This window comes from Vulpes vulpes, chromosome 15 (assembly GCF_048418805.1).
Source record: "Vulpes vulpes isolate BD-2025 chromosome 15, VulVul3, whole genome shotgun sequence".
Classification (NCBI taxonomy): domain Eukaryota; kingdom Metazoa; phylum Chordata; class Mammalia; order Carnivora; family Canidae; genus Vulpes; species Vulpes vulpes.
The window spans coordinates 106,800,794-107,062,435 of NC_132794.1; the positions used below are offsets into that span (position 1 = coordinate 106,800,794).

The following is a 261,642-nucleotide window of genomic DNA, read 5'->3' on the forward strand; positions in this document are numbered from 1 at the left end:
GGATTCCGTCCTCAAGGGAGGAATAGGGGAAGATGAAGGGAAAGATGGCAGATAAAAAAAAAAAAAAAAAAGATGGCAGATAGTATTTGGTGGCCTTTGTCCCTTTGGCTTGTTATCATTGTCAGCCAACATTTATTGAGAACTTAAGGGGCCAACTTCTGAGCTGAATAGAGTAACTTATATGATCTTTACATGACCCTGTGAGATAGGTTTTGTTTTTAATTCACCATCCCCATTTCATAGGTGGGGATACTGAGGCTTAGGGAGGTTTAGTAATTTGCCTAAATTCTCACAACTGAAAAGGGCAGGAACCAGATTTAAACTGGTTTAAATCTGCCTGCAGAACCCCTTCCTAACACAATGTTGTCTCACCTCTGGCATATTTGTTGGAGTGTAAAGTGCTTGATGGTGCTCAGTAGGAGATACTTATAAAAAGGTAGTCTGTGTCAGAGCATGGGAGTATTGGCCATTTATCCTTCAGTGAAATGTCCCCAAATACTCTGCTCCTGAGCCTGCCAGGGATGTTCTCCTTTTTGTGTTCTATACTCTCTGTTCTTTTGTCTGAGCAATTCTGATTGATTCTGCCCATGCAATTGACGCTTACCACCGTGGGGACCTGCCACTCTATTCTCAGCCTTTTTCTTCTTTGCTAGGTTCTTTCTGTTCCTGTGTTCTTGCAGAGCTTGTGAGAGAAAGGCATCCACTTACATGTGACAACCAAAAATGTCTTCAGACATTGCCAAATATCCCCCAGGGGACAAAATCATCCCCATTTGAAAAACCACTGCTCAAATAGTTAATGGAACAGGCCTTAGAGCCACCAGGGCATGGGGTCAAATTCTCCTTTTGTCATTTATGGTCTTAGAGAGTAGGGTGTGTGTCTTAGGCATCAAGCATCCATCGTGGCTAGATCAGCTGCTTAACTTTTCTATACCTTGGTGTCTGCATCTGTACAATGAGAATAAGCATCACATATACCTCAAACCATTAGCTGTGTGGAGAGAGACAGGCATGCAAAATGCTTTGGGGTGATACTTGGCCCAGAGCAGGGTTAAATAGACATGGGTTATTATTTTGCCCACAAGCAGACATGCTACATTTTCCAACAGCAGGCACAGACTTTGAATACATCTTGTTTTTCTCAAAGTGATGAAGTTCCTTTTCCTCCTTTCATTCAGGAATGAAGAATGAGGCTTTTGCACAAGCTCTGATCTCCCAAATGTCTCACATTAGGGTCTTCTGGATGCTAGAAGGACATGAAATCAAGGAAAATTAGAAGTCCAGTAGTGTACCAGTTCCCTGTGGCTCAATCTTCTCAGCCTAACAAAGTCCCTGCTCTTGGACTAGGCTCTTACTTGAGGGACCTGGTATTTTTTCTTTTCTTTTAAAGCTAACTCTGAGCAATAAAGGTGACCATAATGGTAAGATACTTATCAGACCCCCATCTACCTGAGATGAGTTTTATCTATGATTAGAAAGAAATATTGACCATATCTAAGATTGATACAGGGCAGCGCGGGTGGCTCAGCGGTTTAGCGCTGCCTGCAGCCCAGGGCGTGATCCTGGAGACCCGGGATCAAGTCCCACATCGGGCTCCCTGCATGGAGCCTGCTTCTCCCTCTGTCTGTGTCTCTGCCCACTCCCCTCTCATGAGTAAATAAATAAAATCTTAAAAAAATAAGATTGATACAGATTTCTGTTTCTTACTTTTTGGAGGTCCAATAGATTGGTACAATTTTAAAAAGTTCTCTTTGTCGGATGGTAAGCATAAATTCCTACTCTATTGACTTGTGTGTCTACATCTTATATGTGTTTGTCTAAATTTGTTTTCTTTTTATTTATTTTTTTAAATAAAGATTTTTATTTATTTATTCATGAGAGACACACACAGAGAGAGGCAGAGACACAGGCAGAGGGAGAAGCAGGCTCCATGCAGGGAGCCTGACGTGGGACTCGATCCTGGATCTCCAGGATCGGGCCCTGGGGTGAAGGCGGCGCTAAACCTCTGAGCCACCCGGGCTGCCCCTTTTCTTTTTAATACATGGTTTAATTTTCATCTTTGGAAGGTACTGCCTTCTAGGTGTCTTTTTTTTTTAAATTTTATTTTATTTATTTTTTTTATTTATGATAGTCACATAGAGAGAGAGAGAGGCAGAGACACAGGCAGAGGAAGAAGCAGGCTCCATGCACCGGGAGCCTGACGTGGGATTCGATCCCGGGTCTCCAGGATTGCGCCCTGGGCCAAAGGCAGGCGCCAAACCGCTGCGCCACCCAGGGATCCCCTCTAGGTGTCTTTTTGCTTTTTCCTTTACTGTAAATCAAGCTAAGACATTTTGTGATTTGTATCTCCATAAATCTCAGTTGTTCCAAAAGTCATTCTTCACACTGGCATTTGAAGCACGCTCAAACAAAGCATTACTGTTTCCCTCACACCAAATGGAGGTTCAACACAGTAGCCCAATTTTTGAGGCTTTTGGCCACTGGAGAGGAAGTACCACTGCTTATCACTTCTTTTCCAAACAGGAAGCTGAGGTGGCTGCCTGCGGTTAACGAGCTTTCCTCAAGACACACAGGGATTCATTGGCTCGGGACCATTAGAACCCAGAACACTCCAGTGGACATGCCTGGTCTGCTGATCTCTGTCTAAAGCCTGATTTCCCTTATCCTAAAGGGAATGAAATACTCTAGAATCTCAGGCCCGGAGAGGCCCAAAAGGAATTTTATACAATAGTCTTCCAATGGTCTGTTCAGAACTACAAAGGAGCGGCCTTCTGCTCATCCCAGGCTGCACCCAAAGACTTACCCTGGAAAGGTAAGCAGAGTCCTCCAGTTGTTCATTCCATGAAAACACAACCATGACTGGTGTTTAACCATTAATATCAAGAGGCACCTGGGTGGCTCAGTGGTTGAGTGTCTGCCTTTGGCTCAGAGCATGATCCTGGGGTCCTGGGATTGAGTCCTGCATCAGGCTACCCAGAGGGAACCAGCTTCTCCCTCTGCCTATGTCTCTGACTCTCTCTGTGTGTCTCTCATGAATGCATAAATGAAGTCTTAAAAAAAAAATCAATATCCACATTCTCCTGCCAACCTTCCCTGCCCGCCTCTCCCATCCATTTCCCAGTGCCTAGAAAGTGTTGTGCATAGGCCTTTCTCATTCTCCTTGCTCTTGTCATATCACATTAGAATCTTCTGTTGCCCTGTCTGTGTCTTAATGATACTGTGGACTTCTTGAGAATAGAGTTTCTGTCTTACTCATCTTTGTAGTCCTGCTGGCTAGGCTAGTGCCTGGCTCATAGCAACTGCTCAAAACTGGCAAGCGAATAAATAAGCAGTGACCAGCATGATGGCCAAAACATTCTTTCTACACTCATTCTGGAAAAAAAACATCTTTTTATCCCGCTTTCTCTAGCTGTCACAACAAGGAGACAAATTGTTCTCTTAAAGGAAGAAGACAAACACCTTGTCCACATCACCAAAAGAGTAGAAAATAATTGCATTTCTCCCTTTTGAATTTGGGAGAAGAATTTTTGGACCTCGTTGAGGGAAAGGCAAATGAACAGATACTTGCTATTTTCTATGATGATTAGGAAAATACCTCCCTGGAACCACAAGTGACATTCTGGTAGTTGGGGCTACAATTAGAGATGGCAAACATTACTCTGGGTTGTGCTGAGTTCCTCTTCTTTCCAAGGCAAAAAGCATTCAACTTTTTTTCTTCTTTTCTCATGGACAAGGAGCCCCAAATTCAGCTTTCTCCTGGGTTCAGTGAGGATGAAGCCTCAAAGTAGAGCCATGTCTCCTAGCAAAGGTTTCTCCTCTCACCCTTGTCGTCCAGCATCGCCTGCACTGCATTCTGCTGCCCCAGGATGGTCTCTGTAAGGCAGGCAGCAGAGTGATGGGAGGAGTCCATTGTCCTCAGTTTAAATCCTCATGGATCATTTCACCTTTCCCATCCATCACCCAGGGCTCCACCTGAAGACACCCACCTCCAGGCTTCTTGTGAAGCTGTAGAGAGGGAGTGCCTGCCACGCAGTGGGCCTGTGGTTAGTAAGTGTTTGCCTATCCCGCAAATGCCCCACTTCTGCCCATCCCTAGTGCATCTTTGCTTTCTTTGGAACCTTTCCCCTCCTTTTCTTTGTTGCTTCTCCTTCACCTATCCCCCTCCCAGCTTTTTAAAAATGAATTTTATTTTTTAGAGCAGTTTTACATTCACAGCAAAATTGCATGAGCTTTCAGAGAGCATGCACCTGTCCCCTGACCCCACGTCCACACAGCCTACCTTGCATCCACTGCCCGTGCCAGTGTGGTACGTTTGGTACAGTATGTGAACCTACGCTGAGATGTCATTATCACCAAGGACATCGCTTACCTTAGGGTTCATTCTTGATGTTGTATGTTCTATGGGTCTGGACACATATGTAAGGACACACTTCCATTAATAGTTTTACTGGAATAGTTTTGCTGCCCTAAACATCCTCTCTGCTCGCCCTGTTCTTCCTTCTCTGGCCACCTATCCCCTTTTTGTTTATTTTATTTTATTTTTCAAGATTTTATTTATTTATTAGACAGAGAGAGTGTGTACAAGCAGGAGGGAGGAGCAGAAGGACAAGTAGACTCTCTGCTGAGCGAGGAGCGTGGCCAACTGAAGCAGGGCTTGATCCCAGGACCCTGAGATCATTACGTGAGCCGAAGGCAGACACTTAACCAACTGAGCCACCCCTGCGCCCCCACCTATCCCCATTTCAGAGCTGCATCTCCAGTTCTGCCTGCCAACATCTCCCCTTGATGTCCCTTACGCACTGCAAACTTAACAAACATGAAACCAAACTCCTGTTTTCTGTCTTCAAATCTATTCTTTGCTGCCTTCCCCCACCCCGCCCAGCACCCAAAGGAGACATTGACTTCTCTCTGCCTCCACAACCACCTCCTCTGTCCAAGAACACTCTGTGTTCTCCCTGGAATTCTTTCCCTGCTTCTCAAGGGCTTTTGGTGGTCAAAGAGGCTTAGTCCCTTTCATCATCTGAGCTCTATTTCAAAAGTGAAAGAAAACACAACACCGAGTCCAAGCCACTCTGTTACGTGTCTCTGGTATCTCTCAGACCCTGCCACTTTTTGGGCTCCAGAGGTTTCCAGCTGTCAACACTTGTACTCTGTGCTGAGGCCTTTCTTCAGAATTGGGGGAGGCATGGTGCCCATCCCTGTAGAAAGACAGAAATGAGAGAGCATGATTAGCTCCCTGCCCTGCAGCCCTGCAGTGGCCCTGGGGAAGGGATTTGGTGTAGAGCAACCCCAGCTCTGGATGCCTGGGTGGCTCAGCAGAGCAGTTGAGCATCTGCTTTTGGCTCAGGTCGTGATCCCAAGGTCCTGGGATCGAGTTCCACATCAGGCTCCCTGCAGGAAGCCTGCTTCTCCCTCTGCCTGTGTCTCTCATGAATAAATTAAAAAAAAAAAAAAAAAAAGAAGAGCTCCCCCAGCTCCCCCACCACTTGGGTGGATGAGCTGAGCTGTGTTTCCCAGAGTGTCTGTGCACATTAAGTTCTAGCTGCCCAGGGAAGTTACTTCCGCCTCCCTCACCTGCATCTCCTGTACCTCCCATGCAAGCTACGTGCATTTGAACCCTCATCTCAGGGCCTAGGAGAACCCAAAGTAGGGCACAGCACTACACAAATTGTCACACAAGACGCTATTCTCAGGCTGGTTATAGGATTTAGGTGGAAATATTTATTCGTCGTATGCTCTAGGCGGGGAGTGCTGGTAGAAGGTCCTCTTCAGTCCCCATCAGCTCCTCTCTATAATGCTAAATGGATCTTGGTTTAGAGACATTGCAGACATCCAAGCTTGAGGCCCGCCTGTCTGCTTCCCAGCCCTCTCCCATTCCCTGAAGCCTCCTAACCCATCATTCTTCCTTCACTCTTGGCCTCTTTCCCATTTAGTCTCCATTTGGTAGCAACAGTGGCTCTTCTTCAAACACTGACCAGGGCATTTCATCTCCTATTTACAACTCCCCAATGGCTCCCCACTGCATTAGAGTAAAACCCAAATTTGTACAAGGGCCTGACACAGTCTGAATCCTTGCCTCCTTTCAAAAAACTCACATGCTTGCACTGGGAGCCTCCCACCCCATTCCTGCTCTGGCCATACTGGTCTACTCCTACTTCCCCAACCCCCATCCTGCCCCCTGGCTCAGGCTATCCTCTTTGGCAGGAATGCTCTCCACTCACATGTGGCAAGCTCCTTCTCCTTACTAAGGTCACAACTTAGTGACCTCTTGGTCATCCTCACCAAGTGGACTTCCTTAAAGACTGTGTGTTATTTTGTCTTGACCTTTGTATCCTTTGTTCAGAAACTTACATTTACCATTACTTTATCTGTTTGTTGGGTATTTTTCTGGCTTCCCTCTTGAGCAGAAACCCAATAGGGCAAGGGCCACTTCCATCTCCTTCATTATTCTATCCTCAGCAGTTAGCACAGGGCCTGGCGCATGACAGACTCCTAGCCAATTTAGAAGAATGTGGCTAAAAATTCACATACATAGGCATTTCTGACCTCCCGGCTGACACTTCTTTCCCCTAACTGCCTTTGGCCACTATCATCAACGTAATTCTTTGGCAATAAATCCTGTGTGTTTTATCACAAACCTGTCACTGCCTTGAGCTACTATTTGAATCACATTTTGTGTCTTAATCATTTCTGGTGGTTGCAGATTGAATGACTGTTCACCACAAGGACATTCTCTGACATATTAACCATGTGCAATGATCAAAATCAGGGATGTTAACATTGACACACTATTACTGAATCCCCAGGCCATATTCAAATGTCATCAGTTGTCTCAACAACGTCCTTGTTGTAGCTAGCCACACAAACTTCCCTGACCCTCCATGATCCAATCCAAAATCACACTTTGTATGTTGTCTGTTTTTTTTTTGTTTTTTGTTTTTGTTTTTGTTTTAGTTTCCTTTAATTTGGAATGGTTCCTCAGTCTTCTATATTCCTCATCCCTCACAGTGTTGAAGAACAAAGCCTGGCTCTTTGGTAGGATGTTCCTCAGTTTGCTTGTCTGGTATTTCCTCATGACTAGGTTTGGGTTCATCATTGTTGACAGGGATACCTCTGCAGTGGTTGTTCCAGAATGTACTTAACCAATCTGCTACTGGTGGAGGTTTGTGTCATTTCAAAATTTTTCCTTGTACTATGATCTTTATACATCCTTGTAGCCAATTTTTGCACATTCTTATCCATATCTTTAGGGCATATTTCCAGAAGTGAAACTATTATGACTAAGGGTTCTGTGTGTATTTATGTTTTTTGGTATGTTTTGCCAAATTGCCTTCCAGAAAGGCTGTGCTAGTTTATACTCCCTCCACAGTGAGTGAATGTGGTGGTTTTTTAGATTTTGCCAACACCAGATCCAAATGGTTTTAAAACATCCTTCTTTCAGCAATCTCTGCTTCTCATGTTGATCTGTCCCCCATTCTAGTTTTTTATATGTGTAACTGGTGGCCCCAAGAGCCTAGAAGCTGTTTAAAGGAAGGGCTTGGGGGGTGCCCAGGTGGTTCAGTTGGTTAAGCGTCTGCCCTTAGCTCAGGTCATGATCCCGTAATGGGCTCCTTGCTCAGCGGAGAGTCTGTTTTTCCCTCTCCTCCCTGCTCATGCTCTCTTTAGCTATCTCTGTCTCTGTCTCTCTCTCAAATAAATAAGTAAAACCTTAAAAAAAAAGGCAGGGCTCAAATGTCTCATTCATCTTTGGGGGTCTCCCATGGCACCTAACTAGGCTTTTTGCTTAATAGTCACTCAAAAAATGTCAGAGGAAGGAAATAACAAATGATTGAATGATGACACCGTATATGATTGTTAGATTCAGCTCTGACATGCTGGGCTAACAAAAATGGCATCCCAAAGTCTGAGCCCTTACTAGCTGTAGATTAGCAAGTGGTCCAGCCTTTTACTAGTTTCCATTCCTGGGCCTCTGCAGAGCCCCAGAGAATCTGAAATTTTGTCCATGTTGATCCCAGACATGCTCTTCACCTCAGGCATCCATCCCTGTTCTGGGCTGCTCAGCTTCCTTTTTGCCCTTGCTCCAGAAGCTTCTCTGGGCTGCTGCTGGTCTTCTTGGGTCTCAGTATAGTCACATGCTTTTCCTTCCATTCCCTAGTGCCAGCTAAGACAAGTGACAGTTTTATTTATTATTTAATTATTACTTATTTATTTTTGAAAGATATTATTTATTTATGAGAGACACACACAGAGAGAGAGAGAGAGGCAAAGACATAGGCAGAAGGAGAAACAGGCTCCCTGACGCAACTCTGATGCAGAACTTGATCTCAGGACCCTGGGATCATGACCTGAGCTGAAGGCAGACATTCAACCACTGAGCTACCCAGGTGCCCTGACAAGTGACTATTTTATTTTATTTTATTTTATTTTATTTTATTTTTTTTATTTATGATAGGCACACAGTGAGAGAGAGAGGCAGAGACACAGGCAGAGGGAGAAGCAGGCTCCATGCACCGGGAGCCCGACGTGGGATTCGATCCCGGGTCTCCAGGATCGCGCCCTGGGCCAAAGGCAGGCGCTAAACCCGCTGCGCCACCCAGGGATCCCGACAAGTGACTATTTTAAAATGAAGGTGTAAGGATAACAGATGGGGGTCACAATTCAGATAAAGGCAAAGTTACAGCATCATGGCCACTTGTTAAAAATGATACAATTTTCCTATCATTTGGGAAAACCATGCAGTAGACTGGAAGCAACACTGCATATGGATATCAGAGACTGGTCTTTGCGTCCCACCTGGACAATTTTCTGGTTAGGGTTCTTTTATTTCTCTGGCTTATAATTTCCTTATACTTAAAATTGGACTCATAATATCCCACTTTTCGGGTAGTTTGTACCTTGTTGTTTAGCACATTAATATTATTCATCACTTGCTCTGACCCAAGTATTCAACTATTACTTGGATTAAAATTTTTTTTTATTCAGGTAAAATTCATGTAATGGAAAGCTAATAAATTTATTTATTTACTTAAAGTTGTATTTTTTTTAAGTAATCTCTACACCCAGTGGGGGGCTTGAACTCACAATCCCTAAACCAAGAGTTGCATACTCCACCAATCAAGCCACCCAGGCACCTCAAAAATTAATCTTTTTCGAAAAAGATTATTTATTGGGCAGCCCCGGTGGCGCAGCGGTTTAGCGCCGCCTGCAGCCCAGGGTGTCATCCTGGAGACCCTGGATCAAGTCCCAGGTTGGGCTCCCTGCATGGAGCCTGCTTCTCCCTCTGTCTGTGTCTCTGCCTCTCTCTCTGTGTCTCTATGAATAAATAAATAAAATCTTTTTAAAAAAGATTAATTAATTATTTATTTATTTTAAATATTTTATTTATTTATTGAGAACGAGAGAGAGCATGAGCGGGGGGAGGAAGAGAAGGAGAAGCAGACTCTGCTGAGCAGGGAGCCTGATGTGGGTCTCAATCCCAGGACCCTGGGATTATGACCTGAGCCAAAGGCAGATGCTCAACCACTGAGTCACCCAGGTGTCCCTAAAATTAATCATTTTAAAGTGAACAGTTCAGGGGTGCAGGTGGGTCAGTTGGTTAAGCATCTGCCTTCGGCTCAGGTCATGATCCCGGAGTCCTGAGATTGAGTCCTACATTGGGCTCCCTGCTCCATGGGGCATCTGCTTCTTCCTCTTCCTTTCCCTCTGTGATCTCTCTTGTTCTTGTTCTCTCAAATAAATAAATAAAAACTCTTAAAAAAATAAAGTGAATAGTTCAGTGGAATTCAGTACATTCACAGTGTTGGGGAACCACCACCTTTATTTAGTTCCAAAACATTTTCATCACCCCAAGATAAAACCTCGTACCCATTAGGCAGGTTTCCCATTCCCTCCAGCCTTGCCCTGCCACCACCAATCTATATTTCTGTCTCTATGAATTTCCTGGCTATGTCACATTGATGGAGTTATACAAGATTTGTCTTTTTACATCTGGCTTCTTTCGCTTAGCAAAATGTTTTTGAGGTTCATCTACCATGTAGCCTTGTATGTCATCATTCCTTTCTATGATTAAATAACATCCCGGGGATCCCTGGGTGGCACGGCGGTTTGGCGCCTGCCTTTGGCCCAGGGCGCGATCCTGGAGACCAGGGATCGAGTCCCACGTCGGGCTCCCGGTGCATGGAGCCTGCTTCTCCCTCTGCCTGTGTCTCTGCCTCTCTCTCTGTGTGACTATCATAAAAAAAAAAAAAATAAATAAATAACATCCCATTGTCTGAGCAACAGTTTGCTTATCCATTCATCTGCTGGTGAACATTTGGGTTGTTTCTACCTTTTAACTATTGTGATTGTGCTGCTGTGAATGTCTGTGTTCAATTTTTGTGTGGATGTGCATTTTCTTTCTTTCGGGTATATACATGGATATACGTGCTGGACCACGTATTAATTGTTTAGGATTTTTAGGAACTCAGGGTTTTTTAAGGGAAGGAAAATAGGAATCTTAACAAAATCAGGGGTGATAGAGTGATGCTATATCTTGATTGGGCAGGTGGTTATACAAGTATATGCATTTGTCTAAACTCATAGAACAGGATCCCTGGGTGGCGCAGCGGTTTGGTGCCTGCCTTTGGCCCAGGGCGTGATCCTGGAGACCCAGGATCGAATCCCACGTCGGGCTCCCGGTGCATGGAGCCTGCTTCTCCCTCTGCCTATGTCTCTGCCTCTCTCTCTCTGTGTGACTATCATAAATAAATAAAAATTAAAAAAAAAAACAACTCATAGAACAGAAAGCCAAAAAAAGTGAATTTAATTTCATTGTAGGTTTATTTATTTATTTTTTTTTCATTGTAGGTTTAAAAGGTAGATGACAAGAAAGTGTTCATGCACTCTTCACAAAAAATCATTTCATTGTTATGGGAAAAGATTGGTAATAAGAAATACATCCCTCCCTGGATGACAAGTTAAATGAGTTTTGGTCCAATCATTCAATGGAATGAATATCCTTGTGTCCTTAACTAAAACAAGTTAACCTCATCCCACAGAGACCAGCCAGATTCAGTCTGGAGAGGAGGGGATTCCTTGGAATCCTTGTTAGATCCTAAAGATGTCAGTGTTATAGAGCTTGAAATGTAAGTAACAAAAACATTCTATGACCCAATAATCACTTCATGAGCAGAATTCCCTTTATAGTACATGGGAACAGTTTGTATTCTATACCAACTGGCTTAGCACACTCAAGAACAGATTTTAGGCCACAAAACGTGGAATCTGAGGCTCACTATTGCCATTTAGGGGCCGGATGCAGCTCTCTAGAGTTCATGCTAGATGGCATCCTCTCTCTATGGATGGAAAAGACTATGACAGCTTCATGGATTAAGTGCTTCCAATCTGCTAGTTCCTGCAGGAGCTCATTTTTAGAGCATGATAACCTGTGCCTTTGTTTCTACAGAAGGGGATCAAGTTGCTCCAGATCAATTGGGCCAAGTTAGATATTCTATTCTATTTTATATAATTGTCCATAAAGCAATCTGTGCAAAGCATTACATTTTTAAAAAACTCTTGAGTATTTGATAGATTCCATTTAGCATGTAACTAGCTAGCTGAGACTTCAAGGAGGGAGCAAGTATGTCTCTTTTTATTGGGTCAATTAAATATTCACATGCCTGCAGTGGCTTCTCTTAGGACAGTAAAAGCTTCATACTAATGTCTTAGAGATAATTAGGCCCAGAGTCTCTGGAGCAAGAGAAAGTTTATGTTATTACAGCATTAGGGTCGAAACTGCTGGAGCCCCTTTCACCTATGAGTCATCTGGTTTTAAGGGCTCCTACCATTGCATTCATCTTACTTCCTCCTCCTCTTTAAGAAGCAATTCTATCTCTGTCATCATGATTGTATCCACAATTCCACTGTAGGCTTCTGTGCTCAAACAAATGAACTTGGCTTTGGTCATGTCTTTGCCTGATAGATGGTAGTCATAAAAAGACCAGAAGTGTTTTTTTTTTTTTTTTTTTTTTATGATGGTTTGGATTCTTTTCTTGTCTGCATTAACAGAAAATCATTGGCTTTTAAGTAGATTACTAGAAAAGAGGCTGTTTTTCCTCCTCCCACTATGAATTTTTATACTTTTGCTGTGTAATTTCCTTACCAATTTAAACATTTTTCCTCCATTTTTTTTTTTTTAATTTTTATTTATTTATGATAGTCGCACAGAGAGAGAGAGAGAGAGAGAGGCAGAGACACAGGCAGAGGGAGAAGCAGGCTCCATGCACCGGGAGCCCGATGTGGGATTCGATCCCGGGTCTCCAGGATCGCGCCCTGGGCCAAAGGCAGGCGCCAAACCGCTGCGCCACCCAGGGATCCCTTTTCCTCCATTTAAATCTGAGTGCTCAGCACTGAACCAAATAAAAAAAGTCCACATTTCTGTGCACCATTTTTGGAGTAAATATCTTGTGTTTTACTCAGTCTGAAAAGTGAATGAAAATTGGTCTGCTTAGTGTTTTTTATTTTTTTTTATTCTTTTTTTTTTATTTTTTATTTATTTATTTTTTTGCTTAGTGTTTTTTAAAAATTGTGTGATTGGTTTAACAACTGGGCTGATTGCAGAAGACAACTGGATTTGAGGATGGAGGTGCAGTCAGATGGGCTTGGAGGTTCCAGGGATGGAGATTGCCAGTGACTTTCTGTGACGCTGACCTTTGATACGAGGAGGGGAGTCTCCTCCTTTTCCCTTTTAATCTCTGATCTTGCAGGGATGTGGGGATTTTGATAGTTAACTGGAATGAGATAACCAGTACCCCAGAGACTTTGGTGGGGCTAGGTCATGCCATATTTGCCCCAAGCCAGTAAATATTGCCCGATGCTCACTAGGTGTAAGGCACTTACTAGGTTCTATACGGATGGGAATTGAAAGATGACATAGACTCATTTCAGGCCTTCAAGTAGGGAAGGCAGACACCTAAAAAACTGGCTCACTTACCAGTTGACCTGGGACAACAGACCTAGTTCTTTGAGGCCCAGTTTCCTCTACATACAATGGAGGCAACAACTTTCTATCTATTCAAGGCACCAGTTGGCCTACTGTAGAGACGTTCCTAACAGAACATGGCACCAAGAAGGGAGCCTTTCTTTCCCCTAAAGAAGACCGTGTTAAACTGCTATAGTGCCAGGAGCACAGAGACCATGTGTGGCTGGGATCACCAGGAGATTTGTTTGTATTGTCAAGAACCTCTTTTCTGAACTTGCATCAGAACCCAATAGGTGGGTGTTTAGATGTCTCAAGGTCATAATCATCCGACAACACGAGAGTGAGGCCTCCCAGCAGATTTATGAAGATTAGGTGGTTCATTGTGAGCCAGCTGCTCAGGCCTCAAGTGTTGCTTGGAGATCACTTGTTTCCAAATTGTGATATTTCCACTCCTACCCTCATTTCAAAAATATTACTGATTAGGATGAATAACCGTCTTTTTTTTTTTTTAAGTGACTTGACTTTAAAGAAAAATATTAAGTAAACAGAAGAATGATCAGTGGTCAAGAGCTTGGCAAAATTTTTAATGTCAAATTTGGTAACCACTGAGACCATGGATGAAGGGACTTCTCAGGAGGGAGTGTAACTGGCAACTAAATACTTCCAATATCACTGTCAGCACTCATTTCTCCTCTCTGGGAATCTTCCTTGGTGCCTGAAACCATTCTTCCTCTCTGTTTCCAGAGTCCTTGTGTATGAGCCCAAGATGATTCTTACTCCCTTTTTTTTTTTTTTTTTAAATTTCTATTTATTTATGATAGTCACAGAGAGAGAGAAAGAGAGAGAGGCAGAGACATAGGCAGAGGGAGAAGCAGGCTCCATGCACCGGGAGCCTGATGTGGGATTTGATCCTGGGTCTCCAGGATCACGCCCTGGGCCAAAGGCAGGCGCCAAACCGCTGCGCCACCCAGGGATCCCTCTTACTCCCTTTTATCTCGGTAGTCTTCCAGTTTGCTTTCCTTCCCAGTGGCAGGTTCTCCTGGGAAATCGCTGTTGTATTCCCTACAGTGCGTTGGCGCATAACGGTAAACTCTGAAGAAGCAAAGAATAAACAGGAGAATGAAAGACAGTTCTCCAGCTGTTTCCTGATGATTAGAAAGCTGTGAGACCAGGGAAGGATTGAAAACTCCAGATTCAGTACCATTCAGAAGGCCAGTTTGATTATTTAGGCAAAAGCAATCTATATTTTCTGGACAAAGATAAGTTTGTGACTTTCCTGAATAGTTGATTTCTAGAACTGTGACCAAGCAGCAACAGAAGAGTAAGACTCCCTGGTTCTTTTGCATTTCCAGTTCAGCTGATCTTGAGTGGATCTGGAAGTTAGTATTTGGCATATTCCTATCTCTCTCAAACTCACTGGCTTTTCCATTTGGATTTGTATTCTTGCTTTCAGCCGGCAAGATCCTTACCTATTGATATTTAATAGCATGCTCTTTCTTGAATCAAACCCATTTCTCTAGAGGACTGCAGTTGTTAATGCAGTTAATTGAAAGGAATGGGGCTATAATGGTGGAATTATAGGAAGCTATAATGATGCAATGGAAAACCCCCTTAAGTCTTAATCACTTAGCCAACTGCCTGCTTTGCTTTCTTACAATACAATTTAACTTCACTCTGGCAGCCAAACAGGATAATTGCAGCCAAGTTCTGCTGGCTAGCCTGAGCTAGCCAGAAATTAAGTGCATAGACTCTGAGTCAGACTGCTAGGTTCAAATCCCACGTCTTCTACTTCTTCGTTCTGCGACCTTAGGCAATTTATAAAACTTCTCCTAACCTGGTGACTTTATCTATAAAACAGGGCTATGTTCTCTACCTCATCCGGATGTTGTGTTCAATGAAATAATCCATGTAAAGCACTTAGCATAGGACCTGGCCCGGAGTCGGATCCAGTAAATCTAGCCATTATCATTCCATCCTCCCATTGGAATGTCCTAATTTCCTCGCAGAGGCGCAGATACTTAAAGTACAACCATTTATTTTGCAGGCAGGATGTATTACCACATAGCAGAGAAAGTAGCTAGGCTTTCACTTGCTAAATGACCATGCAGAACCCACTTATTCTATCTGGGTCTGTTTCACATCTGTTAAATGAGGGGGGACAAGTGGGGTTTTTCAGAGCTGCAAACTCAAATGTCTATCTATAGAGGCCAGTTAGGTAAAATGAGGCAATCACTGAGGATTTGGGCTGGGTATAAGATAACAGAATGGTGGGGGGGGGGGCTGTGGTTAACTGTAGACCTTTGCTACTGAAAGTGTGGTCCACTGACCAGCAGGATTGATAGAACCTTGGTGTTTGTTAGAAACAGCAGAATCTCAGGACCGACGTAGTGAAACAGAACCTGCGTTTTAACAAGATCCCTAGGTGATCTGTGTGCATATAAGTTTGAGAAGGCTGCTGTGGAGCACATACCATCTAAAGGCATTCAACTTTAGTTGGTTTTGCATTGCTTTGGCCACAGAAACTTTGGGCTGCAACAGGCCTTAGGCCACCAGTTAGCGGCCAGTGACCATTGTAGTTGGTGAGCTCTAGGATTCTTTCAGAAATACCCTATCATTATAAGTTAGGGCTCCAGGCACGTGGATATACAGCCAAGACTAAGCCTGCGTTGCTTAGGACAATGATTCCTAGAGGGGAAGTTTCCTAAAAAGTCATCTGCTCAGCTCCCTGCCTTCTGGCAGGCGACCTGTGGTTGCCCCCACGGTGCAGACAAGAGAAGTGAGGCCCAGCCCAGGGAGACCCACTGACCCAAATCCACACCCCGGCAAGTGGTGGTGGTGGTAGGTATAGGGCATCAGGAACAAGACCATTCTGTGCTGTTAAAATCTGCGACCGTCCTGGTTTGCAAGGCTTGGAAAGTCTATGGATTTCTGTACGTTCTCCAACGTGTAGTAATTGTTCCTCGGTTCTGCCGGCACCTCCCTGCCACTTCCTGGCAGCCCCGGGGACAGAAGGTTTCCTCCTTTTCGGCCGAGCGAGCGGGCTTGGGAGCGGATATCCGGCCCGCAGGACGCAGAGGAGGCAAAGGCCTCATTGTTCCTCGGGGCAGCCGCCCCTCCCCCAGCCTGCAGGGCTCGCGGACCCCGGGGCACCCAGGGCCCGGCGCCCAAGACTGGGACCTTCGAAGGAAGCCAGAAGAGAGGCAGAGAGTAGACCCGAGGTCGGGGGCTCAGAGCACACTGCGGGAAGGCGCTCGGAGCCCCCGGATCAATGAACCCGGAATTCGCAAACGCATTTCCAACACGGGCTCGGCGCGGTCCCTCGTTACCGCTCCCCGCTGCTGGCTTGGGCGATTCCGCGTGCGCTCTCGGAACCCGGAATGTCTGACCGCAAGGAGGGCTGTGAAGGTGCGGGCCCCGCTTGCCGGGAGGCACTGCGTTAGCACCGCGAGCCGCTTCCCACGCCCGCTGCCCCCGAGGCCCGCCAGGCGCGCGGGGGCGGTCCCGGGCCCCGGGGGGCGCGGTCCGCGTGGACCCGCGCCGCGCCGCCACCCCTCGGCCGCCAGGGGGCGCTCGGGCCGCGCGGCCACCAACGCGGCCACCCGCGCCGGGTCGCCGCCGACTCGCAGACCCCTTCGCGCCCTCGGAGGAAACAAAGTGCACCTTTGTCAGCGTCCCGGCGCGTGTGTGCGTGTGAGGCGGCGCACACCGGCCGGCCTCAGCGTGCGTGGCCCGCCAGGCTGACTTTCCTCCCAGCACAGCCCGGCCCGGGGGCGCAGGACCCGCACCGGCTCCTGCGGGAACGCGGCGCTTCGCCCGCCGCCGCCGCCGCCGCCGCGGCCTGCGGACTTCGCTTTCCCCGCTCTCGGCAAGGCGGGAAACGGGCCAGAGGCATCCCGGCCTCGGGACGGCGGGCTCCGGCTCGGCGGGGCCGCTGCTCCTCGCAGCCCGGCGCCCCTAGCCTCCCCGGGCCGCACCCGCCTCCAGTCGGGGTGCGGGTCCCGGGGCAGGTTTCCGACTCCGGCAGCCGAGCACCACTCCGGCTCCAGCGCAGCGCGCCCGCGGGACTACAAGTCCCAGCAGGCCCCGCGCCACGAGCGCCGAGGCAGGAGGCGCGGCCCTCCCGGCGCCTGCGCAGTGCGACCACCCGAGCCCGCTAGTACCACACCCCCGGGAGGGACGGAGGGGAGGCAGAAGCATCCGAGGCATTAAAGCATCCGAGGGAGCCGGAGGGGTGGAGAATGGAGTGACAGAGAAACGCGGAGGGTGGGGGGTGGGGGGGAGAGTGTTGAGGGAGGGGGGAGGGGGGACACAGAGGGAGGAAGAAGCGGCGGCGGCGGCTCCTCTTTGCAGCGGGGGAAACTCCGAGGATAAGAGCAAGAATAATGCGGTAGGCGAGGCGGGCTGCTCGCTCCCGGCTCCGGCTCCGGCTCCGGCTCCGGCTCCGGCTCCGGCGGCAGCAGCGGCAGCCCGAGCAGCGGCAGCAGCAGCGGCAGCACCCCCAGCAGCTGACAGCCCCGCCGGCAGGCTCCCTCGCTGACCGCCGACTGTCAATGGAGCTGGAAAACATCGTGGCCAACACGGTCTTGCTGAAAGCCAGGGAAGGTAAGAGGCAGGGCTGGTGCGTGGCTGGCGCGCTCGCCGCGGGCTGGGGCCGTGCGCGTGCGGGATGCCCGCGGGGAGCTGGTCGCCAGCAGGACCCCCCGCACAGCTGCCCGGCGGAGCTCCGGGCTCCCTGGCCTCGGGCTCCGAGAGTCTGGACTTGGGCAGAGGAGGGGAGACGTAGAGCTTGCAGGGATTCGGATGCTAAAACCTCCCCTAGTTTCCGGCTCTAACCTTACAGACCGTGCCATCTCGGCAGCTGTTGAAAGGTCAGTTGGAAAAGCGTGCATCCAGGAAGAGACGGGCAGACAGGCAGCAAAATAGCTTTTCCGAGCCGGCCCGGGATGGTTCCGTGAGTGTGAACTGGTGTGTGTGCTGGGGCGAGTGTGTGTGGGGGGGTTGGAATTAGCAGAAGCCAAGTCTTTGCTTGCGCAGGCTGAGTTGATATAGGCTATTGCTGGAAACCATCCGCTGGGAATGTTTCTTAGGGAAATCCCGTCGTGTGGAAGGAAGCCTTTTAAAGGCAAAGTAAGATGTTAAGGAATTAGCCTGTTCGTAGAATTACCGGAGAATGGCTGTACGGATCACCTAGAAAATAATTCAGAATTTCAGAGTTGGGTCCTCCCCCCCCCCTCCCCCCCCCCCCCCCCGCCTTGGTGATGGGAATTGAATTGTCTGATCTGAGTTCAGTTAAAAAGGTAAGTGTGCTGAGTGCTTAGATGCGTTTTGGGTGCAAACTATTAGATTTCCTGCATTTCGCTGGCAGGAAATATCGTCAAAACGAAGTGGGTAGGAGCCTAAGTCAAAGCTGTAAACACACATTTTGACTCTTTCTTGAGATGAAGAGAGAGAGAGAGAGAGAGAGAGAGAGAAAGAAAAAAAAAAAGTAGCCCGGAAACTTAGATGCTTCCCAAAAATGATTGCGTGTAAATATACATATTTAGGAACACCTGGAATTTATGTAACATCTCTTTTGCCAAGATTTGAGCTCTGGCGTGCAGCCGTTTTACAAAAAGGGGAAGTGGTTTTTTTTTCCCTTTCATGGGAGGAGGCTTTATTTGACACCCAAGGTAGAAGGCAGCCTAAGTAAGGTCTCGGCTTCAGAAGGATACTCAGGGAGCAGTCCACGAAAATGCTTTACCTACTTAATATTTTCATTCACTCACTTTGATGAATGAAGGAAGAATTTCTGGCTAGCAATAAAACGATTCATGTTTACCCAGCCAGTTCCATCACCTTGTGGCTCTGTACACGCTGTGCGGGTGGGTGGGTGATGCACAGCCCAGTAACTCGACCCAGCGTTCGCGTCGTAGTTTCGTCGTCACTTGTCGCCCTAAAGCAGCTGCCTGGAAGGTTTGCTTTGCAAACCCCAGCAGAGTTTAAAATATGCAGGTCCGACCATGTGTGTACACCCCCCCCCCCCCCCCCCCCCCATTGCTCAGCTCTGGTGTGAACAGACTTGTAGGAGTGGCTGTTACTTGGGAACTTCAGGTTTCTAAGGCCTGAGTTTTTTTTTTTTTCTTTTCCTTTGACCTAACCTGGCATTTTAGCGAGCTGGATCAAGGTGGGGACTAGTGGGCTCTCCCCTGGACTGGGCTGTGCGTCCGGGAGGGAAAGCGGAGAAAACAGCCCCCTGTTTGCAGCCTTTGCAACCGCCACCTAGTGGCGGGACTTGGTTGTACCGCTTAGGGCTTGAGGGCTGGGAAAGTTTTCCACCCTCCCTCCACTCTGAAATTATTTCTTGGGAAATCACTGGATACGATGGTGCTGGAGGCTTTGCGAGTTTCACCGGTTTCTCCTCTAAGGAGGCATCCTCCCCCTTAGATTTGGTGCTCTACACGTTCGTTTGCCTGGGGCATGCTTTCTTCTGCCCTCAGCATTTGGTTGCTTTTTAAAAAATGTTTTGCTTGGAGTTGGCAAAATGTTAATCAATGTTCTCTCCCAAATTGGCCTCTCTAGTTTTTGTTTTGTTTTGTTTTTTTCACTGCCTGATATGTTTGCTTGGCAGGTTAACAAATTGTTTTTTACGGAACACTAGGGAAGAGAACAGCAGGCTGGAAGCTTATATAGAATGACTGAATTACAGTGATTAAAAGTGCTGGAGAATGTGCCTTTGACTTCCTTTGCCTTTGAAAGTCTTTTCAGTTTCTCTTGGAGAGTTTGGTAGTCCTCTCATGGTGAGAAAATAGCTCTGGACGATGCCTTTGAAATGGAGAGGGCCTTGTCTGTAAGGAAAGGGAGAGACTGACATGTGAATGAGAAAAATTAATCACTGACATGGAAACTTCATCTTTAAATTTGCTTTTCTCTCCACCTTTCTTTCTTACAATTAAAGAGAATCCCCATTTTTTAAAAAAAGATTTTATTTATTTATTCACGAGAGACAGAGAGAGAGAGAGGCAGAGGGAGAAGCAGGCTCCACGCAGGGAACCTGACACAGGACTCGATCCCGGGTCTCCAGGATCACACCCTGGGCCAAAGGTGGCAGTAAACCGCTGAGCCACCGGGGCTGCCCGAGAATTCCCAGTTTTAAATGTTTCTACTTTCTTCTTCTTGGGTCTTTATTAGAGATTCCAGCACATGTATTCTAGTTACTGTGGAAGTGTATAGAAATAAAAAAAAAAGAAAAACTTTTTCTCTTCTTTTTCTTTTCTCGGTTACCATATTCTTGAAGTTATTCATTTAAATTAAGGAATTCTCCAGAAAAATCATATCATCCAAAAAATCAGGAGTGAAACCATTCAGTCAATTTAGTGAAATCTCAAATGTAAAATTTATGGTATCTTGAATAATCTGAGTTGTTTAGAATGTTTAAAAGCCCTTCTTAACTTCGTACTCTTATGAAAGGTCACAGATGAGAAATATAATGGGCGTATGTGAAATTCAATTTACTTCACTTAACAAAATACACTGTAAACAATTTAAAATAAGGCTTTCAAGTACAAGTCACATTTGTCCCCAACAATAGAAGAACAGGACTTGAAGAAAGACAGACTCACTTTGCAAATGCTATAAACAAAATTGTAGTTGTCCATGTTGGTGGGTAATTTTGGGGCTGATATTTCATTATTATTATGCATTCTTAAAGGCAGATGGCTTCTTAGTTCACTGTAAATTCAGATTTTTACCATAATAAAGTACGTATAAAGGGAAAAGATGAATATATCAGTAAGAGAGAAAATCTCTAAGTGGGTTAGAGTAAAATGAGTCATTGTTAATCATTATAAAACATAGCAAACAACCTTTGTGAAGGTTGTTTTGAAATAAGAAAAGATAGATCTAGATAATCTAGGTTCAAAATTTTAAACCACCCAAATGTATCTTGTGGGCTGTGTATTTGTCCTTGTCTCATGAGAAAACACTGACTTGATCACTCTTAGGGACTTTAGATTACTCTCCTAAAAAGTGGTTCAGGAAAAAAAAAGAAGTGGAGACTGAATTCATGCCAATTTATGGAAATGAGCTAAGTGATTAAGCATTTAATGAAAAGAGACCCAGATTAACTATATCTATCTATCTATTTACATTTTAGAATCCCAGAAAATTGGCAAGCAAGCTGGTGTTGAAATAATAGTGAGAAAGAGTGTTTGCAGAGAGTCTTTTGTGTGTTTCTTTTGGGTTTTACTGTTGCAGTGAAGGTTTTTATGTTTTTCTCATATTCCAGATCTCTTGCCTCACTCTTGAGTGAACCATGGTGAGAAGCAATTTTGCAGGGGCTCACCTTTCCTCACAGGCCAGCCATAGCCATAGCTGATCAATAAAGATGACAGAGGAAGTATTGATCACATTTTCCTGGCATTTCCTGAGCATCCTAGCAGGCACCGAGCACAGGAACCCAGAAGTCAGAAATGTAATGACTTTGCCATTGGTCACAATTGCCGAAAAGCAGCAAATATAGGAACTTTTCTCTCGGATAACTCTGTGGCTTGTGGGCCTGGAGCTCCCTGATGATTGCAATTAGGGGCCTGGGAAAAGGTGCAGCTCTGTGCTGGCAGAGGCTAGGGATGGTAGGAGGCAGGGAACCTACATCCAGCCGGTGAGGGGCAGGCTCTGCTGGGACAGACTCAGCATTCCACAGCAGGGCTCCAAGCCCGAGCTTCCTTCCCTCGTTCCCTTGTACCCTCAGCTCACGATGATGAAATGACACGTCACTGTATTTCATTATTAGAACCCTGGAATGTCTCTGAAGCTTACAGCCTCCTTTCTGCCACCGGCAGGCATACTTCTCCCACCCCGGGCGCTTCTCCCTCCAATCTCACTGTGTGGGAGAGCTTCAGCGGTCACCCAGGCTGGAAGCTGCCTGGCCCTACAATGCCATTAAATGAAACTGCCTTTTATTTTTTCTACGTTTCTTTTTAAGTACTGACGACTTTGAGGTAGAGAAACCAAAAGCAATGTTTTCAGAAGGCCTTGCTCTCTTACAGAAAGAGTTCAAGTAGTGATGATTTTAATTAATCGAGCGGCCTATTTTTTAAAAAACCATCAGATAAATGCCCACAAGACTTATCTGTCAGTAGCTTGGCGGCTTCTTGTCAGATTCTAAACTCCAAAAAGCTTGATTCTTGCAGTGCCCAAATGAATCCTTGTTTAAATGATGTCTTCAGAAGCTGTAACTGTTGTAGTGGCTTGATAAATGGTACCCTTTGGGTCTGGGCTGAAGACTTCAGAAATGTCTAAGTGAACTCAGGAAAGAGCCCAATATACAGCCAAATTCACCTTTTCCAAGGGCTATTCAGCCTGTACCTGGGAGCTTCCAGTGTTCTTGGGAAACCATCCAGGACTGTGGGCAATATTTATTTTTACTTCATTTTATTTTTTAATTTCTTAAGTGGGCTCCATGCTGGGCTTCCAAAGTGGAGCTTGAACCCAGGACCCTGAGATCAAGACCTCAGCTGAGATCAAGAGTCATATGCTTAACTGATTGAGCCACCCAGGTGCCCCTGTGGGCAATATTTAAAGTTAATATTTGTCGCCAAGATATTTGTGGCTCAAGGTAAAGCATTATAATATCTAGACACATTTTGAAATAAAAACAGTCTTATGGTCACAAAAGGATATCACCACAGTCAACCATGCAATGGGGCAGAAACTTAAGATCACCATAGACAATGACCCCAAACAGGTGACCCCATAGGAAAGGAAATCAGGAGGGGCGCCTTGGGTGACTCAGTTAATTAAGTAGCTGGCTCTTGGTTTTGGCTCAGATCCTTGGTTTTGGCTCAGATCCTTCTCAGGGTCGTGGCATTGAGCCTTGCATCAGCTGGGAGTCTTTTGGAGATTTTCTCCCTCTATCTCTCCTCTGACTCCTGTTCTCTCTCTCTCAAATGAATAAATCTTAAAAAAAAAAAAAAAAAAAAAAAAAAAGGAAACCAGGAGTTTCTCCAGTCCTGCTCTCCCCACCCCCGCACCTCACACCAAAATAGAATAGTGAAGATAAAAAGTTTTAAGATGTGATTTTAAGATGATTAAAATGGATTATGCGGGCTTAGATAATAGGAGTGGTTTCTACTTTAAAACACGTTCTGTACTACTTCAGTGAAAAATTGTATTTAAAAATATCCTACAGGCTGAAAAGATTTTAACCAATAAATCAAGCTTCTCAAAATTGATCATTTTGGGGTGAAGACTATGTTCCATTTCGTACCATCCAAACACTGGAGGATGCCCTTCACTTTGTATACCACATGCTATGTTTTAAAAAGAAGGCAGTTTAACCTCCTGATTAGACCATACCACCTCCACCTCAGTTTCTCATTTAGGGAAAACCATTGTTTTTTTTTTTTTTTTAAAGACTTTATTTATTTATTCATGAGAGACACACAGAGAGAGAAGCAGAGACACAGGTAGAAGGAGAAGCAGGCTCCATGCAGGGACCCTGATGTGGGACTCGATCCGGAGACTCTGGGATCATGCCTCGAGCTGAAAGCAGGTGCTCAACCGCTGAGCTACTCAGGTGTCCCTAGGGAAAACTATTATAAATTGTCTCTGGGGATTCTAACACATGTAAACTCATTCATTCATTCATTCACTCATTCATTCATTCAACATCTGGTTGTTGAAGGGCCCTGTGGGAGGATCTCAGCCTTACAGAGATGCTGCTGGAGGTGGGTGCACAGGTGGAACTGGGCCTCTCATCATTATCATCTCAGGCTTTAAACTGGTAAATCAGATATAAGTAGAACTAGATTTTCCCCCCCAAAATGCTGAAGTTGCTGGTGGTGTGACCTGCTTAGCTGGGTCACTGTATGGACTCTGCCATTCCTAGAACTTGGGAGATGGCCTGAGGGACTAAAGTAAGATCTAAGGATAATTCAAAGGTCATACTTGAAGGATAGTCCTGAAACCTGGAAGACGGCTGCTAATTTTCCAAGACATTGTGTTTTTATGAAGGTCAGTTCCTACAAATGGAAAACACTAAATATAAGGGCAAGAGGACCATTTGGTTGAGAAATGGCAAGATCTAAGAAGAAAACTGGTGTGCTTGGGTGCCTTCCAGGTGGAACTTTGGAAGTCTTCCTAGAGAAGTGGCCTGGGTGGGGTTGATGGGCCACAGTTCTGGAGTGAAGATGACGGAGGCCACTGTCCTCTCTGGCTTTTTGTTGGGATTGGTTTGAGCATGTCCTCTGGTGTAGCCTGTCACCTGAAATGCCCTGAAAGGGTTAAAGGTATCTAATCCTCTAAATTGGTATGCTGTCTGTCCAACATGGTAGCTACTAGCTGCATGTGCTATTTACATTTAAATAAACTAAAATAAAAAATTCAGTTCCTTAGACATGCTAACCACATCGCATGTGCTCTGTAGCCACATATGGCAAGTGGCTCCCATGTTGAGCTGCACAGATACAGGACATTCCCACCATTGCAGGAAGTTCATTTGAATATAGCTGCTCTAGAATTCTATATTCAATTGAAGAGGGTGATGACCCCCTACATCTGACATCCAAACAGGGGAGGAGGCAGGCAGTAGAAGAGAAGAGAAAAATGGGGAGGGTATGGGGAAGAGAGAGGGAAAGAGACTGAGACAGGGAGGGGAGCTGGGGGGTGAGGGATTAGGACTGAGTCACTTTGGAGACAAATTTAGTTCAGGGACACTCAGAGATATTGGTGATGGTGGTGAGCCAGCTGTATTTTCTCTTTTTTTCATATCTTGTTGGGAAATTTGCCTAGATTGAGCAACTGACTTTCCTGATTCAAATTAAGTTGTGTATTGTAGATCCAGACAGAGCCCTGTGTTCCTTCTTGAAACTCCTGACATGAGGATATTTTAAAATAATCATTTTATTAAGAAAAAACATTGTGTGTACAGAAAATCCATGGAAGGAAGGAAAAAAAAAAAAAACCAACCCCCAACTCTTTCTGTGGACCTCAGAAAGGTGTTTTAAAATGAGGGTGAAAATAGGTAAAACAATGTTAAGGTTTTCCATTTCTTTTATTTTTTTAAAGATTTTATTTATTTATTTATTTATGAGAAACAGAGAGGCAGAGACATAGGCAGACAGAGACGCAAGCTCCCTGTGGTGAGCCCGATGTGGGACTCGATCCCAGGACTCCAGGATCATGACCTTAGCCGAAGCAGATGCTCAACCACTGAGCCACCCAGGCATCCCAGGGCTTTCCATTGCCTCTGAACAGGTCAGATTGAAATAAAATCATGAAGAAAAATGTCAAAAACACACCGTCTTTGTATCCACTTTAAAATGATTTCTTCTTAAAAACTGTTTCCGATGAGGGGCGCCTGGGTGACTCAGTGGTTGAGCATCTATCTTTGGCTCAGGGCATGATCCCAGATCCCAGGATTGAGCCCCACATCGGGCTACCCCCAGGGACCCTGCTTCTCCCTCTGCCTGTGTCTCTGCCTCTCTCTGTGTCTCTCATAAATAAATAAATAAAACCTTTAAAAAGAGAGAGAGAGAAAAAAAGCCTGTTTCCTGTGAGATTTGAAAGATTTAAAGGATAACCCAGTGAGAGCACACTTAGAGAGCAGCTAAGCATTTGAAACAATAAAACAGTTAGTTGCTGTTCTTCGGTGTCTGAAGCAAGGAACTCTATTTGAAGTTGTGCCAAAGAGTCAACTGGTAACATCCTCTTGACAGAAGTCAGTAATAAATTAGGCTAATTTCCATCCAGCGGGCCTTGTCTCTAGGAATTTGTAATCTGTTGAGTATCAATCTCTTTTTAAAAGGCAACAATGAAATGAACCTCAAAGGACAACTTCCGGGGAATGTGCAGAAAGTGAAAGAAACTGAGATGAACAGATAAGATCATCCCACTCTGTGAGGCAGTAGAGGCCCACAGCCCCGAGCCTTGTCAGTGGGTCTACCGGTCTGGTCTCCCTGGTTTCACAAATAGGGAGATGGAGATGAAAGAAGTCACTTGAACTGTAGACTTTCCTGGAGCCCTTCAATGTTTCGAAGGAAATCTTTCCTCTTCCACGTAATGTAAGCCAAAAAACAAACCTATTGCTTAGGGCAGTATGGTTTCTAAATGTGAATGCCCATGAGATTGCAATTGTGGAAAAGAAAAAGGGTCTCTGTCAGATTTCCTGGGGAAAAGGGTATAATGGGAATATATTTGTCCTCATGGATCCTGATTTCAGGTCAATGCCAATTTGAGAGCCTTTGGATACGGTAATTCTTACTAGGTTGTGAATGACCACCGATAGGTGAATCCTCCCATTAGGTGTTTCCATTTTAAAGTAGAACTGTTGGGGCACCTGGATGGCCCAGTCAGTTAAGCATCTGCCTTTGGCTCAGACCATGATCCCGGGGTCCTGGGGACAGAGCCCAGCCCTGCCTTGGACTTCCTGCTCAGCTGGGAGTTGGCTTTTCCCTCTGCCCCTCCTGCACTGTGCTTGTGTGCTCACACTCTCTCAAATGAATAAATAACATCTTTTTTTAAAAAAAAAGTAGAACTGTTTATCAACTCAAATGAATCTGTGATTGAGGAGGGGGAATATGTGCATGCACACATGGCGGCTATGATCCTTTCTGGAGCCCCATTACTGGTATTCTTCTATTTGTATCCTCACCCCGCCCCATCCCTCATACATACCAACACATCAAAAGAGCAAGATCAGCCTCTTGGCATCTCCTCCTGGTAGGGCTTGGAGAGAATCTTGAGGAGCCACACAATTGCCCCTGAGGGGCAGGGCATTAAACCAGATGGGTGGTGGTGGGGACATGTCATTGGCAGCATGCTACTCCCTTTCCTTGGCAGAGCCAATACATGGGCACTGGGCAGGCCAGTTCCTGTTGGCATTGGCTTACCACGTGCAGGTCACATCTGCCCCACACCCCCGTTGCTTGGGTGCTTGTTCCCCCTTGGGAGACCCTTGCCCTGAAGCACCTCTGCCTGATGGTACCTTAGGTGTGTGCTCAGATCTCAGCAGTTTTCTTTTTTTTTCTTTTTTAAAAAATATTTTATTTATTTATTCGTGACAGATACAGAGAGAGGGAGAGCAAGGCAGAGACACAGGCAGAGGGAGAAGCAGGCTCCATGCAGGGAGCCCGATGTGGGACTCGATCCTGGGTCCCCAGGATCACACCCTGGGCTGAAGGTGGCACCAAACCACTGAGCCACCATGGCTGCCCCTGCAGTTTTCTTTACATAATTAAAAAGTAGTGGGTTAGGGTGGGAGACAGACTGATTCCTCTGCCAGACTGCAGGGTGTCCCCCTCATCCCAGGGAGAGAGAGTGTGTGTGTGAAGCAACCCCCCCTCCCCAGAAAAGCTTCTAAATACTAACCTCTTTCCATTTTTTAGTGGTAAGCTTATAGATGTTTGCATGTAGAAGCCATATTAACCTGTGTGTGTGTGTATGTGTGTGTGTGTGTGTGTGTGTGTGTGTGTGTTGCATTAATGTAGCAGCTTCACTTTTCAGGGATCTTTGCCAGCTAAAAGAGTCTCTTCTTGGGGGCCCCTGTCAAACTTGAGATGCTGGAGAGGAGGCTGCATGATGTCACTGCCTGGTCATGAGGGGACAGGAACTCAAGCCTTTGATCTGCTCCTGCAGAGAAGGTGAACCTCCTAACTTAACCACTTCAGGAAGGGAAAGGGGGTGAAGGATAGAGTTACCCAACTACAGGAGAGAACCCAGCCAGCGTAATTGGTCTGTATATCTGATAAAAGGTCTTGTGAAATCTCATTTGAAAATGGAATTTCGTCTTGGCAAGGTTTTTATACCACTTGTGAAATAAAAACAAGCTGGAGAGTCAACAAATGGCCCAGGAAACAGCTTTGTAATGGCTGATGCAGAAACGTGCTCTGCTTTATCTTAATGTTGTCTGTTAATGCATTCAGGAAGAGCTTGTTGGGATGTTCAGATAACATCTGTAAGAAGGAAACTCCAAGCTCTAGGAAAAATAGGGGGTGGGGTGGGGACAAAGAATTGGGCCCAGGACTTGACTGGCAAAGGATGTCTCAAGATCCAACTTTTCTCAAGTTAGTGCTGCCGCGGGTCTCTATCTCTAAGCCCCTAAGTCACAGATTAGGGAGGGTGCCTGGTGTGTTCGAGAAACGCTTGATTGATGCTGTATCCTTGTGACATGGAGGAAAGGAGGAGAGCAGAGAAAGTCAGTAAGATCTTCAAGAAATGGCCTTGATGTCACAGTAGATGGTAAATTAGGAAATGATTCAATGTGGTTAAGAAAGATTAACTAAGGGTATAGGGCAAATTGGAAAATGTTTCCCAAATGTTTGTCTTAACTGTGAAAAATGTCTGGCGAACTCCCCCACCCCCATCCCCAATTTGGAAGTGGTTTGTTTTACTTGTTTTGGAAGAAATAAATATTTGCATTAGGCCAAAACATTTGGGGCAAACAGTTCTCCCGAATTCTGAGGCTCTGTGTGGGTTGAAGGAGATGTTTCATGCCGGTAACATCATACCTTTTTTGGCCAAATTGAAGGCACCTTAGGACATAATCTTCACATGTTTTTCACATCACTACTAGAACGAGGTTGAGCAAATGGAAAGAAAATAGGAAGCCAATGATCCTTCCAGACCTAGAAAAGGCTGTTGGCCTGCCATGTGAAGGATGCAATCGTTATGGAGAAATTGCCTTTCTGCTTATGGACAAAGAGGCTGGATCCAATTAAGACAAGGAAAACGTATGTTAACTTGGAGAAAAAAAATTCTAAACAGTCAATTCTGTAATCCTCTCTGGAGAGGAAGAGGCCAGCGTGACAGGGCTTTATGGATGATGCCAAACCCTGTGATATATAATAATTAGCAACCACTGGTTATTTTGCCACACACTCATTCTACAGACCACTAACCATTGCTTGGGATGGAATGCACCGAGCCTAGATATTTGCCCCAGATGTCTTCCCATCAGTAGTATCCAATTAGAGGGATTTTTAAAATTAAAGCTTAATTCTCTATAACATATAACAGAATATAAATTAAAGAAGGACAAACCTGATTTCCTCAGTGGTTCCATGGATTACGAAGGTGCGGGTTAGTTTCCGGGTACACTTCAAGTGTACTTCTCAGTTTACATTTTGGTAACTGCTGGGTGGCTGATGGTTTTATATGATGGTGCCTGAATTCTCACTAGTCTTTGGCCACTGAAACACAACTCTGGAAAGAATGTGAGGGGGTCAGGGAATTGAGAGTCAGGTTCTTTTTGGACAAGTGTTTAAAAGTGAACGTGTGTCTGCTTCTAATTCCGTTCCCCCAGGGTGTGGGCCTTTGTACTCTGAATATCTGCCTTAAATATGAGAGCTTGGGGGCTCCGTGGAAGCAAAATTCTGATGGGAATCACCCTGATTTGGCTTCTGCATCTTGCCCAGTGTCATAGATCCAGCATTTAGTGCATACTTAACTGTGTCCTTGGCACCCATGGTGGGTTCTGACAGGAGGAAGGGGTGAACAAAAGAGTCCCTGATCTTTCCAGAAGAATCACTTAAAAATTAGAAGATCCTTTATGTCCACTGTTTTAGTGGATCTTTATAATCCTATGAGTAGGTTTTTTTTTCTCCCACATTCTTGTAGATGAAGAATTGGGGGCTCAAAAGGGTGAATGACTTACCATAGAGTACTCTGCTTGTTCCAGCAACTTGGACCCAGCACCAAGTCCCATCTCCACGCCCAATACTCTTTCTGCTCCATCATAGCTGCTGCCCCCAACAACCTTACTAGCTATTGAGAATGTCAGTACTAACCTGTACAAGATCTGTACAAGAATTGAGTGTGCAGCTGTGACTCACAACAGAATAGGAGTCATTCTATCTAATGTCTGAGATTAAACTTTTTTTTTTTTTCCCAGACAACCTACCTATTTGCTCAAGAGGATTCAAACAGCAATGCAGAACGTTAAGAGGAAAGTCAAAATCTCTCTCCCATGTGTCCTGGTTGCCAGTTCCATCCCTCAGAGATAGTTACCATCCGCATTTAGGTGGACATTTTTCCAGATCTCTGTGTCTGTTCATGGGTGAACATAGTGTACATTTTACACAAATGGCAGACTGTATACGTGCTGTTTTGCAGCTGTTGTAGGGCTTTCCCACATCTATGTTTATAGTTTCTTTCAAAACGGATGGATGTTGAGAAAAAATCGTGAAGCCCTTTGGAAACCAAAAGTTTCAGTGAAATGGTGGGTGTTTTCTAGTATGACCCTGAGGGGTTATCTGGTGTCTTTCATTTGTCTTGGGTTGGTTTAATTGTGTATTTAACTAAGCCCTTACAGTGGCCCATTTAGGTTTTCAATTCCTCCCTCCCTCCCTTTCATTCTTTTATAGGTTTCATGCCCAGCATGGAGCCCGACTATGTGAGGCTCCAGCTTACAACCCTGAGATTGAGACCTGAGCTGAGATCAGGAGTCTGACACTCAACCAACTGAGCCACCCAGGCACCTAGGTTTTACAAGTTTTATACATATTGTAACCAGTGTAGGAATATCATATATGTTGTACAACATTTTCATATACTTATTTTTAAAGGCTTAGGTTTTTTTTCCCCCCTAGGGTGGAACTTGCCTAGTAGCATTTCTCTACCCTCTCCCCACAGCCTGCTTTGGGAGGAATAGTGATCATTTCTAAAGTGGAGTGCAGTGGCCCTAGTGATGTACAGATACATTTTCTTCTGCAATCGGGGCACGATACACATGAGGACATGTGATAAGATGTTTTTGAAACCTTTGGGATGTAACACCCCTCACCTCTGAGAGAGGTCATCTTTCCTGTGGTATTCAAGGTTTGGATTAGGGAAATCAAAGATTTTTTACCTGACAGTGACAAGTCCATTGACCCTGGGTTTTGCATCTGTGGGCTGGGCAGGGAACACAGACTCAGATAACAAACCTGCAGGTTCATAAAAGTAGTCTGGTATTTATCTCCTGTGATCATTACCACAGCTCAGACTTGGCCACTCCTTCTTCATCTTTTTCTTTCAGTTTGAGAAAGAAAGAAATCAGGCTCAGAGAGGTGAAGTGGTTTTCCGAGGGCACACAGCAAGGACCTACTTCTCCCTCTTCCCTCGTGCTGACCCAGTGCGCTTCCCCGTTGGGTCATACCTGCACAAGTTCAGCTCATTGAGGCAGTGGCTTTGGGAATGTATCTTGGGGTGGGCACGCTTTTTCCTGATTCTCTCAGAGGGGTTGCGTGTGCTTCTGTTGGGAGCTCCCCTTAATTTCTCACATTCCTGGCTTTCGTCTGGTGTGGTATTCTGCTCCATGGAATTCTGTGGCTTCTTTGCCCAGTAGCTACTTTGCCTGAAGGTTTGCATGTGATTTACCCTAGGTCAGGGTTCTAGGAGTCCCACCTTGAGGACCAAAAGCACATGTAAAAACAGGTCGCTGGCCCTACCTCCCATCTCTCTTTTCCTCCAAGAGAAGCTTGGCATGAGGGTGGAGTCCAAAGCCTTCAGCCTTCAGTATTTTTGCAGCTGTTGGAGGGGAGAGTGGCATTTTCTTCCTGGAGGCATTTGTAGATGTGTTGGTTCACACTCCAGTGCTCACTGCTGCCTGGAAGCCGCAGAGTCACCAAACTGAGAAGGGCTGCCCGCTATTTGGGTGATCAGTTGAACGTGGCCGTGGACTCACCGCTGTCTCCTTTCTTCCCCAGGCAGGGGTCCGAGGACCAAAGGGAGGGCACACAGACAGCGGTGCCAGAGCTGAGGCAGTCTGTGATGGAGGACGGGTCTCCAGGCCAGGATTGTCCTCCGAGGCAGTTTGGCGGCTCTGATACCGATTCTCTGGCGGCATTTGTTACCCAGAGCTCCAGAGTACCACAGCATGGGCAGCTTAGAACCACAGAAATTTATTGTCTCACAGTTCTGGAGGCCAGAAGTCTGAGATCAAGTTGTGGGCAAGCCACACTCCCCCTGGAGGTGCTAGGGACGGATCTGTTCCAGGCCTCTCTCCTTGCTTCTGGTAGCTTCAGGCGTTCCTGGGCTTGTAGATGTCTTCTTTTTATCTCTCTTCACACATTCTTCCCTCTGTGCCTGTCTGCCTCCTTGTCCAAATTTCCCCTGTTTATAAAGACACCAGTCAAACTGGATTAGGGCTCAGCCTAACAACCTCATTTTAACTTCATTTTTTTAATTGAAGTATAGTTGACATACTGTATTATATTAGTTTCAAGTGTACAACATAGTGATTCAACATTTATGTACATTTCAAACTGACCTCATTTTAACTAAATCACTCTGTGAAGACCTTGTTTCCAAATAAGGTCATATTCTGAGGTTAGGGTTTCTTTCTTTCTTTCTTTCTTTCTTTTTATTTTTTGGTGGGGGCACAGTTCAACCCATAAGAAAAAATCCTTCCCATGGTCTGAATCAGAAGTGCATGGGCAGGGGCACTTGGGTGGCTCAGTGGTTGAGTGTCTACCTTTGGCTCAGATCATGATCCTGGGGTCCTGGGATCAAGTCCTGCATTGGGTTCCCCACAGGAAGCCGCCTTCTCCCTCTGCCTATGTCTCTGTGTGTCTCATGAATAAATAAATAAAATCTTGAAAAAAAAAAAAGAAAAAAAAGAAGCTCATGGACAGTACCTAGGCATTTGTATTTTCCAAACTCCTGAGGATCAGCCAGGCATGGAAATTCCTGCTCTGAAGACTTTTTGACTGTTTCCTGAGATGATGTTGAGTTTCTACTCCAGCCTGCTCTCCAGTTAGGACTCTGCACCATCCTTGAGAGCTGGTTTCTGTTCTCTGCTCCACTCTTCCTAGGGTTGGGGAACTCACACCCTCTCTCAAGCAGCTCATCCTGTTTTGAACTGCTGAAGTAGGAAAAATATTTGTTAGATAGGCTTCTTGCTCTACCCACCCACTAAATTGCAACCTCCCTGAGGGCTGGGACTTGGATTTTTTCTTTGCTTGTATTTTCCTGGGCCTCACCAAGTGCTGATGGGGAACCTAAATCTGCAGTCAAGCCCAGGTCCATTAGTCCTGGCTCTACTCTTTGGAGGCATCCAGAATAAATGTACCACACTTTGCGGGGGGGGGGGGGGGGGGGGGCGCTGTCCTTTTTTTTTTTTTTTTTTTTTCCAGTGCAGAAAGGTGTTTTATTATAGCACTGGGACAGAACCTGTGGGCAGAAAGAGCGACTGGGGCCCTTCTAATATCAGAAGATGACTGTGCTTCCCACTATAAAATTGAAACCGAATCCCAGGTCCTGGACTCCCAGCTTGGTGCTCTTCTTCCACATTCAAGTAACAGACACATTTAGCCTAGGATCAGAATCTGTTAGCAGATGGGAAGATTGTGTTGCTAACATCTGGCAAAGTTCAAGGACATAGCCATTTAATAACTTCCTCAGGTGAGATCAAGACACACACTTTCTTTCTGTTCAAAGTAATAGTGGTATCTTCTTCTGCTCTTACGTGTCCTAAGCAAAAGTGTTCCAATTCCCCTGGAAGCCCTATTGATGCCTCCAGTGAAGAGGTTGAAGAGGAAGGAAGATGGTGCCACCAACATTCTGTGTGAGCTTTGGCACAATGCTTGATCTCTCTGAGCTGTATAAATGTACACCTTGCCCAGGTGATTTCTGGAGCTCTATTCACCCTTCAGATCTGAGAATGTGCTGGTGCATTTTCCACTGATGGTAATTCAACTGCGGGTACTTCATAATAAGATTTGATGTTAATTTGAAGAGCAGCTATTACACATTAAAATCGAAAATTACCCCAAGGAAAGAATTAGAGCTGGGAGGGGTTCCTTGTGTCTTAGAAACAAACAGGAAAAAACCCCACCACTGCTAATTTAACTGATGCCTGCAATCTAAGAAACACAAATGCATGATTCTAGTATTTTCTTTAGTGGATTATAGAAAAGAAAATTAAATCAAAAGTCAAAAACAAACAGTTTGATTGCTCTTCACTGTATTATCTTAATAAACAGTCTTCCTGGAAAGTTTAAAAATACACAGTGCTCTGTCTGGCCAGAGAAAACAATAAGTAAATATTGTTGAGAAAATGTGAGAATTTTCCATTTAGACACGAGTGATGGCAACATTGTCATGTGGACTTGGAGACATCTCACAGGATATTAGAGGTTGATAAGCAATTACCTACTTTTCAAGGCTTGGGTTGAGGACCCTGTTGTCATCCACAGGGTTAGAATGGGAATGAGCACTGCCGAGCATTCTCCTAGGCTCCAGGCAAATCCTGACCCACTTCTTCATTTGCCCCTTGCAACGTTGTTCTAGACGTCTGCCTTATTTTGACCAGCTGCACAGATTTCACAGTCTAGGGGAACACTGAGAGGATTGGCAGTTCTCTTTCACTTAGGATTTCCATGGTGTAAGTGACAAAAGGTTGGCGATTTGGTAATTTGTCTGAGATCTCAAAGCCAGTAATTTAGCTTCTCAGTATCTTTCTCATCACATCACAATCTCATTGCAATCATGAGGCATAATGCCCTCATGATTACGGAGACCCAGTGAAGAATATAAGTAAAAGAAAACATCCAGATACAGACCCAAGTGTAGGTAAAAATTTAGAGTATAATAATGGAAGCATTTCGAATAAAAAGGGAAAGAATGGCTTACTTAGGAAATGGTGTTGAGATAATGGCTAATGAATCACTGGGGAAGACATAACATTGGATTCCTACCTTACACTAACTAAACAAATTACAAATGTGTTGAAGACTTAGATTTGTGAAAAAAAATGAAACTATAAACATTCTAGAAGAAAGTATGGGTGAATATTTCAGTTTTGAGGTACAATCATAAAAAAAGCTAACAGTTGACAATGCAAAAAAGAAATAATCTCTGATAAAAGAGATCATAACAAGAGTTGACAGTTGAGTGACAAACTGGGAAAATAGCTTTAATTTATAAAATACTCTCATAGAAATCAATCAGAGGGAGGAAATGTCCAGTAGAGAAATGTCCAAAGACCACAAAGAGGTATTTCACAAAAGAAAGAATAGCCAAGAAAAGCAGCTCTATTAATTAAGTAGGAGTCTTGGTTGCAAACGAAGCAATCAAGTTTGAACTAGTATAGGCAAATGGGAACTCATTTGGGAGGAAAGTGAGTTATCTTGTGTGTCGAGGAAGAGTGGGAAGTACAGGGACTCAGATGCCTCAGAAACACCTGGAACTTGCACATTCCTAGCGCTCTCCATCTCTTTTATCTGCTTCTTGATCTACCTATCCTCCTGTTTTTCTCACTATTTTCTCCATATGCTGAGGAATGTGTCACGGTTTCACATTTAACAACTTCCACCAGTTGAGAGAGACTGGTAGTTTCCTCCCCAATTCTGACTTGAAAAATTTTAAGGAATTACTTCTATTGACCTGTCTTGTGTTGGTGGATTGCTCTGGAACAATGAAAGTAGATTGCAGGCATTAATTCTTAGATTCTTAGATTGAAGCCTATGGGGGTGAAATTGTAACAACATGGTGGCTCTGGTTACAGCTAGAGAGGGTGGGAGTAGTTAGTGGGGAAGTAGTTTCTAGTGGGAGAAGAGAGGCATTACATAGGGATTTACTGTACATGAAAAGATGCTCAACGCTTCAGTAAACCGAATCTTGTGTATATGCAGAATCTTAGAATGGCAAAAATGTAACACATTGATAAGGAAGTGTGGGGAGATAGGTTCTTTCAAACATAATACTCCCTTTGCTGATAGGAGTGCAAATTGAGATCTTTCTTAAGGAGTCTGACAATATATACATCAAAGGCTGAAATTGTGCAACCTTTGGCCTTGAAATTCCAATTCTAGGATTTTATCTTAAGAAACCCAGTGCACAAATGATATACAGAGTGTTATAAATGGTAGAGAGTATTTATAACAGAAATAGGAAACAATTTAAGTGACCATTAGTAGAGGATTGATAATACAAATTTTGGCATATTCAAATAATGGACTCCTCTGTAACCATTAAGAATTATGGGGATCTATTCTTTTTTTTTTTTTTAAGACCTCATTTATTTATTCATGAGAGACACACAGAGAGGCAGAGACACAGGAAGAGAGAGAAGCAGGCTCCTCACAGGGAGCCCCATGTGTGGGACTCGATCCTGAACCCTGGGATCATGACCTGAGCTGAAGGCAGATGCTCAACTGCTGGGCCACCCAGGCATCCCTGTGTAGATCTATTTTTATTGACGTGGAGAAATGATCATGATGTAGTGAATGGAGGTTGAGATAACCTAGGCTTTGTATTGTGAGCGTGCAATATATTTATAATTGGAAAAACAAGATATTTTCATTGGGAGAAGGGGGATGGCAATCAGTGCCTTGTAAATATAAATCTGCTTGCTGGGATCATAAAGAAATAAGATCCTTAAAAAACAAAACAAAACAAAGCATATTAGGCCCTCTGGATCTCACCAAGGGTTATCCTATTTAGCATTTCACCATCAGAAGTCCTAAGATTACTCCAGCCATCTTGTTTAAATGATTCTTGAAATTTCTCCTTGAATCCGTTTGTTGATTGACTAGCTTGATTGAATCTATAATAAATATCTTAGTGCATCTAGCATGCTTTTTTTTGATTCTGCTAAATGGTGACACATCTTTGTCTTTCCAGTATGAATTTGATTTTTGGGAAAAGCCTATGTTCCTTTATTGTCAGGTTTGGTGCATAAAGCAGATAGCCCCCTGGGTGACAGTTTTGGAGGTGGGGAGTCCATAATGGGAACCTTCCCCTTCCCTGGCTCGGATTGGGATTTATCTGAAACCCCCCAGGGCACTTACTTTGTCAGATTAGGTTCTTCTAGTTGCACAGACACTGTGTGTTTGTTTTAATGGTAACCACTGTCATTTGCTTATTTTATCCTCATGTAACAGTTCGTGGGATGTGACCATTTTGATTCTTATGTGACAAGCTGGGCAGTTGGTAAAGAGGGAAACAGTGTGACTGTCTGGAATCCTGCAACAGTGTGACTGTCTGGAATCCTGAATTTCTGTCAGCCTAGTGACCTAATGACTAACGAGCAGGAATACTTTGGGATGCGCAAAATGGAGTCATTTTCACTGATATGATTCAAGTACTTCCTGGGTATGTGACACTAGTAGAGGTGTTTCAGGAATGTAAGGATGAAAGAGACTGCTCCTCCCTTTCAGGAAGTTCCAGTCTAGTTGGGCAAGGTCAGGTGCATGGCCAACTACATTACAAGGTAGAATTTAAGTACAAAGATAGTCATGTTGGGGAAAGATCAATAAAAGCCACTGTGGAGAGGTGGCATTTGGGCTGGGCCATGAAGGCTGTTGGCTGTTGGTGTAAAGCCACCTTTTAAGAGCCCCTCCTTGGTGCCAGGTCTGTGAATGGGACTTTATAGATGTATTTTTCATTACAGTTTGATAAGTTAGGTATCACTGTCGTTTGCACATGACAAACCGCAGAGGCTAAAGTACTTGTTCAGGGTTGAGAGGCAGGTAAGTGTTGGCGTTTGGATCTGACCCTATAGTCAGGGTTGTGGGAGGAGTTGCATCATATGAGGTTACTATGTGGAGTGTGGTGAAGACAGACTCCCACCAGTAGGGAGGGCAGAGCCAAACAGTGGTGGTGACTGGGGGGAATGGCAGGAGGTTGGAGTATTGTAGCGGTGCATGGGATAGGAAGGCTGGATCATCATATGGGGAGGTCTCCGAATGGCATGCTGAGATGTTGGGAGTTACATTTTTAGGGAAAATGGGGCCACTGAGAGTTTTTGAGCAGAGGAGGCTGATACTGGCTGAGCTGGAAACCCTGAATCTGGTGGCAGAGGCTGTGAGGCCAAATGGGCTTGAGAAGTTCTGAGAAGTATGTGGTCCTGCAAAAAGAGGGGTGGGGTGGATGGAAGCAGCTTTGGGGAGGCTGATTCTACAGAACTTAGCACCCGATGGGATATGAAGATGTGTGGAAGAAGGACAAAACTGTTAAGTTTGAACCCAGGCAACACTGTAGGGCAGCCAGGAGATGCTGCTGGCTCTGGGAAAAGACGCAGCCATGGTCTGGGTCTCACTGAGTGGAGGGATGGCCAACATGGAGCCATAGAGGCTAGAGAGGGCCTCCTGGCTGGTGGCAAGGATTCGGGAGGTGAAGGCATAGCAGCAACTTTGAAGAATGTGGGAGCAAAGGGCTTTGTTTTTTTCCCTACTCTAACACGGCCTCCCTCTTCTCCTAATAGCTGCTCCCTCTTGCTCTGGGGTACCATCCTCTCCACCGGTTTAGAGATGAGGATGTGATTCATGGTCCAGAAAGGGCTGCTCTTCTGTTTCTGGGGTTGTCACACTGGTGGAAGGAAGCCTGGAACTACTGGTGGTCATTGCCTGAGAATAAAGGCAGTATAACAAAGATAGATAGAGAGAGAGAGAGAGAGAGAGAGATTGATTGAGATTGATTCCTTATCACATTATTTGATGGTTGGTCTCCCTCTATCCTAAGAGTGAAATGTACCACCCTGGGCTTCCTGTTTGTGTGAGCTAGTAATTTGACTCTTAACAGTCAAAGGGTCCTGGCTCACTCTAGGTTAGGAGCCACATGTTTAGTGTTTATAGGATACTTGCCTTAAAGGGCCCAAGAAGGTAGGCCTGGAGGGGTGGGATGTGGACCCAGAGAAGGTGCCCTGAGTGAAGGCTGGAGAGCATTTATCCCAGGCTTTGCCTGAGCAGAGGGGCAGGTGCCTTTGACGTTTGCCATAAACAATACAATCCTCAGCCTGGTTGCCTTTGTGGGACTCTAACTGCAGGAAAAAAAAAATCAGGAAACAAGTAAACAAACATACTGGTCACCATGGAAATGGAAACCCAAGGTGTTAGGAACAATAGCTGTGTGTGAGTCCGGAAGTGGATGCTGGTTTGATCCCAAATCTGTTTCCCTGTGGGAGCCCAGACATATCTATAAACTCGTTATATAGACAGTTTTCCCCAGAGAGGGAAACACCTCTGATAAGCCATGGTTTCATTATCATTAAAATAGCTATAAACTTAATATAGTGCTTATGCATACCAGGGCTCTCCTCACAGCTGCTCTCTGAGGTAGAGACTAGTTTTATCCCAATTCTACAGATGAGAAAAATGGAGAGAGATTCCTTAACCTGCCCAAAATCACGGATGTTAACAAAAAAGGTGAGACTTGCACCCAGGCCCCAAAGTCTATGCCCTTTCAACAGCCACATTCTGCTACTTCACATTGGTGTTCGAAAATTATAGTAAAAGCACTTAATACTTATTTTACTTGTCTTATTTTATTGAGTCCTGACCACAGACCAACGAGGTGGGTGCAACTGGTTAATCCCAATTTATAATGAGAAAGTGAGGCACAGAGGATTTAGGAATCCTGCCCAAGTTCCACAGTCTGTAGGAGGCAGAAATATATTTTGAGGTTATTTTTTCAGATGGATTTGAAATGCTGATTTGCCTTAAAATGATTTTGGAAGCCCAGAATGCGTGCTAACTGTAATTTCTAAATCTGGCTCTCATCAATTGTGATGTTCTTCATGTGTAGATTTATATTAAACAAATCAGGGGGGTGAACATCGTGGACAGAGAATAATAGTAACTTGATTTGCCTATTGTCATTGGAAAACTGTATTCTGGAATTCACTAGCATTTAAGTGATTGGACAGTGTTAAAGCAAAGCAATAAGCTTTGAAAAACAAGATCACACCTTCAAAATCTATGCAAATTAGTTCCTTGGTGAAGGAAAAACCGAATGTACTACTGTTTGTGGGCTGGCTGGACGTGTTACAAATGCTGTGGAGTGGGAGTATGTGACAATTTTTTTTCCATTGAGGGCCCATTATAAGACACACTTGGGCTGCTTAAACTCCCCCAAACTCGTGAATTGGTTCAATAACAAAAAGCATGAATCATTTTAATATGAAGGTGCAGGAACATCTGCCTGAGTAATTTCTGACACTTTTTTTTTTTCTTTTTGAAAATGTGTTGTATTTGGGATTTATTGTTGGAAGTAAAAGTGATTTGGGGACTGGTGGCCTATAAGCTTCATGAAGACAGGGCCTGTGCTTATTACTTACTGCTCTTTGCCATGTGTCTGTACACAGTAGGTCTCAATGAATACTTTTTGAGTGAAGGATGAATTTAGTAACACCTGGATGCCAGGCCCACTCCTCTTCGGGAGGTTCCTTAGACTGGCAGGTGGCCAACGGCTAATAGAAGCATATGGTGAAGTTCCTGCTGGTTTGGGAGCCCAGGGTGGAGCTCTGGACAGCTAGACGAGGTGGCCCAGTTTGGGATCCCAAAGCTCCCTTCCTCCTCAGGTTCAGCCCCAATCTCAGCTGTCACCACTCTGTCAGAAAGGGTAAAAGTCCCTCTCCACCAGGACAAGGAGGAGGTGGAAACAGGGGACAGCAGGCAGAGTCAGGAGGCCTCAGAGCCTGGCTTGGAGCTGGCTAAAGCCTCAGCCAGATAGGGACTCCAGGCCTGGCTGTTTCTAGAGGGTGTGTGGTTGGGCATTGTGGTGACTGCCCAAGGAGACCCTACTTCCACCCTCTGGGACCTCCAGGTTGCCTCCAGCCTCCACTCTGGGGAGCTGTCTTAATTAAGAGCTAAATTTGTATTGATTACTTAAGGTGTGCTGCTCCCTATGCTAATGACTGACTATTCTCACTGGTTTTCCCTTTAGCCCTTTTTGTTAAAGACAGAACACAAGGAGAGCTGGAGGGAGAGGGAGAGAGAGAGAATCTTAAGCAGGCTCTAGGTCCAGCACAGAGTGAGCTGGACCTGGGGCTCAATCTCAGGACCCTGAGATCTTGACCTGAGCCGAAATCAAGAGTCAGTTGGACACTTAATGGAATGTGCCCCCCCAGGTGCCCCTCCCTATAGCAGTCCTTTTCTCACTGCTTCCTTCTTTTTACACAAAACTTGTTAGCACCTCCACGCAGTCTACAGCTTAAAAAGCTTTATCTCCTCATCCTTACAGGGATCCTATTGGGATTGTGCTGTCATGATCCCATTTCACAGATAAGGAAATTGGGGCTTACGAGGATAAGTAACTTGCCCAGCATCATGTGTCTTCTGGGTTGTGGAAACCAAGCAAGGGAATGTGACTCTTAAACTCGTTTTTCTTCTCTAGTGAGTCTGGGGCCCACTCCCCTGCTTTGAGTTTGGGAAGGAAGGTATAGGTCTTTGTTTTGTAGGATTATTTATTCAAGTTACTGGTTTTTGCTCAATCACAGGGACCTGTGAGCTAGTTAAGGGCTTTATGTGTGGTATATCTTGTATATTTTTATTGGGAAAAGGCCACCGCCCATCATATCTCTCGTAGATCTGTTTCAGCAAAGCTGGCTGTAAAGTGTATTTCTGTAAAGTGAGCTCATGTAAAGTGAATTACAGTAAAGTGGATCCTATTTCCTGATTGATTTCCTTCCTATAAAATAAGATCACTCCCAGAAAGTGTCCCCAGGAGGATGGGGGTCTGAGATCTGCCTTTGGCCACATGTTCACCCCCATGCCTGCTCTCGCCTAGCCCCTAGGCCCTGGGTACTGCTCCTAGCACTGTGTTCTTTTGCATGATAGTTAACAGTGCCCAATAGTGCTGGGACCCTGGTTGTAGCAGGAGTTATTTTCCATCTAGCCTAGGGGTGGCCACTTGTTCAGTCCACACAATATTTTTAAAAGTTAGAAAATTTCACATAAAGCCCTTGATTTAAGATTTCTTTTAGGGGCACTTGAGTGGCTCAGTGGTTGAGCATCTCCCTTTGGCTCAGGTCGTGATCCCAAAGTCCTGGGATCGAGTCCTGCATCGGGCTCCCCATAAGGAGCCTGCTTCTCCCTCTGCCTATGCCTCTGCCTCTCTCTCTGAGTCTCTCATGAATAAATAAATAAAATCTTAAAAAAGATTTGTTTTAGAGAATTGAAAGCTCTAGCAACATTAGAGGAGAATTTTTGCATAGCAACATTTGTCTACAGTATTGAATGTCTATTGTGGGGCAAAGTTCCAGGCTTTACGTTTCACCACAGACCACACTTTTCCCTCTTGCCTCACAGTCAACCCCTTTTACCCAGTTATGTCACCTGGCCAACCCCTGGGTTGGGGCCCCTGTCCTTTTTGGTGTATTTGTCTTGCAAACTTGAAGTTATATAATAACAAGTTCCCTTCTTGAAAACAAAACAAAAACAGTTTTGCAGGCACAGGGTTTACTTAAAACACAATTTCTGCAGGTCCAGATTTTGCTCACTTAATGTTGAGACCTGGCAAGAACCCTGTAGAAGACCCAGCAGTAGGAAGATGTTGGAATGAAGGACGGGGCAGGCCTATCTGGAGTCTCCAGCCCACTAATTGGAAGGGCTTCCTTTAAAGAAATGAAAAGTAATGCATGGTGCTAAGTGAAAGAAGCAGCATTCAAGGGGAAGACCCTTAAATTTCAGGGGGATGGACCGAGAGGGAGCTGGGGAGGGGTATATGGAGGGGTAGGTGTGCCGTGGGGACATTCCATGACAAAGGAAATGCAAGCAAGTGAGCTGGGAAGTACCCAAGTCTGAGCTTGAATGATGCTGTTTACAAGTTCTTACAGGAAAGACTATTAGGGGCAGGCTTTTAATGGGTTGTCTGTCTGTCAAGGGGAGAGAGGCTGGGGCGGGGAGGGGCTGTACTGGAGATGGAGTGACTCTGAAGCTTTGCTTCTTGCATTTCCTGTCTTTCCATTTACAATCTGCTTGGGGATTAAAAGGCTCCAGGAGGAGGGGGCTGCTGAGCTAGGAGAGAGGAGGTGTGTGTGTGTGTGTGTGTGTGTGTGTCTATTTCACATTCTGAATATTTTCTGGGTCCAGAGAGGGTTTTTTGGTCCGTGGAGAAGATACCCCTTGCAGGCCCTGGAGGCTGAGGAGATGATGGGTGGTAGGGTCAGATGTTACCGGTTTCCTGGGTGGAGTATGGTCCGGAAGGAGGGGTGCCCGGCCCTGAAGATCTCAATTAAACTTTGGACTGGCTCACCCAGGGAGGTGGCATGATTTCCTCTGGAGGTCTAAAATAAAGAGCAGAGATTCCGTTCCATCTGGAACGATGGGTGTGGCCCTGCCTGATGGCTGGGATGGACCCAATATCTCCCCAGCCTTCTTTGTTCCGAGACTAGACACCCCACCCCTCACCCACCCCATGAAATTTCTAGGACTAGAAAGGTCTGGTCTCAGCACATTAGAATTACTGCTAGAAAATAAAGACCCTTAAAGCTAGATCCTTTGGCTTCTTGGGCAGTGAGCAGGAAATCACCCAACTTCTGTTAGACCTGTAGAGTCTGCATCAGGCATTTGAGTTCCAGTGTCTGAGAAGAGCAAAGAGTCTCACTCTTATTTATAAGTGGACTGCATGGTTGTTGACTCTTTCAAGGCCTGACATTAATATACCCTAATTCAATTTGCTGTCTGGAAGTGGTTCCCCACATTCTTCTGGGCTCTGATGACTCCTCCCACCCCCCCTCACCACCCCTCCACCCAAAGAAAGGTAATCATATGGCTGGTGTCAGGATTAATAGTGTGTCTTCTTTAATCCTTAAAAGGGTCCCTGTTTGGACAATAAATTACATAGTCTACCATGAAAGGGCAGAAAAAAGCTCAGTAGAAAACTGTTTTGGGAGGGGGTGTTGAAACTAAGGCAAGTGAAATATGTGATTTTTCCATTTAAATGAATGAATGAATGAATGAATAAATAAATCATTTTTGTAACCTAAATGACATTATAGCATTCAAAGCCTGACTTCTTGCTGTAAAGAGAGGAAGGAAGTTTTGTAATTGAGAAAGCTCATTAAAAAACAAAACAAAACAAACCCCAAAAACCCTAAGTAAAATGAAATAAAAGAACCAGGAGCTTCCCAGTCAGGGGCTCCAACTGAACCATGCTGTTGGCTGTGGGGGCTGAAAGCAAGCTTGGAGCTGCCTTCTGTCCGTAGGCCCCCAAGAAGCATGTCTTTGAAAGGAAAGAGGATGCAGAGAGGTCCATGACCTGATGCTGTACGGCTGGAACATCCAGGAATGCAGACATCCCAGCCTGTGGGCCTAGAGGTCAGAGGGAGTTGGATGGTGCCAGGCCTCTTAGTCCTTTGCTGGAGCCACTGAGTCCATCCTTGACCATGGTTGATTGCAATAGTGGGGATTAGGCATTGAAAAAAATCTAGGCTCTTGTTACTTCTAAGCTCTTGCTAAAAGAGAAACCAAAGGCATATGACAGATTTTAAGTTTGTTTGAAAATCAGTTCAAGGCAGGCAGTGCCAGATGGGAAGTGTTCGGGAGAGGTCCTCTGAAAGGAGTTAGGGCAGAGACTCACATGAGAAGGTATGGAGGCGTGGGGAAACAGTTACTTGATTGGCTACAGCTTAAAGCCTAGTTGGCTGTTTAGGATTGGTTGTCCTTAGCATTTTCTTTTCATAACCTTTTTTATTTTTTAATTTATTTTTATTTTTTATTTAAAGATTTTATTTATTCATGAGAGACACAGAGAGGGAGAGGCAGAGACACAGGCAGAGGGAGAAGCAGGCTCCATGCAGGGAGCCCGAAGTGGGACTCGATCTCGGGTCTCCAGGATCAGGCCCTGGGCTGAAGGTGGTGCTATCCACTGAGCCACCTGGGCTGCCCCCACAACATATTTTATTTTATTTTATTTTATTTTATTTTATTTTATTTTATTTTATTTTATTTATTTTATTTGTGATTTATTTTTATTCATTTTTTTAATTGGAGTTCAATTTGCCAACATATAGCATAACACCCAGTGCTCATCCCATCAAGTGCCCCCCTCAGTGCCCGTCACCCAGTCATCCCCACCCCCCACCCACCTCCCTTTCCACCAGCCCTTGTTTGTTTCCCAGAGTTAGGAGAGAAAATGAGTGGGAAATATCAGAGAGGGAGACAGAATATGAGAGACTCATAACTCTTTTCATAATCTTGAGGCATTTATGGACTTAGGTTTTGGTTGGCTTATTAGACTGCCACTCAACCCAATGGCTTCCTCATTTACTTTATTTAATACTTCCTAGGTGGAGTCACCTATATAGCAACTAGTTCTCCACTTTTAGCCTCGGCTTCCTCATCTGTAAAATGGCAGTGGTACTGCCACCTATCTCTCAGGTTTCTGTGAGAACCGAATGGAGGAAGGCAGAAGGCATCAGGAAGCTGGGATCAGCCACACCAATGTGAGAGGATGGCTCTGTGGCCCTTGTGTGGTCACAAGGACTGGCGTTTCCTACGGGCAAGGAGTGGGTAGTAACCCTGAGCCACCTTCATGAGAGGGACATGTGACAGATGGCTTCTAGTGCGCTCTTTTCCCAGCCCTGTCAGCAACTGACAGGTTCAGTGAGGCTTTGCCAGAATGTTCAAGTAGCTTTTCCTAACATGTGTCTTTCTTCAAATTCTGTCCCACCCTGCCGACCACAAACTTTGCTGGGAACATCTTTTGCCAGAATGGAGCTGGAAGAGCTGTAGAAAGAAGCAGTGTTATATATGATTGTGAAAAATGACCTAGAGCCTGGCACACAGAATATCTTCATCCATTCACCCACCCTCCTCACAAGCCACTGAACCTGCTTTGGTCCCAGGCACGGCAGCTGGGCCCACGTGGTATCTGCCTTGATCTGGAACTTGCCTCCTTGAGAGGACAACCTGCAAAAATAACAGAAGTCACTTAAAACCTGTAAAGGAAAAAATGAAGACTAAGAGACCAACGATACAATTGTGCACTAAGTGGAACAGTTTTACTTCCAGGTTGGGGAGCCTGACAGCAGACAGTCCTGGCTGTGAGGGATGCGGTCTAGGTGGGCAGAGCAATGGCTTAAGTCTTCCATGGCTGAACACCCTGGACCTGTGCCTCATCGGCACTGGGAAGGTACTCTCGCTGAGCCTTCATGCCTGGCTGGTGGCACCTGGGCTTGTCAGTTAGGTGAACACGTGGTTAGCTAGAGGTGGTCCCGTGTGTAACAAGGACCGCCCGTGGCATCGTGGCCCTCAATTGTGTCTGCCACACGAGAGGTTTGCTGAGTCAGTATTACGGCTCCCAGTGAGCTCTGCACTGGTGTCAGTAGATTGGGTGGCCAGGGAGGGGTTTGTCCCACATAATGGGTAATGTACCTATTAAAGATGAAAATTATTAAGATAATGTAGAAACATGAAAAATAACATATAAACTCTTTTTTTTGAGATGTTATTTATTTGAGAGAAAGAACAAGTGTGTGTGGGGGGGAGCAGGGGGGGGGGGGGTACAAGCAGACTCTACAGTGAGCATAGAGCCTGACACAGGGCTTAATCTCATGACCCTGAGATCATGACCTGAGCCAAAATCAAGAATTGGACGCTCAACCAACTGAGCCATCCAGGTGCCCCTAACTTATCAACTCTTAAATACAAAGAGTACAACATGGAAAGATCTCAGAAATTCTGTGGTGGTGAGTGACAGAAATGCAAACCTGGGAATCTAGGAGTATCCCTGGATTTCTGGACCCAAAGAGTCAAACAACATCCCTGGGGGTTTTCGGTCCCTGTATCTAAGCTGTGTTGGTCTCTCCTCTGCTTCGTTCTCTGCTGGTCAGGAGGTCTCATAGCTGCTCTCTGTGCAACTTCAGTGCAAATGAAGGAAAGATGGTGTGGGCCACATAGAATGGCTGTTAGAGAAGGTGTGCCTGGTAAGTGAAAGTCTTAGTTGTCCCCCTCAACTGCGTAAGAATAAGGCACCTCTGGTAGGACTAAAGACACAACAGTAATTTATGTGCTTGGCGGTAGGAGCTTGGATTTTAAAGTTGTCTTCAGTGATAAAAATCAGACTGTTTAAAAGAGAATAATCTGACCCAGAATCGTCCTTTCTGTCACGTTTTGACTGGGGCCAGAATAGACATGCTTTTAAGCATTGATCCAATAATCCAGGGTTTAGCAAACTTTTTCTATAAAGAGTAGGTAGTAAATATTTTAGCTTTATGGGCCATGTAGTCTCTTGCAATTACTAATCTCAACCATTGCAGGTTGAAAGGAGCCATAGCCTATAACCTAAACAAATGGCCAGGCTGTGTGTCAATAACTTTCTTTTTAACAGATACTGGGTCAGATTGCCTTAGGCATTATCTTGTTGACCCTGATATAAATGTTAGAAAATTTTATATTCTATTTGGCCAAAAGACACTTGTAATCTGTATAATATTTGCAGACCACATATCTGATAAGGGATTAATATCCAAAATATAGAAGGAACTCCTACAACTCAACAGGAAAAAACCCAAATAACCTGATTAAAAACCAGACAAAGGATTTGAATAGACATTTCTCCAAAGAAAGACATACAGATGGACAACAGGTACACGGAGAGATGCACAACATCACTAATCATCAGGAAAATGCAAATCAAAACCACAGTGGTATGTTACTTCATACCTGTTGGGGTGGCCATCATCAAAAACAAAAAATACCAAGTGTTTGCAAGAATGTGGAGAAATTGGAACACTCATGCATTGTTGGTAGGAATGTAAATTGGTGCAGCCATTATGGAGAATAGTGTGGCAGTTCTTCAAAAAATTAAAATTAGAATCACCATATGATGTAGCAATCCCACTTCTGGGTGTTTATCTGAAAGGATTGAAATCAGGATCTTGAAGAGATATTTGTACTCCCACATTTGTTGCAGTGTTATTCACAATAGCCAAGATATGGAAGCAACCTAAATGTTCTTCAAAAGATGAATGGATTAAGAAAACGTCATATATGGAGGGCGACTTGTGGCTCAGTCAGTTAAGCATCTGACTCTTGATTTCAGCTTGGGTCATGATCTCAGCGTCCTGAGATCAAGCCCTGTGTCGGATTCCAAGCTCAGCATGGAGTCTGCTTGTCCCTCTCCTCTGCTCCTCTCCCTCCCCTCTCTCTAATAAATAAATGAATGAATAAAATCTTTTAAAAAAGTTTTTTTTTTTAAAAAGATTTATTTATTTATTTATGATAGACAGAGAGAGAGAGAGAGAGAGGCAGAGACACAGGCAGAGGGAGAAGCAGGCTCCATGCTGGGAGCCTGACGCGGGACTCGATCCTGAGACTCCAGGATCACGCACTGGGCCAAAGGCAGGCGCCAAACTACTGAGCCACCCAGGGATCCCCTAAAAAAATGTTACATATATATATACACACATACACATACATCGGATGAAATATTATTCAGCCTTAAAAAAGAAAGAAATATTGCCACATGTATCAGCCTGGCTAGATTTTGAGGACATTATGCTTAGTGAAATAGGCCAGTCATAGAAGAATAAACACTGTATGATTCCACTTACAAGAGGAATCTAAAGTAGTCAAATTCATAGAAACAGGAAGGAGACTGGTAGTTACTAGGGGCTGGTGTTCAACTGGTATAAAGTTTCAGTTATGCAGTATGAAAAAGTTCTAGAGAAATCTTTACAATATTGTGCCTATTTAAGAGTATGGGTTGTACACTTAAAAAATTGTTAAGAGGGTAGATCTCATGTTATTTATTTATTTATTTTTAGAAATTTATTTATTTGAGAGACAGCGAGAGCGCAAGCATGAGCAGGGGGAGGGGCAGAGAGAAGAGGGAGAGAATCTTCGAGCAGAGTGCCAATCAATGAACCCAATGCAGGGCTTTATCCCAGAATCCTGAGATCATGGCCTGAGCCAAAGGCAGACGCTTAGCCTAATGAGCCACCCAGGTGTCCCTCATGTTATTTTTTGTTATTACAAAAATGTATATAAACTAAATTGTGTTAACAGTTTATTTTTTGTTCCTCATGTGGCTGGGAGCATTTGGAAAGTGTAACATTGATCCCATCACAAAAACAAAGGATTAGCATTCCCCTGTCCAAGGGGGTAAGTAATGTTCCATTGCAAATTAAGTAACTGAGGATGTCAGTCATGGTCACATGGAAGACAGGGCAGTTAGAGGCCACATCAAGATGGCTTGGTTCACACACTGGCTAGGGTAGCTTTGTCTTGCCAGTCTTGGCAGTCGATACAATTATGTCATGAATTTGGGATTGGTGTGGCGTGTATAGTTGAAGTTTAAAGCTCCCTCCTGTACCCTCCAAACCAGGTGTTGCTTGGGATTGAAAACATTCATTGTTTGGTCAACAGAAGGCCCTCACAGCTCTGATGGGAATGTTACCTGACAGTAACCTTCTCAGATTTGCATTTTAGCATCTTCAGACTCTGCTCCAGCCAGCTACCATTTTAATGGGTGTAGATGGACCCACTGGGGTCTGCTCCAGATCTAAGAATGAGTCTAGGGTCCTGGCATCAGAGATGGGATTTCGGACCCTCTTATTTCTTCAGATGTGATTATATGGCACGTGGAGGCAGCTTGGAGTGCGGGGTCTGTGTGAACATCCTGAGGCATCCACTCTAGGGCTCTCTTTACCCAGGCCAATGCAAGGCGGAAACTGAGAACATTCCATTTGAGTAAGACGCGTTTTTAATAAAAAGCAGTGGAAAATGGTAAACCTGGCTTGAGGAAGGAGAATGTACTCTTTCATGTAAAACAAACAAACAAAAAAATGTGACTGTGGGAAGCATCCAAAAAAATAAGATGACCTGGAGGCTGGATTTAAAAATTGGCACTGAGGGAAATCTCATTTTCCCAGTCGATGACTCCCCCCTCAACTGCACGCATGCCAGTGGAGCAAACCAAAATAACTTCATAAATTAAAGTTGATGCAGGCAAGAAACTATGCCTGGAATATCGCACGGCAGAGGAAAACCTTGAAGCCTTTGTTTACAACTGACATCCTTGGTTTGAAGGTTAATGGTGTCTAGAGAAGGTTAGGTTACACACACAGGCAATTAAAAAGAAAATTACTGTTGATAGTCAAAGAAAGACCTAGCTGTGTTTACTTACTGTACTTTAGGCCACCTTTGTTTGCTTGTTTGTTTTTCCCTCTAGAAATAAAGTCTTTGTCCTGCCGTCATTAATTTAACCAGCTTTTGTTGAGACCGGGTACCTGGAAACTGCTCAGAGAGCTCAAAGTATGTTGGCAAGTGATGCCTTGTAACTAGCCCCCCAACCTTTTCTCTTATTATGTAAGTAATAGAAGGATGCATTTGGGATGTGAAGGGTTCGAACCGTGTATGGAGCAGTGTACCTACACAAGAAAGCTTGGTGCTCCACTTTACCGCCTCCACCCCACTGTCCTCCCTGGCTGCTTACACTTCCTATTCTTTTTAGATCTTTTTCTTATGTTCACTATGTGTCTGTGGACACGTGTGTATATACATGTACACATAAACATGTACATACCTAGTTTTATTTTTTATACCTACGCTGGGTCATGATGTATGTATTCATGCACAACTTGCTTTTTTCACTTAACATGTGCAGAGCTGCTTCTGGTCAGTATATATGTGTGTGACTTTTTAATGTTGCAGAGCATCCCATAATATGAATGCATAATTTATTGAACCATTTGTCTACTCTTCCTTTTTGCTTCTAAATGAGGTAACAGTAGCGTGAGATCATGAATGTGCCTTCTGGAGCTAGCCTGCCTGACTTTGACACAGGATTTTACTGATGGCGGAAATGACCTAGGGCAGGGGTTGGCAGACCACAGCCCTTGGGCCAAATGCACCCCCCTCATTTTTTGTATGGCCGGCAAGCCGCGAGTGATTTTCTTATTTTTAAATGATAAAAAAATCAATAAATAATGTTTCCTGATATATGTAAATCACATGAGATTCACAGTTCAGTGTCCATAAATAAAGTTTTGTTGGAATACAGCCATGCACATTTGTTTACCTATTGTCTGGAGCTGTTTTCATGCTACAATAGCAGAGTTGAGTAGTTGTGACAGAGACCATCTGGCCCACCTAAAATATTTACCATCTGGCCTTTTACAGAAAACATTTGCTGACCCTTGACCTAGGGCAAATTACTAATGACTTCATGTCTCAACTTTCTTTTCTGTAAGATGGAGATAAGAGTAATAATACTCACCTTGTAGGGCTAAGTTACTTAATACATATATCAAAGTAATATCACACATAGCATTATACCAGATGTATCATGTAGGAAATGTATGTACATAAATTACATGTAAAATACTTTGGACTTTTTAAAGTGCTCAGTAAAGGTCAGCTACCATGTTTGCGTCATTGTTACTATCATAACTATGCACATATACAGGGACGGACCAGATGCCCAGAAGTGGGCTGGATGGTTGAAGGGTGTGTGATAAACCCTCTAACTGCCGTCCAGAATGCTTCACCAAGTTTTGCTCCTACAAATGGAGTCTCTGCCTTCCCACATTCTTGACAATGCTGGATATAGGGGCTCATGGAGTAGATGAAAAACCTGAGTCTGAGAAGAACCTGATGGGCTTCATATAGGCTCTTTGGAGGCCAACTTGCCCCTCAGAGCACTGTATCCAGACCTCTGGGCTGTGATCACCCCTGGAAAGCTGTCTCTTCGAATCATTCCATGCTCACAGTTTATTGAGTGAGGGCCTCTTTTGTGCTGAGCCCTGGGCCTGTACATTCTCATGTTTAGTTCTCATTACTGCCTCTGTGTCACAGATCAAGAAGCTGGGGGGCTCAGGGAAATGAAATGATTTGCTCCAGGTCCCAAAGCTGCTAATGCAGAAGTGGGGTTTGAACCCAGTTGTAGGAGGTATGGACTCCACCAAACTTTCTCCTCAATGTCTCCACTTCCAGGAAGAGATGAGGAGATGCCAGGTGCACTGCATCTTCTCTCCTCACTTTTCCAAGCCAGCATGTCAAAAGCTGGGGAATAGCTTCAAGAAAGATTTGCAGTGAGCCTTGAAGGGAGTGCTTTAGTGGTGGCAGAGTTCATCTCCTTTCAGTCTAAGAAGAGAACTGAAGAGAACTGGTAATAGCACATCTGTGTTTTTCATGCTCTGATGTCAGGGTCTGTGCTGCTCAGTCACGTTGAGAATGATGTAGTTCTAACAGATAACCCTCCTTTGGGTGAAGTGTCTATTTTTAGGCATTTCCCTGCACTCCTGTCAAGGGCCTTTGCCCCAGCATTTCTCATGACCCATTAGCATGCCTGCAGAACATGAGGCAGATTTACTTTTTTATTCTTGACCTTGTGCGCTAGGGAGATGTTTCTGGTTTAGCGTGTGTTTTCAATGACGAACATTTGCATTCTTTCCTCCCCGCATGGTTTTTTTCTCTCACGTCGGCATTAAGAAACAACAACAAAACGTGGCTCACCCCAAAATGTAGAACTTGGGATCTTAACTCGCATGGACAGTAGTTCTCTATGAGGAATGTGAAACATTTGACAGAATTTCCTGAAGGAACAAAGGGCCATGATTCCATGATTAAAACCACATTAAAACAAGAAGCAGACTATATCCAAAAGACCCCATAAGAGTGCTTCTTATTGAATCAGAAAGGCAGCCCAAGATGGTTGTTTATGGCTTCACGGAGGCCTTTCTTTGATGCTTAAACTTTTATTTTTTAATTTTATTTTTAAAAAGATTTTATTTGTTTATTCATGAGAGACACAGAGAGAGAGAGGCAAAGACACAGGCAGAGGGAGAAGCAGGGTCCATGCTGGGAACCCGATGCGGGACTCGATCCCGGGACTCCAGGATCACATCCTGAGCTGAAAGCAGCGCTAAACCGCTGAGCCACTAGGGCTGCCTGACTTAAACTTTTAAAGAACACACTCAGAACTTCCTCTTTAGCCTGTCTTTACTCTGAATTATTTTCATGAAAGTCAGCGTTCTTTTCTGCAGCCCAGTTACAATGGTCATTGGGACAGATGAAAAGCCAGAGCTTCCATCCTGATAGGCTGTGAGCATTTATCTGAAGTTGTAATTGTCAGATTCCCCTGTTATTACCTTGCTATCTGGTGTAGTGATGATGAAAAGGTCTGGGGGAAAGGAAATAAAAGGAAAAGCCTTCTTCCAGAAGGTATGTGCTCGAAGCAGGGTTTGCCAGCCTTGACTCCACTGACATTTGTGGCTAGATAGTCCTTTGTCATGGTGCATGGAGGTGTGAATGGCATTCCTTGGCGCCTGTTGGTGGGGGAGCACCCCCATCATGATAACCAAAAATGTCTTCAGATGCTGCCAAATGTTGCAGCATTGAAAGCTCCTGGCCTAGATCTTGGTTGTCTTGAACTTGCACCCTGTTTCTTTGCCCTGTGTACCTCTCACTCTCAGCTCTCCCATGAGGGAACTTTGTTATCTTTTTCTTATCCCACCCTCACTGCCTGGAAATATTGCTACACCTAGGGTGCCAAGCTCATCTCAGGCCCAGGTAACCGAAGTAAAGCATATGACTTAGGGTGCAGGAAGCATTCTTCATGGGGGCTCCTGTTGCTACTGCTCTGCACCATGTGCGGGTGCTGCCAGGAGCAGATGTGTGAGCAGTGAGACGCTCTGCAGATAGGTGTACAGAAGGGAAACATCAGGTTTTAGCTGTCCTGCTATTTCCCCTTTTGGAAACTGAAGGGCAGATATAGTAAAGAGCAGAAGGGGTTTGGCTGGATCTCAGTGAGCAGGAGCACAGCCCTTTCCCAGATCTGAGGAGTAGGGAGGCTCTAGAAAAGTCTCTCCCTGGGACGTGTGCCTCCTCCAGCCTCCAGAATACTGAAATCTGGTGCATTGGGCTCCACTGGCAAAGCAGGGGAAGGCCATTGGACCAAGAACTTGAGGCCTGAATATGGTTTCAATTCTACCCCAAGTAGCAGCATGACTTTGTGCAAATAGTGCCCCCCTTCTGGTCTTCATCTGTCCTATAAAGCCACCTTCCTCTGTTCCTGTGGTATATTCTACATTTCTATTTTTCTTCTTATAGACAAAGGTGTTACTATTAAGAGATGGGAATTGTGACCTCCCAGAATTTGCTTTTATTTTTTAAAAGGATTTGATTGATTGATTGATTGATTGATTGAGATACCGTGCACTTGCAAAGCAGGGGGAGGGGCAGCAAGACAGGGAGAGAGAGCATCTCCAGCAGACTCCAAGCTGAGTGCGGAGCCCAATGCGGGGTTCAATCTCAACTCTGAGATCATGACTGGAGCCAAAAACCAAGAGTTGGATGCCTAACCAACAGAGCCACCCAGGTGCCCTTGAATTTGCTTTTAGTTATGAGTTCCTAATTAAGTGGGTGTCAATGAGGACTTGGGGGTCATTTGTTGGATTTTACCTTATGTTTATGGAGTCTTAGAGACCCTAATAAATAGCATATCTCTTCCCTGAACAAATTGAGAGATGAGGCAATGATTAATGGTTTGAACCTTGGAGCTTGCCCAGATTTATTTATCAGGCAAATCATTTTCCTCCCCTGGGGCCAGTAAATCAAGTGTCCCCAAGGCCAGAAATTCTTAGGGAAAGTGACCGATGATGGAGGGCAAGGGCCAAGGTCAATGTAGACTGCATAGGCCCTGTCCCGTGCTGAGTAGGGAATGTTGGCCTGCCTTTCCTTGACGTTGTCCGTTGTTGCTACAGGCTGGCTGCAAGCCCTGGCTGTCCTAACCTGCCAGCGAGAGAGTGCTGCTGCCAGGTCCCTCTGAGCCCAGGGATGACACAGTGGTGTCCACAGCACCCAGTGCCTTCTAAGCTCAGTGGTAGAGCTCATCTATAGAGAGATTACATTTGACCCTTGATGGAATCCCTAGATTTCCAAGGAAAAGCATGGAGGGGATTGGAGCAACCATGAACTATCTCAGGTTCAGCATGACTTCAGAAAATAAGTCACCTCAGGTCCTTGATGTCTACTTCTCCAGGCTCAGTGGTCTCCTGAGCACCCTGAACCCTGTCCGTGAGAGGACTATGGAGAAGAGGGACAAGCTTGCCCCTACATCACCCTTTTAATCAGAAGTTTGGAGTACTGTGCAACTGCTCTATGGTACGTGCCCAGTTGACTGAGTTCAAGCCCTGCCTGGGCCTGTTCCCTGTTGTACACGGAGGACAGAGGGCATGACTCTCCAAGGCTGGACCCGCAGCCCAGGCTCCATCCCCTGCACACACCCAGCTCATTTGGAGGTCAGAGCTCACCATCAAAATGGTGCAAATGGCCAGCTCTTTCTTCACTGTGGCTCTGGGCAGCCCAGCCCAGCTCCAGGCTGGATATGAGACCTGAGAGTGAACTTCTCTGTGAATAATGACACAATTCTGGAAAAATGCAGCATCTCCCGGATACAACTTCTGGAGCATTGCCTGGGGGAGGAGGGCCTGGAGTGTGTTTTGCGTTCTGGCTCTTGGTGGTTCTTTGCCCCAGGGATGTGTGCCTATGTGGTGTGTGTGCTTTTTCACAGGGCACACATTTTTCAGATGCTCACATGGACCATTTCTGGGGGTCCCTCGGGAAAAAGGAGAAAATGCAGAATGCTGTGACACCTAATGGAAAATATTATGCCATCGTCAGCGGGGCTGGCGTGCCTCCTCTGACTCTTGCCTTTGGACCAAACCAAACCCCAGCTGGAGAGGATGAGCCACACATGAGCCTGCTGGGCTGGTGACCATCCCCTTGCAATGGCATTCTCTTAGTTCTAAGTGCCTTTGAAAAATGCTTTCAGGATTGTGCAGTGCTTGAGTTTGAGGGGGAAGGGGCTCTGAAAGGTCATCTTGGCCAAATGGCCTGTTTTGTAGGAAGATAAAACTGAACTTTGAATCATCCCAATCACAGCCCCCTGCTGTCTCCTTGGTGAGTGTTTGGAAGTCATTTCTAATTTCTCTAATGGAAACTTTGGTCAACATCCTCCACCTGATAGGCTGGTTATGTTGGATACATTTCCCAAGTGGCCTAAGGAGAAGCTAAATTAGCAGTGATTCTGAAATAGGAAGGAGAATATCCTCTCCCCCAGCTCCCCAGATCTAATAGAACACCACTGGGGGCCCTGGGGTAAACCTGGGAGGATGTCATATATCAAGAGCTTTGGGGCCAAGGGGCCAAGTCCACTGGAAAGGATGCTGTGGACGGGATATGCTATCTGACCAAGTTGGGTGTGAGTCTTGATTTATATGGTGCCTGTGCTACCTGGAAGATGTGCTGTGGCACATCCAGTCCCAGAGCGTGTTTGGGGCCCTTGCTGAAATTATCACCTTCATTGTCTATTATTTTCCCCACTTACCTTATTTTCATTAGAATTTAATTTACGTACAGTAAAATTCACCCTTTTAAAATACACGATTCTGCACATTTGAACAAATGTAAGCAGTCGTGTAACTGCTACCATAATCAAGAACATTTTTTATTACCCCCTTGAAAGTCCCCTGGACTCCTTTCTAGTCACTTCTTTCCCCACCCTTAGCCCCTGGCAATCATTGACTTGTTTTCTGTCCCTATGTCTTATCTTTATAAGAATGTTATAGAAATGGAATCACATGGAATGCAGTCTTCTGAGTCCATCTTCTTTCACTTGGCATGATGCATTTGGAGTCACCCGTGTTGCTATGTTTATCAGTTCCCTTTTATTTCTGAGTATTATTCCATTGTTTGTTTATCTGTTCCCCAGTTGAAGGACATTTGGGTTGTTTCCAATTTTTGGCAATTATGAATAAAGCCACTATAAACATCCATGAACAGCTTTTTGTGTGAACATAAGTTTTTATTTCCCTTGGGTAAATATCTAGGAGGCGGATTGCTGGGTCATATGGTAAGTGTATGTTTAACTTTATAAGAAACTTCCAAGCTGTTTCCCAAAGAGTGGTAGCATTTTGCATTTTTCACCAGTGCTATAATAACATTCATTATCTTTTATTATGTTCTACTCTCCCAAATTGATCAGAGCTAGTATGTGCTTGGCTTTTAGGTTGTATGGAATAAAGGATGTTTACTGTTTTAGTTTGGGTTCCCCCAGAGGTAGACTCGGAGGCAGTGATTCCAATATAAGTGCTTTATTTGGGGGAAGTGGTCCCAGGAAACACCAGGGAAGTGGAGAAGCAAGGAAAAGGAATGAAGCAAGCCAATGGAGGGCATGCCAATCAAGCAAGTTAAAATTTGGGGGCTGCTCACTCTCCATCCCACTGGGAACTCTGAGAAACAGTACAGAACATGCCTGAGTTCTCTTCCATCCAAAGGGCCAGGCACGCTCCCCATGCTCCCTCTTTCAACATGACTTTGTCCCCTCGAGGCTTCCTTCTCTGCCTCATGACTTCTGATGTTGTGTGTCTCAGGTTCTCACTAAGAACTAATTCTGTTGAGCTCACAAGCCCTAAAGAGAGAGTTTGGTGAGTTAGTCACTGCCTTTCCGTTGGACAAAACCCTCCATTTAGGCGATGCTGTGGAGACTCTGGCTGTCCATTGGCTGCCCTTGGGCCAGGTAGCTGGGTCTGGCCAATCAGCTATGACCAGGAAGGGGCCTCAGAGAGTTTGGAGCAGCCCTGTCCAATACAACCTCTTGCACTGATGGAAATTGTTTTCTGTCTGTCCAGTATCCTAGAGCTGCTAACCATATGTGGCTATCGAAATGCAGCTAGTCCTACAGAATTTTTCATTTAGTTAAATTTTAATTAATTAAGATTTGAATTCATATAGTGGCTAGTGGTAGCGCTCTATTGGGCAGCAGAGCTCTACAACATGGGTCTAGAAGGGGTGTTGGCCTCTTCTCTTGAGCATACAATGTGATTCAACATTCCCTTGAGATCAGTTTTTTGAAGAGCCAATTAATACCTGATCCAGAATCTTTATGATTCTGATTATGAATCTTTTAAAATCCCCCCCCCCCTTTTTTTGCCATCTGCTTCAAAAATTGGGAATACATCATTTTAGGCGGTGAAGTTAGAACTGACCCAGCGATGTGTTGGCATGAATTCTGTTATGAAGCTGCCTTTGACATATTTACATTTTCTTCCCAGAAGCTCAGTTTATTTCTGTAACTCACTCTGACATTTGTGTACTACCTAACTTGTGTTGTCAAACATATGTGTGTGACTATTATTCCCCCTCACACATGGAGACACTTGGCAGCTGATCAGACCCACCAGGAAGTAGGGCTGAAGTTGTCTGTTGGAATTCGGAAGCCTGAGTTGTATTCCTGATGGCATCTGAGGTGTGAATTTGTGAAGTCAGAGCCAAATTAGGTTCTGTACCATTTGAAGATTATATACGAGTGTCTTAACCTTTCATTTTAGTGTGACTCTGCCTTGGCTTCAGGAAATGACCAGGAGATGGCTGATTTAAATTCTTTTGCAGTCATTATAATGAGTTGGAGGTTTAAGGAACACTGGACAGCTGGACAGGGAGCCAAGGAACCAAGGTTCTTACTCAAGCTATACAACTGATCTGCTTGCTTTATGACCTTTAGCAAGTAACTGCATTTTTCTGAGTACTGCTTCCCTCATCTGTAAACACAGAATTTTGAGTAGATCTACATTTTATAAATGTTCCATGAACAGCACTGCAGGAAATGTTAATAAGCATATCTGAGAATTAGGGTTCTATGGTCAAGTCTTTGGAAAATCCTGCTTTACTCTATCTTTTTTGGATATTCCCAATGCACAATCTTATATTAAAGGCTCTGACAAGTCCTGCAGAGGATTAAAATTTTGTTTTTCACTGTATTCCAAAATTGAGCTGAAAGCCCACCTTTTTGTTGTTGTTTTATGTTTGTGGACCATCTCTTGGCATCTGCTAAAATACTGTTCTGTAGATGCATCAGTTTAGGAAACAGGAATAGGTGATTCTTTTTTTTTTTTTTATTTTTTTTATTTATGATAGGAACACAGTGAGAGAGAGGCAGAGACACAGGCAGAGGGAGAAGCAGGCTCCATGCACCGGGAGCCTGACGTGGGATTCGATCCCGGATCTCCAGGATCGTGCCCTGGGCCAAAGGCAGGCGCCAAACCACTGCGCCACCCAGGGATCCCGGAATAGGTGATTCTTAAACCTGACTGGCCTTAAAGTCTGAGCCTTTGGCTAAAGAAGAAGTTGTCTTTTCCATCATGCTCTTGGCATTTCTTCTCCAATCTTCACCTCTTGTTCCTTTCCCTACCCCTTCTTCTCCTGAATATTAAAACTTTATTGATTACTAATTGTAATCAAATTACAATTTGATTGTAATTTGGTCTTTTTTCATAACAATTTGGTCTTTTCTTTCTTCATAACACTCATTCTGAGAGAGATGGTGGGCAGCTCATTGGAGAGACTCATGGTGTTGCTTTTCTCAAATGTGACATGACCAGGAGGCTCTATTTTTGTTTTGTTTTGTTTTGTTTTGTTTTGTTTTGTTTTTTAAATCAAACTGAGCTGCTTGCAGGCCACCTCGAGTGCTGTCCATTGGTACTTTAACTTGTTTCTGTGTCATTGTGCAGCTTGGATCTTCTGAATGTTAGCAAGATGACTGAGGTTAGGTCCATCTCTTCCCATTACAAGAGATAGCAGCTCAACTCCAACCAGCTTAAGCAAAACCAACCAACTAATTACAAACCCCGGGGAATTTGTTGGCACATGCATTTGGGAAGTTAAGTCCCTGATGGGGTTCAAGTTCTGTCATCTGGTGACTGTTTCTCTCGGTTTCCTGTCTCCCCACTTCCAAAGCTCTACTTCTTTCTTTCTGAGAGTCGGCCTCTTTCTTTGCTTTCTTAGCTCATCTCTTTCTTCATCATGGGAAAGATAGCCAGCTGCTATGTGTTCCTTTTTTTTTTTTTTTAATTTTTTATTTATTTATGATAGAGAGAGAGAGAGAGAGAGGCAGAGACACAGGCGGAGGGAGAAGCAGGCTCCATGCACCGGGAGCCCGATGTGGGATTCGATCCCGGGTCTCCAGGATCGCGCCCTGGGCCAAAGGCAGGCGCCAAACCGCTGCGCCACCCAGGGATCCCTGCTATGTGTTCCTTAAGATTTGCCACTACGCCTCCATCCCCCAAAGAAAGACCACCCCCCTGTCCCAACACCCATGCATTAATCTTCATTAGAGCATGCTGCTCAGCTTTGCTTGGGTTTTGTGTCCATACCTGGAATTCATCATTATGAACATGGTTTATGGTTCTATGAGGTGGCAGGGCAGTGGTTGGCAGTGTAGCATAGCAAGAAGGGGGCAGGACAATGTTTAGCCAAGAGGGGAGCTGGGTGGATCAAAACAACAGTCAGCTGCTAATAGCGCCCACTCTCCTCCACAGCCAGGGGTACCCTGAGCAGCCGTGCAGTGGTGTGCCTCTTTGATCTTCTTTTTTTGCAGTTGGGCTTTGGAACTCAAAGCCTGATCAGACAGACCCAGTGACTTTAGGTTTGAGTCTGCTCCCTCGTGAGAGGCCAGAGCTCTACCACATGTGTAGTAGCTGTGAGGCCATTGGTGCATCAAACATTTAACAGCAGCTTTCTGGAAATAAAAATGTCCTGACTTATAGCATTTGCCCATTTCTAGGCTGTCAGTATTCCCTCTGTGGCCTAGTTCAAACTACCAACTTGACCTCACTCAACAGGGAGATGCGAAAAGATGCTCACAATTGGCATGTGCTGCTGTGAGCCAAGTCCAGCACAACACAGCGTGAGGCCCACCAGGAAGATTGTCTGGAAGTTTAGGAAAGGTTATCAATTCATAGCTCGGGCTGTTGAGAGGAACAATAGAGAAGGATCAAAGGAAAAGAGATAAAGCAAGAGAACCATATGCATCCAGCAGATGGTTGAGTGGAGGCCAGGAGTGGAAGCTGAGGTCCCTTTGGGAGGGTTTGAATTTCCACCCACCACTTACTGGCTGTCTGATCTTGAATCATTGCTTTAACCACTCTGCCCAGTTGGCTCATCTGCAAAATGGGGAGAATACTGAGTTCCATTGAGATGAGGTGTGGGATGCCTTTGGCCTAGAGTCTAGCCCCTGCCAAGCACTTAGATATTAATGTTACTATTACTGACCATAAACAATAACCTGTACAGGATCCTAGGGTCCAAAGAGGAAGGCACAGATCTGTCCTAGGGAGCCCAGTGTCTAGTTGGGAAGGCAGACTGAGAGGCCTTCCCTCCTTTTGTGCTACTCCATGTTGGCCTAGCAGGGCTCACAGCTGCCTCTTAGGATAAACAGCAGCCTTTACTCGATGTACCCTCCCTGTAGGGTAGGACCCCAGGACTTCTCTTGGTGAGTTGGGCATGCATGTTTGGTCTCAGAGCACTCCCCTTCAGCCCATAAGGGATACCCTTCTCATGTGCTCTGCCCTCACTGCTTTCTGTTCCTTAGTTCCTTCATCCTGTTAACTCCTCTCTGAGCCAGACATCATCAGCTTTGTTTTACAGATGAGGAAATTGAGGCTCAGGATACAGCAAGCCTTTGCTGAGGCTCCCAGGCCGATAAACAGTAGAGCAGGACTTTGATCCAAAGTTGGTGTTAGGACTGAATGTCTGTATTCTCCAAAATCCCTATGTCGAAGCCCTAACCTCCGAGGGGATGGTATTAGGAAGTGAGAGCCTTTGGGAGGCGATTTGGTGTAAATGAGGTCATGTAAATAGGATCGTGTGATGAACTTAGAGCCCTTACAGGAAAGGAAGAGAGACCAGAGCTTTCTCTTTCTACCATATGGGGACATAGTGAGAAGACAGTTGTTTGCAAGCCGGGAAGAGACCCTCACCAGGGAACCACATTGGTTGGCACCCGGATATGGGAGCTGACTCACCAGCCTCCAGAACTGTGAGAAATAAATCCATGCTGTTTAAGTTAATCTCCAGTCTGTGGCACTTTTCATGGCCACCTGAACTACTGAGGCAGTTGGGTTCAACTCCCATCAGAGAGCCTGGGTTTTCCACTGTGACAGAAGTAAGGATTCCCTCCTCTAGAAAGGCATGAATATATTTCCAGGCATTATGGATCCACTGGGAAATCCCTGGGCTTTGCTGGTCCTAACCTAGAACTGCTGGCTGGTTCCCCTGAGCCACATTTAATTTTGGGGTGGCCTCTGGGGCTGCTCAGGCCAGGTCTAAGTGGTCCCCAGCCCACCAACCAAGCTACCTTGGTTCCCTCTCTAGGTACCACAGATGGAGAGGTGCTTTGAGCACCCTTATCCCCCTAGCTGATCCTGGGACCACCTGGACACAGGGCACCCCTGGCTTCTTCTAGGAGGACATCCTGAGGGAGGCAGACCGGTTGTGCCCATTGTCTCGGGGAAGTTTGTTTGAGGTTGCTGTGGGCTTGGGCAGCCTGAGGACTTAACCTACTTTTAGAAACAATGCTGGTTGTTTTTATCAGGGAGAGCCCTTCCCAAATGCTCAGCCGCCCTTCCCAAATGCTCAGCCGCCATCCAATGAGCTTCCCTTCCCTTCCATAACTTGTATGTTTTTAAGGTAAGGAAGTTTAAATAGTAACGCTGTAGGGTCAGCCAAGGGAACACACTATCTAATCTTGTTGCTGGGATAGGAAGCCGGGTGGGTGGCTCTACAAGGAGCCAAGGAGGCCTAGCTGCTGTTTCTTACTGGGCAGTGGGTTGAGAAACCAGAAGGCCTTTTCTGCCACTTTCCCATGAAGCCTGGATTTGGCCAGTTTGGTGAGGGAAGTTGAGGTAGGAGTGGGAGGATGTGTTTTATTACTTAGTTCTGGTTTAGATGGCCCCTCCTGCCACCTTACCAGTCTGGGGGGCTAGGTTCCTAATTGCCAGGGAAGTTGGCTGCAGGACTTCTCATCTTGGCCGGACAAGGGATTCTCATTTGGGGCTGGACAGCCCTCCCCGCAGGCTGCAAGGGGCTGGAGGCTGAGCTATTCTCTGATTTAGGATTGAGGATAGTGATAAGTTGAGAGGCAAAGTCTTAGACAAGGTCACCTAAGGGCGGCCTTCATGCCCTCTCTTTGTAGCTGTGGTACGAAAGAGAAAGATTGAACTTCAGGCCTCAGTGGGGCTAGTGTCAGGTGGGAAATGAGGAGCTGACTTAGCTGGACACTCAAGTCAGGACCTGGCTACCTCAGTGAAGAAGTAGGGCTTTAGCACTAGGGAGCCATGGAAGGTTTTAAAGTAGGAGCAACTAGTGGTTCAGAAAGCTGACCCTGTGGCCCTAGGTAGCTTTACGGGCTGCAAGGGTTTGGACCCACATCCTGCAAACCATGAGCTAGCCTTTTTATTTCTTTCTGTGGCATAATGCTCTCATTTCAGCATTTCTCAAACTTCCATACCCTCTCTAGTCTGGGTCTAGGTACAACATCAGTGCTCCAGACTGCCTCGTCGGTGATTCCTCCAGAGCGGCTGCACTTGGGGTGTGCCCTTTTCAACTTGCCTTTCTACTCTGCTCTCCATGTTGAGCTCACCTATGGGCTTTTATGCACCAGGATGGAATGAGTGAGCTCCATTTTGGCTGCTCTAGTCTCCGGGGGAAATCCCCATTAGAGCTCAAACCAGTCAGGCCGGATTTATTGCATAGGTACAACAGATATTTCAAGACAAGCTCCATGAGGACTCAAAATAGACCAGAAAATGAGGAGCTAAGGGAGGGTTTTTATATATTTCAGGAGCTGCTTACAGTCTTCGTATCTGCTCCAATACAGAAGCCTCATTTCCCAGGCATGTGATCCAGTGGCTTTCATGTCCCCACAGCTGAGCCCCATGAGCTCTCAGAGTTCCTGGACAGAGAGCTCATCTGTCTTGTCCAGGCTGCAGAAATCTCTTGGGTCAGGTGTCTGTCCCTGTCCAAGTAGGCACATGATTGGGACTTCTAAGTGACAAATCAAGATGGGTAGAAGTAGAGCTGAGGATAAGGAGGGGATGGTTTAGGCCATGGTCTTTTCTTTTTTTTTTAAGGTTTTATTTATTCATGAGAGACACAGAGAGAGAGGCAGAGAAATAGGCAGAGGGAGAAGCAGGCCCTTGCAGGGAATTCGACACAAGACTCGATCCCAGGACCCTGGGATCACGACCTGAGTCTAAGGCGGATGCTCAACCACTGAGCCACCCAGGTCCCCCAGGCCATTGTCTTTCAGCTAATATTTGGCAGAACCCTTTAAATTCATCGTGCTGCTCTAAGAAGGTGCCTTTATGGTGTAGGGAAAAAATGCATTTGACTTGGGTTCTACAGCAAGTAGGTCCAGCAACTACTTGTGTGTGTCTGAGTTTTATCCTCCATGAAATGAAGAGGTCAGATCACATGGCGTCTGGCAATGTTCTCAAAGCTATGGATTTGACTGGGAGCTTTACCTTGGCTCAGACACATACATGGCAGCATGAGGCTAGGGAGGCTGTTTGAGCATCGGAAGCCCCCAACCAGGTCCAAAACTGTAGAGGCGGCCTTGCTGGAAATGAGGTTCCCTGGGGTGATGGATAAAAGCCAACTGAATTTCTGCAGACGTGAGGAAGAGGGGGACAGGGTGCCCTCATTTGTGCTAACCCCCAAGGGACTGTCCTCTCTGAACTCCTGGGTTCTGGGACCTGCAGGGTGTGTAATTAGGTGGCAAAGAACCAGGCAGAGGTAGCAGTGCCAACTCCGCCCCCATTCCACTCACCGGCCTCACCCACACTCCCATGTCCCTTCCCAGATGGAGGAATTCTCTAGTTGTTTTTCTCCCACCTACTCCTAAAGCAAAGTCAACTTCCAAACAACCTTCGTGTTAATTAGATAGAAGTATTTAGGGCAGCCCTGGTGGCTCAGCAGTTTAACACTGCCTTCAGCCCAGGGCGTGATCCTGGAGACCCAGGATCAAGTCCCACGTTGGGCTCCCTGCATGGAGCCTGCTTCTCCCTCTGCCTGTGTCTCTGCCTCTCTCTCTCTCTCTCTCTCTCTCTCTCTCTCTCTTTTTCTCTCTGTGTTTGTCTCTCATGAATAAATAAATAAAATCTTTAAAAAAAGTAGAAGTAATTAGATTATTTAAAAACAAAATCCAATGCAGTGCTTTTCTAGTTTTTTGGATGCAGTATTTTTCTGTGCAAAGAAGTGAATTCACTCTTGGGGAAGCCCAACCTGGCTTCCCTCCACCTTTAGGCAGACCCCTGGTACTGAAGGTCCCCATGTCTGAGGACCTGCCTCAGTTTGTACAGCCCCATCAATGAGCTAACCCCAGTCCCATTGCTGCTTCCATTGCCTGAGACGGGGTGTGATTTCGTGGTCAGAAGGCCAGGTGGCCTGGGCCTGAATTCTCGTTCTTCTGCCAATTAGGACATGACCTCAGGTGATGTGGTTAATTACTCCGAGCCTCTCTGTGTTTTCATCTGTAAAATGGGGATAATAATAGGATTATTGAGATTTAAATCATTAACGCATGGCACATAATAAATGCGAAGTGTGAGCCCTGGTCATACGAGTTGTGTGGCAGCAGCTGTCATTGGCATCATGTCCGCATCTCAGGACATGGAAGAGAGATGAAGAATGGATGGGTCACACTGTCTCTGTGACTCCTGTGGAATGCTCTTCTGGATCTCTCTCCAGGCTTGGACCCGAAGGTGGGATTTATCAGTTATCCACAGAGGCCTGGGCCCCAGTTGTTCTCATGCCTTGGGTGACTTGGGTGACTTGGAGTGGGTAACAAAGTGGGTGCCCTCCTCTGGGGACTGAGCCCCTGGACCCAGGACACCGTCCTCCGGAGGGATAGGGTGTTCTGGTCCCTGTTCAGGATAGAAGCAGGGCCTTGGTCACAATGTTACCTCATTCCACACTCTTCCGGGCAAGTTTCTGTTTGTTCTCTAATGGAAACACAGAAAGAAGCTGGCATCATTTCCGAACAAAGAGGGACTTTTCGCAGGAAGTTTGTGGACCTGACACCTTCTCCATGCTTGCTGTGGCGCGTGGCCTCCTCTCTGACAATGCGTTAGACTTGCTTGAGAACAATAGACAATTGTCGAGGCCTGCTTCCTGGAAGCAGGAAGAATGGGCACAGTGGGGGTCCGGACGCCCCAGGGCCCAAGGAAGGGATTTCCTGAGAGCGTCCCACAGCCCCTACCCTGTGGCCAGGGATCCCTGTAGTGAGAGCCCCAGGGGCCCCGTGGGCAGGCCCTGTCCTGAGACTTCACGCGCTTTCACCCAGGACTGGTGATGAGGCCTGTCGGGAGTTGCTGAGTTCTGCTCTCTTGGCCTCTTCCTGGGGGAGCCATCTTCAGGGAGACTGGCCTGCGCAGGCCCTGGGATGCTGACCTTTGGCCGGGAGGGGGCTTGCCCTGCCCCACCCGCTCTGCCAGCTGTGCCTCACACCAACTTCCTTTCCTTTTTGTTCCTTGAGTGTGCCTCCCTGGGTGCCAGTCCCACTGCCTGAGACCCCTTCCTTCCTCTCCCTGCGCTTCCTGCCTTGGGTTCCTCACTGACCTTCGGAGTTTGGCGTACACCTCCCCTTCTCAGGAGGCCCCATCTGCTGTCCTAGGTAGCCAGCTCCTTTGGGATCACTGATTCGTAATCCCAGCCCGTGTTCATTTCTTTGCTGCCCGCACCATGTACCATTGTGTGTCTGTGGCTTTACTTTGTGTGTCGTCTGCCTCCCCGACGGGACCGGGAGCTGCTCCGTCCGTGCTGCCCACTGCTGCACCTGCAGCGCCAGCCTGGCTCACTGAAGGCCTGCGCTCGTTGAGTGAAGGCGAATTTGTGGGGACAGGGGTCTCTAGACTTTTCAGAGGTGTCTTCTGAGAGGTGTGAAGTTGAGAGTTAAGTTTGGTTTTTGTAAGTCAAACCAGAGGCATTGTCCTTCCAGCAGTGTGCCTGGCATACGAGTTCAAAGCAAAAAAAAAAATCACTCGGCTCTTCAGAAGGCTCTGGAAATTTCACCAACGTTTGGGTGAATGGGTACATTAGACCTCTGGAGCAGTACACATGTGGAGTTTGAACTCTACCCTCCTTCAGAGAGCAAGGCTGAAGTGATAGGACAAAATGCATTTAAATGTCATAAGTGTTATTATTAGTTGTAATCTTATCTTTGTTAATAATAATAACAGGACCCGCCTAGAAGTTGCTGAGTAGCTGATAGGCGCTATTCTGAGCTTGGGCTGTCTGATAGGACTGTGGACCCTGGGGAGGCGCCGACTCAGTTAACACCACCGTGAGGGATGGCGTTTGGGCCGGAAGCCCCACCCTGGCCACATCCTCCACGCCCTATGGGGTGCTGGCCATTCAGAGAGGCGCCCTGGAGGCCCGAGGCCTCTCAGACGTTGGCCTCGCCTCCTGGAGGCTTGTCAACCTCTTGCCCTCAGCTGCTAGCACAAGCAGAGGGTCTGCAAGGCAGTTTCTCTTTCAGAGATCAATTCCCGGTCTTTCCTTTCGATTCCCTTCTATTGTTTGCCATCCCAGTGACTTGCTGAAACAATGTGTTTCCTACAGGTTTTGTTTGCTGGCATGGAGTTGTTTGTGTTGCTGTGGTAAACAGACATTTAGCATATACAGATTTGCCCTTGACAGAGAGAAATCTGCAGTCCTAGACCAGCGGCTCCACTGACTCACCACTCCTCGAGCCTGAGGACCTTGGAGAGTCCGAGAACCCATGCATGACTCACACCATCGCTGCTGGCCCATGTGCGTGGAGGTTTGCCAGCCAGCTGAGGTGATGAGGGGATGCTGGGTCTCTCAGTAGTTAGGGGGAACCTGTGCTTGACAACTAGGTTAGTCAAGATGGAGTCTCTGTGCCAGCACTTTCATCAGTTGTGTGACTCAGGGGAAGCTGCTCCCCCAAACACATGTGCTTCCTCATATGTGGAAATGGTGTTTATCTCAGGGTTGTCCGAGGGGTGGGGGGGGTGCTTAAGGAAGTTAATGTCTGGAAATCATCTGATGCAGAGCCTGGTGCTACTATGTGCTAGCCACGCTTGTTGGTCTGTTGGTCCGTGTTTTGCGGACTCTTCTCAGAGGTCCTATGTGGAAAGGCTTCCTGCAGACCCACTTGACCTAGAAGTGGAATCGAGGAGTCCATCACTGTAGGCTGATGTTTTCCTTCGGGATGCTGTGGAAGTGTTCTGTTTGCCAGAAATTGTTTAGAGTGCTCTGCACTGCTACCTTGTATGGGATTCACAGCTGAATAGGACAGTGGCTGAAGGCATCAGTATTGAATGGGACCCACCTGGGTGTGTACCCCAACTCCTGTTCTTACCAGCTGAGTGACCTCGGACATGCTATTTCTCTTCTCTGAGTGTTACTCATCCGTGAGATTAAGCATTGGAGCTGATTCATAATGGAACTGTGAGCGTTAGCTGTGCCCTTGTTTATCAGCAGCTTAGGGGGGCCTGGCACAGAGTCAGCACACAGTGAGGGTTGGGGGGGGGGTTTGCCCTGACCCACAAGCTATACCTGAAGATGCCAGTGTTCAGCATCCTTAGAGAAGGCATTGGAAATACGATACAATCTTAAAGAAACTGGTGTGATGGGAGTGGGTAACAGAGGAGATGATCCGTCTTTAAACTTCTCAAGGCCTGGGGCTTCTGGGTGGCTCAGTCACCCAGGGCATCTGACTCTTGATTTCAGCTCAAGTCATGATCTCAGGGTCGTGAGATCAAGCCCCACATTGGGCTCCATGCTCAGCATGGAGTCTGCTTGAGATTCTCTCTTCCTCTGCTCCTCTGTCCATTTGCTCTCTCTCTAAAATAAATAAATCTTAAAAAAAAATCCCAAAACTTCTCAAGGCTTGACCCATCAGATGATCTGTGACATTTGTGTTTTAGCTCACAGGACAGAATGGCAGGAGGCAAGACCCTTCTGGAGGGACCTGAGCTGCCCAGCTAGAGTGGATTGCTATTCCTAGAGAGCTTCAAACAGAAACTAGATGGGCCTGGGGTGGAGTTAGGGATGCGGCAGTCCATCCTGGCAACCCTCAAAGTCCTTTCCAATCTGGTCATTCTGGGCTTCTTGTACAGAACCAGAGAGTATACTCCTCTTCTATACTATATCCATGCCAGTCAGTGCACCTCTCTGTACATGTGTGCAACTAAACTGCGTATCATTTTCATCATTTTAAAAAATATTTTATTTATTCATGAGAGAGAGAGTGAGAGAGAGAGGCAGAGACGCAGGCAGAGGGAGAAGCAGGCTCCCAGCAGGTAGCCTGATGCGGAACTTGATCCCAGGACAGGGATCATGCCCTGAGCCATCGGCATATGCTTAACTGCTGAGCCACCCAGGTGTCCCTCACCAGTTTTAAAGGCCTTGTTGGAGAGGAGATCACATGGGGTCTTGGGAAGATTTAATGTGAATTTCTGTTTTTTTTTTTTTTTTTTTTTTTTAAGATTTCATTTATTTATTTGACAGAGACAGAAAGAGAATGCACAAAAACAGGGGGAGAGGCAGAGGCAGAGGGCGAGGGAGAAGCAGACTTTCTGTGGAGCAGGGAGCTCAATGCAGGGCTCCATCCCAGGACCCTGTGATCATGACCTGAGCCAAAGGCAGACACTTAATTGACTGAGCCACCCAGGTGCCCCTTAATATGAATTTCTAGAAGGGGCCCTTGGCTGTTCCACCTTAAGCTCAAAGGAGGTTATTTTGAGATGCATCCACTGGCACCTATTCTGAGGCCAGTAATATCAGGTGCCATGGTGGACACCATGGCATGAAGAGGACTTTGATGTGACCCTTCTATTTGGAGCTCCGTTGTGGGATTCTATGGCCTGCCTTTACAGGTTGTAAATATCAGGAGTAGGTATAAATATCAGGAGTAGGTGACCTCAAGAGTATGCAGATTCCACATAACCATGCAGAAAAGATTTTAAGTAAATTCAGCTATAAGGAATCAATGTGGCCCTTAGTGGATGTGGGGGGTAAGGTGCCAGCCTCCATACCCAGGATGCCTGAGGCGCTGGCACCTTGGACCACAAGTGCAGGTTGGGCACTGCTCGGATCCACAGGCGGGGACTTAGTTTTTTTTTTTTTTTTTTAATACTTTATTTATTGGAGAGAGAGAGCATGTGCACAAGTAGGGGAAGGGGTAAGGGGAGGGGGAACAGACTCCCTCCTGAGCAGGGACCTGATGTGGAGCTTGATCCCAGGACCCTGGATCATGACAACTGAAGGCAGTTGCTTCACTGATTGAGCCACCCAGATACCCCTAGTTCTCTAGGTTTTGTCCCTGTTGGCCACTTATGTTTTGACTCTGGTTTTGGAGTTTATTTAATGGTAGAAAAGTGACTGTGCAATATACTTAGGTTTTTTTCATTGTTGTTTTTTTAGGACTTAATTTTTTGAGAGTAGTTTTAGGTTCACCACTTGAGAGGAAGCAATGTAGAGTTCCCATCTACCCTCTGCCCCCAAATGTCCATAGCCTCCATTATCAACATTCCCCACCAGAGTGGTGCATTTGTTAGCAATTGATGAACCTACATTGATACATCATAATTATACAGAATCCATCATTTACATTAGGGTTCAACCTGGGTATTGTGTATACTATGGTTTTGAACAAATGTATAAGGATGTATCTCCATCATTATAGTATCATACAGGGTATTTTTTGCCCTAAAAATCCTCCATGCTCCACCTATTCATCCCTTCCTTCCCCCAACCGCTGGCAACCACTGATCTTTTCATTGTGTCCATAGTTTTGCTTTGTCTGGAATGTCATATAATTGGAATCACACAAAAAGTGTAGGCTTTTTCATATTGGCTTCTTTCACTTAGTAATATGCATTTAAGTTTCTTCCATTTCTTTTCATGGTTTGCTAGCCCATTTCTTTTTAGTGCTAATATTTCATTGTCTAGACAAAGCACAGTTTATTTGTCTATTCCCCTCCTGAAGGACATCTTGGTTGCTTCTAAGTTTGGCAATTATGAATAAAGTTTCTATAAACATCTGCATCAGGGTTTTGTGTGGACTTAAGTTTTCAGCTTCTTCAAACAAACGTCAAAGTCTCAAAGAGTATGATTGTTGGATCATAGGTTAGTAAGAGTATGATTAATTTTATAAAGAAACTGCTTTCCCCAAGTGACTGTCCCCACTAGTAAGGAATGAGAATTGCTGATGCTCCACATTCTCACCAGCATTTGGTGGTGTCAGGGTTCTGGATTTCTGCAATTCCGATTGGTGGATAGCAGTACCTCGTTGTTTTAATTTGCATCTCCCTGATGATTTAGGACGTGGAGCATCTTTTCATATGTTTTCTTATCGTCTGTTTATCTTCTTCAGTGACTTGTCTGTTAAGGTTTTGGCCCAGTTTCTAATCAAATTGTTTTTTTATTGTTGAGTTTTAAGAATTTTTGTGTATTTTGGATAACGATTCTTTATCAGATGTGTCTTTTAAAAATATTTTCTCCTAGTCTGTGGCTTGTCTTCTCATTCTCTTGATATGATCTCCCACAGAGCATAAGTTTCAAATTGTAATGAAGTCTAGCTTATTAATTCTTTCTTTCATGGATCAGGTCTTTGGTATTGTATCTCAAAAGCCATCACCATACACAAGGTCACCTGGATTTTCTCCTGTGTTATCTTCTAATACTAGAAGTTTTCATTGGTGTCACCATCATCTCTGGTTGAGATTTTTAAAAGGATTTTATTTATTTATTCATGAGAGACAGAGAGAGAGGCAGAGACAGAGGCAGAGGGGGAAGCAGATTCCCTGTAGGAGAAACCCAGGACCCTGGGATAACGACTTGTGCCAAGGGAGATGCTCAACCACTGAGCCAACCAGGTGCCCCTCTGGTTGAGATTTTTGAATAGTCTCTCAATTCTATGTATTCCCTTTTCTTTCAGCTCAAGCTGGGTATATGTGAGAGAGTCCTGAGGTGCTTGGTTTGATGTGAAGCTTGGTTTACCATTTACTTTTTTTTTTTTTAAAGATTTTATTTATTTATTCATGAGACACACACACACATAGATAGAGAGAAAGAGAGAGAGAGAGAGAGGCAGAGACACAGGCAGAGGGAGAAGCAGGCTCCATGCACGGAGCCCAACGCAGGACTCGATCCCAAGTCTCCAGGATCACACCCTGGGTTGAAGGCAGTGCTAAGCTGCTGAGCCACCCGGGCTGCCCTTGCCATTCGCTTCTGATCGGGGACTGGTTCCAATGCAGCCATGGCTCTGAGGAGCAGGTCCCAGGCACTGGCTGGCACCCAGATTATAGCAATGACATTGGAGGCCAGTGATTTCCCTTGGGGTACAGGAACATAACCCACATTTATCTTTGAGATATCCAGCCCTGACAAGGCTGGAAGATATGAACCGTCAAGTGATAAACATTCCGGGGTGGGGCTGTACATCAAGAGGAAAGCACATATGTGGAGAGATATTCCAGGTACAATGTGGGTTTCGTGGCTTCATTAGGCACTTACCCCACCGTGCTTCCCTCAGAAAACGATCAGTGTATTGATTCTGTAAGTGGTGCCTGGGTCATTGGAAACCTGAGAGATTGAGGACAGGTCTCTCTTTACATAGCTGTTCTTTGATGGCTGTGTTTCCTTCGGTGACACCATCATGCCTCCTGAGCACAGGCTGGGTATGTCCTCCCCAGATTGTTGCCTGTTACAGGAAGTTGCAGTTTTAGGTTTCTCTGTCCCCTTGGCTGAGAGGCTCTTGCATCCTTTTTAAAAGAGCTGGTGCCCTCTGGGTGGGCTCTGAGGCCTGGGCTGCAGCCCCAAGAACACGGGCAGAGGAGTCAGCACCCAGCGGCTCTCAAGCCTTGGCACCCAGCTCTTGCAAGGTAACCTTGGGCAAATCTCCTGACTTCTTTGGGCTATAGGTTCCTATCATTACAAGGAAGTTGCTTCAGAAATGCAAAGACCCTTTTAATGTAACCCTTCTTGGAGAGAGCAGTATTGCAAAGTGGTTGTGAACCTGGGATTTGAGTTATGGTTCGGCCACATGCTAGCTTCCTGAGGCACTCAGTTTCCTCACCTGTAAAATGGGCTCATGACGGTCCCTACCTCACTGGGTTTGGGGAAGATGAACCCAGATGGACAAGAGAGCACAGTTGCTGGTGTGTTGGTGAGACTCAGCAGGTGGTGGCTCTTCCCATTATTAACATCGTGGGTGTGACCGTCACTCACTGGCGAGTGAGGTTCCTGATTGTCACTGACGTTACAGCCCAGATAAGCACCCAGAGCCAAGTTATAAGGGCACACAGTTGATCAACATCTCTGGTTTCTCTTCTCTAAGTAGTGACCTGGACCGGTTGTGGTAATGTGACCTGCAGCCGATCTGTTACAAACAGATCAGGGCAGCCTGGGAGAGGCTGGCTCCTTTACACTGGGCTGGATTGGATCTGTGACCACTGATCATGTTACAACTTCCTGGAGACAGCCAGTGCTTTCAATTTTGTGTTTCATTTATTTAAACTTTCCTGTGAAGGAGATTTGATACAGAGGAAGAAAACATGCGGTGAACCCTTTATTTCCGGTGATAAATGATGATCTTTGGAACTGGGGTCAAGTCTGCATTTTCCAAGGCAGATTTTTTTTTTTTTTTCCTTTGCTGCCGTGGTTTTAAAGTCACAACGTGCTGTGCTTTTGGCTGCTGTTCTTTCTGGCTGCTGATCCCAATGAGATGCCAAGAAATTAGATGGGTGCCGTTGGAAGGCATTCAGAAATTACTCACTGGAGTAAAAATGCAACATCTGTTGGGGGACAGGGCTGGCTGAGCGTGTGTAAAAATGGGTCTTATGCATTTAGTATCAACATCAGATAAGAAAAGACGGGCTGCTGGCATATTGCTGGGCAGTACTTAAGATGTAGACAGGGATTGGATTGTCCACAGCTGTCCCAGCATTGAAGTTGGTTGGGAATGCCCCTAGTTGCAGTTTGAAGGCAGTCTTGGTGTCCTTCCTTCTCCCTTTGCTGGATTAAATTTCAGACACATTTAGCTCCAGAAGTGGGGTAGGCTGGGCTTTTGCTGGAAAAGGTGTACAGCCGAGATCCTGTTGTAGAGAATGAGTTTTTAGAGTGGAATCAGAGGGTGATTTTGGTTTTCTTGAAGTGGCTTTGACATTTTAGAAACAGAGCTAGCAGAGCATGGTAGAAGAATCCAGTGGGATGTGAGATGAGCTCCAGACTGTCAAAGTCAAAGCAAGGGGGAGGACTTTTGGGAGGCGAAGTTCTCCTTTTACAGGTGAGAAAACCAAGGCCCAGAGAGGGTGAGTGGAAGGCCTAACAGCACACAGGTAGTTAGGGCCAAGTTGAGACCTGAACTCAAATCTTAAGATGTAATCTTGGATTCTTCCATGAATGGCCTATAGCTTGTTGTAGTTCACAAGATTTTTACAGTCATCAATTATTGTTATGCTACTTAATAATTTCTGTTCCAATTTTTATTGGCACATAAACTTAATACTGTATGATGTGGGGTTTTTATTGAGACATAATCATAGTACAGAAAATTTTCTACAAAGAGCAAAGTCCACCTACCATTAGTATTTTGGCCTGTTTCTTTCCTGTCTTTATTTGTACCTGAGCAAGTGAGTGAGAAGAGCAAGAAACAGAAAAGCCCACCAAGTAAATATATAAGCAGATATAATTTTACTATTATCAGACCTATCATTTAGCATGACCTGGAAGTTTATTAGAAATTGGAGTCTCCTGATGGCCATATTTCCTGCCTTGTCCTTGTGACTTGGGAAAATTTATGTTCCTTGGCCAAATCTCTGGATTATACGATCAGGTTTTAGCCTCATCTGGTGAATAAATGTCCTCAAGTGAGCAATTAGGTGGTGACGGGTCTCGAAGGTGGTTTGGTTAGAATCCTCTTGCTGTCCATGGGTTACTGACATCTGGATCAGTTCAGCCAAACCCACGAATGAGCTCCCAGACCACCGTGCCACAGCGTAGAAATCAAACAGTGGCTGGCTAGGTGCACTTTTCACTTACCAGTGGTTCTGCAAACTAGTTGTAGAGGACATGAAGGAGAGGCCAGACATGAAAATATAAATAATGATGTCCATACACTTTCCCAGGGAGGATAACTGATGAAGTTGAGATTTGATCTCTGTGTGTATTCTGGAAATGAACAGAGTGACATGTGGAAGGTGGTAGCCTGGGGGCCCTGTGGCTGGTTCTCATCTCTGTGCTCCAGGGTGTTGGGGAAGGCTTTCACTGTACCCCCCGCCCCCATAACACTCCCACCATGACTGACTGCCACTCTCCATACTGGCATTCAGGAATTTGTATTCTTTTAATTACTACTTCATTGAAGTATAATTGACAGTAAAACCTACATACTCATGAGTTTGAGTAGTTTGAGAAATATGGGGCAAATCTTCACAGCTGTGAAACCACCACTACACAAGTTAGTGAACATGTCCATCACCCCTAAAGGTTTCCAGATGCCCCCTATAATCTCTCCCTCTCACCCCTCATTGGCCTATTTTCTGATATTTTCTAGCAATTTCTAGAAATGTAATCATATAGTAAGTACTTCTTTTTTTTCTGGCTTCTTTCACTCAGCATAAGTATTTTGAGATTCATCCATGTTGTTGTGTGTATCGGTGGTCTATTCCCTTTCATTGCTGAGTACTACTCCACCGTATGCATATACTACAGTCAGCTTATCCACTCATGTGCTAGGACATTTGGGTTATTGCCATTTTTTTGTTATTATAAATGAAGCTGTTGGGAACATTGTATATAATTCTTTGTATGAACATGTGTTTCCTTTTCTCTTGGTTACCTAAGATGGCATGGGCTGGATCATATGGTAGGTATAGGTTTAGCTTTTCCAGAAATTGGCACATCTTTTCCAGAAATTGGCAAACTGTTTTCTAAAGCACTTATACCACTGTGCAAGGAGTCTGCTTTTTCAGTAAGCTTCCCCAGTGGTTCTCCTATAGCCTTCTCCTTCCTGAGATCACCTATCTGATGGCCCTGGGGAGTGACAGGTCTTGTGAGCATGTCTCTTCCCCCTGTTCTCTCAGAGACAGACAGCTTGGCTGCCCCTCTGCATGGGAGTGCTGGAGAAGCAAAGGGGGCAACTCAGACTTTCTCTGTCCCCATCAATACCTTCAACCCACTCAAACCACAACGATATGTTGACTTTCCACACAGTTGACAAGCCGTGTGGCAAGGAACGGTCTTTGCCACTGCCATAGTGTGTCATATGGAGGTCTTAAGGAGGAAGAGAACTTCTGTGGCCTCCTTGTGAATGCTTGGATCCCTCGGGGGTCATTTCTCTGCTGACTTCCGGAAGGATGGGAGCCACTGAAGGGACAGTCTTTAAGTGATACATACGCCTGAAGAGATGGGTCCTCTTCGGAGAGCTCCTCTTTCTTTCCCCTCTCCTACCTCCTCCCTGTGCTTCTACCATCATCCAGGACCAATTGGCCCCCTTAGGTACCAAACGAGGAGCTAGGTGCTCATCACAGAAGGATGGGCAGGGTAGCTTTGTCCCTGGTGGGGCTCAGCATACTGGGAGAAAGGACAGGAAGGGCAGATTTTCTGATGCAAGGGGGCCCAGAAGGGAGCAGGTGTGGTGCTACCAGTGGGAGCGGCGGTGCGATGATTAAGCCAGGCTTGACTCTGGTGGCAGGAGCAAAGGCTCCTCATCCCTGTCTCTGCATACCCTTCACAGCACTCCACGAACCCTGAGGAATGACCAGTGGTGCCCTGTAGCCCCCTGCCATTCTGCAGCTGAGGCCAGCTGAAGCCCTGCAGGGTCAGGGTTGTGCTCCAGGCAAGGGGCTCGTGCTGACACATGTCAGCTGCTACTTGGTGTTTCACAGCACCATGTGGTAGGTGGTGGTGAAGGGAAGGGAAGCTGGAGAAGCTTGTACCATCTTCTAGGTGGGCAGTGAAGGGGGAGGGAAGTATGTGTACTTTATTCCTTTTTATGGCTGAATAACATTCCATTGTGTGATGTGCCGCATTTTGTTTACGCCTTCGTCTGTTGATGGACGCCTGGCTTATTTCCACCTTTTGGCTCTTGTGAGTGATGCTACTGCCATGAACATGAGTGTGCATGTATCTGACTTCCTACTTTCAATGTGTTGGGGTTGAACATCTGCTTCCAGCTCAGGGCATGATCCCGCGGTCCTGGGATCGAGTCCCACATGGGGCTCCTTGCACAGGCCTGCTTCTCCCTCTCTCTCCTGGGCCCAGGGCCCACCCGGCCTTCCCTGCCTCCTGGGGAGAGACTTGTCCCTCCCCGCTGCCCCCAGGGCAGTTGTGCGCCCTGTGATGCCAGCTGACTGACTGACGGGGGTGGCGAGCTCCGCCCTGAGGCCCCCCCCCCCCCCCCCCCCGGCTCCTCAGCTCCCGTTAGGGCTCGGGCCCACGGAAGCGACCACGGCTGTGCCCTGGGGCCGTGCCCGTGCCTGGCTCGCCCCGATGCTCGCGTGCCCGGCCCGTGACTGCTGCCCGCCTGCCAGCCACAGCTCTGCCGCCCCGGCCTCCCGCACGAGGCGTCCTTGTCACGCCGAGGCACGTGGCGGCCCCGGGTTCCCAGGGCGGTGACTGGCTGCCGCCCCTCCTGGGCCCCTGCCCATCTGGAAGCCTGCCCTCAGGCACTGCCATCCCGGATCCCCGCTCTGGTGGCCGGGAGGCTGGCTGAACGCTCCCACTGGCAGCCAGGGACAGAGAAGCAAGACGCCGCTCCCTGAGCTGCGGGGGGGTGGGGGCGCTTATGCTTAGGGTCCTTCCTGGCACCCAGAGAGCAGCCTGCGTGGCTTCTCACCCGGGCCAGAAGCCCAGCGTCCTCCTGCAAGCCCGTCCAGCTTCTCGCTCACCTGCCAGTTTGGGGGTCGCCGGGGCTTCGCGTGGTTCCCGCCCGTGGGCCTGGCTCCCACTGCTGCTGCCCGTCCAGGGCTTCACGTCTGAGCTGCACTCTCTAGGGTGCTGATTCACTCCCTGGCAGCCCCCCGACCCAGTGGGGCTGTCTGAGTGCACCCCGCTCTCCTTCTCCCTGTCCCGTTCCCCACGTGCTGTTCCCCAGGCCTGAGATAAGCCTTCCTGTCCTGAGGCAGTCCCTGACCCTGGCTCTGTTGTCCCCACAACTTATGCACCCACTTTCCTTCGCAGCCCTACGCCCTACTCACCAGACTGTCTTTTTTTTTTTTTTAAAGATTTTAAGTATTTATTCATGAAAGACATAGGCAGAGGGAGAAGCAGGCTCCATGCAGGCAGCCCGATGTGGGACTCGATCCCGGGACCCCAGGATCATGGCCTGGGCTGAAGGCAGACACCTCAACTGCTGAGCCACCCAGGTGTCCCCACCACACTGTCTTATAATGGTCTGTCCTCCTCCTTTGTCTCCCTCGCCAACCTCACCACAAATTGTCTCGTGTCCCCAGCTCCTAGGCCAGGGCCTGGGCATGGCGAGGGTTGGAGAAATGTGTGCGGAGGGTGGACAAACTGAGAGGTAGACAGACGGATGGGTGGATGGGCTGTTGGGCGGGTGGGCTGAGGGGTGACAGCAGACGGGCTGAGGCCCTCTGTGGGTGTAGATGTCTCCTGGGAGCATGAAAGGTGGGCTCAGAAGATCTGTGATGGTTTTCTGCTCTCCCATGCAGGGTCTGGGGTTGGTGAAGGCCCTGAAGCTTTTAGGAGGCTTTCTAGAAGCATTTGGGTTGCTACCTCTTGAACAAACTAAGACCACCTAATCTTCAAGGCAAGTTCTTGTAAGCAGGCAGGTCTGGGTGGGGGGTGGGGGGCGTGCTAGGAGGAGCCAGCATTTATTCCAAGTTGGCCCGGTCTGCTGAGCCAAGCTGCCGACCTGGGTCCATCCGTCCTCTAGGCCTGGACAGTCACAGATTCCCACCAGAGATGGTCCTTCTCCAGGAGGGGGCACATCTTGGGTCTCTCAAGGGTGGCAAGAAGCCTGGCCTGCTTTTGAGTTTTTGTTTTGTTCTGAGTCTCCCAGTAAAAAATTGATTCCATAAGAAGGTTACAAACATTATCGTATTTAAACTGTTTACCTTCATTAAGATAGTGCTTTTTTGGTAAAGATTTATTTATTTATTTTGGAGAGAAAGAGAGTACACAAAAGTGGGGGGACAGAGGGAAAGGGAGAGAGAGAATCTTAAGCAGATTCTGTGCTGAGTGCAGAGCCTGACGTGGGGCTTGGTCCTAGGACCCTGAGATCATGACCTGAGCCAAAACCAAGAGTGAGCCACTTAACGGACTGAGCCACCCAGGTGCCCCAAGGTGGTGTTTTTTAAACAAAAATTGCACAGCAGTTCTAGTCAGAGGGTCGTGACAAAATTTATAAGAACTACTGATTCATTATGTGCTCTAGGCAGGGTGGAGCTGTGATGACAAAGAGTCCCCTATCCCTGTGGCTGAGCAAAGTCACATTTGGAGATGATATAAAATATTTGACCTTGAGGCTTCTGTGAAAGTGAGGCCAAGCCCCGCCCCCCCCCCATCCTCATCCCCTGTTTCCCACTCCTACCCCCAGCCCTCAAGTCCTTCTCCTAGGCTGGGAAATGAGGATATAGGGGTGGAGCCTGGGAGAGGGAGCAAGTCACACACATTCCTAGGGCTGGGAGTTGCCAGGTTTCAGGAATCCCGTCCCTGGGCTCCCTGGCCAAATGCTGATGGGGCTGGGGTTGCAAATGCAATTATCCAGGGTGGCTGTTCTGAGCTCTGACGCCTGCTTTCTGGAAACAGTACCTGCTCTGTTGTGGCACAGTCGTGCTGATGGTCTGTCTCCGAGTCCTCACACATCTGTCTGAGCTGGGCATTTCACCTCTCCCTCTGCTGACGGGACTGTGAGGCCCCTTCCCTGCAACATGACTAGTTCAGGATCACACGGTAGCAAAGCTCACATGTGAACCTGCCTTCTCCAAAGCCTGCGTTGGGGGTGGCCTGGCAGGAGCATGTTTCAGGCTCATCTTTCCATTTCCAGGGCTTAGCACAGACTCTGACCTGTCAGAGGAAGATCAGGAAATCTTTGTTGAATGAGTAATAGCAGCCAACATTTATTGAGTTCCAGAACCGTGGCAGCTGAGAATCTCTGTGATTTCATTGAATCCTCCTCTAGCTCGGGGCAGCAGTACCTTTATCTCCTGTGTGCTGGAGTGCACATAGGAACAGAAACCTGCCCAACCTCAAACAACCACTAGACAGAGCTGAGGCTTGGATCCAGGTAGTGGATCAGAGAGATGGTCTAGACCAGCGCTGCCCAACAGAAAAATCATGTGAGCCTCCTGTGAAATTTTAAAATTTCTAGTTGTCACTTTAAAGAAAAAGTCACAAACAGCTGAAATTGCTTTGGTGATGTATTTTATTTAATCCAGTATATGCAAAATATTATCATTTTAACATATAGTCAATATAACATTATAAGATAGTTTAGGTTCTTTTTTTTTAAGATTTTATTTATTTATTCATGAGGGACACAGAGAGAAGCAGAGACACAGGCAGAGGGAGAAGCAGGCTCCCTGCAGGGAGCCTGATGTTGGGGACTCCAGGATCACGCCTTGAGCCAAAGGCAGATGCTCAACCGCTGAGCCACCCAGGCATCCCTCTTTTTTTTTTTTTTTTTTTTTAATGAGAAGTGTTCAAAATCCAGTGTGATGTTAACTTACAGCACATCTCAATTTGGACTAACCACATTCTGAGTGCTCAGTACTTACCTGCATCCAGTGGCTTCTGTGTTGGATGGTGCTGCTCTGGACCACTCTTCTAGTCAATGAATGAATGCTGGGAGTGGCCATTTGGAGCTGAGAAAAGCATGTGGATGTGGTGAAAAGGGAGAACAGAGATCGAATGGCAGACCAGAGCATGTGTGGTGGGTTCCAGAGAGCACTTGCTGGGTCTCTCTCCCCAGTGTGGGTGCTGGGTGAAAGCTGCCCTCCTTGGTAAGGGAGTGTCTCCCTGGGGGCTGCCCCTGAAAAACCAAGCATCTTGCCCACTTTCTGGGAGGGCGGGGGCCGGGCTTTGCAGAACGCAGACATCCCGAGCTTCCAGCCTCTGAGCTGTGAGGAGGCCTTGCTAGTCTACGTGGGGATCTGGCTCTGAACAGTGTTGCTTTTGGCCAAAGGCAGTTGCAAAACTCCTGGAGCACAGAACAGGTACGATGTGTTCTTCAGAAAAGGTTATGAGGTTTCAGACATAACAGAGGTTCTGAGTATACCAATAGAGGATGTCTCAGGTCCCGTGTCAGAAGTGAAGTCATCAGACCCATACATCATGGGGTCAACTTTGGCTGATGCATTTAGGGCACTTAGGGCTTGGAGGGGACCTGTGGCAGGGAGCACTAGAAATTACTGACCCTGGAAGGGGAGTGGGGGTTCACTAGTGAACTAGTATCTTCTCAAATGGGTTTCAAGTGAAAGGGGTTAGGACTATTGCTTAAAAACATTTTCTGGATGGGCCCTAAGGTGCAGCAGGAAGAGGGTATGGTGAGAAGAAACACTCCACCCCCTAACACGCCCAGCTCCCCCCAGGTTGATTCCTGCCTTGAGGTCAGAGATTGGAGGAATTTGTGACCAGTCTCTGCCCCCGCAGGGTTTCTGAGCATTCCTTATGAGCATAAGCATTCCTTATGATTCCTTGATTTGTGTTGCTGGAAACATTTTATACTGAGGACCATCCACTGGCCAAACAAGCGTTTGGTTGAAAGGTCCAGCAGGAAACATGGATGCTGGGCCGAGAACCCAGTGAGCCACTGAATAGTCAAGGCAGCATGGCTTGTGGGGGCCATCACGCAGTTCTTAAAATCCTGCATGGTGACGGGGAATAGGGTGGTGGCGTGGGAAACAGAGTGGTGGCAGGCCAAATATTTTAGCATTAGGAAAAACCCTGAGAAGGTTGTTTGATAAGAGCCACGTTTCTGGAGGCAGGAGTACCGGGGCTTGGGCTTGCTATGGGCTGGGGCTGGGTCAGATGAAGTCTATATATCATCCCTGTGGCTGGGTTCAAGTCCTCACTGCTTGTCTTCCTGGTAGAAAATCCTAGGGCAAACCTGAGTCTCAGCTTCCCTGGCTGCAAAATGGGACCAGTGACCACCCCTACCTTCCTTGAAAGTTCAGATCAGATGTTGTACATGTGGAAGCACATTGTGAAGCAGAGCACCCCACAAATTGGGGGGTTGTTATTTTTATTAATCCCCTTGCGGGTGTTTTCTTTTTATTCAGTCCATAGCTTTAAGTTATCATGTTGTTGGTTTCTCAGGACTTTTAAAACATTTCATCATGATACATTTCAGAGGTACTCAGAAATGGAGAGGAAAGAATGCTGAACCCTGTTCTCTTCAGCCCGCTTCAGCGACTCTTATTATTTGGTCAGGGCAATTTTGAGCTCATTTAATAATAATCCCTTTCATTAATTGAATTCCCAAAGTGCTTGAAGTCCTTTGAACTAAAATCTCACTGGACAATTTGCCCCCCTCCCCAATCTGCCCCCCACTTGGGAAAAAGTGTTTTGTATGTTATGTTTTTTGGACTAACTGCAACCTGTGATTGGTTCTTCAGCTGATCTGATTGTTTGGTGGACAGTGTGGAGTCGTACTCAGGGCCTGGACAACCTCGTGGCCCCCTTACATTCCCTTAAACCGTGAGGACAAGGTCCGTTCTCTCAGGAGTCTGGGGGCCTCTGTTGACTCTGCTTTTCAACTTGCTATAATTTAAAGGGAAAAGGTTGTTCTGGAGTCTAAATGATTATTTACAAGAGAAACTGGGAGTGGCTGGCAGGAGTAATGAGGATGCTGGGAAGCCTGCCGTCTCTATAAGCCCGACACGCAGGCGCCCCCCTGGAAGTGGTCACTTTGGGGGACAGTCCCGCATTCCCCTGCCCGGGCGTGAAGGCGTTGGTGGGGAGAGGTTGGGAGATGGAGAGTTGGGGGTGAAGGCTGATTGAGCTTGCGTTTGGCCACTCTGGCTCAGAGCGCCTGTGTGTGTCATGCAGGCTTCTTAACCTGTGGTTCCTTTTCTCGTCTGTAAAGTGGGATTGGTGACACTCCAAGGTGCTTGGGCAGACTGACTCTGGGTGGCTGTGAGGGTCAAATGTAAGCTCCAGGAGATGCCTGTCTGTATAGTTCACTAATCTGTCCTCTGTGCCTAGAACGACATCTGGCACATATTAAGTGTTCAATACAATGATGTTGAAGAATAGGAGGGAGGGAGGGAAAGAGGGAGGGAGAAAGAAAGAGAGGGAAGGAGGAAATTGCATTCATCTCTCTGTTCATCATAAATCTTTCATTTCAGGACAAGGAAATGTCATTAAAAGGTTCCCGAGGAAAAAAATGCCTGATTCTTGTGGGCTTGGAATGCCTTCTCTACTTCACCTTTTTCTAGAAATTATGTTCTCATCCCAGATTTTTCTCCAGTGATGTTTCATCTTTTAATTATAATGTTTTGGATTTTCTCTGGCAAAATCCACAACCCCCTCCCCTGGGTTCCCACACCGTGGTTCACGCTTCTGGGAGGTCCAGGTAGGAGCACGGGTCATTGTTCTGCTTTGGTAAATGCCGGCAGCAAGCTGGTCGTCGGATGTGTGCCTACAAGGTTGGCACTGTCATTTCCACATTGCCGTAGGGGCCCCTGAGATTCAGAGGCGACATGACTCTCCTAGGTAGACACGGCCAGTAAATGGTGGGGTTTAGATCCAAATTGAGCCTTGTCCAATTCCAGAGCCCTGCTCAGAGCCCTACCTCCCTGTGGTTCCTGGGTACGTCCTAGTCCTTTGCTTTTGGTTCTCCCTCTCTGGGCTTTGTGCTTCTCCTGGGCAGGAATGTAGCCCATGCCTGTGTCCCTGGCTCTCAGGGTTGGCTCAGAGCTGGGGACGTGGGAGGTGTGTAGTAATCGAATGGGGGTGCATCTCTACGACAGATAGCCAATAGCACTCCATGCTATGGACGCTTTGTGGGGCCTCTCCCGTCCACACCCCGACTGCCTGCAGAATCCTCCAGGAGTTTATGAGCCCCATGGGGGAGGGGCATGGCTTACTCCAGCCGGTGTGTAAGAGGGCTCAGCACGTATCAGTACCCCGGGGGACTGGCAGGTCCTCCGGGGTTTGGGTGGGGGGAGGAAAGAGTGGAAGGGCTCCGAGCCCAGATGTCAGCTCTGTGCAGACAAGGGGCCTTGTCTAGCTGAGCTGTCGAGTGAGAGTTGCAGTGCCTGCTGCAGGATCCAGCACAAAGTAGGATTAATAAGTAGGTACCGAACGTGTGAGTGAGCACCGAGCCCTGCTTCCTGGCTTCCTCGGGGGCTGGCTCTGTCGTGGGTTCTCCGGCTACTGCTGGGAGGCAGGTAGGCCGGGCCGACCCTGTCCCCCAAGTGGACAGCAGCTCTACCGCCCCTCCCTGGGGCCACAGCTCCCGCCTGCCTGGAGCGTGTCCCCGTAACCTGGCTGGCCCGGCGAAGCGGCCTGTGGGCCGGGGTCTGGAGCCCGTGCCGGTCCCTGTATTGCTTCCCAGGGTGGCCGGGCTGTCCTCTCTGCACACCCGCCTCGGCTTCTCTTCTCCTGGCCTCCTGGACACCCCTGTCCCGAGCAGCCGGCGGCCAGGTCCTCTGGAGAGGGGGACACAGTGTCCGAGCCACTAATCCCCAGCCTCGGGCGAAACCCTTGAGCTTTCCTTTAAATGGTGTTCCGACCCCCAGCGGCACCACAGGTCACATTCCCAGAGAGCCTGCACATCAGGGCTGAGTCTGTTTATTTTCCAAGATTTCAAAAAACATGACTTCTTTTTTTTTTTCCCTTTGACCTTAAACAAAACTTTTTTCCTCCAACACTTACTTGTATTTTTAACTCCATGAGAAAATATGGTAAGGGAGCATATTTTCTTTTCAAAAACTGTCATTTTGAAAGTTTTTTTTTTTTTTTTCGTTAAAAAAATAGGCTCTGGGGGGTGGAGAGAGTAAGGTGGGGTTTTGGTGGTTGTGGTGGTGGTGGTGGCGGCAGTGTGGGAGTGCCTGCTGCTGTTTTGTGCCAGAGCTCGGCGTAGGGGGCCCGTGCTCCAGGCCCCTGCTCAGGACTCTTCTGAGCTCCGCAAGTTGAACCCGCAGCTGTTTTTGTCATTGTTGTCATCAAGGATTTCTGGGCACCTTTCCTCTCCTGAGGGCCTGGGGCTGGACCAGCTGAGAGCTGTAAACAAGCATTTCCCTCCTGTGGCCGGAAGTGCTTCATGTCTTTGCATTTGTTTTTTGAAGATTTTTTTTTTTTAATTTATTTGAGAGAGAGAGAGAGCACGTGAGCACGAGGAGGGGAGAGTCGCAGAGGGAGATGGAGAAGCAGTCTCCCTGCTGAGTGAGGAGCCGGACGTGGGGCTCAATTCTGGGACTCCAGGGTCATGACCTGAGTTGAAGGCACATGCGTAACCAACGGAGCCACCCAGGCGCCCCAGTGTCTTTGCTTTTGAGAGCTGGTGTTCTGGGCTGGGTGGGGGCTTGTGGCTCTGCTCCCACTGCAGGCGTCAAGGGTGGCTGCAGCACGTGGGCATGTCTGCAGTCCCTGAATTCTTTTCTCCAGAGAGGGTTGGTGACTTGGCCGTGGTCGCACAGCCACTCGGACAGTGATGAGTGGAGCTCCGAACCAGAGTGGCTTCCCTGCTTCCTTGGTCCTTGTGCCACATGCTTCCCATTCCCAATCCTCCCTGTGGCCCAGCAGTGGTTTGTTGATTGACTTCCTGGAGGCATTTTGCTTGAAGCACAGGATGAGCTCTGGTCTGACTGGGATAGCCTAGGTGTGCTTCTCTTGTTTTCAGTTTGTACAGCTGTGTCCTTTGTTGAGCCACCATCAGGGTCAGAGAGTTCATGGACATCTTTTAGAGAGGTTTCTAGAATTGAAAACTTATTTCAATAATTAATGACTGAGAGGCTACTCTGTGTTCAAGTAAAATAGAAAAGCTAGTCTCTGCTCACAGGGAGCACAATTGCTTGGCAGAGGAGTTTGAATTATGAGAGCCCCCCCACCCCCACCCCCGACCCAGGTGCTGAACAGCTTCTGGAAGAATGTCTCTTGCCCCTTCCATGCCTCCATCCCTTCCTGTCACCTCTGCTGCCACTCTGCTGGTTCAGTCTCATTCCTTCTCTCTCCTGGACCTTAGTAATAACTCCGAAATGCCTCCTAATCTTGCCAAGGTGGTGATGGCTCTAAAATCTGCATCTGACCTGCCTCCCTTCCACAGACTGGCTTCAGCTTCTTCCTAGACTCCTCTCCTGTCCCAGGCACCCTGTGATCCAGCCATTCCCAAGGATCCCTCTCTGCTTGCAGTGCTGTCCCACCCTCTGCTCGAGGACACCTGCTTGTCCTTCTGGGTCCTCTTGTTCCCTTCTGTGCTTCTGTAGCCTTCTGTTCACATATGTACCTTAGATGTCCTTCTTGGGCATAAGACTGTGCTCTGGTGTCTGTCCTGTTTTCTAGATTGGGCTCCTGTAAGGAGGGAGGGGGCTATCATCCCCCCTCCTGGCAGCAAGCCCGATGCTGTTCAAGTCTAAGACGGGAGTATGTTATTTAGCAAGTGCACCTGAGATAGATGGGAAGGGTTGTAGCAAAGCAAGAGGGACAGGAAAGGTGATCCCTGGCTCGGGTAGAGGGAGAAGCTTTGTTGGAAGTGAGACTTGATTTGGCCTTGAGGCATGAGTAGACATTCGAGTGGTGGGTGGATTTGGGGTGCAGGGTCTCAGGTGGTGGGAACAACATGATGGAGGCTGCTGGAAACAGCTGTGGGCAGGTGGAGGCCCTGCTGCAGTAGTGAGCAACGCTTGGGGGTGGGAGATATGATGGAGAGTTTTTCTCCATCATCTTTATATTTCCTTGGATCCATTTCATCCACTTCTGTGAGCTGGCATCAGAGGCAAAAGAGGGATCCTTTGGACTTAACAGGTGTCCCCAAATTCAGCAGGAAACTCAGTGAATCCTGTGCCACCCTTTTAGCTACATGCCTGGCATCCTCGGAAAGACAGGTGTCTGGATGTGGGCTCCTTTGGAATCAGCCATTCACGTCGTGGCTGGGTAAGTGGGTGTGACCTGAATGCCTCGGCCGCTGAGGGTGTGACTACAGCTACCGTGGGGCACTGGTGGGTGCAGAGCTGCTTCCTGGAGCCAGGAAGGAACAGTGTTAGAGGACCTCTTCCTTGGCTTTCACAGTTGCCTGGTGTCTTCGCTCAGCTCTTATCCGCTCATTGTTTTTGGGTTGTGCCTTGGGCCGATGGCTATTCTGGGGGTCTTTCCGAGAGTTCTAAAAAAAATAAATAAGCCCCAAACTTAGTTCTTACCCTTGGGGATTAAGTACTTTTGAAGTCGTGCACAAACTTAAAGATGCTGTTTGCCAGGATAGGGTGGGACTCTCCAGTTGTATTGGCTTAATGGTGGTGAGAGAGCATCGCACAGCCCCAAGTTTGCATCTCAGCTGACGTTTGTTGAGCACCTACTGTGTACACATGATCTCTTGTTTGCTCCTCATGATGCAGCCCCCTAGGACAGTGCTCTGCTTATTGGTCACTCACCCGTTCATCTGTCGAGTTCCTCCTGTGTCCCAGGCATGACTCCAGGTGCTGAGTAAGGCAGACAGACTCTTCCCCCAGGAATTTACATTCCAGTGGGTCATTGAGAGGCAGCAGAAGGAGCAGAGAGCTGCCATTTCTTACCCAGGCCACTGCCCTGGTGATCTGAGTGACTCTGACAGGTGGAGGTGCCTATCCTGGGGATTATCTCTCAGGCCACCTTAGACAGTTTCCTGGTTTTAGGTTCATCCAATTCAATAGTTTCCAAACTTGTTTTTAAATATCACAGAAAGGGGCACCTGGGTTGCTCAGTGGTTGAACGTCTCCCTTTGGTTCGGGTCGTGATCCCAGGGTCCTGGGATTGAGTCCCACATCGGGGTCCCTGCAGGGAGCCTGCCTCTCCCTCTGCCTGTGTCTCTGCCTCTCTCTCTGTCTCTCATGAAAAAACAAATAAAATCTTAAAAAAAAATATCTCAGAAACCTGTTTGGGCAAAATCGCCCACTTGAATGGTTCCTAAGAAATGCCAGGGACACCCTGTGGGGCCCTCGTGAAACAATTTGAAAACCATGGTCCAGCCAACCTCTTAATTTATCAGTGAGGTTGGAGGAGGGAAGGTGCCTCCAATCTCAGATTGACAGAGTGCTTCACAGCATGCTACCGTGTCCCCCATTAAAGCAACCCCTTCTCGTCACTCGGCACTCAGTTCTGGGGACATTGAGAAGCCTGTTGCTAATACTCACTCATCAGGACTTTTGGATTTTTCTTCCAAGTTCAAGTGTCATTCTCCCTAAAGAAAAATGCTGCCAAGGAGTGGAAAAATCTGCATTCCCTCTGAGCCTGGGCACCAGCGCGTCACAAGTGCCTGTGAGCTGGCAGCTATGTTTTTAAAATTGAGAGGTGCGCAGGAAGTGGGCCTAGGAGGGAGAGAAAACAAATATTCTTTCTTGTAGGATGCACCACTGACATTTAGTTGAGGCTAGTGTGTTACCTTCTAGAGAACTAGCCACACAATTTGACCCCTGACCTGAGGTTAGCACCACCAGCAATTGCTCCAACAAGAGGCAGGAGCCTGTGCCCAAGAGAACAATCAACATGTGTATTGTTAGGGATAGGGAGAGGAAGGGGCAGCCTGGTCTGGTTGCCCCTGCTGCCACTTACATAATGGCTCAGTTTAGAAACTCATCCCGGGGCAGCTTGGGTGGCTCAGCGGTTTAGCACTGCCTTCTGCCCAGGGCGTGATCCTGGAGTCCCAGGATCGAGTCCCATGTTGGGCTCCCTGCATGGAACCTGCTTCTCCCTCTGCCTGTGTCTCTGCCTCTCTCTCTCTGTGTCTCTCATGAATAAGTAAATAAAATCTTAAAAAAAAAAAAAAAAAAAGAAACTCATAGTCCCAGAAAGGGGACAAGTTTCCTTCAGTTTCCTCCAATCGCAGAACAAAATAGGACGTCAGGAGACTGTGTCACCTACTTTCTGCCTTGAGGAGACCCATAGCTGTGTTCTAGAGCATTCTCCCTTATATTATTATATTGACCTAGAGATTTACAAAAGACTTCTAGTTGATTTTTCCGGTAAAGCTTTTCATTGAGATGTACTGTCCAGATAGAAAAGCACAGAAGCCATAATGGACTGCTGGATGGGTTTTCACAAGACACACACATCCTGGAACCAGATCCCTCTGGAGCCTTCTCCGGTCACCATCCACCCCAAAGTGATGTCACGAGTCAATTTTGCCCACCTTTGAATGCTGGAGGAGTGGAATCCTATCATGTTTGGTCTTTCACATCTGGCTTCTTTTACGCACACCTGTGTTTCAGATTTAGCTACGTGGTGACATGTAGCTGCAGTTGGTTTGTTCTTCTGCATAACATCCCACTGTCTTCCACACACGTCTGAAGTTCTTGGCAACGCTGCGAGTGACACGGGGTGGGGAATGTTCTTCCTGTCTTATAGAGAAGGAAGCCCACAGCTGGGGAGGGGAAGTGGCCTGGGGAGGTCATGTAGTTCATTGGAGGTGAGCTGGGGCTCCTCTCGATAGATCTCCATACCCCAGACCCTGTGACAGTGCAGTAAGAGCCTCCTCCAATCTCATGTAATATGTTCTGGAACTTTCTCCTCCAGCTTCACGTAAATTCTCTGTGCTGCAATAGGAGTTAATTTCTACATAGTCTTTTGTTCTGTAGAAATGGAGATAGTGTCCTTTGCTTCTCTGGGAAATAACTCACATTCCCTGGAAGTCCCTTGGATGGCTGACTGAGGGATGCCGGCCTCCTTGAACTCACCCTCCTTCCAACCCTGTAATTATCCGTGTTGCTCACCTCCAAGCCGTTCCTTAGTTAGTTATGATTCTCAAACTGTGAACCCAGCTGAAAACCTCCAGGGGGTTGGCTTTCCTGGGAAGGCTGCCTCAAGGTGTTGTGTTGGGAGCCTTTTCCTGGGGCCTTGTGTTGAGCTGGAAACAGAGGCAGAAGTGCCTTCTTTGTCCTAAGAAAAACACTGATGGTGCTCTGCCAGGAGGACTTGTCATCTTCTCCTGCTGTAAACCCCACTCCTGCACAGCCCTGACTACTGGAAGCCTGCTCGTGGAACATTCTGTGCCCAGCTACTCTTTGTTACTTGTCTTTCAATGGGATGTCTGTTGTCAGGGAGACCCACCCTACCACTGCCTCCCTGTTGAGCAGCAAACAGTGTTCATAACTCTGGATATTTGTGTCTGGATCCTAAAGGCCAAACACCCTCTCATCTCCTGGAGAACTCTGAAATGGTGTCCCTCCAAGGAACTGAGAGTGGATTGTAGGTTGAGTGATAGCCTAGATGGGAGTGGCCCTGAGCCGTGTCCCATCTGACAGCTGGAAGTGACTTGAACTTTCTGGGAGTGATTTGTCCCTTTGCCCTAGAAATTGACAGTGGCTCTTTGGTCCTCCAAAAGTCCCAGGCTCTCCTTTTGAGTTACTTTGACCGTATTTCCTTGCCAGGTGAATCCTGGCTTTTCTGAATTCCCATTCTGATTTTGCTTCTTAGCTAAGCCTGAAAAGCAAACACAGGGCACGCTTAGCACTATTTCCTCGCCTGTGCCAGTGGCAGACATTGCTAATCAATTATGGCACTCCTGTCCACTGAGCCTGAACCCCGTCTTAAGTCCTGGCACTCCAGGCAGCCTCTGCTATCTGTTTGGAGCTCCCAGGCTTAACATCTTTTTGCCTTTGTAGCTCCAAGTGGTACACACAGAAATCTTGCTTTCCACCAAGAAAACTTGATTCCCATGAAAGGGCCCAGAGGCGACTGAGAGATACCTTTCTGAAGCATTTGTTAGTTGCCTGGACATTTTCCCTTTCCAGGGGTGGGGTGGCAGGGAGTGGGTGATCAGGCAGGCCTTGGCTAGTGGGCGTTTTGAATTCAGCAGTATACATTCCTTTGGGATGTCACTTTGCCTCCAAAATCATACTTTCAGGGAGATGGGAAGATAGTAATGTCAATATCTGGGCTCAGTCCCAGCCTCCTGGGTTCTCATAACCATAGATGGTTAGTAGAGTCCTCAGAATACATCCAACAGGATGATAATGTGACCTGGTACCAGAGTCCCCAGTTTGGCTTATAGACCCACTTCCTGTTTCTTGCACGAGACACCACCTGCTGGAAGGGAGGCTCTTACTGGGGGCAGGGGCAGCGATCAGGAGGCCGGGATTGGTCTGGGTGCCCTGGGCTCCTTGCCCCGCGTGTTTATTTCCAAGGCAGAACTCCAGGGCTCCCCGGAGTGTTTCTCACCTCTGTTCACAAGAGCTGGTTGTCCTTTTTCTATAGCAAGCAGCTTAGGCTGAGGGTGGGGTTGGGGGCCACTTGGAACCCTGGCAGTTCCTCCCCTGGTCCCGCCTTTGTTATCTGCCCCCCCCCCCAACTGAACCCCTGTGGACTATGTTATTACAGCTGGACTGGCTGGGTGCATCGGCCTCCAGCCAGCCTACCTGGTGGTTTAAAACCAGACTTAATCAAAATGTAAATATTTCTTGGGGCCAGAAAGCAGGTCTTTCCAGGTGTTTGAACAGAGGCACCAGAGCTCAGGAGCTTAAGAAGTGGATGAGGCTGGTCAGGCTCCTTGTACACAGGGATCTGGGGTTCCCTGGGGCCTCTGTCAGGGGCCTCTGGAGGAGCTGACAGTCGCCGGGGTGACCAACACCCCACCTGCCCTGCTGCTGCTTGTGGATGCTGTCACTGGGGCAAAGGTTGTGGTGGTGGCAGTATCAGCTCCCTTCCTCCTTCCCTGATGCCCCCTCCCCCTCTCCACCCTCCCTCTGAGTCAGTGACAGGAGGTGGCATTTCACAAGGAGGAACTGAAGGTTCAAAGGGGCTCTGATGTGACCATCTCAAGATGGCTCAGCAAGGAGGAGGAAGACAGTCACATGCATGCATGGAGGACCAGCTTTTCACCTTGTCTGGACTGAGGATCAGCAGTAAACGGGGTAGATGCCATCCTTGCCCTTGGGTGGAGATGGGAGACTGGCAGCGAACCAGGAAGCAAACAAGATGGTGTCATGTGGAAAGAAACAATTTATAAATACAGAAACAGGAATAATTCCTGATAGTGATGAATACTGTAGGGTTAATGAGATAAAGCAGGATTCAATGAGGCCAGGGGGACAGTGTGTACAAGGGGAGGTGTTACCGTAGAGCAGGCCCAGGGAGCTTCCATGGGGGGCATGAACAGGTGTCAGAAAGGAGCCATCATGGGATGACGTGGCCAGAGGCACAGCTGGAGCTGGGAATGGGAGGAGGTCGGGCTGTCCAGTGTGGTGCAGGTCTGGAGCATGGCAGGGGCCAAGCAGAGAGGCGGGTGGGTGCAGCTCGTGCAAGACTGTTGGATGTTGGAGGTCATCAGAGGACTTTAAGTGGGAGAATCTATGATTTGATTTGGCTTTGGGCAACTCTGGCAGCTGGATGGAGATGGTTTGAAGGAGGTAAGAACAGAGGGATGGGAGCAGGAAGGAGGCTGGTCCAGTTGAGTGGCAAGAGATGATGCTGGCCTGGTCCAGGTGGTAGCAGTGGAGACGGAGGGAAGGAACAGGCATGTATTGGGAGGTAACCCCACACACTTAGGGATGGACTCGGTGTGGAAAGTAAGGCAGGGAGGGAGAATGAGGTTCCGAGGTGTCTCCAGGGTTTGAGGCTGGACAGGGCTTCTCTCATCCTCTTACCACCTAGGGTTGCACGCCGTCCCCTTCCCCCCGCAGACCCAGACTCCTGGCTTACCCTGAAGTGCTAGTGTGATGCCTGCCTCCTGCAAGTGTCCATGATCACGCCTGGAGGGATTGACTCCAACTGTCTTTCTGGATCCCAAGAGCTGGGCTGTGTGATATTACCTGGAGTTTGGGGATTGATCTGTGTTTAGTGCCTGGGAATGGCTTGAGAGGCAGGATTGGGCAGCCCTGCCTGGGGAGTGAGATGAGGCCAGTGGAGGGGTGAATGTGGAGAGGAAAGGTATAAGGCTTAGTGGTTGGTTCTTGGTGAAAAGGCGGGGACAACAGCAAGAGCTGCTATGGACTGAGCACTCACAGTGCCCTGAGCTAGAGATGTACGTATTTTCTCGGTTGTTCCTCCTTATTCTCTCCATAGATGCAGCACCCAGAGCTCGGAGAGGGCTTGGCTCAAGGTCACTGAGCTAGCAAGTGGCCGAGCTCAGTGACCTGCCCCTGACATAACCAGATATCGGGTCCTTAACCAGCACTGGACACTGTCCTCAGCATCCCTGCTGTCTTGTCGCCAGCTGCCTGCCGAGGGCCTGCTCCATGCTCCATCCCTGTCGAGGCCTGGGGCCCTGACAACCCACATCCCCACTGAGATGCTTACTCCGTGTGAGCGGATGAGACTGCAGGGAATTTGCAGACGGAGCAGTTGTAATGAGAGGCATTTGGGCAGCTCTCTTCCCCTTCTCTTCCCTCCCTTCCTTTCCAGGAAGACTTGCTGCCAGGCTCAGGCCTGGTGACAGTTACAGGGAGAGGAGACCTTTGGGCCCAGGGAAGGAGCTCTGTGGGCCTCGCCTTTTAGGGCTGCTGGGCCACCACAGCTGCCTCAGGCTGCCACCTGCAGGGACACACCTGAGCCATTTCTACTACATCTACCACCTGTCTTTGCCTGCCAGTGGGTGAGGAGTGGAGCTGAGGCTTCCCTTAGGGTCTGAGGATGAACACAAGACCAGGAGGTTGTTATACTAAGTTTTTTTTTTAGCAAGTTGGGGAAGTGGTCACGATTCTGATATCCAGGAGAAGAGGGCGTGACATGCCTCCATTTCCCAAATCTTAGCTCGGGGGCTCTGGCCTGAAAGGTGACCACCTGTGTCCTCACCGGGGCAGGATGTGAAACCCTGGGACTGAGCCAGGGGGCTGTGGTGCCTCTCATTGCTGCACTTTCCGTGTCTGCCCCCCTCCCCGTGTAAACCCATGGACATGGGGCTTGCTTCTGCCGCCTGGCCCGTTGCAGGCACGCAACAAGTAAGCGTTGGTGGGGCGAGGGAGTGAATGACTCGCCCCTGGTCCTCCGTGCTTCTCTTTGCTCTAGACAGGCACTCTCCAAACCAGCAGCTACTCACCACGTGTGGCTGAGGAGCCCTTGAAATGTGGCCAGTTTGAACCGGGATGTGCTCTAAGCGTATAATATACACTGGATCTCAAAGACTTATTATGAGAAAAAGTAAAGTATCTCATTAATAGTTTTTTTTTAAAATGTGGATTATGTGTTGCAGCGGTAATATTTTGGATTTATTGAGTTAAACAAAGTACGTTATTAAAATTAATTTTACTTGTTTCACTTTCCCTTCTACTGTGGCTACCAGCCAGTTTAAAATTGTCCCCGTGACCTGCCTTGTGTTTCTTTGGAGCCTCTGACCTTCCAGCTCTCAGGGCTGCCTGCTTCAGGGCTTCGGCCGAAGGGTTTGGTTTTTTTTAGATTTGGGTTGGAATCCTGACTGTACCGTTCCTGACTGTCACCAAAGACAGGACCCTACTTCACCTCTGAGATGGGGCTGGGCAGTCAAGCCTCACAAGCTGGTGTCGGAATTAAAGGGAGGAGACAGGAAGTGTAGGCCCAAGATGTTTCTTCAGGAGGCGGGCTCTGATTTCTGGGAGTTTCGGCCAGGCAGTGACAACCCCTGCTCCTGGGACTTACGTTACAGTCTGCAATGATGAGCTGGAGGGGAGTGAAATAAAAAGGAAGATACAGTCACTGCTCGGATTCCTCAGGCCTCTCCTCTGTCAGAGCTGGACCTGCTTCATCGAGCTGTGGGATGAGCTAGGTCTGCCTATAAAGAGTGTTGCTCAGGAACAGCAGCTTATGGCTGTTGTTAGTATCGTTTTCTTGGCCATCCTCCAGTTTTCTGTATCTAGCACTGTCTCCTGAAGCTTTGGAAACAGAGACTTTAAGTGATTGGGAACGACTGAAGGTGCATTGCCCAGACCTGCTCCTTGGCCTGACCTTAAGGTCAGGTGTGGCCAGCAGGTGGGGGCTGGTCTACTCCAGTCATGCAGGCATGCGAGAGATGAGGTGCAGGCTCTGGCCCAGCTCTGAGTTCCCTGAGCGTCTGCTTCTCACAGCCAGGCATGGCCATGGGAAGCGTGTTCTCCAAACCTACCGTGGTGGAGCATCACCTGGTACCTGGCTGTGGGGAGCCGTGGGAAGGGCCAGGTGAGGGTCTCAGCTTCATCTTAGGAGTGAGAATACACTGAAGGCCTGGCCCAGAGCTCTCCGACCTTCCGCCTCCCAGGGCTCCCTACTTCAGGGCCCAGGGCTCTCAGAAGTGGCAGGAGCCCGAGAGCAGAGTTGGGGGCAGATGGAAGATATGCCAGGTTCATCTCTGAGTCCTGAGTGGATAGGAACACAGCACAGCCTTCTTCTGGGGTGATGCCTCTGCTCACTCATTCATGCAAACACTTAACTTATTATAGACATTTACTGGAGTCTGCTGGGTGCCAGTCAATGTCCTATGCACTAGTCAATGGTGAACAAAAGGGATGTGGTCCCTGTCCTCTTGAATGGCAACCTAATGAAGACACTAATTATGAAATGTTTTGAAGGAAAGGTTGGGGAGCAGTGGGAGAGAAAAGTGGAGATGTAACTCTTGGATTGATGGGAAAGGAGTTCAGTAATGATGCAACACTTGGTGAGATGTGAATACTTGGCCAGTGAAGTGGGGGTGATGTGTGTTATAGTGCTCAGAGCAGCCTTATTTGTGATGGTAGAAATTTGGAAATGATAACCTATGTGTTTCTCAATGCAGAATGAATGAATTATTTTGACAAAACCTGTGAGAATACATATTAAAAAATGTTATTCTCTTTGAGCTTGAAATATGTCATTAAAAATAATGATAATGGGTATAATGGGTATATAGCTGGCAGAGGGATGGCATCTGCAAAGGCCCTGAGGCAGGAAGAAATAACATTCTCAGTGAGGAAATAAGTGAAGGCCTGGCTTTGGGTCTGGAGGCCACTCCACTTTGGGTGTCTTTCTGTTCAAAAGTTTGCTCTCAGCTGCTCCTGAGCCCAGGAGAGGCCCATATAGAGCCTCAGGAAGGCCTTTCTAGGAGTCCTTGTTGTCAGTTCAGGACAGTGTGATGGTGGGAGAAATTGAACCATTGGGGCAGTGCCTGCCTCGGCCAGATTTATGGGAGGGGAAAGCCTTTGGGGTGAGTCAGCCCTCTGGTTGGAAGAAACAGAGCCTAACTGAGCTTCTGCCAAGGACCCATGGTGACTCCTCTCTCCTTCTGTGGAGGAATTTGCCTGCTAAACAGGCCATCTGAGTGAAGTGAGTCACTGTTTCTCCCTCTTTGTTAATCACAGACACCTCTGAGCAGGTCTGTTCAGCCTCAGCTGCACACACTGGTGAACTTTGAAGCCTAAATGGGCAAGCTGGCAGGTGCTGCAGCTTTGTGTCTACGTATGTATGGCTCTTCCAGAACTTACTGAAGTTGGGCAGGGGCTCCTGGACTCTGGAAACCTGGATTACAGATAGAGAACCACAGATCTGTCCAGCACCTTCCTTTTCTGAGGTGGAAATGGAGGTCCGAAGGCATCTGATCTGAGGTCACGTAGAGAAACAAGGGACCTGGCTCACATCTGCCGCCCCAGAGTGCTTTGTCTTGACCCTCATCGTGAGTCTCTGTGTCCCTGGCCAAGATGAGTCCTGCTGACCTCTTCTGGGGAAAGATGCGTTGTGTCTGACTCTGGCCCCTGAGCCTGGTGGGTGGGGTGGGAACTGGGCATGTGAGGTTCTGGCTGGGGCCACCACCTGCAGGTGCTTCCTGCAGATGTTCTGCTAGGGAGCACTTCCGTCCTCCTCTGTGTGACTCTGGCTGCCGTGTCCTCCAGCATGTACTGGGAGCAGGACAGGGTGCTGGGGGCTATGACCTCCACCCTGCCAATCCCTCCTCAGGCTCATGTGTGCCAGGTGGAGGCTAGAGGGTAATGGGGAGCTGTCTGAGAAAACGCTGTATGACCTGTGTGACTCACTCCTCCCCTCTGGGCCTCTTTGTCCCTAGCTGTTCAGTGAGGGGCAGGGCTGGGTGATCATCAAGGCCCCTCCCAGCTCTGACATCCATTAGTTCTGAGTCTGGTGGAGAAGAGGGGATAATTACAGCCCTCTTTCACAGAGCTGTCTTCACTGTGCCAAATGCCTTACACGCATCATCTCAGGACTTCTGTCTGTAAGGCATAGAGGAGACAATTGAAGCAAAGAGAGGTTGAGTAATATGTCCAGAGTGGCACAGCTAGGAAAGGACACGGCTGGGATTTGACCCTAAGCAGTCTGGCTCTGAAATCATATGGTCTTTTTTTATTTTTAAATTAATTTATTTGAGAGAGAGAGAGAAAGAGAGAGAGCATGCGAGCAGGGAGAGCGGCAGAGAGAAAGGGACAAGCAGAGTCTGTGCTGGGCGTGAAGCCTGATGAGAGGCTTGATCTCATGACCCTGAGATCATGACCAGAACCGAAATCAAGAATCGTACACGTAACTGACTGAGCCCCCCAGGCGCCCCTGGAACATATGATTTTAATCACTGCTGTGCTAGGCTGAATAAGAGTTCTTCAAGGATGGTGACATCCACACGGAATCTGTATGTTATGTTCATAGTGAAAGGGACTTTGTAGAGGTGATGAAGTCAGGGACCTTGAGAGGGGGAGGTTATGCTGGGTTCTCCAGGTGGGCCCAATGTAATCACAGGGTCCTTACAATAGGGAGGCCAAGGGAGATTTGACTACAAAGCAAGGGGACAGAGTGATGAGGCTGTTGGCTTTGCAGACCAAGGAAGGGACCATGAACCAAGGAATGGAGGGCAGCCTCTAGAAGCTGAACAAGGTTGAGAGGACAGAGTCTCCTGCAGAGTTTCTAGAAGGAACTGGTCCTGCACCACATGCTGTGAATTTAGCCCAGACTTCTGACTTCCAGAACTTTATTTTTGTTTTTAAGATTTTATTTATTTATTCATGAGAGACAGAGAGAGAGAGAGAGAGAGAGAGAGGCAGAGACACAGGCAGAGGGAGAAGCAGGCTCCCTGTGAGGAGCCTGAGGCAGAGCTTGATCCCAGGACCCCAGGATCATGCTCTGAGGCAAAGGCAGACACTCAACCACTGAGCCATCCAGGTGCCCCCTTTTCAGAACTTTAGTATCATGAATTCATGATATTCTTTTTTTTTTTTTTTTGAATTCATGATATTCGAAGCTACTAAGTTTGTGGTAATTTGTTACAGCATCGACTGGAAGCTCAAACAAGCACGTTCTATTCACTGTCTCCTTGTGGCGATCTTGGCTTTTTGTATTCATATTTGATTCTGAATTCCTAAGGGTGGAAATCTAATCTGCCAAATAGAGCTCTCCTTGGCCATTTGGCAATTAAGGAAGCATTTCAGAGGAAGACTTTGTGAGGCCAACTGCCTCGTCCCGTCTACTCTGCTATAATGGAATTAGAAGGTACAGAGAGAAAATGGCCATGGGGGGACTGGGACCCCAGCATACACCACACCTCTGTAAGTCCCCAGCTGGACACTCCACTTCTCCAGACATTGTCTTTAGTCTTTGAGTGTTCACCTACAGTGCGGTCCGTACTGTGTGCCCAGCGTGTCTTTGTGGGCCAAGCAAGCATAGCTGGGGCCAGAGTCTGAGGCAGCAGGTGGTGGGCTGTTCCCCAGGTCCCTGCAGGGAGCACAGGTGCCATGGCTCATTCTCAGGTACCAGTGTGCTCATGGTAGAAGTAGCCTGTGATCCTTTTTTTTTTTTTTTTTAAGCCTGTGATCTTTACTAGGTCAGGACCTTTAAAGGAAGCAGTTCTTTCTGCAGAGATACTGCCTTGAACTGGTCTTAAAGGACAGTGCCAGTACTCTGGAACCCAAGGTGAAGCTCTCTAGTTGCTTCCAGGAGCATGCAGCAAGGGGTTCCTTTACCTTCCCTGGAATGTGGCTAAACTGCTTGCAGATCCATCACAAGGACCCCTACAGCCTGAGAACTCCTTCACCTAGCTCCTTGTCTGGAGAAACTGAGGCCCAGAAAGGGGAAGGCCCACCCAGGCTTATATGGCCAGGATTCCTTGATGGGAATTCCAAGGTCAGAAATGATAGGGGATTTTTCTGGGCTCACATTAAGACAGGAAATTCACTTACTCCTTCGTTTAACAACATTTTATTGCATACTTGCTTGGTGCCCGCCACTGGGTACAGTCATGGTGCCAACTTCCAAAAAATAACCTAAAGGTTAGAAAGGAGTGGATGGTAAGAAGCAGAATTAATAGATAAATGAATAAAACAATTTCAGGTCATTATAGTTTATAAAAGGAATCTACGAGCTGTGACAATGGAGAATCATGAGGGTACCCAGTAGACAGAGTGATCAGTGAAGGCCTCTCTGAGGAGGTGACTTCTCAGCTGGAAACCAAAGATAGAGTCATGGGAAGAGTGTTTCAGGCAGAAGAAACAGCCAAGACATAGACTCAGAGTAGGAAGAGCTGGTGTATATGGGGAACAAAAGGCAGCCCAGTGCAGCTGGAGCAGAGTGAACCCAGAGATGAGGCCAGGGAGGGAGGCATGTGGATGTCAGCCTGTAGGGCCTTGTCGCTCATGGCAAAGAGTTCAGATTTCATCCCATAGGCCATGGGGAGCCATTGGAGGGACTGGCAATAGTTTGCACTTGTAGAATGCCACGGGCTGTAATGGACAGTGGGTTGGGCTTTGGCAGGAAGCAGATGGAGGCAAGGAGGCCAGTCAGGAGGCTGCTGCCATCATCCTGTGAGGTGTGATGTGATGTGATGGCGGCTTGGCCCAGCACAGTGGCCATGAAAGAGAAGGGAGATGGCCGAGTCAATATGTCATTTAGGAGTAGAATCCATAGGACTTGACGGATGGTTGCAGGTGGGAGGCCATGTTCGTTAGCTGTTGCTGTGTAACAAATTACCCCACACTTAGCAGCTTAGAATGACAGCAGATGTCTAGTGTCTCCTGGTTTTTATGGGTCAGGAATTCAGGAGCAACTTAGCTGGGTGGTTCTGACTCAGGGTCTTTCATGAGATTACAGTCAAGAGGTTGGCTGAGGCTGCCATCATCCAAAGGCTTGACTGGGGGCTGGAGGCTCCACTTCCAAGGGGGCTCTTTCACATGGTTGGCAAGTTAATGCCGGTGGTTTGCAGGAGGTCTCAGCTCCTTCCTACCTGAGCCTCTTCACAGATCTGCACAAGTGCCCTTCAAGCAAATGCTCCAAGCGAAAACAGGGCAGAAGGCACAACAACTTTCGTGACCTTGCCTCAGAGTCATACTCCATTTCTTCTATTACATCCTGTTGGTCACATGGGTTCAATGTGGGAGGGGACCATGGAGGCTATGAAGACCAGAAGGCAAAAATCCCTGGGCCTTCTGGGACGCTGCTTACCACAGAGGCCAGGAGGAGGATGGAATCAGGGATGACACCTAGGTTTCTGGCCTAAGTGGCTGGATGGCTGAATGATGGTAGCATTTACTGAGAAAGGGAGACCGGTGGAGAAACATGGTTTGGGGGTAGGTAGAAGGGAATCAAGAACTCTCTTCTGGACCCTAGTTTGGGAGACTTCACCTCTGTGCTGGAAACTCTTCTGTCTGTAGCTGCCTCTGTGCTGCATTGGTTTTGGGCTTTGTGGTCTCAGGCTTTGGGGAAACTTTCTGAGGGCCCAGTTCTCACATGTCCCTTGAACTAATAATGTGTCAGCCTCATGGACTGGGAGTTATGAGCCAAGGATTCTTAGGTTCAAATCCTAGCTTAGCCATTTAGTGGCTGTGTGATCCTGGGCCAGATGCTTGGCCTCTCTGGTCTTGTTTCCTCATGTGCACAGTGACTCTACTTTGCTGTGGTATCCTGAAGGTCAGAGAAGATGGAGCTGAAGCACTCAGGCCAGGGCCTGGGTCTCCATTTCCTCTTTGTATCTCAGAGCACCCAGTCCTTCCATGGGCAGTCATATCTTCATCATAACTCCAGGTCACTGGGTGGATTTTGATTGGGAAGGATTTCTAAAGAGTCTGTTCAGCTTCTTTTAGGTAGGTAATGCAAAAATTCTGGGGGCAGCAGAAGTAATTATTACTCACAGGGAAATGCAAATATTTTTACGAATATCCTATGAAAAATTGGGGCATTTTTTTCATGAGCAAATAGTCCTGTTTATTTCTCCAACAAAATAGCCACAGCTGGGCGACAGGGGCCAGCTTACAGCTACCAGTGGCTTTTCTCAGGGGTCAGTTCACACCCCCCTCCCTGCACCCAGCCTTTCTCTTCTTTAACCAAGAGAAAACATAGTGAAGACAAAAGTGACCAAATTTGGGCTCTGCTGAGAGAAGAGGATTACTTTTGCAGTGAAAAGTTAGTTTTTGTGGCCAAACTTTCTCAACTGTGGAAACCGGTGTGGACAAAGTGTAGTAAGCCCCAAAATACATTTGAAATATGGTTTTCCTTGGAAAGGACATTTTAAAGAAGGTCATCAGTGTTTGCAAGAGGATGAGATGTCTGCTTTCCCCAGAAGGAGATTTCTCTAAACTGAAGAGACACAGAAGAGTAGAGAAAAACAATGGGAAGCCCCTGGGAGGGTGCCTTGGGGAGCCAGGATGGGGAACAGCAGGGTTTGAATCATGTTAGTGCCTGGTACAGCACCAGGGCTTTAACCACATTCTCTGACCCTTACAGAGGGCATCTGGGTATTATTGACACCAGTCAGGTAACTGGCTCAGAGAGGTTGGTGAGGTGGCCTGTGGTCACTCAGCTTATGGACAGAAGAGTTAGAAGTTCAACCCTGCCTGTTTTATGAGAGACCCACCCCACCCTCTCTTTCCCTGCTGCCCAGAAAGAAGGGGCTCTAGGATCAGGGTTAGGATAGCTGACACAGGGATGGGAGGAGATAGGACCAAAGCAAGGGCAGGGGAGGCTGTCTGCACCCTGCCTCTCCCACAGAAGGCAGTTGTGTTCCCATTTTGGCTCAGAAAAGACAATGATGTGTGATGTGCTTGTGTGCGTGTATGTTAAAGTCCATTTGGAAACCATCTCTTCTCTTCTGGGCCTTCCTCTCCATCTGTTTATCTGTTATTCACCAAAGATGTATTGAGCATTTACTGTGTGCCGAGCACCATTCTGGGTGCTTGGAATAAAACAAGATCCCTGCCCTCATGAAGCCTACATTCTCATGGAGGGAAGAGCAGAGATAGGGAATAAGTGATGAGCAGAATAAATAAGCCACACAGAATGTTACAAGTTAGTCTGTATAACGAAAAAGTAAAAGTAAAAAAAAGGCACAAGGTTTCAGAAGAGGTGGGCACAGCCTGTAGCATTAAAAAGGGTGATCAGTAGGTGTTACTTTGGAGGGAAAAAATGTTTTGGAATGAGATAGAGGTGGTGGTAGCATAATATTGTGACTGTTCTAAATTCTACTTAATTGTTCACGTAACACTGGTTAATTTCTTACTGCATTTATTTCACTTCAAATTATTTATTAGAAAAAAAGGGGGGCAGTCAGGGTCAACCTCATGGAGAAAGTGAGATCTGTGCAAAAACCTGAAGGAGGCCAAGGGGTTAACCCTGAGGACATTTTCTCCCCAGGAGAGGGAAGCAGGTTCCAGGCAGATAAACTCAGGCAAACTGAGACCAGTGGGGGCAAATCCAGCCTGCTGCCTGCTTTTGTAATAAAGTTTTATTGGACTGTCGCCCATTTGTTTACATATTGCCTATGACCCAGAGACTCTGGGTCTCTTGTAGAAAGACTCTGGCCATTCTAGAAAATGCATGGAGACTCCTGAGCTAGAGCAGAGGTCAGGGGGACGGTGCCCCGGGTGTTTGAGGACTTTGAGGCAAATGTGGTGGGAGTGAGGGAGCAAGCGAGGGAGTAGAGGCAAGTGAGGTTAGAGAGGTAACGGGTTCAAGTCATGTAGCCCCTTGCGTGACTTCCCTGTGGCACCCTCTGACAAACTTCAGACAGAGGCTGACATCATGCTGATGGGGAAGTGGTCTGTGTGCGTGCATATGTGCATGTTGAGGGGAGTAGTGGTAAGATAGAGAGATGGCTGAACTTGGATTCAGAAGATCTGGGCTTAGGACCTCCTGTCTGTTCCTTGCCAGCTCTGTGCCTCAGTTCTCTCATCTATAAGAGTCGTGTGGCGGTACTGGTGGTAGAGAGTGATGGTGGTGGTGGTGGTGGTGGTGGCAGCAGCGGTGGTGGTGGTAGTGGTGACAGTATTGTTAGTGGTGATCATGGTAGTAAGGAAGGTGGTGGTGGTGATGGTGATCGTGGTGATGTTGATAGTGATGATGGTAGTGGCTGGGATGGTGGCAGTGGGGATGGTGATAGTAACGGTGGTGGTGATGGTGATGATGATGATGGTGCTAGGGGGATGGTGGTAGGGTGGTTGGTGCAGATGGTGATGATGGTGACGCCGATGGCAGTAGTGATGGTGATGGAGGCGGTAGTAGGGATGGCGATGGTGATGGTGATGCTGGTGATGATGGCTACATTTAATTCTTAGTTGCTAAGAACTTTGCACACTTGCCTCTAATTCTGAACCTGGCAAAACAAATTGGGTAGCAGCAGCATCCTTTGCAGGAGAAAACAGTGCGTGACTTAGCAAGACCACACAGCTGGTGTGTTGCGTGGCTCAGATAACAGTGCTGTGGTTACCCACTTATACTACACTGAAGAGGCCTCGAGGCCGTGTGCGGGAGAGTCCCTCGTAAGCAGCCCAGCTGTCACTCAAGGGCAGCAGCCTTTGGTCAAGATGGTCCAGTTTAGCACTGCCTCCAGCAGCAAGGTTTCCTAGGAGGGACGGTCCCCTAGCCTCTCTGCCCTGCTCTTGGGCTCAGTGTGCTGGAGAGGGGCCATGTCTCCCTGTCCCCATGGCGACCACTTACCAGGCCTGGTGTTGGTTTGGGTTTTCCTAATTTGAGGTTGCGGGATCCTTCTGGTTGTGGCTGAAGTTCTTCTTCTCTGGAAACCCGACTGTGGTGAGGCCATGAGGGGGGCTGGAGGGGGGCCATGTGCTGGGACCTGCCCACAGGCCACAGGCCCCACATGCCCAGTGCCGCCCCCCATGCTTCACACCACTTCAACACCGCACTTCCTTTTGTGAGCATAGTGGAGGTTTCAGGTTCTCATGGCTGACAGCAGCAGCACTGAAATGTTTTTTGCCTGCCTTGTTGGGGGGGGTGGTCCCTTTGAACAACGGAAGTCCCCAACTGAGCAGCTGAGTTCAGCTCCCAGGCAGGTTAACAGGGCCTGGAAAGGCCTTCGGGCCCTCCCCACCTCCTCCGCCACCTCATTTTACTGACTTTGGGCGGGTGGCTCCATGGCCTGGCTGCACCTGCACCAGCCTGGCAACGTTTTGAACAGAGCTTGGGCTTAATCCTGTATTCTGGGCCCATCCTTTAGGTCTCTGCAGTGATAAGAAGGGTCTGTGTCTACCGTGTGGTGAAGTTGGTGGTTATGTCAGGCTGTGGAAAGCAGGCAGCCTTGGGTGGGGAGAGATACAGTGCCGCCCCACCCCTTCCCTCTCTGGCCCACCCTGGGGGTCCTATGCCAGGTAGGAAGGCACTGAACACACTTGAAGACTCTAGGCTACGTGATGCTCCCTGCCCTGAGGTACCACGGACTTGTTTGGTCCCACATGAGTGGCACAGTTCCCACCTCAGGAGGTTCTGGGCCAGGATGCCTTCAGTGGCCCCATCACATTATGTTTTCCCCTAAACATTTCAATCAGCGGATAGTTATGGGTGTGTGTCCACCGGGCCCCACCAGGTCCTGACCTCCCAGCTCGAGCACTTTGGGACAGTGTGTGGTAGTGGAGAAACTGAGGGCAGGAGTCGTTTTGATTCAGAGGCATCTAGAAACTTCACAGAGGAGGGTTCCCTGAGGCAGAGACCATGCAAGTGCTGCGGTCCCAACTGGGTCCTATAATTGGAATCTTGCCGTTCAGGCCAGATGAAGAGAGTCTTTGAACCAGTGAGATGCTGCACACCTACCTCATCAGCTTCAGCTGGCATGCCCCTCTGGTGGTGGCAAAGGTGGCAAAGCCCAGGCGGGTGGGACAGAAATATCAGTGGTGGGAAGGCAAGGGTTGGAAGCAGCAGACACAGGGGTCACCTACCTCATTAGAGAAACTGGCCTCCTCCGCTTTGCCTGTCGCTCTGAGAACACCCCCAGCCTCCCCACGGTGGTATTTTCTGGAAAGCCAACCCTGCTGGCAGTGCTTTGGAAACTGACTCCTGAAAGCTCACCTGGGTAGAAGGGACTTGAACAGATTCCTTAGCCCCACAGACGTCACAGGCAAAATTGTAACACTACCTTCCACTTGACTGGCCAAGATCGGGTGAGTCATCAGCCCCTTGTGGCTGGGAACACAGAGAGAAATCCTTCCCACGTACAGTCACCAAGATACTCGAGAACTTCCCAGACCTTGATCAAAGTGCGTTGAGAGAGGCCCTTCCAGTTTCCATGCTCCCCGCACCCCATGAGCGCTGTAAAGACCTGCTTTACAGCATAATTTGGATTTCTAACAAGTTTGGTTCCTTGTGTGTTAGCATGATGCTGACTTTTCTGAGCCTTGCGGCCCCCGGAGAGCCACAGGCTATTCTGTGTGGGGTGGTGGAGGGGAGCTTGAAGCAGCAGGAGGAGGGAGCCCAGGTGAGAGTCCTGGGACCTGTACAGACTGTGCCCCTTCCCCCCATATCCCATGCCTTCAGCCAGCTGCACCCAAACTGTTCTAGAAGCAAGGGTGGTTGTTTCTGTGGTCTTGCTCCTGCTGCCTCTGGTGATGTCTGCCGCTGCCCAAGGAGGCCCCTGCTCACTTGGCCTGCTTCCTCACCCCAGGCCTCCCATCTGCAAGGGCCAGAACTGATTGGATTGTGTAGAATCTGGGCTGCTGGCTTGCCTATGGCTTGTGGCCTGGAAAGAAGAGATGAGTTAGCCAATCAGATTTGTTCCCTGGGACTTTAGAATCGGTTCCAGCAGGCAGGTGGTGAGCTGGGCTGAGGGTCCTTGACGGCTAGAATACATTTCTGACACCATCTGGAGTTAGCACAGCTGCCACAGGTGAGGGGCACAGTCCCACAGTCTGCCCTCCCTTCAGACCCTGGCTGCAAATGTGGGTGTTCCGGGCTACACCCATCTTTGACAAACTGGCTACAAGCTCAGGGACTCGCTCACCCCCTCAGGTTTGATAATTCACTAGAATGACTCACAGAACTCAGAGCACTTTATTTATAATTTTATCAGAGCAAAAGGACACGAAGCCAACCAGCAAAAGAAAGAAATGTATTGGGCTTGTGAGGGATGACTTACCCTCCTCCAGCGGCCAGCAAATTCACCTGAGCCCAGTGCTGACTTTTTATTGGGGTTTCATTACTTAGGCAAGAGTGATTTAATTGTTGGCCACATGGCTGAACTCATTCTCCAGCACCCCTCACCCCCAGGTCTCTCCCCAGAGATCAGGATATTATCACTGGGTTCAGAACCTGCCCAATCATATGGTTGGTCCATTCTGGCATGGCCAGCCCCATCTTGTTAGCATAACCTTGGGTACATTTTTGGGGGCCTACCACGAATAAAAACAATACTCTATCACTTGGAAAATTCTAAGGACTTGGAGGTCGCCTCCCAGGAACCAGGGACAAAAGCCAGTCCAATTTTTCATTGTACAGCAGTGGCCAGCTAGGCTTGGGCACAGGGATAAGTGAGCCTAGTGAGGTGTGCCGAGGGCCTCTGGTGGAATGGGGGGCACACACCCCAGCCCCAGCTTCTCCATGTCTCTATGGCCTTCTGACTCCCACAAACCCAACTGCTCTTACCTGCCTTTCCTGGATTCTTGGAAGCCCCCATTGTCCTGATAACATCTTCTTTGCAGGTCAACTCAAACTAGGGTCTCTTCCTGCTAACCTTAGTTAGAACTGTACTCAACGATGCTGTTTTTCGATTTGAGTTGGTGAGTCTGTCCTAAAGGCAAACATCCTCCCTTCTCAGGGCCCACACAGTGTATCAGGTCCTCCGTGGATCCTGGCAGGCCCGTCTCCGTAGATGGTTCTCTCCTCCCTGGGATCTGCAGAACACTCAAGGTCCAGAGGCCATCATAATGCAGACACCGAATAGAGGGAGTGTCTAATACTGGAGGGCTCGAGGGGATTCCTGCTCAACTTGTTAGGGAGCCAGGCCAAGGTCTGGGGGCATGAAGTGGGGTTACCCGAGGCCGGTTTACCTACCTGGACTCCTGTAGGCCAGCACTGAGCGTGTTGGAAATTGGAGGGCTCTTAGACATTTTGACCCTTGCCCTGGCTGGTGGCCTGGTAAGTGGCTGAAGCCGTGAAGTGTCTGTGTGAGATGAACACTCAACTCGAGTCAGACAGGTGACAGGGCCCTGGGTGCTTGTCAGATCCCTGGATCACTGAATCTGAGGGCTGGGAGGAACGTTTTTTAGTGGTTTGCCCCAATCCCGTTGTGTTTCTTCTAATCTGTTTTAGAAGTAGGCAGGGCGGGGATCCCTGGGTGGCGCAGCGTTTTGGCGCTTGTCTTTGGCCCAGGGCGCGATCCTGGAGACCCGGGATCGAATCCCACATCAGGCTCCCGGTGCATGGAGCCTGCTTCTCCCTCTGCCTATGTCTCTGCCTCTCTCTCTCTCTCTGTGACTATCATAAATAAATAAAAATTAAAAAAAAAAATTAAAAAAAAAAAAAAGAAGTAGGCAGGGCGGAAATCACTGATTAGAGAGAGAGAGAGAGAGAGAGAGAGGGGTCCCATCTTCCTATTTCCTGTGTGATGTTTAGGAACTCTATTCTTAACTCTGGAGCAGTGGTTCTCAAGCTTGAGTGAACATCAGAATCACCCAGAAGGCTCATTAATACACAGGTCACTGGGTGCCACTCCTAGAAGATCTATGGCGGGGCCCGAGAATCTGCATTTCTAACAAGTTACCCAGTGATGCTGATGCTGCTGATGCGAGGACCACACTGAACCTCTGACTCAAGGCTGTGAAAGAAGTTCTTTCCAACAAATGCACAGAGGCTTCCTCAACTTCCCCCAAGGACGCTTCCTCTGATCAGCCACTCATTTGTCAGCAGAGAAGAACTTTCGACCAAGAGTTGAGGGCTCTTGGCTCACGTTGTGATGCAGCCGCTTGAGTGATTTGAGGCAAGGTTCTTGCTGCTCTGTTTTCTCATCTGCAAAACAGGTTCAACAATAGGACCTGCCTCATGATCTTGTTGTGAGGATAAACTTCAGTGGTGTCCAACCAACCGGCTGTCCCCTGACCCTAGGAAGACAGGAAGTGTCACATTTGTTTAATTTCCAGATCAAATACATCACAGTGTAAGGTTAATGAGAATTGCAGGGTCAATTGTTTTGCAAAGATCTGTCCCACTTCCTTCCAGGGATAGAAAGAGAAGCCCTGGGGCTCAGAGGAGTCCAGCCAACCGCAGACCACGGGGGCACTGCTGTGGCTGGTTTTTGCCAGTGTCCTTTGGAGGAGGGGCCTCTGCCGGCAGCTCCACTCTGCTGTGCCAGTCGGGCCACGGGTGCCTGGGTGGCTGGAGGCTCCTCCGTGCTCAGAGGCCCTCATCACTGGGATCCAGCTGCCACCGAGCCAGCACCGTCAGGAGCTCAGCCTCCCCGCCACCCCCTGCCCCAGCACCGTCCCCCAGAGTAGGTGTGGGCCCGCCTCTCTGCCTGCTGTGGCTCCCAGTGTTGTCTCAGCCCTCTGCCCTCAGGGCGTGAACCCCTTGCTCCAGCCCAGTACAAGCAACAAGAGTCACAGTAAGCCAGTTTCTTCCCCCACAGTGACAGCTTTCTCACGGCAGCTTTTTGGAGGAATCCTTTTATTCTTCCCTGGGGGCATCCACCAGAGCTAAAGGAATGCCAGTTAGTTTATGAGCGCTAGGCCCATGCTGAAGAAATGGTAGCTCCCTCTTCCTTTGCATATTGTCACCTCACTCCAGGCCCTGCTAGGACTTGCCCTGCCACCTCCTTAGCACACTTCCCTTGGCCCTCCTGGGGTGCACCTGTAAGAGGCCATTGCTGGCGGCCCTGCCCAGGGGGACCCTTGGGGCAGGAGAAAGCAGAAATGATTTCACTAAACAATTTCCTTCCTGGAATCCCCCCCCCCCCACGCCTTCTTATGGGGCCAGCGGGGGAGGGGGTGAGGCCCCCGAGTCAGGGAGCACTCCTATCTTCCTGTTGCCCACCTTTCTCCAGGTTTTGCCTTGGACTCTTTCCTATTCTGGGAGCAAGACTTGCCATCTTGATCCTTTAGTGCCTTTCCTCAGGGTGGTCACCTGGCAGAGATCAGCCCATGTCCCTGACATCCTGGCCTTGTCCCTCCTCAGGCTGGACCCCTTTTTTGTCTAGCCCCCCAGCCTGGCCTGTGTGGCTGCCATCTCCTCTCTGGCTGGAGCTGTCTCTCCTCCGTGCAGCCCCTCTGCCTGCCAGGCCACACTCCCAGCAGTCTTGCTCATCTCTGCTCTTTGAAACCTGGAATGAGCTGAATGTCCCAGAGGGCAGGGACCATGTCCAGTTCACTGACTCGTTTCCCGCATATGAAAGATAAACTGTAAGCAGCAATGGGTCAGATAGTAAAGCAAATAAAACCTAAAGTTGCTCAAGGAAAGAAATGGCTGTGAGTTCATATGGGGGGGTTCATTCATTGGCCGCATGAATTCCTCTCCCTGAGCCTCTGGCTTCTCATCTGTAAAATGGGGCTAATGCCATCTGAATGAGCACCAAACATACATAACACCCAGGTCAGGCTAACCTCAGAGGGCTGAGGGTGGGGTGGGTGGAGGTTGTCATTTATTCCGGCAAACGTTTGTTTACCCAGTCATCCTAACTTAATGAAAGCTTGTGATTAACTGGGCATTGTGGTAGCTGCCCCACCCTCTGGAGGGACATTGAATAAGTCTGTGTGGAGCTGGGAGTGGGCTGTGGGCTTGGCAAGAGAGGTCTGTCTCTCAGGGGAAGCCCTGGAAGGGGAATAAGGCTGGGGCTTGAAGAAGGAGCAGGGCTTCAGCAGGTGGAGGGATCAGGAACATCTCCTGAGGGATAATGGGGCTGGGGGAGGATGCTTGCATCTGCTTGGCAAATACTGTTTGAGCATCTACTGTGGGCCAAGGAGAGAGCAACAGAGCAAAGAAACCCAGGCTCCTGCCACCATGGTCTTCCCTTGAGCAGAGAGCCTAAGGATAGGCAAGTAAACCACTAAATAGGAAGCTGTCAGGTACTGATTACAAGTGGGGACTGATGCTGGGAATCTGGTGGTGATTTCACACATGTAGGGTGGACACGCCAGTGAAAACATGCCAAATGTGCTGGGAGAACAGATAAGTGAATCTGCCAACTGACAGGTATGTGAAGAAGAGAGAGACAGAGAGACAGACAGACTGCCCAACTTACTAGGGCCTCCCAAACGCTGTTCAGTGGCAGGCAGAGAAGGGGGCCCGCTTCAGCTACCCAGCTCAGAGAAGGCCCTCTGCGGTGGCGGTGTAGTGCACAGGACAGCCTTGAAACTGGTGCCTGTGCTAAGACCTGAAGCATGGGATGAGGAACACTCACGTCAGGTAGGCAGAAGATGCTCCTGCCAGAGGGACCAGTGAGTGCTGAGGCCCAGAGAGCAATGACAGGGAGGGAAATAAAGCTTGAGGGGACCATGACCACGTGGTGAGGGGCTTTGAACCTGGCCAAGGAGCATGGGTGGCCAGGGGTGAAGGGGTGGGCCTGGGAACTGTCTCCCAGCTGCTCGGGCCTCCTCGAGTGATGGAGAGGTGGTGGCCCTGGCCTGCTCTAGGCCTGACACCCAAGGAAGGAGGTGGGCCTAGAGCAGTTGGGGCCACAGGAACCTCGGCAGCAGGGTGGTGGGCCTCACTGCCTCAGGGGCCTGAGAAACAGTCACGTCTGGTTGAAATAATAAACAGTATCAGATATGCAATCTACTAACCCAGCAGCACACCAGAGAGCTAGATATTTGTCTGGAAGTGGTGACCTCTTTTTTTTTTTTTTTTTTTTTAAAGATTTTATTTATTCATGAGAGAGAGAGAGGCAGAGACATAGGCAGAGGGAGAAGCAGGCTCCACGTAGGGACTCTGATGCGGGACCTGATCCCGGGACTCCAGGATCCCGACCTGAGCCAAAGGCAGGCGCTAAACCGCTGAGCCACCCAGGGATCCCCAGTGGTGACCTCTTTGAAGCTTGAAGTGAGTTTTGGTTATGGTTAAGACATGAGACCTTGCTCCAGCCCGTCTGAGCTGTGGAGGGGCAGGGTTTATTTAGGTCATGAGACTTTTTAAGGAACTGGAGGCCAAGTGAGTGGAGGAGCCATTCAGGATCCCTGTGGCCATTTAGGGGGACACCCTGCTGAGAGCATCCCTGTCGTAGTTTCCTACCCGCTACTGTAACAAATACCACAAACCCAGTGGATTAAAGGAACACAAATTATTGTTATTATTATTATTATTATTATTATTATTATTTTTAGGAACACAAATTATTGAGTTACAGTTCAGGAGGTCAGAAGTCTGACATGCGTCTCAGTGGGTTGAAACTAGGTTAGAACTAGGGTGGTGGCAGGGCTCTGCCTTCCTGGAGGCTGTCTGGGAGAATCTGTTTTCTTGCCTCTTCTGGTTTCTGGAGGCTGCCTGCTTTCTCCAGCGAGGCTTTTCCATCTTCAGAGCCACCAGTGGCTGTCCGGTCTTTCTCACCCAGCATCACTCTACACTGACTGTCCCCGCGTCTTCCACGTTGAAGGGCACTGATGGTTACACCGGGCCCACCAGCACCATCTGGGGTGATGTTCCTGCTGTTATCCTTGTATTTGTCATGTATCCTATCATATCCACAGGAGCCGGGGAGTAGGACGTGGTCACTTTGGGGGGCATTATTTTGCCTGCCACGGTCTCTGCCCTGTTCCGGGGACTGCGGAGGTGAGGAGGCAGAGGAAAGGAGCCCCAGCTGGGCTGGGAAATCTGCCTCCTCGCCCTGGGGCAGCCCCCTGGGTCGCTGTGTGGTTCCCTCTCCCTCCTGCCCTCCCTGGGTCGCTATGTGGTTCCCTCTCCCTCCTGCACCCCTGGGTCACTGTGTGGTTCCCTCTCCCTCCTGCCCCCTCCCCTGGGTGGCTGTGTGGTCCCCTCTCCCTCCTGAACCCCTGAGTGGCTATGTGGTTCCCTCTGCCTCCCTTCCTAACTCCACCTTCAGCGACAGGCTGCCCCGTTACTAATGTCTCCCCCAACCCCTGCACTTCTGAGTGGTCAAAATGCTTGTTAAATAAAGCAGTGTTTCTCTTCCTCAGCACTATTGACATTTGGGGTCAGGTCCCCTTCTGTCGTGGCGGGCTGTCCCATGCACTGTGCAGTATTTAACCACACTCCTGGCTCTACCTTCTTAGAGCCAGTAGCACCCCCCACCCCAGCTGTGTCAGCCAAAAATATCTCTGGACATTGCCAAATGACCCCCAGGAGACAGGTCATAGATTGAGAACCAATGGCATAAAACCTTTGATGTCTATCTTCCTTGCTAGATTGGAAGCCCTGAGCTGGTGACACCTGTGTCTCTTGCTTGCCTCTGCATCCCCAGCACCTGCCTAGAGCTTGGCATTTAATAGATGCTCAACATATATTGGTTGAGTGAATTAACGAGTCTGTGTTAATTTTCCTAATGGATAAATTAATCCGTAAAAAGTATGGGTATAAAATAGACCCCTGGTTTCCATAGACTGGCCACCTGAGAATCACCTGGGGAGCCTCTTTAGAAGTCACATCCCCGGGTTTTGATCACCGAGAGCTGGGGTATAGCCTGATGTGGTACAGCCTGGTAGTCCTTATTGGCAAGGAGGCTTTGTCAGTTCCACAGAAGGGTGGACCTACCATAAGATCCAGCGATTCCACTGCTCGGTATATACCCAAAAGAATTGAAAGCAGAGACTCAGATATCCATAGCCGGATTGATCACATAGGCCAAGTAGTGGGAACAACCCAAGTGACCATTAAGAGATGAATGGATTAAACCAAATGTGGTACCTACACACAATGGAATATTATTCAGTCTTAAAAATGGAATGAAACTTGACACACTGCAACATAAATGAACCTTAGGACATTGTGCTAAGTGCAATAAGCTAGTCACAAAAGGACACATATTGTATCATTGCACTTGTATGAGGTCCCTACAGTAGTGAAATTCATGGAAACAGGAAGTAGAATGGTGGCTGCCAGGGGCTGGGGGGAAGAAGGAGTTAGTGTTTAATAGGTACAGAGTTCCAGTTTGGGCTGATGAAAAAGTTCTGGAGATGGATGGTGGTGATGGTTGTACAACAAGGTGAATATACTGAATGCCACCGGACTGCATACCTAATAATGGTGAGGATGGTAAATGTCCTGTTGTGTATATTTTATCACACACACAAGTGCTTTCTTCCAGCCAGATCTGGAAGTGAATAGTGTGGGAATGGGAGGGGACAAGGACTTAGATGGCTTCTGATGGCCATTCTTGACCTTCCAGCGTGGTTGGGAAGCATCCAACTTTGCTGATGTCTCTAGAAGGTGTCCATTTTCTGGGGAAGGGGTGTGTGTGTGTACATGTTTTACTCTGGATGCCAGGCAGGCTGCCTGCATGGAGGCCACACGGCTTGTCCGTAGGAGCAGCTGCTCCCTATCTCCAGCCAATTCTTGCCATGTGGGATGCCTGGTTATGGAGAAAAGTCCAGAATCTAGATTTGCATGGGAAGTCTCCTCATGATTTCAAATCTTGACAGCTGGTTCAGTGAACAGGCAAACAAACAAGCCATGTGTGGGTCAAGCAGAACAAGTCTATAGATGTCTGGGGTGGTGTGTTTTCTCAGAGCTTGTAGGCTTGGGCCCCATCTAGAGAAATCTCCATTCCTACTCCTCTTACTCAGTCCTCCATCACTTCTGTGGCCTGACACCATTTTTTTTTGATCCCTGAGAATTTCCCTGGCTTTCAATGAACCCCAAAGGAAGGTTTACGCACAGAAAGGTGAGGGTCTAGAGTCCATTCAAGTTGGGGTCTTGGCTCTGCCATTAAAGAAGACCACTTGCTTTCTTCCCCATGCCTCAGTTTCCTTATCTGTCAAGGAGAAATAGTAATAGTTCTGCCTTGTAGACTTGAGGCTTCAGAGAGTACATGTGAGTGGCTTGGCCCAGAGCAGAACTTGGGGACGGGCTCTGCTGTGTGTGCACGTGTGTGTTGACCCCAGCTAGAGGAAAGAACAACTATGGCATTGAATAGGCCATCAGCTGGCAAGTTGCCCAACCTTAGACATTTATTCTTTTATCTGTGCCATCAGTCCAGTGATCCTCTAACTCAAAGAGTCATTCTGAGGATTAATGAGATAGTATTCAAATGGTACCTGGCCAAAACAAGTGCCCAGCACATACTTGCTGTGCCCCTTGGAGTCTGAGGCCTTTGCCTCCTGCAGAGACTTGAGGGGAAGGAAGATAGGACAAGCAGAGAGCAGAGAAGGGACACCCCCACCTCCCCAATCAGCTCCTTCTCCTACTTCCCAGTTATCAGGGTAGGGGTCCTGGTTCTGGCCTCAGAAGCTGATCTACTCACTAATGGGAAACCCAGCCTCAGCCTTCCAGGGCAGCAGGGTTGATAGTTAGGAATCCTCATTCATGGAGAGCAGCTCCCTGTCAGCCCTGGGGCACACGCTGGGCCAGGGTGGGTACAAGCTAAGCTCCTCCTATATCCCTCAGTTCACTGGCTGGAGAAAGGACCCCAGGCCTGCTCTGGGAGGGTTAGAGTCTAGAGGCATGCACACCCCCCCAGAGCAGGGAGCAGGCCCAGGGTGCCCAGGGTGCCCAGGCTCTGCTCCAGCTCCTGCATCTCTAACTGGGCCCCAAATTCCACAGGTATTGAGGTGTTGACTGCATGAAGGAGAGTAAAACGCCCCTAAGATCCCCAAATCCTGAGGGTTATGTGACTGTTAGCTAGGTGGTATCTGAGTCTGCTCTGGGGGTGGGAGTGGGTGATGGCATCTCAGTCCCTTGACAGTCCTGGTCACATGGCACAGAAAGGCCTCCAGGTCTGAGGCCCAAATGCTGGTGGGCTCAGGGACACAGGCCTAAGTTGGCGCTTTCCCTTGCTATTTGCACACCTGAACATTCTGACATCTGTCCGCTGTCCCACGGATAAGGAGTAGTGTGGGTGATGGGAACACCCTGTGCATATACCTCATTCAGCTCTGCATGTCCACTGCATACTCTTTATGTGTGTGGGTTCATTATGTTTGTGTGTCCATCATGTGTGCATGTGCATTACACGTGCATGTCCCTAGTGTGTGTCTGTGTATTACATGTGTGCCCATCATGTGCACATGTGCTTTACAATTACATGTGCATGTCCCTAGTGTGTGCATGTTCATCACATGTGCACACTGAGGCAGGACAGGGTCCTTCAGGAGTCCTTCCAGCTTTGAGAATGCATCCTCTGAGACCCTGGGGGCTTGTGGAAATCGAAGTCCCTGCTCCCAACATCTGGCCTCCAGTTGGGGAAGGGGACTTTTCACAGAAAACAAAAGGACAAAATGAGGCAGTAAGGGGGGCTGTAGTGCACTCACATGTGGATCCCTTCCACAAGGACTTCCTGAGCCCAAAGGTGATACTAAGTCTAGCCCCTGCCGTAGGCAGGTCAGGGTCTAGTCTTGGGCCAGAGACCGACTGGGCACCCAGCGGACCTGAAGAGCAGGGGAACATGTTGACGAAGAATAGGGCACCTGGGTGAGGGGCCTAGGCCTGACTGTGCGGAGAGAACACACAGGCTTGGTGCTGGCCAGGAGGGAGCGTATGTGCCTGCTGGGATTTGGGGTGTGTCACTCACTTGACCTTGAGCCCGTGAAGCTGATGGGCAGGCTCAGTGGAATGGCTCTGGAGCCTTGGTCAAGACCAACATAGCCCGACATCTTTTCCCTCCATTTCTGCAGGGGGTGGAGGAAAGCGCAAGGGGAAAAGCAAGAAGTGGAAGGAAATCCTGAAGTTTCCTCACATTAGCCAGTGTGAAGACCTCCGAAGGACCATAGGTAAGCTGTCCTGCATGGAGGGGGCATGGGAAGGGGCTGGGAGGGGGAGCAAGGAGCCTGTTGACCACCAAACTCTTTGTGTAGTGAGTCAAATATGAACCAGTTAACACAGCACAGTGAGTCCAGATAGGCACTCCAGGCTGACATCCTGGCCAACTGACGTAAAGATGAAACTGACAGGGACGCCTGACTCTTGATCTCAGCTCAGGTCATCAAGCCCTGGGTTGGGCACTACGCTGGGCGTGGAGCCTGCTGAGGATTTTATCTCCCTTTACCCCTCCCCACAACTCCTCTGTCTCTAAAAAAATCAATAAATAAAGGAAACTAACATTCATTAAATATTTGATGTGTGCTGGGCAGGATTATCTCCCAATTGCCCTTGGAGGCAAATACTGTTTTTTTTAGTCCATCTTTCAGATGGGGAAACTGAGGATCTGTAAGTGCTCAAAGTTGCACAGCCTGTGAGAGGGTGGTGGAGGTGGGCCAGACCTGGCACTGAATGCCCCTTCACAGCCTCCCCCCTTCTTTCCTGGAGCCTGTGGGCTGACTTGAGGAAGCAGGCTTTGGGAGCTGAGGTCCTGGTGAACATCTGAGTTTCCTTTCCTGTTGTTGAGGGACTGGCACAGCCCAGTCCTCTTTATCCAGCACATGCACAGCCAAGCACCTCTAACAGAGCCTTGCTTCTCATGGGGCTGGCACAGCCAAACTCACTGAATGAGGACGCAGGGCTCCCAGGGAAGGGGCGGGCAGGATGGGGCTCCTCCACACTGGTGGGGGCCCTGGTATTCTCCTCGAGTGCCCTGAGGATGCCCCCTCACCATATGAAGGATTCTTATCTGCTCCTGTTAGAGGTCATGGGCATGTGAACCACTTCTTATTATACTCAGGTCCATTGAGCACTGGACACAGGGTGGCCCTGGCACCCAGAACTCTGTGGGCCTAGCTTTGGTAATTCTACCTGGGGCTATGGGTGAACTGCCCAGTGCCTGCCATGAAATGGGAGGCCACTCACAACCACTTAGCTTTTCTGAATGGCTATTCCCCATGGCCTGGCCCCCACAAGTTTCCCAGGCCAAGCAGGACTTAATGGCATCCCAGGCCTACTCAGTCCTTGCTGCTTGGCTCACCTTCCAGATTCTTCTGCTTTTCTGTGACAGCAGGTGACTGATTTGCTTTGTGTGCCCCACCTGCCCACCATGAAGGGAGGAACTCAGTTAGTGTTTATGAAAAAAAAGGAAGCCACCTGTACCCCATGAAGGCAGATGTGAGCAGGTGAAGAAGGTAGGTAGGGTGCTAAAGCATGGGGAAATGTCCTCAAGACCTGCCTGTCAGATCAGATCCCCCACGGTGTTCTTGGGGCCAGTGGAGCTGGCCTAAGGGATAGGGGTCTCGGTTCAGACAGACTTGGGTTCAAATCCCATCCTCTCTATGAGCCCCTTGATGAATCACTTAATCTTATTGACCCTTCATTTCCTCAGGGGGAAGGAGTGTTCATGAACCCAGTCAAATAAGACCATGTGTGTTAGGGGCTTCCCTGGAACCCTCCTCAGGAGTCCAGGACACCTTCCCTCCCCTTAGCACTCCAGCTTTCTTCTTGGAATGCCCAGCAGCCCCCACTTTGCTGTGCCCTTCCCATGCTGGGGGTGCTGTGTCCACCCTTGATGCTGGGGGCACATGGGGCAGGGTGGGAAAGAAGATGGACACATCTCCTGGGGCTGGGAAAGTTTTGCCAGCTAAACTCCAAGTGGCTTTCAGAGAAAAGGGAGGAAGAGCCTCTCTGGAGTCTGGCCACTATTTCCCTGGGGCCATTTTGTTCTTCATGCTAATTTAGACTTGGAGACAATAGAGCCTAGGGGTGGGGACCTCAGTTGCTATGGTTGTCATACACCCTTGGGGAGACAAGTCCTCTCTTGTCCAGGATGAGCAAGTTCACCAGAGACCGGAATGTCTGTCCTAGGTTTTCCTCACTGGGCTCAATGAATGGCTCCCACTCATGCTTGCAGCCAAAGGACTGGTGCAAGAGACCTTTCTGGGGTGCTAATTTGGAGGAGAGAGTTTGAAATAGGCAAGACCACTGCCCTCCCTGAAGTGGGGAGCTGTGTAGAGAGGTGAGGTAATTGGGTGAGAGCCAGCTTACTTGGGAAGAGTGTTGGCCACAAAGCTTGGTCTTGGGAAGCCATTTGCTTTTCTGCCTTTGGGTAGATTGCCCACAGGTGACAGTACCAAGAATGCCCTGTGGGGCACAGTCAGACCCCATGACCATTTCCTCGGAGAATTCGACTTAGCTCCCTGGTGAGGATCTTTCAGTGCACACTGTCCTCTTCTGTGGGAGCACCCTGCCTCAGCTGTCTGCTCACCTCAAGTGTGAAAGGCTCTTCAGGCAGGATCCTTTAAATTCACCAGGGTGTACCTGGTACCTGGAGGTACACCATGGTTGGGTGGATGAGTGAGCAAAGAATGGAAGGGTGTGAGGAACACTGAATTTATACAGCGTTTCCAATAAATGGAAGAGTACTGAAAGCCGTATAAGGGCTTTCCTGTAATTGCCATGAGGGTTAAAGAAATGGGAGCATTCTGCTATATTTGATTAATGTGTTTCTTTTTTTTTTAATTTTTATTTATTTCTGATAGTCACACACAGAGAGAGAGAGGCAGAGACACAGGCAGAGGGAGAAGCAGGCTCCATGCACCGGGAGCCCGACGTGGGATTCGATCCCGGGTCTCCAGGATCGTGCCCTGGGCCAAAGGCAGGCGCCAAACCGCTGCGCCACCCAGGGGTCCTGATTAATGTGTTTCTTAAAAATATAAAACATAACAATATGAAATGTAGGACTTCAGTTGCAGACACGCTAGAGTAGGTGCGCCGTCCCCTACCCGTCCACCAAGGACAGGCAAAAGCTCTGGACATTATGTATGAAACAAATAGCTGAAAATTAGGAAGTGGAGAGAAGAAGGCAGATTGACTAGAGACTCGGGGATGTGAGGAATGACGTGCCAGCGAGCTCCTAGGTTCTCTTCTGTCTCCCTTATTCACAGGGACCTAGTGCTGGAGAAGCTCACAACCCAGAAATGCTAATGGGTGCAGATAAAAATGAACCCCCTCCCAAGAAAAACAGAACTCAGCCTGTTCTTTTTTTTTTTTTTTTTTTTAAGATTTTATTTATTTATTCATGAGATACACAAAGAGAGAGAGAGAGGCAGAGACACAGGCAGAGGGAGAAGCAGGCTCCCTGTGGGGAGCCCAATGTGGAACTCAATCCCAGGACCCCGGGATCATGCCCTGAGCCAAAGGCAGATGCTCAACCACTGAGCCACGCAGGTGCACCTAGCCTGTTCTTTCTAACCAAAGCTGTGGAAAAGGGGCACAGATCTGAAAAGACAGCTAGAGCGGTCACTCTTCTGTGCTGGTCCCCACCAGTGACGTGGGTGACTCACTTTCCCTTCCTGCTCACTTAGCCTGGTTCCAAAGACCCAGTGCCCACTTCCTCTCTTCTCTCAGATGCTGTTCTGATCCTTCGAGGTGAACCAGCCCTGCCCCTCCCAGCCCCTCCTTCCAAAGCCAGACCCTCCATACCCCACCCTGCATCCTTGTTCCCCACAAGGCTTCCAGGCATTGGCCCAGAAGCACCACACATGTCCCTCACCTTCCGGTTGGCCTGGCCTGCCTCTCACTTCCAGTTTGGGGTGTCTGGGATCAGAGAGGATTGAGCTGCTGCTTTTCTCAGTCTGAGGACCCCACCCCACAGGCTCCATCCCCATCTGTCCCTGTGTGTCCATACACAGGCCTCCTGGCAGGGCCCACTCCCCGGGGAGCAGGGGAGAAACGTGCGTGCTGGTGTGTGAAAATGGATTCTTCTGTTCCCCTGGAGGGCATTGAAAAGACTCTGTATGTGAGGGAGCAGTGTGAAGAGAGGCCCGGGGAAAACAGGAAGACAGCCGTAAACTGTGGGGCTGCCTCTCGTGACAGTGGGTCTCCGTGCCTGGGCCTCTCCGAGTGTTCACACTCTGGCCTCTGCTGGGGTCCTGCTGGAAGTCTTTCTAGAATAAAAATCTCATTTCTTTTCTAGACCAATATGCAAACCAAACAGTGGCGAATGCCGCATTTATTTTTCTTGTGGACCCAGGAGCTCACTTTCTGAAGCTCTTTGGGAGGATGCCCCGGATGTCTTTGGGCCAAATGACAGGGCCCGGAGGTGGGCCCTTCCTTTGGGCCCAGAGGTGGGCCCTTCCTTTGGGCCCAGAGGTGGGCAGGCTTCTCATCAGAGGGCAGAGCAGAGCCCACGAGGATTCGGGGATGCTGTCCCCTCCCGACAGCCCAGGACTGTGGTCAAAGGAGGCTACTCCCTCTCTTGCCCTTGGCACTGCCCTGCACAATCAGAGGCCTGGCAGCCAGGGGAGACTTAAAACACAAAAAGTGTAGGCCATGAGGCCTGTTGAAACAGCCATGCTCCATCCCTGCCTGGAGTCAACCTCAAAGTCCTTACTGTGACTTGTGAGCACTTGGGCCACTGAGCAGAGCCTAGGGCCTCCTTCTCAGAACACTGCTCTTTCTTTACTAAAACAAAATATAGAGGGTTACGAGGGAAAGCAGTTCTTTTCAGATTCAGTTTTTAGATACTTTTCAAATTTATGATGTTGAAGATGTGTGTTTCTCTGTTAAGACTTTAAATAATAATGTCCAATAGCTGGTCTCACGGCTACCGTAACTGCATTTGTGATGAGCAGAAGTGACATTTCCAGATTCTGCAACAGTGGTGTTATGAATGGATGAGCAGTTCCTGTTGTTGAGCAGTTCCTGGCACCGTTGACATCACTGTTGGTTGTTGTCGACGTTCGTGACTGAAGGAAGTCCTGGTTTTCAGGGAGAGGCCAGTGAAAGAGAGATGACTTCTTTCTCCATCCAAGTCCATGGACCCCCCCTAAATCTTATCCATAGGCTTCTTGGCAGTGTCCTTCCCATCCCACCCTACAGAAGCCGGCCCTCACCTTTGTTTCTGGTCCCTCCCTCCTGCCCCATTCATGAGCTGCACGGGGCACCTTTCTGTTCTCCAAATACCCCAAGTGTGTTTCCAGCCTGGAGCCTTTGCACCTGCCATTCTCTCCACCTGGAATGCTCTTCCCTACATTTTTCCAGGGAGCCGTTAAGTCTCACCTCAGGTAGAAGCCTTCACCACCAGCTTCTAGAAAGGAGGCCCATGCTCCCAATACTTGCTGCCTGTCACACAGAGCAGTTTCTTAATGTTCTTTGCCCATAACTACATCTGTAATCATCTTTTGTTTAGTTGTTGGCTTGTGTATTTCCTGTCTCCCCAACTAGACTGGGCATCCCACAACTGGAGTGACTATGTCTTTTCTGGTTCACCAGAAGAACAGTGCCTGGCTCACAGTAGGGGCTCACTAGATATCAGGTGAATCAAGGAGTGAATGAGGTGTGCAGTAGTGGGAGTCAGGGCTCTTTAAAAAGATAGATGACATATGTTTGCCATATTCAAGTTTGACCTAGCCAGTGCTCTCCACTTAGAGTCCTGGAAGTTTGGACTTAGGAAGCATCTGTTCTAGCACCCCTGCCCCAACCCTTACTCTGTAGGTGAGGAAGCGTCATATACTTATAAGACCGGGCCTTGGTCTCACATCTACGAGGTAGGGGAGGCCAGCCACAGTGGCCCAGGGCCTCTTTCCTCTGCAGTTTGATTAATCCTCACAGGGATGTGAGGTTTTCAGAGTTCCCAGCTCAAGGAACTGAAAGCATCTTATCCAACCATCCATTTCAGACCTGAGCAGATAGGCTCCAAGAGTAGAAGTGACCTGCCCAGAACAGTCTGGACCCCAAGGCCCTGAGCTATGGCTTTCCACTCCCCAGCATCATATCAACTCATAAACATTTTGGGCATCAGCCCCCAACCAGTGTTCAAAGCAGAGAGGTTCATTTGGCACCAAGAGGGATAGACATTTCTGTTGGTCTTTTTTGGTTTTCATTTTATCTCATGAGAGTGGGTTGCATGTTCATTTGGTTGCTTGACAGGTATTTATTGCACACTTACTATGCACCACCCACTGGGGAGACAGGCCTAGTTCCTATTCTGGAGCTCATTCATGGCTTTGCCCAGGAGACTGATGGAAATAAAGAGGTGATAACAAATCAAGAAAGTTGTATGATGGAGGAACAGGATGCTGAGCCAGAGAAGAATTGAGAGTCTCTATCCATCAGGAACATTCCTGGAGGAGGAGCATCACTCTGGGCCTCCCAGGGCATCTCTTTGTGTGAGATCCCTGAAGGCATGGATCATGTCCTTTCTATCTTGAGGTCTCCATGGCTGGCACAGTGAGTGGATGGATGGATGGGTAGGTGGATGTGTGGGTGGATGGGTGGATGGATAAAGTGGCTGAATGTCTCCCTACCCAGCCCAGAAACCAGACCTGTGATTGTCAGCAGTGAGTATTAAGACAGAAACTCCCTGCCACACATGTCTGCTTCCAGTGTGAGCCCAGACATGAGCAACTGACTTCAGACAGCCCCGGTGGACGGTAGGCAGAGCACAAGAGGAGGAAGGGGTTCTCTAATGTCTGCTCAAAGCAGCATCAAATAATGACGTTATTAGTTAATAAGCTAATTATTCTCATAATTAGAGAACCCAAATCAAAAAAGTTCTCAGAATGTCCAACGCTGAGAAGGCTGGAACGTCATTGTGAAGATAAAAGATTGTTGAGGTCTGCAAATATTCCTCAGTGACGCAGAAAGTTCTGTTGGGTAAAAGTGTGGCATTTTTATTTATTTAGTTCAGGCTCATTGCGTACTTTATTCTTTCATTAAAAAAAAATATGAGGGGTTTGAGTGAAAGAGTTGATTATTCCACTGTTTGGCAGTATTTCTGGAGGAACTGTCCAAAAGCCATATAATAAATCAAGGCCCCCTCCCCACCCCCTGGCGGGATTGACGTTCACGAGGAGGCCATTCACAGCAAGTAGCTGCTGTGGTACCCTGTGCTCTCACAGACAGATGGGGGACATTTCGTTTGCCTTGTGGGACAGCCTCTTGCCAAAGCCTTAACTCTTTCCAGGAGCAGAAGTTCTAGGCTGTAGGGGGTTCCTAGAAGAAAATTTAGATTCCTAACTTAAAAAAAGCAAACCAACAAAAAAACCACCAAACACTGTAATAGCGTGAGGATTGCCTTGGACTATCTAGTGCCTGATTATTCACTCGACATTGCTTATGGTCCTTAAGGGAAAAATCAGCCTATAAATACTTGTGGAGACCCTAATATGTGCTGGGCAGTGTTGTAGGCACAATGGCCATACCATTGGCTGTGGAAGCCATGCAGTCTCATGGAGGAATGTCCATCATTGGCACTGGTGGTCAGTGGTGGCTCTGCTGGCCCCAGCCATGTGACATTAAGCAACTTGCTTAATTTCTCTGGGCCATGGTTTTGTCGTCTGTAAAATGGAAACAGTGATGCCAGTGCAGTAGAACTGTTGTTAGGGCCAGCAGAGTGCCTAGCACATGCCATTATTTCATTGTCATTGTCATCATCATTATTGTGGCACTAGTGGTATGAGGGCAAAGGTGAGGATCCTTTGGGAGGGCTTGAAAGTTACCCAAAGAAGCTGAATTGACTGCAAATGATGAATGGGGCTAGCTCTTTCTGTGCTGACATCACATGGATCCAGTCCCCAGGGACCCCTGCCTTGGGGTCATCTGCATCCTACTTTTCCTTGAGCCCCTGCCTCCAGGCTCCTTTTTCTGGAGGCCCACCCTGATTTTTGCAGCCCTCAACCCCACAGCACATCTTAAGAAGCCTATAGTATTGCACCCTGCCCTGACCCCTAGTCTGCTGGGTCTCTTTGAAAGGACATGTGGATGTTCTAGAAGGTCGCACCCCAGAGTCCTAACAATGGTTACCCCATGGGAAGGTGTGGAGGTCAGAGGGGGACATCAGCTTTATCTGTAAGGTGGTTTTTATTTATTTTTCTATTTATTTTTTTTTAAAGATTTTATTTATTTGACAGAGCAGAAACAGGGAAAGTGGCAGGCAGAGGCAGAAGAAGCAAGGCGGCTGTGGAGCAGGGAGCCCAACATGAGGCCAGATTCCAGGACCCTGGGATCATGACCTGAGCCAAAGGCAGACAGTTAACCGACTGAGTCACCCAGGCGCCCCTGTAAAGTGCTTTCTTAAAATTTATTTATTCATGAGAGACAGAGAGAGAGAGAGAGAGAGAGAGAGAGAGAAAGGCAGAGACACAGGCAGAGGGAGAAGCAGGCTCCATGCAAGGAGCCTGATGTGGGACTTGATCCCGGGACTCCAGAATCATGCCCTGGACCAAAGGCAGGCACTAAACCGCTGAGCCACCCAGGGATCCCTGTAAGGTGGTTTTTAAAAAGGAGAATGCATTGGCATGTTATTTATGTAGTTGAATGAATACTGAATTCCCAACCTGATTCCACAGCGGGACAGGGGGACAGTGACACCATTTCCTTCTTTCCTTGTTGACTTTGTGTCCCTTACTGAGTCATGGGCTCCAGGAGGATGGTCAGAGCTTCATCCTCTGTGCAGTTCTGCTGGACTGTGGCTGAGGGGCTCCTGCTCTGTTCTGCTTGGGTGCTGGCAGGCAGGAACCCCGTAGCCTCTGGCAGGTGGGGTCCAGGGCCCCTGGCCTGCGAAGGGAAGCCCAGGCCCAGATCGGCTTAGTCTGACCCTGGAGTCCAGCCTCCTCCTGGCTGCCCAGCTCTGCTCGCTGACCAGCAGTGGCTCCTTCATCCAGCCTCCAGTGGTCTGTCTGCACACTGTTAGTACTCATGAATGTTTCCCTTTTTCCTCTTCCTTTTTTTTTTTTTAAGTTTAAAAGGTTTTATTTATTTATTTGAGAGAGAGAGTGAGCAATAGCAAGAGAGAGGATAAGTGGAGGGTGGGAAGAGGGAGAAGCAGACTCCCGGCTGAGCAGGGAGCCCGACGCGGGGCTCCATCCCAGGACCTGAGATCATGACCTGAGTCTAAGGAAGATGCTCAACCAACTGAGCCACCCAGGCGCCCTCTTTCTTCCTCTTCCTGTGTGGAATGGGATGCCTTGGGTGCTCCCTCCACCCCCTAAGCAGGGATGCAACAGGGACTCGTTCTCCCTGCAAACAGCCTCCCTTTCCATGCGCCCTTCCTTGGGGGCCATTGGTTTCCCTCCCCCGCCTCGGGTACACAGAGAGTCTGGCAAGGAATCTGGGCTCCTGGGCTGGGTCCCACCCCACCTGAGGGCCTGCATGACCCAGTCTCCCTAGGCCTGCTGGCATGTGAGCTCTTGATTTCATCGTCAGGGAGACCAAGTCTTTCTGCAGACGTCATTCCCGTCCTTGGGGTGATAAGGGCGCGTCACGTCTGCCATTCTGCCACTTACCATGCTCTGATAAGGCACAGCATCTGCTCGTCCTTGGAGGGCAAGATAAATTTAGATGTGGCGGATTTAGAACATCAGGTGACCTGTTTGCAGCTGTAGCTCTCAGGAGGAAGAGGGCAGTAGCCTGGCTTGTCCGCCCACTGGGTTCTGGGGTATTCGTCTCACCTCTCCACCAAGACCAGCCGCCTCTTGAAGGCAGGGGGTCAAGTCCTCGGGGCTGAGCACAAGCCTGGTGCTTGCAAGATGCTCGGTGATCCTAGCCAGTGGGTTTGGAGAGTCTTAGAACCGGTTACCGATAAAGATTTTACAGACGATGTGCAATTGTTTTCTAAAGCTGCTCCGCAGGGAAAGGGGGATGATCGAGGGCAGGCTTCTAACTGATTAGGGTTTCTTCTTATCTTCCATGTTTTGGCCTCTTTGTAAGATCTTATTCCAGGGTTAAAACCAGATTTGAACCTGGTTCAAACTGCTCTACGCCAGGTCTCCCATTTTCCAGAAAACTAAACTGAGTCCCAGAGAGAGAAGTGACTTGCCCAGTTCTCCCCGTGACCTGACTCCATGGCACGGGTTCCCTCACTGTTTCGGTTTGCTTTCGCCGCCATAACAAGGTGCCATGGACCAGGCGGTTTAAACAACAGACTAACTGTCTCATGGTTCTGGAGGCTGGATCTGGGATCTGGGCTCAAGCTTCTCTCCTGGCTTCTGGTGGTTGCTGGCAATCTTTGGCTTTCTTTGGTTTGTAGGAGTATCACTTCGACCTGTGCCTTCATCCTTAGGTGACCTTCTCTGTGCGTTTATATGTCCACGCTTCTCCTTTTTATGAGGGCATCAGTCCTACTGGATTAGGGTCCACCCTTCATGACCTCGTTTTAACTTGATTACCTCTGTAAAGACCCTATTTCCAAATAAGGTCATATTTTTCAGTACCAGAGGCTAGGACTCCAACATATCTCTTTTGGGGAATGCAATTCAACCCCTGATGCCCACATTCTTACATGGTCTGATGAGGTCCAGTTCAAGGGGCCAGAAGGGCCCAATTCCCACAAGGCTCAAGTGTAGACCCCATTCTCCCTGCTGACCTGGCTCAGGCTTAACTCTGGCAGGCCCAGGCTGAGGGCTTCCCCATAGGCCACAGGACCTTCTGGGGGAGCATTAACAGCTTTCTGAACTATGTTGCATGATACTTTTTATTCCCTCTTTATTCTTGTTGTTATTGTTCAGGTCATCCTAAATGGTAAATTACTTTGCTTAAAAACATACAAAAAACTTCAAGGAAAGCTCATTCATAATTTTACTACTCAGCTGTAGTCACAGTCAACATTTCCATGTAATTCCTTCTAACTTTTCCCCCTATGCACATACCTATAGGGTTTTTTTTCTTACCTTTTTTCTTAATATAATTTCAAAAATATTTTCCCACCTCGTTAAAATTCTCCATAGACATGATTCATGTTTTTCCATTTGATGCAAATTTATTGAGCATCAGGCATCAATGAACAAAACACAGAAATTCCTGTTCTCTTGGTTGCCCACCTCCAGGGGAGTGGGTACCCCAGTGGACAATCGGGAACTGGCCTGTTGCCTTCCACCCAGCACTGTTCCAGGCCCTCAGGTGTATCCCTGCTTATGGTTTATTTATTTTTTTTGTGGGCGGATTCTTCCTTTAAGCTATCTTGAAAATAAACTCTTGGGGCACCTGGGTGGCTCAGTAGGTTGAACCTGCTTCTCCTTCTCTCTCTGCTGCTCCCCCTGTTTGTATTCTCTCTGTGTGTGTCAAACAAATAAATAAAATCTTTAAAAAAAAGAAAAAAGAAAAGAAGCCCTTGCCCATAAGCACAGCATAAACCTGATTTTTATTTTATTTTTTTTAAAAAAGATTTTATTTATTTATCTGACAGAGAGAGACCACGCATGCACGCACAAGCAGGGGGAGCAACAGGCAGAGGGAGGGGAAGAAGCAGGCTCTCTACTGAGTGGGGAGCCCGATGTGGGGCTCAATCCCAGGACCCTGGGATCATGACCTGAGCCGAAGACAGACGCTTAAGTGACTAAGCCACCCAGGCACACCGTAAACCTGATTTTTAAAGGCTTCATATTGATTTTATATATATACAGATATATATGTGGATGTACATATATATCCAGAGAGAGAGTGAGAACTCTGTTTCTCTTTTCCTCTAGTTTTTGCCATTCCAGTTAGGTTCAGATTAACATCTTTGTACTTCATTGTGACATTTAGATCTCTGGCTCCGAGGTGAGAAAGCCTGCACTGTCTTTTTGAAGGTCAGACACATTAAAGAAACCCAAGCAGGGAGCATAGTGGCCTCTCTGCCTCCTTTGCTTCCTCTGGAATGTTCCATTTGCAGCCTGTGCTTGCATCTGCAGACGCCATTAGCCTGAAATGTGCCTCTGATGGACAAAGCAAACGAGGCTCAGCGAGCACCCTGGGCCCCTGCTTGCCAGCCCCAAGTCACGGCAGTCACAGGCATGAGAAGGGCTTTTCTGTCTGTTTTGAGGCCCGTCGCCGAAAATGGGAAAAACAAGCCAGTTCACGCAGCAACAGGGACCTCAAAGCAGCACAAGAGGCCAGCTGACCTGCAGCAGTCTGAGCATGACAACGTTCTGCCCCATAAAGAGACACTAGGACAACACTTTTAATGGTCTCTGCCCAGACTCTATTTACGGAATTTATTTCCCGGGCTCCGTCTGTTCAGCAGCACCTTGGCAGCCTGTCCCCCAGCATCTGTCTCAGTGCATTAAACACCCCTTGTTCTGAGGACCGCGGAGCTAGCACCCGAGAGAGTGAGAAGAGAAAATGTGGGTGGAAGGCTATTTGGGGCCAGTATAAACGTTTAAATTAAAAAAAATAAAATAACCAAAGAACAACAACAAACAATTTATCCCCTAAAGAGCTCCTGTGGGCACGGGTTCCTGTTGACTCCTTCCAGCCAGTGTTAGAAAGGAAAATGCGAAAATCGAGAAACCTTTAGAGTGCCGTTGTTTGTTTTCTCTGTTTCATGGTTGTGCTTGTCCTTATATCATCTTTCAAGATTATTTTTGGAATTATCTGTTTGTTCTTTTTCTCCTCACAAAAAGAAAATACATCCATTGATGAAATTTTCGAAATAGAATCTAGAAAGGGGAAAATAAAAATTGCCAGTACGATAGCCACTGTGAACGTTTTGGTCTGTGGCCCTGGCCTAGTCTGTTCTGCTTATAGAGGGAGAATTGTCTCCTCTGTCATTTGTCTCCCTGCATAGAAGTCAGATAGCATTCTAAATGGGAGTATACAGCTGTTGATTCCCCACTGGACTGGGAGGCAGAAGACCGAGGTTCTTGTTCCTCCTCCTTGATTCTGTGGCCTTGAGAAAGTCACTTAAGCTCAATCTGGTCATCTCTGAAATGGGGACCCAGCAATCCTTACCTTTGGGGATGATCGGGTGGCCACAGGAGTTCCTGGCAGGAAATGCTTTGTAAAGCTCTCAGCGATCTGTTGCTGGCTCTTCTCAGCGTGGTCAGGTGACCCGACAGTAGGACAAGTGGCTAAAGTAGCTTTCCTGTCGCCCTGATGAACTGTGACCCTTTCTTCTAAAGTTGCCCCTATATCTGATCTTGGTGAAAGTCACCACCTTCCCTCCTACTGCCCAGAGACCTGGGAGCCTCCCCTCCCCTTCCCAGGACACGTGGTGGGTCCCTTTCCAGTCCCGGGCAACTCTGCATCCCCACTATCTCTGGAGTTGGCTCTTCTCTCCTCACCCCTACTGTCTCCCCTCACCCTGGCCACCTCTCCTGCCTGGACTCCTGTGTCACCTCTGCCCTCAGCTGGTCTGACCATGCTCCATCCAGCGGCCAGGAAGCTCATTCTAAAATGTCCATATAATCGAGCCACCACCTGCTACAATGGCTTTCCATCAAGATCAGGATGGAACCCAAAGCTCTTATCCAAGCTGACTGGGCCCTGCCTTACCTGCCCTTGCTTGCTGCTCCAGCTTACCCCCTCCTACCTGTCCCTTGACTCAGTCAGCCACTCCTTCACATTTCCTCCCTCCTCCATGCCTTCACCAGACACACTTTCCTAATTCTACTTGATAATGCACTCAACGTTACAGGTCCCTTCCTCCAGGAAGCCCTCTCTCATGACCTCCCTGGGCCTGAGTTTGGTCCTCTTGTCTGATGACTGATCTCCATCGTCCACTTGACTGCAGCTTCTGGAGGGTAGAGCCTAGATCTACTGGTGCCACTCTCCCCAGTCCCCAACATAAGTGTCTCCTCTATACCAGGCCCTTTTAGAATCTTGATTTTCTTTCCTTGCTCAGATGTTTTTTGTTCTCCCTTGGGGATGGAAAACAAAAAACTTAAAAAAAAATATTTATTCATAAGAGACAGAGAGAGAGGCAGAGATACAGGCAGAGGGAGAAGCAGGCTCCCTATGGGGAGCCTGATGCAGGACTTGATCCCAGGATCACAACCTGAGCCAAAGGCAGATGCTCAACCACTGAGCAACCCAGGTACCCCCCCCCCCCATCTTAATCTTCCCAAATCCTGGAATGATTGCTGATGGGTCTTCTTTTAAAAGGCTCCCCATCCTCTCCCCTGCTGGGCCCCAGCTGACCTGAGGGGGAGGCAGGAGAGGATTGAGAGAGGGGTGCATGCTTCTAGTGGTCATGCTGGCTCCTCTGGCTGTCAGAGCCTGACTGGCCGGGCAGAGATGTACACGGAAGAGATGCAGCTCCGGGACTTTGGCCAAGCCCAGCCTGGGGCAGGGCAGGGCACAGGGAATGGCTTTGCCAAAAGACTCCCTCATAAGGCTTGGGTGTCAACAGCCTGGGAGCGCTGGGCCGCTATAGGCACTGTGCTTCTACCTTAGGGGCAGAGCTACTGAAGGGCTAACCCAGCACCGTCAAGAGTAAGGAACCTGAGCTGTGGTGTCAGAGGGACCTGGGTTAGAGCCAGGCACTATTCCTTACTGACTGTGACTTTGGACAAGTGATTTATCTTCTCAGTCCTCAATTTCCTTGGCTGCTAAAGTAGTGTCGCAAGGATATGATGAACAAGTGGGGCTCTGCTGAGAGCCTGGCACACAGTGAGCACTCAGACATGGCACTGCTTTGTCACTGCTCTTCGCCATCATCCCTGTCGGCAACAGTCCTGTTCAGTTCAGAGCTTTGTTTCTTGGTTCTCCTGTGGGTGCTAGTTGCCAGGTCCTGCTGGGTTTAAGTTTATCTGTTCATTCATTCGTTCATTCATTCTGTTATGCTCTTACTCTGTGCCAGGGATCTGGGGAGCTGCCAGGTGGTGGAGCGCTGCTTTCAGGAGTGGCTCCTGGCAACACGGGCTAGGCCACGTTTATTGCTTTATGTAACCCGAATATGACCCCCTTCCCCTTAGCCCCACTTCCATCCCTCAAAGCTCTGTTTGCTAACTCTCAGCAGACTGAGAAGTTCAGGATGGTACCCCCTCCCCTCAGCAGAGGCCATCTTACCCGTTCCTCCACCTTCAGGCAGGAGGGACCTCAGACAACTCAGACACAGTGGGGTAGGAGGTGATGGTCAGTCCCAGCCACGAATCCCTTCAGCTCACTCTGGGCAAGGCCCTGCGGAGAGTCCCAAGAGGGGATGTAAGGCCAGCTCTCTCCCCTCGGGAGCTGTCCCTCATTGGGAAGATGGGACAGAAAGCACACACATGATGCTGGGTAACAGCCATGTGAAGGTGGGCAGCGGGCACATGTTCCTCCTCAGTACCAAGTGCCCAGAGGTGGGGCAGGGAAGGGAAACAGAGACATCTATGTGGGATGGAAAGGTTCAGGTGAGCAGGTGGGAGAAAAAGGAGACTTTTGGGAGTGCACAGGTGCAGCATCAGAGAACCAGCAAGCATTTCCTAGGCACTTACCGTGGCTGGGCATTGGACTATTTGCTTTATGGACACACACCTATTGGATCGTTACAGAACCTTATGGCCTAGGCGCCACCTCCTCCACCCTTTATTTTATGGATGAAAATGCAGAGACTCAGATATGTAAATTGTTCAGAGTTACAGGGCTCTGGAAGAAGCAGAGTCCGGATTCAAACCTGAGCCCTAAGTCTCTGCTGGCTGTGGTTTTCCACTATGTTTACCATGCTAGCCCCGTGAAGGTAGGACAACGTGGGGCACATTTAGGAAGCCCTGCTTTGATGGGCTTTGTGCAGAGAAGTCATGAGAGAAAAAGTCCAGGTGAGGCTGGGTCAGGCCCAAGACACCATCTGTGCCTCTGGCCTAAAAGGTTAAATCTTTGTCCTACAGGTAGTAGAGAGCCACTGAATGTTCCTCTGAGAGCCCCTGCAGCAGTCCTCAGGGTGAGAATAGAGCAAATGGAAGCCAAGGACAGACAGCAGGCTGGGCTTTTAGAGGGATATGAAATTCATTCACTTCTCCAGATATTTATCACGTACTGCGTGCCAGGGAGAAATGACGCAGTGTTTCTCAAATACCAAGCCCAGGACCTGGAATGTATCATAAATGGCCTCCCCTTCTGATGACGCTGTGCCATAGCTCAGGTAACACGACAGGAGGCAAGAGTCCCTGGAGCTCCTGTCACTTGCGGCGTCAGGCTGGGAGCAGGTTTCTCTTTGTGACGTTGGGTCACAGGATGCCTTTCACACCACCCATGAGGTCTCGGAGTTGGCAGCTGTTCCTGCTGCCCACCTGTCTCTTCTCTCCCCTTTTCAGAGGTGGTTTCTTGCTCCCCTGCTGTCTGTCCCCTCTCCCTCTACCCTCTGCAGGGCCTTTGGGAAGGTGGCAGATGGGCGTAAATGTCACACTGGCCATCTCTGAGAGACTACCTCAGGTGCCACCCAGGGGGGGCTTGCAGGCCCACGCTAGGTCAGGGTTAGGATGCGGGTGTGGGGTGCAGAGGGGGAGCTCTCCACCCTCAAAGTCCCCTGGCCACCTCCTTTGGCCATCCAGCCATGAGACTTACTCTCTTCGGGCTTTTGCTACCTGCTGTCCCCATTTGGCATTAACATGAAAGAAATTGTTCTCAGCAACTCTTGGCCTGCTGCTGTACTAACTTCTCAGCCATTTCCAACCTTCACCCTTCCTGGATTCCTGGGTCCCACAGTGGCTTTACCAGCCTCGCCAGGTGGAAACCTCAGAGTTCCTGCCCCCATTTGGTTGGGTCAGCGCCCTCTTCTCTATCCCACTGCCTTGACACTCATCACCCTGCTTGGTCTGATGTAGTAGCCTCTTCATTGGTCCACTGTTGACAACTGGTTTCTTCTTCCTTCTTGCCTATCCAGTCTAACCTTCTTGTTTGTTGATCTCAGCACTTAGAAGCTTCTTGACTTTTCTGAAGACATCAAAGTTGAGACTTCTAGAAGATATAAATGGTCTATCCACTGCCCATCAAAGTCCAAACCACACAGCCCTAAGGTAGGACCTCTTACCAAGCCTGTCCTCTGCCCCCCTAAAATTGGGCAGTTTGATTAACATCTCTGATCTACAGAAACAAACCAAAAATGCTAATGATAGCTACTACTGATCAGATTCTTATTATGTGCCAAATATGTGCTGATCTCTTTTGCATCACCTTTTTATACCTACCCCACTGTTTTTAGGCTTATTTGGCATTTAAGGAAATTGGGGTTTGTGGCAGTGAAGCTCCACGCCCAAGGTCACACATGACTAAGAGGCAGAGCCAGGCTCCATCTGAGCCTGGTCCTTGCCTTTAGATATGGGGACCGTGTCACTCACTTTTCAGGGTTGCTAGAGAGTTTAAATGCGGTGGCAAATTTGGAATCACCTGCCCAGTGCTGAGCACCCAGGGCTTTGGTAAACAGATTTTCTTCCTGCTTCTTGTCTTTGCTCAGGCCACATCCTCCATCCTCCCTACCTGACCTCCTACCTCCAAAGTCAATGGATCCTTGCCTGAAATGACCACCAACCCCCTCCACCCAGGCTCTAGAGTGTTCCACACATGCTGCCACCAAGCCCTGGCCACGGGGAACAGAACTAGGCTTCAGGTGTCTGCCTACTTTCCCAGAGGGCATGTGACGCTTTATAAGCCTTGCCCCTCCCCTAGTGTCCAGTCCTGTGTGGGAGCTGGGAAAGTGTCCACAGAACCAGTGAGGCAGCAAAGGAATCCACGAGGGAGGGAAGGGAGCAGTGAGGAGAGGCCATTGTCATGGAGCAACCCGAAGAGTGGTCCTCAGGAGCCCTTGCAGCTAGACCTGGTGCGGCTCCGGCTCCCCCTACCTCCCAGCCTGGCAGCCTCATCCTCACACCTCCACGATCTGAAGTTTGGGGCATTTCCTTCAGTTATTTCCTGACCATGACTTCATGGGTCAGAGTTAGCATCTCCTGAGACAGGAAGGAAAAAGCCCCATGAGGCTGGGTTTATGGAGGGTGAACAGTTTCCTGCTGCCCCTGGCTTCCCACTTGTGGGACCTGCAGTGGAGCCCCAGCCTGGTGGCACTGATGGCTCTGCTTGGGAGGTGGCCTCGGGTTTCGGTGGGATGCGTGGGCTAGAGCTCCAGGGCTGAGGTACCTCTGCTAGCTCCAGCTCACACACCACCTGCCCGACCATCGGAATGCCATCAGCGAGGGCTAGCTGGCTGGCTTGTGGGCCCTGCTGGGAAGACCTCAGAGGGATGGGGATGGGGGGTCCTCGCTGCTCACCTGACCCCCCCGGGCTCTGGAAGGAGTGGGGAGGCACTGGTGAAACCTGTTCACCAGAAATTCCCATAGAATGAACTGGCCTTTCCTGTTATGGTCTCCTGACGACTGTGCCCCTCTGAAGACAGAACTGCCAGGGCCTTCTCTCCAGCTTACAAAGGGGGTGTTGGCTAGAATCTCTCACCTAGGACCAGAAGGAAATTGGACTGATTTACTGTCCATTGTGGGGCTCATTCTCCCCACTTCAGCACCAAGGTGCAGTCATGGTCTCTGGGAGCCATTTCATTTCCATTGACCGCCTAGTCCCAAGGGGTTAGGTGGGGCTGCCACCTGGCTTACCTGAGAGGAGCCTCCACTGTGCTATCTGTTGCTGTTCAGCCTACTGGAAAAGTCTGCAGGGCTTCCCTCTTGTTGATAGGACCCAGCCTGGCATTGGTGATTCACCCTCTTATTATGTGTGCATGTGTGAGACTGTCCATCACCAGAGGATACTTCATCTGGCTATCTTGTAGCCCTCTCACCTCAACGGGTGTCAGGGGAAACAAGGGTGTCTGGGACTCTGACCCGGAGACACTGACCTGGAAAGAGAAGGCCGTGGGTAATAGTGAAGAGTCTCCCAGGCCAGAAGCTACAGCTTCCAAATTCTTCGTGGCCCCTGATTATCAATCGTGCTACCCCTCTAAGGCTCAGAGAGAAGGGACTTGTGAGGGCTGCTGGCTGGTGAGTAGGAGGGCCCAACCCCAGAGTCCAAGGAGGCAGAGTGTGTGCAGGGAGAGGACGAGCTGCCTCGGCTTATACCTCCTGCTGTGGAGACTCTTCCCAGGGGCAGCTTTGATCTCTGCCTTGTTGCTTTGTGGCGAAAGTGAACTCAGGCCCTCCTAGTGGCCACTGAGCTCACAGGTCCATCCTGGTGGCTACCTCCGGGTAGGGATGCCAGTGCCTGGAGCTGGGGATCTGAGTTCCAGTCCATTTCCTCACCAACCAGTTAGGACTTCTCAGCAATGTCTGAGCTGGAAGGCCTTGGTCCTGTGCTAGCCCCACTCCCTCACCTTGCGGTGGGGAATCGAGGCCCTGCCAAAGGATGGACGGGGCAGGCTGGAGGCTGAGCACAGCCCCAAACAGGGAGGGACCAGGTCTCTTGGCTTCATGGCCAGGACTGTGGTGGGATGGCATGGGGCAGAAGTGTTTCTGGGCCTGTGGCGGGAAAGGATGCAGCATTGATGCCTCACCTCCTCTCATGCTGCCTCGAGGTAACTTCTGGGCGAGTAGGCCAGGCCACACCCTCAGTAGTGGCCTCTGATTTAGAGAAGGCCTTGCGCCTGGCTCTGGACCTTCCCTAGGGGATGGGGACGGCTTGGCAGGCGGAGAGGCAGCCTCATTTGCACCCGCGGGTGTGACCAGGCAGTGCCAGGGGGGCATGTCCCTTGTTCTGTTCTGTTCCCGTGTCCACCGCCCTGCTCTGCGCAGAGTGATGCCCCACCAGTGCACCCTCGGCTCCCGCACCAAACCTGCCCTTGGTGCCACCAATGTGTAGCCAGTGGCTGCGCACAGTAGGCGCCTGTCGTCTGTCTGTTTACGGAGGAGTCCTGAAGCCAGGCTGTAGCTTATCCCCTCCCTAACGCCAATCACCCACCTGCATCTCTCTTTGTTCAAACTGCTGGGAAGCCTGCTGCTGGGTCTCATGCTGAAAGCATAGCTCTCCTTTGTCAGAAGTCCTGGAGGGAGCTCATTTTATTCTCTCCTCCCTCTTCACTGCTTATTTCCTGTTCTTTGTCTTTCATGGAACAATTGAAACGTGATTTTATTGGGAAATGCTGTGGATCCTTTTGGGATGTCAGCGAGCAATAAATAAATCAGTACCTCACCAGTGAAAAGGTGAAAAAGCTTCCTGCTCCACCTGGGAAGCAGGTGTGTTAGAGTTCTGTTCCTCCTCTCTGCAGAGTGGGCAAATTGGCACCTTCCCTGCTGGCCTCGAGCAATGTAGGAGCCGAAGGTATTGTGAAGGTATTGTGACAGGCTGTCGTTGTGCTGGACGGCACGAGGCCAGGGCCTGCCCCAGGGCTCTGCAAGGTGGAGTTACTCAGGCCGGAAGATGGAATGTGCCTCTATGAAATTAGCTGTGGAACAACCAGCCCAGAGGGGGCCTGAGGTTGCCCAGCTGGGCACAGCTGGGCAGCTCCCCCGTTTTGGAGAAACTGTCTGAGATCAGATGGTGGCTAGATGGGCCATCGGAAGGTGTCCTGGAGGGGAATCAGACGTCACCGGTTATAGCACTGGTGACAGGCCAACTACTTTTGTTGCTTTGCTGTGCTTCTCCCTTCCTGGTAAAGAGACACAATGACGGAGCATCCACAGTGAGCCAAAACGGTGACATTGTCCAAAAAAGGAGCTAGCTCGATTGAGAGGTATAAATAGTGTGTGTGTGTTGGGGGGCGGGATGAAGGGGGAGCAGATGACAGGGCTGCTCTGCTCACTCCCTTCGCCACCACAGGAGGGCTGCTCTTGAAGTCCCGGCCACCAGCAGGAGACAGAGTTTTTGAGATGTTGGCAAGAGATGAGAGGTGAGCAATCCCCCACCGTCTTCCACTCCCCCCTACCAGTGCCTCCTGCCTGCACCATCAAAAGAGCGAATTGGAGAGAATGAGCTTTAGGCGGAGAGGTTGAACAGTCCATTTGCTGAGTTCAGAGAAGAGCTGGTGTGGGAAGGACACAGGGAGGGAGCTGGCGGGCTGGGTTAGCAGTGGGCCGAGGCTGGTCCTCTTTGGGCTTCAGTGTTACCAAGCTGCAGACAAAAGGAAGACAGCACCTACAGGCAGGGGCATGGCTTTGGGAGGTGGGCTGAAGGGATGCAATGTCAAACCATATTTCCAATGGTTCTGAAAGGAAAGCAGTGTCTTTAAACCAGACTAGGTTCCTTTGCTCTGCCACTTGCCAAATGGACTTGGGCAAATCTATCACTTTCAGAAAGTAGTTCCTCACCTGTGCCCTAGTGTAAATAAGTAACACCTCCTGGGGTCTCCATGCATGGCAACTCAGACACCTCCTGTGCCCCATTGTGCTCAGGGACGGCCCTGTCGCCAGCGCCCCCAAGATGATCATTGGCTGTGGGCATGGGTCTGTCTCTCTGCTGTCCTGCTGACAGCCTTTCTGGGGTCTTTGGACAGTAGACGGTTATTTTTCCAGTTAGGTCTGAATATGGTGAAAGCTAGCTCTCCCTTTCTACACCAATTCAGCTACTGGCTCCTATGCTTCCGAGTTCCAGGGTTTCCTGTGATCCTCAAAACCACCACCCGCCTGTGGGGCTCACTCAGGCCCCATGCCACTGGCTGTTGTTCTGAGTGTGTGTGCCTGCTCAAGCCCCGTGGAGGCTGTGGGGTGCTGTGCAGCTTGCAAAGCTTTCTTCATGCTGAGCGAACGTCATCCCCCAGCAGTCCTGTGGGAAGTGGTATTTTCGTTCTTATTTTACAGATTGGGGTTCCAGAAGTTGCAGGCTAGGCCTGGATGTGTCTACTTACTGCTACCTCTCGGGGCTTACACGTAATTGTGACCACCACCCAGCATCTCATCCAAGATGGGGTGGGGACATAGGGTAGATGGGGCTAGAGGGCTGAGCTTGTTCCTGCTGGATGAACTAACCACCAAGTGGGGAATCCTCTAGCTCCAGAACCTTCTGCATGTAGGTCTCTGGCCCTATGGTCCCATGTAGCCTGCTGCCTACACCTGTCTCATTTTTTTCAGCCTGCCATTTGGCCACAGAAGGTTGAGGTGGTAGGAAAAGTGAGTTACCTTCCAGTCTGAATTGGCATGAATTTGCCAAATAAAACATTTTACTTATGCCCCAAAACATTTTGCTTGGTTACTTCTTAACAGGCCAAGTGCACTATTTTCCATCAAAACATTTCCATCATTAAAAAAATGTCTCTAACCCAGAAGCTGGGTCCTGCTGCATCCTTGTCACAGCTCACATTTTATTTGGTATCCAGTGTTTCCAGAATGTCACCACCTCTTGCTCTGCATAAGGACTGTGCTCCCTGATGGAAATATTTTGCAAGAATGTATTCAGCTGTCGAGGTGGTACAAAGCTCCTTCAGAAGGTCTTTTTTGTCTAGTTCAGAGAAGGATCCTATTCCCTGTAGTCCCTGCCACATTTCACTGGCCAGTACGGGTCTCTCCAGGGCGCCACGAAATGGATCAAATCCCATTACAGCAAGAGCCATCGAAAATTCATGGAAATGTTTGTGGAAACAATTGCAGACTCCTTTGCTGACAGCCACTTCTTACGTGTAATTTTTTTTTGTGGAACATGCACCCGGCACAGCAGAAGAATTTGGATGGCCCTCAGAATATGCTGGAATGGAATTTGGCTGTGCTCTCTGTCCAGGTCTCTGATATGGTTGCAAGAGAATTTTCTCCTGCTCATGAGGCAGATATTCAGTGGGCTTCCTCTAGGTCACAGATGCTGGGAGACAAGTACTGCCCAGGCCCCATCTTCAAGGAGCCTGGTTGACAGGGATAGAAGATGTCTGTGCATCTCATGCCTCAGTAATCAGAATGACATTAGGAAGGGTGGCAGGGATGCCTCTTCGTGTGTGATGATTGTAGGTAGCCCAGTGAACTGTGGTTATGCATTTTTAAAAATGTATTATCATAAAAAAATAAACAGTAACCACAGCAATAACTTCCCAGCAGGTGGGAGGAAGGGTCAGTTAACACCCAGGTTAAAGAAAATATCAGGTAAATACTAAAAGAATGGGAAGAATTGCAGGTTATAGTTTATGGCGACAAAATTCGTAGCTCACCAATGGCTGATGACTGGAAAAGTTAAAGTCATGTTTGTCGTGTGCTGATGGAATGCCAGGGGCTTTGCTTCTATTGTCCTCCAAGCCTCAGAAAACTCTGGAAGGTTGTAGTGTTACCATCTCAACTGATAAGCTGATGAAACAGTGTCTGAACGAGGTGAAATGATTTGCCTGAAGTCACGTGGCTAGTGAATGGAAGAACTTGGATTTGCACTCTGGGCTGTCTGACTCCTGATAATAAATTCTTAACCACTCTTATGTGACAAGGTACTGCCGTTGGTCAAATAAAGAAGTAATTATTTCCTCCCTAGGGTGGGAGGAGGATGGCTTTAACTGAGGGGTAGGATTTAGCAAGGGATCCCATGGATTAAATACTCATGGTAATTGGCTGGATGGTTTGAACACCATATTTTTTCCTAGCATAATGAAGTCTTAAAGTAGGCTGTGGGTTGACTGTTCTTTGTCACCAAGGACCCAGGCTCCTTCTATCTCTCTGGTCTGCCAAATACCTCACGGTGTAAAATGGCTGATGCAGCTCCAGCCATCACATCACATTCTTGTTCACGGCAGAAAAAAAACTAAAGAAGAAGGAAAAGGATAGATGTACATTTCTGTCAATGAGAGGAATTTGCAGAGCTTTTCTGGAAGCTGAACCTAACAGCTTGTCTTCATCTCATTGGCCAGCTTTGGTTATGAGGGAGGCTGCCTGCTGTGTGCTAGGCATACATGAATGGAGGACAAAAGTCCTGTCTTCAAGGTGGTTCCAGTAGAGTGAGCTGCTCTTGGTTTGAGGTGATAGAGGGGACAGCAGTTGAGTAGAGAAGAAAAAGCCTCCTTTGAACGGGAACTTGCTTCTGGAGTGGCCCCAGCAAGCTTGGTCTGTTGTGGATTGTTCAGCACATTTATTTGGTGTTTAATTGGAGTGTAGAGTTGCAGCAATTAGGCTGCCTGAGGCGGCCCCTGCCTGCCATCCCATCAGCCCCTCTGAAAGGACAAGAACCACTCTTGAGTATAAACCAGTCCAGCTCCCCAACCTTCCACCCTCCAGTGCAATTAGAGCAGGAGCCACAGAGCCAGCTTTTCACTGCAGCCCAGAACTGAATTCTGGGCTGTGATTTAGAGCCCAGCATGGTGCTCGCAAGCCCCAGAGTGGGTGTGGGGTGTTCTGTGCAGCTCACGGGCAAGTGTGAGACCTGGAAACCACGGTCATCACACCTCCTGCCTCATCCCCTGCCTCTAGGCCCTGGGGGTGTGAGTTTGCTTTTTCACTTCTCGGCTCTCAGGAGTGCATGCTGGCTGGTTGCCAGGAATATCAAGTTTGGAGAGTTCTTTAAAAATCAGTGATGCTCTTGTGAGATGGCCAAAGTCGTTCTGGGACTGGTTCATAGGTCAGTCCTTGTTCATGTGAAGGCCTCTCTGCTGGGATTTGGGTTCTTTGGGGCCTGAAATGTTCTGTTTTTACTTCTTGGGAATCAGGTTGTCAGACCGTGGAAAGAAGCTTAGGACAAAAATGGATGCAAGAGGTGGGATCAGCCCCTCTCCATGCCTCCATGTGCTTGATCTGGAAACTTCGCTGCAGCCAATCTGGGGAGAGGAGCCTCTGTACTCCAGCGCTCTGTCTCTGTTCTGTAATTACCTCCAAGCAGATAGTATTATAAAGAGGCTGGAGAGATGCTTTCATATGGTGTTAGAAATCAAACCGCTATTAATATGCTAATTACAACCATTTGTATTTACCATTAAAGCAGGTCCTGGAGAGCTTCTCCCTGGCAACACTATTAGACATTCTGTTCTTGAAATAGAAAAGTCCATATTACTTTTTAATGAAAGCTCTAAATCCAGAGCTTCCCTCTGTTCAGCCAGCCCTTTCCCTTGAATTCAGTAGGTCCAGCCCCGGGGTCCTGGAATGAAGGCCAGGTGGGAGGAGGGTGAGGATGAATTGATCCACCTCGGAAAGTAGGCAGGAGCTCACCATGCCAGTAGACACCGGGGCCCTGCAGGTTCCAGGCTGGTTACCTGCTGATGTCATTATACATGTAAGCATTATTTTTAGCAGTGGCATCACTCCTAAAACCAGTTCTACTTGGTTTATTTTTAGATTGGATGATGCAGGTGCTGTTTGGAAATGTCTTTTTCTCCCCACATCACTTTTGTCCTGGAAGCACCCAGTTTATGAGGAAAACAAGATGGCACCCATAGTGACGGACAATGCAAACATTTGTTTGGGAAACAGAGGGATGAGTGCCTTATTTGTTTTGGGGGGGGGGTCCCAGGGAGTCCATACGTCTTGACTTTCTGAGTTGTATGAGACAGAAGCCCTCTCTGATCTGGGGGCTTTCATTCATTCCCTGGCTAACGAGAGAGTAAGTTCTTGTTCCAGTCATGGATTGAAGACATCCAGTGAAGGTTGTGAGATTTTTCTGAAGGGCAGGCTATAGATTACAGAAGAATAATATGTTAGCTAATGTATTTTATAAAATCTAACAAATATTTAAGCATCTACTATGTGCCAGACCTAAATGAGGCACCATAAATACATTGGGGAATGGTCCAGTTACCACTGATGTAGTGACATAAAACAAACATTATGCCTATGGATTCTGTAGGTCCAGAATTCAAAGAGAGTAAAGCAGGGTTGGCTTATTTCTGCTTCATGTTGTTCAAGGCCTGAGTGTAAGACTTCAAGGTTGGAAGACTCATCCACTCACATATCTTGCAGCTGGATGCTTGCAGTTAGTGGAGTCCCAGCTCCTCCCCATGTGGCTTCAGCATGTGGCTTGGGCTTCCTCACAGCATGGTGGTGGTTCCATGGGTAAGCTTCTCAGAAATGGAGAGCTAAGCAGGAGCTACGTCCCTTTTGTGACCTTGCCTCAAAAGTCACAAAGCGTCACCTTCACCACATTCTATTGCTTGGAATAGTGGCAAGTCCCTACCCGGATTCAAAGAGAGGCGACACTGACCCTAGCTCTCCGGGGTCGAGGGGAAGGGGAGTGTCAATCACATTGTAATGAGCATATGGGATGTAGGTATATTTCAAGAAGTATAAGAGAGACTTAGAAATATGAGCAAGGAAGAAGAAGCTATAAAAAATGGCAAAGCAGATTCTAAAAAAGGAAGAAAACTTTTAAAAATGATGGTGTAATAATCAGAATTAAAACATCTGAAGCTCCTTCTGTCTTCTTCAGAAGGAAAGTAAAGATGTTGATTAACCTCAGATTTGTTAAGAACAGACATAGCCCTGAGACTCTTTTAGCAAGGTCAAAACTGTTTTCATAATGATACATAATAATCCATAATGATGTTCTCCCTTTTCACTCATCTTCTCTCACAAGTGTAGAGTTTTCATGCCTGTGTGACACATGATGACATCATCACTCTGCCAATTAACAATATATGCTTGTATAGTCCTGTGTTTCAGATTTTTCTCAATTTTATTTTCTAATAAGGAAATATTGATAGAATCCACATAAATAAAAACAGTCGGTGGTGGGTGGTGGTGGGGAGGGGGCTCGATAATTTCTAGAAGTGTGAAGATGTCCTGAGTCCATTAAGTTTGAGATCATTGTAGGGAAGGGGACAAAAGAAGAGAGACAATGAGACAATCCTTGTGAAATAGCGTTTCCTGAGTTCTGAGAAACAAGTGCCGGTGTATAGTTATTCTTCGTTCTAAGGTGCTAAGTGTCCTGCAGGCCAGAATATGGACATGAAGAATTTCAGGACTGGGTTGTGGCTGCCCTGTGTTACAGCGACACCGACTGAACGACAGGGGTATTACAACCCAGCTCTATGGAACACGGGACCAGCGAGAGTAAATGCCGTATTCAGACCATAAAGGACATAGAGGAGAGCAAATTCTGTCAGGCAGAGTATGGCATTGTAACAGGTGTTGGCAAAACAAATTCTGAGACAAGACAGAAGGGATCTCAAAAAAGACATAATGACAATTCCATTCCCTACGCACCCTCTTCCTCGGTTAGATGGAAAATTAGTGGTTTCATCAGGGAGCCTAGAGCAGAGCCTAATGGCAGAATCACCTTAAAACTTTTAAGAAATAGTACTAAGGCTTTACAGAATCAGAGTCTCTGGGCCCAGAATTTTATAATTTTAAAAAGTTCTCCAGGGAACCTAGTCATGTCTGTATATCTGGCCCAGAATGGCTCTGCTAAGGATGATTTCTGTCCTATAGGAACCACACTAGGACTGGGAAGCCCTTCCACTGGTTGCTGCTCTGTTCCTTCTACTGCTGTCAGTGCCCAAGTTTGGAGCTCCAGGTCCTTGGATTTTAGACCACCTTCGTGCTTCATGCCTTCTTGATGTCTGGGGTTCTGTTTGATTTCCAAGGTTGGCCTAGCTAGGGTCCGGTTGGCCTGATGCCCTGTCAGAGCACCCCCCATGCTCGCATGTCTCCTCCCAGCATTGCCTAGATCCAACTTCCAAGAGTCTTTGGGCTCTTCCAGCTCCTTCTCTCTCCTTTAACCCCAGGCTTACTTCCATTTGTGCCCCAGAACCATCAACAAGGAATAGCCTAGAATAGAGGGAACTATCGAAAATAAACAAACAGCAAAACAGAACTACAGCCTTCTGTGTGCCAAGGCTTAGCCAAAGCCACCACTGAGCCCTTTTGTTTCGAGTTTTCAACACAGTCAATGGGAGGATTTGTCTTCTCATGTAAAAACTCTTCTCAAAACTGACAAAAGGGAAAAAAGGCTTTGCTTTACTGAAATTTGTACTGCCAGCCCTCCCTTTTGCAAGCCTACGAGTTCTGGGCTGTCTCATGATACCCCTGTGGCATTGTCAACAAAGACCCAGCCCCAGGACAAGGAGCTTCCACACCCACGAAAGAACAGCATGTGGGTGAGGCCTGGCCAGGGAAGGGAAAATTCTTAATAACCAGTGGGGTGTGAAAGGGGTGGGGGCCAACCAGAGCATAGAGCCCAGGCGGAGTGAAGTGATGCCAAACGCTTTGCCCTATCCAAGGTAATGAAAGTGATCTGTAAGTGGTGTTTTTTTTCCTTTTAAATGACAGAGCAGGGCTGGCTGAGGAATAGGGTTTGACCAATTTAACCAGAAATGTAGGCGAAGCTTGTTTATGCTGCAAAGATAAAGCAACAAGTGGGAGACAGGGTAGGCTGTGGCCTTCCTCTACATTTGGAAGCTGTTGCCTTTCTCTTGGCAAATTCCCTAAAGTCTGAGACCATCTCAGCACAATGAGGAAACGCCTCTAGAGGGACCTGTGTCGTGTCTGCAGATCTGTGCCTTGGGAGATGGAGGCTGGGGCACCCACGTGGGAGTATCCTGCTGTGCTAGGTGGTGCCTGGGGTCAGGGAGATGTTGGGAGGGCAAGGGCCAGTAACGAGGAGGGGGGTTCCCTCCAGGCCTGGCAGGGAATGTCCCATTCTGGTGCACTGTTCTGGGCAGTCCTCCAGAAACCTGTGTCCAGGGGCCAGGGACGTTCTGCCTGGAATTTCAGTGTTAGCAATAGCAGCTGCAACTCAGCACCCCTCTGCCGGCCTCCACCATTTACAGCTCTGCATGTGTTTCTTTCCATGCAAGTAAGGGACCCTGGGGTCCCTCCCCACCCCTCAGCTCCCTCCCTGCTGTCGAGACCATGTGACGTATCAGGGCTTCCTGTCCTTAGTAGCCACAACCATCAGTGAGGGTGGGGGTGGGAGGTGAGGGGGGATGCTTCTTGACTCATATGCCTTGGCCCCATAGAGACTGGATTTTGGGCAGGTGTTGAGGCAGCCCCCTGAGCCAGGCTGGGTGGTGTCTGTTGAGCAGATTCTTGTCCTCTTAGGGTGGCTGCGTCAGTGACACCCCAAGGGGAGAGGCTTCAGTGCAGAAAGTATGTGAGCCTTGGACAGTGCCACAGATGGCCTGGAATGGTTTGGCCCCTTGTTTCCAAGGTCCCAGCTGATGCCCCCATTGTGCAGTGGGCAGGAGCAAAGGGCCAGCTTTCCCCAGTTCCTGGAGCACCAGCCAGTGTCCAGGGCCAGCAGTGGTGAGGGCTGGAAGGCAGCGTTCGGGGGAGGCTGCCCAGAAGGCATGGCTGGCCCTGGCTTGGACGCTGTGCCCACAGTAGCATGTGGCTGTCACCCCCATGAACAGCAGGATTCTCATTCCCAGTGCTCAGCTGAGGAAACAGTTTATACCTCATACATAGCAAATGCTCTGCTGCTAGAAGCTGCTCTGGTCATGTGATTTGTCTGGAGTCCCCTGGATGGTGAGTGGTGGGGCCAGGATTGAGCTCATGTTCATCTCACACCCCAACCCCTCCACCCTGCAGTCTGGCCACCTTCTCCCAGGGCCTCCCCAGGCCTCTCAGGGAGGCAGGCAGGGCAGAGGGTTAGTAGCCCCATTTCACAGCCCAGGAAACTGAGGCCAAGTGATTTGTCACAGATCACTGAGCTTGCAAATGGTGGGATGGAGCCTCAGACCTTGCTCTTTGATCATTCCCCCGATATTAGCCAGCTCAGGCTGCCAGAACAAAATGACATGGGCTCACTGGCTTAGACAACAGAATTTATTTTTTTGCAGTTCTGGAAGCTGGAGTCTGAGGTCAGGGTACTGACAGGATGGGTTTCTGGTGAGAACTCTTTTCCTGGCTTGTAGATGGCTGCCTTCTTGTGTCCTCATAGGGCCTTTGCTCTGTGCACACAGAGAGGGAGAGAGCAATCTCTTGTGTCTCTTTATCTTCTTATAAGGACACCAGCCCTCCGATTAGGGGCCCACCCTTATGACCGAGTTTAACCTTTATCATTTCCATAAAGGTCTGTCTCTAAATACAGTCGCATTGAGGGTTAGGACTTCAACATGGGAATTTGAGGCAGGAGGGAGAGGCACAATTCAGCCCATAATACACTCTGAGCCCCTTTCATTGTTTTGGGCCCCTCAGAGCACAGTAGGAGACAGCTGCTACTACACATCAAGGAAGTCATTTTGGAGTATGCAGAAGCCTGGAAATGGGGCTGGGGCAATCCTAGAAGTTTTGCTGGAGGAGGTGTGTGTGTGTGCATGCATCTGCTGGACTTGGGTAGCATGTGTACTTAGGGAGATTCTGGCCCATTTCAGGCAACCCCATATGCAGTCCACCCCAGTCATTCAGATGAGCTGTGGCTGTTTCCTGGGAGCCACTTTCTCTCCATGGCTGTGGTAAGAGGGGACCGACCCTCTGGTTCCTGCTTGGACTAGCAAGGGAGCTGTTGGTCAATTCAGTCAATGAGATAGGAGGGCCTGTGGGTCTTTAATGTGGAAGGGAATGGAATTCCAGGTGGACAGGGAGGGGCAAAGGCAGGCAGAAGTAGAGCTGAGGATCCATGGAGCTCTCCTTCAGCAGAGAGACATCTGCAGAGCAGGGTGGCTGCACGTGGTGGCCATCCCCTGCTGCTGTGGCCCTGCTGCTGGGGAGGCTGGTCCTTCTGTCAAGATGGACTGTGTTAGGACAGCATTATGTGTGCAGGCCCTTGCCATAAATTCTCTTGCCTTCCTCACTTCGTGTCTGCCCCCTCTCTCAGACTCACACGCTGCATTCAGCTGGCGAAGGGAGTCCTCACTGCTGGGTTTAGAAGATTTAAATTTCTGCAGTGTCTTTGTTTCTGGAACGAGGATGGTGTTCCCAGGTCAGAGGTTTGGGTTCACACACCAAGTCCAGAGCAGGTACAGGCCCCAGGCAGCATTGCAGAAGGTATCAGCAGGGAGGCTGAGGGAGGCTGTTGAGGCTGGGGCAGCTGGAGAGGCTGGGGCAGCTGGAAATGATTGGGAGAGGCTAGGGCAGCTAGGAGAGGCTGTTGAGATTGGAGGGGGCTGTTGAGGCTGGAGAGGCTGCTTTTTTGGTGGAACTTCCTATTTCTCACATTTCTCCCGTGGAGGCCACAGTACCCGGCCCTCCCCCAAAGAAGAGCCCATCCGTCTGGGGAGTGCAGAGCCTTTCTTTAGCCCCTCTGGGGTCTGTCCCCTAGCTCAGCTCACCTAGGCCCCTGGTGGGCTCCAAAGGTGGTTGGTACAGAGTTAAGACCCCAGCCTGAAGGAAAGGGAAGATCTGCCTCTTATAGTTCCCTCTGAAGTACTTGAAGTGGTTGCAGCCCCCTAGTGACAAGGATAGTCATCCTCCCTGCATCTCCCATCCCTAACTTCTTCCTCTGCACCTGGCCCAGAGCCCTTTGCTCGGGGGTCATGCACTGTTCCCAGGCCCCGTGTCACCCTGAGTCTCCTCTCCTCCCAGGGAGAGGCCCTGAATATTTCTGAGCCTGCAACTCCCCTGCTTCTCTGGTGGGAAATGGTGGCTTCTTTTTAAGAAAAGAGCAAGTTGCTGCCTTCCCTCTGATTCCCAAGGGTGAGCCTCTCCACTGCTACTTTATGACCTTGGGCAAGTCCCTTAGACTGGCTGTGTCAGAAGGAAGTACTCTCCACCCTGTGGGGTAGCATTAAGTGAGAGAATGGAGTTTTAAAGCATTCAGCTCCTAATAGCTGCCAAATACATGTGCACTTACTACGGTATGAGTGTTCCGGTGCCCGGGTGGGTGAATGTGAGCGGATGGCCACACACATTTGTCAGTGGATGGCCTTTGCTACTCTCTGATTGCCTAGATGGGGAGGCCTTATCTTCGTCATGATCAAAATCATCCCCGTATTCAGCAAGCCCTGGTCACCATTCATTCAATCTTCTATTTCTGAGAACCTGCCTTGCACCAGGCCTTACTCTGGGGAGCATAGCTCCGAATCTGACAGAGCAGGGCTTGTGCTCCATTTCCAGGCAGAAGGTGGGGAGGGAAGTAATCAAGCAATCTTACCCAGGCAGATTTCAAAGATGACCTGTGTTGAGTGCCCTGGAGGAGTGGTGATAGGAGTCCACACTAGGGGCCCATGCTGTTGCCCAGAACTGGCTGAGGCTCACGGGAAATTCAGAATTGAAAGTATGGGCACCAGCTGCAGGCTGCCCCCACTCTGTGCTCTGTGACCATCAGAGGCAGTGATACTGCAAGAAGGAAGTCAATATTTAAAAAAAGGAACGTCAGTTCTTAGGAAGCCCTTAGTTGCCCTGTATACAATCTTGTGTTTAGCCACTTACATAAAGCCGGGGTCAGAGACTGTGTGGATGTCTGCCCCTCATGTGCACATACCTCACCCACCTTCCCAGCCCTTGTAAGTAAAGGCAGCATCAGCCCAGGTGCTGGTGTGGCCAGCTTGGGATTGCCCCTTCCTATGTGCTTTGGGGACCCTAGAGACATACAAGTCTGATGTGGCCAGGACAAGGGCAGTTTGCACAACACACGCATCTTGGGAAAACAAATGTGGCTCTCAGTTTGTTCCCTTGAGTTCCTGGAACCAGAGTGTTTATTTTATGTAATATACAGCAAAACTAGTGCTGTTGACTTCAGAACCTTCCAGCATCCGAACTATAATTCTTACTAAAATACTCTTTCAATGTGGATTAGCCAGGATATTGTAGGGGAGGAAGACTGACTTGTGCTCTACAGGGAGGAAAAATATTCTGCATTTCGGGTCACCATCTTTAGAAACGAACACAAGCATTTTGAGACTTAGGGTGCCTTAATTCCATCAGAGAAACAGTCCTCACTTTGCTCCCTTGGAGCCATATTAATAGCAACCTGGTTCATGCTGGGGGAGGTCGAGTGGGTACGTTGTATTTGAAGTGACACATCAATCTCCTGCTTTGTGGCAAAGGGGCATGTGAAACAGTGCCTGATTTAATAGATAAGGCTCAGGTGGGCCTCTTTCCTGGTTGGGTAGTGAAGGGGGTGTGTATGGGGGATTGGGGCAGGAATAGCCAGTGGCTGCTGCTTCTAATAGTGGTGGATGGATAGTATTTACTGAGGGCCTAGCATGTGCCAGGCACTGTGCTAAGTGCCTATGACTAAGAGCCATATCTATGGAGTAGGTCATTTTATCGTTATCTCTATCTTAGGACCAAGAAAATGTGTCTCAGAAAAGGTCATACAGCTAGTACATGATTGATCAAGTATAGATCCGGCTGCTGTAATAAAGATGCAGACTAACCCTGGTTTAAATGAGGTAGAAGCTTATTTCTCTCTCCTGGAACAGTGCTTGGGTAGGGGTCTAGGGCTGCTATGGAAGTCCTGTGTGGCCATTCAGTTCTAGTCTCTTCTGTCCTTAAGGTGTTGCCCTCTTCCTCATGGTCCCAGAAGGCCAGCCCACTGTGTCTACCTTCTAGGTGTGTCTGTCTATAGGAAGGGGGATGCTGAAGGAGAAGGCATACACCCTCTCCCTGTAAGGGCATAATCCACAACTAACTTGGAGCCATTATTTCTGTGTACCTTCCTTTGCAATCTTTGTCACATGGCCACTCTTAGTTACAAAGGTGGCTAAGAATGAGTTCCTGCCTCTGCCTCTCACCCCTTCGCTGCTTCTCCTCCTGGAGGAGTTCTGGGTTAGCTCCAAGGAAGAGAGTCCAAAGCTAGATTGGCTTCTTGGGTGCTTGGGGTGGTAGGTATTTCTGGTGGTCACTTGATCTAGTACAGCACAGGACACCAAGAAGGTACTCAGTAAATCAGTCTTAAAGGATAGGTGGGAGAGGGGGCCCTGGCTTATCAGACCCACTCCTGGATGCAAATATAAGGGTGCTGGAGACTTCTGTGACCAACCACCAGAAGGCAGCCAGGTCCAGAAGGATTCCCTTCAAGGGTGGGGCTCTGCAGCTGTTTTTGTCTGGACCAGAGGTTCAGGGTATCCTATTGGCTTAACCCCAACCATGAACTATGTCTGTGAGCTGTGCTTCCATTGGAAATCTGATTCCGAGTCCCCTTTGGGAGAAACTGGATTCTCTCCTAGTGGTGGGTCACTTGGGCTGCACCACGTACGTTCCTGATTTGGTTTCAATGATGCATAGGTCCAGTTTGTCAGCTGCTGGCCCCCATGTGGACCCTGTCTGCAAGGAAGGGCCTGTGTCTCCCTCCTGCTGTGCTCTGGTCGCCTGCTTTAACTGTCCCTGACTCAGCTAGAGCAAAATGCGGTTACAGCCTGGCCTGTCAGAGCCCAGGGCCCCGTTAAGAAGTCCTCAGAGGCTTTCTGGTGCAGCATGCTGAATAGGAGTTGCTGAGAGTTCTCCTGTCCCTTTTTCTGGTTACATTTTTCTGAACAAAGCTTCTTTTCCATGCAGGTGCTCAGAAGGAAAAATAAGTAAGCATTGGAGGTTCCAGTGTGGAACTTTTCTATCATCTGAACATTGTTTTTGGCAAGAAGTAATTTAAAACAAACAGCTGTTGTGGGTTACATTTTCAGACCAATTAGAAATAGGGGTGTTCTCTGATCATCCCAATCTTTTTTTTTCTTCTTTTCTGTTCCCAGTTATCTATCTTATGCTCAGTAGCTGAGGAGGATACCTATGAAGCTTAGCATCAGTTATATATTTGTCAAAATGTCTGTTACAAGCCTGGCAGCCAGAGGGAAGAGAAAAAGCATTAACAGAGCTGTGCTCCAGGCTGAGCCGGAGCTTGAGTGGTCTAGACAGTTAAGAGATAGCAGGGCTCTTAAAACAAGAAAGAAAGGAAAAAAGAAAAGCATGAGCTTTGGGGTCCTGCATGCTTTGATTCTGTACTTGGATGGCTGAGAAAGCTTTAGTTTAAAATAAGTGGTTTTTGGCAAGAAGTGGGTACTGCATGCTGGCAAATTGATTGTGCCCTTCTACTTAGATAAAAATGAAAACGCATGAGGTATTTTGCTTTTTTTCTTCTCGACGATTAAAAGCATCTACTTGGCTCCACGCAGAGACGGCCCCTGAAGATTTATACAAGGCACCTGTGTGGCATCGATTACAGGCCTTCAGGCTGACAGAAACAACTATACTTCACGACGCTCCAAAAGCCGGATCCTAAGAGGGAGTTTTGAAAGGCTTGACAGGGCGTCTCTGTGCCAAACCTGGGTGGGACTCTTGGGTGAGGGTCTTTGAGTTTTACTAGAGGACTTCTACTCCCTGGTCACACTCTTCCAGGGCCTGGGAGCAACTGAGGCAGCTGAGCGAACCCTGGGGTGGTGAATAAGATGAGACTCTTTCCCCACCTGGGCTTCAGTTTCCCCATCTGGGAAGGGAAGGGTGTCAGACTGGCTTTCCTTCAGGTTTTCTGCCTGGTGCCGGACCGTGCTCTGTGACATGCCCTTCCTCCAGCTCCAGTGGCACTGTTGCGTTGCAAAGGGCAGGGGGTGGGGGGCGATGTCAGTGCTGGAAAGGGCCTCCATTTCGGGGCAGATCCATTCATTGACTTGACCCAGCCCAGGGAGGAATTTGGAAACAAGTACATTAGAACATGGCCAACAGCAAGCACACGGATGAGTTAGGTCCTGATTCTATTAATGTGTTCTATTCATTCGCTCGTCAAATGTTACTGTGTGCGGGCCCTATGCCAGGCTCTGTGTTAGGTGCTGGGATGTGCAGAGAACAAGGAGCCTGGCTCCTGCCTCCTCCCGGTTGGGTCTAGCCCTGCTTGGACCTCTGTCCTGTTGGCTTAAGGACTTGCCTCCATGTAGGTCCGAGCCCAGGAATGTGCTATGAAATGCAGTTCCAACACCCTATTAAAAGCCAAGCATTTACTTCTAGACACGGAGGACTTTAAGACTTCTATCTTCAAGGAGCAAAGGATTTGTTTTGACAAAAGAAGTGTAAACAGGATCCTAGTGAATAACTTTTCTCATGGCTGCTCCTGCCTTAATCAGTCGTATATTTATTGGTGACCTCATAGTGTCCAGACGGTCCCAGACGCCATAGAGGATGCAGAGGGGATGGCAGTGGAGAGAGAATTTACAGCTCTGCCGAGGAGCCAAGGCCAACTCTGAGGACAGCAGCCAGGGGGATGAGACAGCATGTAGGTTATGTGATCACAGGTGTGCTGCAGGCCTCGGAGCTGCAGGAGCTCAGAGCCGGGAAGGGGACAGCATACTTGAGTCAGGTGTTCTGGGCAAGGAGGGAAGATGGGGCATTCCAGACAGTTCTCCTGTGCTGGCCCAGCCTGTGGAGTGTAACCATCCAGCTGATTTCCAGCCACTGAGTTGTCATGGCTTTTCCCGTCCTTACTATGTGGAGGCTGGAGCTCCCAGATATGGTGTGCATGGCCCATGGAAGTGGAATGCCCACTGATCATGGCTGTGTCCAGGTTACCAGGGTGCCCCCTCCCCCGTGGGCCCTAAGAGATTGCCCAATGGTGCCATTGGTGAGATGTCATCTACCCCTCAGGGTCCCAGGTCCTTGCCTGCTGCTGCTATGGATCCCTAGAAGCTAAAATTCCAGAACAGTTGTTCTACTAACAGGAGGAGCTGAGTTCAGTTCTTGTCTGTCATTTACTGTTCTGTGGCCATGTGTTAATCCTTCTCAATGCCTCATTTTTTTGTCATCTGAAAGCAAGCCGATCATAGCATCCTTTTCAGAGCCCTGTTCTGAGGCCCACATGTAAAGACATGCATGTAAAAACGCCTAGCAAGGTTCCTGGTATACAGCGAACACCCTATTCACGTTAGCTCTTATTGTTTCTGTGATTATCACTATACATCAGGCGGCAAAGTGGGAAGGCCACTGTCTGGCCCAAAGGTCATCTCTTTCTGAAAACTGGCTCTGCCAAATGCTATAAAAATCCAAGTCTAAAATCCTGACAGTTGAGATATAACTCAGCTGAACAAAGTCTGAATTGAGACTCCATCTTTCTCTGTGTTCATTTCTGCAGAAGCCATGTGCCTCTTCCACCTCTTATCTGGAACACAGGCATTGGGTGAACTCTGTGCCCGCAAACATGCCCATCTCCCCCTCTGTAGCCCCTCTCGGGTCTGGGGCTCACTTGGGCAAAGAAGGCTTGATGGGAGTTGTTAACATGGTTTCACGTTTAATTACCAAAAGCCTGGATCAGGTTCCGGCGGGCCAAGCCCTCTTAGCTCTGTTTCTTAGGGAAACAGAGTTTGGGTGTGTCAGGTGGCTGGTATTCTAGGAGTCATGATGAAGTAGCTGGGGGAAACCAGAGGTTTACCTGAGAGAAGAGTCCAGGAGCAGATAATACCCACCACCTAACGTTTTTCCTCTATATCCCAAGAATAAGGACCAAGGTGCAGATATTATAGGACAGGTCTGGCCTCAGGATAAGAATGAACTCTTAATATGATGTTGAGAAAGAGTGCTGGACACTTTGCAGTTGAAGTGCTTCTTGTCCCCAGAAGTGCCCAGACTAAGGTCGGCTGAGTCCTTGATGGGGTTCATGTCGAGAGGATTGTGGTAGCTGGGGTCTGCGGATCCTGAGACATCTGGACTTTCAGGAGATAGTTGCCTCCACCTTCCCGGGCATTCGTTTCTCAAGTGCCTTTGGCCAGCACAGCTGTGAGCCTCACGGGGCCCTGGCCCATGGCCCAGGAAGAAGCAGGGCCGCCTCTCTGCACCGAGGCTGCTGTTTGCCTTGGCCCCTGCTTGCCCTGCCACTTCCTGGCCCCGCCCTCCCGTGGCTTTTGCTTCATTAGCTCATAGCTCCAGGTGAAGCCAGTCCCCGGGGCCCTGGATGGCCCAGACGCCAAGGCTTCAGAGCCCCCATGCCTCCCAGGCCGCAGCAGCTCACTGTAAGCATGGGTCAGGCACTGCTCTCCAAGGGTAAACCAGAAAAGCACTCAAGAGAGACCGAGGCACAGAGATGGGGAGTGACAACCCCAGGGCCTCACAGCAAAACTGTAGCAGGCTCCCATGGAAGCCAGGGCTCTGGGCCCTCAGACAGTACCTCCTGGGCCTTCCAGAAATACTACCTTGAAGCTCATGCTTGCTCTGTTTCTGCTCTGGCCACAGTGTGCAGATATGGGTGTCAAGGCAGCTTTGAGGGCTTAAGGACTCTGAAGGTTGTGTGCTCTGCTTGGAGTTCTGATGTTGGAGAAAGACCCCATGCCTGGTGGTATCTCCATCCCCACCAGGTTCCTCACAGTCTCTCTGGGTCAGTACCAAGTTGGGAGGTAGGACATCGAAGCTCCTGTCATGCATCAGGCTCATTTTGTAAAAAGGAGGAGCCAAGATCCCAGGACAGTGATGGGTCTGAGGTCATATGGGGATCAGAGGAGGAGCTGAGGTAAAGTCCAGTCCCCTTGGCCCCCTTCCCATGGCCCTGGCTGAACTTTCTGGAAAGCAGCAAGTCATTCAGGCCTACTTCAGTTCTGGGGGCTCTGGACCCCTCACAGCTTCCCCACCGTGTGCAGCACACAGCCTGGTCAGCATTACCTCGGCCTGGGCACCCCGAGCCCTTCTATTTCCCTTGGACTGAAGCCCCGCTAGGAACAGCTCTATCGTCTCGTCTAGTTGCTACAGGGAGACCTTCATTTCTGGCAGATTAACCATGGGGGGAATGTCGACAGGGTGTGGGCCTGAGACTTCCACTCCCCATTTAGAAGCTCGGGGCCTCCACATGACATTGATTCGTTCATTCTCTTGTTCCATCATCTGTTTGTTGCCACCCACACCTGTGCTCCTGCTCCAGCCGGGCACCGATCCAGAGGCTGGGGATGAAACGTGAGCTGGACCTGACAGTGAACACAGAGCTGGAATCACCCTGGGAGCTTTAAAAAAACCACTGACGCCATCTCCAGAGGTTTGATGCAATTGGCCTGGGTATTTCAGTTTCTAAAACTGCCTGTATCTGCATAGAAATTTCTTTTCAAGGAGGAAAAAAAGCTGGCAGAAAGAATGTGACTGTAGAGGATAGCATCGTCAGGATGACTGTGAACAGAGTGGAGTGAGGGAGGGCCCTGGGTCACCAGGAAGGGAGAGCATCCACTACTGATGGAGCTGTCCCAGTGGCTGGGGCCACAGTAGGCTTGGACCTGGCTCTCCAGAAGGTTCCATCACAGGCCACTCAGGGTGAATGTGGAGTGCTGAGCACCTGCTTGTGACCCAGGCCCCGCCCCTAAAAGAGGGTCACATCAGGTGGCTATAACCCCTTTGCTTCTGAGGGCCTTCTTGATCTCTGTGGCTTTGCAGATGTGTTTCTAGAATAGTTGCTTTCCCCTCATTTGTAACAATATTGAAAAATCTAGAGAAGTAGAACCAGAGGTCACATATCAGTGTGTCTCCTTTTCGCCTGGCATGTTTAAGAGGCACCACTGCTGACGTACCAGGTGCCTTTGTGCTGATCTCTTGGTTGTCGTGCTCACCTACTGCTAGCATGGAAGGAAGGCTTCCGATCGCGGAGTGGTGGGCTTTCAGTTTGGAAGGGGGCTCAGAGTGCATTGGGTCAGGCCTCTCATCTGGAGATGGCAGGTAAAAGAGCCAGGCCAGAAACCCGGGTCCCATCTCAGCCCCTCAACTCTTTCCAACATGCTGGGCTCATCCCAGCTCCTGCCTGCAGTGCCTCTGTCTACCTGGCTGTTTCCTGGGTCCACCTACACCACCCGCTCCTCCCTGACCCACTCAATTCTTAGTTTTATTACCACTGCAAAGGGATATCTAAAGTGTTTGCTTTTCTTGGCCTTGAGGGTAAGGGAGAGGTTACTGCCTGACTCTGGGGCCCCATTATTGCCCAGAGGGCCCCGCAGTGACAGCATATGCGTCCTGTCCAGCTCAACCCTCAGCTCTTTCCCAGACTCTCAGTAAAACTCTAGACCAGAATGAGGGGGACAAAAGGCACGGGAAGATGGGGCTTGGCTTGGGTGTGTTTGTGTAATGTGCCATATGTCATTTTCTTTTCACATAAAAACATCTCTCTTGAAGCAATAGGAGGCCACTCAGCTGTTGCTAACCAAATACCAAATGTTTCCCTTCTCCTCTCTCGCTCCTTCCAAGAGGTGGGCTGTGAAGAATTGCCGTTACCCGTGATGCTATCTTGCCTTTCAAACGTCAGAGTTTTTTCCTTAGAGCAAACACTCGATTGTTTTTTTCCAACTTTGGCAGGAATTTTTAAGAGAAAGCTGTTTTCAAATCACTTTTCTGTTTATTGTTTTAGACCTGGAGTACAGCAAAGTGAAGGGCTCATGGCCCCTGCCTAATCCAGTCTCCTCACATCTGTTTTCCTAAATTGCCTCAGAACCTATCAGCCCCTCCCCACCCCTCAAAAAAACAAAAAACGAAAACCAAAAAAAAAAAAAAAAAACCAACCAAAAAACCCAACCCTGCTATTTTGGAAAAACAGTGTTAAATAAAATAAAAAGGAAACAACGCAAACTAATATAAACCTCCAGTTGGTAGAAAGATGGTTCCAGAACTTGCTTTTGGGACCCCCTCCACCCCCCACCCTCCATGTACAATAAACATGTGGTTTCATTTCCAAGGGCTCCGGTGTTAGCCGTGTTAGCATTTCCATTTCCTCAGGAAGCCGCCTTTCTTGCTCTTACTTCTGAGACAGAACGTGCATTTTCATTGGCCCCTGTTCAAGGAGTGCCTGGGGCAACAATGAAATCAGTCCCAAGCAGGTTCTAGTCAGCGACACCCGCCCCCCCAGCCGACTTCTCCTTGCTCCCCATCCGCAAGGGCCCAACGCCAACTCTCCCAGTCGGGGGAGGGGGTGGCGGCCTCGCTCGCTGGGGTTTGTGGCCTTCTGAGGGGAGCCACGCTGTCCTCGCCGCCTGTGTTCTGGCCTTCAGTTGGGAAAATCTGGTCGCCCTCCAAGCGTCCGCATACCACAGCTCTTAATTAAGAAAGTATGTTCCCATTTCATGTCACTCGAAAAGAATGAAAACAGTGACAGCATTTATTTCTCTTCACTATTGATAACATTCCCGTTTCAGAGTCCACCGGGGGTTAGGAGTCTTGAAGGAATTGACTGGGTTGTGAGAGTCTAACCTCGGCCATGTGCTGTGTGGGGACATGTGGCTTCTCTGTGAGAGGGAGGCTCCAAGTGAGGCGGCTACCTCCCATTTTCTTTCTGAACCTTCAGAGAAGTAAAAGCATCTTCTAGAGGAGCTATGATCTGGCCCAGGGGCTACAGCTTACGTGGGACCTGCTAAGTGCTGAGACGCGGCAGGCGCTCTCCCGCATTGCAGATCTGTGGCGCCCACCGGTAGGTGGCCTCACCAAGGTGCCCATGTGGGACTGAGGCGGCCATGCCCCTGGTCAAGAGACTTGCCCAAGACTGTAGGGCAAATTAATCCATTCTGGTTGCTATAACAGAATACCACAGGCTGAGTGTTTTAAACCACAGACCTGTATTTCTCACAGTTCTGGACGCTGGGAGTCCAAAATCAAGGTGCTGGCAGATTTGAGGTCTGGTGAGAGCCTGCCTTCTGGTTCATAAACAACCATCTTCTTGCTCTGTCCTCATGTGGCAGAAGGGGTGAAGGAGCTCTCAGGAGTCGCTTTTATAAGGGCACTAATCCCACTCATGGACGCTCGACCCTCATGACCTATCACCCCCAAGGGCCCTGCCTCCAAACACTATCACAGTGGGGATTAGATTTCGGTATATGAATTTGGGGAGCTGCATGTAGTCTATAGCTAGTATCCTTCACAACAGACCTGAGGTAGTGGTACCGTTAGTGGCTTATCAGGAGAACAGCCCGGGAGACAAGGAGAGGCCCTCAGCAAAGCACCCACCAGCACGAGGTGGTAGTGGTGAGGACAGGGCCCTTGTCTTGTAACTTGGTAAGCATCATGCCTGACCTGTGTAAGGTAAAACTGGAAGTGACTTGGCTGTGCCTAGACCTTCAGGACATGTTTGTTGCATATCTACATGCATGTGCCCGCATGCTTGCGTGTGTATTCCCAGGCAGTTATGTTCATTACCAAGTAAATGAATTTGCTGACACCCTGAGTTAACACCCTTCTTGCCTCACCTCCTATCCCCAAGCAACTATCACTTTCTGTTTTAATTTTTTTAACCCATTCTCTCTTTTTTTTTTTTTTAATTTTTATTTATTTATGATAGTCACAGAGAGATAGAGAGAGAGGCAGAGACACAGGCAGAGGGAGAAGCAGGCTCCATGCACCGGGAGCCCGACGTGGGATTCGATCCCCGGTCTCCAGGATCGCGCCCTGGGCCAAAGGCAGGCGCCAAACCGCTGCGCCACCCAGGGATCCCAACCCATTCTCTTTTTAAAAGAACTCTTGTAAGAACATTTAACATGAGATGTACCCTCTTAATAACATTACAGTGCACAATGCAGTATTGTTATCTATAGGCATGACGTGGTACAGCAGAACTCTAGAACTTAATCATCTTGTGGGAATAAAACTTTATACCCATTGAACGACCTCTCCCTACTTCCCCTTCCCCTAGCCCTCAGCAACTACCATTTTACTCTTGTTTCTGAGAGTTTCTATGTTTTAGATGCCTCAGAGAAGCGGAATCATGAAGGATTTGTACTTCCGTGACAGGCTTATTTCGCTTAACACCTGGAGTCCATCATGTTGTCATGTGTGGCAGGATTGCCTTCCTTTTTAAGGCTGAATAATATTCCGTTGTATGTATATGCCACATTTTAAAAATCCATCTATTGGTCGATGACCATTTAGATTGTTTCCACATCTTGGCTATTGTGAAGTGTTGTCACAGTGAGCATGGAGTGCAGATCTCCCTGAAATCTTGGTTTCCATTCTTCTGGATAAATATCTAGAAGTGGTAATGCTGGATCATATGGTCATTCTATTTTTAATTTTTTGAGGAAATTTTGAATACTTTACACCATTCCTGAAGGTCTACTCACTGGCTCCCTGCGGTGGTCACAGACCTAGGCCTGAATTCTTGCCGTAACACACCTTTCCCCATGCTTTGCCATGCCCTCCTGGCCCTCCTGGCTTCTCAAATGGGGACTTACCCCCTCACTGTAGCTTCTCCTTGCCCTCCCCCCAACTTTTGGCCCTTTCTCTGGCTTTGACCTTCTCCTTCTTCCCCACCACTCAGCCTCTGCTGGCATCGCTGTCAGCAAGGTGGTCACTCCCGTTCCATGCTCCAGTGTGCTCATCTGTGGGCACCACCCCTAACAAGGGCCCAGTACCCCAAGAGCAACCTGTGCCCTCTATGCTGAGACATCTTCCCAAGCATTCCCAGCAGCCTGCTTTATGCAATTTTGTTTCATGGGCACCAGTAGGTGGCTATAACTAGCCCTGTCTTCACTACTAAGCAAGCTGCTTAGGACAAAGACAAAGTCTGTGGTGCCTTGTCTGCTCTAAGGGATGCTCATAACACAGTGCCCATTAGGGGTTTAGCACCTGTCTGTCAACTTGCTAAAGGGACTATCTGCTGGGAAGAAATGGTTCTGTCTGAAGGCATGGCTGGAATTCAGTTCAGTGTTATAGGTAAGTGTGATGAGCATTCCTACTCATGGGCATGCTTGGGAGGTGTCAAACCCTTGAAGACACCAATAACACATGTTTTCTTTATTTCTTTTTTTTTTAAGATTTTATTTATTTATTCATGAGAGACACACACACACAGAGAGAGAGAGGCAGAGTCACAGGCAGAGGGAGAAGCAGGCTCCATTCAGGGACCCTGATGCGGGACTCGATCCCAGGACTCCAGAATCACACCTTGGGTTGAAGGCAGGCACTAAACCGCTGAGCCACCCAGGGATCCCCGACACATGTTTTCTTAAAGCCAATTTACTCCAGCTTATCAACAATGCAGGATTCCTACCACAGGGGTTCCCCCTCCCTACCCATACAGTAGTGGCTCCCCAACTAGTGACCTCTGTACATGTCTTAGGCTCCCTGCTCCCCACCCCATTGTCATCCACCTTTCTGTGGACTCTACTTGAATCACATGTGCTCTAAAATCACTGGTTCCTGATGGGACACTGAATCCATCCAGTCTCCTTGGCCTTGGGGCCCAGCTGTTTCCTGGGCCCAGCCTGCCTTTGCAACATATTACCTCCCACCATACTCTTACATGCACAGTGAACCCAGCCCCTCCCTGGGGCACTCTGCCTTTTGATCAAGGGCATAGCTCAGTGTCTTAGAGCTTATAAGGGGCTGCTTCATAGGCCCTTCCTCATTTACCTTCCTCTAGATATGTTTCAGTATGCTATGTCCACTAGACCTCTGTTACCATAGCCAAGTTCAAACATCACACCACAAAGGCCACAATCCCATTTTTGGTCCTAACTGACCACCATCTGTTAACTCTTAGCCTGTTACTGGATCATTAACCTGCCAGTAAATATAATCTGAGCTTCCTCTCACTCATCCACACACACCCTGGTTGAATTCAAGAAGAGAGTCTTAAAATGGAAGGAACCTTCTTGTATCAAAAATCAGGAGACTGGGGCAGCCCCGGTGGCTCAGTGGTTTAGCACCACCTTCAGCCCAGGGCCTGATCCTGGAGACCCGGGATCGAGTCCCACGTCTGGCTCCCTGTGTGGAGCCTGCTTCTTCCTCTGCCTGCGTCTCTGCCTCTCTTTCTCTCTGTGTGTGTCTCTCATGAACAAATAAAGAAAATCTTAAAAAAAAAAAATTAGGAGACCTTGGAAGACAGTTTGTTAAATGAAGGGCCCACAGAGTAAAACTGGAATAATTACGTGATTGGTGGATACTTTGGGATAGAGGAGCCTGAGGCCCCCCTCATAACTTATATAATGACAACTTCTTCCTGGCTTAGAGGGAAGGGCCAATGAAGCATGGAGCCCAAAGCAGGATTTTCATGTTCTGGAAATGCTGGTGTGTATGTATGTGTGTGGACAGTATGCGCATGGCTGTATGCATCACATCCCAGGGTTCTTCCAACCGGAGATAGAAAAAAACTCTGCTCTTCTTTCCTGGCTTGCCCTCCCCACCACACCCAACAGACCACACTTCAGAGGAGAGGTGTGGGCAGGGCCCTTGCAAGCTGGATTTAAATAACCGAAAGGCTCCTGTACAAACCAAGAAGGAAGGGTCTGCTCTGAAGAGGTATTACAGACCTGCCCATGCTTCCAACTTGTGTCATCTCACTTTGCAGAAGTGACCCACAGTGGGTTTGTGCCTGGCACTTTACATCTTCTCCTGTCACTCTGATCAATTTCCAAATTCATAGTCTCCCTTCTATGACCTCGTTCTTCATTTCTAAAGGAACCACAAATATTGCACTCCGATTTTGGTGGTGGTGGCGATGCTTCCTCAGAAGATAGGCCTATTTATCTTTATATAAGCCTGAGAAAATAATCCAAATAGATGATTACTGATTCTTTTATCTCTTTCTGGGCTTCCAATGAGTGGCTTTCTTGCCTGGGATCCTCTGTACAGCTGGGAGAGGCACGGAACTGAGGTGCTGACAGCTTGTGTTGGAATCACATGGTGTTTACTGTGCTGTGAGTTTATAACAGCCTTGTTTCCATACTGACAGCAAATGCCATATGGAGAGAAAAAATCCTGTCAGATGAACCCTTAAGGAATCACAATATGGCACATGAAATCTCTTAATTGCTTTTGGAAATGGGGAGGGGCACATTGCTCAAATCACATAAGCCGTGTGGTTCTCTCTGCCATAATTGAATAAAATTGGAGTTTGACACAAGGTAATTTACTTTCATTCTGTGTTTGTGCTGGGGAGGTTCAGCTGATTGGGGAAGGGTGAGGAAGTTTGTTTTCCTCACCTTTGGTGGGGGTGATCAGTCTGAGTGGGAGGCAGCGAGAATGCAGCCTGTGTCTACAGGGCATCGTGCTAACAGGTGCAGGCTACAGACCTGTCACCCTCTCAGCTCCCTCCTTCCCAGATTCCCTACTGTGGCTGACGATAACACTCATCTAACTTGACATTTTATTACTGTCACTTGGGATCTTGTCTACTTACCCACATGCTGTACCCTTTCCAACAGAATCCAAACTTCCTGAGGGCTGGGACTGCATCCCACCCCACCCCCCTCAAACCACTACCCCATCCCACTGGTTCTGGCACACACTGAGGTGGGTTAAATGTTCATTGGAATGGCTATTTGTGAGCCATCTGTGCATGGAAAGGTAACCGAGTTAAGGCAACAGTCCAAGGCTAGTGTCAGCCCCTAGACCACTTGAGGAGGGGATCAAGAGGGGAACCTGAAGGTGGCCATCCATGTTGATCGAAGTATCTATTCAGGAGAGAATGAGAAAATTTTGAGTGCCTTATACACACTGTACTTAGAACTGGTGAATCCCCACAGCAACAGTTGCTGCCCTCCGGCAGTTTACCCATGAGAGAAGTGGGCTGCAAAACTCTCCAGCCTGTACACCTGGTCACTCGCTCTTTCAGTTGCAACAGACAACAACCCAACACCAACTGAATTACGCACTCTGTCAGGTAAATAAACCTGCAGGCACTGGGCTGGCCTCAGTGAGGCTTGCTCGAGGGGCTCCTGGGATGTTCAGAGTGGGGCTTCTTTCTTCTGCACTCAGCCCTGCCTTCCCCTGCTTCCTTTTCTGTGGCTTCTCACTGCCTAGTGGAAAAGACAACTGTGGCAGCTCTTAGTTGACTGATCCTAAGACCTCAGCATCCCAGGGAGAAGCAAGCACCTCTTCTGTACCTTCTAGGGGACTCCTACCCACTCGGGTCAGGTGCCTTGAACCTGTCCTTGTGGCCCAGAGACGGGGGGGGGGGGCTCTGATTGGCTGGGACGAAGTCACAAGTCTGTTTTTGAACCTTTCACTATGGCAGAAACCGGGGCTTCTGATTGGCGAGGCCTGAATCATGTGCCCATCCTTCGCCTTATGTGGCTGGGAGATGAGGGCTCTGGCTAGGACTGGGTCACGTGCCCATTGTGAGGCTCCCTTAAAACATAGTGCTGGATTTTTACAAACTCAGAGAGCAGAGGTTCCTTGAAGAAATGGATGGAACAGACAAAGAGACCCCCAAACTCGGTGATAGCAGATGGGGTTTAGTAAGCATTTTCTATGTCTTAGGCCCTGTTCTGAGTCTTTTCTATGTGTTGTCTTATTTATTCCTCATGACAGTCCTAGAAGTTAGGGATGATTCCCATCCCCAGTTTACAGATGAGGAGACTGGGGATCCCTGGGTGGCGCAGTGGTTTGGCGCTTGCCTTTGGCTCAGGGCGCGATCCTGGAGACCCGGGATCGAATCCCACGTCAGGCTCCTGGTGCATGGAGCCTGCTTCTCCCTCTGCCTATGTCTCTGCCTCTCTCTCTGTCTCTCTGTGACTATCATAAATAAATAAAAAAAAAAATTAAAAAAAATGTTACAGATGAGGAGACTGAGGGATGAAAGTGTTAAGTCAGATGCCTCAGGGCACATGGGCAGTGCCTGCTGAGGCTGGGGTTTGACCCCACGTAGTTCAGCGCCAGAGCCCATGCTCCCAGCCACCACCCTCTCTACAAGTCACAGCTTTACTTTCTGTGGATAAACTCTGGGTGTGAAAGTGAGTGGACATGCTGGTTATGTTTATATCTCCTGTGTTCCTTATCTCCAGAGAAACCCCTTCTAGGGGGATAATTGTCCTTTTTCCTTCCTCCTCTGCTTTCAAGGAGGATATGGTCATCCCTTCTGTTTGGGTAGCTCTCCTGAGGTCTAACTTACAGTCTTCTTGGTGTCCCCATGAGGTCACCTGACCATTTCTAGTGCAGCTGCACAAAAGGTCCAATGATCAGTGCTTGAGAGGGTCAGAGGCAACAACGTCAAGTGGTCAGTCCCTTGAGTATCTTTCTGGCCAGAGAAATCTTCTGCAGAGGCTTTAGCATCACTGCAGGAAGAGCCAGAATGTACCACCCCCCCCACCCCCCTCTTACCTCCAATTTCTGCCTTTATTTTCCAGAGGAAGACTGAGGCCGGGAGAGAGTACATGAGTTTCTTGAAGTCACATAGCAAGTCATTGACTAGCACCTGGTCTCCAGGCCTCCAGGCTTGGAGTCTTGCACTACATTTCCTCTTTAGAACTCTCTTGGCTGCTGCGTGGCTGAAGGCTGGTCATTTCTTGTTTCCATGCCTCTAGCTCCTCAGCTGGAAAATGCAGGCTTTTCATAATTTGAAGTGCTTTGAATTACAAGTAATTTTTAATTTTTTCAAACTGCCCTAAACAAAGCTTATAAATAAACTTTTCAGATGTGGTTTGAGCTGCAGGCATGGTTTGATCCAGAGATTCATGACACCATGAGGACGCCAACTTTACTTTTTGTAATTTTCCCAGCTCTCACCTCCCCTGTGTGTGAGCCTCATCATCACAGCAACTTCCCTTGCAGTGTCAAGAGCACTGCAGCAGACCCTGGCCTCACACCCATGCACCCCAGCAACCAGAGGAAGAGAGACCACTTCTGCTCAGCGCACCCAGGCACAGTCTGTGGTCCACTCCAATTGGAAATGGCTTGGGCTATATGCCCGCCACACTTATCCAGTCGCTAAGTGGGGAATGTGACATGGTGATCAGCCTTCCAGGGGATAGAGTCGTCATCCCCAGAAGTGCTGGCATCTGGCATCTGGGAATCAGGTCATCAGAAAGGGGGGTGGGCTAATAACTAGAAGTTGCCTTCCTGTAAACCACCCTAGTCCCTTCTGAGTCTGCACAGCTTGGAGGTAAATAAGGGATCCTGAGAGTTTGCCAGTCATCCTGTTCCATCCATCTGGGGCTCTGGATCCAGGTGTGGCTTGATTGGACGGCCCTGCCTGGCTTTCTCCTGCATCTCACCACATTCTTTTCTTGTTTCCAGACAGAGATTACTGCAGTTTATGTGACAAGCAGCCAATTGGGAGGCTGCTTTTCCGGCAGTTCTGTGAAACCAGACCTGGGCTGGAGTGTTACATTCAGTTCCTGGACTCAGTGGTAAGTCTGTGCTCCTGGGGAGGCACTTTGGTCCTCTGTGATCAGTGATTGTTTTTGCCCAAAGGAAAGATAGACCCCATCATTTAGAAGGGTGAAGAATGAAATTGGTGCTCAAGAAATTTCCAGGGCATACTTTGAGAATACTGCCTTGTCTGCAAATCTGCACCTGCTGGGTGACCATGGATGGGCCATCTCCCACTCTGGGCCTCAGTTGACTGCTGCTTTAGAGTGAAGCCCTGTCAGTTATCTGATTCTAGGAGCCTGCGTTAGTATGCAAGGTAGCGCCTGGGAAAGTTGGATAATACCCCAAGGTAACAGTTGGATTCCATGGCTCATTCTCCCAGCTGAAAACCCATTTTCTAAAATTCCAAAGCTTGTGTTTATGTACTATTTACTGTCTGCTTCTCCAAAGAATGCAAGTTCCCTGAACCCAGGACCCCAGGCTTCCCATTCACTACTGCCTAGCACAGTGCGTGGCACATACAGGCTTTAGTAAACGTTTGTGGAATGAACATGTGTTGGCCGTTTCAAGCCAATCTGACAGTTGCTGGCTCCAGCGGCTGCTGGCATGTGTGGCCGTGTTTGACACCATATGGCGACTTCTTTCAGATTTACTGGTCATTGAGTTGTTTAACAAATGGTAATTAATCTGCATGGGCTTTTAGGACAGGATGTGGGAATATGCAGGAGTTCCTCAGCATTCATGCAGGGGGGGCAGGGCCTCTCAGCCTGGCAGACTGCCTTTTGCATGTTTATCTAAGGAAGGTGGACAGTGGGTGGGAGGGCAAGGAACGGAGACCAGTCATGCAAGGAATGGGGTATTCTCAGGCTCCCTTTCCCTGGGCAGGGGACTAAGATGCTCCTGTTTCCTAGAGGCCCTAATGCCACCCTTGGCTGCAGCCATCCTGACCAGTGTCTCAGTTCGGGGGATAGTCCTGTGGAGCCCAAGTTTCTATGTCCGCTTCAGGGTCTCAGTGTGGATCTCTAGATTTACAAACCAAACTGCCCCCTGAGTTATCCACCAGAAGTCACCTTCCCCCAGATTCCCAAACCTATCCAGTCCTGACGTGTTCCCTAACCCAGAGACCAGCACCCATAGTCACCCACGCCTGAAATCTTTGCAATTTCCTTAACCCCCCCTTCCTCATCTCCTCCCCCATTTAATCAATCATCTAATAATCTAATAATTTATGCCTATATCCCCCATATAATAATCATATGCCTAATTCCTTGACTTCTCACAGACCAGTTCTCCTCCATAGCCTCTGTCCTGGTTCTAGTGGAGGCTCTCAGGATGTCTTACATAGTGACTATGATAGTTTTCAATCTTGGCTGAGTAGTAGAAACACCTGGGGAGCCTTAAAAAAATACCAATGCCTGAGCTAAAGCCCAGACTCATTAATTTGAATCTCAGAGGGGGGTGGGGGAGACTAGTATTTTCATAACTTCTCATAATTTCAAACGGTAAAAAAGTAAAGTCGAAGAGTAGCTTATGCATCCTTCACCCCACTTTGACCATTATGAACTCATGGCCAGTCTTGTTTCACCACGTCCTTTCTGTCTGTAGCATTTTGTAGCAGAGCTCACACATTTGATTTCATCTGTGAGCATTTCAGTTCAGTATCCCTGAACGAGAAGGGCTCTCTCACACACAAAAAATCACTAAAATACCCTTAGTGCAGTTCTAAGAAAAGTAATTATTATCATCAAATATTAGTGTTTTAATGTCCATCTTTCTCATACTTTTCATAAATGCTTGTTTTATCAGGATATAACCATCTCTCTTTGTTCATCCAGAAGAGTGTCCCATAGTCTGAATTGTGCTCTTTCATCCCCTATATGTCATTTAATAGGTTTCTCTGTATTGCTTGTAAATTCCTCATTGAATAAAGAAACTTGATCAGATTTCAGTTTCAGGGTTCTTTTTTTTTTTTTGCAGGGGTAGGGTGACTTCATAAGTGGTTTTATGTTCTTCCATCAGGGAACATTATTATCTGCTTGTCTTTCTTTTAGAGGTGGCAGCAGATTTAGCTATTCAGTGCCTAAATGTGTTGATTAGTTAGGGGTTGCAGCGTGGTGACATTCTCATTTTGTCATTCCTTTTTTATTTGCTAACTGGAAAATACTTCCTTTCAATTACTGTTTGGTTACCCAGTGATAAAGTTCATGGAAGAGTTGCTTCATTCTTTCCCTATATTTATGTTTTCAAAGTACCAGATCAGTTCACTAGCACCCTCCAATACTAGTAACCAGTGTGTTTTAAAGGCGTGGAGTTAAACACGGCTGTGTTTCAATGCGTTGTGGTCATCAGCCTTATAGATGCTCCATGGTCTCATCGTTGGCCACCAGGTTGGCTTCTGAGCCCTTGAGAGGACCCAGTCATCACAGGGAGCTCCTTGCTATCTGGTAGGATGCGATGTCACAGCTCATCTTGTATATTTCCTACCCTAGACCTAGAGTCCATTGAATCTCCAAGAACCCTGGTTCCTTCTACTGAGAAATGGTACTTGGAGACCACAGTTTAGCACTAGTGGTGCTCATTACCTATAAACTGGCCCTTATTTCTAATGGACATTGGCGTTTTTCAAGTTGCCCATGACTATCCTGTGTATCCAGGATTGGGGATCACTGACATCTAGGACAAAGTCCAAGTTCTGAGGGTGAATACCAGGCCTTGCACTGATAGGCCCCCATGTACATTATTCACCCAGGTCTTTCCTGAGCCCTACATTTTGGCCCTACTACCTTCTCGTGGTCGCTCTGACTTGCCACCACAGAGGTTGAAGCCTCTCGGCCCTGGCTTCCTCACTCTTAATGCCTGAAATGGCCCCACATCCCCTCTGCCTGGAGAATGCCTGCTTGTTCCTTGTTTTCTCATACTGTACTCCCAGAAGTCTTTCCCAACCATCCCCCTGCTGTGCCCTCTGCACCAGGTGCTGGCTCCAGCATGCACCTGGGCCTCATCATTGGGCTGTGCTGGCAACATGGTGTATTAGTTGGGTATGCAGCCTCCAGAGACAGACTGAAGGAGCACTGCTGGCACTGCCACCAGCTGGCAGTGAGACCCTGGGTGGGTGTGAACCTCTCTGTAAGAGTTAGCCAGGTGAATATGTGGTGGAAGAGCAAGGCAGGCAGGGGAACAGCCAGTGCAAAGGCCTACAGCATGGCATCTGTGGCTGGAATGGAGGAGAAAGGGCAGAGAGGAGTCTAGGAGAGCTGTTGGTTATACAAAACCTTGTGCCGTTAGGAACTTTGTTTTTTAGTTCAATGGGGAGCTACTGGAGGGTTTAGAGTAGAGCAGTGGCATGGTCTGACTTAGGTTTCTAAAGGATTCCTCTGGTTCCTGTATTGGAGGAGAAAGGGTGGTCACAGGAGCTCTGATAGGAGGCTACTGTAGCAGTCCAGGCAAGGGCTGATGGTTGCTCAAGCCAACGTGGAAGCATTTGGCTATGTGAAAGTGTTGAATTTGGGGCATGTTTTGGAGGCAGAGTTAGCAGTATTTTTGGATGCATTGTGGGTGAGACAGAAGAGTTACAGATGACTTCCAAGAGTTGACCTGAGCAGATGGAAGGATGGAGTAAGAAAGGCTGTGGGAGGCGCATCTGGGGCAAGACCAGGAGCTCCATTTTAGGCACACCCAGCTGGAGTGTCTCTCGGACATCCACGTGGAGATGACTGAGGGGAGATGGACATTGAAGTCTGGCATCTTCAAGAAAGGTCTGGGCTAGAGACAGAAGACTGGGAGTTGTCAGCATACAGCTGGTATTTGGTTGGGGCCATGGGCTGGGTGAGCTGACCAAGGAGATGGATGGGGAAGGAGAGATGAGGACTGAGCCGTGGACCAACGCTGCTCCCCCTTTGGAAAAGATGAGGCATCGCCAGCTTTGAGACTCGTCTAGAGAGTTGATGAGGCAGAGCAGGGCAAGGCTCAGCCCAGGAGCCAGTGGAATTTTCCAGCCACGTGTCTTGTTAGACGCTTATAGTCAGTTTGAGTAGAAGAAGAAAAAAAAAATCCAATGGATGCCCATTTTCATTCTGGTCGTGCAGACATTCCCTTTTGCTGGGCTGGCACCGAGAGTTTTTTTTCTGGAAAGGAAATGTGAGTCTGGCTCCCTGTGTTGATGCGACAAATGTTCTTTACATACGGCTTAACGCGGCCACTGCTCGAAGAGGCCAGCCCTGCCCCCTGCGTTTTGTCTGCATCTCTGGGAATGAGCAGGGCCTTTTCATCACCCACCCTGACGTCAAATGACCAGCCTTTGGGAGACCTCTTTTACGCAGGAAGACTTTATTGAGTTTTCCAGGGCTGGCGCAGTTCTCGTCTGAAATATGTTTTTTCCTTCCATCCTGACTGGAACTCCAAGGAGGCAGCATCCAGCCCCGGTGCTCCCTGGCTCAGCCGGCACCATCCACACCGTTCCCACCTCTGTGTTGAATTTCTACCAAGTGGGGTTTGTTAAAAATAACCTGCCCTCGTCAGGCTCTGCCGTAGCCCCCAGGAAACGTGGCTGTCCCACACGGTCCTAATGTCTGGGTTTCTTGAGTCAAGCAGGAGACCTGTGATTGTTTTAAAATGGGGCCTGGGTGATTGGGGGGCAGCAGAACTGCTTTGTATCATTCATTAGACTGCAGGGGTAGCTCACCCCTTAGTCTTCATTGTCAAGGGCCTCCTGGGAGCCTAAGAAGGACTCCTTGGTTGCCCACCCACAGAGAAATGGGGTCGATGACCAAAGTCAAAGCCGTGACTTGATTTGGCTTCTGAGAGGGTTTGCCTACCTGGTCAGGGGACCAGAAGGGGCTCCAGTGTCAACCTCCACAGGCCAACAGGGTTATTCCACAGGCCTCTTAAAGATTGATGTACTTCTTCTGTCACCTGCTTTCTAAGAGCCTTGATGGCATCTTGGGTCTTTTGAAACCCTCTTGTCCTCTCACTTGCATGTGACAGAAAGTTTTCAGGTCTCTTCTCTTTGGGGTTAGGGGAGACTTGGCAGATACTCAACCAGTTATTTAGCACCTACCTATTGGATGTCTCCAGTATATCATTACATTGTGCTAGCAGTTGGAGAGTACACACTGAGTAAGAGAAGAAAGCTCCTGCCCTCATGGAACTTGCTTTCTGTTTAAATGAGAGCTTGAAAAATGAATAAACAGAACTTTTAATGAAATAAGCGATACTAGCTATGAGTTCAGATACATAAGTATTCATTACCTACTGCCGTATAAGGAATTACCTCAAAACTGAGCAGCTTGAAACAACAAGAACCACTTATTATCTCATGGCTTTTATGGGTCAAGACTTTTGGAATGACTTGCCGAGATGCTGCTGGCTCAGAGTTTCTTAAAATGTTCTATTAAGATGTTGGCTGGGGCTGCAGTCATCCAAGGCCTGACCTGTTTCCAAGTGAATGCACTTGGCTGGCAGGTTAGTGGTGGCTGTTGGTTGGAAGCCCCAGTTGTTTCCCATGTGAACCTCCCCATGGGACTGCTTGAGTGTCCTTATCACATGGCTGGCTTTCCCCAGAGCCAGTAATTCAAGACAGTATGCTAGAAGGGCAGTGTCTCTTATGACGTAACCTCAGAGGTTCCATACCATCCTATCCCAAAATCATATATGTAAACATTATGAGGGGGTTAGCCCTCTCTAGTATGGAAAGAGACTTCTCAAGAGTGTGAATAACAGGAGGCAAGGATTATTATGGTCTCCATCTTGGAGACTGGCAACTACAGATATGAGGTTACAACAAATGAGACCTTGTTATCAGAAAATGCTAAAAAGTACTTCAAGCTATTCATTAGCCCAGAACTATAGGAAATCACTTGAAATCAGTGGGCTATCACTTGGCATTAAATATGCCTGGTTATCCTGAAATTATTTGTAAAACGAAACGATTTGCTGTGCCTCACCAGAGGAGTCAAGTATTCTGCTTCTCTTATTTATGAGTCATACTCAGTGTTTGTCTTGTCTTTCTGTTACTTCTGTGCTCTCCCCAGAAAGGGAGGGCGAGGGAAGTAATCATTCTTCAGATGGGCATAGAGACCCTCCGAAGAGTTGGTAAAGCCAGACCCTGGGAGCAGGATCATCTTGAAAAAGCACCACTCATAAAATGGGTTCATACAGTAGACCTCTATGGGATTGTCCACGCCCATACTCCTGAACAACATGGTTGTCCTAGAAGCTGCCATGTTCCTGATGGTGTCACCCCTAGTTCATACTCAGTTGGAGCAGGGATGAGTCTGTGAGCCCATGTAGGCTGGTGAGTTCTTTCTCTGAGATTTATAGACTTGAGAGGACGTCCTTCTCTGGTAGAGAATGCTTAAAATCAAAAGCCTGGGAGCTGTTGATTACCAAGTGCCATTGGAGCAAGGCAGTCAGCATTGAGTGAGAAGGAGACACATGTGAGTGCACACACACACACACGTGGATGGGTGAGAGTGGGTTCCAGAAGTGCTCATGTTACTGGTTCCTGATACTCTGGACCTGGCTGCATCTCACTTCCTGCATCCCACAGTCTGGCTGGTCAGTCCATCTCAAATTCTAGAAGCTAAGAGATAATGGTTTTGCCTGAACTAGGTTAGGTTGGGATTCTTCTCACTTAGAACTGAAAGAGTAACAGGGAGAGTCAAAGGCCTTTGCTTGGTGGCCTCATGAGCCTTGTTGGAGAGTGAGGATGGAGAAATAATCCTGGGGCTGGGGGAGGGGGAGAAGCAGCTAGGCAGTCTGTGGGGCAGGGTGGCGGTGGGGAGAGAGTCACTCAGGGCTGAGGCTCTCAAGGGTATATAATGGGGCAGGCATAGCCTCTCTGTCAGGGGACTCTGACAGCTGCCAGTGAATTTGTCACCTCGCCCAAGAGGAAGGTGTGATACCCCTTCACCCCTTCCTTCTTTTCAGCCTTTGCCCCCACCAGAATATGTTGTACAAGCCGGTGTCTGTGGTGCTGTCAGTATGGCCTGGGGTCCCCTTGGGGTCACTCCTGCCACTCTCAGGCTACACTCCCAACATGGCGAGGGGGCAGCTTCTCCCTCCCTTCTTTCTGGGGTCCCATCCCATCTGTTGCCCTGAGGGGGGCCAGTGACTCCCTTCCTGACCCATGCCTAAAAGGGCTCTTCAGATGGCAGCTAGAGACTAGAGAATAGTCTGCCCAGGTAGATACAGGCTCTGGGGCTGACCAGACCCATCCGATCCTGGGACTCCTGGGGGATGCGCCCCTCTGCAGTGCTTCTTCATTCTCTCTGGGGAGCAGAGGGTGGGGAGCAAGGTCAGGGCACAGCTGTCCGAAGGACTGTTCACTCAGGGTCCTGGCAGGAGATAGATGGCCTGCCCACGAGCAAGTGCAGGGCTGTCGGTGGAGTCCTGAGCAGGATGGGGAATCAGTAGTGCCGATGCAGTAAATCGGAGCCTGTGCCACCCCTAGGTCTGCAGGGACAAGAGAAGGGGCTGATGCAGGCCAGTGCACATGGGCTGGGTCTTTAGAAGAGGGGTGTCGGAACCGTGGTGCCAGGTCGGGGAGGTAACTGCCCACCCTGATTCTCCCCTGCCCCACGCCAGGGTCAAGAGTGCCTCCAGAGAGGCAAATGGAGACCTCCAGCCCACACGGGCAGCACAGGCAAGATGCCGAGGCCGGTGTGGGTGGAGCTGGGTGTTTCTCCAGAAAAGGCCGTGGTGAGCAGCGCTGCCAACCAAGCGCGTCACTCGTCCCTGCCGCGAGGACTCTGGAAAAGCTGACCACATTGGTAATTACAGAAGCCGGAGGTGGCAAGACCTCATAGCATCTCTGACTTCATCTTCTTGTCAGGGCAGGAGAAGGTCTCCCAGGAGGAGGAGGTGACATCTGAAGTTAGTCAGAGGCCGAGAGGAATCCGGCTCAGACTCTGCTCTTTAAACCAGCGCCGGCTGCTTTGAAAACGTGGCAGGTCCCCTTTTACTGGCTTGTGGTCTTCATGTTTTTAAAAATCATCAGAGGGAAGTGTGTTTTAATAGAGAGGACATATTTTCACCGGCATTTTCTGAGATTGATGATGCAATTAGAGCCGACCAAGAGGATGAAATATTAGGTTTATAAACTAGGATGTACACAAATGTTTATACTCTTTGGCAGGCAGGGATCTATAAATAATTCTTTTTGCCTTAAACTCAATGTAGTGTTTTGCTCTTTGTGTTATAGCAGCATCTCCTCCCCAAAGGCCATTTCTGCGCTTGGCATAAATCACAGGACCTGGAGAGGCTCATGAAATGGGCACCTTGGATGTACTCGGGGAAGAGAGACACCCTCCGAGTGGATTAGCAGGGGTGCCCTTTGGTGCTCTGGCTGTTAGGGCTGAGCTCACAGGTTTCAGATGGCCCTTACAGGAGAGAGGATGGCACATGTCCCCTCTGTTGTGGGGAGGGGATGAGACCTAGCACCCTCCCCGGTTGGAGGGCACTCCCCTGCTGATGGAGGTCACGGGGGCATTCCTTGCATGTGGTTTTCTCTCTTTTCATTGAAGTCTTTGTCTGACTGCCATTTCCCGAGCCAGCGCTAATTGTGAAATTCTAGGCTGTTGGCCCAACCTTTTATTTGCTGCTTATGTTTTCTGGTTTCGGCTGATTTCAGTAGCTCTTGCCCACTACCTGGGCAAGGGTATTCCCATAGCAGTGGGTTCCCGGGTGGTCCCCCGCCTCGGGCGCCGTGATTTGCCTGAGCTCGCCCGCCCAGCTGAGCCGCCATGGTGCCTTCTCTCTGTAGCAGGCCTCTCGGGGGTCACTGTGGAGACATGGCCTGTCACTCCAGGTGACTTAATCAGTGTGGAAAGCCCAGCTGGAAGCCTTCTGTTGGTTTTCTGCCTCCCAACACAAATGTTCTTCAAGTGGTGGTGACCTGACATGGACTCTCAAAGAAAGGCCTTTTGATCCTGGGCTGGGGATGCCTGTCCCCGCGTGCTCCCGGCTGCCTCCCTGTGGAACCGTGGCGCCCAGCCGCCCAGCCGGGCCTCTGCTGGGAGGCAGCTGACCTGAAAGTGATGTTATTTTTTTAACGTGGGTTTTAGTACCCAGAGCAATAATATTTTCAGCTGGTTATTGAGGCTGATTAATGAGCTTCAAGCCTCCATTTGGTTAAATAGAGCCGCCTTCACAGATGTATTTTGGGACAGTGCAAATCCAGGGTTCTGCATGGGATTGAGTTACCCCAAAAGGTGGTCGGCCATTTGCCCGGGGCCTGGGCCCTGCAAAACAGTCTGGGTAGATTCCCATGGTGCCAGACCACTAGGCAGGTTTCCAGAGTGGCAGGACACTGGGTGCTTCTCTCTTCATCCTGGAAAAAGGGTGGTCAGTCGTGCTCTAGAACTCTGAGCCCCTCTGGAGACATAGCTCCCAGCCCTCTCACATGCTCGCTTGACTATATTTGCACTGGTTATCTGTGCCCTCAGAGCCTCAGTTTCTTTATCTATAGATTGGGAATATTAATACCTACCTCAAGGGTGAGCCTATGACCTACTCCATCCTGTGTTGGGTGTGCTCACCTGCGTGTTAGTTTTGCGGGGAGGCTGGGAGCATCGGGGGAGAAAACAACAGGAAAAACTCAGTGAGAAAGAGCCACCTTCTCTCCTTAAATTGTCTCAGGAAATCATCAGCCAAATCAGTTCCAACAAGAAACAGGCCCACGGGGCTAGTCTTCGTGGTGTGGAGGGGGTTGTCCTGAGGCGGGTGGCTGACAGAAGCCAGCAGGCTTATGCTCCTGTCTGGGCTCTGCTATGACCAGCTGTGTGACTTCAGGCCCAGTCCTTTGCTTCTCTGAACCTCAGTGTCTAGCTCTGTAAAGTGAGGGGGTTGGATTCTTTCCAGAACCATTATCCCACAGCCCTGTGATCCAAGTGATTGAAATGTTAACGTTTCTTCCTTGGAGAAAATCACTGAGTCTTGATTCTCTGTTAGAAGAGAAATGGTAACACAGGAAACTCACTCATGTTAGATGGAAATGTGCCCGGCTGCGTATCTGGGCATCCAAGTGCTGCTGTCCCTGGCCCCCCTTTCCGGGAGGGTCTTCTGGATTGGCCTGGGGGTGAAAGTGGACCCTAGATACTGGGTTGTGGGGTTGCCTTGCGCTGGGCCGGGAGGCTGGGGTGCCGATTTCAGTCTGTCTCTGCTGATGTCATTTCCTCTGTCTCTTTTGAAATAGCTGTACTTTTGGACAGAGGTTGACACATCCTTGGGTGGTGGATTTTGAAATCATTTATAACAATTTGCAATTAGCTCTCTTGTCTAAATGAGAAAGGCAGGCTTACCCAGGCTTCTTAACTTGAGGCCTTTAATCCTCTTGGCAAGTGCGTCACATGTGAGAGAGGGAGCCCCTCTTGAGGTCAAGGAAAATAAAAAGGTTTGCCTTTGGAGGTCCCACTGACTTGGCCAGCGATCTGGAGCCCTAAATTCCTTAGAGTTGTTGAGAAAGAGCTCCGGTTTGGAGATGGTTTGGCGATCGAAGCCCCAGCTCCCACCACCTCCCCTGCGGGACTCTGGGCAAGTGGGCTGAACCTCCTGCTCTTCAGAAGCAGATGAAGGGGTGTAGTAGCAGACCCTGCCCTCCCACATCACTACCTGGGCTTTTGTGAGGTTCAGATAGGAACATCTGAAAAATCTCTGTATGTTCATTCTATAAGCTGAAAACCTGCAAAAGGTAAGGCATCCATATTAGCCTTTTCTCTTGCAAGGCATAGTAACGACAATGGTGATGATTCTAGCACTGTTCATTGAGTATTATTATGTGCCTGGCTCTAGGCAAGAGCTTTGTCACATTCTGTCTGCACAGTTGCCCTGTCATAGGTGCTTTTCCAAGCTGGGATTTATAGACGTTAAGGAAATCATCTAAGGTCATACAGCTGGAAGGTCTGAGTGACCTGAAGCAGCCTCTCGGGGGCCTTCCAGTTTGGTGGCTCATTATTTTCCAGTGGCTTCCTGTGATTTATCTGAATTGGTGGTTTTCAACCCCAGCTGCCCGGAGCCCTGCCCTCATGGCCAGAGGGTCCATTGGAGTTCAGTGGGGTGGGGTGGGACGTGAGCACCAGCATTTGCTCCTGGTGATTCTGAATGGAGCCTGAGAGGGGAGCACCTGTTCTGATAAGCACGTGTCATGGATGGTGTAGAGTAGGCTGGGCTGGATGTCAGGGCTTCTCAGCCAGCTCTTCTCCCCAGTCCCAGCTTCAGCTTCCTGCTCCGTGGAGGAGGGATTGGTCACGTGACCTCCATGGTGTCTTCTTCAGGGGCCACGAAGCTTGTGTAACTATCAGAAGCTCACGAGCAGATCTGTTATTGTTCTTTTCCTTCTTCTGTTTCAGGCAGAATATGAAGTTACTCCAGATGAAAAACTGGGGGAAAAAGGGAAGGAAATTATGACCAAGTACCTCACCCCAAAGGTAAGAAAGAGGCCACCCGGATCCCACAGCGGGAGGAATGGGAAACCTTCTAGAGAAATCTGGGCCCCAGATCCATGCCAGCCCATGTGGGGAGCTGTAAAGCACCCAGCTGGTGGCTGCCCTTGGTCTCCAGAGATCTAGCATTCTCATCCTCCACCAGAGAGTGCCCAAGACTGGCAAGGCCAAGGCAGGTGGGCCAGGCAGGAGGCCTGCCTCCTGGGGCCCAGTCCCTTCCAGGGGCCTCATGCTACCCACGGCCCACACCCAAGCGTAGATGGACTCATGGAGGGCCCGGCTCAGGAGAAAGGGCGCAGCAGTGGTGGTTTGGAGAGGTTGGTGTGTAGGGGAGGGGTCCGGAGGTGACCAAGAGGGAAATGAAGAGACAGAGGCTGTGCTGCCAGAAACATTGGTTGAATACATACAGGACATAGAGTATTCTAAAGTATGTCCTGGAGTATCCTGAAGGGTGGGGGGCCACCATGACCCGACTTCAGGAACACACCCACCCGATGTGGAAGGCATAGAGTTAGCACCACCCCCTGGGGTTCTGGTGGCTTTGCCTCCCTGGAGCCTCTTCCTCTTATCCCCAACTTGACAGATAAATGTGGTCTCCGTCTGGTTCAAAACTTGGCCTGCGAGCCTGGGGTTCTAGTCTCTGCTGTTCTACTCACACAAGTCCTGTTCCCTCACTGGGCCTCAGTTTCCGCTTCTTAAAAGTGGCCTTCCCTGCCAGACCTACCTCCTAGAGGCCTGGGCACTGCCTCTGTCCCAGGCTGCTAGTGGACTGGGGCTACCACAGCCATTGTGACAGGGTCCTGTCAGTCCATCCCCACAGAGTATGGCAGGGAGTGGCAACACACAGGCATGCAGGTCAGGAAACGGCTTGACCCCTAATTTACCCTGCAACCTTGGTCTTCTTCTCCCCGGGCCTCAGTGTTCTTTGCTGTAAAATGGGCGAGGCTTTACCAGATAATGTCAGAGGGTCCCTGCAAATCGGACCTTCACAGACTCTATTTTCTCCAAGCCTAAGTGGAGGGAATGACAAGTGAGTCACAAGATAAGAACCGAAGAATGAGAAAAATGGGAGATGCTTCAGTCAGAGAGAGAGGTGTTGACAATGTGGTATGGAGACTCCCTGGATATGACATTCAGCCCCTGGAAAAAAGGCAGCCCCTGCCCTACCGGCCTGCCTCCTGTGGGGTGCTGCCCCATGGCTGGGGTACCTTCACAGCTACATTAAAGCAGAATGCAGTTACAGAGGTCTGCTGCAGCTGCTCAGGGTGACTCCACTCAGGAGACAGGATTGTGGACACAAGGAATCCAGGTCACATATAACAACTCCTGCAGCAGGACGTGGGCATCTGACAGCCAGCAGCCCCCTTGCAGGGGCATCCGGGGGACCTGAGAGCTTTACACTCACAGTGGAAAAGTGAATGTAAAGAATTTTAAACTTCAGAGTTTAAAATCAGGCCTCCTCTCCCCTGCACATACAGACCATCTCTGCATGTTTTTATAAGCTTTATCTACATGACATGGTGGTCCCTTGAGGCATGTAAACCCCACCTTGATGTTCTCAGCAAGGGTCCCAGGGAATCTTCAGTGATTCTAGTCCCACCTCACACCCTCACTGTCCCCTCAGGGATTATGGAGGTCCAGGGGGCCCTGAGCATGTGGGGTTCCCCCATCCCTGGTGTCTCTCGTACCACACCAGGTCCTATTCTGGAGCGGCTGTGCTCATCTCCAGCATCTGCAGGCAGCTGGGCACATCTGTGTGCAACCAATTCAGCCTCACATCCAGAAAGGTCTCCTGTGTCACTTCTTCCCACTCCTGCCAAGCCACAGTTCCTACTTGTCATACTCTCACTACTTCCCCTCAATATCTCTCTGCTTCTGCTTCCTTAATGAGTACATTTCTCTCCATGTGATGGGCAAGCACTCCCAGTACTTCTGCACATTTCCAAAATGAGAAGATTCACGTTCACACCACTGCCCGCCCCTGCCCCCCTGCTCCCCCGCCCTCGACGCTGGGCAGGGCCAGCTTGCTTTGCACCAGCCCTGGCCCCGGGCACATGTGGCTGCCCACGTCATCTGTGGGGCAGGGGCCGTTGGGCAGCTATGCCTTGATTTGTTCCACATAGAGGCCTCTTTGGCATCTGTGAAAGTTCTTAGGTTGAAAGTGGTGGAGAGACGTGTGTGAGCAGGGTCCCTGTTCCCCCAAGCTGGCAGATGCTGACAGGTTGCTTTCAATCTCTCGGCCACTGCTTGAAATGTCATGAACACCCTGGGCAGAAACAGGATCCAGAGCTCAGAGGAAGCATGTCCTAGGGCGTAAATACCCCAGGGTGGGTAAATACCCCACAGCTCACGGGCTCAGCCACCTGTGGAATGCCAGATGCCTCCTAGGTAGTGTCTGTGATGGCTCTGGCCTCCGGGAGATGACAGGTATACAGGTGGCCTTCCCAGCCCAGACAGGGGGGTAACACACTATGGCCACTCAGCTAATAGACTCTTCAGTTGGCCTCAGCAAGGGCAGTTTCCACAGTGCCTCAGCTCTGCTGGTCCAGCTCTCCATCTGCACCTGGTTTGGGGCTGCCTACCCACTTGTGTGCCCCCCAGACAATGGCAGCTAACAGGTATGGAGGACCCACTGTGTGCACACACTGTCTCACCTGGACCTTAATGCTACCATGTGAGGGGATTGCACTGGCTCCAGCTTAGGGATGAGTACGGGGAGGCACCAGATGGGGTGTCGCTGTCCCAGGTCATGCAGCCGGGACTTGAGCCTGTGGTGCCCTGTTTTCCCACATCTGGCCCCTCACTGCCCTTTGCTGCCCCCGCCCCAGCTATGATCTACCCTGAGGATGATGTGGGTCCCTTGTCCAGCCCTGCTGGCTCCTTCAGCCCGTCCACAGGCTGCGGCAGGGGGCTGCTCCACTCTCTCCCCGCCTGGCCTGTCTCATCCAGAAGCCTCTGCTGGCAGACCCCATCCTGTTCTCTGGACCTCCCTGCCCCTGCTCAGCGCTGCCTCCATCTCCTAGAAGGATGGGGCCCAGACTCCTCATCCAGCTCAAACGGTTTTACAAGTGCCTCAGAGCCTGCCAACATTTTTTCCTTAAGTACTCCTCAATTTTAAAAATTTAAACCACACCATATGTTGTGGCCCAGGGGCCTGGGGGAGGTGGTCGAAGCAGTCCCGTGGGGCGACTGTTTTCCTACAATAAATTTCGCACTGCCTCCCAGTCCTTCCTGTAGGCAGTCACTCGGGAGCTGTTTTCACTTCTCAGGGCAGCAGTTGCCCCAGGGGCTGGAGGGCCAGGCACTGGGAGAGGGTTGAGCTAGTGGCTGAGGCCCCAGCACTGGCCCTCAGGTCTTTGAAGAACTCCCAGAGCCACTGGCCCCAAACCCAGATTGTCGTTACCTTGAGTCCTTCTTCAGGTCATAGCCCCTGTTTCTCAGCTCCAAGCAGCGTTTCCAACGGGTAGGCCGAAGGGCGCGGATCATTTGAGAGGCTCTGTAGTCAGTTACATTTAGGTGACACTACCTGCTGTACCTTCCCCTTGTAAAGATTCACCTGGCATGTGAGCCTATCGAAGGGATTGAGAAGTCCTGCAGTAAAGAAACCTGTTTGATTACAGACAAGGCATTTTCCAAACTTATTTAACCATAACCCCCACCCCCACCCCCAGTTTTACATCACGCTGAATACATCTGTGGCTACACTCCTAAGGTCTTCATGACCTGGTTTCCTAGTGCTTCAAAATCCTTTCTCCAGATACCTCTCCCACAGGCCCCACACTGGGCTCCGGCCATGTCATTCCCAGTCTCATCTTGCTGACCACACCTTGGCCTTTGTTCTGGCTGTTCCCTGCAAGGCCCTTCACCTAGACCCCTGCTCTGTTTTTTCTCTCCCTTCCGTGTCCCTCAGCCTGACACCTTGGCTGCACACAGCCCCCTGCCTCTGATCAGAAGCCACCACACTACCTGGGTGGTCCCTGAGCACGCTGCCCTGTTGTACTTCTGCAGGCACATGCGGTCAGTGCTTCCATGCCCAGGGCAGGGTGGGGGTGGTCCTGAGGAGCTCGCCTTGCAGAGGACGGTGACAGCACATCAGTGGATCAGTCAGCTGCAGTGTGACAGGAGCAGTGGTAGAACTGTGCAAAGGGAAGCGGGGAGGCATCGTGAGATGCTGCCCCTACACTAGCCTGAGTGAGCTAGGGAGGCTTCTGGGAGGTGATGCAGCTGAATCAGATTTTATTTTATTTATTTTTTATTTTTTTTAAATTTATTTGTGATAGTCACAGAGAGATAGAGAGGCAGAGACACAGGCAGAGGGAGAAGCAGGCTCCATGCACCGAGAGCCCGATGTGGGACTCGATCCCGGATCTCCAGGATCGCGCCCTGGGCCAAAGGCAGGCGCCAAACCGCTGCGCCACCCAGGAACCCCTGAATCAGATTTTAACGTGAGGAGGAGGAGGAGGCAGCGGCAGAGGCGGCAGCGGCGGCCAGAAATGAATGAAAGGAATGGCCTTTCATGGGTATAGAGCAGTGGTTCTCATCTGGGGCTGTTTTGCCTCCCAGGAGACAGTTGGCAGTGTCCGGAGATCCCTTTTACTGGCACAGTTGGGAGGATGTGCTACTGGCATCTAATGGGGCCAGGGATGCTGTTGGACACGTTATAACATATAGGACAGCCCCATAACAAGGAATTGTCTGACCCTAAGTGTCAGTGGCATCAAATTTGAGAAACCCTGCTATGGAGGTGGAGAGGGTGTGTGATGGTCAGTATAGCAGGCGTAGAAGGTAGAGGGATGAGGGCCCTCTGGGTGGCCGGGCCTGGCAAGCCATGCTGAGGAGTTTGGCACCGTCCTGGTGGCAATGGGAGCCACTAGGGCTTTGCAGGCCATTGGCAGTTTAGGCTGGTCCCTCTGACCACATGGAGGAGAAAAGCAGAGGGGGAGGACTAGAGGCAGAAGCCCATCTAGGGAGCTGCTGCAGATGCTGTGGGAATGACTGTGTCCCGTGCTGGGACAACAGCTCTCGGGACGTGGTGGCCCAGGGATCTTGGAATATGTTAGGAGGAAGGAGCCCCTGAGGGATGGCCAGGTGAGGGACATAAAGGAGAACAGGCAGGGGTCCCAGGTGACTCCCTGGCTTTCATTTTGAGTTGCTGAGTGGCTGCACTCCCCCCAGGGAAGATAAAGGGACAGAGCACATAGGACGAAGGTCACTGCTACAGGTGGCGGGGCTATTTGCTCATTGGGCAGAGGTGATGGCATCTGCTCTCTGTGTGTATCCCCCGAGCGGGGCTGGACTCACGGCTCTCAGTCATTGAGACAGTAAGGGGCCCTGTGAAGCTTCCTTCTGTGGGCCCCTCACCTTGCCTGCCTCGTGTCTTTTCCTGGGGAGCTGCCACTTGGCTGGCTCATGTTCCCCGGTGTCTGACATGGTGTGTTTGCTGAGAGTCTGGCTGGAAAGTCCCTGTTCAAAGCCAGAGCTTATGCCTGGTGCTGAATTCTCATTCCCTGTGAGATGATGCTCTTCACACCCTGGCTTAAAGGCTTCCTTCCCAGGAGGCAAAGCCCACTCCTTGGACGCTGCCCAGATCTTGCATCAGTTGCAAGCTTTGCCCTGAGGCCTGTTAGAGACACCAGCCCTGGGAGGGCTTTGGAGTGCACCAGAAGTATTGGGGATCTTACACAGAGGTAGCAGAGTGCTTTGAGAAGGTGTTTTAGAACCAGGTAGACCTGGGTTGGAAGCCAGACTTGCCCTCCTTTAGCTGCATGGCCTTGGGAAAGTTATTAGCCTTCCAGTGCCTCGGGTGGTTCATCTGTCAAGTGAGTGGCATGGCCGTGAGGGTCAGATAGACCAGCAAGGACAGAGCCCAGGAGCTGGTCCTTGTTAGACACTCACTCAGTGGTGGCTGGCGTCTGACTTTCCCCCTCCTCTCTGTGCTTTCAAAATTCGGCTGTTGAATGAGGAAATCATTCAGACATGAACTCCAGCTGTGGAGTTGAGAGAGGCCAAGGAGGGGTCTGGAGGGCCCCCAGCCACAGAGGCTGGCCAGAGAGGCCAGGCTCATTAGAAGGCGATGCATTCGTCAGGATGATTAATACTAGCTGTCACAAGAAACAACCCCCAAATCTCAGGGGCTTCACACAACAGAGATTCTTTCTTTCTTATGAACAATCTGATTGGGTCTTCAGCTCTCTTGGTTGAAGACCAGGGGCCCTGGCTGCTCTTGTGACCCCACCATCTTGAAGATGTTGCCTCCTGGTCACTGCCAAAGGGGAGGAGAGGAGTGAAGGAAGCACATAAGCATTAACTGCCTTGTTAAAGCTCCACTGGCCAGCAACGGAGGCTAAAAGATTCGGGGAAGTGTATGGAAGTGTAGTGCTTCCTGCCTACCTTCTCACCCCCTAAACTGGAAACATTGTCTATATGACAGGCGAGTCTCTGGTGTCAGTGAGACAGCCATGAGTATGGCATGTCCTAGAAATATTCAAAAGTGTGTCAGCTCAGAGAAGCTGCCCAGAGGCCCCTTGGCTGGATCAGATTTGTATGCTGGGCTCTGTAGAGATCTGGGCAGCTCACCTTCCTGGTACCTGCAGACCAGAGGTGATACAGGTGTTTGAGGGATGTGTGTGGGGTGGGGAGGGGGCAGGCTTGCTTGAGCTGGAGTGGACCAGGGGAGTATTTTTAATTATAGTAATAAATAGTAACAGGTGATCACAAAAGCAGTGTTACATATCATCCATCACTACAGACTGTCAGATATTAGCCTTATGGAGATATAATTCACATACCATAAAATTCATCCTTCTAAAGTGTACAGTTCGGTGGTTTAAAATATTCACGGAGTTGTACAGCCGCCAGCACTATCTGCTTCCAGGACATTTTATCACCCGCAATAGAAACTCTGTACTCATTAGCGGTCACTCCCTGTTTCCCTTTCCTCCCAGCCCCTGGCAACCACTAATCTACTTCCTGTCTCTGTGGATTTGCCTATTCTGGACATCTCATGTACATGGAATCATACAGTGCTGGGCCTTTTGTATCTTCTTTCACTGAGCATAATCTTTCCAGGGTATATCCATGTTGTAACATGTATCAGTACTTTAGTCTTCCTTATGGTAGGATGATACCCAACCATATGGATAGAGCCCATTGTATGTATCTTTTCATCAATGGATGGATACTTGGGTTGTCTCCACTCTTTGGCTATCATGAATAAGACTGCCTGAACATTCATAAACAAGTTGCTGCCTGGACATAGATTTTCATCTCCTTTGGGTAGATACTTAGGAGTGGAATAGCTGGATCACATGGTAACTCGAGGTTTAATCATTTGAAGACCTGCCAGACTGCTTTCGAAGGGGCTGCGGCATCCACCACTCCCACCAGCAGTGCCAGAGAGTTCCCATTTCTATACATCCTCACCAACACTTGGCATTTTCTACCTTTTTAATTTCATTCCTCTTAGAGGGTGTGAAGTGGTATCTCATTGTGGTTTTTGATTTGCATTTTTCTAATCACTAACGATGCTGAGCATCTTTTCATGTGCTTATCGGCCATTTGTAGATCTCTGGAGAAATGTGTAGTCAAATCCCTTGCTCATTTTTAAATTAGGCTATTCATCTTCTTAATGTTGAATCCTAAGGCTTCTTTGTATGTTCTGCGTACAAGTCTTTTGTCAGATATAAGATCTGCAAATTTTTTCTCCCATTCTATGAGTTGTCCTTTTACTTTTGTGGTGGTGTCCTTTGAAGCACAACAGTTTTTAATTTTGATAAAACTCAGATTCATTTTTGTTACTTGTTTTTAAATGACTTGCTTTCATTTTGTCTTATCTATCCTTGTCAGAAGGCCTCAGGGTTTGGGGGAACAGGGTGCACATGAGGACAGAGTAAACAAATCGTAGTGCTCTTTAGGCCCATGAATCTGTCTTCCTTTGGAGAACCAAAGCCCCATTGCCAGTTGGGAAGAGCAGGGCCAGGCCTGGTCCTTCATGATTATTCCAGTTCTTCTCCTGGTTGATATGACAATATCCTTTAGGCCGTCCATATCCAGCGCTGCTGTGGCATCATACGGACCTGCTCTTGCACCTTCCATGGCAACTTTCCAAGCTGGCTATTAGTGTGCCCATTTTACAGATCAGGCAACCAAGGTCTGGGAAGGGAAGAGGCTGGCTTAGAGTTGTGGAGGCAGGGCTTCCGGTGAGCCCTGAGTATCCTGCTTCCGCAGCATTGTTTGCAGGACGGTTTGCCATCATTCTTTTAATTGGGCCCATGAGCAGTTGTGCCAGGTCTCCATCTTTGAGCTGCATCAGTCCAGTCACTGAGGCCTGGCAGGTGCCACCAGTTTTAATGTAGTATCAGCAGACTCCAGGGGAAGCTCAGACCTGTGGAGGATCCTGCTAAGGGGCCTGGATGCCAACATGCACTGGTGGGTTGGGGCAGGCTTCTGACATGAACTAGCTTGGGCAGCCTCTGTGGGATGCTGGGAATGCCCAGGGCAGGCAGCTTTTGGAGGGCACTTTCTTGCCGGAGGTCTCCCAGCAGGATATTGTTCTCTGGGCTCCACACAGACACGGGTCCCTTTGCCTCTGTAAACAATGATAGGGTAAGGCAGGGAAGTTTGTTCTTGTTAAGGGGAAGTTACCCAGCAGCCCAAGTTTTTTGCACAAAAGAAATCTATTCCTAGTGCTGGTGTGGCTCTCCGGAAAACATCCACCTTTTAAAAAGTAAAGAGCTTGAATGAAAGGAAATAATAATTATTCCAGGTTCCTTTCTCTGGCCCCTTGGCCCCCTGCTCACTTCTCTGGCGCCTCCCCCTTCCCGGCCTGGGCAGCTGATTAGTAGTGTGGCTTGCCCTAAGTGACTGGTTTCTTGGTGGGGATAGTTCCTCCGCCGTGGGGGCAGTCAGGAGCTTCAGTCCTTGCCCCTGGGAGTCCTTGGAGCCCCAGTTTAGCCACCTTCCTGCTATACATCCTTAGAGCTTCAGTTCCCCCATCTGAGTATGGGAAGATAACTATGGTGCACAGATGGGTTCATGGCCTTCCTTCGCTCAATGGCACCTGCATAGACTTTGCTGCATCTGCATACCTCCCTTACCGTTATTTATATATATAGCTTTTTTTCCCCTTTTAAATGAACTCATGACTTTCTGTTTAAAATCAGTGAGTTTCGGGTTGCCTGGCCAGCTCAGTTAATGGAGAATGCAATTCTTGATCTTTAGGTTGTAAGTTTGGGCCCTGGGTTGGGTATAGAGATTACTTAAAAATAAAATCTTTTAAAATTTAGTTAATTAATTAAATTGAATAAATGAGTTTCAGAAGAAAACTTTGAGTCAGGAACATGCCTGGAAAGGCAGCATTGATTTGTCAGACAGAAAGCTACCTGGGGAAAGTGGCATTAAATCCTAGCTGGATCCTCTTTTGCCTGCCTAAGGCTGGGAGCCTAAAGCTGCCTTTCTCTTTGTTCGGAAGGGAGATTAGTCGGTATTGGAGATGTGTTAGCAAGACGGTGGCGCCACACTGAAACTTTCTTCTTGATGATGAGAGGCTCAAAGAACTGAAAAGGGAATACTTTTCACCTAATGATTTGGTATTATTTAATTGTGTCCCTGAATCTCCTAATCTCATCATCTACAGAAAATTTTAGGCTAACATTCTACCTCCCAGCTGTGATGCATTTTATAAATGTTGGCTTATTGTTGGAGACAGCATGACCTAGAGCCAGGAGCACTGGACTGGGAGTCAGGTTCATTCCCCATCTCCCTTCTGGGTTCTGTGACCTGGTGGGGAGCTGGCGGGGAGTTGGTCCTAACCATCTGAACAACCTTTGGTCTCCAGGGCAACCCAGGGTATGGGATATGGGTATCTTGGATAAATCCCTCCCTTCCCAGTGCCTGCCACATCCTCCACGGGCTTTGGGCTTCCAGACACTGGCCCTGGACCCAGCATTTCATCCCTGCTAGATTGCTTGGTCCTCATTGATCTCTCAGCACCTAGAAGAGCATCTCCATCCTGTTGTCAATGATTCCAGTGAGCTCATAGTCCACCTTTGCTTGAGCCCCTTCAGAGCAGGATCTGGTTGGGCCAGCAGCTGGGCTGGAGGGGCAGCTGGGCCGTGCACCCTGGCTTTTCCCACTTTGCCACAGCACTGCAAAAGACTCCCTGGAAGAGGACTGAAAAGAAATCTTGGGAGAGGAACTTCCTGGAGTCTTCTCAAGCAACAGTGAGGAAAGGGAGGCTGGGCCTCTTCCTCTTCCATTTCTGGGAGCAACAGAGAGCGGGATTCAAAACAAATAAAGGCACATTTGTGCTTATTAGCTATCCTAGGACAAGACAGAAGGGAGCTGGCATCCACTGAGCAACTACTGCATGCCTGGAACTTCATGTTCCCTATTTTACTCGGTCCTTGTAACAGTTGTCTGAACAGATGAGAAATGAACGCTCTGAGGGGTTAACTAAGAACACCCAGTTTGGCCTGAGTGGGGAATTGAAGCTAGGCCTGAGCCCGAAAGCCTGCCTCTTGCCTCTCCGCACTCCCCTCACAACCAGAAGCCTGCTCTCCCTCAGCCTCAGTTTCCATCAGTAGAGTGAAGAGGTTGGCCTGGATACCATCTGAGAGGCCCACTCTGCTCCAACCCCCCTGCAGTCCCAAGAGCGGCTCTTACTGTGTGCAAACATGATTCTACAGGCTTTAAATATAACTCATTTAATCCTCACATCAATCCCCCGGATTATTATCTCCATTTTAAAGATGAAGAGATGGACACCTAGAGGTTAAGTAACTCACTTGAGGTCACATAGCTCGGTTAGGGAAGTTGAGACTTCAGTCTGTGCTCTTGACCCTACCCCATCGTGTTCTCCTAGGATGACCTATCCTGGTTCCCTGCCTCATGCTCTGCCTAAGTCTCTTTTTGACTAAGGGTTTATTAATGACCTGAGAGAACTCACCAAGGGAGCCTGGGCACTGTTTGGAGAAGCCGGGCCTATGAGGGCTCCTGGGTCATTTCAAGTTCACCCCAGTGCCTGGCACAGCACTACTCCCCAGGAAGGGCCCCCCTGCTTGAGCTACCTTCTGAATGGAGGCCTCAGCCTCCAGAAATCCTGGTACATTGGGAGAGGAGGCCAAAGCCCATTCTGGGGCATTATTCCTCCAATATACCTCGAGAGGACAGAGGGTACCTCCTGGGGTAGGCCCTGGCATCCAGGGGAATCTCAGGGGCCACCCAGTCCAGGGCCTTGCATATAGCTTTAGCTACAGATTTCCGGTATGCAAAGACAGAGACTAGCCACAGTTGAGCTATCTGGGGGCTCCCTTTTGCCTCCCACCCCCTCCACAGGCCGTGGCTTTTACAGAATACTTCTGGCTTGGTGGAACCCAGCTTCAAACCCTGAACTAAGTGGTGCCTGGCTGGCTCAGTTGGTTAAGCATTTGCCTTGGGCTTGGGTCATGATACTGGGGTCCTGGGACCAAGCCCCACATTAGGCTCCCTGCTCAGCTTCTCCCTCTGACCCTCCTCCCCACTTGTGCTCTCTTCTCTGTCTCAAATAAATAAAATATTCGAAAACACAAAAAACAAAAAACCCTGAACTAAACCCATCTTCTCATTCCCTATGTGAGAGAACTGAGGCCCAGAGAGGGGCTGCACCCCTCCTCAGCCTCAAGGGTCATATGGCTTGGAAGAGGAGACTGGACTATTCCTTGCCAGGCTTTCCATAACCCCATGCTGGAAGCTTGGAGAGAAGGCACCAGAAGGAACTGACTTCATTTTCCAGTTCCTATGTCATTGGCCTGCAGCTGGGCCTCAATTCCCCCGAGGTTCTTAATCTTTGGGTCTATACATATCTAAATGCTGAGACAGTTGCAGCATCCAGGCAAAGCAGAGAAGCTGCTGGTGCCATAAGTTCCACAATTTGAGCATTTGTGCTTTTTAAATGGAGACCCTTGAAGGGGAATATCGTTAGCTCTTTCCTTTACTAAGAGTGGATTCTAATGGGGGAGATGTGAGGAAGTAAGGTAATTTAGCACCTACTGTATGCTCTAAGCTACACCTCTATCTTGGCCCATCTTCACGGCTGTCCTGTGTAGTAGACAGAGTTGTCTCTTCTGCATTGGGTGGAAGCCTTCAACTGTTGAGAGGGCAGACTGGGAGAATTGACCACAAGGACTCCAGTAGATGGGTGTATACAGATACACCCACAGGAGCCTATTTAGAGTCACCAGAAGATGGAAAGGACCCAGTGCCCCTCAGCAGATGAATGGAGAAACAGAACGTGGTCTGTTGACTCAGTGGAGTATTATTGAGCCATAAATAGGAACAAAGTCTTGAACAGGCTACCACACGGGTGAACCCTGAAAACATTACAAAGTAAAAGAAGCCAGACATAAAAGGCCACACATTGTGTAATTCCACTTATATGAAATGTCAGCGTAGGCAAATCTGTCAAGACTGAAGTAGATTAGAGTTTACCAGGAGCTCATGGGAGGGAGGGATGGGGCATTACTGATTAATGGAGTGATGAGAAAATTTTGGGAAAAGGTAGTAGTGTTGGTTGTCATCATAAATATAGTTATTGCCACTGAACTGGACACCTTAAAAATGGCTGAAATGGCAATTTTTCCGTTATGTATATTTTACAATAAAAGAAAAAGCACACAGAGAGAGTGAAGCTGAGTTAACAGCCCAGTCTGTCTGATTCAGAGCCTATGATCTTTCTCCTCCACTGCACTGTCTTCTCTAAAGTTCACCAGAGACAGAGTGCCCCCCAAATCAGCTTCCCAGGTGCCACAGAAATGAGCAGGTCTGAGAGGGCAGAGGTGTGGCCTTCTGTGGGCTGTACACGCTGGCTGTGCCCTCTCGGCCCTCGCCCAGCCCTGGCCCTGTTCAGGGCGGCCCTGAGGCTTGTCTTCCACTTGGCACCATGTCATTTGCATTGTCTCACGTCGTGGTCTCCCCTGCACAGCATTTTTAACGACTGTGCAATTGTCCTTCAAATAGACACACTTATTTTTCTTCCATGACCTTTCCTGGAAAACATACACTCTTTGCCCACAGCCTGACTTCTCCTCAGTTCCTTCTGACATCCTTGAAGCTGATGTGCCATCTGGGGCTCCTCACAGCATGCCTGTCTGGGTCCCTTTCCTTTCTCGTGACCTTCCAGGTCAGAAAATTGGGTGTTCCTTTGATGCCGGTGGAGCCAGCTCCGCCTCTGATCCCCGTTCCTGCGTATGTGTATGGTATTTCCGGCCCAGCATTCCTCTTTTTAGAATGGCTGGCGTCAGAGAAATCAGTCTTAGGCTTCCTGAGGACGTAACCACCACCACCCCACCCCCAATCTGCCCCCCAGATGGGCAGCCATGCTGGTCCCTGTGCTCCGCTGCCTCACGATGTGGCCTGATTGGCCCTCCCCAACCATGGGCCTTAGGCAGAGCAATGACATCGTAGGGGGCAAGGGGGGGGGGGTTCGGTTCAATTCCCTGGATCTTTGGAGATGCCTGCCCTTCCTTCATTCCCAAGCCCCAGGGAATGAAATCTTCACTGAAGAAAAACCTTCCAAGGCCGAGCTATTTCCAACACAATTTCAAGTTGAAGCTGACTTGGAAGCTGAGGAATGGGAGGGAGGGTGTTCTGGAAGAGGGAAAGTTGGCTTGTTATGCCCTGGCCTCTCACGCACAATGAATGAGGGACACTCCCCGCCGTGAGCATCCTGCACACCAGTGCCTTCGGACCAGGCCCCCCTCGTGAGTTACCTGCCACGGCTGCGCTCACCCAGACAGAGCACAGTGGGCTGGATTCAACAACAGGCCAGGGAAATTCACACTGATCCCGACAGTCATTGCGGCCTGCGTAAAGAGCCCATCATCTCCCATCCAGTGCTCTGGGCCCCACGGGTCATGGCCGGGGATTATCAAATTGACAGAGCCCGGCTGGCCCCTCACTCCCGTCCAGGCACGTTTCGTTTTGTTAATTATCGTTTCTTGCTTTTGACGTAAAGAGTCAAGGCCTTGGGTCAGGGTCACTCGTGTATTTTCCTTTCTTTCTCATTAAAATTGCCTAGCTCTCGGGGCCCCTGGCTAAATTCTGCCGATGTTTGAAAATGTCCTCTCTCTTTCTGACCCCGAAAAATCTTTCCTTCTGATTTCTGCGAAGCCACTTGAACAGCAAAGGAAATACGGGTCAAGACCCTTTAAGCCCCAATCTGCTTTTCCCTTCTTGAAGGGTTGTGGCTATTTCTCAAGGGCTGTGTTTCTCCACTTTGCTGACCTAGGAAACGTGACACTTTGTGACTTGGGGTGGCCAGGTCAGCAGGCACACGGTCCACAAAGGGCTGGAAACCCCGCGCAGAAGCAGGGCTTGCTCAGAGCACTTCCTGGCCTCAGGGCCCCTTACTCAGTTGGTGACTCCATGAGCCTGCTGTTTGGGGTCCTCAGCGGCAATCCTGACATCTTAAATTTGTCCAGAAAAGCATCAGGAGGGATCCCTGGGTGGCGCAGCGGTTTGGCGCCTGCCTTTGGCCCAGGGCGCGATCCTGGAGACCCGGGATCGAATCCCACGTCGGGCTCCCAGTGCATGGAGCCTGCTTCTCCCTCTGCCTGTGTCTCTGCCTCTCTCTCTCTCTCTCTGTGACTATCATAAATAAATAAAAAAAAAAAATAAAAAAATAAAAAAAAGAAAAGCATCAGGAAAAGAAATGATTCTAAAAAAAAAGAAAAAAAGGATTCTCTCAGAGCCCTTGACGTCTCAGAATACATTTCGTATCCAAATGCCAAGAGCTAAAAAACAAGAGGGGTCCAACTGGTTGCTCTGCCGAACCCTCTTCCTCCTTTGGACCCTGGTCAGACCTCACCTCAGCTTCAGAGCCACCTGTGTCCAAGGAGACTGCCTCTCTTAGCTCTGCTCTTGGAGGTGAGAGGTGGCCCTGCACTCAGCCATCCTTAGTCCCTGGCAGTCACCAATTCCTTCCTGTCAGTGGCCGAGTAAGTTGGTCTCTGAGGTCCTTGGGGTGCAACTCGGGTGACCTGAGCACAGAATGGACACTCGGGAAGCCTTTGAGGCTGATGGACTAAATCAGCTGGGACCCCAGTGGGAGAAGCAGTGGGCTCTTTGCTTTCTGACTGCTCACAGCGCCTTCTCAGCTCTGCTAGCAAAGACAGCTCCCATCCCTTGCAGTGTTTTCCTGGCCTGGCAGGATAACCAGCCATTTCCAAGGTCACCCCCAAAGTGGTGCAAGAGATTATTGCCCAAAGAGTTAAGGAGATTGCCAGGGTGGTCGCATGTATCTGCGTCATAATGGGATCATGGGCCTTACAGAGGACGCAGGGTTACTTCTCACCACGTCAGGGGCTTGGCTCCTGCACCTTCTCCTCCTCCCACAGGACGCTCTGGGGAGCCTGTGAGCTCTTTAGACTCTGGCTCTTTGGCTGTTCATCACAGAAAGATAAAGGCACAGATCAGGCTCCTAAAGGCTTGGTGGCAGGCAGAAAGTGGACTCCTGGGTGTCCCTCTGGAGAAGGCCCCTCTAAGACACAGTGCTGTCTGTTAGAGACAAGGGGAGATCCAGGTTTTGTGGGGACTGAAGTCTAAATAACTTGAAGACCGTCCTCATTACAAAAAGGAAGAGAATATTAGGTACGAGAATATTTCTCAAAAATGAGAAAAGAATCACAAACCAATGACTAGAGCCTTGGAGATTCGGGCGCTTTTTATCTGAAATCTCAGTTTAGCAGAAATGCCTCTGTAGAAATGCTTCCCCTCCTGCCGAGAGCTCTGTGTAGCTCCCAGGACTGCAAAGAAAGGGCCCCAAAGCTTAAGCTGTCTCTGCTCCAGTGAATCGCTTCTGATTGGAGCCTGTGCCCACCCTGATGGGAAGCGGTAAGCTCCCTTAGAACTTGAAAGAGGCACAATGAGAAGTGTCATTTTTTTGGCTTCTACGCCAACAACCTCTGGCCACCAGCTGCCTGTCCAGCCTTGTGTCTCTGCCCAGTAGGCCTGCATCTTTCTGTCCACTCATCAGGCGGACCATGGGGACACTCAGGGAAGAGTTGGGGATGTTTTGGCTGAGAGCTAGAGGATATAGACACCAGGCCTGTGAGTGGAGGGAGCCCCAGCCCCACGATACTCTGCTCACGAGCATATGTCTGGCCTATTTTATTTTTCCCCAGTGGCCAAGAAAACAAAACCCTGACTTTGTCTTTTGATTCTGTTCTTATTTGGGGCTCGTGGATTGTGTCTCCTGCCTGGCCATGGTTGGAGAGAGGAACTGCTCTAGACGGACCCAGAGTACACGGCAGTGGCTTTTCCACATGGCACTGAAGGTTTTGATTAAAAAGGTGGAAGAATGGTGCTTTTTCTTCCTGTCAGCCAGACCTTAAACCAAGCCTCAAGTGAGGAAACTCTGTCCAAGGCTGCCGTTCAGTAAACTCCCTCCTTTGTCTTACGGTCGTGATTGTACAAGCAGGTTTCGTTTCAAGCCAGGATTGGGGGTTGAAGTGAGCCCTACTTTGCCTACCTCCTGCCAGTCTCAGTTCTCATTCCTAGAGTCAGGTGGGCTGGGCTGAGTTAGTTCACAGAACTCAGAACCAGCCAGCGTGAGGGGTGATGGGGAGGAAAAAAGCAAGGAGAGAGGAAGCCTCCGGTGGTTTGGGTGCCATCTGGTAGGTCCTCCTAGTCACCTACCTGCCCTAGCTCCTAATTTTATAGGTAGTGAATTGGTCTGGATTATTGGTGGCAAGTGGCAGATACTTAACTCCCAGTTGCTTGAAGGAATTTATTGGAGGGCTGGGGATATGATGAAATGAAACTGGAGAGAGCCAGCAGCTGTACATGGGCTGAGGAACCCTGCAGTTCCAGGCTCTCCCTCCAGCCTCCAGCCCCCAGTTCATGCCTAACACAGCCACTCCAGCCAGTTGTAGCTAAGAATGTCCCAAAGAACTCTGGCCCAGTTGTCACAAAGTTGGGTTGACCAGATGACCTCATGAGGGTACTTCTGATGGCCAAGACACCCATGCTCTCTACTTCCTTCTTCCCTGCTATGAGTGTGACTGTATGCACACAACACGCATTTATTCAGCAGATACATAAGTTCATCATCATCAGTTCATTTCAGCAAAGCAGAGAGATCCCAGGTTTTAGAGCTAGGCAGGCCTGGATTTGAATCTCAGGTCCACCTTTTACTAACTATTCTGTCTAGGAGCATGTATGGAGTACTAACCGCTCACCATGCATCATACCCAGTTCTGAGGAGATGAGAATAGATGATTTTTCTGCCTTTCAAAGAGCTGTCTGGAGCTCAGTTTCCACATCTGCAACCCTGGATCAACAAGCCCTGCCATATGGCCTTGTTCTGGGGAACAACAGAAGTATAAATTTGTGGAAAAACTCAGTAACTATCAGGCCGGCCCCCCCTCCCAGGCGCCCACAACCACCTCTGGCCTCGGCTCCTGCTGAGTCCTGAGTCCCACGCCTGCCCCCGCCCACGGCCAGGCCCTGGCGGCTCTGTGTGCAGGGCTTCCCGCGGCTGACGCAGATCCCCTCGCGAAGGGTCAAGGAGTGGCCAGGGTATGGCTATGGGAGTGTCCCTCCCCTGTTCCTGTCCTGGAAAAGAAATGGGAAATGGAGGTGGCCCCCCAAGAAACAGCTGCCTCCACCCTGGTATGGGCCAAACAGGCAAACCTCTAAGCAGCCCTTTTGGGAAGGCAGGGGGCCCTCCAGAACCCCTTTTCCCGCTCAGCTTTTCCTGAAAGCTGAGTCTGTCCACATTGGGAAATTGCAAATAGTTTACATGGGGAATGTCAGCTGCCCACATATGAAAATATACACATCATTAAGCCCTAAGTGCTTGCGTCTGGAGATAGAGCGGACGGTCTCCTGGGCTGACCTTTTGTTCACTGATGCAACTGCTGCTAATGAGCATGGAGCCCCTCAGTGGGATGTTTTCATATGTTGAAACAAAGCATATGTTGGCCATTAGCCTGCATGTGTGTGTGTGCACGCGTGTGTGTGCGTGCTTGTGTGGTACGTTCGACAACACTATACAAATAGTGTTTACCCAAACATGCAGAGTTCATTTCATCTCGTTATCCAGCCCCCATGAGCCTCCAAAACCAAAGTCACATCCTCCTCACGAGATCTGAGAAGGACTGGCATTCTTGGAGGACATGGTGGTGCTTAAGGATAAGGCTCTCTGACCAGGTTACCCGGGTTTCAATCCTGTCTTTGCTCCCATGCTAGCTATGTGACTTTGGGCAAGTTACTTAACTTCTCTGAGCTTATTTCTGTATCTCTAAAATGGAGATTATAATAACTAAAATCTACCTTTAGAGGATTAAAAAAGACAACCCCATGTAAAGCTTCTAGGACTTAACATATAGTAGGGGCTCAAGAATTGGCTGTGATGGTGATGGTGACAGTGACACCTGTGCTGGGAGATGGGATTGGGTGGAAGGTCTTACCTGCTTAGAAAATTGGCTTGGATGAGGTTGTATTGGAAGTGGGTCCTGAAGACTGAGTGGAATTTGGACATGCCTTGGGGCAGAAAGGGCTTCTTCCAAGCAAATGAGCAAAGGTCCAGCAGCTGGAGAGCTAGAGCTTCCCAGGAAGTGACAAGTACGGGATGAACATCTATGAGCAGAAGGCAGAAGGGAGAAACAGGTTGAGAAGGGCATTTGGGACCAGGGCCAAGAAGGCTGTGGGCTTTGTCCTTTGGAGTGGAGACCATCTGTGTTGTGTGGTATGGAAAAACTCCCTTGGTGGCCAAGTAGTAGCGGGTGAGAGAAGAGAATTCTTGAATGCAGGGCATTGAGGTGGGGATGGAGATGGGTGGGTGGGAGAGCTACCGGGCTTAGGGTTGCTGTATATACATGTCTCATCTGTGAGTGGGGACAAGCTGGATTTGAAGAGGCCAACAAGACCAAAGCTATGTCCTTCCCTAGAATTGGCTAAGGACACCTGGTTCAGGGCCAGGGCAGCTTAGATCCACTCAGCCCTGCCATGGGGCCCCTTCAAGTATTACCCCTGGCTGTACCACGGGCCACAGTGTGACCTTGGAGGGGTCCCCTTCCTTCTCGGCCCCTTGTCTCAGTGAACCCCATCTGTGCCATGAGTGATTGAACCAGCTGGGCCCTGATGGGTCTTTACGGGAGAGCCCTCTGTGATTGTTTCTTCCTGCTCCACCTCAGGTCCTGAATCTGTGAACAAGTATAGGGTATGTGTTTCCAGAAGGCTCTGAGGGTGACCCCAGGGGCACTTCAGGATTATTGACGGCTACTAAGGAGGTGTGGGAGGTGGCTCTGAAGAGCCGTTCACAGCCCAACCATGCCTCCATCCTTTAGTGCCTCCAGAGACACCAGCCACATATAGCTGATCCCTCCTCCAGCCTGCCATCTTTCAACAAGAGACTTGGAAGCCAGGAGATGCTTCAGGAGCAAGGTTTTCAGACATGGGGAGTTCCTCACTCACAAGGGACATAACGCCCCTTCCTGCTGCCAATCATCTCAGTGCAGAGGGAGACAGCAGTGCCCCGGGGCGCGGGGGCAGATGCAGCAGGGCCCTCACGATGCCACCCCTGGGCTAACGACTCAGCAGTCCGTGAGAACCAGGCTCACAGTAATGGCAGCTCGCCGTGTCAGCTGTTCCTCCTTATTGAACATCTTCTAGATGAGTCCTTCTCTCTCTCCACACCCCCTCCCTGCTTTCACCCGCCTCCTGGCCTTAGCCCTTGCCACCCTGGCCTCCTCCACCTGTGTAAATCCGACGTCTCCCCCAAGGTCCAGCACTTGCCTCCCCTCCCAGGCCGATTTCTCATTTTTCCCCTCAACTGTTATTGCAAAGGCTGCGCTCCTCAGATCTGAGATGAATCACTTGGTAATTATTTCAGGTGTGCCATCTGGCCTCCTCACTCCGAGGCCGGAGGCTGGGCCACCTGTGGGGTGTGCGCAGTGAAGCGCGGTGAGGGGCTCAATAGCGCCACCTGTGGGTAGAGCCGGGCCGGCCGAGGCTGGGTGGCCTGGCCTGTGGGGGCAGAGCTGGCCTTGGACTGTCTGTCGCCTGTCCTGAGGCATCAGAGTCTCTGCTGTGAAGTCAGTGATAGTGGGCGTCAGAGCACCTGAGAGGCAGAGCCTTGGGCGGGGCAGACGACCAGCACCTGCTTCGAGTTGAGAACCAAGTAAAGCATCATGGGGTGGCTTGCTGCCCAGGCCAGGCCGCTGCCCTCCTCACCGCCATCCATCCCTCCTGCCTCAGTCCCTGAAATACCCAGCATCGTCCCGCTTCAGGTCCCACAGAAGGGCCCTTGGGAAGCTGCAGGTCTAGCCTGGGAGGGGTGGGGCCTTGAGCCATCACCACACCAAGAGGCACTGAGGCAGCTCGAGCCTCCCTGTAGGTAGTTAGCCAGGACGTCACCGGACCAAGCACGTGGGCACTCTCCATGCACTGCAAATGCAGAGGGTTATAAATACAGCTTCAGGCCTAGTCCTTGCAGGTTGGCTCTTCCATCCAATCAGATCTCCCCCTCCCCACCTCCATCTCTACGCCCCCCCCCCACGCCCCCATCCTCTGCTTTACAGTTAGTTACCTTCTCTTTAGAAATCCTGAGGCCTCCAGGCCATCGATTCATTGCTGGTCATCAATATTGCGCCTGAGTATTGCAGAGGTTACTGTTTTTTGATGGAATGGAGGGCAAAAGGGGTCTGGCTTAGACCAGTCACATGTCAGAATTTAGGGTCATAGGCAGGCAATGGGGGCAGCGTGAGAACGTACTGGGTTGGAGGGAGGGACAAAAGGGAGAAGAGGGGCCGGCCGCCCCCTGCTGTATCCACTTCTTCCTTCCCTGTGTGCCAAGTGGCATGAGGGACTCTGCTCACTCTGCTGTGGAGCCCAGAAAAACACCCGTGCAGCCTCCATGTCTCACTGCCTAAAGTCGTGCCTGCTGGTAACATGGACAGCAGGAGCTACTGTATCCCTAGCACCTGCGACGTCAGCATCAGGAACAGCAGAGAGTGAGTCTGGGCCACCAAGGAAGGAGGTAAAAAAGAGCAGATATTCTGAGAGATTCCGAGGGGGCGTTACAGCCCAGCACGCCTGGGCTGTCTGTCCTACCAGCTGCGAATGCCAGCTGCCTGTCCCCAGCCAGGTGAGGGCCCAAGTTCCTCTGGTACAGGAGATGGATTTAAGGTCAGCATCTCATTCCAGAGAGGGGACGTGGAGCAGGTTCTTTCCCCTGTGAGTGAAGGCACACACTCACGGACAGTGGATAAAGCTTTAACACCCCCTTTGCTCCCCAGCAGCTCTGGGGGGAAGTGGTGGAGAGGAGCCTTAGCCAAAGAGGGGAGCAGGTGCAGATTCATGCTCCTGCTGTGATCTCAGGGGCAAGGCAGGGGCTCCCTGCAGCCTGCAGTTCCTCAAGGAAGCCAAGGTCTGTCTTGTCAGTTTGGCTCAAGGGGAGAGAGCAGCCCCCAGCAGGCAGAGCTGTGTCCCCAAGGCCGTGTCTCTGAGGCACGTGTTGCTGTCTTAAGCTGTCCCAGGAGTTGGTCATAGAGCAATCCTTAAGAGCATCTGGGGGTCCTCTTCACTGTCAGCAGAGTGGACTGTCTGGCCGGCTGGGCATATGAGCACATCAAGGTTGGCCAGCTGGTTAGCTTCCGTGCCCCAGACCATCAGGAGGCCACGTATTCATGGCGGGGCCTCCAGCACAGAAACTCGGTCCCTCCTCTAGGTCCCACCGAGAGCTAATTCCACATATTTCGAGGGAAACGTGGTGCCTAAATTCACACTGTGGTATTAAAAGTCAAGGCCTGCTGTCTGGAACTACTTGAGGAGATCATCTGGTGACCAAAGAAATAAAGTGTCACTTCAAAGTACTGCTGGCCTGAGAGGGTCCCAGGCCCCAGGGGAATTTGTAGCAGAGACCTCCACCAAGACCTGTTCTCCTGGCCGCTTTCAGCCCTGCCAATATCTAAGGGCCTATAGGACATTTTTTGTTTGATTAGAAATTAGGGAGATGTCTTTAACACGGAGAATGGTCCCCAGCCTTCTCCCCACCCTGACCCTCTGCTTCACCCCAGAGGGACAGCTCCTGCTAGAAAGAGCCACAGTGCTAACGACAGTTCTCCTGGCTCTCCTCAGCCTTCTTGCGGTGGGGGTGACACTCCTGTCCAGAGCCCACCTGGCCCCAAGGATACAGCCCTCCCTTCCCTGGCCCACCTCACAGGCCTCCTGGGACCAGAAGGGATTCGCTTCCTGGAATGAGATCTGAAACCATGGAATTTTGCCTTCCAGCCGCAGAGGATGGATTGCAGCAGGCTGTGGTTGTGCGGAGCCCAGAGGGCTCTCAGTGTCGGGGGCCACTATCTTCCATGATGTATTAGACCTCGCACCCAGGCTAGGAAGAGGCTTCCTCATTGGTCTCCCTTGGAAGCCGACTTCTCTGAACCCGAGGGAAAGGATCAATACCTTCCAATTCCATTGATGCAAGTTGCAAACGTCCCCTGGACAGTTGTTCCTCTCACCCTCCTGGCAAGTTTGGGTTTCAGTTCCCAGCTTAAACTGGCCAACAGCTTCTTATTCCCGTACTGGCAGAGGCGTTACTCTCTGGAGTCACTTGAAAGGGGGTTTGGTTGGAAACGCTTAATCTCTTCATGTTGAGCCAGAGACTGAGCTTAAACCCATGGTCATCAAACCAAACGCACTATTACCCACTCATTAACTCCTATTAGGGCTTTGACCGTGGGCAGCATCCCCAGAGCCCTCCCTCCAACCCACCCCAGAGAATGAGAGTGGTGTGACTCCCTGCACATAGCTGGATCATGTCTAGACCCAGGGCAGCCCCTCCCATCAGCTGAGGAGGAAGCAGAGTATGGTCCTCCGTGGGAAGGCCCAGGAGGGCTGGAGGTCTGAACCCAAATTCTGCTTTGCCTCTGACTCTGTCCTCCAGGGTCTTTCCCTGGTGACCCCGCCCTGTAATGATTTCCTTCTCTGAATCAGGCTCATTGCCCTGAACGGCTTCATCTTTCATTTCAGTTCTTCCTGTCTCCGCTGGAGGGATGCACCTTGCCCTGCTCACCCTGGGGGCAGAGGGGCTCCTGGGAGACAGGGAGTGCGTGAGAAGGGCACAGGTGGCCCAGACACCCCACCACCTTCAACCAGACTCACTCCAGACCCTCCCACCCCACCTGTGTTCACATCCCCTTACTGGCTGGGTGACCTCGGACAAATGACTGAACCTTTCTGGACTTGTTTCCTCATCTGTGAGATGAGCATTATAATAGTATTTACCTTGTGGAGCCATGATGAAGATTAGATGAAATGATGCATATAAAATATTTCTCACAATGCCTGACCATAGTTGGCCTTCAGCAGAGGCAAATTAGTGCTACCCATTGGTTTTAAATAGTCTGTAGATAAATTCCATTTGGAGGAGGAAAAAAGTTTGCTGGTTACAAAAAAAAGGGGCAGAGGGTTTTGAGAGCCACCGAGTTTCAGTACATCACCACATATAGCCTCGAGAGGCCAGAGAACTTCCCATTAGGATGTTACCTGATTTCTGTACTTCTTGTCTTACTGGAGAAAAAGTGCTTGGGAGTCAGGCCACATGGGCTTCACCTTTAACACCCCCTCGATGTGCCTAGCACCAGATTCGGCCCACTTTGGGTGGGTGGGGGGGCCTCCTTGGGTGGAGTCTGATGACAAAACAGTCGTGCAACTGAGTGCATACAGGTGAGCAACCCAGGTGCCTCTTCTGAGGTCCGAGAAGAGGGGGTTTCTCCCCACAAGCTCCCCACCCAGCATCTCTGTTTGGTCTTTGCTGACTCCTCCCAGATTCAAGTCACATCCTGGCTCAACACATTGTCTCATGTCATTCCTTAACATACGTACAGTGGGCAGCAGTTCTGGGCCAGGCACTGGGCCCTTCAAACCAAGGTAGCGTGGCCGTCCGCTCTCGTGAAGCAAATTTGCCCACGGCCAGGTTTGTTCTAGTATTAGGTTGCTCTAAAGTAGTCCAGAGTCACTGATCTCCAAGAGATTCAGCTGTCAGAATTCCTAAGAAAGTCCCCCAAGTCTTAGAAGCAAAGCCCCCAACCATCAATTCTGGGAGGATCTGCAGGGCATCTCTGTAGCAGCTTCTTTGTGTAACAGAGGGGGAGATGGAGGCACCCAATGGCCCCAGAGGGTGGATCAGTGCTCGGGGGCTCCAGTTTCTTGTTCTGGGGCTTCTTCTGCAACGTCAAGTATCTGTACAAAAGGAGGATCAGTTGCTCAGAAGTCGGTGCTCCACAGGTTGCTCTTCTGCAGTCTCTCTCATCAAGGTTTTTAGTATGTGGAGGGAGGAACGGAGGGTGGAAGGGAGCCACCACCACCTCGGGTTGGTGATGGTCAACAAGCCTGTTGTGTGGCATAATTGGGTGAGTCAGTGGCATTTACCTTCACCCTGGCTGCCCCTGAGGCCCAATCCAGGGGGGACAGAGCCTAAGAGAGAAGAAAGAAGGAAGGAACTCAGGAACGCTCAGGCTTTCAGAACCATGATGAATAGAAAGTGAGCCACCGATTTCATTCACTGGGGTCCTGCTGCTGCAGGTGCCCCCGCCACCACCACAGACGACACCCAGGGGGCTTAGCAGGGAAATCCGCTCCATAGTCCCATCTCAGTAGCTGAAAGGAAAAAAGCAAGCCTTTCAGATTTCAGCATCTTTGGAGGAGAAAGATACATCTACATCCCATGTCCCTGAGCCCACTGCTGGCAATGTACTCAGCCCTGTAATTTATTAAAAACCCACCTGGTGGCCCAGCTGGTGGTGGAGGGTAAATGGTCAGAGGAAGGGGGCAGGTGAGCTGGCTTCTGGGGGTCCCAGCGCCTTCCTAGAGGTGGCCTTCCGAGAGGTGCTGCTCCTGGGCAGGACTCAGAAACTCTCTGAACCGTCCTTTCAAGCTTGAAACACCCACGCCGCAGCTTCGCAATAAAGAAGGAAATGACAGTAATGATGTTCACTGAACACCTCTACCAAGCGCCACGGTCTGGGCCACATGCCTGACCCAAAGGTTTCACTGATTCACTCTGGGAGAGACTGTTATTCCTGAATATCTTCCTGGTAACAGGGGGCTGAGTCCAGACCAAGGTGCCACAGCTGCAAGTAGCAGATCTGGGCCTCGATCCCATCTGTCAGTGAAAGCTGTGTCCACTGAGCACCCCTCCCTTGCTGCTGAGCTGTCCTTTTGCTGGCCCTTCTGCCCCTTCCAGACCCTTTCGTGCAAGACCTGGAGGCTAGGCAGGTGTTCTCCTTGCCCTCTGAGCAGACAGGCCGAGCATGGGAAGGGGCATCTGCTGGCTCCCGGGGGGGCTGGCTGACCAACCAGTCCACATTGTGCAGCTCCATGCACTCATCTTTTTTGGGCCTGACCACAAGCCCAGGACACAGTGACATGGTTCTCAGTGCTGCAGATGAGGGCAGCAAGGCTTAGAAGAACCAAGTGACCTCCATGAGGTCGCACAGACTGGGTACGGCCAAGCCAGAAATGCAGCCCTAAGTCTGGGCTTGTTTGCTGCCTTCTGGCCCAGCCACCTCTGCGCACCTCTGAACGCGGCCTGGGGCCCAGGGCCTGGAGGGGGCAGGAGGGAGAGGTGGTGCCCTGCATCGGCCCCCCACTGACAGTCCTCTTCTATTCTTCCAGTCCCCCATTTTCGTTGCCCAGGTTGGCCAGGACCTGGTCTCCCAGACGGAGAAGAAGCTCCTGCAGAGGCCCTCCAAGGAACTCTTCTCTGCCTGTGCGCAGTAAGTGCTCCTCCCTGTCCGGGCCCGGCCTCAGGCCCTTCCCCTCCGCAGCCACAGAGGCTCCGGAGAGAGGCTGCCCCTGCCCTCCACCTGGAGCGCCGGGCACCGGGGCAGGTCTTCCGTGCCCAGGGGCCCCAGCCAAGCCACCCAGCTGTTTGTATACTTCTTAGGAAGGGAAAAGATACCAAAGTGCCAAGTCCAAAGAAAACATCTGCCTCAAAGGGTGTTGAAAGCAAGTGGCTCTCCAGGCTGTTGAGACAGAGGAATGTGCAAAAACTTGACCCTGTCTGGGTGGTTTGGGAGCCCTTTCCAGGCCCCCAGCCCCCACTGCTGCCACCGGCCAGAGACGAGTAGCACTGCTGCAGGAAGGGGGCTGTGGGGCTGCCTCTCAGCCACATCCCATTGCCTTGTCCGCAGGCCGTACAGTGATCCTAATGGAATATGAGACCAGTTGGTGGATGTGCTGCTGGCTGGACACCAGTTAAGCCCCCACCTGTCCCTCGAACATATACTGTGAAGGCGTGAGCCACTAGGCACACACATGTGCATGTGCCCACACAGGTACCATTCCCCGTAAGCTGACGCATGCATGCAGACAAAAACCTTTTAGAACCTGATTGCCCCACACGGCTGGATGAGTCTGGGGCTTGCTGTGTGCCCTCGTTCAGCCTCTGCACCACAGACAGCTGGGCACCTGCTGTGTGCCTGGCACAGTGGTAGGTGCTGGAGGGTACCACAGTGAGCAAGAACACAGTCTCGGCTTTCACGGAGCTTAACAGCCAGGCGGGGAAGACGTGAAAACCAGTGCCCCTGTGCCCTGTGGGAAGAGCTGGGAGCCCCATGACGAGAACAGATGTTTAGAGCGGACCAGCTTGGGGCCAAGCCCTGCTAGGTGCCAGGGAGAGACACGCCCCCCCACCCCACCCCCCGCCCAAAGCAGAAACAAACCTGGTTGCTGTCCTCTTAGAGCTGGCTGAGGTTCAGATCTGACAGCAGGTTAGGCCCCTGGGCTATCACTGACTCTGAGGGAGTAGACATCCTGGCACTGGTCCCGGCTCTCATGTTTGGCAGGACACAGCGTCCAACATGCCTCCACTGTACATGCCACTCCCTCTCCCCACCCCCCATCCACAGGTCCCAAGTTGCCTGGGCCAGATTGGTCAGCGTCGCCACTTTTTAAAGGGAAGGAACCCATCCCTGCCTATAGCCAGGTTCAGAACCCTGCAGGCCTGGCCCACAGCAGGTGACCCATGAATTCTGCTGTGGGGATATTGGCTTCACTGGTCCTGGACCCAATCCAGAGCCTGGTTGCTCAGGGGCTATTTCCCTGCTCTGCCCACCCCCCACATACATACCCCTGCACTCAGTTAAGTATTCTTCTGTCTTCACTGCATCTCAAGAGTCCTTTCTTGAGAGAGAGAGAGAGACACCTAAGTCCCCCCAGAGACCTCATTTAACCCTCACTCATGATAACATGGTTCTGCAGGCATTTATCCGATGTTTGTTACTTACTGGTTGTCCCAAATCACACCACCAACCTCATGCTCACAGCTCTACCCCAGGCCTAGAGCCATGGCGGGTACCCAGTAAGCGTTCACACAATCAGCCAGTCACCTCGGAAGGATGACGGGTTTCTGAGGCCAGTGGTAAACCTGCTGGATATATACATAGGGCTCTGCTCTTAAGATCAGGATTATAAAATGTTTGTTTGTTCCTTCTGAGCCAGGTCTGTCCACGACTACCTGAAGGGAGAGCCCTTCCATGAGTATCTGGACAGTATGTATTTTGATCGCTTTCTCCAGTGGAAGTGGTTGGAAAGGTGAGTGCTCCCCTGGCAAAGCCCACCTACAGGTGTGTACCAATGTGTGTATGTGGCAGGGGGAGGGGGTACAGGTTTGCCACCTGAGAACTCATAAAAATCAGTTACCTCCATGGGTCCATGGTTCACATAAAATTAGCTACCCTGCTCCTATTGATTAAGTTCTTGGCTATTCTTCTAGAAATGCTCTGTGCTTATACATATATATGTGTATATATGCAGGTTCACATACTCATAAATACATATTACTTACTCTTGCTTTTTTTGGTTCACTGCTTTTGTGAACCAAATTCCCCCTCTGCCAGCAAATAAAGAACTGTCATATTCTTTGAATGAGTTGCAAATCCCTGATTTAGCTCAATCCCCTATTGATGGACATGGAGGTTGCTCTCAATTTTGTGTACAATCTTCCTTAAATAACGAATAGCTTTGTACATATATCTTCACGTACTTTCGCAAGTACATCCATAGAAATTCCTAGCAGGGGAATTTCTGGATCAGAAAGCACCGGTTTTAAACAGTGAGGCACCACTAAGTTGCCCTCCCAAACAGCTGTCCCCCATTTCCACTCCTGGCAGTGCCCCAAGGTCTGCTTCCCCTCAGCCTCATCGACACTGTTCTTGTGTTTTCCTGTCCAGTGTGTGAGCAGCAGGGTTTCCTTCTTATATATCTTTTCGTCTCCAATACTGGGTAAAACTGAGCATTGCTTCATGCTTTGCTACCTTTTCTCTGCCAAATGCTCTCAGACACGGCAGTGACCTGGCCTGACAGGTACAGCCTCCGTGTGACAGATGAGGAAGGAGAGCCATGGTGGCTTGCCTGGTCACACAGCAGGCCAGCAGTGTAGCCTAGGGGACCCCTGGTCCAGGACCCCCAGCACCAGGCTCTGCTCGCCACACCATTCCAGGATTTGCAGACGAGGGGAATGCCTGCGTTAAATCCACGTTGGGCTCAGCTGCTAGACAAGGGCAGGAGCATCCTCTTCCCTGTGTCTGAGGCCTGGCACTCTCAGGCATCTGGGCGCCCTCTGGGCAAAGCAAGGGGCCATCTTGCTTCTCCCTGTCACCACTTTTGCTGGCCTGGTGCCCTACAGATGCTTAGGAAGCTACAGGACGGGGATGCCCTAAAAGCCCCATCCATGACCCTTCCCTGGCCATGTCAGGAGGCCCAGAGGAGAACACCCTGCTCTGTACTACTAGGGAGATATTTCTCTCCACTCCCACTGGTGGGAATGACAGTTGAGCAGGAGACAGTCTTCTCTGTGGTCACTGGCCACTACTGGCCACCTCACTCGTGTACATCATGGCTCTGGGAGAGCCAGAGAAGTGAGGGGTCAGTGCAGACATCCCACTCAGGGCCCTGGAGCCCGTCCACAGCCTGGGTCTGAGTCCCACCTCTACCTTCTCCAGAGGGACCTCGGGAAGGGCTGCTCACCCCTCCTTACCTCAGTTAACTTATCTGCGAGATGGGAATAATAATAGTGCCTGCCTCTGTAGGGCTTGGGTGCGGACGAGGTGAGGTAAGTGTAGTACATGCGTATAATAAGGCAAGTGCTCAAGAAAGGTCAGCCATCTGGCCCCAGGAAGTCCAGTGCTGGATCCAGTTGTGGCTGTCAGTGAGATCATCGGCGTCACCGTGGCCGTCGCCCTTAAGCGTCTGGTATGGGAAGGAACGGCTGGCCCCCATGTTTCTGGTGATCACAGGACAGTCTGGTGGGGACGTATTCATCACCACCCTCCCGCACTGCCCCAGAGCCCTGGGCTATGTGCCACACAACCTGATCCATGCCCACCTTCCTGGGGTTGAGACCCTCGATGTGAGCTCTGCAGCGGGCAGCCTGGGATTGCCAGCTCCAGGGCCATCACTTACCATCATGACCTTGGGCAACTCATTCCCCCTCTGAGCCTAAGCATGGTCACCTGCACAATGGGGACAGTCCCACCAACCAAGGCTTACCGTGTGAGGATTACTTTAGTGCATGGGCCAGGCACTTCAGGCAATGGGGACTGTTAGCATAAAGACCCCCAGAGGGGATGTGCCCTTTATTCTTAGAATTCTAATAGTGACGTCTGACACACAGCAGCTTACAAAGAGCCTTGGGATGCAAGTGCCTTTCAATATCCTTTTACGGAAGATATGTTTTATTGAAGGCTCAGAGAAGTTGATGGATTGGCCCTGGGCCACACAGCAAGGACCTGGCAAGGCTAGAACCCGAACCCAAGGTCCTTCGATCAAGTCCTTCACCCTTATTCCACCCAGCACTCTGTTCTCATAGAATCCTTAGCTGTGACCACTGGTTTTGATCTTACTTGTCTGTACTGAACACTTGAAATGGAGAAACAGCCTTTTTAAATCCATGTGTTGACTGCGAAGAAGTTAGGCCCTTTTGTGGGCATTAAGTGTGGAAGCCACTAGGGCAGGACCCTGGCCTAGAAATGCCCCTAAATAACTGACAGCACCCCGCTTCCTCCCTTTCCTTTCCTTTCCTTTTTTTTTTCCTTGCTAACAAGATCATGGCCTGTTCGTGCTGTACTGTTGAAATATTAAAGGGATTTTCTCCCTCCCAAGGTTAACCGAGAAATTCCTCGGAGACTGTATTACACTCATTTCCCCTAGCAGAGGAGCTCTGTGGTAATGCCGACCGGCTGTTTGTTCTCCATGTATCGTAAACTGTTAGGCCCGGGCGCCTTCATGTGGTTTCGAGGGCAGCTGTAGAAACGCTTCCCGGGGCCGCACGGCGGAGGCAGCCGCACGGCAGGCTTCGCTGCAGCCCAGCCGCTCGTGCGCAGGACACGGGGCCGTGGAGAGTCCTGCGGAGGGTGGCCTGTGCTCCCAGCGGGGAGATAATCAGGGAGTCGGGCCCCCCTCCTGAAGAAACAGAAGACAGAGTGAGTCCGGGCACGTGAACTCCAGAGATGGGCAAGCTGGAGAGAGCCCGGGCTGGGGGCGGGGGGTGTTCGGGGCTGTCCTGAGAGAGGACCCAGCAGCAAGAAAGGTTGCGACAGAAGGTTCATTCAGGAGCTGCAGGGTGACCAGAGGCTCACTGGTCTTTCTCCAGCTGCCCCAAGTATGTGGGCCAGTTCAGTCACACTCCAGTGTGGGCCCTGGTCAGGCCTCTGGGGTGGGGTGGGGGATGCTCAGAAAGAGTCCTGGAGGTCCAAGAGCTACGTGTGACATCCTAAAAGCGGACTGTTGTTTATCCATTCATGGTCCCAGGACACTTAGGTGTCTCCATCTCTTAGCCCTTGTGACTAATGCTGCAACGAGTGTGGGAGGTACACACAATGGAATATTATTCAGCCTTAAAAAGGCAGGAAATCCTGCCGTTTGTGATAACACGGAGGAACCTGGAGGAGGAGGACGTCTATGCTAAGTGAAATAAGCCAGACACAGACAGACTGCATGATCTGACTTAGACAGGGACTCTAAGATAATGTCCCAGTCATAGGAGCAGAGAGTGGATGGGCAGCTGCCGGGGGCTGGAGGGGTGGAGGATGTAAGGAGAGGCAGGTCAAGGGATGGAAGGTTCCAGTGGGTTCTGCAAGATAAATAAGGTCTGGAGAGCTGACGTAGTGATGTGACTGGTTCACAGTACCGTGTCGTATGCTTGCAGGTGGCCAAGAGGGTAGATCTTAAATGTTCTTACCAGGGAGAGAGAGGGCAAGAGGCAAAATGCTAATAACGGCGGGAGGTGATAGAGAGTTAGCTTGGTTGTGGCGATCATTTCCCAGTGTGGACGTGCAGCAAAGCGTCACGCTGGATACCACTCGTCAGTTACACCTCGAAGAAGCTGGGGGGTGAGGGAAGCGGATCATTTTTAACCAAACAGGCCTGTGATGAAAAAGCCCAAGCTGTCTGCACCGTGGAGTTCTTCGAGGCAATTTTAGATGACTGTTTGTTTATTTACTCCGGGAAGTCCCACCCTTGCCTCATGATCAGAGGATCTGTCTGATTAGACATTATAAACGGCTTTAGCTAATTAAAATGGGAGGCCGGGAGATACAAAGCAATGGTTACTTCATAAATACCGCTTTGGGCAGACGGGATCTCCTAGTGTTGTGGAGCCGGGGGGGGGGTTGCTAACGGGGCCCTGGGTGGTGGAAGGGCGGGGGTGCCGTGGTAGAGGATGGCTGGCAGCCTTTCTCCCTAGGGACGGAGGTGGGCGGGCCGACCAGAGGTGCAGGTGCGGGGAGGGGTGCTGCGTCCTCCCTGGGACACGGAACCTTCTCCCTGCAGAGGGCGCGGCGTCCTCCTAAGCTTAGCCACCTGACTTTCATCTGGGAGAGAAGGTGTGTGACAGCTTCAGTCCTCTGCTCTTCCCTCCAAGCCAGCCAGCCAGGGGACTGCTCGCGTCCCAAGCTGCAAAGGGCCGAGTGCGGGTGGCCGGGGATTTGAACAGCCAGCCCCAGGGCAAGTCCTTGAGGGTCCCAGGCTTGGTTTGGAGGGCATGCCACGCTGCTGTCTGTTTCGTGTGGAGTCTGCATGTCAACACCATGAGACCAATGTTGGATTCTTGTTTTTTTTCCAGGCAACCGGTAACCAAAAACACTTTCAGGCAGTACCGAGTACTAGGCAAAGGGGGCTTTGGGGAGGTGAGTGAACATCCATGTCTTCAGGTGGAAATTCTGTCCTCCCACGGTCTCGGTCCCTTCTGGGTGTGCCTCGGGCACCCTGCGCCCCCTGGCGGAGAGGGAGGGTGAGGCGTGGGGCCTGGGAGAGGCTCCACTCAGGTGGGAAAGGAGGCTGGAGGGATGGAGATGCTCTTGGAGGCAGCCTCAGTCCGGGTTTGCATCAGGAGGGGAGAAACTGGTGTTCTTGGCTATCTTTGGAGGGAGGTGGAGGGCACGAGGGGCCCAAGCATCTTTTGGCCACATGATGCCGTTAACATGTGCTGCTGTCCTTTATCTGATCTTCCCGGTCTGCGAGGCAAGCCTTGTTATTCCCATTTTAGGGAGGAAGAAAGCTGAGGGTCGGAATGACCCAGCCAAGGTCACACAACTGAAAAGGGGTGGCAGCGAAAAGACGAGAACCCACATGCCCTGGCTCCCATTCTGCTGAATGATAAAGTCAGGGCTGTTGGGGGTCTGACACGAAAACAAGCCTCTCTTACCAGCAGCTGGTGTTTGGAAGTCCCCAGTTAGCAACGGCTGCATCTGGGTGGAAGCTGGGGATGGAGAAACTCTAGTTGCCTCTGAGAGAAGGCCAGCACTTTAGCCCTCCGCTGGTCATCTAATCTCGGCATAGTTGGTCACACATCTTGAAAAGCTAGGAAAGACCTAAGGGAAGAGGGACAGAAGCAAGGGACACTGAGGTCAGCTCTTGAGGGCAGGGTCTGGGGCAGCAGTGGTCTGAGTCCAGGCTTCCTCCGGTCCCGGGACTGGAAGCACCCTTGGGCCAGGCTCTGGCACATTGGTTCCCAGCATCCTGGCCTCAGAGGAGCCTGGGCAGCCCTTCACCTGTTCCGTACCCTTGGCCTCTCTCTTGCACCTCAGGTCTGTGCCTGCCAGGTTCGAGCCACGGGGAAAATGTATGCCTGCAAACGCTTGGAGAAGAAAAGGATCAAAAAGAGGAAAGGGGAATCCATGGCACTGAACGAGAAGCAGATCCTGGAGAAGGTCAATAGCCAGTTTGTGGTGAGTGGCCAGGGCCCAATGACGGGCCACCCTCCTGGTCCTGGTGAGCAGGGCTTCCATCCCTCGGGAAAGGGGTGGTCGTCCAGTGTGCCGGGTCCCCATCCCCCAGGGAAGTGGAGCGCAGTGAGAGGATTAAGTAGCAGAAAGGCAGCTGGGCTTTCCCTCCATCCCTCAAACTAGGCTGGCTCCCCTCTGTGTGGGACCAAGGCCTCTGTTCTCTAGGAGCACCTTGCAAACTCCGCAGTGGATAGAAGCACCCACTCTGGGCCCAGCCAAGGAGCTTTGTTTCCACAGATCCCCATAGGCTGGTTTCACTGCGGGGAGACCTGAGAGTCAGTGTCTTGGAGAGGTTCATTGTGTTACCATGTCTCGCCCAGGCTCTGCTGCAGTAACAAAATACCCTCCAATTCAAGGTAGCCAGACACAACAAAGACCATTGTCACGCACGTGGAATCCAACCAGATCCCACCACCCTTCTCCGTCTTACACGTGCTTCACCTGGAGTCTTAAAAGAATATGCTGGGGGATGTGCCCAGGGACCCTTACTGCCTCCACCATGGGGATGCCCCCCACTCTGCCCACAGTCCATGGGCCAGAACAAGTCACTGCCAGGGCCAAGCCAGCTGCAGGGAAACATGGAAGAGGACACGGGTGTTCAATCAGCAATCAGTCCCTCTGCCACATGTCACTATCAAACACCTGTACAAGGTGAAACCCATACAGCACGGGGAGGTACAGAGTACGAATAAAAGCCTCCCTCTTCAGGTAACCGTCCCAACAGGTCTGATTCATGCAGAGGCTTTAATATTTTTGACCAGTGGAGTCCTACCAGACATCTTAGGCTGCAGGGCTTTCCCCTTAATGTAGATCTTCTCCTGTGGCCACACCTATAGCTGTACCTCTTTTTTTACGCTGTGAACCCTTCCCCGCCCCCGTCCAGCAAGGAGATAACCCATAATCTGTGCAGCCAGCCCCATGGGTACAGATCATTTCTGGTTTTTAAGCCACTGCAAACAAGGCTGCCGTGTCCACCCTTGACCATCCTTTTGGCGCATTTCCGTGAATGTGTCCGTAGGATGATGGATTTCTGGTGGAGGAATTATGGTGGCAGAGGGCATGTGCATTTTCCCTTTGGTAGCAGTTCCCAAGTGGCTCTCTGTGAAGATTGTGCCAGTTAAACACCCACCAGCTGTGTGTGAGAGCCAGAGATGCCATCAACCTAGCACATTCATCAGTACCCAGAGGGTGTGGTTTTATCAGGTGACCCTCCAAGGGGGCAGGGGTGTGCACCTCTGGGTCTCATCTCAGGCTGCCCCCAGCCACCAGCCCCGTCCTGGGGAGTGTGATGCGGCTGGGCTAGAAGCTAACGCCAGCCATCATTTTGACCATAGGCCTTTTTGAGTCCAGAACCTTCCTCTGAGCTGTCAGCCCCCTTCAGGGAGGACCATAGGTCACTGCCTGGATGTTACCAGTGGAACCCTCATCATTTAATGAAGAGGCAGTGCTGGCTCTTGTCGGGTTGGTGATGGCGGGTGCTACTTGAGGGGAAAGGGCTGTGTGTCTGATAAATGTGGTGGCCCATCTTTCAGGGCATGGACCACCCTCAGCTGTGCCCTGTCCACTGCCCCTGGCAGGGAGTTCCCTCAGCGCCCTCCAGGAGCCCCTCCTTGGTGACCATGGGCAGGTGCAAGAGGGTGAGCCAGCTCGGCAGCTGGCACTGAGCACAGTCCCCAGAGCCCTTGCGCTCAGCTCCCGTTCTGTTTGCTTTCCTCAGAAATAACTCCCCTTGTTCCTGGCCTTTGCATCCAAGTTTATGGCCAGCTTGTCCCCAGCCTGCTCCGTGGTAACCAGATTTCATCTGGGCTGGCTTCCTAAGTGGAGAAGGACAAGTACCACCCAGTGGCCTTTGCCTCAGACCCAGCCCTGCTGCCTCTCCCATAGCCCGTGGCCTCTGTCCATCCTGAGCGGCTGGTCTCCACCAGCAAGGACTAGGTCCTCCCTCTTAATGGTCCCTTTGACCAGACGTGTCCTGCGTGCAAGAGGAGACAGTCTTTGCCAAACTGTTTCCTTTACAGAGTCCTGCTGGCCAGCTCCGCAGCACACTCCCAGCTTCCCTGCAGTAATGAGACTCCAGCCCGAAGGGCCTCTGGGCTCTGCTTTCCTGGACTGTCCAGCAAAGCAACCCATATTCTTTTTTTTTTTTTTTTTTTTTTTAAATGGAGTTCTTTTTTTTTTTTATCTTTATTTATTTATGATAGTCACAGAGAGAGAGAGAGAGGCAGAGACACAGGCAGAGGGAGAAGCAGGCTCCATGCACTGGAAGCCCGATGTGGGATTCGATCCTGGGTCTCCAGGATCGCGCCCTGGGCCAAAGGCAGGCGCTAAACCGCTGCACCACCCAGGGATCCCAGCAACCCATATTCTTAACCAAATGAAGCATGCACATGTAAACACACAGGCTTCCTAAAAGGGCAGCATATTGGCCTGCCCTCCCCACTTTGCCTCCTCACCTAGAACCAGGTATCAGAAGGTACAAGTCCTTCATCAGCCAATGGGCAGTGGGCAGAGGTGCCATGAGGCTGTCTGGGCGCAGGGCAGCAGCATGAAGCTGTGGAGGACCCCACGCCACTCCTCCCTTCCCAGCCTCAAGGACTCTGAGGAGGAAGAGTGGTAGTGGATGGCAGTCGCCAGACCCTCACCATGGTGCTGTCTTGTGCTCCCAGGTCAACCTGGCCTATGCCTACGAGACCAAGGACGCGCTCTGCTTGGTTCTGACCATCATGAACGGGGGTGACCTGAAGTTCCACATCTACAACATGGGTAACCCTGGCTTTGACGAGGAGCGAGCCTTGTTTTACGCAGCAGAGATTCTCTGCGGCTTAGAAGACCTCCACCGGGAGAACACCGTGTACAGGTGAGCAGGCTCGCTGCCTGGTCCTGCCACCAGAGTCTGAGAGGCGGGCTGACCGTCCACATCCTAGGTCAAGTGGGCACCCCTGCCCTGGGATTCAGGGCCCGGTCATTGCCAAAGAGACTCACCCTGGACCAAGTAAGTGAGGTGGCCACTCGGGCCAAGTATTTGAGGTGCTGTTCCCTCAGAACTGATGAGGACGGGCCAAGGCACCGGTCCCTTCCAGCCCAGCCTGCAGGAAGCTCAGTGAGCTGGACTCTGGGAAGACTTAGTAGGGTCACCACCACCAGGGGCAGCAGAACTGACCTCGGTCCATCCCACTCCACCTGCCTTTATGGATTCCACGGGTAGTGGTCTACAAACTTGTCTCACTGCCCCTCAAGGAAATCTGAAAACCAGTGTGCCCTTCTACGTAACAGAAACATCTGAAATAGTTCATGTGTTAACATAGTGGGTAATATTTTGAAACCGAGCAGTGACATCACTTTTTAAAGGTATCCAGTAGAATCTGCTGTAGCAAAGTGATTTCCACCATTATCCATTTTAAAAATGCATGAAAATTCTTTGAAGGTGAGGGATTCTCTGTCATTCTCTTCTCCACCCTCTCCCTCCCCCACAGAATGTTATTATGTCTTTTTTTTCCCTAAAAGTCTGTCGTTGATCATGCAGCTCTGAAATAGATGAATATGTATAAGACTTTTTTAAAAATTTCCTTTGACCACAGGCTTTAAATGTTAAAACAACTTCTGTTGAGTTGCTGTTGTAATGATTATTAGTAGAACCCGTTTCTGAGCGGGATCCCGGGGGATTTTACACTCTGGAGCAGGGCACTGAAGTCATAGAGGCGGGAAGGAGCCTGCTCTCCTTCTGTCACTTGGAATCTGTGCCAGTGAGAAAGGGCAAGTGGGAGGGGAGACCCCAAAGAATGCCAGAATAGAGCATTCTCGTGTGGAGGACCTAGAAATGCATATTCTTGAAACCCGCAGCACACAAGAAGTCCCAGCGGGCGTGCACACCCCAGTATGAAGACCTTCGCCACAGAGCTCTTGGCAGAGATGAGCTTGGGGAGTCCAAGAAGGTTTTGAAAACAAGAAGGAACCGTCTTGATGACTGCTTGTCCCCCCTCCATCTCCCCATTTAGGCCTTTGTTCTGTTTTCATTCAAGTGAGAAGAGAAAAAAAATTCCCTAAGGGTTGAAAAAAAGAACTCTCCACTTGTTTGCTTTTCACTTAAAACAAAAAGAAAGGCGGCCCTCCAAGTTCTAGCCCTTATTCTCGAGAAGAAGGGAACCACAGGGCCTCCCTGGCCTCCACGCCCGCGGCGGCCTCTCTGTGGGCTTGGGTTCTGGCCCGTGCCTGCCAGCCAGCTATCTTTCCAACCCTGTGGCTGCTGGCTTGCTAGGTACCGGCTCTTGCCCTTATTTGGAATTGTTAACACATCAACAGAATGCCAATTAAATAAGAGTGGCAAAGTGTTTTGTAATAAATAACTATGTACAAACCCATTATCACCTTGTGAGGCTGCCCCACTGGATTTGAACACAGTCACCATTCCCCGTGAGGACAGCTGCCATCAGTTAAATAAGCAAAGCCAGTTGGTTGAGAATGGGATCCTCGATCCAGATGCTAATGGCCTAACTGAGCTGCACCCGCTATCCTATTGGCTGTTCTTTTACCCCAGAGAGGACCTGCTACTAGTAAAGCCAGACATTTCCACTGCCTCTCTCTGGCAGTGGGGGTGGCGGTGGGGAGTGTGTTCTTATGAACAGCAATGGTGTCATCAAAGAGAAGGGACAGGAGGGACAGAAGGGTAGGGGCACACCTGCAGCTGTGCCTCGCTGCTGTGCTTTCTCCCAGGCTTGTAACTGCTGGAGTGGGGGATGTGCCAGGCTCCAGGGGTTCCCTTCCCAATAGGGGTCCCTCCTCGACAATTCTCTGCCCCAGTTCTACAGCTGGAGCTGTGTTCTCAGTAACTTCTCTTCTCCAATTCCCAGGCTCCACTCTGCCTTCAGGGCATCTCAGGGCATCCTGTGGCCTCCAGGTGTTCCCAGGCCTGTGTCTCTCGCCACACCTACCAGAAGTCATCTCCCCTCCTGGTGCCAGCAGCATGAGGACTGGAGCGGGGCTGGCCTTTGCCTGACCCCCCTTCCCAGTCCTCTCCAGGGTCAGGAAGGTGCCTGGCAACAGCGGCATTTGTTTTAAATACTGGGAGGAGGGAAATTAGTCCAAGATTGTCTGGATCCAGAGAGAGACCAGACACCCTGAGCCAGGAGGTTAGAAGGAAACACCGAAAGAGGACTACCCAGATGCCATGCCCTGTTGCTCAGAATGCCCACACTCACTTGCCATCTTTCCTTTTCAGAGATTTGAAACCCGAAAATATCCTGCTAGACGATTATGGTAAGTTGGGGAGCGGCTTGGGAGATCCTTTTCCTTCCCTGTAGCCAAGATGAGCCTCACAACCCAGAGGGAGCAGCAGGCCTTCCAGCAGAGCCTGTTGGAGGCCCAGCCATGGGGCTGTGGGAGGGCAGCGGGCGAGGAGGGTCAACACCCATCACCTCTCCCCAATCCTGGCTACTTGGTGAAGAAGTAGCGTAGTTTGGCCAAAAGAGAGAGACAGAGAGAGAGCACAACTGTGAGAAGTTGGGAATTTCAGAAATCCTGGGCAAGTTACTAACTCTTACACGATGTCCCTGTACCCTATCTTCCTTGCTTATGAAATGGAAATAGGGGACCTTGCTCTGGCCATTTCAGAGGGTGGGTCGGGGCGGTGGTGAGGCTCCAACAGGGCAGCTTGAAGGGAAACTACTTCACCAGCTACAGCCAACTCTAGGTGTGCTCCGCGTTTTTTGTGCATTACCATCGCTCTTTTCCTGTGTGTGTGTGTGTGTGTGTGTGCGCACACGCACGTGTACACACACGTAGGTTATGAGCAGCTACGTAATCCCTCAGAACTGTTTGGCCTCACACACCTGGGAAATGGTTTTCACACCCCGTTATCTGACTAGATCTTCCCTTCTCTGCAGAGGGGCCAGGGCCAGCATCCCTGTGCCCATTTGACAGATGACAGGATTGAGGCTCAGAGGAGCCAATCTGCCAAGGTCACCCAGCAGTATCAGTGGGGAGCTGAGATCAGAAACCAGAGGTCCCCCCAGACTGCCTCAGACACCAGGCAGCCCCAGGCAGAGGGGAGGGAGAAGGGGAGCCAGGTCGTTAGGTGACCTGGAGGGAGGTTTGAGTGGGATGTCACCGTGTGGAGGAGTGGGCAGAGAGCCCCAGGCCTGCCCCCCCTCTTGGATGAGCCCAGTGCCCCCCGGCATCCTTGTTTCCTGCTGGTCTTAGAACTGTGTTCATGCCTGGTCTTCCCGATGGCTGGAGCCCGTGTGTTCTCGTCAACTCAGTTCTGTCAGGGGCTGCCGAGCCAGGGAATCCACACCAGGGTCCAGGCTGTGGGGCAAGGAAGGGGGGCAGTTGTGGCCGTGACCCTGCCTGAGTGAGCCGCCCGGCAAGGCAACGAGACTGGGCGCTCAGTACTGTGTCATCTTAGGCTTTGGGGTCAGTCCTGGACTCAGTTCCAGCTCTCTCTCCAGTTCCCCAAGGCCCGGATAACTTCACTGTTTCTCCAAAGGGAGAACATAAAGGACCTCCGGAGATCAACAAGGGAGGACAGGGAGTTGCTTCCCAAATTGCTTTATAATTTTTCCCCTTAAGCAAATTGTAATATTTCAGGAGAATCTCACATTTTTCCCATGAAGCAATCCCAGAATCAGGCCAAGGCGTTTTAAACTTGGTGATCTCAGCCTTCCAAAAAGCCCATTAGGGCATTTTATGAGTAGGCCATCGTCCAGCCAAATGCAGGCATCCTTTCCTATCTTCATGTTTTCTCCCTGAAACGTAATGATTGACCCACGTCCCCTGACACCTGGACTTCCTCAAGGGTCTGCAGTCGCCCTGAGGTGGCTGACTGGGATGCCCCTCTTCGTGGACACGTAAAAATGCCGAGAGTCTGTGTGCCTTGCCCAGGGGCACACGGCAGGTCTGTGGCCCTGCCCAGGGTGGGCCACTCGTCCACACGACCATCCCAGGGACCCACTGACTCTGCTCTCCCCACTCAGGCCACATTCGGATCTCAGACCTGGGTCTGGCCGTGAAGATCCCCGAGGGAGACCTGATCCGCGGCCGGGTGGGCACGGTCGGCTACATGGGTGAGTGTGGGTGTGGCCCCTCCCTGAGCCCATCTCTGGCACCGCTGGCCTCTTTGTGCAACTACGACCAGCTGTAGAGCCACAGCAGGCAGTGGGAGGTTTTAGCCTGGGTCGGGGTGAATGTCAGGGCCCAGGGTTCAGCCTGCCTAAACTGAGCTCTCTGAACCCCCCACCCCAGCCCCACCTGCATCTCAAAGCCAAGCCACTGTCAGCATCAGTGGTCAGTGCTTGGTGCACAGTGCTGCTCGGGGGAGGCTGATCTGAAGGTAGGGGGCTGGTGAGTTGGCAGACAGCCAGCCGTTCAGGAAGGCGGTCACTAGGAAAGGTCCAGAAAGGAGTGCACAACCTGCTGTGTCACCAAGCTCACTCCTAAGCAGAGACCAGCCTTAGGCTCCGTGTGCTGCCCCCAGCTCCTCACTGTGCACGCCTGCTTCAAGACTGTCACCCTGGGGGCTGCAGGGAAGAGACCCAGAGCTACATCTGGTCCTCTGGAATGCCCCTTCCAATGAAGCACATCCCCTGGGCTTCCCCTGCACGTGGCACCTCACACACATGTCCTCTCGCCCCAGGAGGTAGGGGCTCCAGGAAGCACCAGGAGCTGGGGATGTTGTCCTCTGCCAGGCTCATGCCAATGGTACTCACATAGGATTCTGTACGTTGTCTCTGCCGCTAGAAGGTCCTTTTCAGATTGCGTGTCATTTGAGAACCTGTGGGGTGTGTAGCTACATGTATGTAGCTGTGTGTATACTCGTGCCAATGCTGGTGGATGGGTGGATGGGTGGATGGATGGATGGACAGATGAACAGTCAATTGATGTATCTGCGCATCTTGGTGGACACCTGTGTCTCCTCTTGCACGGAGTGTTGCATGTACCTGCAGGGCCTCTGTTATATGCATACTGGCACCTGTGTGGATGCATTTGCCTCTGGATGTTTGTGACCTGCCTGATGATGTGAAACTTATCTTTTTGCACTTCTATGGTTAATCTATGATTCTTTTTTATCAAAGTAGTAGGGAAGCCATAGTGAGAGGCTGTTTCAATACTAGGTAAACTTAAAATCATCTTTACTTTGGGTGGACGCACTTTCATTCCTAGAAACAAATGTGTGTGTAGCGCCTACTATGTGTCAGGTGTCACATAGTAGGGACACAGCAGTGAGTAAAGCAGCTCAGATTCTAGTGGGGGAGACAGCAAGGGAAGAGGCCATTTCCATCCACTGGGGTCAGGCTTTTGAAGCCACAGTCAGAGCCCTTTAGGAGCACAGAGGAGAGCAGTCAGGGCAGGCGCCCTGGAGGAGGCAGTGTTTATGGCAGAGGAAGCATGTCCTTGCCCTGAAGCCTTCTGTGAGCAACACCATGACTGCTGGGTGCAGATGCCCTGAGGCTCCATGGGTGTGAGTCACAGCCCTGGCCCCGTGTGCCAGCTCTCTCCCGCCACCAGCTGCCTCTCACCTCTCCTTGCTCCGCTTCTCTGCTCTCAGCTCCGGAGGTCCTGAACAACCAGAGATACGGCCTGAGCCCTGACTACTGGGGTCTGGGCTGCCTCATCTATGAGATGATCGAGGGGCAGTCACCATTCCGGGGCCGCAAAGAGAAGGTGAAGCGGGAAGAAGTGGACCGCCGGGTCCTGGAGACAGAGGAGACCTACTCCCAGAAGTTCTCTGAGGAGGCCAAGTCCATCTGCAAAATGGTGAGCTCCTGGTGAGCCAGACGCTCCCCCCTCGGGCTGGGTCTAGTGGCGTCTCCCCTCCTGCCCCCAGGCGAGGAGAGCAAACAGGCTGAAGGGAACAGGGACAGGGCATGTTGGGGCAGGAGGAGTGAAGCTCCCAAGCCAGAGGAGCGAGCACCCCTCATTGTGGCCTGGGGTGCTTAGCGGGGTGGGGTCTCCATGACCAGGGGAGGGGCTGAGGGAAACTGCTGAGATACCCTCCATCCATCCTTGTTGGGTCGGCGCAGCGGAGAAAGGAGGTGATTCCAGCTGATTCCCCAAGGGATCCAGGGGCATCCCCTGCCCTTTACCTTGGCCCCCTGCAGCCTCAAACTCTGGATCCCCAGGCACAGGCTAAGGCGGGCAGGTGCCGGGCAGGTGGTGGGCTGGTGATATTTTTCAGCCTTTGAGTGGGTTACAACCGAGTTTTCCTTCCACTACATGAACGCTGGCCACACTCGCCCAGGTCCTGCCCAACAGCAGTGTATGGATAGTGGGATTTGGCCGTCCACGGGGAGGGCGCAGGTGGGGAGTGACGCTTAGATGGGGGGGGGGGGGAGCTGGATGGAGGAAGTAGTGACAGGAGCCATCCAAAGCGAAGCTGGGAGTGCATCCACCCCTGGCCCGCTGTCCTTCCCCTCCGCTCAGGTGGCCTCTCCTGGCCAGAGGCTTTGTCGGGGCGGGGGTGGGGAGAACGCGTCCCAGTGTCTGCTGGCTCTCAGGCTCCCAAGTTCTACTGTGTCCACTTGGGCTGTCCTCCCTCCAATGCCAGGCGCAGTGGTGCTGCCCCCCAGACCCCCGGCAACTGCCCTCCAGTGTGGCCATGTGGGGTCAAGAGGGCCTGAGCTCCGGGTACCCGTGAGCCACAGACTTCCTCTCCCTGGGGCACTGCTGTGCCTGGAGCCGCAGATGAGCAGGGGTGAGGCTGCCGTCCCTGCCACCCCTGCCACCCCTGACTCATGTACATAAACCACAAAGAGCTGGCCCCAGGAGCTGATTAAAGTAGCCACGCTTCCGCTTCCAGAACAGCCCAGGCTGCACTGTTAGAGGCCCGGGAACCAGGTGGCACAGCTCCTCGCCCTGAGGAGGCCCCTCTCCGGGAGCCGTCTACCCGCTGCTCAACCCCTTCCTCTTACCAGCTTCAGTCTGATGTCACAGAGCCATGGGAAGAAGGATTTGGGGCAAGAGCTTCCATTTGACCACTTCCAAAAAAGAGGAACCATAGATCTGCCTTCCACATGTGTGGGAGGTGCTCAAGGAGGGATGGCGTGTTCACACGCAGACACACCCAGACCGCTCGGCCTGTGGCCTGGCCTGCAGCCGGCACTCGCCTGCATGCCCCCGGGAATCCAGGTGGTCACAGCAGCCAGCGGGGAGGGGGACAGGATGAGCAAGGCAGAAGTCAGGTGGGTGGAAATTTGGGGTTCTAAGGATGTTTGAAAACTCGGGTTGGGGGGTTGCCAATAATACGTGGTTGTGGAGGCAAGGCATCTCTCCGGCGGGACCAAGCCAGGCAGGGATAGAAGAGGGAGATGACTAGCCATGGTCAGAGCATCACCGGTGGTCCCGAGTCAGGTGCGGGGGCTCAGAGAAGCAGAGCAGCCGGGCAGGACATGCGACGTGCTAAGAGGATGGAGAGGGCGCCTCCCTGCCCTCCCTTGCCCCTGTCTTTGGTGCGCAGCTTTGGGGCTCCGGGACCAGGGGCACTGCCGGCCCTCTGCTGCCCCCTGCTGGCCACCCAGGGAAAGGTGGCGGCTGAGCCTGGGGCCCTGGGCCAACCTTGGCCCATGGGTGTCAAGTGTCAAACCAGTGTCCCCTCATCATTCTCTGCTGGAAGAACCGACAAGCCTTTTGGCCTTGCTTCATCCTCTTAGACATGACCATGAGGTCTCAGGATTCTAGTCTTGGGGCTTCCTGGCCACCCCTCACCCCATCTGGTCTGGTCCAGCAGCCAGGCTTGCCCTGTCCCCTCCAAGAGGTGCCAGCTGGGGACACAGCAGGGCCTGACTCCAAGGAAACCATGAAGGCTTGGGCACATCAGGCTGTTTCTAGACTCTGGCAGCCCCAGCCCTGCCTGTCTAAGAAGGCCGCTCCACAAACAGCAAGGAAGCTGGTCCCCAGCCGCCAGCTGCTTCCCCCGTTCCATCTTGGCAGCCACAAGACTCTCTCCACTGCCCTGGGGTCCAGAAATTCATGTGTCTCACTGCCCTGGCGCCCCTGGTCTAGTCCTTGGACCCAGCACTGCTCCCCCCTCAGGCCCTCCCTCTGGCCCTTCAGCCACCTCAGCCTCAGCAGCCCTCCAGCCCATCCCTTCTCCTCCTCCAGGAAGCCCACCCTGCCTGCCCCACTCACCCAGCTCACTGCCACCTCTCTCTCTTGCTTCTCCCAGTGGACACCCAATGTCAGGGTTGCAAACAGGCAGCGTGTCAGTAGGTGTTCATCCTGCACAGTGTTTTAGAAAGAGGTAAATGGTGAGTTCATTGCTAAGATTTTAAAATTGGAGAGATTTCATATAAAAACCTGGATTTTCAGCCCTGGGCCCCGGCAGGAGCTGATGGGTAGCCTGGCAGGGTCCACCCAGCCCACTTGGCCTTCACGGTCCTTGTCCCTGTCTTCGTGTGGCCGGCCCCTGCAGGCCCTGGGGCCTACAGCTGGGCGGGTTCAGCCTCTACCCAAGGAGTTCTGATTTCTCAGAACAGGGAAGCACCTGGCCCAGCAGAGCCGATTCCTGGAGCCTTTGTGGAAACACAGAGCCCCTAGGGAAGAGAAGCTGAGGCCCGGAGCCACCAGGTCACGGCAAAACCTGCCTGGGTGGTCACTGGGCCGCAGGTTGACGGCAATTCTCATGGCTCAGTCCTTTCTAGGCTGTGACCTGGTGCTTGTCCCGGTGCTGCCTTTGATTCCTCTGTTTGAAGGGAAATGGGGGGACCGGGGAATGGTTCCTGGAAGCCTCCCCCTCCAGACCATGAGGCCCAGGAAGCCCCCCTGCCCACTGGCTGTGCACTGCAACCCCAGCCCACACAGCTAGCAGCAAATGCGTGCAGAAGGAAAGCACACAGAGGGGGCCAGGTATTGGGGGAAGAGGGGCGGGACTCCCTCTGGGGTGCAGGCCATCCACCCTGATTTTAGTCTCAAAGCAGTGAGTCCAGCAGCATGCCAGGTGCAGTGCTCAGTGGCGCCGGGGGGAGGGAAGCACAGGCCGGGACACCTGGACAGTGGCAGAGGGGCTGGCGCTGGGTGGTCAGCTGGTGGGCCTCCAGCATCCCAGCCTGCCCCTCCCCGCCCCCTCCCAGCCCCGTCTCCCCCTCCCCACCGCCCTCCTGCTGCTCACTTCCCCGCCTCACTCACACCTTTAGGCATCTGGCCTGGCTGTCTGCTACTGCAGCCTCCTCTCCTATGAACGTTCCCACCTCTTGGTTCTGATGAAGACACTCCTCTACCTTGACAATCTGTGGCTCCTCACTACCTCCAGATCAGAGTCCTTCTAACCTGGCCTCAAGACCCTCCAGCACTCTCCCCAGCAAGCCCCCTTCATCCCGTCCCCTGCACCCTCATCCTTTACCCTGACTCAGAGACAGGTGTTCCCCGAGCCCTCCCTGCAAGTCTCTACCACCTGCTTTTAAAACCTAGCACAGTGCCACCTCCCCACTTCTGGAGAGCCTGTTGCAAATGTCCTTTCCCTGGGAAGCCTCCCGGACAGCCAGCCGGCAGCCGGTTTGTGTTCCCCTGCCACCGCGGTGTCGTACTTGTATTGCCTTGATGGGTCCTCTGAACATGATCTTGCTGAGGCCAGGTGCTCAGTGCTCCTCCTCCCTCTCAGCCCCAACCAGGCACATGTCTACAGGGTACTTGGGAGCAGAGTAAAGGAATGAGTGAGGTCCACAGAGACGGTCCTTGCCCTTTGTAGCTCGCCTGTAGCGGGAGAGGTGACGCAATGCGGCAAACATTAGTGGCAGCAGGTCCTGGGGAAGACCCCCTCAGGGAGGGCAGACGGGACTCCTGCCCTCCTGCCCGCTCCAGGCTCTAGGCACACCTCGAGTGCGGGACCACACTGCAGCAAGGCCTGAGCGGGCTGGGCAGTGTCCGTTGGGTGCCTGGGGGTGGCACGGGCTCACAGAGGCTGGAGGAGGGACGTGTCCTCAGGGGCATACTTGGGAAAGGAGATGACCACAGGTGCCCAAAGCCCCTGAGCCCCCCCGAGCCTTCAGCTGGGAGGAAAGGCCCATCAGGCATGAGCTCTCGGGGCTCTCTTGTCACAGCTGCTCACCAAAGATGCAAAGCAGAGACTGGGCTGCCGGGAGGAGGGGGCTGCGGAGGTCAAGAGACACCCCTTCTTCAGGAACATGAATTTCAAGCGCTTAGAAGCCGGGATGTTGGACCCTCCCTTCATTCCAGACGTGAGTTGCTCCCTGAGCCCAGGCTGAGCCTGTGCACCTGCTCTCGTCCATCCTGGGGCCCGTGGGTGGGCGAGAACAGGGGTGTTAGCGCTCTGACAGCCACAGCGCGGTTCTGGTGCCCGGCGCCGTGGCGGGCACTCACACCAGCCCCTGGGTGCAGGTGCTTCTACGGCCTCCACTTTGCAGTTGGGGAGACCGAGGCCTATCGGGATGTGTGGTTTCCCCAGAGTTCCTAAGCACCCCAGCTGGGAGCCCAGCCAGACCTGTGGGGCAGCAGAGCCGGGGTGCCCCGTAGCATGAGAAGGGCCGGGTGGTCCTCCGGGGCCCCCCACATTCCTTCTCTCTGGAGGTTGGGCTTCCACCATCCTGGCCCTGTGGGCTTCGAGGGAGCGGGGCTCCCTGAGGTGCCAAGGGACGTGAGGTCCAAGAGGGCGTATTGTGTCACCGCACCACGGCCCCAGCCTGGAGAGCGGGGCGAGCGGCAGCCGGCAGAGGGTGATGGTGGGAAGGAGCCCCTCGGCAGAGCTGTGAGAGGGAGCGGCAGGGTCCCCAGAAAGGCGCCCCCCGCCCCCATCAGAACCCAAGTGACCAAGCGCTCTGGCCGCAGCCCCGCGCCGTGTACTGCAAGGACGTGCTGGACATCGAGCAGTTCTCCACCGTGAAAGGCGTCAACCTGGACCACACGGACGATGACTTCTATTCCAAGTTCTCCACGGGCTCCGTGCCCATCCCGTGGCAGAGCGAGGTGAGCAGGGTGGTGGCCGTCCGAACCTGGGGGACGAGGGACGGACACGGTGGTCTAGGGGACTGTCTCGGGAAGTCCGGCCGGGAGAGGGGAGGCTGGAAGCACAAGTGGTTGGAGCTGAGCGATACAGGAGGGGCCCTGACAAAGAGGAAGGGTGCAGAGCATGTGGGGTGACCTGGGCTTGGGTGGGGCGAAGGGGGAGATGAGGGCTGGGGCTGGACGATGAGCACACCCCGGAGGACGGCTTCTGCTCCCTCAGTGGAGGCAGCTCGGGGAGGCCAGCAGGGGAGAGGTAGGGGCAGGCGGGGAGCGGTCTGGGCCCCAGGGGCCCCTGAAGGATGCGGGGCGGGTGGAGGACCTATGGGGAGCAGGCTCAGGGCAGGGTGGCGGCTGCTGGGACTCCTGTCCAGCCAAGATGACTAACGCAGCCCCTCACGCCACCCTGGGGCTCCTTCTCCAGATGATAGAAACCGAGTGCTTCAAGGAGCTGAACGTGTTTGGACCTAACGGTACCCTCTCACCGGACCTGAACAGAAGTCACCCTCCAGAACCGCCAAAGAAAGGGCTGCTCCAGAGAATCTTCAAGCGTCAGGTGAGGGACGCCCCCTCCGTGCCCGGCTGTCCCGGCGTCGGCCCCGGGATGCCCCGGGCCCAGGTACTTCCCCGAGGCCGGAGCTGCGGCCTCCTCCCTGCATGTGGGGTGTGGGAGACGGGGGTTAGGGTGGGAGGCCGCAGCCTGCCCGAGCCCCTGAGACCCGCCGGGTTGGGGGACCCGCAGGGGCCGGCCCAGAGCTCGCCTTTCATCAGGGCTTCTCAGCCCCGGCACCGTGGATGTTCTGGGTGAGTTCTCCGTCCCCGGGGCCGCCTCGTGCCCTGGAGTGCCCTTAGCAGCCTCCGTGGCCTCTACCCACCAGGTGCCAGCAGCGCCCCATCCCTACCCCGCTCCCGCTGTACCAATCGGAATGTCTGCAGACCTTGCCCAGTGTCCTCTGGGGCCGACATCTCCCTGACAGAGAACCCACTGCCCCGTGTGGCCGTTGTAGGGCCTCAAGTCCTGTGGGTACCAACTGCACGTTAGAGAAAGTAGGCAGGACAGCTGTGGGGAGGTGATCCCGGGGAGCCTCAGGGCTCCTGGGGTGGGGCCCCCAGGGTTGGATGCCGCGCCCTCCGGCTGGCAGCAGAGGAAACTCTGCCCCTTGGGAAAAGGCAGTCTTCCTCAGAGCCTGTCCCTGGATTGAGGGTTCAGCATGGGCCAAGTGGAAGAAGTGTCCCCATGGGCCGGTGAGGGACCCCTGAGGCCCTCACTTCCTCCCCTTGCCCCAGGAGGCCAGAACCGCACCCCCTCCTGGCCTGGCCCGTGTGTCCATCCCACAGCCCTGAGGCTCCTGTTCTTTACACTCCTGTCTCCCCAGGAGGATGAAGGAGGACAGGCAGGGCATCCCAGCTCCCCCACCCCCACCCCATAACAGGATGGGGCAGCTGTTGAGTGCTTTTTGAGGGCCTCTCTTACTTACTCTCCACAGAAGCCTTAATTCAACCATTTGGCTGCTCAGCCAGGATGTATCGAGTGCCTACTGGGTGCAAGGCTGTTTTCTCAGGGTTTGAGATGCAGCAGCAAGCCAAACCGGGATCCCTCCTTTTGGGGCATCCTAGTGCAGCGTGAGCCTCAGATGTGCTACCATGACCCCACTTCCAGATAGAGAAACTGAGGCTGATGGGGGGTTTCAGGGCCACACGGCTGGTGAACCCACAGGGAGGATCTGGGGATAATGACAGGAGGCACAGACCATGCACGTGGAGAGAAAATGTAGACTGAGGACAAGTTTGGGGTTTTATCTGAAAGCTTCATGCATCCTATCCCCAAATATACTTCTGTTCATATACTATAAAAATAGAATTTTTAAATGCTTCCACCAACTAAAATTGAAGTTCCCCAAAGGAAGGACCTAAGCCCTTACCACTGAGTCCCTAGCATGTCCTTAGGTCCAGGGAGAAGCACTTGCTGGGGAGACCTGGGGTCTCACAGACCCGGGGTCTGAATGTGGCCCTGCCACTTCCCGCCTCTGTGGGCCCTCCGGAAAGGTCAGGGCCCAGAGCCCACAAGAGGATGGAGTGAGGTAGAGGTCGGTGGCCCTCAGCACAGCACCCAGCACCCCTGGCAGATGCCCCGGGCCTCTCCTCCTCCTCCTTCCTGCAACGTGCGGGGCCTGTGCCCAGGGGATGCCAGGAGGGTGCCGAGAGCACTAACGACGCTCTTAGCCACACTGCACGTGAAGCAACCAAGAGATTTAATGACTTGCCCAAGGTCCCTCAGCTAAGTGACAGCTTTCAGACTCCAAAGCAGGTCTACAACTACTGATCCTACAGATATTCTAGGAGGGGCCACTCCTCCCTCTCTGCCTTGGGGTCCTCTGGCTCTGGGTTTGCAGGGGGAGAGAGCATGGGCAGCAGAAAGCAAGAGCACCTGGCCAGCAGCCCCGACCGAGGCCCTGTTTTCTGATTCAGAGGCCCCTACGAGTCCACCAGGATTAACTCGCTTTCTCTCTCTCACTCTCACTCTCTCCTCCAGCATCAAAACAATTCCAAGAGTTCACCCAATCCCAAGACCAGTTTTAACCACCACATAAATTCAAACCATGTCAGTTCAAACTCCACCGGGAGCAGCTAGTTGGAGCTCTGGCCTTAAGTCCACAGTGGGACCAGCCCAGCCCCTTGTCCGTCGAGGCAGAACTTGTGGACGGGGGAGCCCTCCAGAGGAGCCGGGGAAGGAGGCCGTCCGCCCCCTCGACGCAGAGCCTCCAGGTTTCTCAAAGAGATTTCCACTCAGGTCTGTCTCCAGAGGTGGCCCTCAAGCCGACGTGGAACATTGCAATAGAAATCCAGTTGGATACGACAACTTGCACGTACTTTAATAGCGTCATACCTAGAACTGAATTTTGTCTTTATTATTTTTAAGGAAAAGTTTTGTAAATTTCTCTATTGTCTCAGTTTACATTTTGTATATTTGTATTTAAATGAAAGTCAGACTTTGAGGGTGTATATTTTCTGCGCAGCCGCTGTCAAGCCATGTGTTTTCAGACATTTTAGAGTGGGTGGGGGAGGGGGGGCGTTACCAAAAAAAAAAAAAATGTGACTCAAGACTTCCAGAGCCTCAAATGAGAAAATGTTTTTATTAAATGTAGAAAATGATTCACATTTCACCTTTAAAGGATTGGTTGTATCCATCTCTGTAACCTTTCCCTCACGTTGATGTCACCATGCTGTTGGCTTGTAACAATCTGACTTACGTGCTCCAGACACACTTGCGACTTCATCTGTGGGGTCTCTGGAGTCACCCGGGGCCAGTGTGCACGTGTCCTTCAGAGGCACATGGTGCCAGTGTTGCTTTGCCCTTGGCCTCCTCTTTCTTCTGGAAGGTGGCTGGTACGCAGAGCTGGGCCTCTTTCTTCCTAAGCAGGCTCTGGCTGCTAAAGCCAGTATGTTTTCAAGAGGCTTGCATTTGGGGAGTTTCGTTTTACTCTATTTTTAAAGGGAGGCATAGCAATGATAAGGAGTAGTCATGGAACCCCAGCTATCCCGAATCCTATGGCCCAAAGGAAACATCAGAATGTGGGGGTCAGTAGAGTCCTACTGAATGAATCCGTAGAGGGGGGAGGGAGTTTGCCCAGACTCCAGGGAGGCTCCTTAGGTTTTTACAGGGTCACGGGGTCTGAAGAACTTCACAAGACCCCACAGATTCCTTGGCCTGGGTGGCGTGGATGGTGTTGGCTCCCCAAGTAATGGGATGCCTGAGGAGAGGGCTGGGATACCACGGAAGCTCAAGACAAACTCATGGTCACTCCTTGGGAGAGGTGGGACAAAGGCGAGCTCTAATGGGGCATCTCAACATCAGGCACAAGTAGCCCCCAGGAAGACTTGGTGGCTTTGCCAGACCAGGGTCTTCTGAAGGCAGCCCCCAGGCCTTTGAGCGTGGCCGTCCAGCACCAGGGAGCCACTGGCCTCCTCCTGCTGCCTCCACGAGGTGACAAGGAGCAAATCCACCCTTGCCTCCGCTCTGCTTCCCTGCCTGGCTTGTCCCCGGCAACCGAGTCAGCCTCCTTCAGACCCAGTGTCAGCCACCTGGCAGTTACCAGGGTTCCTCCTGGTGTGGGTCCTGCATCACCTGCGCTGGCATCTCCTGTCAACATGCAGATTCCTGGGCACCACCCCAAACCTCTGGGAGGAGGCCCAGGAATCTGCATCTTGAAGAAGCTCTCCAGAACATTCTGACACACCCTCCAGTAAGGACACTGCTGCCTTACTTAGCGTAGTGGGGCTTCAGGTGCGACTCTCCCCAGATGATCTCTTCCTGTGACCCAGGCAGCTTGGGGTGTGAGCTTTGAGGGAGGGGAGGGAGCCCAGGGTCCAAGCTCTTCCCTCCACCCGGCCCTGTGGGTCCCGGAGCCCCAGCCGGAGAAGGGCTGCCTTCAGGGGCGATCGCTTTGGATCATGTGACAAAGAAGAGGGCAAAGCAACCCTGGGCTCCCTTCGGATCCCTCCAACGTGCAGTATTATTTCCTGCAAGACCAGCTGCCGCCTCGGAGGCTGCTTCACGTTGCCTTTCCTGGGCCGCACACAGGATAAATACAAACAGCCATACTCGGTTTCGGCCCAGGACACAGAAAGCTCCTTGACCCATATTTTAGGATCCTCAGGCTCTCGCTGACCCTCCTTTCTTAATGGAAAGGACAGTCATCTTCCCGGGACGGCCACCAGCCCAGGCTCCCAGGCTCCCACCCTCCCTCCTTCCTTTTGCCCAATTCACAGCAGCTCCCCACTTACGAATGACTGGCGTCGGGGAGCCACCTCTTTGAAAGCCTCCGAGCCCCACGCTGGCCATTTGCAGCACAGAGTCCTCGAGGCGCGAGAATGAAGGCATCAGTCCGTCTGCTCCGCGCGTCTCTGCATCCTGGGAGCTCGAACGATGCGAACGCACAGGCCTCTGTGGGACCCGACGTCTTCCAGAGCCTTCCTCTGTATTACAGCCCGTGTCCCCGCCACAGCCCCCGGCCTTTCTGAACCTCCCGTTCCTTGGCCCCTTGTTTCCTACAAGGAAAGGGAAGTGGTTATTTAAAACAAATCAGCCCTCCCTTCCACCCCCAGCCCCCGAGTCATCAGTTTCTCCTCCAACTTGTTTTCTAGAGCTGCATTTTTAAAAGATATTTTTTAATTAGGAAAAAAAAAAGAAAAAACAAAAAACAAAACAAAAAAAAACCACGCCACCGTCTTCCCCAACCACCTGTCTGGGATAAGGCGAATCTGGGCAGTGAATGGATTTAAATCTTTTTTTTTTTTTTTTTTTTTTTTTTTATGACATTTGAGCCCTTCACAGAAGGGCCTCTCTTTCTCCAAGCGTGACATTTCTCTCACCGGACATCCTTGTGCCTTTGAGGTGAGACGCAGGGCCCTGCAGAAACCTCTGCTCCCGCTTTTCAGGAGACAAGCAGCTGTCCCCAGCGGGACGGGGGTGATCTCTGCCCTCAGCACCATGACCCACAAGACCCACAAGGGTTTATCGAGCCCCCTTTGGTGGGGGCGGGGGCTTCCGTGACATCACCCTAATACCACCAACACCCGAGCCGGGCCTTCACGGGGAGTGCCGTCCCGTCCCACCGGCTCGTCCTCTCCTCTTCCCAGGCCGGAGCGTCACCTGTTAACCCCCGGGGTTCGGGCTGCGCGCTTGCTCGGCGGCTAAGCCTCGCTGCATGTGGCCGGGCCCCAGGAGGGCCTGTTCCTGGGCGCGCTGCCCTTAGCAAATCCTCGGTCCTGCAGGGCCGGGCGGCGGAGATCAGGGTCCCCGGGTCCTAGGCACGCTCCACGCTCCACGCTCCAGGCTGCCACAGATGGCGAGTCCTGGGGACACGCGTGGACGCCACCTGCGCATGAGGACGCCCGGGATGAGGCCAGCAGGCCCTGACCGCGAGGAGGGCCACCCCTGAGAAGCCCGGCTCCCCACGCCTGGCCGCGGAGCCCTGCCGCCGCCCAAGCTCCTCCTTGCTCTTCCGCAGCCCTGTCCTTCCCGGAAAGGCCCCGGGCATCGGTTTCCCACCGACCGGCCCACGTGAGCCACCACCCAGACCTCGCTACAGAGGGAGCATCGCGACCTCCTCGCATCTGATGCCCCGGGCTGGCCAAAGAGGACGGCGGCCTCGTGGGCCATCGGGAGCCCCCCAGCACCCCGAGATGGAGAGGAAGCACCGCTCGGGTGCCATCAGCCCTCCTCCCGGGCTGCCCCGAGCACCTGCGGGAGCACCTGCACCTTCCGAGGGCGCTTGCGTGGTCTCCTGGTCTCCTCACCCCCCACTCTGGGGCAGGACCTCCTAACTTCAGAGCCTCGGCCTGGAAAGGAAAGGAGTGGGACAGCTCCGCGCATTCTGAAGCAACGGAGTGGAGCCACCACCAGCAGAGAGCTCGCTTCTTTCTGTCACAAGGGACCAGGACAGGGCAGCCTCGTCCCCCCGCCGGCTTTCACAACCCACCAGGACGGCCAGGTTCCCGCTGGTCTCCTGCTGGGGACAGTGGTTAAGACATTTGAAAAGCTAGCTCTCCCCGGGGACGGAAAGATGCTTCCTAAAAGGAGAATGTAGATGGCTTTCTCCAGCCCATCAATAAGTCATTTTTGTAATAGAGCAAAAGCGAATGTTCTCGATTAGAAGAGCTTAGTGGCTGTTGGTAGTGTTAAAATAATAATCCTTCTAGTATCCAAAGGTTTCTATTTTTTTTTTTCAGGGAAATTTTCACATTGATGATGAATGAAACTAGTTCCATTTTGGAGGTCATTCCTGACCATAACGGCTTTTGTTCTGCTGCTCTGAATCTTGTACGTTCCATCTAATATGTCACTGTGCTGCTGTATCTAGATCGAACCACTGTTGTTGTTGTTTTTTTAAGAGAAATAAATTCCTTAATGAAAATAGTGTTGCATTTCTTTCTTCCTGCACGTGGCTGTCGCCCCCAAGATGCCAGCTCCTAACCCTTTACGGGTCAGCCCTGCCCAAAGCTGTGGCCCACACAGACCTCCCTCCGGCCACAAGGGAGTCCATGGGGGCAAAAGGCGCACCCTGAGCCTCAGACCTCAGGGGTCCCATCACAAGGGACTCTCTGGTACCTTCTCGCATCTCTCCAGAGACCTCTGCTGCTGAGCCAGCCGCCCCGGCAGACAGAAGGCACCATCCTCCTGGGACATACGGTCTGAAAAAGTCCAGCCCCACAGCAGCCACCCACCCCACCATTTACTGCCTCTGCCCAAACTCTGGCCCCTTCCCGGGCCTATGGGAAGCAGGGGGTGCCCTTCCCTCACCTCCTCCACCCACTCAGCCCCCTGCCCTCCTCTAACCCCAGAAAGCTATGGATTAACGTGAGGGCACCAAAATGGTCTCCAACTCATTCATTTCCAGGCAAGCTTCAAAGCGGCCATCCCCAGGGCACAAAGGAGCTCCAGGCCGCTCTCCCTCTAGGAGGGGTGTCCTAGGGTATTGGGATCTTTTTTTTTTTTAAGATTTTATTTATTTATTCATTCCTGAGAGACCCAGAGAGAGGCAGAGACATAGGCAGAGGGAGAAGCAGGCTCCCTGCAGGGAGCCCAATGCGGGACTCAATCCCAGGACCCCAGAGTCATACCCTGAGCCGCCCAGGTGCCCCATAAGGTGTTGGGATCTAACTGCTCTTCCTGGAGACAGTGAAGAGGAGGGAAAGTCAGGGCCTCAGGAGCAGACACCCAGATACTCCCAGTGCAACCAGCCAGGACACCTGGTGCCACTTCGTCATTGGCCTTAAGCAGGTGTCGGGCCCTGGCCCCACTGCCTCAGGAGAAGCAGAAAAGAGGCCCAGCCAGTCAGCCAGAGGGTGAGTTCTCCTCCCTATGCAGTCCTGCAGCAGATGTTTGGAGAACTCCTACTCTACCCACAGCACTCAGAAGCACATCAGACAAAGCCCCTGCCCTCCTGGACCTTGTATCTCAGGGGGACGTCGGCCACCCCTGGTTGATGAACCAGAGGGCACAGGGCAGGACTTCTCACACTTCGAGGAGCACAGAGCCACCTGGGCATTCTGATAAGATACGGATTCTGATTCAGTGGATCTGAGCATGGGTCTGCATTTCCAACAGGCTCCCAGGAGAAGCTGCAGGTCCCGGGATTACCCTTTGGGAAGAGAGCCCTAAACCCTAACATCAGGCCAGGGTCTGTGGTCAAACCAGGACCTCCATTCGCATTGCTGTCCCCTTCAGCACTGTAGGCACAGGTACAGGTGTCTTATTAACACACACGTTTGCGCTGCCCTGGAGGGGAGTTCCTACCAGCAGTTCTCAAAGTCGGGCCCTGGACCAGCAGCAGCCACAACCCCAGAGACTTGTGAGATCGGTGTTCTCAGCCTCCACTGGATGGAATCGGAAGCTCTGGGGTGGGAGCTGTTAACAGGCCCACCCGGTGATTCAGATGGAACCTCAGATTTGAGGGTGGCTGATTCACAAAGTGCTTTCACCTCCTGGAAATCTCACTGGAACTGCCTACTGGCAGCTGTGGCTCTGCAGACAGCAGAGGCTCAGGTGGTTGAGGCTCCTGCCTGTAATCGGGAAACGGTGTGTCTAGTTGGCCGCCCTTGCACTTTAAAACAGGAGCAAGGGAAAAAAAAAAAAAATATATATATATATATATAAAACAGGAGCAAGGATACAACAGTATATCATTGTACTGCCGCACGCTTTTAAAAATGAAAGGATACACCAAAACTCAAAAAAATAGTTACCTGTAGGGAGAGATGGCCAACAGGGGGCAGGGTGAGGGGACAGATATAAAAGCCAGACTCTGCTGAATGTGCCTCGTAGATTTGACTTTGGAAGCAATATCAAACGAAAAACAAATCTGGCTTTAGTGATAAGAGACTTTTATTCGAAAGGAACTTTCACAGCCATGGGTAGAGATACAACAGAAGCAGGACGCTGTGACCCTAAGATCTGCAAGGTCTCCGGGGTCAGGCAAAAAGGGGTTTGCTTTAGGGACAGGAGTAAACAAAGCTCCCACTGCCCCACACCCAGATCCTTCTAGAAGAGAATGCTTTACCCTGCGAGGGCTGGCTCAGGCCGAAGATGGGCCAGAGTTTGCAGGGTCCTGGAGCAAGGAGAGAAACTGAACTGACGTTTGGTTAGCTAGCACTTTGTTCGGATGATCAGTGGGGATTGGCGGTTCAGCTAATCATTATGAGACCAAGGATGGGAATTTGGAGGACTGTAAACAAACAGGTAGGGGGTGGAGCATCCCTGGGTCTTCTCTGAGTCCTAAGGGGAAGGGTGGTTTTTCTGCTGTTTTCCCAAAACACAAAACAGCGAGTGGGACTTCCCTAACCATCTCTGTTCTCCAGGAGCACAGGGCTCAAGGAAAATTTAACAGTCACGTGTAAACGTGTTAGATAATTATATATATTTCTTCTTTTTTTAGAGAGAGAGAGGGAGGGAGAGAGAATCTTAAGCACACATCCAGTGTGAATCCTAATGTGGAGCTCGATCTCATGACCCTGAGACCATGACCTGATCCAAAATCAAGAAGTCATTTGCTTAGCCAAATGAGCCACCCAGGCGCCCCCAGATAATTACAAGACAAAACTAAGCATTTTTAAAGCAATCCCTAAAAATCAAAACACAAGTAAAACAAATCTATCTGGGTATGCAGTTGGTGGCATAATCACACAGAGAGCATTTCCGAGTGACTTTAAAACACAGAAATGTGACGATGCATTCTTATACTGGGACTTAGCCTAAGAACTGCCAAAGAACGTTAAACTATGTTCATTAAGCATATTGTCAGTAACAATATGGGTATTATTATTCTGCAATTATATATGATAGAGCAAAACAAGTTATGACATTAGGACAAGTTTTCAACATAAGGAAAAATAATAAAAACAATGTCACAGAAGCTAAGTAAAAGCTATGTAATACAAAAAAAAAAAAAACAAAAACTTTAAAAAAGTATGTACTCATTAGAAGCAACGACCAGCATGCTGGCAGGAGGACCGTGGTGCCCAGACTGTGGCCTCAGTACCACTTCCCACTTAAAAGCAACCAGGACTCCTGGAGAAATGGCTGATTCCAAGTCTGGAGGAGGAAATGCCCAAGAGGATCCTGGAGTGTCTTGTCATCCTGGAAAACAAGGATGCTATCAAAAACTATGAGGGTTGTGTCCCAAACACTCGAGGAACAACTTGAAGGAGTACCTGGTGACCTAAAAGAGGCAATCGGAACCTTAGTAAGAGTAACAAGTGATGTAGATTAACACATCAAGCGTGTTTAAATCCAGGAGCTCAAAATCATATTTTCTTAAAGAAAAACCCCATTAGTCACCTTTAGAAAAGTCTAGAGAACTAATGGGTTAGTTTGGAAACTAATAAATAATGCAAAAGCATCAAGTCCCATTTGTCACTCAAAGAGTTGATGGAGTTGATGCCAGGAACCAAGGTTTAGTTTAACATTCAAAAACCTATCTACATAATTCAACACATTAACAGAACAAAGAACAATCATATAATCATCTCAAAAGATGCAGAAAAAGCATTTGAGGAAAAGAAACTGAGCACTCATTCATGATAACAACTCTCAGAAAATTTAAGATAGAAGAACATTTCCTTGACTGGATGTAGCACCTACAAAAAAACCCTAGAGCTAACATCATATTTGGTAGTGAAATTCTGAACACATTCTTCCCTAAAAGCAGGAAAAAGGGAAGGACTTCTAATTAATATCAAATTAGAGGTTCTAAGCAATGTATTAAGGGAAAAAGTTTGAAAGACAAAGATTGGGAGAAAATAAGTTAAACTATCTATTTAGAAATAACATAATTGTATACAAAAAAAAAAACAAACCAACCCAAAGGATCTAGTGAAAACAACAACAACAAAAAACAAACAAACAAACAAACAAACAAAAAAAAACAAAGCCCAACACTGGCACACTTGAAATCTGAAAAATTTGGCAAGGTCTCAGGACACAAAGTCAAGCTATTGAAATCAGGTGTACACCTTTATATTGGCAACAAACAGAAAATGAAATTCAAAAATTATCAGCATCAAAAGCCATAAAACACCTAAGGTTAAATTTAACCAAAAAAAATATAAAATACTTCTAGGCTAAAACTAAAAAATTATTGCTAAAGGAAATCAAAGCTCTTAATATGCCATGCTCCTGAATTGGGAGACTCTGTACTATAAAGATACACATTTTCCCATTTTAACTATAGCTTACAGGCAATACTAACCAAAACCCCAGCAGGATTTTTTGTAAGAATTGTCGGGTTTGTAGGATTCCTATTCCTTATTCCTAAAAGGCTAGAGTTGCCAGTCTTTCTAGCCAACCACATCTCTGAGCATCACTCATGTCCTCGTACAAAATGATCTCTAACCTCCTTTTGCTAAGTCAGCCCTCGGGTGTAGATTGGGCAACCATATTTGGAGCACTTGCGTCCACCCTGGGCGCGTGGATTCCCGATGAGGGTCTGAGTAAGCTGAATATGCACAGCAAGAGTGTGGACTGAAGTTAATTTCCACATGTATTATTCCGCTGTTTATACTATAAAGTATTTCAAAGTAAACTACACACAAGATAACACTGGGGAAGGCAAAACCTCACACCCCAGTATTATGGAGCTCATCTAAGCCTGGAAAAAACTGAACTTGATTTTTGCCCAAACTTGGAAGTAGAGATCTTCAAAGCAAATAGATTTTTGAGCTATTTATTGGGAGAAAATAAACTCAGCAAGCCTGGGGAAACTATTTGATAACTAAAGTGGATTTCCTATGGGCCACCTAGAGCTGGGTCTTGCTTTTTCATCTAATCAGATGATCTTTCTCTTTTAACTGGTATGTTTGAACTAATCACACTGAAAATAATTATACAGCAGGTGCACTACTAGGTATTTACCCAAAGGATGCGATGAAAATACTTATTCAAAGGGGCACATGCACCCCAATGTGTAGAACAGCATTATTAACAATAGCCAAATTGTGGAAATAGCCGACATGTCCATTGACTGATGAATGGATAAAGCAGATGTGGGGTGTGTCTGTGTGTGTGTGTGTATTCCAGTATATAGTATGCAGCCATAAAAAAGAACAAAATCTTGCCATTTGCAATGACATAGATGGAGCTAGAAAGTATAATGCTGAGATAATTCAGAGAAAGACACATACTGTATGATTTCACTCATATGTGGAATTTAAGAAACGAAACAAATGAACAAAGGGGGAAGAAGAGAAAGAGAGAGAGAGGTAAACCAAGGAACAGACTCTTCACTATAGAGAGCACACTTATGGTGACCAGAGGGGTGGTAGGTGGAGGGACGGGAGAAATAGGTGACAAGGATTAAGGAGTGCACCTGTTATGATGAGCACTGATGATGTGTGTGAATTGCTGTATTGTACACCTGAAACTAATATTACACTGTATGGTAACTAGCTGGAATTTAAATAAAGTATTTTTTAAATAAATAATTATAAATATGGGTGGATGAAAATCTACCGTCTTATTAACTCTTTTCCATCTGTTCCGTTCCTTGTTTCTCTTTTTTCTCCCTTCCGTGAGTTTAAGTGAGCATTTTTTATGATTTCATTTAACTCCCCTATTGGATTATTTTTTGTTTTAAGATTTTATTTATTTATTCATGAGAGACACACAGAGAGAGGCAGAGACACAGGCAGAGGGAGAAGCAGGCTCCATGTAGGGAGCCCGATGTGGGACTCGATCCAGGGTCTCCAGGATCACGTCTGGCGGGTGGCCTGCCTGGGTTGGCTACGCTCCCTGTGAGCTCTTACCCAGGCGGTGTTGAACTCAGCTGTTGCTAAGTCTCTCCCCCATTAGAACACGAGCTCCTTGACAGTGTGCAGGCAGGAGAGTGGTCCCCAGAACTTCTACAATGTCCTGTTGTATGGCCAGCTGGAATTAAGGCTGAGATGGAATTAAGACTGCCAATCAGCTAACTTTAAAATAGGGAGGCTCTCCTGGATGACGGGGGGTGAGGAGGTGGGTGATGTAATCACAAGGGTCCTTAAGGGTAGAAGAGGAGAAGGGCACCTGGGTGGCTCCATCGGTTGAGCATCTGACTCTTGGTTCCGACTCAGGACACGATCTCAGGGTCATGGGATGGAGCCCCCCACGGGCTCCACGCTCAGTGGGGTGTCAGCTTGAGATTCTCTCTGTGCTGCGCTGCCTCCTCCCCACACGCAGGTTTTCTCTCCCTCTCTCTCTCTCTCCCTCTCTCTCTCAAATAAATGAATTTTTAAAAGAAGATTGGAAAGGGAGGCAGAAGCCTGTGTCAGAGCGATGTGGGGAAGACCTGACTGGCCTTGACTAGCCCTGAAGGTGAAGAAGGGGCCCCACGCCCAGGAGCGCAGGCAGCCTCCAGAAGCCGGAAGGGGCCAGAAAACAGATGCTCCTCTGGGATCCCGGGAACGAGCATCCCTGGGCCGACACCTTGATGTCAGCCCAGTGACACCCTCGCCGGCTTCTGGTCTCCAGGACCCAATGCATATGGTTTCAAGCAGCCAGGATCATGGAGGAGCTGGAGGAAACTGTACGGCGGTGGCCTGTATCCCCGAGGGCCGCGCTGGGGTCAGAGAACGACGGGGAGGAGGACAGAGCACCAGCCCTTACGCCCGTCGTCCCTGGGGCGCAGGCCTGGGGCCCCAGCCGGCCTGTCACCGGGTCTGTGTGAGTCAGCCGGCTCCTGGCAGGTGCTCTCCGGGCCCCAGCCTGCTGCCCGGACCGGCTGCCACGACCGCTGCCCGGGGTCTCCAGACTGAGCTGGGCGTGCCCGGCGGAGGTGCCTGCTTGGGTCCACTAGGGACCCCGGGTTGGGCCGCCTGCCCCAGGGCTCCCGAGGGCTGCCAACTGCATGCAAGAGCCCGTTCCATTCCGTCTGAACCCCCGATTCATCTCTGCACAACTCCCTGCGGGCGGGCCCAGGAGCTTCTGGTGTGTCTTGGGCTAACACGGGACAAGTTCCTTTTTCTCGACACCTGGGGACTGGGGCCCTTTCCCAGAGCCCTAGAAGTCCATCGAGCAGTGGCCCAGGAGGGAGGAGGAGGAGGAGGGGAGGAGAACTGGTTACAGAGCCAAAGGGGGTGTCTACGGGGCTGTCGAGTCCTACCCCAATCTTCAGCGTAGACCAGCGAGCCTGGCAAGTGCTTCGAGGTCAGGCTGCTTAACAAGCCCTCCCGAGAATTCTTTTCATCGGCTCGAATATCACATAATTACATACAATAGAATTCAACAATTTTAAGCATACAATTTATTGAGTTTTAACAAACGTATACAGTCACAAATCTACATATCGAGATATGTCATCTCGATAAACATCAAGATATAGGATGTTTCATTCACCCTGGAAAGCTCCCCTGTGTTGCTTTGCAGTCAAGGGTCTCCCATCCTACCAGGAACCTGGGGGCCAGGAGGACAGATGTGCAGCAGCACAGACAAAGGACCAGAGTCCAAGGGGGGGGGGGGTGTCTCCTTGTGGGAGGCTTTTTTCATTTGTGGTTTTCATTTACTATTACTATTACTATTGTTATTATTAAGATTTTATTTATTTATCCATGAGAGACACAGAGAGAGAGGCAGAGACACAGGCAAAGGGAAAAGCAGGCTCCCTGCAGGGAGCCCCATGTGGGACTCAATCCCAGGACCCTGGGATCCCGCCCTGATCCCAAGGCAGACGCTCAACCACTGAGCCACCAGGCATCCCTATTATTATTTTAAAAATATTTTTATCAATGTACTCTAGGCCAGTATAGGTCACAGAGCACTGCAAGTGTTGGCAGTTTCCAGCTGACCTTTCCCCACCTGCTGTGCCACCCGACAGCCCTGCCAACCCGTTTTAGGCTTCTGCCCTCCAGAATGAGAGATAATAAACGTGTGTCGTTTTAAGCTACTAAGTTTGTAGTAATTTGTTACAGCAGAAATAGGAAACAAATGCAGTAACTGATGTCAATATATTCATTTTATTAATAGTGTCTTACACTCAGATTGTGCTTCACTATATACCAAGCATTTTACCTCCTTGTCTCCCCAGGTAGATTATAAATTCCTTAAGGCTGTGGATAGCCTTTTATACTCTTGTGCCCCGATAGCACCCCACGCCGCTCTGGGAACTTAGGAAACGAACTAGGAAAGGAGACGAGTAGTGTTTATTCCACTTATGTTATGTCTCAGGCACTGTCTGAAGCATTTTAGGTGCTTTATCCACAAAATCCTCACACTCCTTATAAAAAAAAAAGAAAAAAAGATTCTATTTTACAAGTTCAACATTTTATAAGTCCTCACGTTTCCCTTGTTTATTTCCCTTTGGCTTTGCGGGTTGTCAGTAAAGTTCCATTTTGAAAACCCCTGCCGGGGTCCTTTAAGCCAAGGGAAACACAGAGACGGGAACCACTTTGCCCATGCTTGGCCAGAGAGAAGGAGCGGGGCATGCAAGGGGCTGAGCCTGGGGCTTTGAGCCAAGAGAGCTGCTGGGAGACCCAGCCCTGCAACCTACTGGCTCCAGGACGTTGCGCAGGTCACTTAGGGTTCCTCCATCTAAATCTCTTCCTCCACAAAACCCATGCAACATTCCCTCTACAAATGTTTACTGAGCGCCTACTGCAGGCCAGGCCCAGTCGCTGGCCCTAGAGATGCAACAATGAACAAAAGAGGCAAAAAATTCCCAGCATTAAGGAAGCTTGCCTTCCAGACGGGGTATGGAAAATACACATAAATAAATACAAAGTCTGTCAAAAATACTAAGGAGAAAACAATAAAGCAGGGAAACCAATGCCCTTTGATAAGCAAATGATTAAACTGTCACATATCCGGTATCACGGAATAGTACTCAGCAATAAAAAGTAAGGGAGTATTGAGACTCACAACTGGATGGATCTCAAGGGGATTATGCATCAGTCTCAAATTATAGAGATGGGGGACGGGTTAGAGGTTTTCAGAGCTTGGGCGAAGAGATGGGGAGTGGTGACTGCAGCGTGAGAGAGATCTTTGTGATGATGGAATAGTTCTGTACCTTGGTAGCCGTGGTGGCTACACAAACCTACATGCGTATAAAAAGGCATAAAACTAGATGCACGCATTGGACCAATGTCAGTGTCCCAGCCCTGCTGTTGCTCTCTCATGACGTAAGATGCAGCCACTGGGTGAAACCAGGTAAAGGGTGCAAGAGACGCCTTCATACTGTCTGTGCCACTCTCTGTGAATCTATCATTTCAAAATGAAAAGTGTTTATTTAACCTATAAGAAAATGGAAATTAAAGTAGGAGGGAAGAACAGGCACTCTGTGGGCAGCCAGTGTTGAAACTCTGGGTAGGGAGTTCCAGTTCCTCACTACCTCAGAGGGCAGGGCGGTGGGTGGTTTCAATAAGGTATAATGAGAATCCAGAATGCTGCAAATAGTAAATGTTAGTTTATTATCATTTTTATTAGAGAATGCAGTGGCATGTTTTACAAACTCCATTCTGTGTGTGTGTGTGTGTGTGTGTGTGTGTGTGTGACGATATTGCTGTGGTCATGTTTCTTTTAAAAGTCCCTAACTTTTGGAGATGCACACTGAAATATTTACAGATGACACGATGTGTGATCTGCGATTTCAAGAAAAGACAGAGAAGTGGATGGAGTATAGATGCACAGGGCTGGCCATGGTTTGGGGCCGGGCTGGGCCAGCCTGGGCTGTGAAGACAGTGGTGATGCCCTTGAATTCTCGAGAACGTCTCTCTTCCCGGACAGAATCCAAGCACAGCGAGAGCCCTTCCTCCCACTCTCTGAGGTCAAAACCACACTCATGGGCGCCTGGGTGACTCAGTGGTTGAGCATCTGCCTTCAGCTCAGGACATGATCCCGGGGTCCTGGGATCGAATCCCGCATCAGACTCCCTGCATGGAGGCTGCTTCTCCCTCTGCCTGTTTCTCTGTGTCTCTCTTGAATAAATAAATAAAATCTAAAAAAAAAAAAAACACGCTTATATCATCAGCTCTTGGTGGTCACAGAGGTGTCTTGCCTTGCTATCCCAATGGAACCCCATCTTTGTTGGGGGGTCTGTAGGAGTAGATCTGAAGGGGCCCCTCTTTCTCCTTTTCCAGCTTAGGCCATTTCCCAGCTTGCTGTTTGGAACTTGTAGGTTTCATCCCTGTTTCCTTTTCTTTTCTTTTCTTTTCTTTTCTTTCTTTTCTTTTCTTTTCTTTTCTTTTCTTTTCTTTTCTAAGATTTTACTTATTTATTTGAGAGAGAGGGCTTGCATGAGAGTGGGGGGAGGAGCAGAGAGAGAGAGAGAGAGAGAGAGAGAGACAAACTGACTCCACACTGAGTGCAGAGCCTGATGTGGGGCTTGATCTCACGACCCTGAGATCATGACCAGAACCGAAATCAAGAGTCAAGTGCTCAACTGACTGAGCCACCCAGGCTCCTCCCTGTTTTATGTTTTAATGATCTGTTCCCTAGGAAGCCAGGTCCTGAGAGGAAGCAGTGCAGCAGAACATCTGGTTGCCCCAAACTTATTCTAGCAACAGAGCTTTTCTCCCCACAAACAAACCCTTATGAGTCATCCAAATCCCTGAAACAGACAAATTTTCAATATGTTTGCTGTGTGATCTTGGGGAAAGGGCTTCTTCTGGGATCTGGTGTCTTTTGCAAAGCACTTTATAGTTTGGCTCCAACTCTAAGGAATAGCTCAGCTCCAAATGGTAGGCAGGCTTAGAGGTCATCCCTGGCTTGGAGCCAGGAAAGTGGGCACGGAGGGTGCTGTTCTCAGTGAGCTGCACGGTGGCTGGTGGTGGAGCTACTTTCTTCCTGTGTCCTCCACCGTGCCGGCCCCATGGAAGGTGGGGACTGGTCTTGTCCCTGTGGCCCCAGACGCCGAGCCCAGTGACACGTGTGAGTGTCCCGCCAGCGTGCCCACTAGGCAGTCAGAGCCCGACGGCTCCTAAATGGAGAGACCACCTGGTTTCAGACTTGCCTGCCCACTGACCACCCGGGGGACATCACAGCACCCCAAACAAATTTCTTAGGAAAAAGGAGGTCTCCACTTCCTTCAGGCCTCTAAGGAACAGTGGCCTGTGTGAGGGGTCTTTTTTTTTTTTAATTTTTATTTATGTATAATAGTCACAGAGAGAGAGAGAGAGGCAGAGACACAGGCAGAGGGAGAAGGAGGCTCCATGCACTGGGAGCCCGACGTGGGACTTGATCCCGGGTCTCCAGGATCGCACCCTGGGCCAAAGGCAGGCGCCAAACCGCTGCGCCACCCAGGGATCCCCAGGGGTCTTTATTAATAAAGATAATATTAACAATACTTCAGGGGGGGCATGTGCTTAATGCATTTCTTTTTCTTTTCTTTTCTTTTTTTTAAAGATTTTATTTATTTATTCATGACAGAGAGAGAGAGAGAGGCAGAGACACAGGCAAAGGGAGAAGCAGGCTCTTCGCAGGGAGTCCGACGTGGGACTCGATCCTGGGTCTCCAGGATCACACCCCGGGCTGAAGACGGCGCTAAACTGATGGGCCACCAGGGCTGCCCCTAATGCATTTCTTTTTATTTTATTTTTATCTATTTTAAAGATTTTATTTATTTATTTATGGGAGACATAGAAAGAGAGGCAGAGACACAGGCAGAGGGAGAAGCAGGCTTCCACGGGGTGGGGGGGCCGATGTGGGAATCCATCCCAGGATCCCTGGATCACAACCTGAGCCAAAGGCAGACACTCAACCACTGAGCCACTCAGGTGCCCCCCTAGTGCATTTCTTACCCAATTCTCTCTACTACTCGTTATGATTATTATCCCTATTTCACAGATGAAGACACTGAGGTTTGGAGAGGTAAAAGAATCTACCAGAAAGCATCCAGCCAGTAAGTGATATTATAACCAGGACTCAAAACCCAGGTCTGTCTGATTCCATGGACCCCACGGTTTCTTTTTTTCTTTCTTGTCTTTCTTTTTTCTTTTGTCATTTGTCTGTTTTTTGAGAACTATCCCCTTTACCAGTGGAAGAGAGTCTTTATTTCCTGTGGAGCCCTCTGGAGGTATCCTCTGCATATCTATTCCTTTCTGTCTTACTAAACATGAGGGCTACATAGACTACTCTCCACCTGGCTTTTTGCACTTAGCAATGCATGGTGACGTGGGGTCTGTGCCGGCACATACAGATTTGCCCCCTTCACGCTTGCTCTGCGTGGTATTCGCTGTGTGGCTGTACAGATTTCTTCAGTTTCCTACAAATGATCGCTTAGGTGGGTTCCAGAGGTTTCCTACTCCAAACCCCACTAATGCCAGCACCCACACTCTGTCCACACTGCAGCTGCTGCTTGTCTAACCACCCGGCCACCTCCTGCCCTGGGCCCAGTGTCTAAGGGTCTTTCTGGTCCTCACTACAGCCTCCATCCTTCCATTGGAGAAGGGATGTGCATGTTCTCAATCCCTCCTGGCATGGTAGCAAAGCCCTCCAGGCCGGCAGGGGGGCAGGGAGGGGTCAGCTGGTCCCTTTGCCCTCCTCTTCCTGCTCCTCCTCCTTCTCTTCCTCCTCTGGAGAGGGCTCTGTGCAGACCTCCCAGAGGAGCCCCGCCTGCAACCTTGGAAGAAGGAACACACCTGGCGTACACAGGTGGACTTCATGCCCTCATCACCCTCTCCTGCCCCTTCTACCTGGGCCTGAGCCTCTCACACCCACTGTTTAAATTTGGAATCTCAGGCCAACTTTCCTTCCTACGTTCCCTCTGCAGAGGGGCTGACGCCCTCACAGGATGGAGTCGATGGGGGGAGAGGGGGGTTCTCCAGCATCAGCACTGCCTCTCCTGGGAGGTGGCTCTCGGGTGGCATGAGGACTCTGCATAGGTGAACAGCAAACCTGGGGCCTGACACAGGAGAGGCCTGGACACAAAGCGATGGCAGGACAACCAGGTCACAGCCAGGTAGGCAGGTCACCCCAAACCCACAAGTGCCCCCCTCACCCTGACCAAATCAAACTAAGCCCTAACTGAACCGCATCAAAGCCCTCAGTAGTTTCCCTCTGTCCCTACAAAGCTTAGGAGAGAAGCAGAAAGGGGAAGAGGGAAGAAGCATCTTTCTCAGTGTGGTGCTAAGGAATGTGCACCTGGGGGTGGGGGCGGTGTGCAGAGACAATTGGCTTTGGATCCTGGCCCTGGAACACATACCAGCAGCGTGACCTGGCATCAGTTACCCACTCCAGGCCTCAATTTTATCAGCTGTAAAATGGGCATAAGGAAACCAACCGCATGAATTGCCAGGACAAGGTATATAAAGCAGTCGTCACGGTGCCTCGCACCAAATGAATCCTCGATACATTTGGTACCGCCGTGGATTGGCTTCTCCCAGTGGAAGACGCTGGGTGAACATGTGCTTTCAGGAGATGTCCAGCCTCAGCCTGGTGCCATGGGCCCAGGAGCGGATGGTGCACGGTGGGGGTGGGCCTGCACCAGTCAGCCCCAGGGGACCCCCCACCCCCGGTGAGGCTGTGGGATGCCACATCCAGAGAAGGTGCTCGGGTGGGTCCTTACCAGCCGAGATCTCCAGCGCCTGGAGGGCGGGCCCAGCCACCGGCAGCAGCTGCGACGGTGCGGTCATCCGCAGGGCTGGTCGCCGCGCTGCGTGGAGGAAGGCTGCGAGGCTGAGTGGTGGCTCTGTGGGAAGAATGGCTCGATCGGTTAGTGATGTCTGCAGTGGGCACAGGAGGGGAAACTGTGGCAGCACCTTTGCTCCTGAACCTGAGGGCCCCCCCACCTCCTTCCAGCTCTCTCTCTCATTCTAGAAGCAGCCACTCATTCACGCTACCACATCGTGGTTGAGGGGCTACCTTGCCAGACTTTACCCTCCAGGAGAGAAGAGGATCAGCGCCGAGCCACGCGTGAGCGAGCACACGGGAGTGAGAATGGGACCCAATCATCGCCCACAGCCACTCGGTAAGGTCAGGAAGGGCTGTGTTTTCCCACAATACAAAACCCTTCCCAAATCTAAACCTAAACAATCAAGTCCCTGGGTTTTGCTCATTTCCTCTTAACATAGGCTCAACTCCTTGGGCCTCTCCCACCGTTCTCCAGGTGGAGCGTAACACCACCTGTTACGGGATCTGGCTTTGGACGCAGAGAGAGATGGACTGAATCCTGGCGCTGCCACTGCTAGCTGTGTGGCCTGGGGCAAGGTAGCCACGCTCTCTGAGTCTGTTCCCCATCCCTTAAACCAGTCCAACAACAGCAGCTGCCCCATGAGGCCCACGTGACATTCCCTGAGGTAGAAATTGTCAGGCTCCAAGGACCATGCTTGGCCAGGAGGAGGATTGTCCCAAGTGGAAGAAGAGCTTCTGCAGAAGCAGGGACCTCCCAGCTCACTAGGGAGGGTATAGGAGTAAGAGAGGCCAGTGGGATGGCCCTGGGAGCCTGAGAAAGGTGGGGCCACCTCGGCTAACCGCTTGTCTCTTCATCTTTGCTGGCGCTCCGGGGTCTACTAGTGAGCACCTCTGGGATTTAAGAGCCCAGCCCCCAGCAGGCTGTGGTCTCTGTCACTCAGCAGTCAGGTGAGGCCCTATGCCTCTGTGTCCTCAGGGCTGACAGGAATCCTGAACCCAACCTGAGACCTGCAGGGGGCTCAGGGAACTGCGCAGGGCCTGGAAGGTCACACATGCTGCTGACCCAGTGAGAGGGACGAGGGTGGCGGCCCAGGTTTGCTTCCCTCTGGGGAGCACCAAGGAACAGGGGAGAGGGGGTGATTGTGGTGGGGGGTGTCCAGCTGGGCTGGAGGTGACCCAGGCACCCCTGAGCCTCTAAAGGCCCTACACCCCTCCCAGCAGCCCCTTGGGAGGAGAAGGGGTGGCTTTGTTCATTCTCCAAACTGCGTCCAGCCCTCAGAGGACATTCCAGGGTCAGTGACCCTAGAGACCCCACCTTTCACCCCGCCAGCTGCTGGGGCAGGGGCACCGTTCAGTCGGGCAGGGCCAGTCTGAGGAAAGCCTCCAAGCCTCGCTCCTTCTGCATCTGAGTCTGTCCTGCTCTCCTGTCTCTGTGTGTCCATCTCTGTCTCTGCTCCTCACTCCTGTCTCTGAGTGGTTCCTCCGACTTTCACTGGCTCCGGTTCTCAGCCACTTTGTCACTTCCCATCTTTGGACCCATCTCCCAAGGTAGGGACAGTCTGTCTGTCTCTCTCTCCCATGCTCTCCTCATGCCCCATCTCCCCACAGCCCTCCCCTCACTCCTAGGTTTTCCTTTTCTTCTCTGAAAAGAAGCCCATTCCCCATGTGCCCAAACCCCAGCTCTTTGAGGTTTCGGGAAGGTAGGATTTGTGGACTCAGGCCAGGCCCCAGAAGCTGAGCAAGGAAGCCATCGGCAGCTCCCCCAGAGCCGTGGCTTTGACCACCCCTTCATCTGATCTATTGAACTTATTTCTTTCTAACGCATCCCACATGAAGTGACAGCCTCTCCCTCGGGGCCCTTTCCTTCCAAGGCACTTTGTCATCCAAGAGCTTCTTGTCGCCAGCACCAGGAGGGATGATCCCAGCCAGCAGGGGCTGAGGGCAGCTAGCTGGGCTTTCTGGGTGCTTCCCACTTGGTCCAGCTCACCTCAGTTTGGAATCGGCTGACTTTGCCACACGCTGGGCCAGAATGGTGTAATGTGTGCTGACGATGCCCGGGGCCAGGAGGATGGGCTGTTAGGAGACCCCTCCCCTCCTCACCTGCAGGAATGTATCTGACCCCCTGGCTTTCACTGGGCAATGGGGACAGAGGGCGATGTCGGGCAGGCCACGTTGCTGGGCCCCGGGGTCCTGGCTTTCAGCACAGCTGGCCTCCAATTCAGTTGCACGATGGGGTCTTGTTCATTGCCTCTGCGCCACCCTGTGGTGCCACCTGGCACAGTGGACTAGTGCCCCAGGCACCTCTCAGCAGCTGGCCGAGATCTTCCAAGTTTACTTCTTTGCAATCTCCAGGCCCGCAGCTGTCCAGCCCCATTTTAACTGGAAGTAGGTTGGCACAGAGCTAACCGAGTGCCCCCTGCCAACTTCCTCCCCACCTAGCCTTCTTTATAACAGTCGTACAAAAGGGAGCCCAAACCAGCAACAACAAAGAGGGGTAAAAAAGCAATAAAAATGAGATGGACTCAGGGAATTTTTACACCAGGGTTTGAGGGGTGCAGAGAAGCCTTTTTGTGCAGCCCAGCCTGGGCCTGAGACAAGGACTGAGCATCTGGGCCGAGTCGCTGGCCCAGCTACAAAGGCCACCCTTCCCAGTGGCCCAGGCCTCCCCGAGGATGCCAAAAACAACAAGAGGGTTTGAGGTTGGAAAGTGTAGTTCAGGGATTTTGCTCATGTTTTTGTAAATGATACACAAGTATTCAGGCGAGTGAATGGGAAAAGCTTAGGTGATTTGAGCATAATGTAGCAAGCTGGGGCAAGGCGGTGGTGAGGTCGACCGGCTCGGTCCCTCTCAGGGCCCAGGCTGTGGGTGGTGTTTGCAGAAAAGGCTTTGTCCTCTTTGCGGCTGGCCTAGAAGTTGGGTGCCGGGGCCATTTCTAGAGGCCTGGGAGGGGTCAGTGACATCATATCTCTTTGCAACCTAACTTGTGGAAACTCTGAAAAGCTGAGGAAGGAATGAGTTTTCAGAACAATCTTTTCATTTTCTAAGGAAGAATCCATCGGAATTTTATCTCTGTCCTCCTAAATCTGCTCAATAGGTACTTCTCTGTTCATTTCCCCCTAGGTTCACATACCCTCTCCCTCTGCCCCTTCCCGTCTCCCTCTCTTAAAATAGGCAAAGAAATTTAAGAAAGAGAGAGACAAAGAAATTTAAAGAAAGAAAGAAAGCGAGAGAGAAGCAAGCAAGTCTTCATTCCAGAAATAGTGGGCTAAGGCTGCCCAGGTCTGAGTTTTCACCATTAGCCCATTTTTTTCCCTATTTGTCCACTGCCCCGCAGAGGATGTTTCTCTTTTTTTTTTTTTTTTTTAAGATTTTATTTATTTATTCATGAACAACGGCGGCGGGTGGGGGGGCAAGGGAGAAGCAGGCTCCATGCAGGGAGCCTGATGTGGGACTCCATCCTGGGTCTCCAGGATCTGGCCCTGGGCTGAAGGCGGCACTAAACTGCTGAGCCACCCTGCTGCCCACAGAGGATGTTTCTAGTTTCACAAAAGAACCCCCCCTGGCCCCATGAATTAGATAGGTAGGTGGGCAGATGATAGATTGGTGTCCCTCTCTTATGATAGAGATGACCTGTGCTGGGGGTTGCTCAGTGGTGTGCTGGTGAACGTTAACTACAGGCTCTCAGGGGAGGGGAGTCCTGAGTGCGGCACCAGCTGTCCCTGTGGTTAAGGATTCCTGCCGTGGCCAATGGCAGCACTGACGTGCTGTTACTGAATGTGGCGTTCAGAAGAGATGCACGGGATTGGCTCTCATGAACCTACTTGCTGCACCCACACACCACATGGGAGACTGTCATGGGCTGGGCCCCTTGGGCCGGAAGTCCCCCCATTCCGTCTTCTGTCCACTACAGCCCCCAGGGCTTTGGAGGCATCATCTCCTCCGCCGGCTTCCCCTTTCTCCTCAATTCCTGTTCCACCTTATGCCCTTTCCCCCTTCCCCCAGCGAGGACAGACCCAGACCGGAGCAGAGCGTCAACAATCCTTATCAGTCTGTGGCCCGCAGCCGGCCAGAATAACATGCCTTTATTTGTTTAAAAATAGACCTACAAACCAAACCAAATAAATTTATTGTTTTCTTTCTCTAGATATGTAAAAGAAAATATCTTCTTGTTATTGAAAGTGGCAAGTAGGGAAAGGAAGTGGGTGATGGTCACTGAAGGAACAGACTCCCAGGGTAGTGGCCAGAGCGGTGCTGGCTCTAGGACCCTCGGTCCCAGAAGGTCATGACCCCTCACCGTGCAGCTTGTGGCTTATGGGGGTGGGGGTGGCCGTGGGAAAGGAGGAGGGAGGCATGTCTGGGCCCAAGCAGGTCAGCTCAGAGCCCTAGGAGGCAGCAGAGGGCAAAGGGAATGTACGGATGCAGAGCCAGGGCTCGGGGACCAGGACCCCCAACACCATCTGAGAGCCTCCAAATACAAGGAGGTCACATCATTGAATGTAGAGCTTCAACTCTACCTACCTACCAGGGCAGGTGCAGGAGTCTGGTCCACATGACCCACTGCCCTGCTTGATGACATCATCTTGCCACTGCGTGTAATTCCAGTGTTTAAAGACACATCTTTAAAAAAGAATTTTAGGGATCCCTGGGTGGCACAACAGTTTGGCGCCTGCCTTTGGCCCAGGGCATGATCCCGGAGACCCGGGATCGAATCCCACATAGGGCTCCCGGTGCATGGAGCCTGCTTCTTCCTCTGCCTGTGTCTCCGCCTCTCTCTCTCTCTCTCTCTCTCTCTGTGACTATCATAAATAAATAAAAAATTAAAAATAAAAAAAATTTATTTATTAATTCATGAGAGATACAGAGAGAGAGGCAGAGACATAGACAGAGGGAGAAGCAGGGACTCGATCCCCGGACCTGGGATCACGCCCTGAGCCAAAGGCAGACTCTCAATCACTGAGCCACCCAGGCGTCCCTAAAGATGTGTCTTTTTCAGCAGGCCTGGGCTGCTGAAAAGGCTTTGAGGCCGACCACTGGCCCAGGCACCTGTCCTCAGACCCGAGACTCTGTCCCTCCCTGAAGGGAAGCTTGACCTGCTGGTCTTCAATCTAGTACCTTCCCAGGGGTTCCCACAGTAATGCTGGCCAAGCATGAGTTTCACCTGACACAAGGAGCAGGGAGCCGGGGGACAGTGAGGCTCATGGAACCGAGGGCGGGTGGACTGAGGGGTCTGTTGGGTCTCAGGAACTTGAATGAATAAAGCTCCAACTCTGCAGACCCAAAGTCGTCTTGGACTGACCTCATCTTGTCCACAGGAGGCTGGGCGACCATTGCTGACAGTAGGATCTTGGTGATTCCGGGATGAATCTTGGGCATCTCCAGGGGTGGCCACCCCCACTCCACCTCACCCACACAGAGGCCTTAGTCTCTCCCCACTTTATGGCCTTATGCCTCTGGTGAAATGGGGTATAAAGATCTCGCCTAGGGATCCCTGGGTGGCTCAGTGGCTTAGCACCACCTTCGGCCCAGGGCATGATCCTGGAGTCCCAGGATCGAGTCCCACATTGGGCTGCCTGCAGGGAGCCTGCTTCTCCCTCTGCCTGTGTCTCTGCTTCTCTCTCTCTCTCTGTGTGTCTCTCATAAATAAATAAATAAAATCTTTTAAAAAAAAAAAGGTTCCCCCCCCTAGAAAATTTAGGGAACCCTGAATTAGATGTCCACTGTTCCCCAACAATGAGATGTTTTTGAATGGTGTTTAATCCCAGAGTTAAATGATGTAAAATAAATAAATAAATAAATAAATAAATAAATAAATAAATAAATAAAGATATAAATTGACAGCCTAGAAAAATCAATTTCCTTACCATTTATTTTTAAGTTTTTCTGGTTACCTTACGTGGAAAGCCCATATGGGTGGGTCAGGCCTGCCACAAAACCCTGCAGAACAGGGCATTAAACAACAGAGATTTATTTTCTCACAGTTCTGGAGGCCAGAAGACCCAGATTTTTTTTTTTTTTTTAAGATCCTATTTATTTATTTGACAGAGGGAGTGAGAAAGAATGCACAAGCAGGGGGAGCAGGAGAGGGAGAAGCAGGGACCTGGCTGAGCAGGAAACCTGGCTCAGGGCTCAACCCCAGGACCCCAGGATCATGACCTGAGCTGAAGGCAGATGCTTAACCGACTGAGCCTCCCAGGCACCCCCCAAAAGGCCCAGATTGTCAGCAGGGCTAGTTTCTCCCAAGGCTTCTCCCTCTGTCCCCACGTGGTCTCCCTCTCTGAGATTCCGTGTCCTAATCTCCTCTTTCCACAGGGACACCAGTCAGATTGGATTCGGTCACTCTCATGACCTCATTTTCACTTAATCCCCTCTTTGCTGGCCGCATCTCCAAACATGATCACATGCGGAGGCAGCTGCGGCTGGGGCTTCACCCTCCGAATTTTCCAGGGAGACGCCAACCTTCAGACCACAGGCAGTATTTCGAGAGCAGGGTCTCACGGGTCTGGGCCCCACCACTTCCAAGCTGTGACACATCAGGCACGTTTCTTAAATCCTGTGCGCCTGTGTCTGTGTCTCACAGGGAGCGCTAAGGAGCCAGGGAGCTAATGCTCACACAGTGCTTGGCCTAGCAGCAGGTGCAGTGAGCCCGCGATTCCTACTGGAAGCACAGCAACCCGAAACGGAATCCTGAAAGAGCTGGAGCCCAGGTGTGTGTATTTGTTGATTTAGTGTGTGTTTGTCAGCAGCTGTGGGTATGTATTTATTTTTTAAAGGAAAAAAAAAATCTAGAAACCAACAACCCATACAGCTCCACCACAGGTAAGCACTCACTCTGGGGAAGGAAAGGAACAGGTGAACTGTCAATGAGCGAGCAGCCTCCATGGGCTCCTCCCGGGGCCACGTAACCAGGTCCCTGGGCCCATCCCAGACCAGGTATCTCCAGGATGGGGGCCTGGGAATCTGCTTTCACAAGTGCTCTGGGTAATTCTGATGAGCTCTGCATGTTAGAACCATGGACCCAGGGATTCCTGGGTGGCGCAGCGGTTTGGTGCCTGCCTTTGGCCCAGGGCGCGATCCTCAAGACCCGGGATCAAATCCCACATCAGGCTCCCGGTGCATGGAGCCTGCTTCTCCCTCTGCCTATGTCTCTGCCTCTCTCTCTCTGTGTGACTATCATAAATAAATAAATTAAAAAAAAAAAAAAGAACCACGGACCCAGAGCCAAGCTTGTCTCCCCAAAGGGCCTGTGAGCCGGTCAGCCTTTAGACAGGTCCATCGTGGCTCCCCACTAGCTTCTAGATGAAACAGCCTTTCTGGAGAGTGTACATTGTTAGAAGTATCCCTCTATAATGGACTATAATATAGAAATGCGGGGGGAAGGGGTTGTTGTAGCTTTGTTCTATTTATTTTTTAAGTCAATTTTTTAAAAATTTTGAGATCACCGCAGTTTCATATGCAGTGGTAGGATACAATAGAGGGGAAGCCCCATGGACCCCTCACCTGCTTCCCCCAGTAGTACATCTCATGACACTACCCCAACACCACAACCAGGATTTTGATGTGGATCCAGCTTACAGAGCACACCCATCACCACAGGGGTCCCTAACGCTGCTGTTTTGTAGTCACTCCCTTCCTCCTGCCCCACTGCCTCCTAAACCCCTCACAGCCACAACGTAAGTGGCAGAAAGGGGGGCCACTGCGGAGTGCATGCGCTTGAAACAGAACTACCAGTCCCATGACAGAAGAGCCCGTGGCACTTGGCAGCATGAGCCAAAGGGCCTCGTTGATTTAGGAAAATGCTCCAGAGACAAATCTGTTAAACAAACCAGCGCTGATTTAGGGAAGCCTTAAATATGGTGTGTATGAACTTGAAGTCTGTGAAGACCCAGAAATGGTGTGGAAAGGCCGCAGGCCTGGACATCGAGGCCTATGTTCTCTACCAGCCTCTGTTGGGGGTTTGGGGGCACAGCCCATAGGAAGTTGTGGGATTTCTGCCTTCCAGCACCTGAACTAAAGAAATAAAGACACCAGTCAGCCCCCTCCCACTCTAGACCTCTGTGATACTTGAAGTAAGTTTCACAGAGTTAAGGGCATCTTGGAACCTGTTTTTTTCTACATGAAAATTAAAAAATAGGCCAGTGAACTGGTTCTACCTCTAAAGAAACTGTGTGGTTTCTACAGCCTGCACTTGAGCAATGCTGGAACATCAGGAAATTCTTTCCTTCTGTTGCATCCCATAAAATCTTCTGATGTGGTGACAGCTCTATGACTCCCCCTTCTATTTCACATAGAAGCTGGGCAGATGAGTTGTCCCCCCAAAATGCATTTTATCATCCCTCTTTCTCACCCCTCTGCCCCCTTCTAGCACCCTCGCCTCCTTGGGGACCCAGAGAAGGAGGTTCTTGAGGGAGGAGTGGCGTGCATACCAGTCCCTTGGAGATGAGCTGCCAAGTGGTTTGTTTGCTTTTCTTTTCCATCTAGACTCCAAATACCTCAGATCCAGCACCTGCAATTTTTCCTGCTGTATCCTTTGAACTTGCTGCAAGTGAAACGGTGGAAGGTTTCATCTCTGGTGGCAATGTGTGTGGAGCTTCCCCCACCCCAGAGAAACACCCTGGTCACCCTTTCCTGCCCCATCCCCTCAAGAGCAACAACAAAATGGAAGTGAGGACTTCAACGGCAGCTTGGCTCTCTGTAAACACCCCGGAGAGAATACAGCCCTGGAGAGAATAAAGCCCCGGCTCCCTTGGCCCTCTGAGCTGAGAACACCATCCCCAGCATCCATGCTGAGGGGCACATCCGACGGGACAGATGTAATTAGCAGCATCGTCTCTTTGTGTGTGCAGAATAGATAGCAAAATGCCACCACCCACATAACGCTTTGGCAAATGTACTGTCACTCATTTTCACAAACAATTCAGTGGGTTTTTAAAAAGTGCTTACAGCCAGCAAAGAAAAGCCTGGAAAAAAAAAATGCAGAATGACAATCCAGTTTTGCGTTCCAAAGTCACTTGAGAGTTGTGCTGGGGACAGGGAAGCCAAACCAACGTGGTGACTCTTCAGGCCAAAGTTTGGTGGAAAGAGAGAGCCTGCTGCTCAAAGGGCAGGCAGTGGGAGAAGCCACAGATTCACAGAGAGAAAAAGTAAGCTGAAGTCCCCGGGTGTTCCTTGCGGCTGTGATAGGTGCCTCTGAGTCTTACTTTTGCCATCTGCTTATTGGGCACCGTGATACTTGTGTGTTCTCTTCAGACTTGCAGTGAGGCTCAAAGGAGATCACTTGGAAGAGCAAGTGCTTTGTGATGTATGGGGTGGGGGTGGTTGTTTAGGGAACTTGCTAGAGTACTGTTGCTGAGGTCAATCAAGTGACCAGAACCTCCCTCACCACACCCTCTAACCCCGAGCACTAACCCCTCCATGGAAGCAGCCTCACCGCCTCTCCTTGTGATGCCCAAGGGTTAACAAAGTAACCCTTATAAAACTCAGAAGTTGAGGCATGTGGGTGGCTTAGTAGTTGAGCATCTGCCTTTGGCTCAGGTCGTGATCCAGGAGTCCTGGGATCGAGTCCTGCATCGGGCTCCCCACAGGAAGCCTGCTTCTCCCTCTACCTATGTCTCTGCCCCTTTCTCTGTGTTTCTCATGAATAAATAAATAAAATCTTAAAAGAAAAAAAATCCCAAAAGCTACATGGTCCAGTCTCAGAGCACTGAAGGAGCACAATCCAACGTATTTTCCTTTTGCTCCCCCAAAACCCTGAAGGAGATGGAAATGCCAAGTTCCAAGACTTATTAAAATCCCTGTTTCTCTCCCACCCCTTCCCCCACTGCACCCCCCCTACTGCCCCCCACACCTGGCACCTCCCCCTGCCTTTCCTTCCCTCCCTCTCTACCTCTCTGGGTTATGTGGCTCCATCTAACCTCCTTGGGCTGGAAGGAGCCCTTCCTCTGTGTGTGTGGGATGGTGACCCAGCTGGCAAGGATGGGATTTTTGTGGGCAGCTGGTAGCAGAGGAAGGCTCCCGGCTTAATATTTATTATTCCATTGAAATCGTTTCATTTGATGATGGCCTCCAAGCTCTCCGGGGCCCAGACTTAAGAGCTTGTACAAATGTTGAAACAAATCTTCCCTCTCGGGATATTTTTTCTGTCCTAAATCTCCTTTAAGCTCACTTCCTGCTTTCCCTCAGGGTGAAAATGAAGATGTGAGTTCCTGTCTTTCTTGAGAAGTATCTTCCAGAACATAAAACCACAGCCTCTCAGAGTTGAAAGAGGCTTCGGGGGTCAGCTAGTCCAGTTGCAAGTGACGTCTGCACATCACGTCACAGGCCACATCCCACGGGTGAGTGCCTTGAACGTCTCCAGAGAGAGGGGACTCTCCTCCTGCCTCCTGAGGCCGAGCAGATGATGTTTGGCTTCTTCCCAAGCAAATCCTCCTGAAGGGGACCCCAGCCCTCGCTGCCCCAGCCCTGATCCTTCCTGCCCCACATACCTGCCTCCCTATGCAGAGTTGTAGGACATCAGAAGAGATGCCCCAGAAGTATCCACACAGTGCCTGGTGTAAAAGGGGTGCCCAAAATGAGCAGATGGATCTTTCTAAGGCACGTGATTTAACCTGGATCAATCAGAATTCCGATGGCTTCTGGTCACATTCACAACTGCAGCTGTTCCTGAGAAGAGGACAGAGAAGTCACTGCAGTCAAGAGCCACAAAGGAGCAAGAGCCACAGCTGGGGCGGTTGCAGAGGGCAGGTCCCTGGGCGCAGCCGGCCACTTACCCCTGGGACCATGGGCTCTTCATCTATGGGGTTAACATACCTTACAGGCTGCTTTTACTTTCAGTGGAGATAGTGTAGGTGTGAGTTGGAAGAAACTCTATGAACTTATGGGATATAAACATACTAAGGAATAAAGAAAGAAACCCTAGAAAGACTCCCAACATTTCCGTTTAGAAATTTAAATAATTCACTCTGGGAATGTTGATAATTGCATAGAAAAAGACACCCGCTCCCCCCACCCCACCCCAATGCGCTGAAATTTGGGGGAAAAGGCCTTATTTGGTACGGAATGGAAGGAGAAAAACACAAGGTGGCTTCCGTCAATAGTTCTGGAAAACCTTCCCAACACTGTGAAGTTAAATCAGCCCAGACCCTAAGTCGTGCCTTGAAGATATATTATTTCCACTCCGTTCCTCTTACCCTGCCCGGGGAACTAAAGAGTTGGGCTGGACAATAAATAAATAAATAAATAAATAAATAAATAAATAAATAAAATAAATTTTAAAAAAATAAATTAAAAAAAAAAAAGAGTTGGGCTGGGCTTGTTCATCCTGGGTCCCATATACACCCCAGAGCTCAGGGACAGTCACTCAAGCCGAGCTTTTCCAGTGTTGAGCTGCAGAGAATCAATGAGTGAGAGGCATTCACAAGGCCACGAAAATCACTCTATTGGCTGGAGCAAGACCCAGGCTCTGTTGGCTGAGATTTGACTTTCCCATCTTTTCTTCTCTGGGAGTGGACTCTGTGATGAACTAGAAGCCTTGTCCTCATACAAGGTCTTCGAATTATTTCGTCAGACCACTGGGGTCATTCTCTTTTTAAACAGATACCTGAGACCTGGACCAGCTCTTGAGGAGGTAGGGGTAGAGTGGGCGGTGCTCAAGGGTGTTCATTTGAATAAATTTCCCAGATGTTTCTGAAGCAACGCAGACTTCAGAAGCTCAGCTCTAGGTTAGAAGGCAGTGTTTCCGTTCACTTAGTTGAGACAAACCTGTCCTTGTTCACTGGGCCTTCAAACAGCTTGTAATCCTTGCAGAAGAAGTTACCAGAGACTGCATTCATACCAGAGTCCCCAGCTGCCCACGGAGGCACCCAGATGCCACAGCAAACCAACAGGAGTACCCTAGAGTGTTTAAAAATCTTTTTTTCTTTTTAAAATATCTTATTTATTAATTTGACAAAGAGATAGAGTCAAAAAGCACGAGCAGGGGGTTGGCAAAGAGAGGAGGAGAAGCAGGCTCTCCACTGAGCAGGGAGTCCGACATGGGACTCGATTCCAGGACCCCAGGATCATGACCTGAGCCGAAGGCAGATGCCTAACCAACTGAACCACCCAGGTGCCCCTAGAATGCTTTAAATTTTCAAGGGAAATACAGTGACAGTTGACCCTGAATTAGCTCCAGTGAGTTCACAATTTCAACATTCGATCATGCCACATTCCTTTTTGTAGAGTCCTATCTTTGCAAAGCTGGGTTTTTGGTGATTGCTGTGACAAAAAAAAATAAGTACCACACAAAAATCACTGTGGGGCAGGACATTAGGCTGGTGGCATCAGTCTGGTTCCAAGGTCCGAGAAACTGTATGAGGGCTCACAGGTGAGCACATTCCGTTAGTAAGTGTTCTTGGCTATTTTTGCATGAAACAAATATTCTTGTAAATTTTCTATTTAGGTTTTCTTTGCTGGTGTTCTTTTTTCAATCAGCTGCTAAGTTGTTAGACAAACATACTTAGGAAGTTGTTTGGACCTGTTTAATACATGAAATAGTTAAATTTTTGTTTGTTTAGCCTAGGGACGCTGTGAAATTTCCTGAGACACCAGCGGCAGGGTGAACTGAGAAAATTCAGGAGCCTCTGGGCTAACAGGAAAGGTCAGGAGAGGCAGTGTTAGCTCCTCCTGAGAAGTGGAAGAAATACAAGTTAAAAGACACCATGAAAGGACAAGAAATGACATGAAAACATAGGACATTGGGATCCCTGGGTGGCTCAGCAATTTAGCCCCTGCCTTCGGCCCAGGGCATGATCCTGGAGTCCCAGGATCGAATCCCATATCGGGCTCCCTGCATGGAGCCTGCTTTTCCCTCTGCTTCTCTCTCTGTGTGTGTCTCTCATGAATAAATAAATAAAATCTTTAAAAAGAGAGAAAACGTGGGGGCATTTACATGACAGCCTGGTTTCTTCATTATATAAAAGTTTAAAAAGATTGGGACAGAGCAGGGGCCCGGGTGGCTCAGAGGTTTAGCGCCGCCTTCAGCCCAGGGTATGATCCTGGGGTCCCGGGATCGAGTCCCACATCGGGCTCCCTGCATGGAGCTTCTTGTGTCTCTGCCTCTCTCTCTCTCTCTCTCTGTATTCTCATAAATAGATAAATAAAATCTTAAAAAAAAAAAAAAAAAAGATTGGGACAGAGGTCTGAGTGACATGACAATGCCTGCTCCTCAGTTGGATCCTGGTTTGGAAAAAGGACATTTCCAAGTATGCTCTAGCTTGGGAAATTTGAATATGGAGTAGGTATTAGAAGATAGTGGGAATAATTGTTCATTTTATTAGGAGTAATAAATGTTCTTTCAAGTGAACCATTATACCTAACTAAAAAAAAAATCGTTTGGGGAAAAATATGAACAGATAGAGGAAACATGGCAGGAGTGTCAATAATTATTAAGTATAGACAATAGTTTTATTGTAATCATAATTAAACTTTTATCAATATTTTGAAATTATTCCTATAAAAAGATTTTTTAAGTCATAGGTTAGTGGTAAGCTGAGCAAAACACCTTGTCAGCACTGAAGAACAGGAATGTAAAGACATGGAGAGTCCCCTGAACATCCCTCCCAGATATGCCACCAAATTGTACAAAGGTAAAATGGCACCTTGGCCGCTAAAGAGTTTGCCACGTGATGAATTTCCCTAATGGCAAAAAATCAGAAGAGAGTCTGAAAGAGCTCTGTGCAGGAAGGAGAGGCCACTTTGTTCTCGCTCCCTACAGCCAGACAAGGAGTTGGGGACAGGGCATGGACACTCTCCGTCTGCTCAGAGACATAAAATACAGAAGGTAGGAAGGATGATAAACACAGTGAGGACATTGGCTTCTTCGACCAACTCCTGGTCCCAGGGCTCAGACCAAGGCTCCTCTGGGATGGACTTCTAGAGAAAATATCCCTTAAAAACTATACCCCAGATGCTGGCGGTGCTCTCTAGCTGGACCTGGTGATGGTTCCAGATTCACTGAGCTGCCCACTTAAGATTTGTCTACTTTCCTGAACATTAGTTTTATCTAAATTTAAAAAAAGGCCCTCCTCCCCAAATAATAATGCATCTCAGAGGAACAGGGGGGGGAAAAGAGTAAACTTTTAGGCTCTTATCTTGGAAGCTTCAGAAATAATAAGTACATTTCAGAACAAACACCAGAGCTGAAAGACGGGGATTTGGAGATATGTTTTAAAATCCAGCCTGAGAGAAGGAGACTTAATATTTCCACCGTTTTAAACCTTTAAGCTTCTGAGCACACAGCTAGTCATTTCTTGATATCATTGTTAATATAACTTTTAGTACCAGGCAGTTTATTGCACAAAGTCCTGGAGTTCTTTAAGTAATAAACTCACATCAAAACATTGTTACCAAGTGTTTAAAAAAAAAAAAATTTAGCAGTGACTTTAGAAATGAATGAAATGAAGAAAACAGTCTCCCACTGATGGCCTAGTGGGCTATCTGGGGTCTCTGGAGCCAGCAGAGGCCAAGGTGGGAGCGAGGAGGGACAGGTGGGGGACCAAGAACCAGCGGAAGGAAAAAGAAAACCTCAGTGCAAGCTCAGGAAGTTCCTCGTCCTCCTGCCTGGACAGCCGTGGGACTGGGGGGTGAGGAAGGATAGAGCAGCTGCCCCCACCTTCCTGCCCAGGCCCAGCATCCATGCCACTCACACGTGGAAGCCAAGACGGTGGCCTAGGCCAGCTGGCACTACCCCAGTAGTTCCAGGGCTGCCCCAACCCCGGGCCTGTGCTCTCGGAAGCTGACCGGTACAGAGACCCCTTTACAACTGGACCTGGGGAGGAAGCGCTGCAGTGCACCTGTTTTAGGGGTGGGGTGGGGGTGGGGGGCCAGGGCCTCAGGGGGTCCGAGCTACAGGGACCCAGCCGCTCACTCCCTTCACAGCTCACCAGCTCCCCCGTGAGCCCCAGCCAGGAACTTCAGAAAGGCTGTCCTGCTGGGTTCCTCCTCCCAGAGGAATCTGGGGCGCCCTGGCTGTCCTGCAAAGCACGAGGGCAGCTCTTCCCTGGCATGCCTGCCAAGGGAAAGTCACCGAGGATGCGAGTGGCTCCCCAAAGGCCATCTGGACTCCATTCCCCGTCCTTCTGATGCAAAATGCTCCCACAGGAGACTACTGGCTCCCTAGCTTCATTGCTTCTCCCTTGTGGGCGGCCCAACCCCACTGGCAGCCACTGTCTCCCAGACTTCCTTCCCTTTACCTGGGCCACTTGGCTGGACAAGGAATCTGGCTCCAGGGTGGCAATGGAGCTACCTCCTGGCCTTGTTACTGAATCCCAGGCCCACTCGGATCTCTCACCTCCCTGGGTGCCCTCTGCTGGGGCTTCCTCATGGGGCCTCACCCTCTCCTGCTTGGAGACCCACCTACCTTTAACTTCAGTCATTTGAAGGACATGCAGATCCATCCCCCTGGCCCTGGGCTGCTTCCTGCTGCCAACAGAAGAGCCCCAGCTGAGAAGTCAGAAATCAACCCAGACCAGGAATCGAGTATGCCTTCCCTGTGTGACCTTGGACAGACCACACAGCCTCTCTGGATCGCTGATATTCATTGACCTGCTAAGGACCAGGCACTGTGCTATGCACATTATGTGTCCAATCTCCTCGAATCTTATGTTGTGACCAACGTTATCCCCATCAAGCAGATGTAGACACAGGCTTGGGAAGATACGTGACTTGCCCAAGATCACACAGCTAAAAAGTGGTGGACCTGGGTTAGAATTTGGGCAAACTCCATGACATGATCTTAACCAAAATTCTCATGCTAACCAATCATAAAAGAATAATAATAATAATAGAGATAATTGGGAGAGTTTCTTCCACTGCTAAGATTCTGGGGGAAGGTACAAATTTAGCAAAAATGGACCCACATTTTCATGTCTCCAGATCATGGACAGTGACCTCACTCACCGAGAAAAGTTCAGAGAAATACTCCCTCTGGGAGGGGCAGGGTCAACCTTCCTGGAGAGACCAGGGTCTCCCCTCTATAATCACCAAGATCCATGAATACAGATATTTGCCAAGCAGCTTGTAGCACTGTATTTCTGTATTTCTTCTCCTTTCTTTTCAGGAGGGATGGGGTTGAGAGGGGATGTAGACCAAAAGCCACATACTCGCAAAGGCATCCTTCCTCTGGAGACCAAGAAGCAGCAAATTCTTTTCCTGGGAACATCTCTATCAAGCAGACATCTGTTACTCTTAGGCGATCTGTATGCCATAACAGTTTAAAAAACAGTGTTTAAATGCTTAAATAAGAAGAAAACAGTTTGCCCGTGTTGCAAAACAGCATATAAACTGTACTGGAATTAGCACAAGGGAAACATTTATCTTCCCTAGATAATCTTGAAACTGGACTTTTTTGGGGGGGATTGTGTTTATAATTATGTTTACTGGCATAGAAAGATGGTCATGATGTATCGCTAAAGGAAAAAAAAACAGTGGCAAATACAAAACCAGTCTATTTAAAGGAGTATTTGACTCTACCTCCCTAGTTGGGGCAAAGCCCCTTGTGTGTGTCCTGCAGAGGAAAAGGAAGACTAGGCCAAGAGCATCAGGGTGGTGGCCTTCTCCCTGGGAGAACAGAGAGAAAATTCTAGTTTCTAGTTGGAATGGTTGAAGATTGACCTGAGCTGAAATGTGGTCCCACCTGGCATAGTGACAGGTGGTGCCCTATAGAGTCTGAAAGACCTGCGTTCTAATCCTGCCACTATCAGCCATGAGCCGTGGTGACTGGGTACAGGTTTGCTGCCTCTGAAGATTATTTCCCCTCGGGATATAGTGGAAGTGTCATACCCTCTGCCATGGGCCCCGCACAATGCCCAACATGTGGAAGGCACCCAGGAAATGGTGGGTCTCTCCCATCCTCCCAATTCTGCATTTTAGGACAATCACAAGAGTTGGCCATCAGCAAGGGGCAACTCAAGGTGCCAGACTGTGCATGAAATCAACCAAAATTCAACATGCTGATCCACTTGGCCCTCATTTGCTCACTCGAGAAGCATTTATGGAGGGCCGGCTGCCACGTGGCTGCTCTGGGCCAGGGATGGGGCTCATGTCTGGGAACAAAGTGAAACACACCTGTCACTGTCCTCGGGGAGAGAGGTCACAAACCTGTAACAGATAAATAGTCATGCACCAGGGCTCCAAAGGGGCTGGGCCTAAGGGTGGAGGACTGTGAGCAGGCTCCTCAGGAAAGACGTGACCCAGGAGCTAACGTGTGGCCCAACTCCAGGGAAGGAGCCTGCCACACCGAGGTCCCGAGGGCACAGCCCATGAGAGGCTGTGGGAAGCAGCATCGGAGCCCTGCTCTCAGATCTGAAAGAGGCCCGGGAGCCCTGGAAGGGCCAGAAGGTGAAGTGGGGCTGGGTTCGGCTCTCCTGGCCTCTGAATTTTTATTCTGAGGACAAGGAAAGGAGGCACCTCGGGCTGGCCAGGGCCAGGCTGTGGAGATGGGGAGGCATGGGCACATTTAGGCTTTAGAGAGAGTCCAGAGGGCTCAGACACAGAAGTGCAGGCAAGGGGAGGCTCTCAGGCCACTGCCAGGTGCCTCTACCCAGTGGCACTGTGGGAACTAGCAGAAGCTCCCCTCTCCCCAGACGGATGCAGCACTCTGAACATCCTCCCCCAAGCACCCAGAGAGGGCACGGCCCGCAGGCCCCTCACTCAGAGGCCACCCTCTTGGGTGGCCCACCAGGTTTCCCCGTGAGCAAGCCTGGACTCACAAAGCTTGCAGGCAGAGCCTGTGGGAATGGAGGAGAGCCCACCTGCTCTGCCCAGGGTTTGGGAGCCCCTCGGGCGGCGATCCTGCCCCTGGGTGCCAGGCTTCTCCCCTCCTCACCCCGGCTCCAGCCCTCGCACAGCGCCCACTGCCTTGGATGCAGCCAATCTCAAGAAAAAACACAAATTTAAAAAACCTAGACGCTAATGGTACAACGAGACCATTTAGCACTTCACTAAATGCACGTTCTAGAACATCTGCAGCCAAAATGAAGGTAAATAATGAGAGACTATGAGTCATGACTGTGCTTGCCTAGCAGTTTACAAAGCTCGTAAACAAAGCGTGCTCCCAAAGTCAGAGCTGGGACCTGGCAGTTGGTACCAATTCATCAGGCCTCGACTCTGTAACACAGGAAGGGGTCTGTGTCCTCGTGAGCAAAACCACAACGGGAAACTTGGCCAAACTAATTCTTCATTTCCCAGAATTCACCTGAGACTGGAAGGAAAAGCTCGTGCTCACAAGAACAGAGCACCCATTCTCATGTGTTGGAAAGCAATCATTTCACCAGTGTCAACACAAAGCATAACGTCCTGAAACTTAGGGGAAAGACAAAACAACTGAGCCTGCAAACTAGGAGATGAGCACCACCAGCCAGTCACACCCCAGAGGCCACTCTCCCAGGGGCCGGTCACTTCCTCAGAGCAGGGGTTTCAGGAAAGACTC

General features: G+C 49.9%; 1 protein-coding gene across 4 annotated transcripts; it reads left to right on the forward strand.

Annotated features, from left to right (window-relative positions):
* Positions 1 to 17,165: 17,165 nt before the first annotated feature.
* On the forward strand, positions 17,166 to 225,757 carry GRK5 (G protein-coupled receptor kinase 5). 4 transcript variants are annotated; one of them, XM_025994296.2, is made up of 16 exons: positions 17,166 to 17,560; positions 115,428 to 115,523; positions 163,863 to 163,975; positions 175,283 to 175,360; positions 201,032 to 201,132; positions 202,859 to 202,951; positions 207,480 to 207,543; positions 208,444 to 208,584; positions 211,308 to 211,498; positions 213,857 to 213,894; positions 215,610 to 215,699; positions 217,181 to 217,389; positions 221,667 to 221,804; positions 222,412 to 222,549; positions 223,010 to 223,204; positions 225,119 to 225,757. In XM_025994296.2, exons 1-16 carry the CDS (start codon positions 17,509 to 17,511, stop codon positions 225,215 to 225,217), a joined length of 1,836 nt encoding a protein of 611 aa, XP_025850081.1. In that variant the 5' UTR covers positions 17,166 to 17,508; the 3' UTR covers positions 225,218 to 225,757. The 4 variants fall into 4 exon arrangements, with proteins under 4 accessions (XP_025850081.1, XP_025850082.1, XP_072596322.1 ...); XM_025994297.2 differs by having other exon boundaries at positions 17,184 to 17,560; positions 223,010 to 223,141; XM_072740221.1 differs by lacking the exon at positions 17,166 to 17,560 and adding an exon at positions 17,627 to 17,826.
* Positions 225,758 to 261,642: the final 35,885 nt, after the last annotated feature.

Excerpts from the sequence above, each read along its gene's own strand:
- GRK5 (XM_025994296.2), top strand. The coding sequence starts at position 17,509 with ATGGAGCTGGAAAACATCGTGGCCAACACGGTCTTGCTGAAAGCCAGG. Across the intron at positions 163,976-175,282 it reads TTCAGTTCCTGGACTCAGTG|GCAGAATATGAAGTTACTCC; the intron begins GTAAGTCTGTGC and ends CTTCTGTTTCAG. Across the intron at positions 208,585-211,307 it reads AGGTCAATAGCCAGTTTGTG|GTCAACCTGGCCTATGCCTA; the intron begins GTGAGTGGCCAG and ends TTGTGCTCCCAG.